General features: G+C 38.0%; 1 protein-coding gene across 3 annotated transcripts; it reads left to right on the top strand.

The window, feature by feature from the left end:
- The first annotated feature begins 71,005 nt into the window (after positions 1 to 71,005).
- Positions 71,006 to 198,759, top strand: MAN2A1 (mannosidase alpha class 2A member 1). 3 transcript variants are annotated; one of them, XM_030004495.2, is made up of 22 exons: positions 71,008 to 71,722; positions 84,327 to 84,587; positions 96,319 to 96,463; positions 111,227 to 111,398; positions 113,118 to 113,245; positions 114,788 to 114,961; positions 117,316 to 117,502; positions 123,036 to 123,213; positions 127,297 to 127,499; positions 132,976 to 133,161; positions 134,543 to 134,657; positions 137,526 to 137,593; positions 155,256 to 155,421; positions 157,956 to 158,186; positions 158,299 to 158,421; positions 166,582 to 166,696; positions 170,961 to 171,094; positions 172,158 to 172,299; positions 176,107 to 176,240; positions 189,600 to 189,794; positions 194,726 to 194,836; positions 195,758 to 198,759. In XM_030004495.2, exons 1-22 carry the CDS (start codon positions 71,588 to 71,590, stop codon positions 195,908 to 195,910), a joined length of 3,456 nt encoding a protein of 1,151 aa, XP_029860355.1. In that variant the 5' UTR covers positions 71,008 to 71,587; the 3' UTR covers positions 195,911 to 198,759. The 3 variants fall into 3 exon arrangements, 2 of the variants coding, with proteins under 2 accessions (XP_029860355.1, XP_029860357.1); XM_030004497.2 differs by lacking the exon at positions 71,008 to 71,722 and adding an exon at positions 72,118 to 72,284; XR_005931556.1 differs by lacking the exons at positions 194,726 to 194,836; positions 195,758 to 198,759 and adding an exon at positions 181,405 to 187,679 and having other exon boundaries at positions 71,006 to 71,722; positions 189,600 to 189,683.
- Positions 198,760 to 245,213: the final 46,454 nt, after the last annotated feature.

The following is a 245,213-nucleotide window of genomic DNA, read 5'->3' as shown; positions in this document are numbered from 1 at the left end:
AGCTAACCCAGCTTTTACTCGGCTGCTTTACTAGCAGGAAGAGGGGTTCTTCTTCCAAGAGTGTGAAGCTACCGGCATAATAGCCTGGTTATAATGCTGTGTCAAAGAGCCATAGTACAATAGTAAATCGTAGACTTAGTATAGATGAAAATTAGGTAAATTCTGTATGATCCAGATTTAAAGCAGATAAACTCCACTCCCCTGCATTTCCCCTGAACTATGCTATCAAGTAGATACATTGACCATTCTGCTGGGAACATGCACTTTATCTAGAAAGTTCCTGATTATTTTGGTGTGGGTCTGCAAGTTAAAATAAATAGATATTCAAACATAAGGCTGACATAGCCAGACTATCAGTAGTATCAGTAAGGCTGACAATAAACTAATCTTAATATAATTAAATTGTATACTGCAGACACCCTACAAAAGTTTCCTTTTAAACTGAGTTACCATTGAGATGCTGCATTAGTGATCTCAGCAGGTATGCCCTATTAACTAGGATTGGGACCATTATGCAACTATCATTTGCAAGGGTAAATGATAAGACCTGTGAGAATCTGCGAACAAACCCTTGGTCTTCCGACACTTCGTAAAGCTGTCTAGGACTCTGAGCAGCTCAGCAACGTGTAATATTCACCATCCTCACCAAAACTGACCAGGAGTTTGTTCCTAATAAATATGAAAGGGAGAAAGTGTTTTACAAAATGTATGCGAGCCTGTTCACAGTTTGAGAACAAAGCTCTATGAGTTTTCCAGATTGGATTGACAAAAACCAAGCTCTAGTCTTTAACGTTCTTGAATCATAGAATGGTATGGGTTGGAAGTGACCGTAAAGACCATCTAGTTCCAACCTCCCTGCCATGGGCAGGGACACCTTCCACTGGACTAGGTTGCTCACAGCCCCATCCAACCTGACCTTTAACACTTCCAAGGATGGGACATCCACAACCTCTCAGGGCAATCTGTTCCAGTGTCTCACCAACTTCACAGCAAAAAATTTCTTCCCTACATCTAATCGAAATCTACCCTCTTTGTTCATCTGGGGAGGCCACCATGAGGTCTCTCCGGAGCCTTCTCTTCTCCAGGCTGAACAACCCCAACTCTCTCAGCCTGTCCTCATAGGGGAGGTGCTCCAGCCCCTTGATCATCTTCATGGCCCTCCTCTGGACCCACTTGAGCAGGTCCATGTCTTTCTTACGCTGGGGGCCACAGAGCCGAACACAGTACTGCAGACAGGGTCTCAGGAGAGCGGTGTAGAAGACGAGAATCACCTCCCTCAACCTGCGAGCCACACTTCTTTTGACGCAGCCCAGTATGCAACTGGCTTTCTGGGCTGCAGGTGCACATTGCTGGCTGATACTCAGTTTTTAATCCACTAATACCCCCAAGCCCTTCTCCTCAGGACTGCCCTCAATCCACTCATCACCCAGCCTGTGTTTGTCCTTGGGATTGCCCCAACCCATGTGCAGGAGCTTGCGCTTGGCCTTGTTGAACTTCATGAGGTTCACACTGGCCCACCTCTCAAGCTGGTCAAGGTCCCTCTGAATGGCGTCCCTTCCCTCCAGAGCATCGATTGCACCTCACAGCTTGGTGCTGTTGGCAAAGTTGCTGAGGGAGCACTCAATCCCACTGTCCGTGTCCCTGACAAAGATGTTAAACAGCACGAGTCCCAGTACCGACCCCTGAGGAATGCCACTTGTCACTGGTCTCCACTTGGACATCGAGCCATTGACCACAACTCTTTTGAGTGCGACCATCCAGCCAGTTCCTTATCTACTGAGTCGTCCATCTGTACAATCCCTATCTCTCCAATTTAGAGGCAAGGATGTTGTGTGAGACAGTGTCAAATGCTTTGCACAAGTCCAGGTAGATGCTGTCCATTGCTCTCCCTTATCCACCAAAGCTGTAACCCCAGTGTAGAAGGCCACCGAGTTTGTCAGGCATGATTTGCCCTTAGTGAAGCCATGTTGGCTGTCACCAATCACCTCCTTATTTTCCATGTGCCCTAGCATAGTTTCCAGGAGGATCCGCTCCATGATCTTGCTGGACACAGAGGTGAGACTGACTGGCCTGTAGTTCCCTGGGTCTTCCTTTTTTCTCTTTTTAAAAATGGGGGCTATGTTTCTCCTTTTCCAGTCAGTGGGAACTTCACCAGTCTGCCACAACTTTTCAAATATGATGAATAGTGGCTTAGCCACTTCATCCACCAGATCCCTCAGGACCTATGGGCGCATCTCATCAGGTCCCATGGATGTATGCACCTTCAGGTTGCTTAGATGGTCTCGAACCTGATCTTCTCCTACACTGGGCAGTTCTTCATTCTCCCAGTCCCTGCCTTTGGATTCTGTGAAAATGACGGTGTGGCTAGAGCACTTGCCAGTGAAGAGTGAGGCAAAAAAGTAATTGAGTACTTCATCTTCCTCCATATCCCAGATAGCCAGGTCTCCTGTGTCCTTCTGGAGAAGGCCCACATTTTCCCTGGTCTTCCTTTTATTGCAAATACACTAGAAACAATTTCTTTGTGCAGACTAGAAACAATTTCTTTGTGCAGACACCTCCTACCTCTGAGACATTTTCTGCAGTGCTTTCTGCCTGTACAAAGTCCACCGGAGGCTGTTGAATAGAGGGGTGCTACTGCAGACCCCGGGTGGAGGCGGGCAGTCCCTGCGGATCTGCCGGCGAGACACCCCTGCACGGCTCTGCTCTTACGCCCTGCTCTGGCTGACTGCTTCTGGCCCCCATTAGAGGTCCAGGCGGGCAGGCATCTTGATCCCTTAGGGCTTGTTTTTTATGTCCTCCTGTGCCTTCCCTGTACATGAGAGAACTAGCCTCATTCTTTATTTAAATAACATAATTTTAACTAATGCTTTCACTACCTCCTTTCTGAGATCCCACTTGTTAAATCCTGATGGTAAGAATAGCACAAAGAGCATGCTTTCTGGATTCACTGTTGGTGTGACAATTATCTTATTTAAAATAAGGCTGTATATGACCAGTTCACTGCAACAGATGGAATAGATTTCTATTCATAATGACACCTAATGATTTTTGAGCAATTCTCATTATTTGACAGCCCTTGTTCTGCCTTCAGATTCTCAGAAGTCAACACTTCAATAAAGGATTTCTGCTCTTTCCTGTACTAATACATACAATTAAGCTTAGAGGCTAATAGGTCTTCAGATTGTGAAGGCATCAATTAGCTATGCTGTTCCTTTGGGTAAATTGCCAGAATGATAGAGCATGATGATAGAAAACAGAAAATTGTTTGCTTAAATTAAACTGTGCTCCATCTTGTGTTATTATCATCACTGGTAGTACTAGTTGTGGAGTAGTAGGAGTAAACGTTGTAGGAGTAGGTGTTTTTAATAACAATAGAAAAATCAGCTTGTATGTAATCAATGTGTACTGACATACGCTTTCAAACCAGCACATAAGCTAACCTATAATGAAGATTTCCACAACACTATCTGTTACTTTGTTTCTCTTAAACCAACACAGATTACTTCTTAAATCTTCTGAAATATAGTATGAATTTTCATATAATCAGAACTGAACAATTATTAATTTAAACACTTTTGAAACATGAATTGCCATTTAGAGTAACTATACTGTTTTTCCAAAGAATTAAGCCCCTAATGTAGGCATATACAGAACATTTTATAGTGCCTATTGCAAACCATTTTGTTCTACCAGAAAATCACATTCATTTCTGAATTGTACTATCACTTTTATTGATCTTTATTGCTTTAGTCACTACTGGCATAGCCTCTCTACCTTGTTCAACCAAATATATCAGTGTAGCCCTTTCCTTTGAAAGAAGATGTTATATTTTATCAGAGGTTAAGGCTGTCTTTGTATAAACAATTGTTACTGCTGCTGTAAAACTTGCCTGTTTGGAGACTGACCAGTTGTTCACATATTTGATCTGAAGCAATATGCATACATTTTCCAGGAAACATTGTTATTGCACGGGTAAACTTTGAATTAATTTCACCATTATTCTGTGCAGCTGCACATTGTGATTAGGTGGCAGAAGCCAGTAATCACTGGCTCAACACTGCTCCGTAGTTTGGAATATCTCTTTCTGGGAGTATTTGTGAGGGCCATTACAGCAGACATTTTTGGGGAGATACTGTTGAGTAGATGCCTTAGTCATTGCCTCAATCGTGGATTTGTACAATGCATTTTGTGCTGTCTTCAGCCTGCAAGTTCCTGGAGAATGGATGTTTATTTTGAATCCTTTATGTATTCAATGGTGAAGCAGCAATCTCAGGAGGACAGCAGTATTACCACTGCTGAGTGAGATTTGCCTTTGCGTAATTACGTATGTGTTCCTTCTTTTTGGACACCACTTGTTCTGCTTAATCTTGCATTGCTTGCCCACTTGAGGTGAAAGCACAGTTAAGACTAATTGTCATGTTGCATAGTCTCTGTGCTAGCTCTGCAGACTTCCCAGTGAGTCAGAAAAGCTGTCGGTCAGTGTTTTAAAATCCTGTCTTGGCCTTATCATGGCACCACTAGCTTTTTCTCATGTTCCAAATGAACATAAAACTGTTCAAAGTCAGGGGATCAGCTTCTGCCTCTACCTGTGAACATAACTGAAAAGAAATCAAATAAGGATTGCATTGGACTGCAGAATGTGGACTGTACAAGAAACGGTCTGGACCAGGTTGTCCGCAGGAGAGAGCTATAGATTCATTTGAGTTATGGGTAAATAGTCATCACAGCAAGAATATATATCAAAACTTTCACTGCTTTTCTTTGCTTTTATCTATTCAATGAAATATATATTTACATATGTGATAATCCATTTTTAATCTAGTATTCCTTTCATGTTCCTGAATATAATATGATTGTCGTAGGCATTGTTATCTGCATTCAAAATATTCCTTCTTTTTTGGAAGTTTTGCAAATTACTACATATATTTAATGTACTTCATCATTATATTATATAAATTTTTCATCAAATACAGAGCCAGCGGAAACCAGACTGCATCAGAAAACTTTCTATAATTACACAGTATATTTAGATATGTCATACGTTACAAAATAAATGAGTCCCCTTGCAGCTCAGTAGATTGGACTGGCCTTTAGGTTTCATTTACAATGATCCAGAACACTGGTAATTAACTTGCGAAGTCAGCCCATGAATATACAGTTGGAAGTATCTGCTATTTTGAGGAGGCAGATTTAAAGGGAAGAGCGCACAGAAAAGGGCACATTCATTTTTCTGTCATGTTTTGATAGCCCAGAATATATAAGGAGATTGCTTTTGTGTATGGACAAATACACTTACACTTAAGAAAGGCTGCCATATGGATGCTGAATAGTTGGAAAAGGACATCTGGTGTTATACCATTTTAAAAGATTAATAATTATTTTTTCCTACCACTGCTATCTCATAGTGGTAGTATGAGAAACCAATTTTCAAAGTTTCCTATAAACTTTTGAAGTTTTGCATTCACTTTCAAAAGTATATTTCCTGATTTTTTCTTCTTTGTATCTGGAAAAAAAAAACCATTATGGGTGCCAAAATCTTATATTTTAATATGCCCCTGTAAGAGTCGGTCAGAAAATCAGCATTGTCTCAACATTGTCATCAGGAACATGAACAGTACGTTACCTGACAACGGCCTGTTTGGAGCGCAGCGGCCAATCCCAAGAACAGAATGTGCGGTACAAGGCTCCTGGAAGGTACCTGGCTAGAACCGCTAGAGATAACCGCATAGCTACTGTCAAAAAGGATGGATTGCACCTGTTGCCATAACATCGATGAAGAAATCATGAACTCTAGACGAACTTTGCTTCATTATAATACCAAAACACACCTCCTGGTCGAAGGCTACCCGCCTCCAAGACTTACCACGCCTCGGACACTGACCCTGCGCCTGCGTGATAGCCTCGCTCGAGAAGGGCGGAGATATGATAATTGTATTCTGAGAAGGGCGGAGACTCCTGAGGCAGAGGTGGAGCAAGGTGTGTTACTAAGCATAAAAGATGACTTCTGAACAATGGGAATTTGAAGCTTCCCCACCAAGGACCACGACGATCGACGACGCAGCATTAGCTGGACCCGGGACCGTTAGGACGTCTTGAGATCAGCGGTGGTAGCTATAACCTCTTTTTTCTCCTCTCTCTAAACTTAACTTTACTTTTCTCCTTTCTCTCACCCATCTCTAACTATCGCGTGCCTCTTCACAGGCAATACAATAAAGTTATACTGTGTGATTACTGCTATCCCCTTTGGTGTTGGTCACCTTAATTTTGCACTTTCGAGATCGTAGCAAACGAACCATCACGAGTCCACCGAGTGGACCGTGACAGCCCCTCCCATCCACTCTCTCACCCACTAGATCTGTCTAAAAGCTAAATTTTTTGAGGTACAGAATATGGTGGCCAGCTACCAACAACATACTTAAACATGTACTCAGCTGTCACTGAATCCAGTAGGATTTAAATGTGTTTAAGTTCTTTGCCAAGAAGGGAGCTTTGCAGAAATAGGACTCATATGCAGCGTTGTTAAGGAGTTCATTCCAACTTCTTTTACTTATTCAAGTTTTATTTATTCACTCTGTTGTCCACCCTCCTGAAAAAAAGTCATTAAAACTTGCCTTAAATGGTTGTTCAAGTAACAATATGAGCTGTGGGGACAATAAAAAGCAAGAGTAACACATATCACCCACTCTGAAGAGCATGAGTGCTAATTAAAAAACTACAACTTTGACTGAATATGGTGTAAACCAAATTAAAAAAGAGAAATTGCCACTGAATTTGGGCATTTTCTATGTGGACAGCTGTCAGTGGCAGTGAATCCAAAATACACGAACAAATGGTGATGATTATGGTGATAACATACGTGACTGAGGAGAGGGCAGAGAAGCAAGCTGATCTACCTTTACTGTGAGACACTTAACAAAGTAAAGTCTTCAGTCCTCTTACTCACTTCTTTGCTGAATAAGGAGTAGATCAGATTTCAGTGATGGTCCTGAGAGGAAAACAGTGGGGTTGTTTGCTGAAAAATTTCCATCTGAACTGAAACCAAGGCTATAGGCAAAAGAAAGAGGTAGATGTGCGAAAAGCTCTGGTTACCTCTTACCCAAGGAAAACAGCTCACTGGATGTGACTGTGGAAGCTAATCTGCTTCATGAGGGAAAGTTAAAATAGTAATTTATTCCCCACAAATTGGAGAGAAAATAGTACTGGAATACACTTTTGTCCTGGAGCACTGAACTATAACAGCGTGCTGAACCCAGTGAGTCAACATAGCCTAGGAAATAAAATATTCTGATTTGATTGGACTGAAAATTACCAACTCAGTAGAGCCCCTGGTTTTATGATGCATTAGAACTTCTCCCAAAAGCCATCACCAGCTAGGCCTTGCTACCAAAGACCTCTCTCTTCCCTTGTCTTCAAGTCCAAATGGCCATCATGCCCTTTCCCCTCTTAATAATAAGCTTCTTTGCTCTTTTATGCAAGCAAGCTCCTTTTTCCTCCCTCTTCTTCTTTTTCTTTTTTTTTCTTCTGGTTGTATAACTGGTTGAAAGATTTCATTTAAAGTCATAGCAATTGTTCCCAGCCTGAAGAGAAACCTGTTGTTTCTCTTTTAGACTTGAAAAATGGATTGCATGTCTGATAGCCTGCTTTTTTTCCAACAGTATCAGTTAGTATAATATGGGAGGTAACCTCTCCCAGCAATCCTTTTCTCATTCTGGTCCACAGGGAATTTAAAATTCACTCAAGTACACTTGCTGAATTATGAGTATTGTGCCTATAAGACACAGATGGACACCTGTACTCTTCGTTTGTAGAATTATTGCTGTATCTAATGGCAGTCAATCACTGGGCTGACACTATCTAGACTGACAGATGAAAAAGCTTAAAAAAATTATAGGGACATTAATATTGTCATGGGCAGCAAGAGCCTGTCAACTTACTGTGTTTGGAGACACATTCCTAAAAATTGGTCAACATGAGACTCATAAAGCCATTTGGCCATATAAACCAGAGATAAACCACTGCAAACAGATTTTTATGTTTATCAGTCACACATCCATTATAAAACATGGAGGTCTCACATGTGGTTGGTCAACAGAATATTATTTGTACATAGCTTATATGTTTTTAAGAGTCCTGTATAATGCAAAAGCTAGTAACCTAATAATTTTTAAAAACACAATATTACAGAGCCTGCACTTCATGTAAACATACTTTAAAACAAAAACAAAAAGCAAAACCTACCACAGTAATAAACACCTTGATATAGTTATAGATTTAGTGTTAGACAAGAACTAAAGGTTCAAAAAGGAAAAATAGATTTAAATATGGCCTCCCCATTGTAGCTAGATACATTCTGTAACTCTTCAGGGCTCTTGCATTTAATAACTAACAAGCTAGGTATATACACTATTTTCTGTAAGAGTAGCTCATTACATGAATGATTGCTCCAATTACAAACTACAGAAAGTCATGGCCACAGTTTTTTCTTTCTGCTTCTTAGTGGAAAATCCTATTCTATTGGTCTGTTCCTGGAAGCAGTTATCCACAATGTTTTAGTTCTATAGTAATTAAAAGGAAAGCAGAGGTCTTGTGTCATGCTCTTCACTTCTCTTATTTCTTATTTGGGGGTAATGGTTTCTGCTAAAAGCTAAGTTTCTTTTTATTTTCTTCTGTTAATCATAAGCCAAATAGCAGTACACTTAATGGCACACTGAAAGCCTGTTGGCTAAGAGTTCCCATTCTGTACTGTATTTTAATGTCAGTCTATATAACTACTTTTCCATGAATGTGCACAGAACTCCAATATTTGCACATGCAAATCTAGTAAATCTAGTAGCTGCCTGAGCAAACATGAGCAGACTATTGAAAGTCCTATGAGCTTTCTTAAAAAAAACTGCCATAAGAATCTGATTCAAGGTCTAACTTTATCTGACAAAACACTCAAAGTCCATGAAAAACAAAAACCAACACTGTTTTTACACTTAGTCAGAGGCTGTACTGGTAGGCATTGGTAGGTATTTGCCATTCTACTATTTATTATGCATTTATAATGCATTCTTTATTTATTATTTATTTTTATTGAGTGAATGATGCATTACTGTCTCCCTGCTGCCCAGCCCCATTCCAGGAGCCCTGCAGGTGGCATTGCTCTTTTCCCACCTCCACTTCTGATCTTTCAATCCCTCTTCTCCAGCTGCCCTAAGCCTTCCTGTCCTACACCTCCCATTCTTTTTCCCCAGGATACACCTCATCTGTGGAAAGCTTTTGATTCTTCTTCTGTTTACAGAAGGGAAGAGAGGAAATAGGGTGTAAGTTCAGGACTGCACCTGTCATTTTCATAAAAATATTTACTCCTTTTCCTCCCCCTTCCCCTCTCTGCTCTCCCCCCTCTTTTGTGCCATAGGGTGCAAACTACACCAAGCAGTTAATTTTTTGTTTTCTTTTCTGGGTACATGTGCTCTCTCTCAGTGAAGAACCTGGATAGTTTTAAAAGCTTTGGGCATACAGAAGAAGAGAAGACAGTAACATTGTGACTGATTGATCAATATGCATCATTGTTTAGGCTCATAGCCAAAGCTACTAGTAGTCCTATGACATGAATACTGGAGCTTCTGAAGCACCCTGTAGAGAAGTGCCATATTCTCAGACAGTGGGACCTACAAAACTTGTAAGCCATTGTGTGGTCTGAACGGATAAACAGTAGGGATTCTGGGTGATAAAGGTGACATCATATTTTATGTACTGCAGACTGACAGCATTGCTGCAATGAGGAACAACACATTTTTAACATCCTACAATTCTTCAAGGTTAACTCCCTACCAGTGATCGTCTCTGTGTGTGACATAACCAATTTTCTTCCTGGTAGATAGAAAACTTTGCAGTTATGAGTAATGAATTCCTGGCAATTTGATAATAACTACTCCCTACACTAATTTGTTAGCATCAATGTCCATGGAATGAGTTCCTTGCTTGTGTGGGCAGGTGGCAGGGAACACAGAGGGGAGGAGGAAGGTTATGCTCTACGTGTGCAAATGTGCGTGTGTGTGTACACACACATACAGGACTGTGTCTACAAGGATTACTTGAGTCATTAGAAAATCCTCACATATTCGGATGCTGTAAACCACAACTTTTTTCTTACAGCCTATGGAAAGTACAGTAGCCAACTATGGAAAGTACAGTAGCCAACAATGCATGAATACTGGATATAATCAGCCATGGAAGTGTATGATTTTCTTATTTTCTGAAGAGGTTATTTAATCATTTAAGAGTTTTCTGTTTGTCCGAGGATTTCCAGCAATTCAAAGAGGATATGTCCTATTGCCCACCTGTAAGGACCAATGTCTCAGCTATTAGGAGTGAGCGCTCCTCTGCCCAAGAGAGAGAATATAGAAGGTACACACCGCGAGGTGCCCTGTGGTTTTACCTATGTGATCATGGAGAGGACATGAGGAAATGGGATGGAAAACCTACCTCGGTCCTAAATGCACGGGTACGTGAGCTGCGAGGAAAAACCACCACAAAAGGGGATTCTACTAGGAAAAATGCCGCTCCACTTTCCAAACAGAGTAGAAGGGCTGATCTTATTTCTGATCCTCTTGAAGGGACTTCTGAGACAATTTTATGAGAAGTGAATACCAGATACTCTGGCCAGAATTAGAGGGGCCCTGCCTCCAGCCAGGTGGAGGAAAGGGATAACCGGGTCTATTGGACTGTGTGGATTCGATGGCCTGGCACATTAGCCCCACAGTTTGTATAAAAATATTTTCTCAAGCATAATAAAAAATGCTACAGTATGCTTTTTATCCTTTCTGTTATTATATTTGTAGACTATGATATTAGAAATATATCAAAGTAAGGATGAAGACTATTTTGTATTAGACGGTTCTCCATTAGTCATTAAGTAATTCACTTAAGCTATGCTTTGCATAGCCCTACTAACATTTGCAGCATGAGTCTCAGTGATTGTTATATGTTATAGATTCACAATGGTATTTTGAATTGCTACGGTTCAGTCTCTGAAGAAAATTAATTGCTTTTATTGCAAAGGTAATTAAGCCTGCTTGTAACAATTTTCAAATCTGATTGGAAAGAAGACAGGAGTAACAAGTATATCTGAAGTTAAAAAAATTGTTACAATATGGCTTCATTTTTCCTCCTTAGCTTCTGATATGCTGATAGAAAAGTAACTTGCTTTAGGGAAATACCACAAACTATTTTAAAAAAGATATGAAACATCCAGCTATGCATGTATGTTTATACTATGTATTCTATAAAACATATTTCCTGAGAGCTCATAAAAACTGAAGGAAATATGACTGCATGAATCTTGGATGATAATCAGCCAGGGCTTTTGGTAATTTCTTATTTTTTTTTATAGTTCAGTTAATGACAGTTTGAGCAAAAATTTTTACAAAAATGCTGACAGATATTTCCAGTGCTAAGGTATGGATGCATATGGATGCATAGCTATGCATGTTTATATATGTATATGAATGTGCATGTATATGTGTGCATACAGAGAGTAATAGAGATGCACAAATGTATATATGGGTCTGCAGTGCCCATTCACACTCAAGTGTTTTGGCTGCTCTGTCAACAGTAATGTGGCATAAGAGTTCTGACTCTTGATTCAGATATTTGCCTAATGAAATTGTTTACTTCTAGTTTACAGAAAAGACACTGAAAAATAACTTCAGAAATAATATTTCAAGATTTTAGAACCTGAATAGTTTTATAATCATATTTTAGAACATGACCCTGAAAAACTTTTATATGTTGAAGAACAGTGAAGGATTGAATGATAAATATACTGCACCTTGGAGACAGAAGAGCTGTGAACTTTTCAGATGCTTTGGCAGCAAAGTGATTTGTCAGAAACAATAAAGGACTTAAATATGTCATCCAACATGAAGCAATTGCTCTCTGGGTGAACCTTTCTAAAAATCACACTAAGTCTGTGTTAAATTAATCCATGGGATTTCAAGAACATAATGCTGGAGGTGAATATGACCTCGTGTATCTAAAGCTATGATTTACCCTAAACTTGCAATCTAGAGACTCTTACTGGCAATTTTAAAGCTCAGAATCTTTCAGCACTGTTTCTGATGGTTACCTGAGGATATACATTTTATGTAAGAGAAAATCTGCAGGAAACAAAAAGCTCTTCTTGCTAGGTGGAAAGATGTCGTGTTAGTTTTTATGTTATTTTATAACAATTATTAAAAGTAAGTTCAAGAGTGCTGTTTAATTATGTTAAATTTGGACAAATTTGCCTTTACTTCCTACATGTCAAGTGCTGGATTCTGCATGAGAAGAACACCTCATGTCCTGGCAGGTCCTGCCTTCCTGACCTGCAAAGCACTGGATGCAAGGACCTCTTCTTGGGAGTTATCGCAGTGATAACAGTTGTCCTGTTCTTGTTTTACCCTTAGATATCCAAGTCTAGGATATAGGCCTGAGACAGGAGACTGGGTTAAATGGACAAGATACTTGGTCTGATTCATTATGACTGCTCTCTTTTTATGGTCTCATAGTCCGTTTGAACTCACCTCAGCCCAGACAGCACATAGCTCTTCAGGGAGACAGCTGCAGTTAATTATTCCATTTCACCTCACTTGCTGAAGACAGTTTTAACTTAAATCACTGCAAGAAAAGGTAATAATAGACCTCCATCCCTCATTGCACTGCCACACCTCCATAGTCTTCCTCAGAATTACATGTATGGTCATGTCTCATAGAGGCTGTGTCCTTTTGACAAGCTAAGTGAGAGCTATATTCAAGAAAGCTTTCTACTGGTAATTCCTCTTCAGTCTCATTCAGCAAACTGGATCTAAAACACTGAAGAGTCCAGTTGGATATGTGCCACTAACTGCTGAAACTCTTCCAAAATGTACCCATATTTCCTTACTCCATGCTTGTAGATACATAATTATATTTTTGAAAACATTTTCCTGATGTTAGCTACTATCAGTGCTTACTTTTATTTGTTTACAATTACTTTCAGAAGCCCCTATCATGAATTCATGACTGTAGGCATAGTACAAGCCTGTGACATTTTTGCTCTGCTGCACTGAACTACATTGGTTGGGAAACCTCACTAAAGTCACTAGAGCTGCATGTGTGTTAATGTAGTGCTCATTGTGAAGAGAACCACTGATCTCAGCATACTATGGATAAAAACAGGAATGCAAGTATATAACTTTTAAGATTATAAAAAATTATTATTAAAATTATGTAAAGATTTTACTCTCTGATCTGCTTTTATAAATTTGCTGAAATTATACTAATGTTGCAGAAATTGTAAACACAAATTAAAACCATGCTTTTGATAAGATGGCCGGGGGGGATTGTTGTTCATATTGTTGCGCAGGTAACACAAATAAACAGTTCTTAACCATTAGGTAGAATTATGTTTGAAAGTGTTGGTCAGTCTTGAAGTCTGTCAACAAAAGATATATGTACAAAAGCACATGAACAATAGTTGTTGTGAAATAAGTAACTGAAGATCTCACATGCTAAGTAAGCATTTGTGTTCAAATACCTACTAGGTAGGTATTGATTTGTGTGTGCAGGGCTAGAATTCTTGTCCAGTTTTGACATATGTATCCAGATGTCTACCTGCTGAAAATTGATTCTTTAGGATTATTTGAGAAATAAAAATCTTTTCCCATAGAAACAGACTTAAGAGGTTGCTGAACTCTTCACTTTCTACTCATCTTTTTTCTGGAAATTTCTCATGATTACAGGATACGGTAGAGTGGCTCTTTAAAATTAACCTTGTAGTTCTGCCAAAAAGGGAAAGAATGAGTGCTGCTGGAGACAGAAGCACTGGCTTTAGGATTAAGGTTAAGTCTGCCCAGTATGTTCATACTGATACGCCTAAAGACCCTGCAGTCCTATGGAGATAGCATAAGAGCTGTCATCTCCCTGTGATGGACATAATGGATGACAGCACTTTCAAGAATATGGTTAAATCCTTTTTCTTTTTATACACCTTTCATGTGTCCTACTGGAACTCAAATAATATCAAAGGAAACATAGATAAGAGACAGGCTTTGTGAAACAGATTTTACAAACTCTTAGATCAGGAAAAATGCTTCCATGTTTTTTCTTTCATTTCTTAATCAGGCTAGGACTGATTCTTGCAAGTATGGCCCCTTGCAGATTTCACATCCAGGCTACTGCAACACTGTACTGGTGTACAAAAATCTGATTAAACTGTTAGAAAATAACTATCAGCTCAGTGGCTATAACCATTTCCATTGTTTACGTCAAGAAAAGTACTGAATATATTCAGGAAATGTAAACAACATGCACTATGTGAAGCACTTCAGTTAACACAGAAACTCCACCAGGCACAAAAGGAACAAGAAATACTCGACAGTCAATTCCATAGCAGAGAGGAAGACTGAAGAAAATGGTGAAACTGTTCTTATGCAAACCTGAGCACTTCCGCATCTCAAAAGTTATGCATTCCTACACTCTAAATAGTAGCTAGTGTACCAACTGAGTCTTTTATTAACCAGTGAAGAGAAACCAGACATGCATAAAATACTTCATGTTTGGACCCTGCGACTTGAAAGGGTTATTGCCTCTCACCAGGTATCTCTGTCTTGCTCTGGCTGTAATGGAAATTTCAATTGTCTCCCACAAAGCCTAAAGCTAGGTTTGTGAAGAACATATTTTCTACACAAAGAGGGACATCTCTGTTACATTTCTGTGTGGAATTCATTGCCAAGCAGTATATCACCTTCTGGTGTATTCTTCTAGTAGACTTTTACAAGAAATACACTAAGAATAGGCTCAAGTCTTATAATTATTCATCTACAAAACAACTGGAGCATGCAAAAGCTTGAACTCCTATGTTTGGGATATTTGTGGTCCTAAAAGAGCAAATTTCTTTCAACTTGTTTACTTAGAAGAAATGACAGTGAACTCAATTGCTCAGGAAAAAAGCCCCACTGAAATTAAAGTGAAAGCACAGCAGTTAGATCATATTTACATTTCAAACCAAAAAGGAGTCCACTAAAGACTATCAAAGCCTCATGCCATGTAGGTGGAAATATTTTATGCATGCAGATGGTCTATGGTATTTGGCTTGCTATTACAGTGAAACAGGTAGTTATATAATGATATCTTACATAAACATGTTTCTTTTTGATCATTTACAGTTGTTTTGCTTGTTTTCTTTCACTGTTATGCATCAGTTGAAAAGTACACTTGAGCAACTGGTCATTTCAGTCAAAGACCAAATTCTGCCCTACTAAATGAAGCATTTAGTACTCAGGAAATCTTTTCTGAAGCTGTTTAAAAATGAAAAAGCTATTATATTGTATCTCAAAGGCAGCTTATTACAGTTTCCTAACAGGTATGTTCTTAAAAGCCTGGACTCCAAAACCACAGTATGAATCATTCTAAAAAATAGTAAGTTGTAAGCTCTAGTTAGGCATATATACAACCCCCATCCTATAGCAGCTACCTATAATTCACTGCTTGGTATAGAATCATAGAATAGTTTGGGTTGGAAGGGACCTTAAAGACCATCTAGTTCCAACCCCTCCTGCCGTGGGCAGGGACACCGTCCAATAGACCAGGTTGCTCAAAGCCCCATCCAACCTGGCCTTGTATGTGTATGTATATGGAGTATATTATACAGATATCTCCATAACATACTAACTGATGATGATAAATATCTTATGATAAGATGTTAGCCATTGACAAGTTAGCATAATAAAAGTTTTGGGATAATGATGGCATCTGCTTCCCTGCAAGTCTAAGCAGTCTTGGGAAAATTTTTTAATTTTAATAAAGCTGTATTTGTAGTTCCTTCTTACTGAATAATGAAATATTGAATATTACATGTATGGTCTTGTCATTCTTTCTTTGATGCAAAGGGCAAAACTTCATTAAAAGAAAAAGTGTGTGTTGTAACTTTGCAAATGACAAAATGAAAACTCCACTTCTTATAAGCCAGTCCTGTGACTTTTGTGGTTCTGCTGCTGGTAGGGAAGAAGCCTTTCTGCTTCAGAAGTTCTTGTCCTTTGCTACAGTACTTAGTAAAGAACTAGAAACTCTTACCCAGCTAGGCTTTCTGTCATTGGTGGTGGGGAGACAGAAAGGAAGAAATAAAATCAGATGGTCTAGCCATCAATGGGAAATGTTCTGAGAACAGTGCAACAAAATCACATTCTGATTCTTCCCAAAAACATTTAATCAATCTTTTTGAGCCACTTGGCTTTAGTATGGAGGAAGAACCACATCTCTCTGGTGAGAGAGGCAGGGTGCTGAGGGGATTGGGTAGTGAAGTATTAATTTATAAAGTCCCTTTCCAAAGAAAGAGACAATAACAAAAGAAAAGGTGAGTCATGAATTCCACTATCACCAAACCTACAGCTATTATATTTGCTTTTTATAGATTATTTCAAATGAACACACGTGTTCCTTTTCCTTTCAGCTGCATAAAAAGTTTATGGAGCTGCAACATATGATACATAGAGACCCTTAAAGCAGTCAAGAGAAGAATCTCCCACGTGTGAAGGAAATCTTCATGTAAAATTTCCTGTAGAAGGCAGGGTGATTTTACTGAGGAGACTTGAAACACTTCAACTGACATATCCTGTGAAGCACACGCTCTGCAGCACCTGATGTGAGACAGCAACCATGAGAGAGCATGGCCCACCACCATTCTGCCTCTGGAGAGGTGTGTTGCCATTTCATTTGTTCTCTCAGCTCTGGAGAGAAGGGTGTGAACCATAGTATCTTCTTGAGGTGGTATTTTTGTTCATTGCATCACATTATTTTAAAAATGGAATATAGCAGAATTTCCCATTTTGAAACAGATCTTTCTCACTTTAATAATAATTTTCAAGGATTGTTATTATTGTTTATAATTATGCCATTTCCACATCCTCATTTGACTTCCTGTTTGTGGCAGTCTTGGTATCTTTATACTAAGTGTATGAAGTTGTATCTTTCCTGTTATCCTACTGAACATCTGGTTTTTGTTAGACACCCAAATTTGCCTATAATTATCTGTCTTTTACTTTACTGTGCATGCATTGTTATGCAGTACATACCTTTCCATTCTTTTAATATAAGTGCAAGACAGCCATGAGCATACCCATTTTTTTAACGCTGTTGTGTAATGTTTTATACTACTATGGAGCTAAGTGGTTGCTGGAGCAATTAATAGAAGATAAGATTTCTATGACTCACTGTCATAATTTTTTTCCCCATTAATTCACTATAATAATAATTCTCACTAATTTGGATTATCCCTTATTTATTTTCTCGTATTTCAGTGTACTGGGTTACTTTATACACATATGTAATTACTTTAGCCACATTTTTTAGTTCCTCTACTGCGGGCAATGCTTTAAATATGTCATTAAAAAAACCTGAAAATCCTAATCCTGTGAAGACTTTGAAATTCAGATACGTTTTTTCCATAAGACACATTCACTCAGGCATGAATGAAAAAATGTAACAATTCAATTTATTTTTGTATAATGACATTCATACAAAATTTCATAAAAAGTTTCTGAAAGACAAGAGTAATAGCAAGATAAAACCTTGCAGAACTGTCTTTGGTGCATGCAGAAAGTGGCAAGAAAGTGGTATGATAGATTAGAAAGAAATTAAAGTTAAAATATAAAAGAGACAGGTAAGTATTTTGTAATTGAGTCGATAGAGTAATATTAGTGTCAGGAGAAAGTAACAAAACTGGAGAAGGTAAGTGTGGTCCGTATTACTTGAATATGAGCAGAGACTTGAGGGAGAGATTAAATAAGGGAAAGTGGCAAAGGGCAAAACCGCCAAAATGTGAGAAATCACAAAGGAAAGAGTAGTTCTGCATAGTCATGGGACAACCAAGAAGAGACCAAGATGAGGGAAGTAGAAGTAGATGGCTCTCAACTGAGAGGGCCAGGATAGGGGAAATCTAATGGTACATTTTGTAAATAAGAAGGAGGAAATTGCCTTTGTTGTGGTAGAGAGTGGGAAGTTCCCTGTGGTACACCACTATACACTGAAGAAGAAGGATCTGGCTTCAATATTACATTCTCTTTAAATTTAGGGATTAATATCTTGGGTGGATTAAGACAGAAACTATTGAAATACCAATGTAACCCTATGATAATGAAGGGTGGTTGTTCTCAAAGCAACTATATTCAAGCATTTAGGACGGAGGAAGAAGAAAGGACAAGTAGAAAAGGGACACAAGCACAGCTATAATCTGCATAAGGAAGTCTGAGAAATTCTTGTAGATTAGGAAAACAGAGACAGTATTGCTATTTTTCATCTAGATTCTCAATATATCTGATTTTCCTATATTCTCTCTTTGCTGACTGGTGCAGTCTGTGCTGTACTGGCTGGTAATACCAGAGGAGCTCTGGCTGAAGACTGTCAGGCAGCAAATGCTGACACTACCCTTACTTCTTCTCCTTAGCTCCACAGAGGCACGAGGTCAGCTCGCTTGTCCTTCCAGTAACTTCTGTGGTCCTCTTCTTCTCTAAGAAAAGACAGTAAGAGGTGAACATAAAGCTCTCTCTCCAGCGTCATGCACAGTTCTTAGTCACCAGTCCAGTGACTCTGCTGACAAAAGGGTCAGAGTTTGCTGGGGCTGAGCTGGTTGTTGTAACACATCACACTTAACACAGAGAACGATTCTTGTCAGTACTGATCAGGTGTTAAGGGGCCCAGGCAGTGATGAAACTGCATGTTGCACCACTGCTGTAATAACAGAGGGGCAAAAAAAAAAAAAGCAGAAATGGGCAGCAGCATAGCAAGAAGAGTTTTTAAGGCTTGTGAGGGTAAGTAATGAAAAAAGAATCCTTAAAACTCAGGAGAAATGAGTGTTAGAAGAGAAGGAGAAACACCATCAATGGTCAAGGTGGGAGCTATAGCTGTTAAAAACCAGGACTTTCAGAGTTGAGGGAGCTGACCTGGCCTTTGCTCTGGAGATAGAGTGATGAAGGAGCTAAAGCGAAGTCTGATGCCCTGACAATGGAGGTTCAGGATGAACAGGAGGAAGAGATGCAGCTGAAAGATTTATACATCATTTTGTGTAGCACCCATTTTGAAGAAAGGTGATTACCATTTGTTTTATTTAGTTTTTGTATCTAGAATATTGGTTCTGGAGCTTCACAGATCTTATGTGTCTCTGCTTTTTGGTATGTGGATTTTCTTTTCAAAACACTTTCGTTTTTCCCAAGTGTAGTGAAGTAGGGTTTTTGAATGTATATGCATATTTATGTGTTCACTTTCCTGAAACTATTGTGGCTTGCTTTGCAAGATACTTGAAATCCATACTGAAATCCAGCCTATCCATTTCAAAAGACTGAATTTGTCAAATTGGAATTACATGAATTCACAAAACAGACAAACCCAAGCATTCTGTATCAAAATAATCTCAAAGTATAGTGCAATGGATGATTACAGTTTAGATCTCATTACTTCCTTAGTACTTGTAACATATCCTTAAAATTTGTGTGCAACATTTTGCACATATAACAGCATTCCAGAACTAGATTGTAATCTCTTTAATTACGTGAATACTTTTATTGATTTATATGAGATGCTTCATATAAATAACCATTAAACAATGTATGTCTATTCCCCATGCTTACATTCTAGCTTGTAGTTTTATAAGGTTATGGTAGTGCAAAATGCTTGCTATTAAATCCTTACTGACAAATGAAGAGAAGGTTTATTTTATTGACCAAATTGCAATGCGTGCAGATTAATAAAAATATGACTTACTGGGTTCCATGTCATGTGTGTAGAGGAGCAGGGAGAATTTATGCAATTCTGTAGGGGGGATGCTGTGTTCTGAACAAGTTTATGAGTCCTCGTCAAGTGGAAAAGCACATGAGTTACGAGCTTCTCTTTAAAGCACTGTTATTTGCAGTAGTAAAAATGGCCAGCTTCCCCAGCTGTATGAGTTTCACACCCTACAATTTTTGGAGAGTTGAGGAGACAGACAGGCCTGCAAAGCTGCCACTGAATGGAGACCTATACAGACTGAGGGAAATGGCCAACAGGAACCTCATGAAATTCAACAATTCAATGAAAAGTCCTGCACCTGGGAAGGAGGAAGCCCATGCAGCAATACAGGCCATCAGCATATTGGGATGTATTGGTGGGAGCACAGTCAGTAGATGGAGGGAAATCAATATCCCCCTCCACTCAGCACTCTTGAGACTAGCAGGTACTACACCCATGTATGGGGCCCCAAGTGCAAGATTGATCAACTGCAGTGAAACTGGGCTTGTTCAGCTTCAAGAAGAGAAGATTGGGGGGGGGGGCACCAAAGAACAACCAATACTTATGAAGAGATTGTTGAGGAGATGGAGCCAGGATCTTCACAACAATGTATGGCAGGAGGATAAGAGACAATGGACACAAATGGCAACAACAGAGGTTCAGACTGGGTAAAGGAAAAAACTTTTTCTCCATGAGGACAGTCAAGCAGTGGCACAGGTTGTCCAGAGAGGTTGTGCAGTCTCTAGGCTCATTTTCAAAGACCCAAGGTTTTCAAGACCCAACTGGGTGAAGCCCTGAGCAACCTGGTCTTACCTCACAGCTGACCCTGCTGTGAGCAGGGGTTGGACTGGAGGTCTCCTGAACTCCCTACCAGCCTGAATTATTTTGTTACTCTGTGATTCTTCATGGCTCCCAAGTGGCCCTTGCTCCACTAAGGATGGTAGTAGGACAGGATGTGTACCTGTGTCCCAGGGAATCCCTGTGAGAGACAATAGCAGCTCTTCCTTTCTCACTTTTTGCTATAAAGAAGGATGTGGAATACCCAGCAACCTCACTCCACTATTTATTGTGTGTGATAGCCCTGGTGTGAGAGACATCAGTGCATTAATAGCCACAGCCTTGCTATGCTTGTGCTATGGTTTATAACACAAAATGAGTGAAAACTGTAGCAGTCAAGGTGGAAAGCCTTATGCATGTCCTTACAGTGTAAACTGTTTTTCAAAAACTGCTTACTGATACAAGAATCAAGGAGAGTGAACCTTGTTCCTCAGCCTGAGAAACACATAGAAAAGGAATATATGGCTGGGGAAAAGACCATAAGCCTGGGACCCAGGTGCATTCCAGACCCAAGCCTGTGAAACTTCAACCAGCAGTATGAAAGGGCTTTATGTCTCCTCTTCCTTTTATCCTGGTTATACTCAATAACAGATAAGATGTTTGAGTCTTTCATGGCCCCTTTTTATTTTGGTCTCATCTACTTTGAATAGTGCACAGGGAAGAAGGTGAGGACACAGGTAGGATGACAGCAAACTGTCACCCGTATCAGTCCCCTCAGTGTCGCAGAGTGTTACTCAACCTACCAAATATTTCTTAGCTCTAGGATTCAAATGCTAAGTGAACTTTTTTTGAGTAGATAGATGTCTTTGAGTCTAGAACTGACATATGTAAGTTCAGTAGCCTAAAGTGGAGGCATCCATTATCACTGGATAGAAATGGTACAGAGGCAGGTGCTCCTCTGCAGAGCTCTACAAGTTCCTTCTATCACTTGAGTGTTGGCAGTTCTAGAGAAGTAGCAGCCTTACGGCTTTTAAATGTTCACTGAGCACCTCTCAAAACTGTTGCATACTGTATTTTCAGGCACAGGTAACCTTCGCCTTGTAAGTTGTATGAAGGGAGGCCCAAGGACACCCAGAGCTCAGCATGTTCTTCAGGGAATAAAGCTGGCCAGACAGTATAGGCATGAGTGCCTGGAGCGCCTGAGCACTGGGGCTATGGAATATACATGGACAGTCTATTCACAGCCGCCAGAGTTTTGGCTTATGAGCAAGGGTCATGATAAAACATCTTAAAACAGTTGCAATACTGATGCAGCTAGGAGCTAACAAGGTCAATGAGGTGACTATGGTAAGCCTATGGTAAGCCTCAGCTGCACTTTGAAAGAGCTCTTCATCAGTTCAGTGCCAGCAGCTGCTTGAAAGACCACATACTCTCTGCTTGCTATATGCTGTGCTAGCAAAGTTCCCATTCTGAAAAAGATTACATTGAAAATAGCATCGTTATTAACAAAAAAACTTGTTCTATGGAGTCTTCAAAACTGGATAAAACATAATTGTGTATGAATAAAAATATGCTCTCTAGCATATTTAGGATACCGAAGAACAGCCTGGCAGCACACCAGTAGGCACAGTAAAAAACCTATTAATAAATTCTGATCAATTTTGTCCTCTTCAGTTAAATGTGATTCTTGCTCCAGTGGAGCTTTTCCTGGAAAGAAGGAAGTTAATACAAAGCACTACACCAGAAAAAAGTTATACTGAAATGAACAGAAAATGATTTAACAGTAATCCAGTTCCCTAATTACTTTTATTTAAAAATTGGAATAATCAATTTAAGGAAAATCTCTCCCCATTTTCTTTTGTTATAGTTAATGGCTAAGTTAGATCTGTTATGTAGTCATTCCAAATAGTATGTCTAAAAACCATTACACAAATACAACTATACAAAAAGAACTGATTAATTTTGCAACTCTTCCTGCTTTCATAATCTTTGTCAAGTGAATGGCATAATTTGTGCCATTTATTTTTCTTATTGCAGTATTTGTCATTAGAATGAGGTGTCAGGAGGCATTTAGACTGTCTCACATTTTATGAATTAAAATAGTGTGCCATACTGTTGTGACCTTTTTAATATTCCGCATTTTCCTCTGTTCCTTGGCATTACTCTCTTTTTCTGCATATCTTCTCCATTCTGTGATGGGAAATGTGAAGTTACAAAGTATGAAGAAGCAAAGGGAACAAAATAGTATGCCTCATGAAAATAATTCAAAGGTGAGTATTCATGCAGTGTGGTATTGCAAGCTGTAGACCTTGCATCAAAATAAGGTTGCAGGTATGTCAACAGCACTGATACAACAATAGTGGGCTGCACAGTGCTGTGAGAACATGCTGCAATTAGGGGCAGGACTCATTGCCGTAAGATGTGAAGGATACACAGAAACTTTGGACTTTTCTACACTTATCAATTCTACAGCACAGTTATAAAAGTGTTGCTAACAAACATTGGAAAGGTTAAAAAAATCTCTTTCTTTGAGGCTTAAACTAGTATCTGACTATGAAACATTAGGATGAAACCTTCAAAGAGGTAATATGTCTCACGCTGGCTCAGTAGAAGGCTCTTTTGCATTGAGATACCTAGTGCTTTCCAGTCTTGGAGACAGTATTAGATGTTTGAACTGCATTTTTTAACTCACCCATATGGCTACCAGGAAAACAGATAGCCTATCATTGTGGTTGAGTTAAACTACATGCACTCACAATCCATCCATGACACCGTTAAGAAGAAAAAGAACTGAACAAGCAGTGTAATGCATTATATAATTGCTAACAAGATCTCTTTAATTTATATGTAATTTAAAATGCAGCCTGAAACAGACAATATGACTGCTGACTGCTTGTCTCACTCATCCTTTCCTTCACAGTTGGATGATGATGGAAAAATGGTTGCACAAGTACAGTTAATACGATTTAAAGCTTCCTGATTAAAGAAAAATATTAGCTGACTGACAGCAAGATGCTCTAGCAAATCCTGAACACTTTGATCCAGTCTTCAGTCTGGGCTTTTCCTACACTATGGATATATGACAAGAGGTACAGACATAATATTTCAAAGGAAATACAAATAACTTTTACACTTTAGCTAAGATCACCAAGGTATTTGTCAGAACAAAGCAATAACAAAACATCTGTTCTAGTGGTCAAGACCAGATGATTGTTTGTGGTTTGTGTCAGTCTCACAGCACGAAGGCACTGAACTGAATACCATTTGCTTCTGATTCAGCCTGGGAAATCTTGCAACTGATACCATAAACTCATTTCATCATATTCCTCTTGATGGTCACTGTGATAGGTCATTTAAATAACTGATTATAACTGGCTTCTAAATTCTAAGTCTTATAAGTCTGGATCACAAGTTTCACACAGCAGGAGAAAGACATACAAAGCTCAGAGTGACAGGGTAACTGATGACTGGTCTTGAAAAGCATGTGAGACTGGGTACAAGATAAAAAGTCTAATGGAAACAGGAAAACTACAAAATATATGGTATCCCTGTGCTGAGAAAGACAGAGTGTTCCCCTGTCATGACAGCAGAGTATGGAAAATGTTAGTAGCATGGTTAAGAGTGGATGCATGAACAAGACTGGTGGACAAGGGAAGGGAGGAAAGCATCAGACGCTCCTTTTCATAGGAGGAAATGAAGGCAGGAACAAGGAAGACTGCTGAGTACCTTGTTACCATGCCTCCCCTCCTTGTAGAGAAGTAGTTTGTATTTCTCTTTAAACCAAAGTTTTCGCATATCTGCATTAATCCTCCTTTGCCCTCTGATGAATCCCCTCTAATTTTCTAATAACTTGTTTGATATTAAATGCACTGAAAGTAGTCCAAATAACTGCCATTATGTTCATTTAAATTAAATGAATATATTTTTTAAAGAAACCATTTAAAATTAAATGCAAAAATATGACAATCTTAAGGCCTGAAGCTACTATAACCTTGACAATTTATTTTAATAAATCAAGTTATGTGCTACACCTATGACCTTCCTCAGATATGAAAATTAAAGGCTGCCCAGCTATATACAGAATCAGAAAGTTGGGGAACGTTTAATTTTTTAAGTCAGATCAAGCTTTATTAATATATCCTAGTGTAATATTTTAGTGTACCTATATTATTTTCAGTATTTCCAGTGTAGCAAATGTGGATATGTTTCACATAAAAATCAAATCTTTTTGAATCCTTATGTGTAGAAAATATTTTGCCAGTACTTCTGCTGTAGTGAATTACTTCAGAGAAAATACTTAACTTAATAATTACTTAATACATTACTTAATAAAACCAGAATTCTGATTTTCTACTTCCAGGTGATGAAAGAAGAACAGGGACTACAGGATGGATGGCTGTGCTCTTGCCACAAGGGCACACTGCTGACTCCCGTTCAGTTGGGCCACCAGGACCTCCTGCTCCTTTTCTGCAGATCTGCTCCCTAGCCAATCAGAGCCCTGCACGTACTGTTGCATTGGGCTATTACATCCTACATGTAAAACTTAGCATGTTTCTTTGTTGATCTTCATGAGCTTCCTTTTGGCCCTCCCAGCCTATGGTTTGGCTAGCAAAATACTACAGGAGACTGCATAGAAAGTCAAGATAAATTACATCTGTATGTAGCACTGGCCATTCCATCACAGGAGCCAACCAGGTTGGCAAAGAACAAATTCCCCTTCATAAATCCACACTGGCTGTGCCCAATAACCTTTCTGTCCTTCCTGTGCTTTAAAATGGTTTCCAGGAGGAACTGTTACATAAAGACACCCATGTACTAAGCTGAGTTTGACCATCCTGTACTTTTCCAGATTCTCCTGCTTGTCTTTTTGAAGATGTTTTTAACATTTGCCTTCTTACAGTTATTGCTCCTTTTCCAATCTTCTCTTTTTAAAAATGTATCCATTTCCACTGGCTTTTCTTGGACTAATTTAAAATACCTTGTTACATTTCAGTTGAAATCCTATTTCAATCCAAATACAGTTTGACCCAAACTTAGAATAAAATGTCTGAATGTAATTGTAAAAAAAAGGAAATTATAAAGAATATGAAAATGTAATAAACATAGATGAATTGTTGAACACTTTCTAGGATAATGAAAAGAAAAAAATAATAATGTGAACAAATACCCATGAAGCTATAGAGCTATTTAGTTAAATAGTTATAAGGTGTTGTAATTTTCAGCAAAGAAAGCAACTAAACAAGTGTAAAGGTTCTATGTTTTAATGTTTATATTAGTCAATGAGAATGAACAACTATTCAGGAAAATTATTGGAAGTGCAAATGCAGAACTTGATTCAATAAAAGTTTCTTGTTTCCTGTTATCAATCTGCTTATAATAAGTGATTTCAATTTTTTTGATTTATCAGCAGTGCTGCAAGAAAGCATCTGCCCCAATCTTTTTAGCAGAAGGTAATTTCTCTGTAGTTTTCCTTATCACCGCTCCGCATATTCCTTTGTATCTTTTCATTTCTCCATATGCAGCTTCTCATTGTAGTGCTGTCCAGGGTAATGCCCATGTCACTGTCAGTTAGAACACTTAATTTAGACCTAATATGTACAAGTAGCTCATTTTTCCCCTTCAGTGTGCATTACTGCTGCATTTATCATCACTGAATTCCCTCTGTCATTTCCAGTCCACACCATGAGTCCCTGTGAAATTCCTTGTGGTTTTTTTTTCTTTTCTGACTTAACTACACAACATAGTTACCTTGCTTTCTATATACTAAATAAACCCAGGATTAATATAGTATAGATCTGCTTTTTTCTTTCTGTCATGATAAAGTGTACCCTTTTATATTTTTTGCTTATCTTTTTCCTTCCTAGCTTTTGCCCAAGGCAGTAACTTGTCTTTTATCTCCTGACTTTTTTTAATATCTGCGTTTGAGATACTTTGTTAATTTACTTGAAAAAAAACCCCAAAACCCAAAACATTACCTGGCTTATTTTTTATTAATTTTTAACATATTTCTATGGTTGCAATAGATTACTGAAAAATCTCTGCCAGTATTGGTTAATTAGTTCCCATAACATAATCTTCCAGCCATTCTGATATTCTTTTTTTAAAGTATTTTAAAGCTGTTCAGCTGGTGCCTATATACTATGTACATACGCACAAGCATGATTGTTTATATCTTGAGCAAAAGATTAAATTTGCTACTACAATTACTTCATTGTTATGCATATCTCTGAGATAATAATGACTCATCACTATTCCTTTATTGGGAACTCTTATTTGGAATCATAATCAGTCTATGTATTTTAGCACCAGTGGTTTATGTAGATCATGCTCTGGAAAGGGCTGGGATGGCCTGTTCCTATGTCCCTAGCTGTACTGGGTCTGGTCAACCCACTGCACTAGCACTGGTAGTGACACAGAGGAATTACTGGCATAGGTGTCGATTTTTTAACAACATACTTTCAGGTTTTCTGAAATTTTAGATTTACTATATTTTAACTAAATTGTAAAATGTAGAGCATTATTGCTACAAATATTTGTAAAGATAATATTGCAATTATTTATGTAGTTAGAATTTGACATGGCCCTGTTACTTTACCAGACTAATAATTCTAGATGAATGTGGATCCTAACTTTAGAGCAACTTTGCACTGTCAAATTTATACACGTTTGTGTGCTTACATACAAAACCAGTTCTTCTGTAAAACTTCACAAAATTTGAAATAACACTTAAAGCCAAAGTGTTTATCTATTATTTTTGCATTCTTTCATTTAGCCAAAACTAACTACATGTCAAAATTTAGATGGAGTCAGATAGTCATCATTAGGATAGGCTTTTCTGTCTATAAGAAAATAACATGGTCTTATTTCTGCTGTATCTAGGAAATAGGTTGTTAGTTGCTGTTGTTATTCATTCAGTCTGATGAGTGTTAACAGGGTATCTATTTTCAGAATACTGGCTTTTAAATAATCATTTTGTGAGTAGGCAACACTCTAGGGAAATTGAAAACTAAATACTAAGTGCTGATAGGCAGATATTCAAAATGGCCTTACGTATAACATGTGTGTCAAACTGATAACTGGTAGGGCAACAAAGTAATAGCATGCATAGCCATTGAATATCAGACATCTTCTTAAGTGTGTGCAATTTAATTGTTTCTTTCTTTTAAAGTGAGCTGTGTATCTGGGAAGAATATCAACTCTGAGATCTACCATGATTAGAAACTCATTAACTAGTATTTTAAACATCTACTTTATTGATTTTTAAAGATTTTTTTAGCATGTGTTTGTCTTTTAGTGTGTTTAATTTGTTTGATTTTCTTTAAATGTTGCCCTAGAAGGTAAATCGATTATGCAAATCAGATATGTCTTTGATGTTATCTATTTGTTTATATCAAATGTACCTAAAGTCTCCTTTCCCTGAACATAGTACAGGCAAACAGCCACACAAGAAAAAGTCCATCTCCACAGTCTTTCTTTCATGCTTGTTTTTGTTGTCTATCTCAATCAATATCCCTAAAAAGGGAGTTTTTAAGTAGTTTCTAGGTGGGAGCTTATCTTTATATTGATAATTTAATGATGTCTAGAATAACGTCATGACATCATGCCAGACTGAGTTTTACACAGCTTCAACCTGTAGCAGCTCCACCTGGAACACTACTGTCTGAATTCCTTTGGCTGCAATTCTCCCCAATCATTCCCAATCACATGCTGTCCATCTCATCAGGTTTCCCACGTGACCCAGTGGTTATCACTACATAAAAAGGCATTTTTGCTTTTTCTGCTTAAATTCAATCTACCTGTAAGTTATAACCAGCTCCATGACTGATGGTAGCAATTAACATTTTCCCATGTAAGAGTAGCATGCAACACATTACATGATTTTATGCTGAGACAGCTGATCCCTTGAAAGAAAAATCTGTGAATCTGTCCAGATCGGTTCCTGAAAATATTGTCAAAGGAGTGTATCTCTTGATGCTTACATATTGCTCCAGATTTACTGAATAATTAACATGCAGGTACAAATGCTAGTCAACCTAAAGCAGGATTCTTGCCACTTGCTTGCTCAGTTCAAGAACACACAACAGTGAGATGGGCCAAATTGGGAACCACTTCAGCTAGATTTACCCATGCCTTTGTAAAACAATAGCTGAGGAAGGAAGTACACCATACTCCTAACTGGCACAATTAAACAAAGGAGAATAGAAACTCTGCAAAGGGACTTGAAAGTCCCTGATCCTCATTAGTGAGCTTTTAAAATAGTCCAGCAGTCCCCATGCCATGTGTCTGCCGAGAATGATTTCCCCATTTTTCATTATGTGTGAATGCCAGTGCACTGTGCGGCTCCAGTGCACCGTTGATTAATAAGGTCAGAATTAGAAACTGAGAGCTTTCCTTTTCTTAGCATCTGTTGCAGTTTTCCCTCAACAGGATTTTCTTTGCATATTTTCTATGATCTGAAAAATAGAACTTACTGGAACAAAACTTAAGTATTTTATCATGTGAGGCCCTTACCACTGTGTGGTATTCTACAGTTTTTACAAATATTATACATAAGGTTTTTAATAGTTTACATTAAAATCTCTTAAACAGTATAAAATATTTTAGAAAAATACATTAATTGTCTAGAGAGTCCTTTTTTCAATAGATAATCACTGTATATTCAGACACCATTTTGTTTTCAGAAGGATAAGTCATGGCTTTATCTGAACTATGAGTAAAGCAACTCAATATCTTTCAAGTGTTACAATGCCGCCAATCCAGTGTGACTGAATTTCTCTTCCATACAGTTATTAAACTGATGGACTTCAAATCAATTCCAAATTATTTTAGCTGGTTACAAATTACACAGCCTTCTTCCCACCACTGCAGCCAAGGTTTTGCATGTGCAGCTAGCTAAACCTTTATCCAACTGTATTTTTATGAGTATATTTTACAAGCATATTGTTGGGTATTCATTAGCTCTTCCAAATAAAAGCTTGTGCCAAGGATTACAATTTTTTTTTTTTTTTTTTTTCCCAGATGCCTCCTTGTTTTGCCTGAGATTATGCAATTTTTAATTCTGTGATACAGGTCTGGTAATTCCAGTTGTTTCATCTTCAACCACCTAAGATTTTGGTTTGAAAAATTTCATGGAAAACAAACTGAAAGCCGTAATAGTCCCCACCAGCCTCGCACATAGAAAGAAGGAAAGATAAATGAAGAGGATTTTATCCATCTGCATCATCAAATGAACCTAGTGCAGAAAGCAGACTTTGGGGGAATCAGACTCACAGAAATGTCGGTTGGAAGGAACGTCTCCGGCTTGAAGCAAGGCTATTGCAACACAAGATCTGGGCCAGCTATGACTTTGTCCAGCTGAGTTTTTCTTTGAAGATGGGCTTTCCACAGTCTCTCTGGATACCAATACCTCTTCCAGTGCTGCACTGCTCTCCTACTGAAGAAGTTAATCTTCATGTCCAATCTGAACTTTCAAGTTGGAACTAGTGGCTGCTACCCCTTGTTTTTCCTTCTGCTTCTACAGAGAAGAATTTTGTTCTATCACCTTTGAAACACCTGTTCAGGTAGTTGTAGAAAGGTATTAAATTGCATCTCAACCTCCTCTTTGCCAGACTAAACAAGTCCAGCTCTCTTTAGGGCTCCTCCTATGTCACTTGCTGTGTGACACTAGCCATCTTGGTAGCCACAATGGATGAGTTCCAGTTTCTCAACATCCACCTTGAACTGGGGGCCCCAAACTGGACACCATATTCTATGTGCAGCCTCACCTTAGCCATGTGGAAGAAGAGAACTTCATCTGCTGGATCAGGCTCTTCCAGGGTGTGGCTACATTTTTCTGCTTTTGTGATTGAGGTGTACTATTGGCACATACCCACTCTACTGTAAACCCCAGGCCCTTTCCACCAGGGCTAATGCTCAGCCAGTTGGTTCCTAGTTTTGGTTGATGAAAGGGATTATTCTGTCCCAGGTATAGATCTTTGCCCTTCTTGTGGTAGAACCAATCCCTTGCTGGTCCAATCATTAAGTTTCTCAGGGTACCTCTGGACTGAAGCACTACTGTAGGATGTGCCAGCCACTCCCTCTGATTTAGTATTGTCCACAGATTTGCTGCTGATGTGTTCTGTCTTGTCACCCAGGTCACTGATGAAGCTATTGAACAATACAGACCTCAGTACAGACGCCTGGCTAAGTAGGTATTCCAGCTAGATGTCAAGCTATTGATTACTTGCCTGTGATTCTGGTTGTCCAGCCAATTTTCAGTCCGTCTAACAGTCTGTCTTGCCTATCTCAGCTCAAGCTATTTTACATCCACCACTCACCCCTCATCCACATAGCCAGTCATTTAATTGTAGAGAGCAGCCAGGCTGATCAAGCTCAATTTTCCCTTGGTAAATCCATATCAACTTTTTCTGATTACTTTTTTGTCATTCTCAAACTAAATTCATAGAATATATCTTTTTACTTTTTGGAGAGACAGTGACTCAAGACGACATTTGCAGATGACCAGGTCAGCTTTCAGTTTCTGGCAGATAAGAGAAGAACCCACTTTGCAGTGAAAAACTGCTGTATTATATCAGTTGTTCCCACAAATAAGAGAATTACTACAGTAGTTTGGAAGCTGACCATGGAGATTGGCTACGGAACTTTGCAGCTGATCTTTGGATGAGGATACATTACATTAATAATGTAGCAAAGTAAGTGCTAGTCAAAGTAGTCAAATCACTATGCATTTAAAATAATAAACTGGTTGGAATCAGCTGCAAAGACACTTTACCAAAGCTGTATCTTGCACAAATACTGCAGTACAGCTTGGGATCTGGGCCACTGGTCAACTCCCCAAATAATTTTCTTTGCTACTTCAATTATTATGGCTTTAAAATACATAATTCATTTTAATGCACCTTTCAATATGCTATAGCTGCAGCTATATATTCCCTGGTAGTCTCTAAAATTAACTAGTTAAACCAGGTGGTCTGCAGTTCTTAATAAAGTAAAACATATGGGAACAGGAAATAATTTTTCAGTATCACCATCTTGCAGGCTTTCAGGTAGATACACATTAGAGGAAAAAAGGCATGATGGAGAACATATTCTGCTTTATAATATAACGTTCCTGTTCCATCATTTGCTGTAACATCAATAAGAATATCTCTAAATTTTCAGAATAGTGGGAAAACAGACCTCTATGCTGTTGAATAATCCAGGTTTCCAATATACTTAAAACTGTTTGCATGATCTGACATAGATTGGTTTAACATGAAAGGGTAAGACAGAAAGCTATTTCTGAAATTAGACACAAAGTCAAACAAGACACCAGGCAGAAATCCTTTCCACCGTACCTAACATGAGAGACACATAATATATGTACAGACCCAGAGTTTTCTGGTTATCAACAGCTTCTTCTGATGATGCTAAGAAATACTTTTCTCATTTTAATTTATTCATATAGTTCAGCCCAAAGACTACTCCCACAATTATGAAAGCCACAGTGAATTTAAGAAGCAGATAGACTTTTTTTTTTTTCACTTTCCTCACCTACATGATGAAAGTGTGAAAAGATAGGACTTGCTAGTTTTAAAAAACTTCATGGGAATATTAATTCCTTCAGTCCACTAACTGTATGTAATAATTTGTTTTCATTACATCACTTAAACCCCCCAACTATTAGGACATTAGATATCTATGTTATGTTACTTAGATTATCTAAAGCTGTCTTTCCAATCATAAATAAAATAACTTAAAATATTGCTTTATTTTTTTTAAACTCCACCTAATTTTCTACATTTCTATCATTTCTACAGATACAGACATAAACAAAGAAAAGTTAAACACTCTTTGTCAAGAAAGTAGAGGAGAATGATTTTCTAAAAATAAAACAAGAACACTTAAATGTAGATAAAATTTATGTTAGGGTGTAGTTGCTTTGAAAAATATTACAAATTCTTCCAGAAAGCAAAAAGTATCATATTTACTGTAAATTCTGTATTAGGCATAAACAAGCTGTATAATGGTTTTACCAGCTAATGAGAATGAACCTTCCTTTGTGAAAGTAACTAAAAATTACCCATGAGAAACAAGATAATAAGGTTCATTAAAGCAAGATTTCCTGCTTACTGATTTAAATGATGATTAAAATGATTTAAGTTCCTCCACCCTGCATCTTTCCATGGAAGGTTCTGCTCTTGCCATTACAAATATGGGGAGTAATAAAATCTCAAAGAAAATGGTTTATCTCCTGGACTAGGCACACGTCAAGGATGTTTTCTGCTTTCAGAAGTGAACTCTTAAACAGAGTAAGGAAAAGGTCAGAAGTACAGAGTAACTCAGATGTGTTACCAACTCCAGCTGTTTTTCTGTCCATGTCACTTTGGCAAACAGTTGAAAAGACATTGAGCAATGATGAAATTTCACCATATCTTGCTCTTCTTTTCCTTTTTGCCTTTGTTGTTCATTTCAGTCTAACTTTTTGCCCTTTATTAAGATGACTTACGTTTTGGCTGATAGCTCAATTCAGCTCTTCAAAAGAAGATTAGGTTCTCTGTTGGTATTACAGATATTTACAAAATATTTCATCCTACTCTATGGAAAATTCAAAGGTTATTTTTCTTTACTGTTGTAAGCAGTCCACTGAACTTTCCCACTTGCAAGGTGGTCAGATCCCATCAAAGCAGCTTATGATTGCATTAATCAGAATTAAACTCTACATTCCAGGTGGTAATCTAGGTCTTAGCTTTCCCTCAGGGTAAACATGTTGTCCTGACTTCTATTCAGCAAAGAGGTACTAGATGAAATTTTTTATCTTGCAGTGGCTAACTACTTACAGAGGAATGTGAATAGAGTAAACCAAGGTGCAGATTTTTTAATAGGGGTTGTTTGTGCAGGCACTCAGCATGATGGCCATCAACATCTCCAGGAGTTAGTAATGTCAGGCACATACTGCTTAGAGGTAAGAGCTGGATGCATTTTAGGTACCAGTAATTACTCAGATGTGGGACTAAAGAGAAGCAGACATTTTCCAAGGAATGACTGAGAAGGGAAGTTTTGCAAATACCACAGACTCTGGTTAAGTTGAAACATTTGGAGATGTAGCAATTCCCAGAACAGCCTTGGAAAACACAGAGGCTGGGCTCTTCACATCCCTAGTCCAGCACATACCCTCTGCAGTCTGGTCCCAGTAGATGCTCCTGCAATGAGCATTTTGGTTTGGGTCAGCTGTGCACTTTTGAACTGAATCTCCTGCTTGTCCCCATATGCTCTGGTTCACAGTTCCCAGAGGGCACATGCTTCTTTCAGATGACACTAAACCAGAAAGGCAGTCCAGGGTAGCAGCTTTGGTAGTGTAATGACTATCAGGCACTCAGACCAGTGCTAATCTGAAGGAAACCCCCTCCAAAATGCCTATAGCACAGGTATCAGGCAGTGTGGTGTAAGACCCTTCCTAACTTCCCCTTCCATTTCACAGTAAAGTGAAAATACCAGTGGGTATTTGATCTCAGATGACTTTTCAGAGATGGTTTACTTTTCCCCTGCAGTGTTTAAGTTACTATGTGTTGCAGTATACATTTAATTTTTCAGAGTAAATGTACTGTACACTATTACTAACTCTGTGCCATTCGGGCACTTTGCCTTTAGCTAGCTATTTCTTTACTGGGCTAGAGACCGATTAAGAATCTTCACTGTAGTTAGGGTATGGTGTTAGCCCATAAGATTTACTTCATGCACACTAGTTTACAATGGTTGATGTGTAACTGAGCAGATGCAAAGTACAGTGGTTTTAACCTCCATCTGTGATACCATGTTATGAGTGATGAGAGCAATTAATCTTGTCATTCCTCTCATTTTAATGTCTACTCCTACATTTTGCCTAGCCTCTCCATTTGACACTAATTTACTTCTACCTCACATATGGATTTAAAGATGTTAAAATAATATTTATTTATAGATATTCTCACAGAGACCCTCTGTAGAGCAAAGGGAAGACAGGAAAATATTTTAAAATTTTCTTAAACATGCTCAAGGACATGATGCAAGTTCTGTGTCACTGACACTCTTGGATATTTTCACATTTATTTTTTTCTCTTGAGTCAAAGGTTACAAACTACAAAGGAAGACAATTTTTAAATTTTAAATTCTGGTTACATTAAAAATACACCACCCACCCAAACTGTCATCTGATCCTACGTATGGCCATGTAGATTTCATTAGTTTGACTACAAAATATATCAAAGAAGCACTTGTTTCTATTTGCCTTTTGCTTTTAGTACCCAGAGGACTTGTTGATGTTTCATTATGTGCTTAATTCTCCAATGTATCATGTCCCTTGGGTATCTGATTAGTCAGTATGTTTTAGCTATACAGTGCTCTTAGCTGTGGATATTCATTATCAATATGTTAAACATTTGATCGTGTTGCTATTACATCTGCAGTAGACCCTTAGTACAACACCAAAAACTGTTATAAAGCACATTATTCTATGTAAGTCCATCTGAGACAGCAGTACAGGCAGTCCTTAAATCATACTGACACAAGTCCAGTTATCCATAACATTACTTTAAATTAATGTTTAAATACAGAATGGGTATTTAAGTAGATAAGCTGTTGAACAAATGCTTTAATTTCATTAAATCTGTACATTCAATTGAGAAATATAGCAACAGGGATTGCAGTCTCAACTACAAAAGATTGGTTTATATAATTTTACTTTTTACAAAGGATTGCTGAAATAATAAATTGCTGTATCCAATATGAAGTATGATATAAAACATAAGAAAGGCACATTGATTTCACAGGATTACTACATTATTTCTGTTCTAAATTTCAATACTGTAATATGTTAAAAATCAAAACTGAAAAGTAGATGATTGCTTTATATTGCAATGTAACACCTTTTATGTATTCATAAAACAAATACATTCTCCCTGTAAAGACAGTGGATAAGAGAACATGTCCACAAACATTATGGGTTTTATCTCAGTCTTCTGTTTGATTTTATTTGCTTTCACTTTTTCAGTTTTCTGGAGCAATTTTCTGGATTAAAGATAATAGATTTTTCATAGAGGTAATACAGTTTGACAACTTTGTCTCAAATTTTGTATGGAAATTTATTTTTATGTTACATTTTATCTTGTAGTTCTTCAGTTTTTTATAGTAAACTGTTCTACTCTCAAATGATTTGTTTTTAATTTATAAAATTAAAAAGATCTGACTACTTGAGCATAATACCCATATAAATGTTTAAAAAGAAGTAAAAGCAATTCTATATGTGAAAATTATTCATGTACAGTCATTCAAAAGTAAGTCGACTGTTTACTAACAAATCAATTTTTCATGTCTCTAGTTAAAAATCAGCTATGAAGATGCACTTCCTCCCATACAATTAAAAAAAGTCATGAAGGAATCACAGAGAAACCCATGTGTGTTTCCCAAGCAGAAACAAAGTATGGGGTCCTAAGCTGAGATACTGATAAAAGTAATGTTGTTCAGTTTCTTGACCAATTTACCATCCTTAGAACTGATTTGAAGTGTAAATATAAACACATCTGTGTATGTGGATTGTACCTAAGGCTATGGCATCTAATTAGTAATATCATTAGTAGTTGATGATCTTAGTCAATTTTTAAGAAATAAAAATACTAGATTTTATTATATCTATCCATATCCATCTATATCTATATCTATATCTATATCCATATCTATATCCTTATCTATATCCTTATCTATGTCCTTATCTACGTCCGTATCTATGTCTATATCTGTACATAGCAATGCAAGCTGTATATTTGATGGATTTTGTTAATCAGACATTTTTAATAATGAATGTTGTTCACACTTCAAAATATAGCAGGTACAGGGAAGAAGACTAAGTTCTTATTCAAATTTCTATTTAGCATAGCTAAATTTCAGTGCAAAAAAATTGTATTAAAATCTAATTGAGTTAGAGAAATTATTCCATGCTTATTTTGCATTAGTCATTAAGTATTTTTAATTTAGGCTTATTTCCAGGCTTTTTGTTTTCTATCATCAGTCATTACTTTAGCCAGTATATGCAGACAAAATCTGAATTACAGTTTACACACATTAACAAAAAATCAATGACAAGTTTTTAATTCAAACAATACCATATAGTATATGTGGCCAATATAGATGTATATATATAAAACCAAGCAAGTTAGCCTGAATTTTTTACAGACAGTGACCTAATAACATTTTGTAAAAGATGTATCACCTGATATGTTGGATACATTCTTACCCCATATGTCATATACCGAAAGATATTAAAGTGATTAAGTAATTTACTGAGTGTGTTAATTCTCCAGCTCTAGAAATTAAACAAGGTCCTTTCTGAAATGGGCTGACTTGACCATCCCACTGTGAAATGAAGCTTGGTTAACCAACTGTATGTCAGTTGTGGAGGTGCATGCCTCTGTAGGCTGGTGCTAACACTACTGAAACTGTGTCCTCATGAGGTCCTTAAGGATTTTTAAAAATGTGGTTAGTTCTTGAACAGTGTAATACAAATTTGCATGCATGTATTTAGCATGAAGTAGTCATATGAAACTACTAAAACAAAACCCGTATACAAGAAGGAGAGGGACCAGATGTGCTTTTTAAAATAACAGTCTCAAGAGTACATGGTCAATTGAAATACCACAGGGACAGCAGCACAGCACCTAGTTGACAGTCTGACTAGAAAAGTTACTCCCGTTCCATGCTGTATACCCTCTCCTTTATCAGGTTTCTTCTCAAAGCAGTAATCCTGACAACAATAAGTAGTACTGTGAAAACACCTACTGACAGCCCCTGTTAAGCTATGCCTAGGCTAGCAGCCTTGCAACCACCAACATGGCATCCATCCATCTCATAGGTCTTGATAAACCTGCCCAGAGTGGAAATAAGGACATGACAATAAGCTTGATAGGTGATTGACATCGTGAATGACAGCAAAGAGGATGAGAGGGTGAGGAAACACAGTGGTAATGGGAGACTGCAATTACCTCCATGTAGTTTGAACAGATGTCCTGTCAGGCCATGAAGCTGAGACTAAATCCTTAGATACCATAAATGACTGCTTTGTGGAGCAGTTAGACAGTGAACTTCAACAGGAGAAGCAACACCTCAGCTGGTCCTGAGTGCAAGACCGTGTTCATTACATTACTGTGCAAAGTCACACTGATCACAGGGTACTGGCACTTGATATTCTTTGCAGGATCTACAAAGGCAAAAATTCCTATGCTTATTTCAAAGTTGCATAAAAATGAGATTTGTTGAGAGAGGACAGACAAAAAAATCTTTGTAAGTAAGTGACACAGACAATTAAAAACCACCCTAATGGAGGCACAGAGCAAACATTTACCACTTCTCAGGAAAAAAAACCCTTTAGAAATCCCATAAGAAAGCCTGCATGCATGAACAGCAGAGGTAATGATGTACTGAAATGCACAAAAGAATAGAAAGAATCATTAAGTTTTTTAAGTTCAGTATAGGAACATAAGACAGGACAAAAACAAACTTGAGAAATGTGCAAAACTAGTGATAGGCAGAGGGCTGGTAGATGAGATTACAGAACACATTGGTAAAATGGACTAAACCAAACAATAATGGATGGTTAGGACCAGATGATATTTACCCATCAGGTTCCATAGGGACACTAGGAATTGCCAGCCATGCAGTGTAATACCTTACTTAAAACTGCCTGTGTACCAGTGGACTGGAAAGTAGTTAATGTGATGCTAACTTTTTAAAAGATTCCAGGAGAGAGTTGGGGAGCCATAGACCTGAACTGCATTACCCATATAGGACAAATGAACACAAATGTTTTTAAAGAATAAAATTAATTGGCACATGGATGTATCTTGCACATTGAGGAAGAGTCAACCCAACTTTGTAAAGAGAAGTCACACCTCATACAACACTGTCGTTCTCTGAAGGAGCCAAGGTTCATAGGGATGCTGAAGTTCTGGCCCCACAAGCACTTAAAGGAAGCATTCTGTCATAAAACAAGAAGGCTGGATTGCACACAGTTAAAAGGTAGACAACTAAAGGTCAGAATATATGCTCAGTTTCCACACATACAGAATGAATGTTTCGAAGTCCTCCTTCATACAACATGAACTTACTTCAACAGAATATTGTGCAGAACAAAAATCTCCATGAGTTCAAAACAGATTAGAAAAATCTGTAATACTTGGTCTACTTGTGGATTGAACTAAATATTTCTTGGTTTTAGAAATGCAACTAAAAAAACCTGTATCAAAAATCCCTGTCTTCAAGCAGATAGGACTTCTGAGTTTCTATATCCATAAAGTGGGGCTATATATTTCAGGGAAGTGCAGTATATGAAGATCACTTACCTACTGTTTATACAGCACTTAGAGGATTTTAAATGCTCAATTAGAAAAAGAAGAACCAAAAAAGAAGCTTATAATGATCTTTTTCTTAATAAGTTTATGAATTCTTTATAGGCTTCAGTCAGTGCTCATCTTTACCTAGCAGTCAAACTCAAGATACAATTAGGGGAAAGTCTTATCTTCCTTGAGCCATCAAAAGCACCAATTAGATTTTTGCATGTCTGTGAAGTCAGAAGCAGTGTTCAACTTTTCAAAAGATCCTAATTTTTTTCTTGAAAATTCATACACAGCTACTTTTTAAGGTCACTGATATTCCATGCTCTTCAAAGGAAGCAGTAGAGGAAAAGTAAGAACTTATGAAAAAAAAACAAATTAAAGGTTCAGATGATTGGCAAGCTTTAGCCAAGCAGAATCAATCCTCACCAGACTGATTGCACTCCTGCTTTCTCATTTTATGCACTGAATCATATAGGGGTCAGGGCTCAGGCTTGGTGAAGGAAGGAGGAGGCATTTGCTATTGTAAATCATGGGATGGATTCCACCTACAAAAGGCTGCCATCTAGCTCATGGTCTTCCTAGAGAAGATGATTTAGGCAGCACAGTCTGCTCTGGTAGTTTAGTGTCTCTTCCCATACATGCACATGGTGATGTGGTCAAACTCCAGGCATTTGCACAACTGTCTCTACATGTAACAAGAAGGTATGGAAATACCTTTCTTCTTATGCAAATGTGCAGCCAGCACTTATGAACTACAGCTATCGACTGGCAGAATCCACAAATCTGATCCTTGCAGCTCTTATGACTCTATCAGCCTGCAAAGGATGCTACTTCTGTCCTCATAGAGCTTTGCACAGGACAGCGACATTCAACCAAAGAAGAAACACATGGACTTTCTGGGGAATAGTAAATGGCCTGAAATTCGAGGGATCAGGGAATAGATTGTATTTGAGGATTAAAATGTTCTCTCCCTTCTTTTTGTAATCCATCAAAATGAAAGTATTCAACTGTACAATGAAAAGGATTCAAAAAAATGGCTTTCTCACTACTTTTCCAGTGAGAGAGAGGAAATTGAGTATGCAAAAGCAACAGAAGCGTAGCATGCGATATACTGAGAACAATGAGTTTCATGCTCTCTCTCACTTGTTTGAGGTGCCTGAATCAGCTGCATCAATATTTGAAACAAAAGAAATATTCTGAGCCCTAAATAGGTTATTGCCTAAATTTTAGGTCTCAGAAATAAGGATCTGAGGGAAAAATTGTAATGATGTTTAAAGTGATGAATATTGAAAAATGTCTAAAGCCCCTGACTTGTTTGCACAAAGTCAATATCACTAAGGCAAAGCAGCACATAGAAGATTTATGGGACTGTAATAGGAAATTAAACCTAAATTGATTCAACAAATTACTGCACATAAGAACAAGCTGAATAATTTAAAAAATCAATATGAATAATTTGAGTAACTTGAGAGTACAGAAGAAAAGTGTTGCATAGGTTAATGTTTATTGCACATCTATTTAGTGACTATCTTGAAGCAACAGTTGTTGAATTAAAGTATGAGTATGAGATATTTTTTAAGTGAGGAGAACTTTTTTAAGAGTTTTTAAGAGAGGAGGAAGGGTAAGAAACAGAAGCAGATAGTTTCCAACTATCTGGGAACTGTGCTATACAGTGTTAATATCTGGAGTACACTTTTGCAGAGGAATATCTGCAAAATTTAAGTCCTTTACTACTTTTCATGCTACTTCTGTGCAATAAGAGAAATATTGTAAATACAAACTTAAAAATGTCCTGGGGTGTAAGGTCATTTGAATTTAAAAATTATTGGACTCAAAACATCATCCTTGTCTCTAAATTGAAGAGACATGGATTTGACAGATGGAACACTTGCTGGATAAGGAATTGGCTGGATGGTTGCACCCAAAGAGCTGCAGTCAACAGCTCAATGTCCAAATGGAGACCAGTGACAAGTGGCATTCCTCAGGGGTCAGTACTGGGACCGGCGCTGTTTAATATCTTTGTCAGGGACGTGGACAGTGGGATTGAGTGCTCCCTCAGCAACTTTGCCGACAACACCAAGCCGTGTGGTGCAGTTCATGCTCTGGAGGAAAGGGATGCCATCCAGAAGGACCTTGACCAGCTTGAGAGGTGGGCCCATCTGAACCTCATGAAGCTCAACAAGGTCGAGTGCAAGATCCTGCATATGGGTTGGTGCAGTCCCAAGGACAAACAAAGGCTGGGTGATGAGTGGATTGAGGGCAGCCCTGAGGAGAAGGACTTGGGGGTATTAGTGGATGAAAACCTGAATATGAGCCAGCAATGTGTGCTCGCAGCCCAGAAAGCCAACCATATCCTGGGCTGCATCAAAAGGAGTGTAACCAGCAGGTCGAGGGAGGTGATTCTCCCCCTCTACTCCACTCTGCTGAGACCCCACCTGGAGTACTGCATTTTGCTCTGGGACCTGCAACATAAGAAGGACATGGACCTGCTCGAGCAAGTCTAGAGGAGGGCCAGGAAAAAGATCAGGGGGGCAGGAGCATGTCTACTATGAAGACAAGCTGAGTTGGGGTTGTTTAGCCATCAGAAGCACGTGCTCTGGGGAGACCTTACAGCAGCCTTCCAGTACCTAAAGGGGGCCTACAAGAAAGCCTGAGAGGGACTTTTTACAAGGGCATGTAGTGATAGGAGAAGGGGTAACAGCTTTAAACTGAAAGAGGGTAGATTTAGCTTAGATGTAAGGAAGAAGTTCTTGACTGTGAGAAAGGTGAGGCACTGGAACAAGATGCTCAGAGAGGTTGTGGATACCCCCTCCATGGAAGTGTTCAAGGCCAGGTTGGATGGGGCTTTGAGCAACCTGGTCTAGTGGAAGGTGTGCCTGCCCATGGCAGGGGGGGCTGGAACTAGATGGTCTTTAAGGTCCCTTCCAACCCAAACCATTCTGTGATTCTATGATTCTAAAACAATTACTAGCATCATTTTTGTAGCAAAGATGTACAAAGATTTATTCTGACAATGAATGCATTCATTTATTTATTTCTTTTAAAATATTAATTCAATTACTCATGTACTTTAGGATTCAACTGCAGAATGGAAAAAGGAACAAAATAAGACCCATTTTAAAAATATATAAAAAATATAAAAATAAGAAATTAAAAAAGCGCCTTGATTTCCTGAAAAGATAGCTATAATTCTTAGGAAAACTATTTTAAGATTGTTTTGGATTCTAGAAAAAATATTAAAACTATGGTTCGCCATCATAAAGTGGTAAATGGGTTCAAACTTCACGTTAGCAAATGGTGGGTTCTATTTTCTAATCTTATTTCTTTAGGATTAGCTCAGGAGGGCCACTTAGGAAGAAGTGCTGTAGCATATGCACACACTGACTGACTTAAATAATTTTGTTTGCTATTTTTCTACTTAAACAGCTAATTCAGAGGTTTTTGTATCTCCTGAACTTAAAGGCTTAAATCCTCTCTTCTGTGCAGCCTCCAGAGAGAAGTTAAAATCAAGTCACATCATCATTCCCAGTTTTCTATTATTCTGTGGAGGTAACTGCATGGAATTTGTGTGCACTGTAATATTAATTTTTGGGAAAAGCAAGAATAAATAACTAGGAAGTTTTATAGCATTGGAGACTTCCCAAATGCAAGCTGGAGTACAGTGAAAATGGTCCATTACAAAGACCTGTAGGTGGGCTGCAGTAGTTATTCTGTTTAATTAAGATCATGAAAACTAACTAAACTACAAGCCTGTGGACTTGATGACAGTTATTTGGAAAATAATAGAAAAAATGACAAAGTCTAAAGACCCAACATACAGAAAGCTTCAGACCTGAACAGGGAGGTACTGATGCAGATTTTGAGATCTGTGCGGAATATGATTATATTATTTGCAGATGTAATAGTTCACATAGGCACATCTGTTCATGTACCACTAGGCTGTAACTTATTACTGAACATTCATTATGAATTCCTGAAGGGGAAAAAAAGATGTCTCACTGTTGTGCTTGAGTTCTTTAATTATCTCGCTGATTTAGTAAAAAAAGTCCATCTATATTTCATTAAAGCATTTGATTCCATACATAAGAACAGCATCATATTCAAGAAAAATGAGAATGCAACACAGACAGGTAGAACAAATTGAATTAAAGGGATGACACATAGGTAAAGAGAGGTCCACAATATCTTTGGAGAGCAACTTTCAGGTTGCTCCATCAGACTGGAGTCACAGTTCAGGCAGGCAGCAGAACTGTGGTAGTTAATCCTGTGCACGTCTGAAAGGCACTTCTGAGGGTGGGCAGGACTCTGACCATGCTGAGAATGGGGCAGGAGTTGCCCAACCTGCAAGTGGGTGCAGAGCCTGCCCCAAGGCTGCATGGGGACTGCACAGCCATGTGTGCGGGAGGAAAACAGGGAGCAGAGCGCTCACATGTGCACCTGCTGCCTGCCGGCAACGTGAAATAAAGAGAGCAGGACTGGGAGACACCATCAGCGTGAATCTTTTGCACTGATTTGTTCCTTCTGGTAAGAATACCCAATGGTCATGTAACTCACCAGGTGATATCAGGACAGTTTATGGTGAGGGTAATTACCCCTGCGGTGGCTTGAGGAGAAACCATAACTGACAAGAAGTGAAGCGAGCTGCTGGAGGGCACCGAGCGGGACGACAGCAGAGGTCAGGCCACCCATGCCGCTGCCAGCGTGCGGGAGTGAGGGACCCCATGCATGTGGACAGACAGAAAAGAGAGGGAATGCAGTCATATATAGTCATATAAAGCACCCAGCAAGCAAGTAAGGCTTCATGGAAATAATTCAGAAAAAGGTGCACCAGGCAAGAAGCAATATGTTTAGAAGTTCATTTTCACTGTATCAAAAAAAAAAAAGATTAAAAAATGGAAAGAGTTAAAAGCTGGACAGTCAAATTAATGGGTTTTTTTGACACCTCTTCTAAAAGAAATTCTGTAAAAGGTTACTTTTAAAAGCAGATATTTAGGGGTAAAATTTATCCTCAGTGAAGAATTTTTCAACACACAAACACTTTTTTTCTAAAGAGTTTACACTGAATAAGACATCTGCAGCCCAAACGGGTCAGGAGTGAAAAGTTACCTCTGTTTCTCTGGACAGCTGTCCCCTGCTTAGAAACCTTCTTTTTCCATAGAAACATGGCTCAATTTGGGATCCATTATTCAAGATGCTCCCTGCACATGGCGGCACACCGTGGAGTAGGCAAAGATATCCATCTTTAATAACATTTATCTCCCTGAATGTCCTTTCATTTTGACCTTTTCTCCGTGCAACTTGGCCAATTTTCACTCCTTTTCCCTTTCAGGTCTACCAGGCAGGAAAAAGGAAAGAACTGTATTGAAGAGGTGGATACAGCAATTTTTTTTGAAAATTGAAGCTTTTGATGTCATTATACAAAAAGTTAATAATCAGGATCTCCCAAAGACACGCTGTTATGAAAAGATGGCTTTCCAGAAGTGTTCTTGCTTCAAAATCAGCCGGGAAGGACATTAATTTATTATTGCTTTACTTAGTCTAGGTTAAAGGTCATGAAAGAAAGCAGTAAGAGGAAGGAAGATCACAAACAAGACTGAAATGTACGGTATGCCTTTTTAAATTAACCACCACAAGGTGCCACTTGAGCAACTTTTTCAAGTACTGTATTGTACTTCTGTTTTGTAGGACATACAAAGTACGTTTCAGCTGTAAGTGAATTTCATTGCTTTTATTCTATCTCAATAATATTCTTTTATTGCAGGTTTCTTTGTGCACATAAATGACCTTGAAGGGAGTATGCAATTTCAAACGTACCTAAATTTGCTGATAATGCTAAATTGGGCTGGACCAGTAAACAGAGGAGAGCGCCAACCATTTGAAAATTATCAGATAGGATAAGGCTTGGAGGCTGATAAAAGTAGCTTATTCAGATTAGCATGGAGAAGTGTAAGATAATGAAACAGGCCACTAGAAACAATCAGAGTTTCTTTGGGCTAAAATAATACAAGTTTCAGAATTTGGAACAGACAATTTAAGAGAGATTGATGGTAATTAAGACTGTACTTTTGCAATTTTATGTGCTTAAACTCTCTTCAGTTCTCCTGAAAACAAATGCGGAACATGGGTCAAAATCATCTTTCACAAATGAGACTGAAGATGATGTACGAACAGAAAACATCAGGTTTAAAAGCTTAGTTATCTGTTTTGTTTTCTTTTACCGATTGAAGCAATGTCCACATTCATTTGAAATGTGCAATCACTTCCAGCAGTACCAAGAGATTGGTTTGCTCTCAAACTGGCATAAAGGGCTTGATCCTTCAAAGATGATTGAATAGCTTGATCTAGCAAAAGGAAGAAATAATTTCATCATCATTTCTGAGCCATTCCTGATTCTGCAAGCTGTATGTTTGGCAGTGATGTAAAAGAAATCCACCACACCCAGAAGTTGTTATTATATATATTTCAACTCTTAGGAGTCCTACTTATGAACCAGGTCTCACTTTGCCATTCACAAGATAAACACCTGTGTCAACTACAAATGACCTATTAAAGAATATTTGATTTATATGTGTACCTTTCAATGACAAAGAAGGTCTGAGGATAACTCATTTGTTTAACAACTGAAGAAATGCTACTGCCATGCAGCCAGTGTTCCGTGTCCCAGGGTGAAGTTGCACAAGATAGCTGAAATGAGTTGAGAGGAGTAGAACTTGCTTCCTCTGCCTCCTCCTGCCTTCGCATCCCATGTCCATTCTCCCAGCCACAGGCTTTCCCTCCCTGCCTTGCTTGGGCTCTGGCTCCTCACCCAGACTGCTTCAACTCTCTAGCCTGGCAGGAAAGTATTGGGTTCACTGTTAGGTTTGTTTTCTCTCTGTTTAGGTAATCAGATTGGCATCGCACAAGGCTGGTGAGTGCCAAAGCTGGCAGAAGGCAGGTGTGGAAGAGGAAGCCTGCAGCCAGCAGGGTGCGGGAGACGCTGCTGTCTGTGGAAACTCGTTCCATTGCCCTGGGCCACAGAGGATAACTGCGCTCCCAGACCTTTCTCCAGCTTCCCTGTGAAAGAGTCTGTGTGCACCAAATGAAATCGGTGCTGCAAAATGTCAGAGAATACATGGCAATGTTGCACTTCCCGTTAAAAAAAATAAACCTATTCTAGCACAAGGAAGTCAAGTATTAGTGGGCTGGGCTATTTACAAGTCATATTTAAATTGTCAAGTAAAAGAAAAGAGTTGACCCATTTCTTTCCATCTGTGAAAGAAACACTCAGTCAGTCCTTCGTATCTTCTAGCTACTCATCCAAGAAAATATTTTAATATTGTCTAGCTTGGATTTTTTTATAAGAAATGTTCTATGTCAATCAGTACTTCTTGATTTAATTGGAAGAGTGGCAGGGATTTAAACATAGAAATACAAGCTTAGTTTCATTAAAATAATGCCTTCAAGTCTTTCTGCTTTTAGTTTATAACCAGGCCAGAACTTAAAAAAATTAGATGTGATTAATTCTTTTAAATAATGTGAATTCAACCTTGCCATATTTCAATTCAGTCAAGAAAATAAAATAAGTCTTTTTATTGCTTCTGGTGTTAATGGAAGACATTCTAGAATGTTTTGGTTTATTTACAGGCAGTGAAATGTGTTAAAAATAGTCAAGGAAGAAAATGAATGATTCTTTGGAGAAATACAGGAGCAAAACCAAATGAATATTTTCTAAAAGAAAAAAAAAAAAATCCAAGAGTTTTTCTTTGTTATCTTTGTGTTTTCTTTGTGTATATTTGTGTTTGTGTGGCCAGGCTGCTCCATCCTTCATGGCATTCCATGGGAATTTCTGTTTGCTTGGCCAAGATCAAAAAAGATAACTTCCAGCTATTGCTCCCTCCCTGCTGTAAAAAATAATGAGCAGTATTGAAAACATAAGTCTAAAAAAGGCTTAAAAATACATTATAAAAAGTCCAAGCAAGTCCCATTTCCTAACTGATACTACACCTGAAGCATATTCAAATTCTCAGATATTTAATTTAGGTATTTGGCTGCGTCAAAAGCTAGTGATAAAGATAGGTAAGAAGGTACCTGCCACATTCTATGTCTCAGGTTTCTGATGCTGGACAGCAAACTGGAGGCAAGCGGCTTTTGGTGAACGTGTATAGTGCCAGTTCATTCTTTGACCCAATCCTGAAAATAACTGGCCCAGCATACCTGGTCTAACTAAGGGAACTGTCTGTAACTCCGTAGGACAGGAGCACACAAAGCTTTTAGCTCTGCTGCTTCATGCAGAAAATTCAAGAAAATTGCTTTTCATCTTCAGACCGGAGAGTAACATTTATAGCCCAACCAGTCTGCCTGAAACTGAGGGAGTTTCTGCCCTCAAGGAAATGATTGATACCCTGGGTTTGGGCTGTTACTGGCTGCCCCTATGGCCCGCCCTGCTCCCTGCCTGCCCTGGGGGAACATCCCGCAGCCCCTGGGGAGCAGCCTGGTACTATTCATTTGGCTGGTGGAGATGGAAGAATTTGTAGTAGGACAGACATAAAGAGAAAGCAGCAATTAGGGAGAGGCAAAAACGTGAATTTTTGCAGGGTTTTTCACCTGCCACGTTCAGGATACATTTCAGTTTGATTAGCTTGGCCATGCACATTGATATTTATTAGATGAGCATAGGAGACCAGAACACAGATTTGTTGTGGCAGGTGTTTAGAGTCATGTAAACCCAGACAAAGGCTTCTTTTATAACTTAGGATTTTGCCTGAATGCACAACTTAACTAAAACATCCAGACTTGTTAAATGGTGACCTATCACAGGTTTTGGATATCTGAGAGTGGGCCTGATGAATTGTCTATGAAAGTAAGACAAACAGGCAAGTGTGTATAGAATGGATCTGCAAGTGGGTTCAGTGCAGAATGCATTAACACATAACTATTGGACATTAATGCATTGGCAGCTTTATATTTTCAAGGAAATGGGGAGAACAATGTTGAGAAAGTACCTTTACAGATTCATTAGAAATACTAAAAAAGGGGGCTGATCAGAGATCAACTTTGAAATTCAAAGCACTTTTAAAATAAAAAAATTACATACTTTTCCAAGGGATAGTGTAAGGTTTAGTATAAAATTGGAAGAATTCAGATTGAATGTTTGTGCCACTTTCCCACAAAATAATGATAAAATAACAGTAAATAAAAACAATTAGCAGAGATCCTTCCCAAATTTGAAAACAATAACTTACTTGGCTGGTGAAAGAGGAAGTTTAATTCCAGTGGATGTTCATTTTGAGGTGACTCATTTTATTCATTTGCATTTTTATACTTCCTTAAAAATTATTTTACCATAAAATTTAAATAAATATTTGACATTATTATTTTATTTCATAAACAAATGTTCAAACAAAATATATGCTAGTTTAAAACAGAAAATAAAGGGAAATAGTATAAAAATAATATAAATGTCAAATTACAAATGATAAACCTTCAATAGTGAAGAATGAGCAATTTTGGATGGAATACTTGTAGCATGATTAGGCCCATCAGCTGCTGCAGACTAAGCCTGGTCTTCTTACACTTGCAATATTTGATGGCAAAGGCCCAGTTGTATCACATCCCTCAGAAACATGCAGCAGCACTGACTCTAATAAGGTCAGTGTAAGGATGGGATGTCCAAGAAGATCTGAGTATTTCCCAGCACAGGAATTATTCTGGACCGTGCTTTTTGATTGACATGTGCCTCTTGCGTATAGGCTGCTGCCAAGACTGTAAGAAGACAGGCAGAGAGGTGTGAGCAAAGGGATTAGAGAAAGGATGACTGGAGCTGTGAGAGGCTCCCTGTGCTCATTTGCTAGCCTCTTTTTGTATGGTCAGTGATTCAGGCATCTAACTGGTGCTACTAGAGGATGGCTGCAAAGCAGAACATGGTTTTCAAAAAACCTGGGTATGCTAGCTTATTAGCTGCATTTTGCATCATTCAGCCTGCCTGAAGCTGTCACACAGCAGACAGTTGTTGCTCAGCATCACGCAGATTTGCAGAGGGTAGGCAGCACCTGCCATGCTGCTGCCCATTTGGATCCAGGAGTGAGTGATATGGTGGGGTGCACTAACCCAGCTGTGGCTGGTTGCTCCAATCTTTGTTGCCTGCTCCTCTTGTTGCTTTACCTGTGAGACTGCAAAAATATGCCAACACACCTTACCCATGTTGTGCGGTGCCAGGGTGGCTACCATGAACATGTTCTACTAGAGGACTAGGATCCAAGGAAAGCCTGAATTGCAGAAGAAGTCCTTCCTGGGATGTGTGTTTCTACTTCTTATGCATCCAGGTCCTGCCCTAGCTGAGGAGCTACATGGTGACCACATTGCTCTACAAGACTGGGTCAGGAATGGACTCTCCCTTGCTGGCACGCTGGGCAGTCACAGGCCTCACCAGGCATGGGTAGAACTGTCTGGAAGGTGAGGCAGATGTTGAGGATGTGGGAAGCAGCTGAAGAGGAAGGCTGAGAAAGCTGCTGGTTTTGTATGTAGTAGCCTTGAGCCTGGGCTAAGAAAAAATGGCTTGAACAGTGAAAAGGGGTCACAGTGAGAGAAAACTACCACACTGGATACATCTCCATGTGCCGTATAAATCAGATCAATTCTTTTTTTTCTTTTTTTTTAAACCTGTCAGCTCTGTGTTGCTTTCAGAAATGCATACAAGAGAAGGATCTTGTGATATGGATGGAGTACCCAGTGTCACTTTCCAAGAGTGCTACCGTGTGCTCTGTTAAGAGGGGGCAGAGCAGATGAGGACTGGATCGTTTAGTATGTGTGCACACACATAGCCATATACAAATGCTTGCCAGGGTCATTCTTGTTTGGGAGACAAGTATGCCTGGCTGTGTTTACTTTAACTGCACCAGGTGAGATGTGGTGGCAGGACCCTGCAGTGTGGTCTAGCTGGCAGCTTAGGAGGTATCTTTCAGCAGCCAGTGCTTCTGTCTGCTGCAGTTGCTGTGGGAGGCAATGAGCAGAAGAGCTCTCAGACTCTCACTTCTGAAGACCCAGTTCTCATTGATTAGAGGAGCCCCTGGACTGGAATTCACCACTGGTTCTGATGGTACTAGCAATGATGGCAGCAACAGTTTCTCCATCCATTGCTGATGTGATCTCACTGGAAGGTGGTACCTTGGAGAAGAGACTCCTAAAGTGTAGTCCTTTGATTTCCAGGCCTTGCTTATCACTGGAGAGACTCTGCAGCACCTCCCTCTGAGGATTCAGTTCAGCACAGCTCAGTGCAGATACTTACGCTGAGCTGCAATGGGTGTACAGTCCTGACCCTGGACCTTGACATAGGCTATCCTGAGTTTCTTTACTATGCCCATGCAGGCTCTGAAACTCCAACACTTCCACTCATCTGAAAACTGCCCAGTAAGCAGGGGGAATTAGACAGAGCTGAATAGCCTTGATCCTGGCCAAGATTCTCAGGAATACAAAGGACCTATCTTCCCATGTCCTTCCATGGTCTACAGCTCTTGACATACCTGTCTTTGTGAAAGTGACTGCCTTGCGGTGGACTATAAATACCAAGCTGCTAAAGCACAGCCTGCATGGTGCGAAATGATAGAAGGGATGTGGGGGACAGAAGACAATGTAGATAAAAAATGCCAAAATGGTACGGTCTTATCTGGAATACTGAAAGGAAACATTCCCTGGAAGTTGCTGAATTATGCCAGTGAATTATTCAGAAAGTGTATTACTAGAAATAGGCCAAATCTGTGCCAGAAAAAGTAATAAAAGTTTATTACCATAGACTACGGCATCCATCTTCTGGGAAATGTTCCTAAAAATACTGGACATGTCAGGGGGAAAAGGCAAGATAAACCCAATTTGAGACTGAATGGTATCAAGGGATATGAGACAGCTCTGTGAATAAACTGAAGGCTAGTAACACAAGAGCCTCAGACTAATACATTATTTCACCATACTTTAGTTTGCTGTTACATTTATGAAAATACAGAGTGGATTAACTAAGACTATTTTAAAATAATCTGAAATTCACAGTTTTAGAATGAGATCTGCACATAAATGGGGAAAAAGTAAGCACAAAGCATAAATAAAAAAAAGGTTAAATCTGAGCACAGGCTTCTGGATGAAGAGGCACCCAACCTCCAGGGAAGAGAAAGGAATAGGCATTCTGCCTCTCCAAGGAACCTTTTCTCCTGCAGTCCCCTCTTTCCTCAACTGAATAGGAAGCCTTGTACTTGAGAGAGGTGGATTATAAGCCTAATCAATTTTTAATAAACTCTAGGGTATACTGACATTTTGGTAAGTTTAGGGTTTAAGAAAGGTTTAACTGTATTTTGTTGTCTTCTCCACATTTCGCAGTATTGTAACATTTATGACAACTTTAGCTGCAACAACTATTGCTTTTGCAATACCCTGCAGAAACTAGGTTAAGCCACTGATAGGGAAAAGAAAGTGTTAAGCATCACTGTTCATGCACTCCTAATTGGATCTATCCTAATTGTATGTATCTCTTATTGTTTAGTAAGTGCTGTTCCATCATTCTCCCACTAGTTTTAAAGAGTACTTCTCTTTCCTATTAGGAAAGAATATGCTTAACCAGAACTGAAACTCTTATTATATACATGATAGATGTCTGACTTGGCCTACGTAACTCATAGCTTGTTTAGTGCTAAAGTAGGGCACAGCTAAAGAGAGAAGAGAATTAGGCAACAAATGGAATAAGGATCTGAAAAAATTTCCTCTGAAAAATTCCCATGGTCTTGTTTGGATTTTGAATCAGACCCTGGAAAAAGAACACGTGGTGGTAAAGATATGTTTGACAGAACCGACTTCTAAGAGGGGAAAAAAAATTCAGAACATTTTAGTTTGTCCTTTGTTACGCTAACTTCTGCAGGTGATCTGCATGAGCAAGTTGCTGATAACATCCTCCTAGGATTGCTGTGCAAAAGGACCCTAGGAATGGTCTGAGTGACTCAAGCTGGCCAAATTACTACATCCAGCATTGCCAGTAATGGTATATAGAAGAGGCTTGTATATAATGTAAAATTCAAGAAATTTATACCTTTAGTATCCAGTCTGATGTTCTTGATTATTTCTAAATCATGAGTGTTTAGATTTAATATATCATGTCACACATTTCCAAAAATGAAATAATCTATTCCATAAATGCATGAGGTATTAGACAAAATGATGGTAATATCATTCATAAAGAAGAAAATATTTGTAGTCCTCTGTTTAAATTCATATCACAGGTATTCATTTTTTATGTTACCCATAACAAATTCAGTGCAAAGAAAATATATTCAGCATAAGCAATACTAGAAGTACTGTTAGCAAGAATGTATTTTAGAGAGAACCATAGCTAAATCCTTTCTTGTTTTCATTTCATTATTCAATGGACAAGACCAAAATAGGAGGCAAGTAGCAGTTTTCCATGTTCAGTGGATCAGCTACTCAAACACCTGTATTATTTAGTTCAGACCTATGAAATCTGATGGAAAGTTACACTTCTCTTTCATGTCTCAATCTGTGGAAGTCCAGCTTATTTGGAAAGTGCTGAATGGGCCTTTCTTTATTATCTACTCTCTTGGTAAATGTTACGTGATAACTGAACAAAAAAGAAAACAGATGGGCAAGATAAAGGCAATTCATTAAGTGCGAGCTAGAAAACATACAAAAGTAACACAGGTCAATGCAGTATGCTAAGATATTATTTATCATGTTATAAAGTTAGTCTCTGAATGCAAATGTGATATAGTCCTCTGTTTCTATAGCCTCTCCAAACCTTAAATACTGGTACATTCTTTCTTACTATATCAATTTCCTCAAATGACACTTTTGCTGATTCAAAACACCAACCTTTTAGAAAGATAGCCATGCTAATGCATACCTCCTTAGAAACTTCCTTAGGCATTGAGCAAATAGATAAACAAGTTTGCTTTTAACAGAAGGATTTTTATCAAGGTAAACTTACCACCTGTTTAGCTTCATCAGATAGTATGATTTAACTGTCATGCTCCCAGAACAAAGGTTGCAAAACAAATGAAAAAAATGAAGGAAATTTATAAATATCCTAACAGTCCCATCTTTTCCCTTCTGTCAACTGATTTTTAATGCTAGTGAAAAGTAGAAAGAATATTGAAGAATCATATTCTTTTTCCCAGAGACGTTAATTTTCCAGCGGTGCTTGGATCATACACCTCACTCTAAGAAATGCTTGTCTACTGTCTAGGAGGTTTTACCAGCAGACACAGTGAAGCCAGTATAGTTCTTCTGATAAGGTGTAATCAGAGCTGGCTGCCTTTCCCAGATTCATCAAGCCCTGGTAGAAAAAGACTATGGCAAAACATGTGTGGCTTTGGGCAAGGGCCTCCTTGTGTCTTGTAGGAGAGCATGTGATGCAGTATCCTGTGGGCTGTCTTTTCTCTGTATTTTAGACTTGGTATAATGTATAGCACAGCTCCACAAAATCTGCCAGTGTACTTGGGCAAAATTCCAAGAAATCCATCTGTTTCCATTTTTTTAGTGCCATTTGTCTTTCTTAACATGTCTTGCTGCTAGTAACATGAATGCTCTATTGATCAGTGGAACAATCTCATATATATTGAGAGTGTGAGAGGTACTCTTCTGTTTGCAGAATGAAAACATCAGGAAAGACAATCGGCATTTTCAGAGTAAAATTTAACTATCACCTAACTCAGCGCAGGTTGTGGCATGTATATTTGGAAGACAGAAGGAAGGCTAAAAATGCCTTAAGCCTAGGACAGTCATTACAGAAAATATCCCTCATGCTATTGCAGCATGATTGCATTTCATAACATTTGTGAGGCCCAGGGGACATTCTAGCTCCAAGGCTGATGGTAAGATGTTCAATTTGCCTGCTGACTTCAAGGAATCTCAGATATGCCAATATTTTGCTATGCGGCCAAGGTAAGATTTAAAAGGATGGTTTGACAGAACATGAAATCATACAATGTGAAAAGGAATAACTGCTTTGGAAAAAATTAATATCCGTGTGTTTCTCAGGACAAAGAAAATACATTCATTTTTTTCTTGAACTAGAATTGTCTAGAAAATGTTACTTAAAAAGCGCAAGTATTAACATTCAGGATTCTCAGCGAATGCAGTAGATGTTAAAAGATCATAACCAAGGTATGGGCTGTCACAACAATTGCTCTGACTAGGCTAATACAAGGACTGGAAGTAAGGACTGTAATCACAAAAGATTCAGGTCAAGAAGTAAAAGCCAAACCAAAGGCAAGGCAGGAGCATGCCCAGCACCCAGTTTAGCTGCCAGTAATCCTACCAGTTTAATGCTGGCAAGGCAGGTCCTGAGATAGCTTGCAGGACAGACATGAAAAAAGCTAAAGGCAGATCTGTGCAGCAGTCATGACTGGTCAGCTGGGATCCCAAACAGGGCCCCAGCAAAGGGGCTGCTACATTTATGGTCCTGGTGCAATGTAGCACACTGAATAACACAGAAGCAGTGGAACTAGCATGGATATCTATCAGTTATTTAGGTTTGATGGCCAGCCTTTATTTCTTACACAGTTTGGTCAAATTATCAAGACGTAGGAGACTAGCTTCTGCCAGAATGCTGTCTGCCATTTAATAGTCCACGCAGAGCATAATTGCGACTGACAGTAAGTTTATTCATAGCAGTTCTTATTATTTTCTGCCAGAGTGAGATTATAGGTATACTTCTAGGAAGACTGAAAACCCAATGAAGGGTTTTACATTACCTGGACAGAATAATTTTTTTCTGTATTGTCAAGTGGCTGCTGTGCTGTAAGCCTGCTGATACTTTGATCAATAGTGCACTCTTAACACTTAAGTCTTTTGTGCTGAAAGATGCAAGATCTCTTTGAGTACTAAAGATCAGTGTTCCCTACTCAGTGTTACAGTGTACATAACTACTTAGCAAACATCTCTGCAAAATACGTCTTATATTTGACTGCTACCAAGCACCATGTTATAATGAAAATAAATGGCCAAGTTCAAACAAGAATGTACATACAGCTATCATTTTGAGAAGAAGGTGGAGAAAGGATTTGGAGAAAATAAGCTGTCTATATTCATGAAGCAGTGACTTCTTCATCACATCTACTCAAATTCCTTTTTTACTGTATCCAGAGACATTTCCAAGCATTTAACTCTTGCTCTCAACATCATTTGCATTTACAGCTTTGACATTATCTCCCAGAGGCACCATTTTAAGGACATCTCTCAGTTCAGATCAGATCACTGTCCATTGTTACTACCAGGAAGGTACCAGGGTTCCAATTTAACATGTCAGTGATGAATACCTAAAAAAGCATATCTCAGTAGGAATATTCAGTCATATTTTTGCTCCTTAATCTTGGTAAATCCGGTGCATTTCATTTCTCCTTAGTTGGCATAGACCCTTTCCTGCTGTATCTCTGGGCTTCCCTGCCTCCCATTCCAACAAAAAATCCACACTATTGCTGATGCAATATGTGTCTATCAATGTTTTAAGGAAATAGAAGATTTTTCCTAAAGCACATAGCCGCATAAAATTGAGGTGGAGCAGGCATCATTCCCAGAAAGCTCTTCTGGGATTTGACAGTCAGGCTTTCAACCACGCTTTGCCCCATGAAGCAGAATTAAAACATTGGACCAGTGAAGTTTGTTCTGCAGGAATAGCTGTATTGTCAGCTTGCTGGGGGAGAACTTTTTAAACTGCGATATCTTTCTTTGTCTGCTTAGGCATTGCATAAATGCAAATATACTAACAGAGCTCTGATTTTGTTTCAGGAACAGATTTATATTCACTGGTAAACGCATGAGAATTATTTAGAGAACTGTATGCCTACAGACAGATTGTGCTAAAAGAAGCCAATTGTCATTGATAAATCTTTGTAGTAATGACTAGGCCAACAGTAACACTAGGAAATATCATTCGGATTCCATAATCTTTAATTCTGCTGAGTCTCTGAGCAAGTATGCCAACCATGATGGGTAAATAGTTTGTTTTGGTTTGTTTGGTTTAGTTTTAATCATAGACAAGCTGTAAGATTACACATTTAAAATAATTCACAACAGAAATGTAACATAACTGTGACATTCAGTCTTACTGAGCAAAGATGGGCCCAGACTAACTCTGATGCAGAAAAACCCCACACAGTAATAATAAAATAATGACTTTTAAAAACTGCTGATAATCTTATCTATTCAGACTTTTTCAACTTGCTGATATTCCCTAAAATATCTCCCTTCTGCTACACTTGCCATTATCAATGTTAAAAAAAAAGTAATTGTAAAGCTATTCTAAACTGTATTTAAATGCATAGCTTTCTAATTGCCACAGGTATTGCAGTATACGTTCTTTTGCTGACTGTATCTTATCTTTGCTAACACTTAAAAATGCATGTTTAAATATTTCTAGATGCATGTCAAATTCTTTTTGTAACTGAAGAATAATTTTATTTTACAACATTAAAAATACATCTATTCCTGAGTTGTTAAATGAAAAATAATGTTTCAGTTAGAAAACAGTACAAGAGTAACATGACCTCAGCTTTATTTGTCTAGATTTTGAATTGCATCAAAGCCTTCCATTGTAAAAAAGAAATCAAGACGAGAAGATGATGGAATCTACTGACTTCTATTTATTTACAAAGAATGCGCAGTCATTTTTCAGAACTTAGGAGCAATCAAACAATTGAAAATTGCTTTGGTCACAGCTCTAGTCCATCTGTAGTAAACCTGGCTCAGGGGTTTTCTTTTCTAATTTTTTTCTTCCTTTGAAGAAAGACTAGTATTTTGGTAGCTGTTTATTCATTTGGGTACTAAAAGGACCCTAAGTAAGGTAGCACGAGGCTCTGCATAGACTTGTAGATGCTGCTTAAGGATGTGTTTTGACCTGTCATTATTGTTCAGCTTTTTTTTTTTTTTTTTAGTAGAGTTTAATAGCTTATTTCATTCAACAAATTAAAGGTGTCTGCTCCATGCACCCAATTCTGTTAAGGTTTTATCTAGTCCCTGACAACTGGTAGCAGTAACACAATTTCAGAGTTTTACTCTTTTATTGACAGATCACTCTGAAAACAATGACAAAAGAAAAGTTTTCCTAAGATTTGTCAGATCTGTCTCTTTTTATTGCAAGTTGGATGGTTTCAGAACGAATATTGTACATATCTTTTCAGACCCGGCCTAGGGGCAAGGTTAGGAACTGCCCTTTCAACTGCTAGGTGAAAAGAAAAATAATCTGTTTCTGTTTCTTCGACCAGAATTTTGTGGGTTTCAAATGTTTTTGATTAATTAATTCCATTCCAGAACTCAAGCTCTGATAAAACAGATTATCTAGTTTCACTCAGTTTCACTAAGTTCTATACGTTTTAGATAGTTAGGTAGATGATTTCTAAACCGTATAAATGTGAAAATCCTGTGTGATCAGAACAATTCTGTTGTCCAACATGATACTCAGCTTCCTTCAACTTATTCTGAATGCTTTCCTATATATTGTATTTCTTTCAAAAAAATAATACAACTCCAGAAATATAATGCTATGGTCATCCATTATGAGAGTTTGAATTAAAAATGCACATTGTTTTCTTCTTTGGCCCTGGAAAAGTTGTCCCAAAAGGCTTTATCTGCCTAGAGAGTGTCTTAGCTCTGCAGAAGCAGGATACATCAGAAGAACAGAATTATTGATAGATTTTCATTAGTCACTAGTAACCAAAAAGGTTACCAACAAATCCAGGACCCAGTAATGAATTTCAGTCTTGCATGTTTGACTGTTACATGCAATCCAGACATGCCCAAAATTCAGATCACTGCATCTCTGGGTTAAAACTGTAAGTAAATTTATCTTTATTTGCCAGTTAAACTGCTTTACAATTAAAGGCGTAGTTTAACATTCAGCTTAAACCAATATAAACCTATGTTCTGTTGCTTATGCCAGCACAGGTATTTCTGCAGTCAAAGGGACAGTTGGATTCAGGAGCCCAGCTGGCTCAAACCAAATTATTTTTTGTTTCCTTAGGTATCATCAGCTTTATTGGTTGTCTGATTGCACTGACTATGCACCATCATGATCTCTAATGCTGCAGCACAAGACAGGTGATGTGAATTCAGGAATGGGGCAAACAGTAAGACAGACTCTGTTAGCATTAGTCACAACTTAGGTAAACTTAAACTATACCATTAAAGGCCTGACTTCCCACCCTATGTGAGCTGTGATTCAGTAAACTTTAATTATCACTCTTTTGAAATTATGTAAACATGGAAAGGCTAGCCCTTAAATACCAGTTAACATATTGGTTAGCATTAGCCCTGGTAGAAATAAAATACTCAAAAAGAAAGCAGGATATCTCAAAAAATAGGGAAAGAGAATAGTTCTGTCAAGAAACATATTATCTAGCCAAAGATTTGCTGCCTCAGCTTCACTGTGAAATCAATTCTGGAATAAAGCTATACTTCCTCATCTAAGAAACTTTTTTGAGGCAGTATACCTAACAACTCTTTCGTGATGACAATAAAAAGAGAGGTTCTTCCTGCTAGGTGATAAGAACTTCAAAACCACTAATTCATTATCATTCCAGATTCACCACTCTTCTTCATCCTAAACTTAAAAAAAGATTCAGCAAATGCCACAACTCTCCCCCTGGAAGACTGGTGCTATATTATCAAGTAAATGATAGTGGCAGATCATTTATGGTTTCTAAAAACAGAAAATAATGTCATTTGATTTTCTAACTACAGAACAGTTTTCAAATGTTTACCTTCTAGTGTTTACGTAACTGAAGTAACAGTTTAAATCTACTTTAAATCCTAATAAAGATCTTGATTTAAAACCAAAGTTAAATTCCAGGATTACCTCTAATTTTATGTACTGCAAAATACTCACATTAATAAGTGAATAGTCTGCTGTATAATTTATACCTAATAAAACATGCCAAGAAGAGCAAAAATATGTTAATGATTTATATTGTCACTATGATTTAGAAAATTACAGTATCATATAATTTCATTGAGTTACATGTCCACTTTGGCATCAAAGAATTTCATCAATGGCAAAGAGATGGGAGTTTTTAGTTTGTAAGGCATCTGTAAGTTGCACATCAAGTACAAAGCAATAGCCACAGTTTGTAATACACACAATTTTGATATAACTAGAAGCACAAAAATACTCCATGGAATTCCATAATTCAGCCTCAGTGTTTTTGTCGTACAGTTTAAATGCGTAAGTGTGAATATTCTCTTAATGGCTATCTGCAATTCTATCACAAACCATCAATCCCTTCCAAAGTATTCTCATTCGAGTTTGTAAGTGTTGTAAAACTTGTTGAAGGTACATTCTCTCACTATTGGCATATAGTTAAATTATTTCTTATCGTTGACACACATCAAAATAAAGCTTCATCTGAAGGGCAGCAAGGGTTTTTTAGGTTTCCTGAAAGCACAGCAGGCATGAACCACTAGAACCACTGCACCAACTAGAGTTTTCTAGCACCTGTCTGATCTGAAGACTCATTTGCCAGTATACACTGAGCAGCATCTTCAAGACCACTACCATACAAGACATACTCTTGTATGAGCATACTGTCATTAAAGCACCAAGCAAGTTCCTCATAAAAATGTCTTAATTTATTTTTCTTCATGGAAAAGTTCTGACCCCATGCTTGATCATCTTAAATTTCTGTCATTAAGTGGTCCCACCTATTGTTGAGGTCTCTGTTTTTATAGAGATCTTGTACCTGATCTATATATGCATGCTCATATACTCCTTTTCAGTTGTTATGCTACTCTAAAGGACAAGCTTTTGCATCTTCATTTTCTCTGTCCCTTAAGCAAGCTTTGCAATTTCTGCTGTTGCCTTCTAGCAATAGAATGAACAAAGTTATGAAACACAAAATCAACACAAATTCCTCAAAACTGATTTCCCTTCTGAAAAGCAGATCTTGGCCCTAACAATTACAAAGGCAAGGATTCATACCTGCTGCATGTGATTTCGATGAAGCGACATTTGTTGACATGAATGGTTTTCTTCTATGTTGATAATCATGAGCAGGAAAATTAAATCCAGCTCTTACAAATGCAAGAATAAAATGATACAGTGTGAATTTCTGTGCGCAGATCAGACACCCGTATTACTTGTCATCACCACAGAGAGTGCCAGTTGGGTCTTGTATCTTGCTGACATTGGCAATGTGGTCATGGAGCAGACACGGTCACGTTGACAAGCATGTGATTGCTTGTGATGCAGTTAGCATGCCATGAAGGAAAAGCTATAGAAGTCAATCCTCTCCCTGTTGCCTCCAGCAGAGAGGAGACTGGGAGATAATTTCCTTCCCATCATTCACACATTTTTCCTCACAGCAGAAAGAAAGAGATGAAAGAGCTAAGTAGCTAATTAATCGTTGACTGAAGGAAATGCAACATCACTAACAGAAAAGCCAAGATACAATGTCAGGATGTTATCATAACTACTTAGCGATTCCTGTTTAATGCCATTTGATAATGAACTGAGGACTGCTGAAGTTGAGGATAGTTGCAGTACTTGATAGCGTACATTTCTATTAGGACTTATTTCCAATCTTCTGTGCTGCGGCGGTGGGGGGCACTACACTTATTATTAAATCTTAACATGACAGAGAAAAATATTTTCTCAAAAATTTCAGCACTGTTCCTTATTAAATGAGGAAAAAGAAAATTCTGTAATAAGAAGGCTCATGTGTTCTCTCTCTTCTATAACTTTCACAAGTACTAGCAAACACCAGTCAAATGTTACAGAAAAACAATGATAACAGAGATACTATGGTCTTACAGAATTAATAAAAATGGGCAATCAGGTAGAAGACAGACATCTGATTAATGCCCTTCTAATGGAGAAGTTTCACAGTTAGCTTAACTCCTATTTAAACATGCAAGGTTTCCTATGGGAAAGATAGGATAATAAATGCCACCACTGTCGAAAATGGTCCTTGTCCTATATTAAATTACAGCAAATCAAAGAAGAAGGAGCAAAATGACAGGAACTGAAGTCTTATTTGTTCTGCTGCCAACAAAACAGTCTCTCTTTTTCCTCCTACCTTTCCCTTTTTGCTCTCAAACTAAAACTCTAAAATGCTATGACTGCAGGACACCATGTTACAAAATTCTCCCCTCGTGTGCTAGAGAATTCTCTCACAGGAATTGTGGGGCCATCCTCACCAGAACTGTATAATCAGTGCTAAAGTCATTCTTTGTTTTTCTTTCTAAATTGTGACATGAATTAGTGGAATAATGAAACCAAGTATTGTGCCTCCCTACTAAGTAAGTCATGTACTGCAAGGGTCATACAAGCTTGTTACAACATGTTACAGCATGTAAAAAACTCCTCTTTTTTTTTTTTTTTTTTTTTTTTTTTTTTTAAGTTAACACTTCAACATCCTACAGAGTCCTTGCACAGGGGTATTGCTGCCCAGTAGCCCTTAGTAGGCTGCCTATCTCCTTGCTGACAGAGCTGGATACGGGGCAAATTATTCTGAACACAGAAATGGCCTACTGGGAGGAAGTTGTAAGGTACTTGACAAGGTCATGGGCATTCTTTCTGTTTTCCAACATATAAAAATATTCCCATCTTGTTAATGTTCACTTTTTCCTACACTATTGTTCCTTAAGTGTGTTCCACTGCTTTATACTGCACGTACAAATGCACACACATATTTAATGCAAACGTTTCTGTTGAAATCTCAACCAGCTAAGCATCGTTATGGCTGCCCCTACCTCCTTCAACCCCAAACAGCCCAGAGTAGCAGCCAGGGACTGTGGAAAGCACTCCCCTTCTGTAGGGGGTGCTGGGGCGGGTGGAGACATGCTGTCCATCCCTTTGGTTAGTGTCATGCTGTTAGCTTTGTTCAGTTAGAATTTATCTTTAGCACATTTGTGAGATATGTGTGTGGGCAGCCTAAAAGGTAGCTATTTTAGGGTTTTTTAGGGAAATTTAGGAAGGCAAAAAGGATTAGTTTGGTCTGAAGAAAGGTAACTAGTGACTTCTGTATTCCTCTGATGTTTGTTACTTTTTGTCCATTTTTGTTTGTCTTCTCCTTTTAATAACATATGGGCTTTTTAGAGTTGGGCTGCCTACACAATATTTTTAGTTGCTTTGTACAGAACCTCTCACATAAAGGACAATTTTTCACAGCCTTCTTGCCTATAGTCAACTGCATCAACCAAGAGAAAAAGGTATTTCTGAAAAGTGGAAGTTGATTTGTAATATTCTTTTCACAAGGTACTTTTCAGCTGAATTGAAAACAGATCAAAGGAAAAAATAAGAACTAGAAAATCATCTGAAAATACACCACACTTTGTTCCTGCAATTTTGAAGCTTTATTTTCAATAGGCAGTAAGCAACAATAGACATATGCAAATTTTGTTCCATGTTGTCAACATTATTCCAAGAAAAGTAAATTTGTAAATATATGCTGTGATTTAATTAGTTTGTATACCAAACGTTAGAAATATCTGACATATTCTTAGGGATGCTTGCATTTGAAGTTACAGTGAATTATGTCTTCAAATAAAGATCTAGAACTTCCACAGAAATGAACAGTTAATTTCTATCAAGGTGGGCCATGAAGTAACACATTCCCATATACTTGCACACACTCCAAGGCATCACTCCAAAGCAAAGCAAAATATTCACTACCAAATGTACTTCTGGACCATCTTGGCTACTTAGGCCATTACTGCATAATGTGAGAAAGAGTTGTGGATGTGCTCAGCTTCTTTCTTTTAGTACATGTTTTAAAACTTGTGGATTCAAAACATGCATAAGAGCATTAGTGACGTTCCATAATAATTAGCTTTTTTTGCCCCAGGTGAAAGTTCAAAAGGAATGAAGTATGTCTCAAATACATTTAATCATTACATGAATACAGATAACGGATATTTGACCCATTTTTTGTACTTTAGAGGCTAAGTCAGATGGTCAAGATTGTATTTTAACAAATACATCACAGCAAAACACAAGCTAAGTTTTGTTTACATTTATTTCTGTTAATAGACTTACAATGATAAAACAGACTTTCTGAAAGTACATACCACTAATTTTACACTTGTAACTGGCCTTTTTAACAAGTATAACATTTGCTGCTCTGATGAACATTTTTGTTACTGTTTGCTTTTTAGTAATCATTAAATATTAGTTAATTAAAAATCTAAACTGATATTTCTATGTAACTTCTTACAACATATCTCTTTACATTGCTCTCTACTTTGATGTTGCTAATGCAGAACTGTATCTCCATGCATTAGTTGTTGCTTTATTCCCTTTAAACCATGTTTGCACTTAAAGATTTGCAGTTCCCAGAATGGATTACCAGTTGTGGATAATTCTGAGAATAATCAGAATAATACTATATGCTTTATCTTTCATTAAATACTGCCTTCCTGTTATGCTTTCTAGACATGATATTTAGAACATTTAGGATACTTGGAGATGCAGAAAACTGACTATACCTGTTTCAGAGATGTAATGCTAGTATTACATAATAAGTATGATCACAATTTTTCTTGATAACTGAATGACACTGGAAGAGGCCCCCGAAAGTTCTGTTCTACAATCTTTAGATTTTCTTTCCTTAGCTCAGACTATGTTTTACTCTTAAAGCCAGTGCTGCATTGTTTACAGTAAAGGCTTCTGTCTCTGTGGTCCATCTTTGCTTTGTGTTGAATACTGAACGAATCAGCTCTTATTTTGAGAATAAAATATATGTATAGCAGATACATTGTTCATTTTTTCTTGTGTTTTTATTCTATTTTTTAGAGACTGTCCATATAATTAAAGACATGACTGAGTACACAGATTAAACCCAGATATCCAATAGCATTCAGCAAAGAAAGAAGGCATTCTTTTGCTTTGTAAAGATACATTGATACATTGTGTAATGACTAATCATGAATAAACAGACTTGTCCAACAACAATTTATTAATTTTTTTGTTATTTAAAATTTTGATTTGAGTGTTCCTTGTTATAGAATGGTATATTATTATTCTGTAATAACTTCAGTAAGCTTTTATGTGGGTTTACACACATTCAGTCAGACTTAAAAACATGTGGCTTGTCACTGCCCCCTATCAGCTGTTTTGACGCAGCCCATCTAGGATTAAGGCAGGACTGTTCATTCAGTTCAAGGTTCTCCAGTAAAAACGGTCTTTGTTACAGTTAGTGGGCAAACTGGCTATCCATTAGGAAAAATGAATTCAGTGCTCAAGACAAACATCCTTTATACAGGTTAAGACATATGGTTCATGAAAAAGCTTGGAAAAGGGTGTCAAGCAGCACTTGGTGAGAGGGATCGTATAGTTATAATTTGACATGTAGGAATAGGTCAGCACTGTTGTTTGTAGACAAACAAAAAGTCTTCCAAGGGTTTGAAAGAGAGTTGTGAATCTTAATGGACATACATTTAGCATTGTTTTATTCTATGCTTTTGCAGTTTAATGCAATCTCTAATAGATTAATATAATGATTGAGTTACTTAGCCTATCAGGATAACAGAACAGAAGTAATTGATTGTCAGACTCTACATTACTTTCTACATAGATATAGTTTCCACATTCTGATTTTAACAAAGAAGTACCACAACATTTTTTCCTCTCTGAATAATATATTGTTAAATAAAGACAGAAACTGTAAACTTGTATTTAAAAACATGCATTCTAAAACAAGTACCTTATAAAAATCAAACTTCTGCAGCAATTCACTTCAGCAAATACAAGAGGCTTTGTTAATTGCTTGATGCCTCACTCTGTTATACAGTGTTTCAAGATCTATACTAGGCCAATGCAGCCTAATTCTAAAGCCATCAGTGTTTAAATCTCTCTCTCTCTTTATATATGCACTAATGATTTACTTAAAATTTACATGATTCTGGTCTTTGATTCAATCAAGTGATCAAACACAGTATTTAAAAGTTATATACCAAAAACAAGCAAAGAAATTCAATGGAGGTGGAAGCAATGCCTTATTTTCCTTCACTAGTTACTACTATTTTAGAGAAGAATGACTTGACTGCTTGGAAAATTGATTGATTTTTGCAGTCTGGAGCCTTACACCTTTAATAAATGCAAAGACTGGCAAGTACTGCTACACGATGCTAATAGTAGGCAATGAGGCACTGCTAAATGATTTCCTGGCTGATTTTTCATTTGTATTTAAATAAAAGTGATTGATCTGACATTGAGGAAACATCAAATAAAAATAGCCTGGCAGGAATGTGAGGCCTTGTTGGTTTAAAAAGGGGAAGGTGAAGGGGAAGAGGAAGAAGAGGAAGAGGAATGAGAGTGACCAGGAAGGGGGAAAGAATCAGAAAAGGGAGAAGGAAGCTTGCAATAATTCTAACTCGATCATGTTACTCCATGAACAACTAATGGATTATAGTTTTCTACAGCTGCATCTAAAATACTAAACATCTCCGATCACAATAGTCTCGCTCCCTCTCCCTGTTCTCTCTGTTTTTCCTTCATTTCTTCCATACAATATTTCCAGTTCACTCTCTTCCTTTCTTCCTTTGCACAATGTTTTAGCTACCTTTTCCTCCCACGGCGCCTTTGTTTTCTCCCTATGCCTTCCAATGACCTTATGGGCAAAAGCAGTATAAGCTGTGCATGTTCTGGGCAACATGTGTTCTTGGACAGTCAGTATCTGTGTAGCTTTGTCACCTACTGTATCCCAGCCACCACTTCTCACATGTGTCTGGGAAATTAAGTGTTTTTAAGATTCCATCTTTGTCAAATGCAGTTTACTGCATCCACAGCTTGAAAAGTTACTGAAGCGGGAAAGGAAAAAGGAGTGTATATTCAGACAAGCAAAGTTTCTTAAGAAAATGAAACTAAGAATTGTCCTTCCCTATGCCCATTTGTACCAAATCTAAATCCTCAGAATATATATGCTTAACATTGGTGGAAAAAAGCAAAGAAGGGCAGGAAGGATCTCAAGTCTTGAAGGTAGATTTTGATAAAGGTGATAATTATTACACCTTGCAGGTTCTCCCCATTATAGTATCATGCATATATGCATGTGCTGCTATTGCCTCTGTTGGTTTTATATTATTAAAAAACACTCACAAAAAGCTTAGTATACAAGGGAATTGCAGAAGAAATAAGAATTTCTGAACAACCACAACTGTTTTTGAATATATAACAACAACACTGATTCCATTTCCCATAAGAAATGTCTTAGGCAAACTAAAAAAATTCTGGCCCTCTGTACCGTACTCATAAATATAACTACCCATCAAACACAGTATGTTATGGACTTAAGAAACTGTCTCCTTTTCTTATATTGCAACTGTTGCTACAAAGGATGGATGTTAATGTATAAGCATTTAATTCAAGAAGCAAATGAGAAAAATCAGTTTCTTGAAGACAAAATGCAAAGTTTGCCAAATTCTTATGTTCCTACAAAATTTCTGAGGCTAGTTAAAATTTTCAAGTAAGCAACTATTGATCACTTGTTGTCCAATGCAAAAATAACCGTTTTATATCATTATGACCAAAATAATTTGTCTCTAAGAACTAAAGGTATATATATTTTGGGTATAGAATTTATATGTATTTTAAAATAGACGTATCACCTCTTAATCTAATGATTTAATATTCATTGATGTCATGTGGAAACAAACTTTTGTCAGTAAATACTTTCACAGATTTTTTTTTACAATACTGTTAAGAATGATAATTATATCTTCATCCACTCTTACAAGTTAGCATGCAGTTAAGAAAGTTGAAAAGTTATACCTCTATAATGTTTTTATATTTTCTTCCTTCTTTGGATGGTAGATCTCTTCACGTGTGGAGTTTACTTGACTGTACAGTTTCTTCACAGCCAGAGATAAGGTTTCCATAGTCTGTAGTGGAAAATGTAATTTAGATACCATCAGCCTGGTCAGTAAGAAACTAACTATTGAAAAACTAGTTTCCTCTATTTGCTATTAGAGGCTAGATACAGAAAAAGAATTTGGCATCTAAGGAAGGGATTAGACAAACTTTAGGTGCCCAAATCCCAAACTGAGATCTAAAAAAAATCCATTCAGCAGCTGCCTATGGCTTAAGACATATCTGTATTTGAGATGAAACTTCTTCATATGAGTACAGCTCTGGTCCTGCACTTCCACATAATTTTGTTCCAACCTCAGTACCCAGGTTCCCATCTAACCATAAATGGGTAGAAAAAACACAGGCATGACTCTGAAGATAAAGCAAGGAGATAGCATCCTTCACAAAAGGCAGTTCCTGACACGTAACTAAAAAAAAAAAAAAAAAGAAAAGATAATGTTGGAAACTTTGCTATGTCCACCTTCTATGTTTTAGCCTAGCACACAGGTTATGTATTCTTGCCAGTACTGAAATGTTTTGACACAGAAAATGTGTAGCTACACATAGATAATATTGACATAATATGTGGACTACGAACATGTATAAAAATATGTATAATATGTATTTATTTATGGCTTCATACACACAGAGATATGTATATAAAGCCTTAAGTAAACATGGGTAGTTGATAAAAGGATAAAAGTGGTCAGCATCACCATTTTCTTCCTTCCACACTTCAAAAGTAGAAATACTATATCTTTGAAAAATAATCTATGAATATCTGTATTCAAGAGAAAATTCAAAATTACAGAGCCCAAGTAGATGAAAATATACATTTCCATTCTCTAATATGCCTAAATCCTGGGAAAGGGCTGGGTTTCACACAAGCGACTGTCTTTAGTGTTCCCTGTTGACTTCCCAGAAGAGTTCTTTGAACAGTTCCAGGATTTCGAGCCTCATTTCTGAGGGCAACACTTCTTATTCCCTCTGTACCATAATTCAGGCATCTAACAAAGGAACATGAATTTTACTTCAGAAGAATTTTTTGGGCCTAGCACTACATCTCTAGGAGAATCAGAACTCTGCACAGGTTTTAATACCGGGTAGTACTGATATCCATTTCACATTATGTGTGAAAGAAAAAAACCAACCAAACCAGAACTGGAAATGTTGTAGTTCTTGTCTTTGATACCACTCATAGCAGATTTATTGATGCTAGACTAAAACTTTCAGTCTTAGACCACATTAGGTGAATCCCTCATTCTACAGAAGATATATTCTTATTTATCAGCTATTAAACAGTAGAATACTACAGTGTATCTTACACAACAGAACAGAGCATGTATTTAAACAGGTAACGATACCTAATCTTAAGTGTCACCTAAAAAAAATCTCCAACAACAGGAACTTAAAAGTTGCAAAACAAAAACCAGAGAAAACAACATGTCACAATGTTGCCTAGAAAACTTGAATTGGTCCATATAAACTTTATGGCACAGTTTTAAAGTAACCTGCATTTGCCCCCTCAAACAAATATACATTATGACACAGCTTTAAAACATAAGACCAGACACTACTTTCTACTTGACATCCGGTTTATTCAGACTGCTCTCACTGAAACTATTATGATTCAAAATATGGTTTTACTGTAAATGTATGTTGTGACCTCTCATATTACTCCATATACACCGTTGTAACAGTGAACCGACAGTAGAATGGTTAACTTCTTTACAGTTTAATGATGTTCTAAGAAATCATAGTTTCTTACAAACATTACAGTTTTATGTGTAAAAGATCCTTGTGAGGAAAGGTCTAAGCTCATTGCTTTCATCAGCTTCAGCTGCAAATGCGAGTTCTGCATATTTCTGCAAATTAGATGATATATGTCTTGAGAAGGAACCCAGAAAGCAAAGAATCCTTACCAGCTTTCTGTAGGTATTTCAGTTTGTGTGACTTAATATCACCCAGACACCCCCTAACAGAGAGGAGAACAGGGTCTGATTGTCTGTGGCAACATTTATTCTCTTAGCCACCTGACCACTACTGTCTCTGCGGTACTCTTGTCTCATTCATCAAACTGTTTCTGACTTTTTTAACAAGAGAAACAGAAGGTCTACTGAGGACTGGTTTGTTCACAGCCCTGGTTTTTCCCTCTAGGCACCCCATTACTCTGTTCAGTGAATCAACTAAATATTCCATGAAAAAAAAGAGGAAAAATAATATCTATCCGATGATGCACAAGATGAACAAAGGCTTCAGAGTCAACCTTAATAATACATATCCCAAATCCTGAGGCCATTTTCTGTAATCTTAGTGTTAGTTTACTGTAGGTTTAAATATAATTTCCTTCTTAAGAAAAAGAAATTTGGAAATGACATCTTTCGTAGATCATGGCAAAGTTGGATTTTTGCATTCACAAAGGTGAATCTGAGCTCCACTAATAAAACAAGAAATGGAGTAAGAAGCATTTTCTTTTCTGTGGGGATCTGCCACTAGAGGGGGAATAGAGCAAATGTAAAATGGTAAGATCCTTGTGTTTGCAGCTTTTTGCTGAACAGCAGAGTAATGTCAGGTTTCAAAACTCCTGGGCTTTATCCCAGATTCTGTAGGAGACCCATCTGCATCTTTCCTCTATTTTGCCTGACACCAAGCACTGTCCCCTTCCGCTGCCATTCTTTCCCCTAACCTGCTTCATCTCTTATTCCTGGCTTTCCCTGGTTGTCAGTCCCCTTCTGTTCCTACACTAGCCACCATCTTTCTGTCTTTCCCCAGGTTATTCCCTGTATTGTCCCTGCTGCTCAGCTGCTTTTCTCTTCAACCTTTCTTTCTCAGTCCCCTGCAGTAAAATATCTTAAATGCAGTCAGTGTGCACAATAGTGCACCATGTATGAGAGAGGCAGTTTCTCTGCTGTTGGCAATTCCCACCCCAGTAGCTCATAAGGTCCATACCCAGTAACTGCAGGAGTCCTGTACTGCCTCTCAAAGCCAGAAACAAACACTTTAACTTTTTGTCCAGTGGGAGAAAGGGGGGGGGGGTGGGTGGGTGGTGAAGTTATGAATAATTGAGCCCTGAAGTAGGTTCTGTAAGATATTGGAACAAGCTCCAAACATGGAAAAACTTAGCAACCATTTAAGCTTCTTGGCTCCTGCAAGAGTTTACCAAATGTTAGTGGCCAATTTTTTGTGTGTTATTACAGTTTTAACAGCTTTGGGGGGATTTTCATGGAAAAAAGAGAACGAAGTAGCAATGCTAACGCATACATCCTGACTTCAAGTCATAGGGGTATGTCTCAATGACAGTCCTTAAAAAAGCAGCACACACACACAGTGGTAAAAGATGTTTTCAGCATGTGTCTAGCTCTCAGGGGCAGCCAATGCGTCTTAAGTACTTCCCCAAAATATTGGTCAGATGCAGACACCAGGCATTCGCATTTTCAAACCTGAGCAGCCTAAGTCTGTGAAAATTAGAAGGAGCTCAACACTGCAATGGAGGAGTGGGGCAATCTGAACAGCAGGCCCTCGGCCAGCCCGTTACAGCTGTGACCCATTCCTGCGGTGCTTTTCATGAAGCATGCTATTTATTAAGAGGTAGGAAGGCCTGACCCAAGCAGGAGCTTGTCAGTGGCCCATACACATGTCTAATGCTGTTAGCGGAGCAACAGGACTCGTACAGAAAGGTGCGACGGGCCATTGCTAAACAACGCAGGGGTGCTGGGGCTGGTTCGGTGCTGGAGGTCACACCGCACTCCCCCCCTCCGCTCCTCGGCCGCCCTTCCCCGCTCCGCAGCAGGGGACGGCAAGGCCCGGGAAGCACGGCAGAGGCCCACGGCAGCCCCCTGCCTTCCCCCTCCAGCCTCCCCACTTCCCACGGCGGAGGCTGCCTGCCACACACCGCCCGCCGACGGGCGAGCGCGGCGACACCGTTACGCCGCCGCCGCCTCCGAGCGGCCGCCGCCGCCGCGGGGCAGCCGTCCCCGCGCCGGCCGGTGGGAGGCAGCTCGGGGCCGGCCCTGCCGCGCCGAAGCGGGGGGATTGGGGGGGGGGCTCCTCCTCACGGCGGCCCCGCGGGTGAGAGGAAGGGGCGGCAGCCTGGCTCGCCCCGCCGCCAACCGCCGGAGGGCGGCGGCCTCCCCAACGGCCCCCGCGCGCGCCCCCGCCGCGGCGCTGGGACGGCGCGGGCCGGTGGGGGCGGTGCCGCGCCCGTGACACGCGCGTGGCACCGCCCACCCGCCCGGCTGCGCGGGGGCGGAGCGCGGCGCTCCGGCGGCGGCGGCGGGGCCGGGGCCGGCGCTGGCGCTGGCGGGCGGGGGCCTCTTTCGGCGCGGAGTGTGTGCGCGGCGGCCCGCGGTGCTTCGGCGGCGGCAGCGCTCTGGCCGCCGGGCGGGGGAGGAGGTGCTAGACTCCGGCGCCGCTTGCCGGCAACGAGGAGGAGCGGAGCGGCTAGCGAGGCGGCCGGAGGAGGAAGGAAGGAAGGAAGGAAGGCAGGCAGGCAGGCAGGCAGGGGCGGGGGAGCAGCGGCGCTCGGTCGGCCCCGCAGCGCTGCCGCCGCCACCTCCACCACTTCCCCGCTGGGCGCTAGCCTGCCCGGGAAACCGATCCGCTCCCTGAAACTCTCGGCTCGCCTCTCGCCGCTGCGGCGGCAGGGTCTCGGCAGGGCTCTCCGCCCCGGCGCAGCGAGCGAGCGAGCGGGCGGGGGGGGGGGGGGGTAACTTCTCGCACTTCTCCGGAGAGGACTTGGGGCTGCCCCGCGCCGGCGGCGGCGGCGCCTGGGGTCCCCGCCGCCCGCCGCGGCGGGAGAACTTTCCCCTCCGAGCGCGGGGCGGCGAGTGGGGCCCGGGAGCGCCGGCCGCGGCGGGAGGAGCGCGGCGGCGGCGGCGGGGCCGGCCCGGCGGCCGCGGAGATGAAGCTGAGCCGGCAGTTCACGGTGTTCGGCAGCGCGGTCTTCTGCGTGGTGATCTTCTCCCTCTACCTGATGCTGGACCGTGGCCACTTCGACCACCCGAAGAGCCCCCGGCGGGAGGGCACCTTCCCCAAGGTGAGAGGGGCGGCGGCCGGGGCGCGGCGGGTGGGCGAGCGCCCGGGGCGGAGGTTGAGGGGAGGGCGGCGGTGCAGCCAGCGAGCCCCCTCCCCTTTTCTCCGCGGGGGGGGGGGGGGGCAGAGCGCCGAGGCGTGGCGGCGCGGCTCGGTCACCCCCCCCCCCGCCCCAAGCTCCGGGCCGGGGCCGGGGCCGGGGCGGCGGCGAGGTGCCGCCGCTGCCGGGCCGCTGGGGCGGGGGACGAGCGGTGCCGCCTCTGGGTGGCGCTGCTGCCGGCTCGGCCCGGCCGGGGTCGCGGGGCTGCAGCGGGGAGGCGGGCGCAGCCCACCCGCCCGGTAAGGGGTCGGTGCGGAGGGGCGGCTGGCGGGGAGGCTCGCCCCGGGCGGGACGGGCTGGGTGCTGCGCTGCGGCTTCTCCCTCCGTCCTCCTCGGGACCGGGGCAGGCAGCAGAAAGCGGAGCGCAGGGCTTGCTCTGCACTGTGGAAACCAGTGCTGTGGACGGGTAGGAGCTGGCAGGGGAAGCTGAGAACTCGAGGGTAGACCTCAGCCATGGCATCAACAGGTGGGTTTAGAGAAATGCTGACTTTATGTTACTGCTTTCCTTTTCGGTAAGCCTTGCTTTGGAACCGTACCTGGCTGTACCGTATGGTTAAACGAAGCAGTTCCTCACTTTCCCTTGTTGACTGTGTGGGAGAGAATTTACAGGCTGTGTATCGTGGTAGTGTTCTAGTAAAGAATGTTTAACCACGACAGGAAAAAAGTATTTCAGAGAGCACACGGTATGCTGTGCAGAATGGCAGAATACTGCTGTGTATAAACAGCTTTCTTATAGTAATAGACCAGAATAAAACTATAGAAAGTAATGTCACAGCTTGTTTATGCTTGTACCGTACTTATTTTTTGGGAAATAAGATAAATGCAGGTGTTTTTAGTACAGCAGTGTTTTTTAGTGAGGCTTCATGTGAGTAGAAGAACTCAAAAGGCTTATTTAAAAAGTAACAATTATCTCTCTGATAGAATCACTAATTTTTTATTTAATGCAAAAGTAATAGTTGAACCCATTTTGTTAACAGTGAAGATAAAAATCTTGCCTTATGTGTAGAGAAAGAGTGCAAATCTGTCCTGCCTTTATTCCTTCAAGTTACAGTTCAGAGGTCAGACACTAGGTTTTGCAGGAGCTAAGAGAAGGGGAAAGAAGCTTAGGAGAAGAAAGCAAGACAAGGCTGGCTACAGCAGCTGTATCTGTTCAATATGTAAGTCTAGCAGGAGAGTAATGCCACGTGTGACCTTGTAGCAGCTGCTGCTATGGTCAGTATCATATATGAGGAAATCGCTTCATGTGTCTATACCACCAGTTGAGTTTAATCCAGGTAAAGTATAGAACAGGAAAGCTCATACATGGGTGGTCTTTTTTTTTTTTTTAAGGTTAGATTTTTGTTTGAATTACTTGAGTGAACAGGGAAGATTTATTAGACATGTTTTGTTTCCCATTGTCAGTGTCTTGCAGTGGAAATTCCTGTCTGAGTCCTACAGTGCAACACTGGTCTCCAGTGTAACGCGGTCTTATCTCTTATGACCAAGGGTTTAGTACCTTAATCTGTTGTCACACCTCTTCCTTCTACGTGATCTAGTCAGCTAGAGACAAACACTTCTCCTTCCGTCCTCCTCCCTCCCCTCAGTCTTCTAGAACAGTCTGTCAGTGTTTACTCTTTTTGCCTTTTCCATACCTAAATTTCTTTGAGGCTGCTGACTCTCACTGGAGAATCCTTTGTCTGTCACTGTTTTGGTCCTTCCTTTCTGTGAACAGTTACCTTTTCTTTTCTTACTGCTTTATCCTTTGAGGAAGTTACGGATGAAATTGATGTGATTTTGTCATTTCCTTTTGCTGCCCATAAGGTAGAAATTTTTCACGTTGTTACAACTGGAAAACCTCTGACAGATAGCAAATGCTTTCAGATCCCTATAACATCAGTTTAAAGTAAATGCAAAAGACGAAGAGTGGAATAAAGCCACCAAAAATATTTGAAAGGAACAGCTTTAATCCTACCTCAGCTGACAAAAAGTTGTTTGTGTCAGTGCAGTGTTGCCAGAACTCAGTGTACTGTAAGTGAAACTAGCCACAGATGTAAAAACTTCAAGCTGTTTTTGTTTGTGAAAAGCTATGGCAGCAGTAGATCGTCTGTCTGTCTGTAGATTTAAGAAGGCATTCTCTTTCCTGATGACAAAGGTCAGAACTTTTTTTGCTTAGGAAAAGGAATTGATACTCTTTTTCACAAATTATTGGATTGATTCACTTCATGCCTCTTTCTGTTCTGACGATGTGCTATTTTTTCAGCTTTGCTGTTCCTCTGTGCAGTTCTGGTAACAACACAAATCACCTTATGTGTCCTGGAAGTTGCATGTTGATTAGTTTCTTTCTGCTGACCTATGTGGCTTACACTAAGCTCAGAGGAGAGAACTGGGTACCTCTGGAAGCAGTCTCCTGTTTAGCTTATGAGCGTTTGTCTATCTAGACTTTTTATTTAATTTCTGCCAGGATTAGAGTTGGAATTTTTCAGCTGGCAGTGCCTGTTGGTCTGCATTCACCTAAAGTGTCGTGGTACCTAATACCAGTAGTAAAATAAGTGATTAGGATTGCTGCTCCAGTTTAATTTCCACTTTTTCTTCCAGACAAGGCACCTTCTCTTTGCGTGGTCTCGCGGTAGTTTGCGTCAGACTCAGTCTTCCGAACATGTCTTCTTTCGGGCTTGCTTTTCTGCCAGCGTAGTCAAGAGTTGTCCTTTCGGAGCTTGCTTTCCGGTTTGAGAGTTCAGGTAGTTGTTCAAGGATGCTGACAGAAGTGTCTTGCAGAAATAATTTCTGGACAAGATCTCCCAGGAGGGTGAATATCCATAGGTAAACGCCTTTACATACTCTGTAACCAAATACTTGTAAATGCCTTTCACTGCAGTGCTAAACGGCAACTGTGGTCAGGCTTGGGAGGCAGTTGTGACATTGTGTCTTTTTAGTTGTTGAGTTTTGCAAAAGCTGGCATTGGTAGTCAGTTTTACAGCGCATGTTATCCACACCTGTCCATGGTAAGGTGGCATTGTGGCAACTAACAGCACTGGAGCTAAATACAACCTTGTCCTCATTGGTGGTGCATTGAAATCATAGTATCAGAAGATCTGTACGTTGCCATAGAACTGAAGTCCCTGTTAATTTTGGGAAGATTAGGTACCTATAATGCATGGAGATCAAGACTTACTGGCCTTTCCTCCGCAGTTCTTGCATATATCTTTATGGATCCTGCGTGGTTGTCAAGTGTATATTATTCTTACAATGACCGTATCACAAGCTCTGTCTTTCTGTCTGAGCTTGTTCCTAGCCATAGGATCCTCCTGTTCCAGGGCATGTCTCGGGATACGATGTGTCCTAGTGTCCTGTCTCAGGGTAGGAACAACATTACAGCATGGCGCAGAGAGGAGCACAAGGTGGAGGAATAGCCTTAGGTGCATTTTTAGATTATTATTGTACCATTTGTCAGTACAGATCATTGTGTAAGAGTCTTGTAGTGGAATATAGTGGAAAAATGGTTGAGTATATTGGTTTTTGTCTGTAATAGCACAGAATTCCCTGAGAAATCTTGTGTGACTGTACAGTGGAGGGAGGTTCAGAGTGGTGGTTAGTACTGTGCCATCTCTTGTGCAGTGAGTGTCAGGTGCAAGTGATTTGTGGGCTAAATTGATAACTACTGAATGAAAGCTACATTCAAATCAAGTCTAAAGTGGAATAAGTCCATAAGCAGCTTATCTTGAAGAACCTGTGTTACTGTGTACAGATGAATACCAAATACTGATAAGCCCGTATTAATCTATTCTGTATTTTGGACCCAGATAGAAAAAAAAAAAAAAAATCATTAGCCTAACATGGCTTGTTTTCTCAACTAACTTTACCTTGACTTAGAACAAATCCATAAAAGCTGTTCATTTACAGGAGCTTGTGCAATATTTCTTTTTATTCTAAATTTTGCTAGATTCACACCTAAGCATGCATTAAAAATCCAATTAAAAAAAAAATGAAGTGGAGGATTTGTTTGTAAGTGTATCTTGCTTCAGAAATATATAGCCTTTTTGTAGTCTTCACGTGAGATTTCATTTTTGGTGTATTTTATGCCTGAGCAAGGCAACACAGTGACACAAGGCAGCATCCTCTGTTACGACCTGATAGGTGATGCTTTGGATGTAAGCATTTTCTTCTAACCACTTTCACATAGCTTGCTTTGGCTTTTATGGGACATATCTCCCCACTGTGTGCAAGGTTGTTTCTGGAAATACATTTTTAAAACTTGGGTCTGCCATGATTCTGGTTGTTAACTGGAATGGCACCAAGCGATTGCTCCTTTTTATCTCTGGTCTTTTCCTTCAACTTTATTAAAAGGCAAAGCACAAACATACAGCAACTTCCATCCTTACTGTTTTCTCTTTTCTGAACAATTTTTATTTGAGTGAGATCTCTTTCTTTACGCACGCCCCCCCCCGTGTTTTCTTCCCTTCAACTGCCTCCCCTGCCTTTGACCACCATTATTTGAAGCTTACTCTGATCTTCTCATGTGTGTTAACTGCTTTTATGGGCTCACTAGTTGCATTGCATTGAACAGAGGTGACCAAGTACAGTTCCTCTAAAAGCAGCTGGCTTGTTCTTTTGTTTCCAGTGTCCTTCCAGTAAAGCATTAAGTGGCCTGGCTGTTGGTGGTACTGCTTCTTTACTGGATTTGTGCTTTCAGGGCATCTACATCTAACCAAATACTTCTGCACAAATGGCGCAAGCGGTGATTGTTGCAGTATGGAGTGTTATTTCATCAGAGCTTGCCAATAATTTGATAGTAATACCACCTGGCCAAAATATGAATCATGGTAGGGTGGAGCAGTAATAGGAAATTAGGACGAAATACATGGCAGAAACACTAGCAGTTCTCTGAATCCGTGTGTTGAACAAGGGCGCCTCGTGAACTTTACTCTGGAGTACTGCTGAGGCAGTACTTCCCCTGCTGTAAGGAAGCACTACCTTCAGTCAGCCCTGAGTCTCCATTAGTTGACTGTAACTGCAGTGTATCAGCTCATGCCCCAATCCCGTGCAGTGCAAACCTTGGCTCCCTCCGGTGTCACCGAGTCTGTACACTTCCTGTTTTGAAATAGCTGCTGACACACTATAAACACCTTTTCCAGCTAGAGTTTTGCTAGGTGCCTTGCTGTAGTCAAGTGGCTGATTTCAGTGGTTTACATGGACTATAAATACACATGTTTTGATGCTGCATGTTCTTAGTAATGGGCGTATTTTTATAAGCTCATTTGGGAGCTTTCATACCTATGTTGTGTAACAAGGAACAGAACTTCTGTATGCAGAAGTATTGGAAGCAGCATGATCAAGTATTTAGGAAATGTTTGTTTTAGTCTAAAATGTGAATAGTGGCAATTAAGATTGTACATAATTTTGAAGTTGTCATTTTCTGACTTCTGAGCACTGAAAAATTGTGGGCACAGTGACTTTTAGTAGCGTTCTTGTGAGTGTCACTTCAGAGAAGATTGAATGTTGAGTGAAGAAATCCACAGGAAGAATCATCATCATCCTGTATTTGAAACGTATTGAGTTATTTAAAAAACAAACAAAACCCTATTAACAACACTTAGTAAGTTCACAATTTAAAAGCCTTTGAGTGTCATGGGAATGATCTTGAGTCTAGAGATAATGAAAATTTAGGATGTCTTCTGCTGAGCTTCTAGTACTTTGTAAAGGAGGAGGGGCTGTCTTTGTGAACATAATTACAAGTCAGTAACAATTCTTTGTACTTCCTAATGTTCACAGGGTGTATTTGTCTTTGCTTGCACATTTTGTGTAAACTTTTGGCTAAGCAGCAGCCAAGCAGCAGCTAATAGCCTTGTTCAATTACAGTCTGTAAATCTGGTGCAAAATGTTGAGCGAAATATATGTTTCAGAAAAGTAGTAACACCGCCTATAAATAAGCACTTCCTTCTGCTTCCTAGAGCCAATGCCTAACTTAAACTATATAAACTAAATGGAGAGAGGAAGTTTCCTAGTTTGCTCTTACTTGACCTTTTCTTTGTCTGACACATGGTTTTGTTATTTTAAATATTGACTTTTTCAAATAAAAACAAACATTATTAAAATGCCTCTACTCAATGCCATGTAAGCTGTGTTTCAGTTTTGTACTGCTAGCCATTTAAATAAAGATTCAGTATAGGGCAGGGAGGGGAATCAAAAAGGAAATGAACCTGAAACATATCAGCCAGAGTAGTAGTGAATATTTTTCAGATTAATTGACTTTAAACAGGGAATATTTCTAGATTTGCCTCCATCTCCCTTTCCTTTCTCTCCTTGCCTTCAGATCACTGATGATGGTGTCAAATTAGTCCCTAACAGCATGCCTTATTTTTATCTCCATAAATTACATGAAACTTAAGTCTAGGGTAATAGCACATTAAACACTCCTGTTATTGCTGCCTCTGGTAAAAGAGAACGTGGAAGTCCATAGCTTCTTAGAATCTGTTTGTCAGGCTTCTGCATCTTTGGAATAGAACTTTCTAATTTTTTGAGAGAACAGACTTTTGTAGTTCAGTTAATTCAGAAGAATTCCATTGTCTTTGTAAAGTGAGCTTGTTTTGAATGGTACTTTAAAGGTAGGAAATTATTAACAAGGTTACTTACGTAATTTTCATCATCACAGATGCACATAAGCCTTGTGCCCAGATTAATAAAGGCTTTAAATGTTGACTTGTCCTTTTGACCAATGCATTGTATATTTGGGTTTTGTTTTTTTTTGTTCTGTGTCCTACCTTGCAATATGAATATATGCTGAAACAGTGTGTTCGCATATTAAGCTTTGATGCTACATCAGGTTGCATTTTTAACTTTTACCTGCTTGCTTTTTCTGTACAGGAGGTGTCGATTTAATTCTACATTTAGTATGTTCTGTTAACTCTACAGTGCTCTAACAGTGAACGGAGAATGCTTTCTGGTCTTACCATCTTAGTATGCTGGAATCTGATCAGACATTTATGTCAAGTTAGTGAAGTTAGTGCATGATTTGTGAAGATATACCTGGAAATAGTTATTGACAAGACTAGTGCAGAAAATTAAGATGACTGCTATTTAGTGCAGCCAGAAAATGAGACTTTGAGTCCAGTTTCCTCACTGCTTACTGCAGTAAATCTGTATAGGCAATGATCTTGACTTGAATTCCACATCCCCTGGAGAACACTCTTCGTTGCGGTACTCTTTCTTCACCACAACTCATTGGTACACCAGAGTCTCTTATGCAAGACACTTTGTTGTCTCCTGCTTGTTCATGTGGGTGAGAAGGAGAATGGGCTCTGGCTGGTTTTGAACCAAGCACTTGGTGGTTGCTGGCTGAGTCTGGGTGCAAATAATCATGTTCTAGCTGACGTAACCTCAGAAGTGTCTCATGTGGATTTCTCTTCTGCCTGCCTGTTTCCATGAGATTTCCTCATCTATGGGCTGTCATACTCCCACTTCAATTATTTGAGCTAGCTGGCTTTTTCCTGATGAAATGGTTCTTAGTGGCCTGTTGTAAGCAACTGCATTTAGAGAAGGAGTGAACATTCACTGAGGAAATGACAGTTGCAACTAATATCCTTTCTGCAAGGTACAATGCTTAGATGGGAGAAACTGTCCATTCTCCACTTCCCCAGAATAAAGTAGCTTGATCTTTCATTGTGTTACTGAACATCCCTCCTTGTGCTGGATTGTAGTATGCTCCTTTCTAGAGAGAGTCCTTGCTACCGATCAGACTGGTGTCAGAAGCAAACAGAGAAGGACAAGCAGAGGGCAGTGGGAAAGCAGACTGGTTTGGAGTATTTGGGGCATGAAAACTGCTGAAAGGTTCAGACTGACTGAAGCATAAGGAACTGTTATGTAGCTGGTTCATGTGATGGTAGTGGCACGTTGCTTAGTGCAGCTAGCAGGACATGGGAATATTTTGTTGGTTAAGTCCAACCCTATGTAAGCATGGGGATGGTGAACAGATGAGCTGCTTATGTGATGCCATTATTCTACCATGCAGCTGTACCTACTTTTGGTACAGTTGGATTTGTTGGTACTTTGTTTGCACTTCTTGTAGAAATAGTAGCTTTGCTGTGGAATAACAGCAGGGATGCCTTTCTCGCTTTCTAATAAAATCTTTATTTGCACAATCTTATCAATATATAAAGGCAGAGAGAAATGAAAAAAAGAAGTTTACACTGAAGTTATTATAAACTTGTTAACTGGTTGTATAGGCCAGGTGATTCACATAACTTTACATTGCTATTCCTTACGTTAAAACAAGTATGTAGATTAACAGAGCATACTTTAATGATGTTCACTTGGAGTAAGACATACTTATTCAGACAGCCTACCTCCAAGGGCTCAAAGTCAGGATTGCTTCTTTTCTGAGAAGACTTGATGCTGTAAAGTCAGGGGGAGGTCTGCTGACGTTTATCAATTGTGCAGCTAGCCAGATTTTTCTATCCAGTATCTACAAAGCCATATAGATTACAAAATTTCAGGCAGAATTGGTTAAGGTAAAATTGGTGCATCTCTGCTCAGATGAAAACAAAACAAAACAAAAAATCCCCACCCCCAAATGTGTGGAAAAATTTTCAAACTTATTTTAAAACAAAATACTCTTAAGAGTACTTCTTTAGTAATGGAAAGGACCTGTGTGTTTAATTTTTTAATTAGACCTATTTAGTGCCCCCTATAACATGCTTCTAATCTGTTTTACTAGTAAATCAACATCTGTTACTAGCAATCAATAAGATGAAACAGTTTTAAAGTGCTTCACTGTTTTGTACTGTTTGGCGTTGACATTTGAAGTTCGGCAGTGTAAGTTGGTTGCCTTCCTCTAAAAATGTTGAAACTGAATTTCATTTATTTTCATGTGTTAATTTTATTGTCTTGAAGAGTTGCAATATTTTCCATGTTTAGCTCATATTTTAAAAAAAATTAACTATTGAATACTATGTTCTAGGCATTGTCTACTCCTGTCTATTTAAAATAAGTGAGGAGAAAAGGTGAATGTGCAATGAAAATGACCTAGCTTTTGCATAATGTAGATCCATGTGAAATTTTCGACTTGAGAATGGATTCCTGACATTAACTATTTTCATACTGCATAAAACTGAGATCCACTTCTAGTTTGTGACACTGTTCTTTCTTAAAGTTAACACTCATGGCTGATGCATTTCACAACAGAAATTGAAAATATTTTTAAAATCTCAAAAGATTTGGTTGCCTGTCAGTTGTAACTATGACCTCATGCAGTATCAAAGTTAGATGTTCTTAACTGTAGCTTTTTTCTTCATGTTTTGCATTCAAGTTGAGTTGCTACATGGCATGTTTAAATGCTTTAGAAGACAAGCGTGATGCATCTCATAGTGTTCAGAAAAGAAAGCAGGGTTGTCTTTATTAATGTCCTCTGTTAAGTTCCACAATGGGAGGTCTTTTCAAGGATATCTTTCTCCAAATAAGAGAATATGTACCTCCAAAGTTCAAGTAACATACTTCAACAGGCTTCACGAAGTCACTGTTCTTCAGAGTCCTAGGCAGGCTTGAACCCTTCAGCTTAAAAATGAATTATTGCTGGAATTACATAGCAACATATATAATTGTTGTTTGAACATCGTCAGGGAACAAAGTACTGTTTCTCATGTCACAGGAAGCAGGGAACTTAGTTTACAAAGAAAAGTGTTTTGTCACATAACAATTCTACCATTTTATTGTTTATTATTGTAGATATTTGAAAGTTTAAAGTATCACAAGTTAAATGAAAGGTCCATCTTAGAGATATGAAATTACCTCCAAATTGGAAGTTTATATCTGACTGCTGGAATTTGGCAGTATATGCCAGCAGAAGGATTAGTCTAAACACATATTTGGTAGGTTTTTTAATGTTGGGGGTTTTTTTCTGTGTCTGTTATTGGCCAGTGGTGGAGGGACTATAGTTGGCTAAATGACATAAGGCAGATGGGTGGTGTAATCTATGACCAGGTAGTTGACAGGCTATTGCTAAGCAATATGAAACTCTTTCCTTGTAGTAGGAAGTAAAATATTTCTAGAACATATGTGAATGAGAATCCAAAGTTTAAGCATTGTCTGGTTTTACAGTTGTAGAGGCAGCCTGTGTAGTGGTGGGACAGGTGTAAACAGCATTTTAGCTGCTTACATACTTGGTAACTTCGGTGAACTATAGTCATGTGCAGTGAAGGACATAATAATCTGTATAGATGGCAGCTATACTTCAGCTTCTTAGGAATCTAAATACCAGAGCCTATGTTGGGCAGCCTGTAAAGCCCCAATCAGTATTATTTTATATATATCTTATTTTTAGACTGGATAATAAGCTATTAGTTTTCTAAGTAGAAACCTTTTTTTTTCTTTTAAAATGTCACAGACGTTGAAAGGGAAATTACTAGTTTTACACAGAAATATGTACACGCTATCTTTAATGTAGCATTTGAAAGATTTCAGTCTGGTTGTTTCTTCTGTGCCACCAGGGGGCAAGGGACTACAGTGGTTTTTTTTTTTCTTTGCAGTATCCCATCATCTGCATATTGATTTCCTGTTGTTTTCAGTTCATCTATTTTATAAGTTTTTAGTATTTGTCTTTAAGCTTTTGAGATTCTAGGATGTTGGCCCTACATCTCAATTAGCTTATCTGGATCTGATGTCAAAATATATTTTTGTCTTTTGGGAAGCAATAACTGCCTGTGTTGCATTTTAAAACCTGTTACTCTTTTCAGGATGTATCAATCTAAGAAAAAAAAACAACAAAGCAGTGGGCCAGCACTTTACACAGCCCAAAAAATGAGGGGGGAAAACTTACCAACAGGTTAAAAAAACCCCTAAAATGTATATTCTGCAGAATTACAAAGAACTTCCATAAAGATAGAATTACAGGAATGATGATTTAATAGAACCCAAAAGGCTGATTAATATCTCTTGATAAGGGGTGGGTTTTTTATTCCTGCAGACTTCTCAAAGTGAACAGGATTTAAAAGAAAGTGCTCATCACAGTTTAGAAAGCAGGCTTAATCCTTTGAGAACTACAGTTTAGCTACAGAAGTTGGAATTAACTTGGCATTTGAGGAAAGCAATTTGTCCCTTAAAAGGAAAATGCAAAGACCTCAAGTGAATTACTGTCAAATGGGAGAAAAATGTCATGTACAGATGTTGTTTCTAATATTACTCTGTATTACTTAGAAAATAAGGCATTGGTGCTAGGAAAAAGTTGTGCCTGTCATTAAAATCATAGGTCACAGAGTAGCTGTCTACTGGATCAATGTTATTTGTGTTGAATGTAATGGGTGAAATGTACATGCCTGAATCTGCAGAGGGTTTTGTTGTAATGACAGCTTTTTGAAAAAAACCTTAATCATACATTGTATTTTTTGGGGTCTGACCACAACTTTAATACTAGGAAGTGACTAGCTTTTTGTTCTTTATCTTCTCTTATTGTTAGGTTGAAGTCAGTCTGAGAAAAGAAAGAAATTACTGTTAAGATGAAATATCCCTAAAAACATGTCAAATAATCTGGCCTTTTGTGATTCTGTAAAAGCTAGCACATTCGTTCCTGAGAAAAAGCATACCTCAAATCATTTGGAAGGAGTGGCTAGTATATGAGAGGGCAGTAGCATTTCCAGGTATATTGTTCTGCTATGCTTCTTCCTGTATTCCAACAATACAGTGATTAGAGGCTATGAAATTGGTTTGTGGTATCTGTCTCTCCTTCCGTGTTGCTTTGGGAAATAGATTGACTTCTTTCAATTCACACTGATATTCTATATCCTTCCTCTTGCGGTGCACACTAGAACTATCTACAGAATCCTGTTGTTTGGCCACTGAATATGACCTTCTGACTGAAAGTGCTATCAGTTTGAGCTGTCTTTTACAGGATTATTTTGATGTTTGTCATGGTCCAATTATACAGATTATTGCTATAATCAGGATGTTAAGGGTTCTTGTACACCCATTAAGTGCTTTTGTTCATTTATCTCTAAGTTTCACTGAAAATAAGAAACTTAGTATTTATTGAGATACTATTTTACATGTACAGGAAAAACCTAAAATGTATACATCCTGTTAATCCCATCATGATGTGAGTGCCTTCTAAAACATGGCTTTCTCCTTGATGTTCTGATAGGATGATAAATGAAAAGATCTATGAAAAACCTGTGAAAGACAAAATCTATGAAAGGGATCAAAAAAGTTAAAGTTGGGATAATTGGTACTTGAAACAGTGTGACCTTTTAAGAATATCTTTGTATCACTGATTAAATCTTGTGCTGCAAATTCAAATTCATAGTGGAAAATGTAACTTTTGCTCTTTTCCCTTATTCTGAAAGGAGAAGATTTTGTATGTTGGTTCAATTTCTTATTAGTTTGTCTTTACAGAAAATAGAGAAAAAGGATTTATTTGATTTTTTTTGTGTGACCATAAACTATTGTGAAATTGATTTTCTTTTTTTGTTTTGTTTTGTTTTTTGTTTTAAATTCTGTCAAGAATTGGTCTGGGAAATAATTAAACTTTTTTTTTTTTTTCCTACAGGGCCAGCTTTCAATACTGCAAGAAAAAATAGATCACTTAGAACGCCTGTTGGCAGAAAATAATGAGATTATTTCAAACATACGAGATTCTGTGATCAATCTGAGTGAATCAGTAAAGGATGGTCAAAAAAATCCAGAGGCTATAAACTTCAGTCAAGGATCTGTCTCTGAGCTCTTTCCTTCTGCTTCAGTTTTGCTTGCAGTTGATTCTGAGGATTGTTTGTTTGCTTCAAAAAGTGGAACTCATGGTTCAGGTGTACAGGTAAGCAGTATGTCTTTTTCTCTAATTCTGCTGGAGTCCTAGCTGTCATTACCTTTTAATTCTGAAAATGTCTAATCACTGGTAAAAACTTGGTACTAAGATCCTAATCTAAGACATAACAGAATTGTTAAAGTGACTGTTGTCTTTAACACATGTTATGAAACTGTTCCTTATTACCTTTTTTAAACTGTCTAGAAATTGAATAGTGATTATGAAGAGCCAACGTTTCAGAAGGCTTAGAAGTTCTTAAAAAAAAACCCTGAAGAAAACCCAGTGATTATACTCAGATTATTGTCCAGTACTATCAGAAGTTCTTTGGAAAGAATTTGAATCTCTTTCAGTTTCCCCAAATTCTAAAATTGATGACAAATAAAATGGAAATAGTGGATAGTCTTGATTTAAAGAGGTTTTGCATTTTAGGGTTATATGTGTAGATGGGTCTTGATGGGGAGGTAAAGAATGTTCATGAACTAGTAATTTAAAAAAATCTCAGGCACTGCGTTCCCTTTGGAATGCCATTTCTGTACTTCAGCATTCTTGTGTGTCTCTGGTTTGTATAGGCACTTTGATCAGAAAGAAGGAACATATACCATGTTGACTGGTTGGCCTGAACTGGGGAGGCTGAAGTTTTTTAAAGTCAGACACTTCAAGTTGAATTTATTTTGCTTTCTGGTGATGCTTGTGAGTTCATGGACTCTTATATATTCAGTTTTAATGGAGTGTTTCAGGAGCACTGAGAATACTGTGTGAAGTTTGTGATCTGTACTGTTTTTGGGAGTCTTGTGGGAGTACTATAAATATTCATAGTACTCTAAAGCAAAGATTAAATTTTGAAGTCCAGCTTACTTTCACTGCTAGAATGACAATTTCTATTGCAGGGGAAAGACAGTGGATTTAAGATGAATAAGTACACATATTAGAACAATTGTAACCTCTGATGTATCACTCATAATGCCTTTAAGCTCTTCAGGGATAGGCACCACCTTAATATGTCTTTTACAGAGAAAGTAGGGTTTTTTTAAAGGCAATATCTGATTGTTCATATTTCTAATATACATTAAGACTTCTGTGCAGGACAGTAAGGCATGTGGACCTATGATTACATGTTTCCAAGTTACTGGATTGTTAACAGGTTATTCCTCGTACAAATAAGTTCTAGTAAATGTGAATTGTGAATTTTAAGGTAAAAGGGGTTGGCTTAAATTCTTGGATGTGTTAACCTGTTATGAATGGAAAGTAAAACATGTTTGCTTAAACTGTTCTCATGTTTTGCTTCACATTTGCAGAACGCCAGAACATGTACCTACTATCAGCTAATGTACCTACCTACCTAATGGTAGACTGTAGTAGCTAAACTGTTTTTTGATAATTTTCTTTACTTCTAAGGTTATATGCATTTACTTAAGTAACAAATATAGCAGGGAATATTCTTAATACTGTTCCCTGAGTCACACTTTCTTTCCTTGCCTTGCACAGGGAGGGAGGGCTTTAATGTTCATTGTGTCACTGCATTAGTACCTTGTACTCAGCAGGTTATCCACCATCATCATTAAGTCACTTTAATACTGCTTCTGTATACAGTTTCTCATCCTGTGAGTCTGACCCGCATTTCAGTTGTGGAATCTAAGACCTTGACTTTAGCAGAATTCCTGTAACACCACATTAATGAGCTGATCTAATTTACCGTATTTGAATACAGTTTTACTATTTAATACTTTGCCAAGCTTGATGTATTCTGCAAGTTCAGTTAATTTATTTTCTTCTAGATTTTTTTATAAAGACTGAGAAATTCTGAGTAGATTATTTGGAGCATTGTTTTTTTTAACTATATTTTAATTTCTGTACCAGCTTGTTAGTGTTAATTACCTGCTGTTCATAAATGTTAACTTAAATCCACAGATTTGGACCTTACTTTTTCCATGTTTGTCTTTTAACTGGATGTATGAGAAAAAAAAAGAGACTAGAAAGAAGTAAGAGCTAATATAGGTGAGACATAGCGTTTGGATAAAAATCACTTTAGAGAATGAAGGCAAAAGAGGCTTCACTGAATAAATTACGGGAGTTCATTATAGACTCCAATAATGGAGAAACCATTATAAGAATGTGTTCAAATATGGATTAAAAACCTTTGTGATATTTCAGTGAGAAATATTACCAGGACTTACTACTCACAGACGTACTTTCTTTGCATAAATTGGACAAACCAAGTTACCAATAACGTGAGACCCAAAAGATTCTTGGGTAGGATAGCTAAAGGATTTTTTTCGTGGAGGAATTGTAAATCAAAAAATTATATACTTTATTACTTATGGTGTTTGTAAGTAGGTAGGAGCTTGTGATAGAAATGGCCACTGAAAATAACACTGAATTGAGAATTGATGTAATTCAAATTAAGTAGGAGACTAATGCGTACTTTTTTCAAAAGTTAAAAATGGAGCTAGGTAATAAAACCAACAAAATTAAGAACTCTGGATTAAATATGGTTATGACCTGATGCTTTTTTAGGTCAGTAGTTCAAGAAGTATCTGGAATTTGTGCTCAAAGACAGAATTCTCAATAGCCATCCTGCTGAGCTGGGAGTTCTTTTAACTAATATGGTGAAGTGTCTCCTCTCTTGTCCCTTTCAACTACTGAAGCATCTAACATTGTTCTTAGTAATGTTGCTCCTTTTAAAAATGAGGCATCAATCACTCTTTAAAAAGGTGGCTTGAAGAGGCATGAGCTATACTTTTATTTCTTCTGTGCAGTAGTTTACTGTTCACTGGGCTAAATGTTGTGATATTTGCCTAAGACTTGCATAACTTTAGCAGTTTGAGTTCCTCAGCATAGAGAAAGAATAAGCCCATATAGGAAAAAAAGACAACTGGTAAGTTTTCAAATGTTTGAACTGAAAAGCTTATAACTACATGACTGTCTTCTGAAGCAGCCATGATGAAGACAGTCAGCATCCTTTTTGAATTTCTATTTGTATACTGTTTTTACAAAGTCCTTGCTTACTATATCAGAATTCTGTACTTAGAAATGAAATGAAAATATGTCCAGGAAATACCTGTCTTTAACCTTTTTTGCTTCTTACTGACTACGTACTTGGAACTTGTTCTTCACTTGTAGTCATGTAACCTGTTCAAGAGATGATGTAATTTGTAATTAGTCCTTGGCACAATTCTTACTGAGGATGGTGTTATATGAAAGGTAAAAATGACTTAACATCTGTCTTCTGGATATCTTGGCATAAGTGCAGTGATTTCAGCCTGATCTGGCTTCAGTTTATTCCAGTGGAAGTTTTTGAGTCGTAATTTTTTTCCTGGCTTTTTTTAACTGCTTCTGATTAACATGTGGATAGTAGAATGACCAAGTGGTTGAGGTTGGGAGGGTCCTCTGAAGGTCATCTGGTCCAACGCCCTGTTCCAGCAGGGTCAGCTACAGCCAGTTGCCCAGGACCATGTCCAGATGGCTTTTGAGTATCTCTAAGGATGGAGATTGTACAACCTCTCTGGGCAATCTGCAAGTGCAAGTGCTCAGTCGCCCTCACAGGGAAAAAGTGTTTCCTGATGTTCAGGAAGAACTTCCTGTGTTTTAGTTTGTGCCCATTGCCTCTTGTCTTGTGACTGGGCACCACTGCAAAGAACCTGGCTCCTCCTTCTCTGCACTCCTCCTTCAGGTATTTGTACACATTAATAAGATCCTCCCAAGCCTTCTCTAGGGTAAAGAGTTCCAGCTCTTTCGGCTGTTCCTCATAGGAGAGCTGCTCCAGTCCCTTCATCATCTTAGTGGCCCTTCACTGGACTCTCTCTAGTGCGTCCATGTCTTTCTTGTACTGGGGTGCTTGGAAATGGACACAGTACTCCAGGTGTGGCCTCACCAGTGCTGAGCAGAGGGGAAGAATCATGTCCCTTGACCTGCTGGCAACATGCCTCCTTAATGCAGCCCAGGATGCCATTGGCCTTCTCTGCTGCAAAGGCACATTGCTATCTCACGTTCAGTCTGGTGTCCACCAGGATGTCCAGGTCATTTTCTGCCAAGCTGGTTTCCAGCTGGGCGGCCCCCAGCATGTACTGGTGCCTAGGGTTGTTCCTCCCCAGGTGCAGGACTTTGCACTTCCCCTTGTTGAACTGCATGAGGTTCCTGTTGGCCCATTTCTCCAGCCTTTCAAGATTCCTATGGATGGTAGCACGACCCTGTGGTGTATCAGCCACTCCTCCCAGTTTGGTGTTGTCTACAAATTTGCTGAGGGTGTACTCTGCCCCATCGTCCAAATGATTAATGAAGATGTTAAACAGGATTGGACCCAGGTGTGACCCCTGAGTACGCTGCTAGTTACTGAACTCTAGCTAGACTTCATGCCACTGATCACCACCTTCTGGGCCTGGCTGTTAGCTGATTTTTGGTCCATCTCACTGTCTGCTCATCCAGCCCCATACATCAGCAGCTTCTCTATGACGATGTTACAGGAGGCAGTGCTGAAAGCCTTACAGAAGTTGAAGTAGACAATATCCACTGCTCTCCCCTCATCTACCAAGCCAGTCATTTCATCATAGAAGTTTCTCAAGTTGGTCAAGCATGACTAGCACTTGGTGAATCCATGCTGACTACTCCTGTTGACTTTCTTGTCCTTCATGTGCCTGGAAAAGATTTCCAGGATTAGCTGCTGTGTCACCTTCCCAGGGATCAAGGGGAGGCTGACCAGCCTGTAGTTCCCCAGGTGGTCCTTCTTGCTGTTCTTGAAGATAGGAATGATATTGCTTTCCTCCAGTCCTTGGGCACTTCTAATCACCATGATCATTCAAAGGTTCTTGAGAGTGGCCTTGCAGTGATGTCAGCCACCTTCCTCAGTACTTGTGGGTACATCCCACCAGAGGCCATGGACTTATGTATGTCCAGTTTGTTTAAGTATTCTCTGACCTGGCCCTTTTCCACCAAGGGCACATCCTCCTTACTCCAGACTTTTCTCCTGGTCTCTGGGACCTGGGATTCATGAAGGCTGGTCTTGCTAGTAAAGACTCAGGTGAAGAAGATATTCAGTACCTCAGCCTTTTCCATGTCCTATGTCACCAGGCCCTGTGTCTCATTCAGCAGCATGCCCTGGTCTTCCTTTTGCACCTATGTACTTACAGAAGCCCTTCTTGTTGCCTTTGACATTCCTGGCCAGATTCAATTCTGTTTGAGCTTTGGCTTTTTTAACCTCATTCCTGCATGCTTGGGCATGTATTCCTCCCACATTACCTTCCCTTGCTTCCATCCTTTGTATGCTTCCTTTTTGTGTTTGAGTTTTGCCAGGCGCTCTTTGTTCATTGGTGCAGGCCTCCTGGCATTTTTGTCTGTCTTCCTACTTGCTGGGATGCACTTCTCTTGAGCTTGGATGAGGTGATCCTTGAATATTAACCAGCCTTCTTGGGCTCCTTTTCCCTCCAGGGTCTTATCCTGTGGGACTCCGCCAAGCAAAATGGCCAAAGTCTGTGTTCTCCTGAAATCCAGTAATGTGATCTTGCTTTTTGCCCTCCTCTCAGGGTCCTGAATTCCACCATCTCATGGTCACTGCAGCCAAGGCTGTCTTTGACATCCACAGCCCCAACAAGCCCCTCATTGTTGGCAAGTAAGAGGTCCAGCAGAGCACCTCTCCTCACTAGCTTCTCTATCACTTGGGTTAGGAATTTGTCATTGATTCGTTCCGGGTACCTCCTGGTTTGCTTGTGTCCCGCTGTGTTGTCCCTCCAGCACATAAGGGTGATTGAAGTTCCCCATGAGGACCAGGTCCTGCAAGTGTGAGGCCACTCCTCTCTGTCTGTAGAGGGCCTCATCCACTTGTTATTCCTGGTCAGGCAGCCTACAGCAGACATCCATTACAATGTCACCCATACTGGTCTGCTTTTTAGTCCTTGCCCATAAGCTCTCAGTTGGCTTTTCATCCATCCGCAGGCAGAGCTCTGTGCACACCAGCTTCTCCCTCATGTAAAGGCCAGCTCTCCCTCCTTGTCTTCCTGGCCTGTCTTTCCTCAAGATCTTGTATCCCTCCATTGCAACTTTCCAGTCATTACTCATCCCACCATGTCTCCATGATCCTGACAAGATCGCAGGCTTGCAACTGCATGCAGATCTCTAACTCATCATGTTTATTCTCCATGGTGTGTGCATTAGGGTACTTCAGAGAGGCACCCTGGCATGCTGATTTCTCAGAAAGGGTTTTGGGGATTTCTCTGTAATTGTGCCTTGTAGGCACTTCCTTGCTTACATGCGAACACTGGAGGTAACCCTGCTTAAGCCCTGTTTCTCTGTGTGTTTTTTTTTTTTTTTTAAATTGTTATTTTCTTTTTTTAATCCTTTCATGTCACATCACTCCTCTCCATCGCTTCTTCACGGGGCTGCTGGTAACTCTCTCCCTCCCTCTTTAGAATCATAGAATCGTTTAGGTTGGAAAAGACCTTTAAGATCATCGAGTCCAACCATCAACCATGACCACTAAACCATGTCCTGACGTGCCTTGTCTACATGCTTTTTGAATACCTCCAGGGATGGTGACTCAACCACTTCCCTGGGCAGCCTGTTCCAATGTCTGACAACCCTTTCAGTAAGGAAATTTTTCCTAATATCCAACCTACACCTCCCCTGCCATAACTTGAGGCCATTTCCTCTTGTCCCATCTCCAGCCACCTGACAGAAGAGACCAGCACCCACCTCACTACAACCTCCTTTCAGGTAGTTGTAGAGAGCGATAAGGTCTCCCCTCAGCCTCCTTTTCTTCAGGCTAAACAGCCCCAGCTCCCTCAGCTGCTCCTCATAAGACTTGTGCTCCAGGCCCTTCACCAGCTTCGTTGCCCTTCTCTGGACATGCTCCAGCACCTCAATGTCCTTCCTGTAGTGAGGGGCCCAAAACTGAACACAGCACTCGAGGTGCAGCCTCACCAGTGCTGAGTACAGGGGAACACTCAACTCCCTGTTCCTGCTGGCCACACTATTTCTGATACAGGCCAGGATGCTGTTGGCCTTCTTGGCCAGCTGGGCACACTGCTGGCTCATATTCAGCCAGCTGTTGACTAGCACCCCCCAGGTCTTTTTCCACCAGGCAGCTTTCCAGCCACTCTTCCCCAAGCCTGTAGCGCTGCATGGGGTTGTTGTGACCCAAGTGCAGGACGCGGCACTTGGCCTTGTTGAACTTCATGCAATTGGCCTCGGCCCGTTGATCCAACTTGTCCAGATCCCTCTGTAGAGCCTTCCTACCCTCAGGCAGATAACCCTCCCTCCCTCCCAACTTGGTGTCATCTGCAAACCTACTGAGGGTGCACTCAATCCCCTCATCCAAATCATTGATAAAGATATTAAACAGAACAGGGCCCAACACCGAGCCCTGGGGAACACCACTTGTGACCCGCCGCCAACTGGATTTCACCCCATTCACCACAACCCTCTGGGCTCGGCCATCCAGCCAGTTTTTCACCCAGCAAAGAGTACACCTGTCTAAGCCATGAGACGCCAGCTTCTCAGGGAGTATGCCACGAGAGACAGTGTCAAAGGCCTTGCTGAAGTCCAGGTAGACAACATCCATAGCCTTTCCCTCATCCACTAGGCGGTCACCTGGTCATAGAAGGAGATCAGGTTGATCAAGCAGGACCTGCCTTTCATGAACCCATGCTGGCTGGGCCTGATCCCCTGGTTGTCCTGCACATGAAGTGTGAGTGCCCTCAAGATGAACTCTTCCATAGTATTCTCTGGTACTGAGGTCAAGCTGCCAGGCCTGTAGTTCCCCAGATCCTCCCTCTGACCCTTCTTGGAAATGGGTGTCACATTGGCAAGCCTGCAGTCATCTGGGACCTCTGCTGTTGACCAGGACTGCTGATAAATGATGGAGAGTGGCTTCGCAAGCTCCTCTGCCAGCTCCCTCAGTACTCTTGAATGGATCCCATCTGGTCCCACAGACTCGTGAGTGTCCAGATGGCGTAGTAGGTCGCTAACTATCTCCTCCTCTATTAAGGTGGGTATATTCTGCTCTCTGTCCTTGCCTTCCAGCTCAGGGGCAGAGTACCCTGAGGATAACTGGTCTCCCTATTAAAGACTGAGGCAAAGAAGGCATTAAGTACCTCAGCCTTTTCCTCATCTCTGGTGGCAATGTTCTCCTCTGTATCCAATAAAGGATAGATATTCTCCTTGGCTCTCTTTGTGTTGTTAATATATTTGTAAAAACATTTTTTTGTTGTCTCTTACAGTAGTGGCCAGATTGAGTTCTAGCTGAGCTTTTGCCTTTCTAAATTCCTAGTTAAAAGCTCTCCTTAACTGGTCAGCCATGTTCCTGGCAAAGATACCTTTGCCCCACTTAGTGAGTTGGATCTAATCTCTCCTAAGCAGACAGGTGTCTGCAGACAGGGTTCCATGGTCATAGAACCCCAAAACCTGTTGCCAGCACCAGCTCTGAGGCTAATTATTGACCTGTACTATCGGTGTCCTTTTCTCACACCCCTACCCCTCATTGGCGTGATTGAACAGGACGCCACCTGGGCCTCCATGACCTTGACTACTACCCTCAGATCTCTGTAGTCACTTTTGATGCAGCCCAGGTTGCCCCTGGCAGTACCATTGGTACCCACAGGGAAGAACATCAAGAGGTAGTAGTCCACGGGTTGGACAAGCTTCAACAGTTCCTCTACAACATCCTGGCTCTGGGTCCCTGGCAGGCATCAAACCTCTCTAGATGATGGGTCATTGAGACAGTTATTTCAGACAAGTGTTGATTAAGAATCCAAGATCTATGTCCTGAATTGCAGTTTCCAGCTCTTGAGCTCATAATGATGGGAGTATGGTTTCGGATAACTTTAAGGTAACAGTTGTTAGGGAAAAAATTACGTATGCTGTGGACTGTAAAAATTGGTATCTTGCAGACTGCAGAAAGTTGCTTGTGAAATTCAGGCTCCATCTATGAGAAAAATTCATAGGAATGTGGATAATTCAATGAATTGTTGCTTTTTAAACAAATATGTTTTCATGGTTGAAATGTCAAAAGAGTTTCAGTCTTAAGGTCACTCATTGGTAACTGGCAAATTTATGGAGTATGCACTTAATTTTCTTCAGAAGGTTGCATTTCACAGAAAAATTACAGATCCTCAAAATTTTAGAATAGCAAGAAAATATGGTAGTAGGCTAATTTCAATATAACTGTTCTTTGTTCTCTTCAAGCTGTCATACAGAATGCATGTATCTGCAAGTATTGCATCTGTATTTTCTATTAAGCAATATTGTCCAAAGGTGGAAGCAATCCTGGTGGAGCAGTGACATGAGATCATCTCATACAGGCCGTAGGTATCTAGTTTATGGACATCGTAGGCCCAGCTGAGGCTCTGCTTTATTACAAGCCATTAGAGTGGCTTGTATTCCTATCTAATGTTACTTACTGTTCTTTGTATCTTAAGCTACAGGCCTATGGTGGGTTGACCTGGGCTGGCTGGCCAACCCAGCCAAGGTCAACCCACAGCAGTCCTTTTTGGCACCCAACCTGGGGCTCAAGGAATGAGAGATAAGGACAGTAATTGGGAGTAGTAATGGCCAAACTTGGACTGGACATTGCCAGAGTGAAATAACTGTGGGGATTCTTTTGTTGTTGTAATGAAGTGAAGGGACAAGGGGTGGACTTTTATCATGTGTGTAAAATTTCCACTTTTTCAGTGTTGTTATATAATTTTGATTTTGGTGTGGGAATTTTTTTTTGTAGATGTAAGTGAAGTTTGTGAAGAGTGTATGATGAGTGTATATTTTATCGACTATTCTTAAATATGTGTTTCACAGAGGTGAGGGTGGAATGTACTGGGTACAGGTGCCCAGGTGTTGGTAGCAGGGGGCTCCAGGGGTGGTGTCTGTGAGGAGAGGCCAGTGCTGCCCCATGCCAGACACAGCTGTTCCAGCCAGCTCCAAAACAGAACCACCGCAGGATACAGCCAAGCCTTCCAACAGCAAGGGTGGTGGCATCTCTGGGAGACTGTGTTTTAAGAAGGGGGAAAACACTGTATAAGGAAAAAAAAGTGGAGAAACAACCCTGTGAACACCAGTGTCATTGAAGAAGGAAGGGGAGAAGGTTCCAGTGGAACAGGTGGAAGGAGCCACTGGAGCAGGTGGGGGAGACCACTGTGGAACAAGTATTTCACTGTAGCCCATGGAGGACCCCATGCTGGAGCAGGTAGATATTTTCAGAAGGATCTGTGGCCCGTAGGGGATCCACACTGGAGCTGTTCCCAAAGAACTGTAGCCTGTGGAGAAGATCCTATGCTGGAGCAGTTCATGAAAGACTGTAGCTTGTGGAAGGGACCCCATGCTGGAGCAGGCAAAAAGTGTGAGGAGGGAGTGACGGAGAGGAACCATTATGGACTGACTGCAGCTCTGATACCCCTGTACCACAGAGGACTTGGGAACTAAGGAGTGAAGCTGAACTGGGCTAGAAGAGGGTTGGGGAGCAGGTGTTTTAGTTTTGTCTTTGATTTTCACTATCCAACTCTATTTTAATTGGCAATAAATTAATTTAATGTTCCCCAAGTTGGGTCTGTTTTGTCTGTGATGATAATTGGTAAGTGATCTCCCTGTCTTTATGTTGACCCATGAGTTTTTAATCTTATTTCTCCCCCTGTCCTGTTGAGGAGGGAGAGAGCAGCTGGGTGGGAGTTTGGCAGCTGGCCAAGGTCAGCCCATCACAAGGCCTTAACTTCTTTAGTCAGATGTTTGTTTCAGATGTCTTTATTTTTTAAAAGTTTCCTAGCAGGACAGAAACCAGCTTACCACAAGAAAGTTTTAACTCTTGTGGTATTCATGTGGTAAATGACTCCTGTAGGCTATTTTTGTGGAAATGAAGTGTTTGTTGAAGAGTTTGCCAGGTGTACAACTGTATTCTAATATGGGGTTAGAACTAAACTGAAGTTTGGTTTAAGTTTTTTGAACTATAGGGCCAGGAAAAGGCTTATCCAGATGATGGTTTCATGTTCATGAAGTTTGCCTTTTTTCCTAAAAGCAGACCAGAATATTAAAAAAAAAAAAAAAAAAAGAGGAAAAGTTGGATATGGTAACTTTGGTCTAAACTCATGTTAGAAGACTCTCTTTGAAGCTATCTGGTGGTATCTAAATTTCATAGGAACCTGTTGAAGTAACTCTAGAGTTGCTTTATTTACCTGTAACCTTTTTATTTGCATTGACAAGTGAAATATGTCCGTCCTTGTATAATTAGTGTACTGGGCAACAGTAAATATATAAGGAGCTTTGTTATAGCAATTGGCTATAGTTCTGAACATTTTTCCTTGATAGTTTCTTTCAGTTCCCTTTTGTGAGTTTGACTTTTGCGTCAATCTCTCTCATGTTGTCATCCCTTCTTACTGCTTGCTTAGTTTGTCCTCTTCATCTTCTGCATTCCCCTGTTTAGTGTATTGTGCTATTCTGTATAATCCTTTCCCTACTCTCCTGCCCCAATGCCATTGTGAGCTGTCATAATTTTTGTGACTTAAGGCTCTTATTCCTACCTTTTATCTAATCAATTTCAGTTTCCTCAGAACAGGGCCTGCCAAGTGCTCCTCTTGCTGCCAGCTGTGTCTTGGGTGTTCTAGTGTGACTTGAAACTTGCTCTCATTTTTCAGTTTTCTATTCATTTGACTCTTCATCTCTCCCTGTGTAATGAACAAGCTGATCTATTTCTGATGAAAACAGCTTTGGTTTTTAATAGCAGAACTGTTTTTATGAATTCATGTTTTATATTCCTTTTACTCTTTTTTAGATGTTGGATGTCTATGACATTCTTCCTTTCGATAATCCAGATGGTGGCGTGTGGAAACAAGGATTCGATATCACATACAATGAAAACGAATGGGACAGTGAACCACTTCAAGTTTTTGTCGTGCCTCACTCACATAATGACCCAGGTAATATTTTAACTGTATTGATTTGGGTATCTAGAGGCTTTTGAATTAAGAAATATATTGCCATTTCTGTTAAGATTTGGGTTTTTTTGGAGCATACTACTTAATATGTTAGATTTAAGTCTAGCAAGGCAGTTAAGCAGATGTATAATTCAAATGCCATTGACTTCAAGTGATAATTGTTATGATAAAAGTTGTACATGTACTTATTTATTAACTGGAGCAGAACTTTACTGTCGATATTGGAAGGTAATACGGATTTTCTGTGTTCATCCTGCTGGTAACCCAGTCAGTTTATTCATTGCTGCATTAAATATGGCCTGTTCTTATTTTGACTTTTTGGACTGTCATAGATAATTAACTCTCAGCTTGTGCTAGAAAGATGTGCTTTTTGGAAGATATGACAATGGCAAATCTGAGGTTTTTGACTGTAACACTTTCTTTACTCTTTTGTGCACACCCCTGCCCCCAACCTACAGTGGGACAATATAAAGTCTGGATTTAAACTGAAACCTAGGTATGCTTATATAATTTCACTTCTTACTCCCAGGTGGATGTTTACTGCGTAACAAATAAAATGGAGAAGTGACACTTGATTTTGAAATAACTGTAAAATACATGAAAAAGCAGTGAATTATACTGCTATAGTATATTCCTGGTACATGTCTGCTGACAATGAGAAGCTGGCGAAGCTGCTTGTTATTGTGGAAAGCCATAACTTTACTACTGTGTGTATCTCTAACAATTTAATTTGTTGTTTGAAATACTGTGGATCTGAGTGAAGTTAACATACAGTAGTTTGAACATAAGTGACTTGTATCATGCATGTATCTAGCATTTTCAAATAAAATGAACACTGGAATTTGGAGGGACTGTATTGTCTAGTTATGACAGCTAAAATGACGAAGTATGGATGTGGTAAAAATATTCAGAGAAAGTAATCACAGTATAAACTTTGATCTGCCTTTTTAGAGAACTGTCTTTAAAACATGTGTCCATTTATTTCCTCTCTGTTTTTTGCTACCCTGAAAACTCTCCTAGAAAGAAGCCACACTCTGTATAGTCATTTAATGAATCTGAAACCATCCTAAAGGAATGTACAGAACTTCTAATTCTCTTGGTTCTTATTAGAAAGGGGTATGGAATTTACCTCTCTCCCTTCTTTCTGCTGAAGCTAGTAGGATCATATCCTTAATTGGGGAAGGACAGTTGGCATCCCACTAGAGGCCAGTTGCCTAGTGTCACATATGTCCTCCTGAGATAATTTTAGCTGGATTGAACAAAGACCCCCTGCACAGTGCAGACTGAGGTAGCTGTACAGGAGCATGAAGCTTGGGAGCTGCAGGAGAATGTCCTGATGGAAGCTGAGAAGAGCTTTGCAGAAAACTTTGCTGGTGTCCATTCAAGTCATGAGGTTAGGTAGGGGCTCAGTGTTCTGACACTGATGTTTTTGCTTTTTTTTTTTTTTCCCTAGAGGTTCTAGTAATTTTGGTTTTATCCTTTTTTAAAAAATTATTTTATTTTTATTTTATTTACGTTCCTTCTGTAACTGCCTTCCAAAACAGAATATATTGGGCTGATTTCCTCTGTGGTGCCTGGCCTTTCTCGTCAGTGCTCCATGCAGAGTTGACCAGTTTTTGTTACCATTCTGGAAGGACTCTTTGGAGCTAAATCTCCAGCCTTCTACTTTCTTCTTCACATCTTGATTCCTGTCTTGCCTCCTATAATCAGCTGTGGTAGATTTTCACAGCCAACACCTTTTGTGTTTGACAAACTTTGGTGTTGGGTGCCTTAATCTAGTGTTTGGTTCATCCTGTAGCACCAGTTCTGCTTACCAAAAGTGGCCACTGAGTACTCATACTCTTAAGGAATTTGAGTATGGAAGTTACTGACCTCTCTTCACACCAAGATTATTTTGGTAGATACTAACATCAGTCACTACAAATGACATTCTCCCTTACCGTATGCCAAGCAAGGCATACAGTCTTGAGGCTGCTGTTGGCTCAGCTGGCCAGTAGCAAGGTTGTCGTGGTTTCAGCTGGGATAGAGTTAATTTTCTTCCTACCTGGTATAGTGCTGTATTTTGGATTTAGTATGAGAATAATGTTGATAACACACTGATGTTGCTAAGGAGTGCTTATCCAACGTCAAGGATTTTTCAGTTTCCCATCCTCTGCCAGGAAGGAGGTGCACAAGGAGCTGGGAGGGAGAATGGCCAGGACAGCTGACCCGAACTAGCCAAGGGGACCATTCCATACCATAGGACATCATGCTCAGTATATAAACTGGGGAGAATTGGCCATGAGGCCCTGATCACTGCTCGGTTACTGGCTAGGCATTAGTCAGTGAGTAGTGAGCAATTGCATTGTGCATCACTTGTCTTTCTTGGGTTTTATTTTTCTTTTTGTTGTTGTTGTTATTATTATTATTATAATATTTTATTTCAATTATTAAACTGTTCTTGTCTCAACACATGCATTTTACTTTTTTTCTTTCCAATTCTCCTTCCCATTCTCTGGGGTGGAGAGGAGAGGAATGAGCGAGTGGCTGCATGGTGCTTAGTTGCTGGCTGGTGTTAACCCATGACAACAGGCTATCAATATCAGGTTATGCTGGAGGAGGCTTCATCAGAGTCTCCAAATTTTTAGATATGTGTCTGTTGTGGTTTAAGCCCAGCTGGCAACAAAGGACCACGAAGCTGCTCGCTCACTCCTCCCCTGTGGTGGGATGGGGAGGAGAAAATGCGAAGAAAAGCTCATAGGTTGAGACAAGAACAGGGAGGGATCAGTTACCAATTATGGTCATGGGCAAAAACCAGACTCAACTTGGGGAAAAACCAAAATGAATTTATTTTACTACCAATCAAATCAAAACAGGATGAGAAGTAAAACCAAATGTTAAAACACCTTCTGCCCATCCCTCCCTCCTTCCTGGGCTCAACTCCACTCCCGGTTCTCTCTACCTCTGTTACAGATGCACGCATAACCAAATCCAACAGGTGTTAAAACTCAGATTTATTCTTCAGTAAAAAGTTAGTTAGAAGTCTGGTAACATTTTATAAACCACAGGCTCAATGATGTAAAGAGAATAAATACTACACAACCGACTCAAGAATCCCCAAGATTTAAAGTGATTGCTCCAAAATGTGCTTATCACTCACCTAAAAGCTGAGGGCTCTCTTCCTCAAGGAGTTACCTTGGGCTGTGCCCCAACACAGGGGGGAGTCCCTGACTGCAGATCCGCTGCTCCGAGGAGGACTGATTCCAACATGTACTCCAGCAGGACCCCGTTTATATCCCTGTCGAATCTGACCTGTGGTCATTTAATCCCTATTGGCCAGGAGGGTCACCTCAGTGTACCCAGCACGTCTCGATTGGCTAGTTTGAATTTCAACCTGTGGCCTCTAGGGTTTAAGGTTTTTTTTCCTTCCCCTTCTCCCTGCCTGGAGAAGTTTCGTTTCCTGCTGGCAGGATGCGGGGCTGGGGGGAGGGGAAGTATATTGCCACAACCTCCTCCCCACAGTGGCGCAGAGGAACAGGGGATGGGTGTTGTGGTCAGCTTGCCACACATTGTCTCTGCTGCTCCTTCCTCCTCAAGGGGAGGACTCCTCACTTGTCCCCTGCTCCACCGTGAGGTTTCTCCCACGGGAGACAGTCCTTCTCGAACTTCTCCAAGGTGAGTCTATTCCATGGGCTGTAGTCCTTCAGGCACAGGCTGCTCCAGCGTGGGCTTTCCCATGGAGTCACGGCCATCTTCGGGAGCATCCCCCTGCTCTGGCGTGGGGTCCTCCCTGGGCTGCAGGTGGGCATCTGCTCCCCCGCTCCCCTCCATGGGCTGGGGGGGGACAGCCTGCCGTCTCACCACGGGCTGCAGGGGCATCCCCTCCTCCGGTGCACCTCGTCCCCTCTTTCTTCACTGACCTTGCTGTCTGCAGAGGGGTTCCTCTCACGTTCCAATCTCCTCCCCCACTGCAGGTTTCCCCTCTTATATCTGTTCTGCCAGAGGTGCTACCATCATCGCTGATAGGCTCAGCCTGGGCCAGAGGCCGGTCCAACTTTGAGCCGAGGAAGCTTCTAGCAGCTTCTTACAGGAGCCACCACTGCAGCCTCTCCCCTGCTACCAAAACCCCACCACACAAACCCAAAACAGTGTCTTTTGGGGCTAGCAGACTGAATAGCTCTGTATTGCTCCTATGAGAAGGGTCTCCAAAACAGTAGAATTGTTGGGAAGATGGACACATCTCTTATTAGCCTCCAAGTTAGGATGGCAAGTTACTAGGCTTACTCAGTGAGGAATGCTTTGAGCTTCACTATATATTTACCAGGATGCTTGAAATATTATACCTTGTTTTGGAAGGCTGGAGGATAACAAGGGGTTTTTCCAGGTCCAGAGACCCTCTCTATGTATGGCATTCTTTTTCAGGTTTGGGTTCTTGGTCGGTGTTTAAAAAACACAACCAAACAACAAAAAACCCAACCAAAACTCCCTACCCCCAAAAAAACAACTGGACAAATAAAAACCCAAGCAAACACGTCCCCAACAACAAACCAAACAAAAACCACAACACCAACAAAAAACCCAAACCCAAATAAATAAAAACACCAAAAAAACCCCATCCTCCCACCCCCTTCAAAAAAAGTTTTTGAGTCACCAGAATTATTAAACTTCTAATACAGATAAAGCATAGATACTGCTCTACAACCAGAGGTAGCTTCACCAACACCTTCTCCTGTTCAACTTTTTGTGTTATCAATCACGGAATTTCCTATACTTTCCCAGTAGGAATTTTCTACTTACCCAGGAAGTATGTTTGTGATATGTCTGTCTGTTCCTTAATTTTACATCTGAATGATGACTCGTGGTGCACTTGAGAGCTCTAATGAAGTTTAATCTGATTCTATTTTGACCTTTCTAGCACTGGTCTGGCCCTCTTCCAAACATAGGGGTGTGGGCCATAATGAATTTAGCTTCAGAGATGGATTTTTACTAGCATTCATATATCTATCTTGGAGAGAGTCACTCATTAGGTCTATAGTAAGGTACTTGTTCTTCCAGCTCTCTGAAAGAAGTCTTCTCTGTGACTCCCCCTTCAATAATAAGGTTGGAAGAATTCTGTGAAGTTATGAGAGCTGTTTCCCATCTTTCTGTTGTAACTATTTTTCTCCGTATGTTATTCCCAAGGACTTGCCTGAAGTCTTAATGGTGTTTTCATTCACCTTTGATAGCTGACTTTCTTACTGGTGTGTAGTTTTGGCTCCTAAAGCCTTCCTCCTTAATACCCAAGTTCTTCATGCCTTTGCTATAAAATTTTATTTGTCCTTCCATCAGCAGTAACTAAAATCGAGAAATCTGCATTTCCTCGTGCATACAGTCTAAATATCTCCCAGCTTGTTCAGGCTCCTCAGTTGATATCAAGTAGAGTTAAACTGAGATATAAACCTGGTAAATGTAAACTGTTCTGTCACCAAAGGTGATTGTGCACGACTGGTTATTGTTTGCTTTTACAAAGATTGTTTTCAGAGACATCTCCTGACTTGGTACTGCTTTTGGTAAGGACTTCTCTGTGGAACTGTCTGCAGTATGAAACTGCAGATTAATAAGCACTTGAAAGAAGGAAAATTTATCTGTAACAGAGATCTGCAATCTCTTGTATAGCTAATGGTTACATTCTTCCTTTCCCGCAGAGAATTAAAAGGCATGGTGCAAAGGAAATACCTTCTGGCAAAAAAGCTTAAGGTATAACGAACCTATACTGTAACAATGTACGTGAAGAATATTTACCAAGAAATGGGGTCAGTAAAGATATAACTATATTAGCTGCAAAAGCTTTGAATTCTCATTACAGTTTGTTTTCTCATCTGAGGCTACTTTAACTTTTCAAGTAACCAGTTATGCTAGTTCGGATGTGTAGCTCAAAGGCAAAGAAACTGCCTTGAAACAGGATCCATAGGGAAGGGGTGGTGTTAGGTTCCAAGTCTGTTCTGAGGAATGACTTGTGTGCTGATGCTCTGAAGCACTTTGTGTTGCTAAATTCTGCTAAATCTGGGTTAACTGCTTCCATGTGAATTCAATGAGGACCTATAAACTTAGGGTCTCTATGCTTCTCCCTTCAGTAGGTAATACATTTATTTACCCATTATTGGGGAATGAGGTATGAGAATGGGTCCGCTTCACAGTTTCGAACAGTGGCAGGCATAATTTTCTTTTAGTTGCTGGCAGTTGATGAAGATTTGAGCATCTCAGTAGCATGTCTGATTTCAGGGGGACTCACCCTGAGCAGATTAATCTCAAGCCATGTAGAGATGTTCAGTTTACAAATAGCTGTGTTGTGTGAGGTTATAGCCATCACAGATGGGTGGCATTTCTTTCTGGAGCACATTAATGAGCGATTGTATAACCTGCTGTGCTGGCAAAGGCCTTATGTTAGATCTCACGTACTTCAACAGCAGTTTCATGTGACTGCCTGAAGTGGATTAGGCAGCTGAACTCCAGAGGGGAGAACCCTGCTCAGGGACAGTGATATTGTCAACCAGCACAACTGGACTTGAAAGATGATGTTCAGATATGACCAAGGGGTCAAAAGACACCTCTAGCATTTATTGCTGTCTTGGCAGTGATGATTTTGGTAATGTCTTCTCATTAAATTATTTAGGAATTGAGACTTGTGAGCTTTGTAATATATATGTGTACCAGATCAGGGTATTTTATTGCTGAATGTAGTTGTTACAGACCTAGTACAAGCAGCACTTAAGTGAAATTGAAAGAGACGAAAATAGGTTTTCACTCCTCCCTCCGCCTGCCCACTCGCAATTTCTATCTAAGTAAATATGTATGTGAAAGTGTATATGCACATATGTCAGGTCTAAATACTACTTTTTAACACTTCATTAATTTTCTATAACTTTGGTAACTTTACCTTACTAGCATTCACATTAACCCCTTGTTATTATTTAATACAGTCTCCATTTCTCAGGAGGAAGTCTCTATAGCCCTATGAAGTTAATATCAGTGTTAAGATAAAAGAAAATTTAAGCATAACAGTTTATGCTGTTAATATACCATGGAGTTTCAGGTTTGTTTTCTGTTGACCAGATCTGGATAGAGTTTTCAGGTGACTTCTTAGTTTTTCTGACATGCTTGGAACACAGATCATTTAGACTGTTATCTGACCCACCAAAATATAAGAACAGGTTAGTATAAAGCTGAAGCAAGAAAGAAAATATGCTAGTTGAATGACATCTGAAAACTTTACCTTTAAAAGTTTCAGACTGTAAATTGAAAGTTCACTGATTAATAGCTTCATGTTGTGTTTTAATAGGAAGAGAAAAAAAATCACAGTCACCACTGTTGGTCTAGAATTTGTTTTCCTTTTTGTAAACAGCGACAGTATACAGTGTTTTCTAAAAAAAAAAAAACAAACAAAAAACCCTATGAAGGCTATGTAAAGACTATAAAATACACCTTTAATGGTGAACACCTATTTTTTCTATTGTAGAGGAAGATGAGATCTAGGAATAGAATGCGAAACTGGCAGCTCACAGGTTTTTCTTGACATGCTGCATTGCAGAAATCTGAGTTTTATTCTTGGCTCAGTTCTCAAAATGGTTGCATTTGAGGTGGTGGGGGACTTTTAGTGATAGAGTTTTTTCTCTTCATCTGAAAAAAAAACAAACAGCAGAGCAGTTTCCTTGAAAATTGACAGGACTGTTACCGAGAGCACACTTTTAATTCCTCAGTAGTAGAAGTTTTCTGTCTGTCTTAGTTATGAGGGCAGCAGATTTGATATGTACAAAGCAGAAATAGACCTTTCATTGTGTAAGTCTAACACATAAGAAGTCTAACTATAATTTTTGAAGTACCTCATGGTTCATGACAGGTTTTGCTTTTGGCGAAATGTGCAATTATTTGAGTTTTTAACTATGCTTATGAAATTAAGTGTGATAAATACGAAATATTTGTGGTCCATTGAGCAGAGATCTTTTACAAGTTAAAGTATGCCGTTGGAAAAGTAAATACACTGTCATACCTTTTTAATATCAGTGTCTTTGCTTCTACCTAAATTACTTTACTTCAGAGAATATTCTGGGGGGACAAGGGGCTAATCTTCTATTTATCTTCTTCTGAATCAGAATGAATTCTTCAACACAGTGATGTTCCAGATGGCTTTCTGTCTTATTCTGGTTTATACTGTGCCAAATAGAAACATGAAAAATAATCTTAGAGTGCTTTGAGTTTTAATTTTGAGATAGCCTTACATGAGACACGTTTCTCAAGTTTTCTTTCACAGTGTTGGCCAATGAGCCATTCATCTTTGAAAAGATACTTCTTTTTGGTGAAATTAGCACTGAAGTTTTGTCAGATACATCTGTAAAATATAAACTTGTATATTTGCTCTATTTAGTTTTCACATCATAGAATGATGATGCAAGATTTCTAAATTAAAAAATTCATGTGTATATTCTATACTTTAAAATAAGGGAATTTTTTTTAATTGCTGAATGTACAAAGGTGCTAATGCTAAATTCTTTCCACATATAATCGTACTTACGAAAATGTAAGTTAAAATTTAGTTTTTGGATTTATTTCTAGTGTTTGCATTATTGTCATTATTGTGTGCCAGTGTATGATCAGTTAAACACATATACCATGCTAAAGTTCTCCAAAACACTGGTAAGAACTCCTGGCTACATGTCCATTAATTTTTTTTATTGTTTTTAAGAAAAACTTTTACCATTGCGGCATCAAATGTTATGTGGACCATGGATGTAATTAAGAACTAAGACATCCTCTTTCAGCTTATGATTCTTTTTTACTTCCTTAGCTATCAAAACAATGACTTAATTGTGTCTTCTTCCAGGAACCAGTTAGTTGAGAATTACGTAATTTTTTTTTTACAGTTATGCTTAAGTTTTTTACTAACTCAGGTGTACATTTTAAAAATCGAAGAACTGAAGTTCCACTAATTTTGTAGCAAAGAGATTGCTTTTATTTTCTGGAAAGCTGTATAATGCTATCTGAAATTTAATGGTTTGATTTAACTCTGCCATAAAATTAATAAATTACTCAAGTGTCCTAAGTTGCAAGAAGCAGCACTGATGTGTGAATTTTTAGTCACTGAAATTAATTATGATCTACTGTAAAGTAAATCAGAGATACAAACTGCCCTCAAAAAATGTGTTAATCTAACAAGGAATAGTATTCCAGACATTCACTAGATCTGCCTCTTCATTAAAACAGACTTCATGAGAAACTAGAAATTTTTTTAAGGACATGATTCCGCTTGAACATTAGAGGGTGACTTATGGTAGTAAGCAATTGAAAAGTCTTTTTGGTTTCATTTCAACAGTCAATTTTAAACCAAAAGGCAAAAGAAACACAAATGTCAAAAAAAAAAAATCCAACAACCTTGCAGATACATGTAAGCAGTGCTCAAACACTCTTAGTAGTAATGATTTCATGTTTTCAGAGTTGATTTGTGATTCTTGTCATGATCAAATTATAAAATGGTTTTACTTAATTAGGTTACTTTTTGAATAATGCTAAGTTGTCAACTTCTGTTCTGATTTTGTCCTGAAACTTTGCCTGTGTCTCTACAACTGTGTTTTAACTGTGCTGAAACACAAGAATACCTTTCTTTAGTGCAATTAGTTGGTAGAGCTTCAAGAAGGAAATTGGACTTGGAAGTGTAGACAGGAATAGTGGCAAATCAGTTAATGAAATGCTTCAGGATTTTTTGCATAGCAATGGAGTGCATTGACATTTGGACACGATTCATGGAGTCTGCTGTTGACTCAAGAAAATTTACATTATCAAAGTGGGGAAAAGAAAAATTAAAAAAGGACCACTGCATGATGATGGTAAATCTCGGGGGTGGGGGCGGTGGGTGGAAATCAAGTTTCCACACTTTTGAGGACAAACATGAGTGAGGCAATCAAAAGGCAAGCAGCTTAGCAGTGTGTACCCTATATCGCTATCACATGTGCTGGCAGAAAATGAAACTAGCTGCAAGCTCCTGAATACTTAAGTCCAAACAAGCATATTGACATTAAAGACGGTATTTTTTTGGTCTTGTTTACATGTTTATATTGATAAAGGTCCTTGTATAAACCAACAAATGTTATTTTGCTGATATTAGTATATTTAGTTTTGGTAATTGCAGCTTTAAACTATTGCACTTTTTCCATGTGTAAACTGTAGTTGTATTTAAAGTTTCCTGATGCAAATACACTGGTAAACCTTTTCTTTCGACTTGGGAACATTCTTAGTTTGTGGATAAGCACAAAAATGAACTTGAGTTGTACTAGATTCTTATGTGATATTAGGGACTGAGATGTGAAATAATACATTTAATGTGGTAGTCTGTAGTAGTAGACTTATAGCTAGCAACTGTAAATTAATTTATTCATGGTTCTATTCAGCTTTTGATAATTTTTTTTCATCTTTATGGCTCCACGCAAAATTGGACAGCCTCTGTAAGTTATGGAGTTAAGACCTATCAACGGTATGAAATTTAACAAAAGCAAATGCTGGATTCTGCACCTGGGACGGAGTAATGCTGGGCACAAGTATAACTTGGGAGAGGAGCGGCTGTGGAGCAGCCCTGCAGAAAGGGATCTGGGGTGGTGGTTGACAGCAGGCTCAGCATGAGTCAGCAGTGTGCCCTGGCAGCCAAGAGGGCAAACCACATCTGGGGGAGCATCAAACACAGGATAACCAGCTGTTCAAAAGAGGTGATTATCCTGCTTTATTTAGCATTGGTGAGGCCTCACCTTGAATACCGTGTGCAGTTCTGGGCCCCACAATTTAAGGAGGGTGTGAAGGTCCTTGAATGCATCCAGAGGAGGGCAACCAAATTGGTGGAAGGGCTGGAAGGCATGTCCTGTGAGGAGTGGCTGAGGACTTTGGGTTTGTCTAGTTTGGAGAAAAGGAGTCTGAGGGGTGACCCCATTGCTCTCTACAGCTTCCCAAGGAGGGGAAGTGGAGAGGAAGGTCCTGAGCTCTTCTCTCTGGGATCCAGTGACAGGACACCTGGGAATGGCTCAAAGCTGTGCCAGGGGAGGTTCAGGCTTGACATTAGGAAACATTTCTTTACTGGGAGGGTGGTCAAGCACTGGAACAGGCTTCCTAGAGAGGCGATCGATGCCCCAGGCCAGTCAGTGTTTAAGAGGCATTTGGGCAATGCCCTTCATAACATGCTTTAACTTTTGATCAGCTTTAGTCAGGCAGTTGGATTAGAAGATTTTTAACCCTTCCAACTGAAAATATTCTATTCTAGCCAGAAATAAATATATTTACGTGCAAGATGCGAGATGCATGGTAATTAAATTTCAGAGGACTTTCTGCTGGCTTGCAACTGATTCTGTGAATACTTGTAAATATTTGCTCTAGGACTTTCTGAAGTGTGTTAAGTTCAGAGTGTTAACCATGTTATACCCTTCCTCTATAGCTTAACAAACTGAATTATATTAAAACAAAACGACCCCTAATTGTAACTCTGCTTTTCCTACATCATAATGTATTCTTATGCTAGCTGCTTTGTCATTTAGCTCTGTGCTTCTTTATTTAGGTTGGTTTGTTAAGTTTTTCAAGAATGTTTAAGACGACTAATTCAGTGTAAGTTTGCTTTTATTGCTGCAATGTAAAAATATGCTAAAACAGTTTATTACGATGATATATTTCTGTGTAGGAAAAACATAGGATGGTTTTAGCTCATCCTCCATTAGTTGTGTGCTAGCATGATACTGTCTCTTGCAGAAGAAATTCCGGGTAAAAATTTGTGAATGTGTAGTCTGCTACATGTTGATCTTTTTATGTAAATATCAGTAAAATAGTTCTTTGATTTGTTGAAAAGTAAATGAGCATTGAAAAAGATTAATTGGTTATGTGATCTCAATCCGAGTGATAGCTTCCATTAAAAAAACACTTACTGAAATAGGCAGAGATCACAACAAATTTTGTTTAAGAACAGCACAAAAGGAAAATAAATTCTGCTTATTCATCACTTTTCTGTTTTCAGTCTTCATGGAACTATTGTGTAATAGTAATTTACTGTCAACTTTTTTGTATTAGGCTGTTTCCATGCCTCTAAAGAAAGTGCGTTTTATGTTTAGGTTTTTAGCCCTCATATTAACTGTATTGACAAAATGTATTTTTCCCCTTTAAGATAGATTAGATTAAACCCTAGGGTTCTATCTGTGTGGAAATTTATATCAGGTGTGATGATTCTTTTAGATGCTAAATGTCTGTTTGAAAAAAAAAGTTACTGAGCTAGCACTTTTCCTCTGGAGTGTTATATTTTTATTTCCTCATTTGCAAAGTAAAAAAGGGAGTTTTTTAGAAATTTGTGGTGGTTTTGTTTCTGAATACTTTATTAAATTTTGACCTTTACAAAGTGAGAGTGCAACCTAAAAGTAGTGCAACCAAAGTAAGAGTGCGCCAGTGTCTAGTGGTTATTCCTAATTACAAGATTCTTTATTTGAAATGTAATTAACAGTTTGATGTGAACTGGGAAAGAATATGTATATTGTCAGACTACATTAGCTCTGCATTTCTACCTAAGATGCTGTCCTGTCCCAGTCCCAGTCGGTGGGCTTGGGGAAGGTGATCTTTTAGATAGTCCATTGCCGCACACAGGAGTCACAACAATGACTCATGAGGGACAGGGAAAATTTTAACACCCCGTTTTCCTTGGCGAATCCCAGGGCAGGAGTCACGACAATGGCTCCTAAATGCTCGAAATATGTTTTATTTGACGTTGACTTATAACACAAGTGTGGCTAAATTTGGCGTAGCAGATATTTCGAATAAGAAACTTGACACCTAACAGCCGTAGCAAAGTATTCCTAACAGCAAGGTAGGAGGAAGAGAAGAGATAGGAGAGAGAAAAAAGAGAAAAAAGGAGAGGTAAGTATCACCACCCTTGGATCCAGCGAAGAAGGAGTCTCAGTAGTAGCTGTCTGGATTCCTCAGGCAGTGGGGGCACCTCTGGGGTTGGTCTCCACCCCCACCCCATCCCCCTTTATACCCTCATCCAAGAGCCCTTCCTGCATGCGTTGTGGGGTTTTCTCGAAAGTTCCTGGGGGGGGAGGGGTGTCGCTGATGCCCCGTTATCCCATTTAACGTGTTTACACAAGTGCTGTGGTAAGGGCCCATGGCAAAACTCCGAACCTGTGACAAAATGTCCGAAGTGCAACCGCTAGGAAACTTCCTAGAAACAGTTCGCTACCCCACCTCTGCTGGCCATGTCCTGATTCGGCTGCTTGCAGCTACCTGCTTTGTTGTTTGAGACAAAACGGCTGCCAGTCTCTTGCTGTCTCTTGGTCCTTCATAGATGAATGTAATTTATTTTTTATCCTTAAAATATTTATGAATCAATATTCACTCTAGTCAATAATAAAGTGGTTTTCTTTTATTGGACTTAAAAATTATTTTTTTAATACTAAAATTTTCTGCATTTATATATCTGACTTGAAACAATATTACTTAATTCCAGAACAGCCTAATCCTGTATCTTCTTATAAGCAGACTGGCATTGTGCTAGAATGGCAGTGCCTCTGCAGAACAGAACTGGTAAATCAGAGTGGAGTCACCAGATTGTATTTGTCTGGATTACAATCCTCACATTGTATGAAGCTTTCAGAAAATCTGAAAATGCGGATGCATTCATAACATAATTAATAACATCACTTGCATTCTTCAGTAGTTACTCTGTTGTATATGATACTTCCTAAAACTCTACTGCTGAGTCACTTTTGGAAGCACTTAAATGAAAATGCTCATATATGACAAGAGCTGGTATGAAGAGTAGGAATATACCACTTTTGTATTAAGTAGACAGGTTTATCTTCTGCTTTTTCCCAGTTACAATTACAGAAAGAACATACCCCTTCCAGGTTCTGGGAAGGAAGATGCATGGTTCTCATGCAAGGTTTTAGGAAGAGGTTAAAGAATTTCATGGAAGACTGCACTGTGAGGTCTGAGTATGTGGTTAAATTTGGTTTTTCCTTTACTCTGCATCTCACTGATATCTTTTCTGATGAGGGATGCAGCTACAACGTATTTCTTTTCTCAGTCGTTGCTAACAAACCTCTCATTCATAAATGTTGCTGAACATGTGCTGCAGGGCTTACTGCTGCTTTGTTTGTCCCCCTTCTTTACCCTCAGTGTCTGTCGGATACCATTAGTGGCTCTTAATTTTCTCCTCAGGCTGTAAGTGTAAGGTGCTGCTAGTAAGGATTTTCATGCAGTTGTTTTACATAAAGTAGGGTGATGAGGTGCTTTATGACTTGAAAGAAGAGATTAGATATTGAGGGAAGGATTAGGGGGTGTTGGGGGGGTGTGTGTTGGGAATAGAGCTTCAGCTCGGAAGATGATCTTCTAGTAGATGCTACAGTCCTCCTGATGTGAGAGTTGAGGAAACCTAGTGGAAGTTATCAAAGAAGATCAATTTGCAGATGTGTACATCTTCCTTTTCAACTACTTAATTGGTGCTTAAATAAAAAAAATATTCCACCATTTTTTAAATCTGTCTATTCTGTTGTTCAAAGTAGAAAGCCCAATATTCCATATATTTGTATGTTTAGGAAATAAAACATCTAAACTTTGTGAAAAGAAACTCCTGGAGAGTTTAGCACTTCAAACTATCCACAGCATGTAGTGTCAACTTTTTAAGAAAATGCTTCACTTAACTTTTTATAGGGAGTGGGAAGAAGGCAGGTCTCTAACACTGTTGAAAGCACCTTAAATTTCATATTTCCTTTTTCGTAGGTTGGCTGAAGACTTTTGATGATTACTTCAGAGATCAGACACAGCATATCTTAAATAATATGGTTATAAAACTGCAAGAAGACAAGCGAAGGAAATTTATGTGGTCTGAGATTTCTTACTTTTCAAAATGGTGGGATGGAATAGATAGCCAAAAAAAGGATGCTGTTAAAAGGTTTGAACACTGACCTATTTATTTTCTTCCATGTGGCATGTTCTGAGACTTTGTGTATTTGGCTACACTGTAAACTTGAGATTTCACTTGTTGCTATGCAGAATTGCTAGAATAATTGACTACTCAAGTGCTGATTTTCTGGGCTTGGTTCATTTTTTTTCCAGTTGCAAAATAAAAATCTGCTTAGAGGAGTGAAGCTGAATTACTGAGTTGCTGAAAAAATTGATTAAAAGTTTCAATGTACTACAATGAAGATGTTATTCAAATTGTAATAGAGTTGTGATTATAAGCTTTATTTGAAGTCACATTGAAGTATTGACAATGGAATAAAAATAATCTTTCATATTAGCTGTTTATATATGGTAATTTTTTTCTTCAGTTATAACACAATTATGAAATGAATTTTTTTGTTTTTAAATATGTGTATTTTTTATAAACATGCAGCTGCTTAAACGGTAAAGTAGTACATAATCTACACCCTTGCTTTTCTTAGTTCTTTTTAAAATTACAAGTCAAAATGTAATACAGAAGTAAGAGGATTCCCTAGACATTGAGACAAGAAAGCATGTTGCTTGGATAAACTTGAAGTGAGGTTCTAGCTTGGAGGTTTCAAAAAGTTTTTTTTTGTTTTGGTTTGGTTTTTTACTTAGCTTTAAGACAGGGTCCAACAGTTCTTAGCTCATCTCTGTGAAGCCCTCCTTCTCATGTCCCCCTTCAAGATGCATGGGTTGCAGTATACGTTAAGGCTATGAGGCCCTCACAGCTGCAAAGGTTAGGTAATGCTGGAAATCTTGGGAATGACATAGAAAATTATCTATTTAAAAATTTATGTACAATGCATGAGTATTATAGCACAGCTGCTGATTTTTGAGATTAAAAAGATCCCTTGGAACACAATAAACTGTAAATGATAGTCACTAGGGAACTGGATCCTTTCTTCAGGGGAATCAGGTATTGTTCAAACTGGTATAAGACTTAGAGAAGCTGCACTGGAGGTTATTTTTGCTGTATGTTTTTCATTGCTCTTGTGAGCATTATCTACAATGTGACTAAGTTTTGATAAACTTACTACATTTCTTTCTTGAATTCATTAAACATTTATATGCTAGTGTACAGTGTAAGTGCTGAAATTACATTATTTAACTGTAGGGACCACCTGATGCTGGAACCATGACCATTATATTCACTGATATGTTAATAGAGAGACTGGACCATCCTGTGATCTGTTTCAAGAAGGCATTTTAATGCGTGAGATGGTCTGAAGCCTTTATAGGTACAATAAACTTCAAAGCTCTATCACCCCTCTAAAACAACAAAAACAATGGTAGATCAAAGACGGGCAGGTATTAGTAGTGCTTGAAATGTGCAATGTCTAGGCATCTCACTGAACTGGCCTTCAGTGTTGTGGAACACACACTTTTATTTTTGTAATCCATGCAGGAACTAGGCTTCTCCCTGATTTAAAAAAAAATCAAGTATTATGGCACATGCAGTAGAGTTGGTAGTTTTCATTGCACAGAGGCATTAAAAATTTCACTGTTCATCTATTAATTCTTTCCCTGTTTGATTAAAGAAATGTAGTCCAGTGATGGAAGCAGCAAAAGGAATTTAGCTTTTGGTATTGTGTCCCTGGTAAACACTTACTGGGTATTCAGAAATTGATTTTTAAGAGTGTATTTTCATATACAAGATTCTGAACACAGTTTACGTATTTTTCAGGTTAATAAAAGATGGACAATTTGAAATAGTAACAGGAGGATGGGTCATGCCTGATGAAGCCTCTCCTCATTATTTTGCTTTAATTGACCAACTGATAGAAGGACATCAATGGCTAGAAAAGAACCTTGGTATGTAGCTTGATCTAAAATTTAACTGTGTTAATACAGGAAGTCAATTAGGAAATACTTTTTTTTTTTATTTCTGAGGTTCTTAGAAGGCTCTCTTTACTCTGCTTTCCTGAAACATTAAATCAGCCACTTACTGGACGCTATAGGATTGAGTCTAGTATTTGCAATTACTGTTTGCAGATATAAGTTCCTGGATGAAGTGTATTTAAACAATTTTATGTCGTAACATTTTGTCTTGATCAATGAAAGATGTGTGTAGTATATTAGCATAACAAAATGTAACACTAGATCATGCTGAATTGTAGAACATGTGTCTCTGGTATCACAGTTTCCTATTGCTATTTCTGTCTTTTGAAAATCATGACAAAGGCCTTAAAATGACTTAAAAATTGATATTCCTCTCGTGTTTGGATCTATTCTGTAGGCTGTGTATTCATTAGGTTCTCTTATGTAAGTCTTTCAAAAAAGAAATTTAGTAGTAGTTGTTGTAGCAGCAGTAGAAGTAGTAATAAAACTTAAATGCATTGTAATGTTAGAATTGTTCATATTTCACAAAAAAAAGAAAAGCCTGACTCATCCACTTTTGAAACTTTGAGGAATTATTGACTGCAGTAATATTGGCTGAACTGTTTTGGTGGCTTTGGGAGTAATTTTTTGGTTAGTTCTGTAAGTGGAGATAATGCTCTATATGTAGAGATAACCCTTTTTATATAGAAAATATTTCTACAGTGCTTTTAATATCAAGTTAACATTACTTCATTCAATTAACTGAAATTATTTTGAAAAGCTGTTTCACCATGTTTTTCTTAGATTGCAATTTCCATAAACACAGCTTGACATAATTAAGCGATAGGGGGAGGGTAGGCCTAATAAAAGGGTAATGCATTCCCTGCTGTTTTTTTGGTAAGACAGTAAAAATGTGCCTAAGGAATCACGTTGAAGATTCAGTTAAACAAAAGTTAGATACAGCTTCTTTATTTGCTAGTATGAAGTTCAGTGAAAAGACAGTATTAATCGACATGATTCTAATGATTGCCAACCAAATAAATAAAAAGAAAAGTTAGTTCCAAAGCCAACAAAGGTTAACATTATTTAAATTACAGTAAAAATTCAACAAGCTACAGCATCAATCCATCCCCAACTGTTCATTTTCTTTCAGCTTTCCTTTCCAATTATAACGTCTGTAAACTACTTAAAGTGAAAAAAGAATGTGTTTCATTATAATTCCATGTAAAGATGTTTGACACACAACTGAGATAGTGTAACAGTGTAGAATACTAATCTCAGGTTTTTTATGTAGTTAGAATGCCTTGTCTCCAAGACATTTGATTTTTTTTGTGTGTGTTAATTGTTTCTCTGTTTAATTCTAGCTTGTTAATGCCAGGGCGTGTTCTGCAGGAGGCTTAATACTCAGCTATATATATATATATATCTTCTTGGAAATTTTATCTTTAGTGCTCTGATTTAAACTATATTGGTGTAGCTTTCTTTGAGTGAAAAGTAAAACTTTCTTCCCTTTTTACTTTTTTCTTTTGTCAACAGGAGTAAAACCAAAGTCTGGATGGGCAATTGATCCTTTTGGGCATTCACCAACAATGGCCTACCTTCTGAAACGCACGGGATTTTCCAATATGCTTATACAAAGAGTTCATTATTCAGTTAAAAAACATTTTGCAATGCAGAAGACACTGGAATTTTTTTGGAGACAGAACTGGGGTATGTTTTTTTTTCCTTTATGTCAATTTATTTTGTTAATTTACACAGGTAAAATACAGAGAGAACTTGAATAAATACTGTGGAAATCTTTACAGAACAGGTTAATTAGAGAAGTCTAGACTTGAAAATGTTAGGTTTGCAGTTCTGTTAAAAAAAAAGTCATCTAGGTAAAGTTTTGGGGATTTTTTTTTTTTTTTAGTAACAGGGAATGTGAGTACCTGTGTCTTAGGAAAGGGGTTAAATATAAAAACTGTATTATTGATATTTTAGCTCTGATCTTCCTGTTTCTTCACTTTCATTTGTGCTTTTACTTTACCTTATTTCCCTTCTCCTGCATTCCTTACAAGTATATATAGAAAAAGTAAATGGGTTGGAGTATTCTTTTTCCTTTTCTCATTTCTTTGTTTTCTCCTTTCTACTCCTACTATGTGGAAATAAAGTGGAGGAGGAGGAACATTTCTCTTGGAGAGAAAAAAAATAAAAAATGCCAAAAGTGAATATTTGAAGATGGAGAGGTCTGTCTTGTTTATGTTCTTACTAAGGGAAAAACTTTCAAGCAACCAGTTTTCCTCAGTTGCTGTGACAAATTAGTGTCATTAGGTACAGTAGTTTTCTGTGGACTTGCAATTTGCAGATTATTGTTAGTCAGAAAAATAAATTAAAAACATTTCACCACTTTAATTTGCAATGAAATTCTCATCAAAAACCTTACTCTTAGAATAAATAGAATTGCTTTTTGATATTGTTTATACAATATAGAGTATGAAAGTTTTCTTCAGTAATGTAGTGATTATACTTTAGCAAACTGATGTGTCTGTAAATGAATGTACTTTTCTATATGAATATTTTGTTTTGCTTTGTACTGTACCAGCATTACAATAAGGTCTATGATGAAAATATGTAGTTGAGGTTTTGGTCTTTCAGTTTTTTAAAGTAAGCTAATATGTCACTACTTTATCAATATGGGATCAAACAAACGTATTTAGTACTTACTGTTGAAAGGTGGTGGTGATTTTGAACCTTTTTAGTTCCTCTGTGTTTTTAATTGGAAATTGTAGGAAGGAGAGTATTCAGAGTAAGCAATCTGCTGCACAGGTAAACAACTTTAGGAAAACACACCACTGCGCAAGAATTTGTCAGATACTGACACTTCAGAGATTTTTCTTTGAATGCTGGTGTATACCACTCAGTGTACAGAATCATTAATTGACAGGCCTTTTTCCTTAATGGTTGCATACATAAATCACATGTGTGATATGGTCTAGTGTTTGGGCTTCAAAAGAAGGCTTTTCAAAACAGATTACATATGAAATATCACTGCATGCTCAGCTGGCATAATATGTAGACGTGGTACCTGCGATAAAGAGAACTCTGGTAGCTGAAAAGTAAATGCATGTATTTATGGAATATTACCTTTATAGTAATAAGTAAGTAGTAGTAAAATAGGAGTTTTTAAACAAAAGGTCTGGATTGGAACTGTGAAGACTTATGCTGTTAAGGTTCTGGAGAGTATTTTCTTATGTATTGTTGACATACTTAGGAGCCAGGTTCTGTGGCACATCTACAACATTCATCCCTTTTTTTCAACATAAAATTACTTTAAGTCGTTAGTGCTGGAAATATGCAATCAGCATTTAGGGGTTTTACCAGATGACTAAACTTATGGTTCTCTTAAGTTCTATGAGAACTTCAGGTTCTCTTTAAAGTTAAATTTTGAAACACTTGACAAGGTGTGTGTAGATCTCTGCTCCTGGTGGGTTAAACTTTAGGGAATGGACTGACTAGATGGAAAAGTTAGGATTGCAAAGATGGTCTCAGAAGTGCATAGAATTCCATGTACAAGCATACAGAATCTATCTACAAGTACGCAGAATCATGCTGTTAATGTATTGAAGTTATGTGTTAAAGAAATTAAGATACTGCTAAAGCCAACCAATTCAAATGTTGTGCTAATGAGGTAACGACAGCAGGGTGGTTGGTTTGGGTTTTTGGGGGGGGGGGGGTGGGGGTGGTTTTGAGTCACTCAAAGTATAGAAGTGTGTTTGTTCACCTCTAAAATTCTGGAAATAATGAGATTTATATGGGTAAAAAAAAACCCTAACATTTTGTTCCTGTCTTTCCCAGTCAGCTGGTGCTTAATTGGAACATTCCAATCTTGGTTGAACCTCTCTTTTTAGCCTCTTTATATGTAAGGTACATACAAAGGTAGACTCCAGGTATGGCTATTCAAAGCAAGGAATTGTCTTGATCTCATTTTTTAATACAATTCTTGGATTAAGAACATGGAACTGGTTTAGTTTTGGCAAATCTGAGAGCATTTATTTTAAAGGTGTGCTCTATGTATTTAATTCCAGATTTGGGATCCAGTACAGATATCCTTTGTCATATGATGCCTTTCTATAGCTATGATGTTCCTCATACTTGTGGTCCAGATCCAAAAATCTGCTGCCAGTTTGATTTCAAACGTCTTCCCGGGGGAAGAGTAAGCTGTCCATGGAGAGTTCCACCAGAAGCCATTCACGCTGGAAATGTTCAACACAGGTACAGTTTTTACATATTATGCAAGGGAATAACTTAAAAAAAAATAATAAAATTATGCTGGTCGAAGATGATATCTAACATAGGTTGGTGAATTTATATAGTTCTTAAAATAAAATTGTTTTAGTAAAATAATACCTATTACTTAACCCAGTGTTTGCTTATAAGTTCAGAACTTGATTTACAGTGAAATTTGAAGATAGGTTATAATTAAGGAAGATGCATTAATTTTTTTTCTTTTTAATTCATGATACATGAGTCTATTACTATCTCTGAATGCTAGGCAGAATGTAGTAATCTGATTATAGTCATGTTACTGGTTTACTGTAATTTTTGTGAATTTTATGAATATACAGTGAACTGTCTCCTGCCAGTGGAAGACTTCAGGGACAGCATGGTGTAGTATGCTGTAACTGCAAATGGCGAGATATTTTCCGTGGCATATCCTTGCAAAACGTGGCAATCTGTGGCCTAGGTTTCCTGAAGTGGACACTTAAAGTAATTCTGAGTCCTATGTCTTTACAGGTCCGGGGAGGGGGGGGGAAATCATATTAACCTCAATTCTATTTTTCAAATAGAAACACTGAGTTGGTTTGCCATGGGTAAGAATCAAGTTTAGAGTTTTACAAAACTACTTTTCAATTTTGGGAAGACGGGGGAAAAAAAAAAAAAGGAAAAAAAAAAAAGGGAAGATAGACCTACTAAAATGTTTTCCAGAAAAAGATTGTATTGTATGGTCCTGTTACTATCTTCAGGCCTTCAAACCATCCCCAAGTTCAAGAGATAGAAATTTAGGTAGGTGTTTACAATTGTTGCAAATTGCTGAGTATAACAAATATATTAAGTATGGCAGGGTGCCTTTTTGGTTCTAGTCTTGATGCTGAAGTTTTGAAGTGATGATGTGATGGTGATGCATTGATTGTCTACATGTCAAGTCTGCACGTCCTTTTTCTGACTATGAATTTTGCCAAGCTTCTTGAAAACTTCACTTTGTCAGTAAAATTCAATTACAAAATTTTAGCAAAGATAAAACTAAAATAAAACAGAATACATCACAATTGTCATATTTTAAGTTAGAAATTGGAATGATGATAGGAGAGTCATTTTTTTGAAAAGTGGAAAAATGAAAGCTGAAGGTGACAGAAGAACAGTAGAGATAGCTAATAGAAGAATCATTATGACGCACTCAGTGCTGATCAAATGTGAAGGAAAGCTCATGTGTCTTTAAGTTGTAAAAAGAAAAATCTTGAATATGTATCCTAATTAGCTGAGACAAATATTTGTAGAAGAGTAAGAGCTTGTTTAACAAATACCTGGAACATATAGGCTATAAATATAATGTAGAGAGCCTGCTCAGAATGCTTTTTAAGGTTTTTGTTTTTTAATTAGATCTTAATTTATCCCTGCACTTTCAAGATGCAGCCTTTGCATAATGATCTAAATTAGACCTTGTCAAAGAAACGGTTCTTTCACCATGTCATATGAAATCAAAGAATAAAGAAATGGGGCAGGTATGTAGTGAATGTATGATCAAGTTGAAGAGATCATCATCTCAGTATGGTCTCTGAAACTTAATCTTTTGCATCAGTTTTTGGTAGATAAAAACAGTTTTCGTGTCTAACAGAGTTGAAACAGCAGTATGGTAGATAATACCTATGGGAAAAGTAAAACTAACACAGGGTCTTTGAGTTGGGAGCCTGGATTATTTACATTTGGAACACCAGAAGGAACAGAGGAACCATACTTTGAGAGTGTAGTTTGAAATAAATCCACTAAAACGTGGGAAGTACTGTTTTGCTGGAGAATGCTAAAAACACTACTCATGTTTTATGACGAAGAAAAGGTTGGAATATAGTAGGCAACCAAAAACTTCCCTGATCTGACCTCTGTTACAACACAAGTTTTACAGTTGTTATGATGAGAAGTATGAGATCCAGAAGTAATTGGAAAACTTATCTTTACGTCATAAGCTTTCCAGGGTTAAAAGGTTTGTGGCACACTAATTAATCTGTCTCTCATCTCTGCTTGCTTTGTTTTTTAAGGCTGGAAAAATACAGGAAATCTACACTACATGGATGTGAAAAAAAGTATTTGATACACACTTGATTGATTTAGAGACAAGGTTTAGATCACTGACCTTTCTTCAATGCTAAAGCTGCAACAAAACAAATTGAACATATATCTTGAATACTCAGCTGGGACAGTTGCTTTTGATTTCAGTACTATTATGGCCATACATATATACTGAAGAGATATTGAATTGAAAACTTAAGACGAGTAGCTGTTGGATTTATCATTGCCTTGCCACTTTAGTTGGGATTTGGTAGGAAAGAATGAAACAGCAGCCTAATTGAAAGCCTGTACTTGTTTAATTACACTTCATGACCACTTAGGTTAAAGGTTGCTGTTGCACTTGCCGTGTTTTGCAATGTCATTCTTGTCCATGTGTTTGGATACTGAAGTTCTAGGTTTTCACACTAGCAAGAAAAAACAGCTGGTTTGTTTGTTTGTTTTTTTTTTTTTCCTTGAATGGGAATAAGTTGTTTTGTTAAGAGGAAGCATAGCTTGTTTTGTGTATGTCTCTCTCTCCCATGCATGGAAGTAGGAAAGAATCTGTACTGCAAGGTATGCGCTTCAGAGAACGAGTAGAAAATGGGCTTTCCACTTCACTCCCTACTGTTCAAGAGTCCAATTTTACCCTTCAGCTTTTTTCTCTTTATCATTGGTCATCTTGTACAACATGCAACTGGTGTTCAGAATTACATTGCTGATGTGGCATTGGTTGTTAATGTTTGTGATTGCCAACCCCAAGAATCTGAGATCACGCTCTTGGGAAGTACTCATACTGTCTGTATAGCTATCTCCTCCACAAAATTACCTGAATAGAAAATTGCCAATCCATCAAATGGTTTTGTTTTCTAGTTGTGATAACTGAGCAAAGAGTGAGTCCGTAATGCTTCATGTGCTGTATGGGCTGAAGTAGTAGAGACTGTGAAGCCATGACCACTGTCAAACCTGTCACATAGGACTCGCTATAGCTGCTGCAAAATTTCTTCTGATTCCCACAGACTCTGGGTGGCGACTGCTTCTCCTGCTTTGATGTAGGAAGGGGCAAAACTAGCCACATTAATTGTTTTGATATGTTTTAGCCAAATACTTGGAATTTTTGTGGCAAAAGAACACACTTGTGATACGAAGGGTTTTTTTTCATTTGTGAAGCGTCTTAAGCATTCAGTGATAATCTGAAAGCTTCCCAAAGAAAGGTGAAAAATATTGTTGGTGCTGTTACTCACAATGTTGATATACTTCAGTGTTGCCAACGAAGAGCGCACTTAGGGTTGCTCTGAATACTGAGAACTACATAATGTGTTTTGTGTACAATTCCAAGAACTTTTGATTGTATAAACCAAATTTTTGGGCTTTTTTTAAGCCATTAAAATGAAATTGCTGCTGGTACGCTATATCCATAATTACAGTGGTACAAAAAGTTTTTCATGACTGATCTCTTTGTTTTCAAATTTTATTCAGGTAGGCAGGATAAACATGTATCAAAATGTATCTAATACTGTCTTGCTGGGGAACCAGAGGAGGGAAGCATTGGTGAGACTCAGTGGAATCTTTTTTTTTTTTTTTTCCTCCAGAAGTATTTTTCATCTTCAGCAAATTCTGTCTGGGGCTTTCTGCTGACTGTTTCTCACTCCTGTATGAAATAGTGATTTAGAAAGTTATATGAGCGAAACTAGAGGATATACCTGACTTGAGACATCTAATTTTTCTTTGGTGTGTTTGCAATTGAAACTGGTTTGCAGTAGAGGAAGATCCTGCTGCCCCCTTAAAAACACCTAATAATCCTACAGTTTTGAGTACTTTGAAGAGAGGGAGAACAGCAACACTGATGAATTTTGCAGTAGATTTGAAAAGAAACTAAAGGAGGACTTTGAAGAGAGATGTCACAGTCAAATATCCCGTTAACTGTAACGTTTCCTGAAGTCCTGTATTTTTCAAGAGGTTCTAAAATAAAGTATGTTGCCAACTGTAGGCTGCGTGTGGAAAATTTGAGTTAGGCTGACTTTTTAGAAGGTAGAATTACAAAGTCTTGTGTTGTGCCAATTGTTCTGTTAGGAGAGGAAGTCTTTATGTTTAAAATGGCAACCTGTTGAAAGTCATGGAAAATACTGATTCAAGCATAAATACTTGGTAATCTGAACTATAAATCAAACTATAGACAGGGGCCAGGGGGGTGAAGCCACTAGTTAGGTCTATTCTAGTCTCAGCAGAACTACGTAGATTCTTAACTAAAGATGTTGTGCCCCCTTTCTCCCTCCAGAATACAGTCAGACCTTGTGTTTACTCAATACTTTTATAATCTGATAGACAAATAAATTCTGACTTGCTGGTCAAAGAAATACGGGTTTCAAATATATTGGACTAGATTCAATTCTCACATAAATGTTGATATAACAAATTTCAAGAGTATGAGATGAAAGTTGATTAAACCACCTATTAAAAAGACTTGTAGAAACAAAGAGCTCACTGGAATCACTTTTTTGCTGCTATTTTCTCTTCAAAACTTTGTCATTTGTACTCCTGTTTTCTTAAATATGTTACTATAGTTTATACTCCCTACTAACATTATTTCCATAACTTTAATTAGAGAGGATCAGCATCTGAAGATTTTGATAGTGATGGGGAGGGGTGGGGAGTGGAGAGAATGGACCCTTTCAGTAACCCAAACATCAGACTTGTAACTTGTAATACATTGCAGCTTAATGAACTGATACTTTACCCACCAAAGAGTTAGTAGGTCCCAAAGGATAATTTTACTGCCTTTTTTCTGTGTATGCAAGTGTGGGGGTTTTGTTGGTTATTTTTAAAGGCCAAAAGCAGAAAAGCAGTGGGTTTAATTTTTCAAGGCATGTGTTTAAAGCTTAAGAGGGCTGGCTCTAAGACAAGTAAGAAACTGGCTGAAGGGGGAACAGTGATTGTTAGTAGTGAAGTTCCTCCAGAATGTGTGTGGTTTTTTGTTTTGGTTTGGTTTTTTTGCGAGGCTGGAATTCCTCAAAGATTAATATATGGGCAGTTTTTCTGACAAGGACATGAAGATATGAAGCAAAGTATCCAAGGGAATTACCAGAGGGGATGAGAAGAGCTTGCTTATTATTGTAAATAAGGGCTGGAGAGGATTAGGATTGTTATCTAAATAAAAAGCAGGTAAACATAATTTAAACTGAAGGTTAGTTTTGGCACAGGAACAAATTGATGCAGACTGGCCTATTGTTTGAGATGGAGCTTGATAAGCTTATTGGAGGATTTAATTAACATAGTGTTTGCAACAATAGTAGGTTGAATGTGGTGTCCCAGTGGTGGGAATTGCATCCAGCTTTTTGTTACAAAATGAGACAGCAGAGTTTTGTATGTCTTGTTTAGGGTCACCCTAATGCACAACTTGATATCTAAGAATTTTTTCATCAAATGCTGACTTTTATTTTTCTGTTTTCTACATTGCTTTTCCCACCTCCCCCTGCCCCCCCTCAAGGGCTTGGATGATTTTAGATCAATACAGAAAGAAGTCAAAGCTTTTCCGTACTAAAGTTCTGTTGGCTCCACTAGGGGATGATTTCCGCTATGCTGAGAGCTCAGAATGGGATCAACAGTACCAGAATTATCAGAAGCTGTTTGACTATATGAATTCTCATCCTGAGTGGCATGTTAAGGTAAATACAACACTTTTTCTGGTTTGTGGAGAAAACAGTATTTCTCAGTATTTTGAGATTCTTCATGGAAAAAAGTTGTGGTTTGTTTCTGTTTTTTTTTATTTAAACTGTGGAGTTTTGTATATTATTTAACAGCAGATTGGTTTATCTTGGCAGATTACATTTTTTTAAACTTTACCACCTCCTCTCCCTCCAAACCAGAAACTTTGCTATTAACAATATCTGCTTGAAAACTATAAAAAGTATCCAAAATAGATCATTTTAGAGAACAGCTATTAGGTTTGCTTGTTTTCTTAGTACTCTTGTTTTCACAGGCTTCAGGCATTATTATTTCAGGCTCGCTGGCTTTGTTGTTTAAAATATTGTATTTTCATATTAGAAGTTCAAGCAAATTTTGTTGCTTTTCTTGGGTCCTCTTGGTTTTATATGCCAAAACAAACACAAAAAATCCTAAGAGGCGTCATTGCTGGCACATGTTGTTGAATACAATAAAATCTAAGAGATGGACCTGGCTACAAAAGGAGTGAATATACTAACACAATTATCAGATGAGATATCACTTTAAATCATTAATTGAGTGTTAATATACATGTTGATACATTCTAATGTTTAAGCTGAGTACTTTAGACACTTCTTGTACTGTAGATGTTCTCTGTACTCAGACAAGTTTTCATCATCTTTCAGCATGGGAATAAGAAATAGGGGACCACAAACTTGTTTTTTCTTGGGTATCACATGAGAGAGCACTATTGCTGCTTTCACATTTAGACTTTTTAAACCTGATCTGGTCTCTTTCATACGTTTTTTGTGTGTGCATCTTTTTTCCCCCTCACCTTTTCTGAGACCTCCCCCCATTCTTCTAACTGCAGATTTGAGTACTGCCTATAGTGTGTTAGTTCTTCCTGCTGACTTCTGGACTTGCGTTCTGCATAAGAAAGATGATCTCTTGGGATCACAGCTTGTTTGAGAGCTGGATTTTGCATGTTTCTTATGGGATGTGGGTGACATGATGTATGTGAATGCCTGCTGTGTCTTAGTGGGGGGAGACGGACCTGCAGAATACTCTTTTACATCTTTTAAATCTACAGCCCATCTTTTAAATCTAAAGCTTGCTGCTATCACCAGCTTTACTCCCCTCAAAAAGGGATATAGTGTGCAGGTAGTTACTCTTTGGTTACTAAAAGCAGCATACTTTCTGTAGTCTCCATTCCTACTAACCTGGGCTGGATGATTTCTTCTCTGGGACAAAACCTGAAGGTTCTAATTCTGAGGTCATTCTTCAAGGACCACTCCTGTCCTGAGGCATCTGTAAGTTCCTTATCTGAAAGGTTCTGCTCAGCCCATTGTCAAGTACTCTAGAAGTCTACTTCATTAGCCCTGGCTTGCCCACCTGGATTAAAGCCTTGGGAATCACACTAGCCCTTGGGGCCCTTGTAGAAGTATCCAACCCTTTTTCTGCTTCTTAATACCCAGATAAAAAGATATGCCATCCTCTCATTCAGCTACTTTGTGCCTAGGGTTCTTTGCTCAGCTGGAGCACTGTTGGCCCTGGAGTGTGTCTCCTTTTCATTTTAGTTAGTTGTTTTTTTTCTTTCTCCCTCTTTTTTAGGTTTTGTTTTGGGTTTTTCTTTTTTCTTGTTTGTTTTTTGGAGGGGAGGGGAGTGTGTTTGGGTTTTTTTTGTTTCTTTTTTTTTTTATAAAACTGATGTCATTTATCCTTGGAAATATGAGCTTAGGTGGAGAACTTTCGCACTCTGCTGCACTTTCCACAGTGGACTGTAACTCCACAGGCAAGTAGGGGGTCATGCTCAGCTTCCTAAGAACCTAGATTATATAAAGAGTCCACATTTCTTCCTTAAGTGCTGAGATGCCTAGGATATTACTACTTACACAAGGGACTGCCTACTCTGCCTTTCTGATCTTATGAGAGATTTGCCCTTTCAGATAAATTTGAGATGTTTTTCTGGTGGTGTCTGTTAGCATTGAGATTCTCACGCCAGCAACTATTCTACGGTCCTAAAAGTATGTGGTAGATTATTGTAAAAGATAGCTGGTTTGCTCTGAGGGAGTTTAACCTCCCATTTGGAGATTGCCTTTACATCTATTATGCATAAGTTAAGCTGAGACTTTTTTTATGCCAGTAGAAGAGTCTACCAGTTTATTTCACTGTTTCCACTCACCTGACATTAGAATGAGTTTTCTTCAACTTTGCTGGTTCCTCTGCTGACGTTTTCTTCCTCTGATGTAACCTAGCATACAGAAGGGAGGTTGTCTATACCTGATTTCTCTTGGTCCACTGTTTTTTTTTTTTTCTTCTGAATTCTGTCTTGTAGGTTGTCTGTGATAGTGAGGGAAAAGGCCAGGTGTCCTAGAAGTGCCTGGTAAGGCAGGGATCACTAATATTGGGATTTCTGTGGCAATATGTCTCTTTCTCTGCTTTACTGCCATTCAAAGTGGCAAGTTATCATACCATAACCACCTAACATACTTGGATCTTCTGAATGATTTTGAAGAGTGAATACTGTTTGGTTTGGTTTGGTTTTTGAAATGTTCAAATAGCATATCTTCATTGTCACAGTAGTAGTCCTTATATTCCAAGTCACTTTTAAAAGATTTTTACTAAAAACTTGTTTTCTGGTGTTGCAAATTGTAACATGTTAATTTGTATGCTTGTTAAAAATAAATTTTAAAAAGTGACTTAATTTAAATTTCAAGAATTATCATTATAGTTTATTGTGAGGATACTTGTGGTAATGTGATCTTCTGTACTGTTCCCACATTCATTAATTGTTTTTCCACTCTCATTCAAAATCCAGTTTGCCATCTGTGTCTTCTTTAACATCTCTCAGTGCTGGCAACATTGACATCAGTCCCTCTCCCTTTTTTATTCCCCCCTTTTTTTGTACACCTCAAGCTTGAGGGTACTGTCCTGTACCCTGTATCCTGTAAAGGGCTGTTATTGCCTTATTTGTCTGAGCATTTTTAAAAATGACCAGAAGATAAGGAATTTTTTTAACTCCTCCATGTTATATCTCTAAACACAGTTTCTTTGTATATAGTTTTGGAAAAACCAGCTTCTGAAAGCAAATGCTATTTTTTTTGATCAGCTGTCATCTTTGGTTAAGCACATGTTGGATATCTGGAGCAAAACAGAGTTAATTTTGAAAATGCAAGATTAAGACAACTATGTTTTTGTTGCATTCCATGAAGTTTCTTACTTAGTCCAGACATCTACTTAAATAATATTGAGATACTACTTAACTCATATATTAGAGACTTACTCATAAGACATGAAGAATGCTTTGCTTATTTGTCAAGATTTAGTTTGTACTTTAAATACTGATTTATACTTAAAAAAAAGTGTTTGATATTTCATGAATCATAGAATCAGGGAATGATGTGGCTTGGAAGGGACCTTTAAAGGTCATCTAGTCCAACCCCCACTGCAATGAGCAGAGACATCTTCAACTAGATCAGGTTGCTCAGAGCTCCATCCAACCTGACCTTGAATGTTTCCAGGGATGGGGCATCTACAGCCTCTCTGGGCAACCTGTTCCAATATTTCACCACCCTTATCATAAAAAATTTCTTCCTTATGTCTAGTCTGAATCTACCCTCTTTCAGTTTAAAACCATTACCCCTTGTCCTGTCACTACAGGCCCTATTAAAAAGTCTGTCCCCCTTATAAGCCCCCTTTAAGTACTGAAAGGCTGCTATAAGGTCTCCCTGGAGCCTTGCCTTTTCCAGGCTGAAGAACTGCAACTCTCTCAGCCTTTCCTCATAGCAGAGGTGTTCCATTCCTCTGATCATTTTTGTGGCCCCCCTCTGGACCCACTCCAACAGCTCCATGTCTTTCTTGTACTGAGTTGAAATGAAGTTGAAGTGCTTTTGGAAGAGCTGTTCAGCTTGTCTGAAAAGTGTGCAGGGAAACTTTAAAGCTCTTTAGAATAGTATTTCTGCTATAATTCTGCTGGAAAACTGGCATATTTCTGAAATGTATATGAAACCAAGCATATTCATTCTCTTCGTATGTCTAAATAAAGAAAATGGACCTATGTTATAGTAATTTTAATTTTCATTCAGGCCCAGTTTGGAACCTTATCAGATTACTTTGAAGCTCTGCGCAAAGAAAGCAATTTGGGTGAAAGGAGGAGCAATTCATTTTTCCCTGTTTTAAGTGGAGACTTCTTCACCTATGCAGACAGAGATCATCATTACTGGAGTGGATACTTTACATCACGACCCTTCTATAAACGACTGGATAGAGTCCTGGAATCCTACTTACGGTAAATACTGCCATCCAGTAAATTCATAACATATGTCTTGGCACACGGGAGAGATGAATGTATAAGTACTCTAAATCTATTGGACAGACGGAAAAGTGATTTTGAAATGCACAGTTTAAGTTTACTTACAATAAGGGTAGTCTAAACAGCCCCCAAATGTAGTTCTTGTTACAAGGATTTGTTGGTGTACCTGTTTTTTAGTAAATTCACAGAATACAATGATATCTTTTCCATTAAAACAAATAAGTTGTCTAAAATAGTATTCAAGTGATCAACAAGTCCTGATTCCATGAAAATAGCAGGTAGTATGCTTTTTATTTCTGTATTGCATTTGGGTAGCTGTCAGATCAACCTATCATTATGACTATACTGTGAACTCTTTTAGAGAGAAATACAAAGGCGTGAATTTTACAAGGGTTGTTAGAGGCAGTTGAGAAGTAGTCAGGAATATTGTGTGCCGAGTGATGTCAGATTATAAGGTACTGCTCTGCTGAAAAGTGTTTACATCTTCTTTAAAGAAAAACGTATTGCTGAATTTTGGTAATGGAGTATTTAAGTGGTTCTCCCTTGTAGCAGCTGTAGATAAGACACGTTGTAAAATGATTTAACTGTATTTTAAGGCTCCAGAAAGAAATCTGGGACGGATGCCTATGATACAAACCCTGGACATTTAATCTATTGTCAAAACTTGGAAACTCTGTTTCCAAAAGATAGTTTTTCCAAGGATCATTGGTCAAAGGACACTTTTTGTCTTCTGGAGGGACCCTTTAAAATACACCTATTGTAGTCCTTCTACATGCTGTTCAGACCTTTTTGTGCTGGAGAACTTCTGTAATGATGAGAAATCCATCCTTAAGGATTTCTTGCCAATTTTTTTTGTGTCATAATGGCTGCTGCAGTAGTGGAGGCAGCAAGAAAGGTGTGGAAAGTAGCATTTTGGGAGCATGAAAAGTAGCGTTTTGGAGGTAGATACAAGTATGTTTCAGAAGAAAAGCTTCCATATCTAGCAGAATTTGTTTTTGTTCTTCCAAGGATCAAGTCTTTACTCTGGTAAAGTAGACTTGGGACACAGCTAAGCTACTCTGTGATCTCTAGTATGTTTTCCTGTGATGAAAGTGGCTTTTTCTAGCCTTCTCTCTGCACTCTAAGAATACAGGTGAGAGACCTGAGGAAATCAAGAAAATTAGTGAATAAGAAATGAAAGCCATAGAAAGACTAAGAACTGTTCAAGGAGAAGAGAGATCAAGGGCCTGAGAATAGAAAGGTGTTAGGGAAGAGACAATGTAACATCACTTTGAAGGCATTGCATTGACCAGCAAGGAAAAAAGTTTCACAAATGGGAAAGCAGGGAGGAAGGAAGCCAAAGACTGTCAGGAAGGAGAAGACGATGGAAGCTGAGAGGAATGACAAAAAGCAAGGCTAGGATGCCTTTGGCAGAAGAATGTAAAAATAATATAGTAAGGAGAAGTTATTAGAAGAGTGACTTCCGCAGTGTTTTAATCAGAACTTTGGAATGTTACAAGTGTTAACTTATGTACAAAACCAAGAATGTTAGAAGATTACAAAGAGGGCATTTGTAAGGCTAACAATAATTAGGAAGTTTGACAACTATACAGAAATAGTTTACAGATAGAACATCAAGCATCGCTAGGAATATGATTTTCTTAGAAGCTTTTTATTTTTTACTTACTGTATCAACATTATAAATACTAATTAGCTCTGTTCTCATTACCTAGTTTATCATAAGAATCTTTGATTTTCAGTGAAAACAGCCTTGTTTAATGCTGCTATTGGAAAAGTCAAGATGTATAGAAAACAGGTCAGATGATGTCCTTATAAGTTGAATTCCACACTTAATTGTTTTTTTGTTTTATTTTGCCTAAATTCCTTTCTGTTCGTTAAAATGCACCAAGGATTTAATTTTCCTTTAGCTTTATCATAGCCTTTTTTCTCAAAATTTTTAAGTGTGTTTACTTTATTGTCATTTTTCTGTTTTTTTATTACTTAGGTTGCAGAAAACTTCAAATTAATTGCTTTCAAGTTTATTTTTAGTATTTACAAATTTTACACTGTTAAAAGATTCCTTCATGCAAGAATTTCAATTACCATTAATTTCTGAAAAGGGTGCTAGACTTACAGGTAAAAAATCTCTGGAAGAAAACTAAATCTTCAGTCTTCTGAATTAAAACAAAGCATGTTTCTAAAAATGTACCTGGGAAGTTTTTCATCCTTTGTTATCCTCTGTGAATAGCATGTAAGAACAAAATGTACAGATATGTTCTTGTCAATTTAATATCAGGGTTTTTGGCAGTTTTGTTTTTAGAGACCTGGAGAATCTTCAAGGATGGCATATTAGCTGTGAGAACAGCAGAATTGTGGGTTTTGTCTTTTATTTTTGATTTTCTTTAAAGTCAGAGGAAATACATTATGATCATATTTTATTAATAACACGATCACCTCAACCTCATGATTAAATTTTCCATAGTTCTTTTTGAGCTAACTTAAAACTACCTAGTGTGCATATATATGCGTATGTATATATATGTATGTGGAGGAATGAACCATAAACGGAAGATAAATACGTATGTGTGTGTATTCTTTACCAAGGATGAATGCTTTTAATTTCCAGCAGTACCAGGATTAAGAAGTACTTCACTCCACTTAATAGCCAGAAAACAGTGTTCAGCCTCAGGACCTGCTATGAAGGCTGGCCATTTAAGCAAGAAAAGAGGTGGTGGTTTGGGTTTTTCCTGTTTTTAAAATGTTTTGGGGTTGTGGATTAAAGAAAGTGCATGAAAGTTTAGGGATTTTGTAATGGAGATTGGCATCAATGCTGATTTGAGACATAAGTGAATTTTTTTATTTGAAGTGAGAGATGGATGGATTGAAGTAGTTTGAAGGATGATGAAATCAGTGACCAGAAGTTTGTTTAATGTCATAATGGAGAAATGTAAAGAACAACAGCATAGCTGGGGACAAATTAGGAACACATTCTGTGATTTCTTTCTTTGCAGATATAATCAGGGAAAAATTATGGGAAGTCTGCAAAAAAGACTGTTGAAGTAATTCAGAAGCAGGACAAAAGCTACAGTGATACTTCTTACTGCACAGATGGATAGAAAAGACATCTTGAGATTTCAGAAACTCTTGCAAAAATTATTTATTTTTTATTTAGGTTACATAAAAAGTGGACATAAAGGTAACCTAGTGTAGTCTTTGAGCAGTCAGTGAAGCAAATTGTGGTCTATTTGCAGTATCCCACCAGGTAGAGATACAGTGACAAATTACAACAAAGCGGAAAATCTGTGGTGACTACTTGAGGTAATCTGCAGTGGTTTGAAATAGAGGTGAGAAAACCAAGGCTTTATACAGCTTTTGTGGAAAGATATTAGAGGCAAATGCTTATTTATAAGTCGAAGTGTTCTCTAATACAATGTTTCTTGTGGTTTCACTTCTGAGTGTCTTTCATCTGTGACCACTGAACCATTCTAATGTTTAGAATAATATTGAGATTTGAAAGGAAAATTTTGCATTTAGGAGACCTATGTGCTGAATGGATCTGTAAAACAGAATCAGTTATTTTTCTGAAAGGCAAAAGAGTTCCAAGTGTTCCTTATAGACAAAATGGATTTAAAGTGATGTTCTGGAATCAGTAAGAGCTGAAAATGTATTTACTATACAGCTTCATTTTAATGTTATTTCTTTCGGTTTCAAGATTGTTAACCTTGTTTATTAATAATGTATTTCCCTATTTAAAAAAAAAAAAACATGAGGTGGACTTTGGGGAGGAAAATGTAACCTGTATTTTGAGGACTGAAATTTTTTTGTGTTTCTCTACATCATAGCTACAGTTGGGTCAGTGTTTAGTGGCTAAGTAAAATTTTTAAAAAAGGTAAAACACTTTCAGACAGGGTTTAACCACTACATTGTGCATCTGATGCCTTTTTAACTACAATATACTTGTTTTCCTTTCAAGTTAAGCTGTAATCGAGCAAAGTAGGAGGAATGCATAGATGTAGGAATTTGCACTAAGCAACATCAAAATCACAGCCATTAAGCTTAAGTGCATTAGTAATAAAAAAAAGAATTACAACTTTTAACACCTTGATTTTATGTGTAGCTTCTGAGCAGCTATCTTACCTGTAAGAGCAAAATCTCATCCTATTCCTCAAATATTGACAATATGAAAATGAATTGAGCTGTTATATGTACAGTGTACCTTTTAGTTTAGTTTGACACATGCTGCTTGCAGTTTTTACATAATTGTCACCTGTGATGCATAAAGACAAAGAGACCAAACTGAATCCAAAGGTATTTTTCATGTTAACAGTTAGAACCAATGCACAGTCTGTAAACCCAAGCTGAGAAAGATCTTAAAATTTGTTGTTGTACCTAGTTTAAATTTGAACACATGCACTCATGAACAGCTTGGGTAAATGTGAAAGTTAATGTATTTTCCTTTTTTAAAATTTTTTTAAAATTTTTTATTTACATGCTTAGGAGATAGTTTTACATTTGCTTCGAGAACATATGTTATTTTGCTTTCTTTGCTTTTTATAACATTAACCTGTATATTCCTGGTTTCTTCAGACACTTGAGAAACATTCATTAAACTCAAATAAAGTTTGAAAAGGAATCTGACACTTTTCAGACTTACAGAAACAGAACTGTAACATTTTAGGAATAGGAGACAGTAACAAAAGTTAACAGATGGTTTCCCAGAATTTCTACAGGCATCCTTGTTAGTCAGATATTCATAATGATTGGCAATTATAGGTTTGGGTGGTTTTTTGGTTTGGTTTTTTTTTTTTTTTTTGTAAAATAAATATAGATTCTCATAAACCAAGTGAGAGCCTAGTGGTAATATTTTAGTGTAAGGCTCTTGCATATGAAGTAGGAGAGAAGGGCTCTGCATTCTGTTCAGTCTAAGGTTTTTGAATCCAGTGTTCTCACAATTCAGGTGAACGTATAGTGAGCAGGTGCAGGAACTACCTAAGCCTTTAGGAGAATTTAGTTTGCTTGAAGTACAAATAGCAGAACAGTTATTATATAGAGTGTACAGATTGATAGATTTCTGTAAGATAATTTTATTTATTTAATAAGTTCCTTTTTGAAATGGGAATTGTGTGTCTCCTTACTGTATCATTTTAAGATCAGATCTGTATATCTCAGGCATTTGTGAAAATGGTATGTTACTATGTACTGTCTTATTTTTATTTTAAAGCTCTATTTTCCATCACTGAAGCCTTGCAGGAAGCTTACCAGGTGGAAAACTAGTTGATGATGAAGTGCAGCAGTGATTTTTAACTGTTTGAATCTAGAAACAGGCTGAAAATACAAGATTAAGTTTTAAAGAACTCGCAGAACTAGGCATGAGAAAAGATGTAAAAACATCAGTTTATTCTTCAGGTAAAATATGTGTTCCTTTTTGCTTTCTAAACCTGTATAAATATTTGATTCTTCTCTGTAATTCCAGGGCAGCTGAAATCCTCTACTCCTTGGCTTTAGTACAGTCCAGTAAATCTGAGAAGATGAGTGTATTTCCTTCAGTGGATAACTATAAATTGCTAACAGAAGCTAGGAGGAACCTTGGACTCTTTCAGCATCATGATGCTATTACAGGAACATCTAAAGATTGGGTAGTTGTGGATTATGGCACTAGGTAATTTATTATAAATACATAAACTTAATTACTCTCTGCTTTTTTAAAACAGAAGTATTTATTCCAGAGATACAGATTTGCTGTAGCTAGCACCATAGTTCTGAAAGTGTAGTGGTGCTCTACAGGAGAAGTGGATTTGATTACCCATACTCTCCATTTACGAAATATGTTTTAATCATCTAAAGTAAGAATTTGATGTTCAAACAAAATTTCTGAGGTTCAAAAGAAGCTAGGTAGACTCAATACTCAGACTTCTGTAATAACAGAGCTATTTTCTGTGGTAACTATTGTATAGAACATTTTGTATCTGCCTGTGCTAAGCAATGATCAAGAGACATGCTAATTTAAGCATATATTCCTTGGAAAATCCTACACCCTCTGTAACCAGCTTTTCTTCAATGTGGGAAATCTTCTTCATGTTGCCAATCTTCTACTTAATTTGTCTGTTGTTGTTCATTGCTGTTATGTCTGGTGGGTAGTTGCTTTCTCAGTATTGACAAATGACTCTGCTAGCTACTTTGTGGAATTTTTTGAAGAAGAGTGTATGACATATATATGTATGTCTGTATGTAGACATATGCTTTAATTATGCATTTGTTCAGAAAATTGTAACACATTGAAATATTAAGCACTAGCAAATTTGATTAATTAAGGTAGGTGATGGTAGAGCATGTCAATTCAATAAGTTATTGTTTTAAATGCCTCTAAAATACTCTTTCTCGGTTTAAACTACTGCATTCATGACAAGTATTTTTAAATTCCATAAATTTATTAATTTTTTATCTATTAAAGCATAGGTATAATCAAGGTATAAACATGTGCAATGCACTTGGTTATGAGAGAGTAAAATAAAGGCTTTTTTCACTTTACAAATAAAATTACACAGCTCTCTAAGAATTTGTAAACCTTGTGTTGGTTGAAGCAATGAAAATAATGGTAATAATTTTAAATTTTTGTGTTTCTGATTGTTTTTCTAATCCTGCTTAAAGGCAATTTTGTCTCTGTGACCAGTGTTTCAGGCTTGTCTCCGCTATAGATATTGGAAATCAAACATATAAACCACAAACTTTCCTAAGATTAGCATTTTGAAAATGTATCTGGTATTTTGAGGGTATAGGTTTTGTAGCATAACAGTGGGGTGGGGATGTACCTCATTTTCAGTATGCAAGGTAGGAATATAATGAAATTCAGAATATTTCTGCATTTTGCAGTCTGGTGACTCATTGCAACTAGCTCTTCTTAATTTCATGCTATATTGACATTAAAAATTACATTTATTTTTCTGTAACTCATACTTTTGAGTTCTTTAATCTTTTTAAATTTTAATGTTATCATATTGAATAAAAACAACTGAAAACTAAGACTCTAAAATTTTTAACAGACTTTTCCACTCAATAATGAACTTGAAGAAAGTGATAATTGACTCTGCTCATATTCTTATCCTGAAGGATAAAGGTGCTTATAATTATGACACATCAACTCCATTCCTGAAGATGGTGAGCTATCTTTCTTGATTTTCTCCAAAAATAAAATGTGAACTATGTCTTTTCAGTACAGTTTGAATGTCCTGGGAAAAGTTGGAATGAAATTTGCTGCTAATACCTGCTCAAAAATCTGCTACTTATCACTCTTCATATTAATTGAAGATATTGGAATGTAAAAAGTTAAAACTTAAGCAGTTAATGCTGAAAAAAACCCACATATCTAAAGTAAACGGGCTTATTTTGTTCTACTTTGTGAAGCACATAGTAAAACCAGGTGTTCCAATTTTCTTGTGGGCATAAATTTGTTGGTGACTTCAGTGACATGCACGTGATAAGTGAATATATAACTGTATGCAGCCCTGTGATTTGACTTTGCTTATTACTTAAAAAATGCAGGAAGAGGAAAATTTCCATCCTGAATATAAGCCTAAGCTGAATTTGCAAGACCAGGTGTAGACAAGACCTCGTGCTTTTTTCCTTAGCTGAAATTATTTGAAACAGGAATCTACTGATGATAAAGTCAGCAACAGATCCCCACATACCATTTTGAGACCCATTTTACAGTGAGGAGCACCTTGAAGAAACACACTTGCTAATATTGTTTCCTTTCAAAATTCTTAGTTTCTTCACTTTCTGAGCAAAAGCAGTCTGCTGTGATAGCTAGTCTTAGGAAGTCTACCTAAGTCCATACACCTGGAATAGAGAGCAAACAAGATGCTTTCATTTCTTTGTGCATAAACATAGCAGGATTAAGACAGTCTTCATTATATGATTACCTCACACCTCTAACATAACTAACATTACATACATACTGCTGGCTTAGATGTGCCAGCTGTGTCATACCTTGAATTACTCTTCCAGGCACATATATTTAAACTTCCCCCCCCCCCCAAAAAAAACCAAACAAACCCTGTTAAAATAGTTCTTTATACATTTTATGACATTGATACAAATATATACATCCATGCTTCATGCATGTGCCTGCGGGTGTGTGCCACAAATACACCATTTTTCTCCTGGTCAGAAAGGCTAACAAAATGAATATGCACCTTCATAAAGTAAGAATATTTTGAAGTCATTCATGGAATGAAGTTTTCACTTCTGCTCTGAATTATATTGGAGGATGTTGTGATGTTACATTCTACTAAGCTTCCATTGTTCCTATTCTTTATGAGTCTGGATTAATACCACTGGACTGTAGAAGTACTAATTGCTGTTTAGACTGAATATTGCCTGGGAGCATACTAAGTCAAACCCACTATTACCACTGTGAAAGTAGAGATGAAAAAGAAAGTTCTCATAAATCTAATATTCCCATGGTGCTTTGGATACCACAACAAAAGGTTTTTAATGTGGGATTTGTAGAATGCTGATGGGAGAACTTCAGGATATTTACAAAAATCCTTGTGCAAACCTTGAGCGAGTAGAAAGTTCAAAGGCGCTTGTTTCGAAATACCATCATGGTATTTTGCTGGCTGATGGAAGCTGAGATCAAGAATTGTTCAGAGATGGGCATTCAGAATGAATGCCAAGAGAGTTGAGAAAGAGAAATGATGAAGACTTTAAGATTGAAAATGGCTATTGTCTTTGAGGGGTGAAGAAGGAAAAAACACGTGGTCAAAGGAATAGCATAAAAGACTGTAGCAGCATGCCAGTAGACAGTAGGTCCAACCAGGGGAAAATTGCCCTTCTTAAAGCCAGAAAAAAGGAACTTGGAAATGAGACATGATGGGAGGATTCCGGAAAGATGCTGCTTACACTGTGTTTCTGCTATTCTTAATTATTAGTTACACACAAAAGCATTATTGTTTTCTCAGCTGATAACTGAATACTTTGTACATCATGTGTAAGCTTTACCGACTCGACCTTAGTAAGGAAACAAAAACTAGATCGCTTCGAAGACAATGCACTGAAAAACAAAACTTAGAGATCCCTGAAAGATCCAATAGGATGAAATCCAACCTATAAAAGTAAAGCTATGCAACCATTGAACCATTCTTTAATATTAGTCTTATTGCTTTGAGTACAGAAAGAAAACTTTCATGTAAGTGGCAATAGTTGGATTTAAAAAACATGATTCTGAGGATGTTTTGGAGTATTCTGAGGAACTGGGAGCATTGCACTTCAGTTGCAAAGTCCTATAGTTATCACTATTATATGAACCAACAGGAATGTAACAATACATCAACAGCTTGGCTGTTCTCTTACTTAAAGTCTAACTCAACAGTGACAGCAATGGCTTGTCACTACTTTTTCTCACTGGAAGTGAGCCCTGGGTCATATTGTATTTAAGAAAATAGAGAAACTAGTGAAAAATAAGAATTCATCACTATTGTGAAACAATTCTTCAAGTGGTTTATATCAGATAAAAATTGTACACACCCCCCAAATTAAGTTTTTTGAAAATTTTCTTTATGTACAATATAAGGTAAGAATGAGATCTGACAGAAGACTAAATCCTTGTGATAAATATATAGGAGTGTAGGGTTTCTGAGAGTAAATTTATAACAAGAGAAAGTTAATAAAAATATATGATAAGTATTTGCAAAATTTGAAGGAAGTTGGTGATTTTGAAGTCTTGTTTGCAAAAATCAAAACATGGGTGTGACAATTTTATAATGGTATGTAATAAGAGACATTTAATGAAAGCAAAGGTTTCTTAGTGAATTGGTCAAACTAACCCTTTTTCTTTTGCCAATTTGAAGTACTTAGTTTGTGAACTTTTGTGGTTCATCGCCCTGTGTAACGTGCTAAAACAGGCTTCTGTTTATGGGGTGGCTGGCATTGTTTTGTACTTCATAAAGTTCATATAATAGACAAAGCTCGTCTATTATATGTTTAAGTGTATTCAAAAGGAAATTCAAAGATGTTCTCTTGTAGGATGGTGTTCAGTCTTCCCAAGATTCTTTGCCACACAAGACAGTTATAAAGCTGACATCGCAACCAAGGTAAATTATTTATATATTACTTAGTGTCTGAGATTCTTTTAGCAATGTGTGTGTTTTCAGCACCTAGTAGGTTTTTATGCCATTTCATTTTTTTTAACTTTCACTCAAAATAAAGGTAAAATTTAAAAAAAAAAATTTAAAAAAAAAAAAGGTAGAAATGCAGTCTGGCATATTATGCTAATACTGTTATGTCTAGTTGAAAGAGAAAACGGCACTTAAAAACTGTAGAAGTTTCTCACATACCACTAATTCAGGTGCAGCAAGGAAAGTAGTCTGTTACTATGTGCTTTTACAGCATTGTAATCCTTCATAAGTTATGCTTGAGAGCAGCAGTAGAAAATTCTAATTAAACATCATTACACTTGGCTCAATTAACACTGTGAGCAAAACCATAGTTTTTAGAAGGCCTAAAACATCACAATATATAAATGCTGCATTATCTTTAATATTCAAGTAAAAGATAAACTAGGACACTGGTTTTTCTCTTAACTCCAACTTTCCATTGTCTTCAGTCCTCTAAAGTTAAATCTATGTCTGTGTGTATATGTAGTTTCAATATAAGCTTGTCTCTAGAGCAGTCATGTAGACATATGTACTATTTTTTTTTTTAATAGGAATTTTATTCTCTTATTGGACTGCTACATAGGTGTTAATAGATTATCTTAAACTTGGCCAAAAGGTTCAAAAACTCAGATGCCTAGCTATTTATTTAACTAAAATCTTCTAACTATCGTAATATCCCCTCACATATCTTCACTTTCTTTGCCATTTGAGGATAGCTTTAATGCTTTTGCTTTCCTTGCCTAGGTTGGCTGTTGAAATTTCCCCCATGCCCCTTCCATCCCCTGATATGCCTTTTGTTTGCATCTACTGTTCCACTTATCTCTCTGCATAGTATGCTAAATGAGTTTTTCTCTTTTTAGTGTTTATGCATTTCAGGCATTTGTTTGGTTTTTTTTTTTTCCCTCTTAGCTGTACATTAAGTATATACACCTGTCAAGCTTTTATGTTTTGAAATTAACATTAACCTAGCAGCCTCCTGCTGCTGTTCTCCGAACTTGTCTTAACTTACTAAGAAGATAACATTGGTAGATCATTGCTAATTTTAACTTGTCTATGTACTGTGAAGATATCATACAGTCATATAAGATGTGGTTCATATTCCAAAGACTGTGTAATCAGAATTGTGTGAGATAGAATAAAGAAAAAAATGTGAGGGAGAAGGGCAGGAGAAAGATTACAAGGGAATATTGATATTGCTGCCTGAAAACCTCTTTTTTGTAATGACTTTCTGTTTGGAAACACTTTCAAAGCAATCCTTAAGTGCACACTACTTCATGTTTCATTTGTTGTTAAGATTTTCAATTGAATATCTCTGTGTTCACTTATTGTCTCTTATAAAAATGAGCTTAGTCTTTCTAGGCTTCTAACTTTATCTCTGGTTGTAGTCTGAATCTCCACTAATATTACCATTGTGTTAAGTGATATGTAAGCTGAGACAGCAACTTTTGCTTAAATCTAGTATCTGAATATTATGACTGTGCATTTGAGTTTTCTAGGTAACCGGTAAAGACGTGAAATGTTAATTTCAGTAGAATCTTAAACTCAGCTTGATAAATTTGTCATTAAGGATTACTGTGCTTAAACTTCAGAGTTTGATGCTTCTAAGACAGAAACTGATTTTTCATTTCAAATTTTGAGGCATCAGCAGATTAAAAATACTGATTCTCATCAAAACTTATTTATTTGGTTATCCTCTATTCATAATAATCTTTATTGTTCATGTCTATAGCATGAAATCTCTAGGTTTCTTTCTGTTAAGGTATTCTAATATACCATTATGTGGGACAGAAATTATGTGGGATAGTCAATGTAACTGGCAAGGTGTTAGTTTTCTTTAATTGGCTGAATGTTTAGCTTTTTGTAGTTTTGCATTTCCATGTCAAGATTTTTAAAAATAGCTGTATTGTAAATTGATTATTCTTATAAAAGTTTGGTTCGTGTCACCTATAAATTTAGAGGAACACTACTGATGGGAAGCTCATAAGATACATTTTTTTATATATCTGAATAATTAGTCAATCATTTTCCTATTGTTTTCTTGTTTTACTGAGTTCATACTGTCCATTTCAAATCTAACCTACTTTTCAACAGCAAAGTAGTTGGTAATATGCTTTTGTCTCTCACATCCAGCTTTCCTGTTTGATGTTTTTTAGCTAAGTGTTCCCTTCACTGCTTGTGAAGGCTGTAGTCAGTAGTGAAAACTGATCAGACAGACTGTACAGGAGAGCAACTTGATTACATGGAAAAAAAGAAAAGAGGAAAAAGAAATCCCTTTCGGTGGTCATTGTTCTAGTACGAAGTAGCTCCAGATTGTTGTGTAGTTGAGAAGTATCTTTCAAACTGCTTCTAAGTAGATGCTACTTTCAATATATTTGGTATCATTTCCCCCCCCATGTTTGCACCTCTTCTGTGTAGTGCCCTGTTGCCATCTTTTTATGTATCCATAGTTTTATAAAGAAAAGTAATGTGTAAATTTCAATGAAATAGGTATGTAGAGTTATCTTACTGTGACTCTGCCACCTTAGAACAACTAAGTGGTCTTATGATCAGGCTTTTGAGTGCTGAAGTTATGGCGTATTTAATTACACTAAACTCCTTTTAATTGACAAATGAAGCTGCATGCTTTTTTTAAAAATTGTTTCTTCTAGCTGAAAAACAAAGCTCTCGCAAGATAATACCCAACTAGATATGGAACTACTTTTGTCTTGTTGTATAATTAACAATTATTACACTGTCTTGGAGAGAAAGCCCATGAGTGTGCTAATAAATTGGATACTGCATCATGCTTCTGAGAGCCCTGTCCTTTGATACAATCCTTGCTTCTTGGGAATAGTGTGGCAGAGGTCATACTTCCCAAATGGCAAAAGACTTGCACTCACTGGACTTGGGGAGGGTGTGGGTTTGAACCTCCTGCCATCCAGTTTAAGCTGAAGGGTATGTTGACAGTGTGAGTGGCAAGATTTCCTAGCTATTTCTATCTACAGTGTTTCCTGGAGACAGCATTGCAGGGGAATGTGATACATGACCAAATAACTGAATTGGCTCTGTGTACCAACTTGGATTTTGTAGTAGTATTGTTTGGCACAACATGGTGAACCTAGGAGTGAGAGAGACCTAACAGTATCAATCATGCTTTCCCCCCCCCGCCTTCTTTTTTTCTCACTTCTGAAACTTCATGTACCAGGCTGGGGAGTTTCAGTACTGAGCTCCATTGCACTCTACAAGCATGTTGTAAGGCATCCCATCTGAACTGAAGATACTACGATATTGAAAGATTCTTAAAAATCATTTATTTAGGATTATTTTTAGTGCTAAACCAACAATACTTATAATTTTCCCACGAATTACTTTGTCAGCTAATCTCAGAGGAATGGTACGATATCTTCTTATCAGGCTAGTTTAATAGCTTAGCAGACACATTTTCCACTAGTTGAAATATTCAAGTTGCCTAGGGGATTAATGCTGAGTAGGATACGCTGTAATCAATGATTTCTTCAAAGATCTGTCAAAGCACTGAGCAGTTTAGTGACATCCACCTTATAAAAGAAAGTTTCATTTTTCCAAATAGAGGATACAAAATAATCTAGGCTATTATCGTTACTTCAGTATTTATGAGCAGGTTTTGGCATAACGTTGTAATTAGCAAAGTTTTGGCATAAGTCGTGTTCATCCTGTCAGGTCCAAAATTTGTGATCTTTATTCAGAAAGCAAATTCTGATTTACCTTTAAATTTTGCTGGTTGGTTACCTTTTCAAAAATTCACTGAGCAGGTGTACCTACTGCTTTCTCAACAAAGCACTATAATGTTGAAATTAAAGCTATGTTATTAAGTTTAATGTGTGGTAAAGAATAATGTACAAAGGTCGAAAATTCTTGGCAGAGCAGTGTGTATGTTACTGTATTTGGTTGGAAGATGACAGCAAGGATAACTTGCCTGAGAAGGAAACTTCATTGGTGTGATATGCCAAAAGCAAAAACTGTCCTGATGACGTGAAGCAATTGATTAAAGCTTCACACCAAAGGAACTGTATCTTTCTGAGCTTAGAAGGTGACTGGATTGGGGTAATGTTTTAATATTCTCATTTGGCAGCTTTAACATTGGTGGTGGGTTTTTTGTTGTCTTTTTTTTTGACCTGTGTTGCACATGTTGGTACCATCAATCTAGACAGTTGTCCACTGTAGTTACAAGGAGAGAATGTTCTAACAGCATTTGACATTTTAATAATATACATGTTAATTACCTTTAATGATTGCATGAGTTCTAACGCATGTGTATTCCTGGTTATATGCTGAAACAATTTAAAAAAAAAAGACAGTTCAAACACGGGTGTTTTCAATTGTCAATGAGGGGAAAAAATGTTTAAAGAAAACAAGAAAGAATACACTTAAAATGAGGCCAAAAATATTTGTGGCAGTTCATACATTGTTAATAAGCACACTTGTTCCTGAGGGGTGAAAACAAAAAAAAGAAAAAAAAGCCTAAACCCACAAACCAACAGTTTTAGTTTTTTATTGGATGAAAGTAATAGCAATATGCACAACCTTGTTATGTTTTTGTTAAAGTGAAACCTCTGTATTAGTAAATTCAAGGGAGGTGGACAGGATGAATAGTCACTCAATCAAGCCTTAAGAATTTTCTTCTGTTAAGAAACACTTAATTAGGCACTTGTATTCTCAGCATAGTAGTGGAAGTAGTTCAAAAATTAGAAAACTGTCTGAAATTGTATGTGAACAGCTGCACTTTTAGTTTCCAATACCCTGGCTGCTTAGGCTGAATACAGCCTAATGATTTTCTAAAAATTACATTGAAGTGTTAATCTCTGTGTTCAGCTGCCTGATCAATTTACTAGATTTCAGGTGACCTGTAACTGCCATGAACATGTTCTTTTTGTAGTAAACTCAAGGTCATTTTGACTAAATTGAATGGGTATTTAAAAAGCATTCTGCCTCTTGATTTTCATGATGGGAGAGCTGTTGCAAAGGCAATGATATGCTTGGCTGACACAGGGTAACTCAGGCGTGTGAATCCTCAAACATCAGTTAATGTGCACTTGAAATAAGTATTTCAGTAAAAATCGTTCTAGCAAAAGTGGTGACTTCAAAATGAACAAAACCAAAAGCAGGATACATTCATTCTGCTTTATAGGTAGAAGTTAGCTGTGCAACTACCTTTTTGACCAAAACTGACAAATTCTGCGTTGATAGTGTCTAATGGGAGAGGAAGTGAGGGGCATGGAAGAGTTCACAGCACCTTGACCTCTTAATTCTCACTCTTTCTGTAAAGTCACAGCAGTTTTTCAGAGATTTCCATTTTTACTGTGTGAGTTTTCTACTTCTTGTGTTAATTACACTACATGCAGGCTTATCTCAGAACTAACTCCCTGCACTGGCAGTTGACATTTCACTAGAAGTTTATCTGGGAACTGTGAAAACAAAATAACAAATAAACTAAGGGATGAATGTCTGGTTTGATGTAAGGGATAGCTCTTTAAAACTGAACTGTGGTTCAGTTTTTTAGTTATTATAAATTCTCATTATTAAGAAGAAGAAAGCAGCTTTGATTTGCAATTAATTGCACTCCAAAGCTTTCTGTGGAATTAATCTTCATTTTTCAAAACTCAGTTTTGTCTGTCATGCTTCTGAATTCAAGTTTTTCTGAAAGTTGTTAAATTTCAAGCTTGTAGTCATTACTTTTTCAGTACATAAAAACTCTTATAAATCATACTTTTTTCAGGTTTTGGTCTGTCTTATTGTTGATAAACCAATGATGATCTGTTCTAAACGTTTTTGTTTACCGACTGTCTTTGAAATTGCAGTTGAAAAATTAAACCAGTAAATAAGTTGATACAGTTTGTAGCATTTGTAGAATCTTTGCAGTTTTTCAAAACTGCACAAATTAAGGATTTTTGGTTCAATGCACAGAATTTCAACAGGTTTTGTTGGGGTTTGCAGTACCAGTGCAATCAGATTGTGAAGGTGTTTGATGCTTCAGTTGCTATAAAAAATTATAACATTTAAATGAAAAATCCCACAATTAGGTTTTACAAGAAATTTCTTGGTTCCTCTAAAAACACTGTTTGTAATGGAAATGTCATATGAAATGCAGAAAGAATAGACTAACTAAGCATACTTTGGGGGTAGGAGAAAAAACTGGGTTTGTTTTTCAAAAAACAAAAAGTCATCATTATGAAGGAATATGCTAGTAAAGAACTGAATACAGCTGAAAGATCTGCATTGTATGCATGTACTTGTTGAAGCAGTTTTGGAAGTAGAATATACACATTTTCAGTATATTAGAATATTTGTGTATTATTTCTTTTTTTTCCAGGCACTGGCCCCTTCAGCCTTTTTACTGGAGTTGCTTTGAGGCAATACTGTAGTTAGTCCAAGGCTCTCAAGGCACAGACTGAAGTGATATGGCATACTTTAAAGTCTTTCTGCTCTTCTGAACCAGATTTTTTTTCCCTTCTAAATGCAGATTTATAAAGCCTGCACTACAAGAGGAACAAGGAAAGGATTTTAGTGAAGGTACTTCCTGATCCTGAAAAAGTCAGGGGGCTTCAAGCCCATCTTGGACTTCAGAACACCTCACAACTTTGTGGTAAAAGAAAAATTTAAAATAGTGCCTTTGGACTTAATCCTTCTATCCTTAATTGGAGAGCAGCTATGTGCTCCAGATTAGGATATGTGTGCCACTACAATCCATCCAAATCATAGGAAGTATGTGTATCTGGCATATGTAGTAGGTGCATAACATTGTAAAAGTCTTGTCTTAGGTTGATGTTGGTTTTTTGTGTTCTCAAAATTTACAGTTCTTGCTGTGCTGTTGTCTGTGTTTATCATGAATGCTGTTTTCTTGAGGGTGTTCTATGGTTTGTTTTTGAGAAAGCCACACAAAGGTCCTGTTTCCTGTGAGAGTAGGGGGCTGGAATGTGTGCCTGTCATCTACCTAATTCTCTGCCTTTTGCATGAGCAATGGATATTATAAAGATAAATCTGTAGAGTTATAAAAAGAGAATTGATAGGAATGTGTGTGAGTTCTCTCACCTCTATTAATGAATCTAAAGTTTGACTTTGGGTTTGTCATTAGGAAGGGCATTCCTGGAGGGATTCAGAATTCTGAAATGTCAGGCTAAGATAATGGAACTTTTTTTGAAGCACAGTATTATTGTTTTCGGTTATTTGGATGTTAATCAGAACTGTCAGCCATTACTGCTTTTAGAAAGAATGTGCAATTCTAACATTATAGCTCTATTATTTCTAAACTACACATTTAACTTCCTCTTCAAATGCTGTTATAATCATAGCATAATTCTATTTTGTGTTAGTTGAAACTCTGCTGAGTTCTTGTGAATTTACTTATTTATTGATAGTATCTCTTTTTTATTTCTTGATGTCATCAGTTTGATTTTGTAATAAAAAGTTGATCTGTGGATAATAGATTCTGTTTCCACCTTTGGTTTTATACCTTATGAAAGCAACACAAGTTTATGTTGTGTGCTTGTGGTTTCAAGTTGAGATTAGATTCCTACTAATTCTTCTCCAGGATTTTTTCATAAACTGGAAAAGATGTCTTATTTAGGAAGAGACAAAAATGCTAATATTTGTTCATATATGATAATATTTTATTATATATCTTCAAGATTAATATTCTACTCTATAATAAACAGTTCAGCTGCATTATGAGAGTTGCTGCTTAGATGTAAATAATAAACAGTTCAATTGGATTATAAGAGTTGCTGCTTAGATGTAAATTGTTGGTTAGTTTGGTTTTGGGGTTTTTTTGGGGGGGGGGGGGGGTGTTTGGGGTTTTTTTGTTATATCTGTGACAGTATTGGCAGTCCCAAATTAGGATTCTTAAATTTACAAGAAGCTTAGCTGGATGGGATGCAGAGGACCATATTAGCATTATTTATCTTATCCAGTTAAATAAGCTACACAATCTCCTTAGACTTCATCCAGTCAATGAAAAGCCCCTTGGGAAGGTGTCAGAATCATCTTTTGGGGAGAACTTGCTTTTTTCTGACTATATAGAGGAGAACTGTTTGCTTAACTTGAATTTTTATTAAACTACCCGTATTCCCACTGCCCCAAATTTCATGTTTCCATCTGACAGTGTGTCTGAGACTGCAGCTCTTTAATCATAAGGTTTTCCTCACAAAGGACTTTTCTATTTAATTAAAAGTCTAGGATTGTATAGTTATGAGTGCTAATGGTTTCAGTATCTACTGTATCTCAGAGGAGGTATACATTAAAGTTGTAGCAATTATTGAAACTAAGTGTTGTAATATAATTAGGTGTGTTGATGCAGTTTAAAGCACACTTTGACGGTAGTTTCATTTGGTACTCTGAGCTTAAGTTAGTATAGCTTTTTGTGAAAGTTCATTCTCATAATGTGCAGATTAAATTAAAAAAAAAAACCCCTCAAATAACCCAAACAGGAATATTAAAGTAGATCGGATCCCCTTTCTTTAAAACTGGAAAGTAAAAAAGCAGACTTGGCATCATCTTTTAATTCCATACTTCCATTTAATTTCTAGCCAGTTTCCTGTAAATGCATTTTTGCCAGTGCTACCTTCACTCAGTTAATAGACAGACTTGCTGGTTGCCTAGCTATTACTTCATTGATAAATGTAGGATATAATATATTATTCAACTTACATCCTCGGGTATCCATCTGAGCAGGGTGGAGTTTTTTGTGCAAAGTGAGACCAAAAACAAGCAAGAAATTATTTAGTTCAGATCGTAAAACCACAAATTGTTTTGTGCTTGTATCAATCGTGCTAATAGAGTAGAATGTAAAAAGATCATAAAATTTGAAGTCATACTGGGAACAAGCACTCTGTATAGGATTAGAATTTAAAACTATCTTAGTAAACTGGAGCCAATATTTCATAGTCAAAGAATGAAATGAAGTAGGCAAGTGGAAGTATTACACAACATATGGAAAAATAATGTGGGGACTAACCAAATCGACATTAGTGAAACGGAAAAAGACTAGGCATTACAGAAGATCAGATTGAGAGTTACTTGTATGGTATCAAAGGCAATTTTGCTCTTGGATGATTTAAATGGAAATTTTCTGTGTAAAATACAGCTGAAATAGCATGCTATACTCAGAGTGATGAAGACGTCATCAAAAATATGGTATCTGAAAAACATACTTTGAGAGATGATACTTTGAGAAGGCTTAACAAGAAAACAAGAGTACTAAGTTGAAGAAACCAACCAAAGAGATGTTGAAAGAGTATCATCTGTTTAGTTTGAAAAGGCTGATAATGAGGAATATAAATCTGTCAATACATACAGGTTTGTTACTAAGAGAATCAGTTGTATTATACTTGCAGTGGAAAAAAGGAAGGTATAATTGGAAGAAATGTTTAATGTAAAGTAATTAAATTTAATTGTATATTAGCAAAATGGGTGCTTGAGCTGCAGAACAGTATAAGCGGTTTTGGATGTTTTCAAGAATAGTGATTACAGCATTTGTCAAAGGTGGTCCTACTGAATTCTCATTCTGCTTAAGAGGTCAAACTACAGCAACCTTCTAGACCACTGGGGTTTTTATTAATATCTAGATTTGCCTTTGTATCTCGGTCTTGAGAGTCATAGCAAAACACCATATTTTGTCGTACCCAGCATGGCCTAAGGTTATAGGCTAGTCTGTTTTGCATATACTGTCTTTTATTTGACCAACTGGAGTAAACGGGAAAAGTGGAATGGTTTAAGGCATACCAGACCTTCCAGTGACCTGAAATGTTACCTGATGTTTGTATGAGAACTAGCTGCTCCAATGAGAGAACAGCTCTGCTTACAACTGCTATCCCTAATGCACAAGCACAACAATTTATGCTCAGTTTGTCATACAGGCAAAAAGATTTCCTGTTTAGGATAAAAAGTTGGGGTTTTTTTTTCATCTGACGAATATTATTTTGGCACTTGGCAGGTCTGCTATAAAAGAAAAAGTGTTTCTTTATTGCTTTTGAGGAAAGAGCTGAGTGCTGGGTATTTTAACTGTTTCACACATTAAATGTTTCCAGAGTAATAAATTTATTTTATTTTACTTTTTTTTACTGTTGGGAGGTAGGTTTCTGATGAGGTGAGAAGTGTTGAGTAGAGTAGTAACTACCTACATTAGTAGCAACAGATAGTTCTCTATAGGAATGCAAAGGTCAAGGTATTTCCTAATACTGGAGAATTCTGGATTTTCCCTCTGCCGCCCCCCCCATATATATATAGCCTATATAGTGTATGTATGTATATGTGTCCAGTTATATTTATAAAGGAAATATCCTAACTCCATGACATCATATTTCTGTAAACTAGTTGGTATGGTTTGCCATGGAAGTGTATTTTCCCATCTGGAAAAAAAAACCCCAAACAACTCTGATGCAGAATTATTCCATCTTACGGGTATTACTAGTTTTGTTTCTTTTCTGAATATGAACTAGGAAGGAAATTTTCAGATTATTGGACAAGTATCCATGCATATCTCTTAAAAAATGCATTAAATAATTCCTCAGGAACGTATGGACTTTTTAACTCAACTGGCAAATTGATTTCCACATTCTTTGATTCATTATATTTTGATAGGGTTTGCCACTATTAAAAGTTGTTAAAAGAAAGTTGTGAGCCAAATGTCATTGATACTAGCTCAAGATGCACAGAGGCTTAGAGTTCAGTGTTTTGAATAACATGTATTAGAAAAAGTATAATTTGAATGAAATCAGGAGAACATTTCAGAAATAAATATTCATGTGGCAGAGGGGGAAATGAGGATGGTTTTAAGAAAATACCTGCAGAGTCGAATTTTCTTTAAAACAAGCATGAATCAGACTTGAATACCTTCAAAAACTGGATCGGTCACATGATTTTCATGCATGAGATTTTGAATTACTTTGTCCAAAACTTTCTCTGTTACCTAACTTTCTTGCTAAATAAATTTTGAATAGGACTGAAAGGTGTCTTGAAATGCTGTGAAATATATAGTTTCTAAAGCTCAATTTAGTAACTGATAGAAAAGTAGTAGAAAAAAGCGTTAATCTGCTGTCAAGGACAGTGTCACGATCATAAGCTTCCACAGTTGGCTTTTGATTAGTCTTGTTCCTAAAGGAGTATTAAGAACATGGATTGAGATATTAGAAAATGTCTAATTTTTGTAGAACCAGAGGAACTGCATGACAGATGATTTCAGATGATATCCTGAATCCCTTTTTTAAAAAAAAAAAGTTGCTTAAAGGACACTTCAAGTTGTATATATGGCATTTATTTTCAGAACAATTATTTTGGAGACTCTTTCCATCTTTAGTAGGTCGTAGCAGAAATGCATGCAAACTTGGCCAGATATGGAAAAAAAGTGGATGAGGGGACCTCTACTTAAAATGTTAATTTAATCATACTTCTGACTAAGGAGGCCTTGGTTCTTATGTCAGAGACCATAAGAGCTTTGAACAGAACTAAGTGACTTGATAATAACTTTTCTTTTTTTTTTTTTTAACCTAGTGTTTTGAGTAAACATTCAGCAGGGTTTTTCTTCTTAAGAAAAATAAATTGTTATCATTAGTTGTTGTTCAAAGTTTTTTCCCATGGCCCTCTAAAGCAAGGAGAGAGCTTTTTAAATAACATGAGAGTAATTTTTGTGGTCCAGTTATTTTTAGTTTTATTCTGTATTAAAAAACTGAGGAAAATACTATTTTACATGTTTTCTTGGGCTCCAATGCAAGAATCATGGAAGTCTTCTTTGGGGAAGGTTGTACATATTGGCAATGTACAGATAAATGTCTGGTTTAAGTAGAAGGTCTTGGTTCTCTTTGTTCCATTTGCCACCATGCCCAAAGACATGGACTACCCTGGGCCTGTCTAATGTAAATTCATGGAAGTTTTTGGGATTCTAGCTTTCTCAGGCCTTTTTTTAAAGTTTCCAACATATGGCCAATGTCACATAATTCAATTTTTTTTTAATGATGTTTTTGGCAGCTACCATGGCAAGTGATGCTTTATGCAGTTTAAATACTAATCCCCAGTTTGTTTCCACCTCATACACACTCGTGTTTACTAATTAAACAATGTTACTATCTACTGACTCTTCTCACATTTTTCAAAGTAATTTTTTCTTACATATTTTCAGATATGGAACAGTTTTGATTCTCTCCTGGCCCCCCATTTGATGTCTGGAGAGTTTTTATTGTTTTATCGTCCTGGTGAGATGACTTTGTTTAGAGAAGTTCAGTTTTGTTTAGAATTCTAAAATCTTAGTCCATCAAAGTCCATCAGCTGCCAAGTTCTCAGAATAACTTTCTAGCTGAATTCTGGTTTCTAAGCCACCAGTCCTTCTGGTGATTTTTTAACATATGTAGAGTTACTTCAATTCCTCATCTTTAGGGCTTAAAGCATATTAATGTGTATTCATGATTTTTCCCTCCCTTCCACTCTCCCCACCCCTTTCACATTTCAGGAGAACTTGCATGCTTCTGTTTGTTCTTTTTGGTTCTTCAGTAGAAGAGAGTTGATACAGTATATCATTTGGCTTCCTGGGTTGTATCTTTTCTCAATTTTGGATGTACTTGTAGCAGTGTTGCTTTTTTCACCACTTAGCTGTTTTTTATCTTAGCCTCTGTAATACAAGAGGGAAAGAAACTAACAAGATTTGAAGGTGCTGTTCATGTGACTTTGCATTGAAATTGCGCATATGTGCTGGGAAAACTGGTTTGGATGAGTTATAATGGGAAATGCTCCAATCTGTCTGCAAAGGTTTGTCAGATTCTAGTAAAATTGATCAGTCTGAGCTACAGTGCCTCAGGGAATTGCTTCTCAAAGCAAACTTGAATAAGGGTCCTCCACCGAGCAATGAAAACTGTTGTCCTAAGCTATCGTGAGTCCAAGTGTCTTGAAGAGGTGGTCTTCTAAATTATGCTGTCACTGATGATCCTCTGACATTTACTAGTAATGAGTTCTGGTTTCTCACATTAGTTCCATGCATCGCTTGTGAAGACAGCATTGAATAAACTTTAAAAGGAAATGCTAATTGTGTTGCAGGTGTTACCTGTAAATGCGTGTATGTATTGATATATATGTATGCCCATAAGTTCATGCACATCAGTGAAACAAAAAGAACAGTAGTCTGAAATGTTGTAGCTTTTCAGTTTAAGAAACAAAATTTGCAATAACATTCTTCTAGGAGATGAAGATTAAAGCTGTTAGAGATCTGAATCAGCTTTATTGACATTTTGCCTGTGAATATAGCTGCACTGGTTTATGTGTTTTCTTGATAATTTAATAAAGAAAGCATTTGAAATAAGAATGGGGGGTGGCTTTTTTCAGCTCCGGCTGAAAATGTTTCACAGCAAGTTAAATCTTTACTACAGAAAAAACTAGTCCAAATATTCTTTGATGCTTGAATATACGTGTTTAGTAGCAGGGTTTATTAATGGCATGTGGTAGGTTATACAGGGAAAATGATCATGCTTGTTTGAATAAAAGGTACTTGTTCTGGGTTTCAGAGACCCCAAAAAGTATGGGTTAAAAAAATTCAAGGTATATCTTTCCAAAAGTTTCTGAAAAGCAGGTGGCAGGATTTGCTTTTCTGAAATTGCAAATATTTGCATGTTAGACATGCATCCAATTTAGGATTAAGAGCTCAAGTCTGCACCTGTTTCTCATTTTTTGAGGGGCTGAGAGCAGTTTACTCCTGCTCCCAGTGCACAGATGGAATACGTGGTCTCTGTGTGAGTAAATTGGCCATGGTTTTATCTGTAGAAAGTTACATGATTTCCTTTTGTTTCAATACAGTGTATATTAAAATAGTTTCAGAATTCTTTGATTTCTTGAATAAATGAAAGAACTTATGCCTGACACTTGGCCATAATGGTGTTTCTAAAGGAAAATATTTTGGGTAAAATTTTTCATCTGAATTTTACCAGCAGACATTAAATCCCCTCCCCCTTTATTTGGACGAAAGATGTGAACTTTTGTAGTTTTCTTGGTGCTGTTGCCAAAGACCAGTGATCTGAATAGTGAAAGGAAAATAATTGCTTGCTGCTTCTGAAAGACAGTAATGTTTATGTTTTTGCCTTAAAATCTGTAATAGAAAACCTTTAAATATTGTAAAGTTGCTTCTCTGTGTAATGTAACCACAATACATTAAGCAGTTGTACTCTATGATGACATTCTTTGTAATGATACAGCTTAAGTGAAGTATAGCTCTTTTGTTTCACATAGAAATTAACTTAGTTATAGTGGGAAGTTATTTAAGGGTGGGACTTGAATGGTACTTCAGAAGTAATGTGATTTAATTACATTAGTAGTGCTTTTGTGTGTGCACAGGAATTATATCTTACCAAGTGTAAGTACTTCAGTTCTGCTGAAATAAAATTTGAAAACAAAATATAAGCATCTAGGCAAAATTACTCCATTTCAACTGCTGAAAATCTGCCCTGTCATTACTAGCTTCATCTGACTGCATTATTACTCTACATACACATAATGCACTTATAATACATAGCTTCAAGAAGTTATAAAACATATGTACCTTGGTACAACAAGAGCTTTGTTTTATCTGAATATAAAAAAAAAATATAGTCTGAACTATAATGATAATATGGCAGTTCCTAAGGTCTTTTGTCATGAGTATATTTCTCATGTGTCTAATTAAAGTTATGAAACGTGTTTATATCAATGGGAAGGTGAACAAAGTTTCTGGAAATATTTTTACATTACTGTGTTCTTTGTTTGGCAGATAATTTAAATTTAATGAGGATGTATAGCACTACTAGGAATGAATTGTGTGCATAAACTAGCATTTTACTTGGAGGCATAAGAACTGAGGAATTCCACTGTGTAGAAAGAATAAATAAAAGATTTTTGTAACGTTCTGTTGATGGATGAGAATGATTTATTCTGAGCTTTGGTGTCGGATCATGTCTTAGATCGGTATTGTTTCTGACACAGTTCTTACACTCTTCTTTCACAGTATATGAGAGGTTCTTAAAAAAGTCTTTCAGTAATTTTTTTTTTTTTTTTTTTTTGCCTTCCTACTTTTTAAGGGCTCTAGACTGAAAGCAGTGTTGCTTTTGGTTCCACAACTGTTATAAAAAAGTTACATTAACATTAAAATAAAATCTTGTCTGAAAAGAAGACATCTTCAGTTAAGCAAAAGTGCAAAATGACCTACCCTAGTCTAGGGGAGGCTCTCACAAAGTCTTGCACAAGTTCTTAGAGACTCAGAAAGCTGGCCAAGAATACGGTTATCTATTATGTTGTCTAGTAATCTAGCAGTCTTCAACATGAAACAGGGCAAAAAAGAGCATCCCAAAGTGCTTTTGGTTGTGCTAGAAGGCAACTGACCACAGTTAGATGCACAAATATGCAAGGAAAATAGTTGTTGTGCACAGAAGTAATGATTTAACAATACTTCAGCACAGGAATCTTCATCTAAGGAGTTAAAAAGCAAATAATTTTTATGGGAATCTCATTCTATGTATGGCAGGTAATCCAAAGGTTCTTGACAAAAAAAGCTAATACAGCCTCTGATTGTAGTTTATTCAACTAATGAGAAGTTGTTGTTGACGTTTCCTAGTGATTGTGAGGTAACAGGGTAGCAGTGAAGGGCTATGAAATTGAAGATGAATAGCCTAAGTTTGACGCAGAAAAAAAGAGGGAGCCAATTAAAAGACAAGGGGAAAATGGTAGCCTGGGTAGTGTTCATAAGGATTCTGAGTATCCATAGAGCAAAACTGCATTTGTTAAAATCAGAGTAGTGTTGCAAAAAAATCAAAGGGCAGGATGGAAAGTGAGTAGGTGAGATTTTTCAGCAGTATGGAGAAGAACAAGGAATTTTCCTTGTGTGTCTGTATTGCATTTATAGTTCAGTGGTGGATTAACTTAGTCTCTCTGACTTTACACTGAAATTGTGGAGAAGTCCTCACTCTCAGAATAAGGAGGAATTAAATTTGTACTTCCTTACTAACTCTAAGCAGTTTACTGCTGCCTCTCAGCCCTGAAATTTTGCTCTTTCATTATTTCCAGAGTATCATCTTGGCAGTTTTGTCCACTACCTGCCAGACTTTATGGTGCCAGGGAAACCTCACTCTCCTCTGGCATGTGTGTAGAGGAAGGCTACCCTCAGTCTGTTCAGAGCTGATGTTGGAAAAGAGAAGAGAAAAAATTAAAGGGTTTAGCTATGTAAGTAACTTGTTAGCAGGACCTTAGTTGTACTGTAATGCTAGGCTAGTGAATAATGGAGCACAGAGCATCTAAATCTTTGGGTAAGGAACCTGGAAGACTTAAAGTCAGAATATGAGATTATGGAAGAAGGTTCAAGCTACAGGTGATGTTTAAGTTAAAGACCTGAGTGACAGAATGAGATTTCTAGTTTGGGTGGAAGGAGACAATTCTAGATGAAGTGGTTTGATCTGTGAAGGTGGTAATTGAATTGGAAGGTTAAGATGTGAAAGGAAAAGAAAGAAAACCACTGACAAAACCCTGACGAATCTGCATGGAAAATGGAGCAGAGAATGAGGAGAATCTACTTAGGAGAAATGCTGAAGGGGTGATTTGATAAGAAGTGGATATCATGGAAACTGATGAAAGATAAGGTTTTATGAAGAAGTAAACTATGTTTTACAGTGGAAAGGGTCAAGGAGGTTGAAGATAGAATATCGGTTCCGCTGTGTGTCTAAGAAGTTATTAGAAATTTTGGCAAGAACATTTTTCATTGTTAAAGACAATTTTTTTTAAAGGGTAAAATGAACAGAGGGTAACTTCAGGCAACAGTTGTAAATAGTGCATTCTTTGAACTTGGCAATGAAAAGACAAGTACAATGATAGTCCTACAGATGCATGAGGCACAAATGTTCTAGTATCATTTTATTTTCCTATACCTTACAATATACGAACCTTTAATTAAAAAAAATTAATGTGCTAACGAAGTTGCTCTATTCAGTTTCAGGGCTGATTCTTTTGGTTAGTAACATAATCTGTGTTCAAATGGAAGAACAGGCATAAGATTACATAAAAATTAGTTATTCTGTATGTACCTAATAAAAAGATTTCAGTGTATATGCAGACAGTTGCCATAGGGAATTTTGGTAAATTATAATGTAAATAATTTTGAACTTTCCCTTATAGCAGAGAGAAACTAGTTGCTTTAAAGAATATATACCAGATATATGTATGTACAGCAGGTTTTGTTCATTACTTTATTGTTTCTAAATTATGTTAAAGTGAAAGCAACTGTGAATAAGAATTTAATAGTTTAGCCTGAAAAATACATTTAAAATGCCCTTAAATATCTCGATTGTGCGTGCAACTGTTAATAGCAATTCTTTAGTAGTTAAGATGAGAAATTGATGTATTTTTATTGTAAGGTATTTTCAAAATTGCTTGGAGAAATAATAGCATTGAGAAAAGAAGATCTGCTAAGAATTGATGTTAAATATCCATTGTTTCCTGGCTATGTTTTGCACATTTATATGTTGTGGCATGTACCTGTTGTTCTAACATTGTTTTAACGCTCTGTATGTAAAATTCATGTGCAATAATATTAAACCCGAAGGAGGAAGCTTGTTAGCCAAAAGATAATTCGGCAAATATGTTTTTGCAGGTACCTTTTGATATATAATCCTACAGAACAAGAGCGATTTTCAGTCGTTTCAGTCAATGTCAATTCACCCAGAGTTAAATTATTATCTCCTTTGGGAAAACCTGTTGTTATCCAGATTAGTGCTGTTTGGGATGGAGCAACTACAGTATCACATGAAGCATATCAGGTATGCTATTTTAAGTAAAAAGCATTAAAGTATTTTTGGGGGCAGATATTGTAGCTTCACAGTTGAAGAAAATGGAAAGCATACTTGAAATACTGGCAATTCTGTATTTGCAAATAATGCCATTAATTCAGTCATTTTAAGGAAGAGAAGAAACATATATATTTAGTGTTAATGTTTCTTAAACTGATAAGTTATTAAACTTTTGTGATATGGTGGATTACATTTAAAGGGTCAGTTTCAGCTGCATGAACAGAAAATACTGGATGTGTATCTTTTCCCTCAACTTGCTAAAGCTGTTTTTTCCTTAAAGTGATAGTTACTACAGTCTGTCTGTGCTCAAGCACTCCAGCTGGAAGGTTTTGTAAGTGCAATGGCTTAAGAAGTTAGATTCTGATTTTTATTTTTTTTGTCTTCCAGATACAGAGGCTGTATAGTAATCTCCATTACTCTTGTACTCAAGCTAGACAGATGACTTTGAGTCTGCCTCTTAGTTTTGGTTTTAAACAAGGTTTCTGAGAATTTTTGAATCATTCATCATTCTAGAAGAATGTCCTCAATGATGACACATCAGAAACTGTATTTTGTTAAATTCTTACTGATATAATAGTATTGTATTACTTCCAGGCTTACATTCTTAGTCTGATTCCTTTTGACTAGGGAGCCAAGTTGAACTTGTTTCAGGATAATATTCCTGTGAAGATAAAGCAATAAGTGTGTCTCAGTTGTCCTCCAAAGGGATAATCATTGATAATTGTTGTGGGTTAAATTGGATAAGCAGCTCAGCCCCACACAGCCGCTCACTCATTTCCCCCAGTGGTATGGGGGAGGAAATTGGAAGAGTAACAGTGAGAAAACTTGTGGGTTGAGATAAAGACAGTTTAATAGGTAAAGCAAAGGCTGCGCATGTGAGCAAAGCAAAACAAGGAATGAATTCGCTACTTCCCATCGGCAGGCAGGTGTTCAGCCATCTCCAGGAAAGCAGGGCTCTATCCCGCATAACGGTTACTTGGGAAGACAAACGCCATCACTCTGAACGTCCCCCACTTCCTTCTTCTTCCCCCAGCTTTATTTGCTGAGCATGACGCCATATGGTCTGGAATATCTCTTTGGTCAGTTGGGGTCAGCTGTCCTGGCTGTCCCTCCCCGCCCCCAACTTCTTGTGTATCCTGTCCTGGTTTCAGCTGGGATAGAGTTAATTGTCTTCCTAGTAGCTGGTACAGTGCTATGTTTTGAGTTCAGTATGAGAAGAATGTTGATAACACTGATGTTTTCAGTTGTTGCACAGTAGTGTTTAGACTAAAGTCAAGGATTTTTCAGCTTCTCATGCCCAGCCAGCAAGAAAGCTGAAGGGGCATAAGAAGTTGGCACAGGACACAGCCCGGGCACCTGACCCAAACTGGCCAACAGGGTATTCCATACCATGTGACGTCACATCTAGTATATAAACTGGGGGGAGTGGGGGCAGGGGGATCACCTCTCAGGGACTCACTGGGTGTCGGTCGGCGGGTGCTGGGCAATTGCACTGCGCATCATCTGTACATTCCAATCACATCATTTGTACATTCCAATCCTTTTATTATTGCTGTTGTCATTTTATTAGTGTTATCATTATCATTATTAGTTTCTTCATTTCTGTTCTATTAAACCATTCTTATCTCAACCCATGAGTTTTACTTCTTTTCCCGATTTTCTCCCCCATCCCACTGGGTGGCGGGGCGGTGAGTGAGTGGCTGCGTGGTGCTTAGTTGCTGCCTGGGGTTAAACCACGACACACCCCCAGCCTACTCGCTGGTGGGGCAACATGAGAAGCAGAGAAGGCCCTGATGCTGTGTAAGAAGTGCTGAGTGGTAGCTAAAACATCCCTGTGTTCTCAATGTTGTTGATATCAAAACATTGCACCATATGAGCTACTATGAAGAAATTTAACTCTATCCCAGCCAAAACCAGTATGATAATTAACACTGTTAATTGCCTGAAGAAGAAGAAGAAATAAAATTACATATCTGCACCGCAAATTCTAAGCAAATTGCTTTGGAGATCTACCTTGTATGTTACTGTTATGTGCAGATTACTTTATAGCTCCTGAATAACCAGAGACTAAAAATGAGACAGTTGGCTTATATTTTGCTATTTAAATCTGTCGATTTTTAAATGCAGCTTAAGTGATAAGTAGGGTGTGTGCACACTTGATGTGCTACACATGCATGTTTAATGCACAGCAAACAGCTGAGAACTGCACATCACAGCTAACATTATTTTTTAACAAGATACAAAATCATTATTGCATTAATAACAGTGATCTCGACGCTAAGCAAATTAGCGATGCAGACATTTTTGTTTGCTAATTCTTCTTAACGTGCTTCAGCTATTAGTTTTGGAATGTCATTTGTAATTTCATATCCATTTATGGAATATGGGAAAAATTCAGCCATCTTAAAATACTGAAGCAAAATGAGTTAGTCTGAGCATAAATTTAGCATAACAAGTTAATACTTCAATATTTTTAGTAATGGCTTCTTCTTTGCTCCCAACAGGTCTCTTTCGTCGCGCATCTACCACCTCTGGGGATTGGAGTTTACCAGCTTTTGGAGGTTCAGAGTTCAGAAGCAGTTTTAACAGACTATAATATATACATGAGGAATAGTAGGCAGGAGAAGCCAGACAAACTTTTCAAGATAAAAGAGATGCAGCATTCTGTGGATAATATAATATTAGAAAATTCTTACATGAAACTGTGGTTTTCTGGAATGTCTGGATTACTGGAGGTGTGTTGCATTATATTTTGAAACACTATGTTTTACTTTTTTAAGAACTTCTGTCATTATTCATGGAAACCTAAATGTGTCAACTATTTCAAACATGATTCTCTGTCCTTAGAAAATAAATACCAAAGAAGATGGTAAAAATCATCAAATGAAGGTGGAGTTTGCTTGGTATGGAACTACAAGTAACCGAGATAAAAGTGGAGCTTATCTCTTCTTACCAGATGGAGACGCCAAGGTAAATCTTCGTTTGCAGAGAGATTCTAATCATGAAGTAACTTGAAGCATTCTGCAAATACAGATTGGAAGAGCTAGTTTTCCCCAGCACTGAAATTCAGCTGTGTGGCTAGAAATAGTGAGATCAGTTATTGAAATGATTGGCAGTGCTTCATACTTCATAACCCTAGATTTGGGTAGAAACACATCATTAATTTGAAAGTGTAAAAATATACAGAATATTTATGGTTCACCAAAAAACTAATGTAAGATGCTACCCTTGCAAGAAATCCAGCGAGATGTGACCATTCACTATCAATAAATTAAGTTCACTTTCACTTCCTGTGGTGAAAATGTATAGAACATACTGATTCATTTCTGCATTTCTTCAATTTTCTGATTCTTAAGATTTCTTTATTGTGAATGAGGAGTTTCCAGTTCAGAGTGTAGTACTTTTTTAGCTGATACTAGCATATGTAGTTTAATATAGTAGTTAAGATACTAGGTCCCAATTGATGAATGTAAAGACGGAGTAGCAAGCAACTGTTCTGATTTAGTTGTCTAGTGTTATCAGTATTTTTATCTCAGTAATTATTGGAGGGAAACAGTATACTTCTATTAGTTTTAAAATTGGAAATTCAGAAATGACAGTGTTCTTACACTGAGTTAATTACCATACGGAATCTACTGTACCACTTTTGGAACTGGAAAGAGGATATTTCAGAAAGCAAATGATGAAATAATGAGCACTTTTAAGAAGATAGTTAGTTTGCAGCATATCTCTTCTGCCCAGTTTCTCCTGGGGAAACTTTAGTTGCATGCATAAGGCAAATTGGGGGTTCTGTGTTTACCACTTCAGGAAATAAGCAAGGGTAATTACTCTGGTTTTGGGTGGGGGTTTTTTGGTATATGTGTAAATCAGTCAGGAAGTGGACAGAACAGTTTCCTTTGCTTTTAGCAGTTTCTCCTAGAAGCACATGTTTTGAGGTCTGTGAGTTGGCAGTTTTAAACCATTTAGTGTATTTAGTCCCATAATTGTTTGCATCAGTTATGTTCAACAGGGTTCACTTACTCTTAATTTTTAAATGTCAGTGGTTTTGATCTGTGAATATATGAACAATATCACTTATGTTTTTTAATTTTTACCTTTTATCAGCTGCATGGTCACACTTTAACTAATTTTATTTTAGATGCTATTTCGTCTTCTGCTTATAAAAACAATCACTAAATCTAACAGTTATATAATTTTTAACTACACTTTTAAATTATTTGCTTTATAAAAATAATCTGGACAAATACAGATAGCAAAGTGCTATGGTTTGAACAGAAAAAGTCTGTCACATGCCTGCAAGCACAGTAGAGAAAATAAGGTACATATTGAACTTGTATGAAAAATGAAATTAAAGTATTTTTTTAGTTAACATTAAAAAGGGTGGTGTGGTCAGCTTTTGTAACTTTTTATTCAATAAAAATGAAATCATGATACTTCTAAAAATTCTGCTTCATTAATATACCATAAGGCTCATTTGGCTTGCATTTTAGTACCATTACTTAGGTTGTCCCACTGGCAATAACAATGTAATTTTATAGTAGTTTCTAAAATAATTTGAACTAATTATTTCTGTCTTGAAAGAAATGCCATCTGTTCGGGGTTCTCAGTGTGAGGTGGATTGACTAACGTTTTCTATGTTCTTGTGTGGAGTGGCAATAGGATAGATTACAGGCAGTTTTCTTGATTTTTGGCTAAGGTTTTACTTCCTATCCTCCTCACCCTATGTATTACTGCAAAATTTGCGAAGAATAATTGCCTTTGACGTTGGGTCATTTTCCTCTGGTGTAAGTACAGTTACGTGTTTTCTTGACCTTTGTTAACTGGTTGTCTTGTCACCTGATAAGTCTTTTGGTTCCTTTCTTTTCAGTTCTGCAATACTCAAATTATTTTTCTTCATCTAGTTTAATCGTCTGTCTTACTGTAGTGCTTAGATAGCCTTTTGGTCTTGGGTTCTTCCGCCAGTTTAATTTTGGAAACTTGGTGCTGTAACATGCTAGGTTTGCAGGCCATGACTTACAACCATGTCAGTTTAGAACACTTGACACATACAATGCAGCTCTGGTCATCAGTAGGCTGTTATGAGTGGATCTCATGTTTTCTGCAGATGATGGTCTGTGTACTAGAATGTACACGGATCTGAATCTTTCAAGAGTTTCCTTGGATTAAACATTCTAATGGCTGATCTAAAACTAGCCTGGAGTACTGCAAAGAATGAATTCTTGCTAAGAAATGGTAAGCCTCTAGTACCACCACCAAGTTGGACATCAGCAGAGACCTGGGTTAATAACAGTGATTTACACAGTATTAAATAGAAGGTACACTGAACACCAATAACTCTTTATCACTGCTCTGGAAAGAATAGCTGGACTTAAGGCTCTATGACACGGTGGCAAACGTTGCCATGGTGCAGCTAGACAGCTCCCAGTAAGAACAGTCTCTGGGGTTGTGGCATAGGGTCTTGACCATGGATGATTCTGTCCTTACTGTTTCTGAAGTGTGAAAGTTGTTCAGTGGCAGCCTCAGGTCAGGACACCAGTGCGAAGTCCAGGACAATGACACAGAGCAGAGGCTCCATGCTGCAGCTCTAGAGATAAGGCAGTGCTCCTGCCATGTCTTTGTATTTTCTGCAAAATAGAACAAAAGCAAGGTACCAGGGAAAAAGGCAGTATCTTAATTTTTTAAAATATCAGTGCTTCTTAACTGATTGACAGTGTTATCAGGGTTTGGAAGGAAGGGACTTCCTTGGACCTCACAACAAATATAAACAAAAGCATCCTGCCTGTGAAGGGAGAGCATGTTTCTATCTCTTGTGATTTTGTAAAGGATGGCCAACTCTGTAAATCTCTTAGATCTGGGGGAAAAAAATCAGTATTCGATAAACTCTGAAACAGTAAAATATCTCTATTTTCTTCTATGTTTTCAAGATCAGTCAATAAGTGATGACCTACTTACTAGCCATGTTTGGTATCAATAGGGAATAGAACAAAGAAAAGCAGTTTTTTTTCCGAAGAGTCAGATGCTAAGTGTTTGTGGGATCAATGTGAGTAGTTCATTTTCTTGTTTTACAAATCAATTTTTCAGAATCAAAGTGGACTTTCTTGGTAGACCCAAACTGGGAAATTGTGATTCTCCCTCAGGCAGCTTGTGTCTATGCATGCATTTGTATTAGTTGCTGTAGGTACTTATGTACTAACAGAATATATAAGAAAACAGATTTATTATTTTTATCCTGCAGGATCTTTAGTGCTAGAGCTTTTCTCCCTTTTTTCCTCTTCACACTTTGTTGCCATGGTTGGACTTCTTTTACTGATCTCTGACTTGTATTGCTGCAGCTGCTGCTGCTAGCTTCAAGAAATTTGTTTCATGGCAGGTCCTTTTTTAATCTGTCAGGATTACCTGTTGCATCTACTTCTCAGAGAAGAACACATATCTGAGTTATCTAAATGCTTTGCCTTCAAACCTAAGGAAAAGATAATGGTATCTTTCCACACTTTCATAAGTGAGATTGGGATGTTCTGCTGCCCAAAAGGAGAGACCCTATCCATTTAGAGTATCCTGCTGTATCCATCTTCAGATCTTCCCTCTTAGAAGGGCAGAGGATCCTCATTCAAGCACAGTATCCTTAGTTGTAATGCTTCCCCTGTTTTTGTATGGCTGATAACAGGAGAAGACAAGTATGCAGGCACCATTACCTGGAGGGTGCTCACATTACTCAAGAATTGGCTGCCTTTGAAGTGTCTGTTCTTTCCTGAGTGGTATGTATTTTCCTCAAGCATCATATCTATCATCTAAAAATCTGCCGCACGTATTGGTGGGGTTCTTCTGGAGACAAAAGTATGAAAATGACAACTGTCTCTCTTCTGCCATGTAACTCTTAAAAAAACAGTTCTCAAGAGCTCATAGTATTTGATTTTTATCCACCTCTCACTCCACCCCCAAGCCCAGTCTAATCTCAAACCCTGCCAAATGAAGGGTAATCTGCTGTTGAGAAGCAGCTTTTCTTGAAGGCTTTGTCTTGAGTTCTTTTTTAAAACCTTGGGCATATCAAGAGCAATTCAGTCTGCATTGGAAAACTTTCCTTTGGGCGTTGTTTATTTGACTTCCACACCAACAGTGTGCTACACTGCCAGAAATTTCTAGGCCACACTAAGATGGTTAGTAGTGCTTCACTTGACTATAAGGGGAAAGGCTTATTGCCCATGCTTCATGCCTTCAGGCTGCAATATGCCATGCCAGCTTCTGTGCAAGCCAGTAAATGTTTAAGTGAGGGCATCTCTCCAGTTATCTCCACCCTTTGGCACCCAGTTTGATGCCAAGTATTTTAAGATAACCTAGGGAGCTATGGGATATTATTTTACTCCAAATATTCTCCCTTAAAATTTTTAGCTCACTTCCTCCCACCATTTCTTTAAAGAAAGGTTTTGATATTTCTCTTGAATATGAGTACTGTAAAATGGTTTCTGGACCCTTTGACCCATAGTGCTGTTACCCTGGTTCTGAAACTACTGCTTTCCAGGCTCAACAAAACCTGCCACAGCAGGCTGCTGAATCTCGTACAATGGAACTCATGCCAGTGAAGCTGAGGGGAATGGATTTTAGTGTCTATTCATTTTAACTGTTTAGGAAGTGGAGTCTTGAGACTACCACTGGATATGAGACCCAAATATTTTTATTTCTAATTTAAGGCCTGAGTAATTATAGAATCCTTCATGCTGGAAGGTCATTTAGTCCAAGCTCCCACTCAAAGCAGAGTAAATACTGAATTCAGACCAGGACTTTATCCAGTCAGTTTGGCAAATAGCTCTATCATTGCTTGTTCCTTCCACTTTAGAAAGGAAAGTTGTTTGTGTCTGAGTAGTAACAGGCCTATTTCTGCATCTTGGACTTTCACATCAAAATTATCTTTATGTTTCAGATCCAAGACCAGGATCATTTCACAGGCCTCTGTGCATCTCACCAAGGATCTTTACAATGATACTAGAATAATTACACATTCAATGCATAAAGATCTTTTCCTGCTTAAAAGCCTGATTCACTGACGTGTTTTCAGTGTGGCAAACCTGGTCAATTATCTCTTTATAGGTTCTGAACTCAGTATGTCTCCAGATGACTATCAAGAAATCACTTTCTAGGATTAGTGCTTTTCTAGGCATTAAATATGAATTGGGAGGCTTCCCTGTTCATTCAGTACCATGTTTTTTCTTCATTTTTGCTGTTTGCCCAACAATCAGGAAGCAGCAGGTGTCCTTGAGAACTTGAGTATACATCATGTCTCCACTCTTTGTATCAGAAAGAACTTGTCTAACCCCCAGAACTATATGATAGCATGTGCTTTGTAACTCTTCTTCCTCATTTATACTTTTTTCCCTGCACTGTGTCTGAATTAGAGGCTTGCAAACTGGATTTGATACATTTCTCTCAATGCATGTGCTAGTGGAATCAAATTATGGTTTTTAAAAATTCATTAGTTTCAGACAATACCTGCAAAATGACATTTAATTCCTTTTCTTTCCTATCACCTTATCTTTCTGGATAGTTCAGAATGATAAGTATGGTTGCATTTATTGCCAGCTGGGGAGCTGATCTGGCTACATGCGCAGCTTGGAGACTCTGGTGTGTGAACTTAGTGTTTGTGGAAATATCCCAGAATCTGAGAGCTGTTAAACACATCTCATTTCAGCTTTCTACTTGTATGGGGAAGCCATATTTTGGTAGTTGTTGTCAATGTCACCATCATGTTTTATACTAACAAGCTCAATGGAGCAGAGCTCCAAGTATATTTTTTACTTTTGTTTTAAAAAAATTACTTTAGGTAATTTTTGATTTTTTTTTAATAAGTGCACAACCTTTTGCATTCCTTTGTCACTCATCCAGCATCTCTCCATTTTTCTCGTTTGGTCCTGGATAGCTCCAGTGAGAGCCGTGGTGACAAATGTTCTTACAAACAATAGAAATAAGCCCATAAAATAGGTGTTACTTTGCTAGCAGAATGTATTTGGCAGGCTGGTGTTCAAGTAGTATTCTAAGTAATAATTGGCAAGGGTATTTGCTTGTCCTGAAGAACTCAGGTTTCTTAGTTTATTTTCTCAGAGTTCCTTTAGCTGCTGTTTCAGTCCTTCATTCCTAACCTGAGGATCTTCGTGTTGCCCTACCCTGTAGGCAGGATTTTGAAGGGTTTGATTATTCCACCTACCTGTCAGTAATCCAGTTCCTCTGTGGGATTTTAATCTAAACGTATACTTCTAGGAGCATGTAGTCACAGGTTAAATGAGTTTGTCTTTTCTACATATGTGTGATAGATAAGCAGGTAGGTAGGAATCTCTTCTGCCAGAAGAAAGAGGAAGTTTCAGTCTACATTTACGGATCTTGGCAGTTTTTCATGGAAATAAGAGAACCCAAAAGCCAGCTCAAATTCTAGCCTAAGATCTGGTCTTCAAATTTCCTTATCCCAGCATATTAACTCACCTGGCTTCTGTGCCCTCCTAATACCATACTCCTCCTGTATTTCTCAGCTAGCAAATGGATTTTGCATAATAGGTAACACTTGTCTGTCTTATTGACAAGATGAGACTCCTTGGAAGTATCCCATCATTTTTTTATGTCAACTGTTAAAAAGTCCAAAAGACTCTTTCCTCATTTGGGTTTTTGTACTGATTAACTGGATAAAACGTTGTTGTAAGATGATCAGTAGAAAAATCCCTCTTTGCCTAAAACAACCCATCTTACCAAAGTGTAAGCAATTATGATTCCTCTTCCAAACTCTTGTACAAAGTATTCCTGTAGTTGATAGCTGCAGAGTTGCATCTTGGAGCTCTGGCATAGCTTTTATTAAACAGTGTTCCATCTGAAGCTTTAAGAATAAATATGTGAATAGAAAGGCAGGCTTTTAGTCTTTGAAAGTCTCTTTCAGTTTCTTCTTTTATACAATACTTCTTAAAATCTTCTCTGTGAATATAGAAATAGTTACATGCTCAAAGAAGAAGATTGGATGATATGTACCTGTACTTGTTCTTCTCTGACATATTTTGTCTGTATGTATGTAATCTTGATATCTTCTCTTCCTCGAGATACATTTGATCTTTGGTTTCCTTGCTTGAGAAGAAAGAGCATGCTTGGTCCTTCTTATGACATTGTTACATACGGGAGGAAGACAGCCACCCTCTAACCTTTCTGCTTAGATCCCTCTGAATAACATGTTTTTCAAGTATTTTGTTGGGGTTTTTTGAGTAAAGTCTTTATTTATTGCTGTTGCCCTATAGTAGTAGTTGCATGTGTTGTGTTTTAATTTTTGGCTTTGTACATGCTTAATATTTAACCCATTTTTACCTTTGTAGCCATCCATGTATTTCTATATAATGTATACAGTTCGGTTTGGAATCAATTGTTTTTAAAAAAGTTATTGTTTGCTTAACTGACACTCAAAATACTGTGATGACATGGAAAAATAATTTTCTTCAACTCCTTGGTTTTACTATGGATATGAGAAATTTCTGCTAGTCTTTGAGAGACATTACTAAGAAGCCAGTGTCCCTCTTGAGGTTTCATAATGATCCCCAGCACTACCCTGCATTCCAGGGGGCTCCCCTGGCAACTGTAGCTGCTTTTGATGAAGAAAAAGCTTCCTCTTTCAAAAGGATATGCAAACTGACCCACAAGACAGTGTAGAGGCAGCTTTCCTCATGCAGTGTGTACCAATGATGTAGTAAACTCTGAGCAAACAAAACAGGCAGTTAAACAGTCTGCCACAGATTATGAAACTACAGTATTTGATTACTGGTTAGCAAGCATAATTTTGCAGCAAAAAAGCTCAATCCAGATGTTTGCAATATTAATAATTACTGTGTTTGTCTGTAGGCCTTGTATCCATTCATTTTCATAAAATACCTGTGAGATATGTAATGAGGGTTATCCTAATTTTAGCTAACAGAAAAATGAGGCTTTGAAGAGAAGTTGCTGAATTTCAGATTAGGTGTAATTTTTTAATTCCCAGTTTTTAGACTAGACTTAGATGTAGAACAGTTTGAAAAAATTATAGGACTATTTAATATTTATTTAATACTTTGATTTATTGACTACTTTTATGCAAAACTTTCAAAACAATTATTCTGACTTTCTATTTTCTTTTTGTAGCCTTATATTTTTACAGATCCACCTACCATACGAGTTGCTCATGGAAGGATTTTCTCAGAAGTTGTATGTTTTTTCCACCATGTGACACATACCATGCGACTGTATAAAGTCCAGGGTAAGAGTTGTGAAATTCTGTCTCTCTCAGCAGTTATTTTTCATCACTACAGCCTGGGATCCTACCTGTCTTTTTAATTTTTAAATGCACTTCTGAACTAGTGCAGAATTCATCAGACTGAAGTCTTTCCTAGATCCAGTGCACCATGATCCTTTTCTGAGCATCATGCTAGTCATTAAGCTGGCATGCTTAAACTCAATAGATTTGTTGGATATACCTCTCAGTATTAGGAAATTTTATAGTATAAATTACCTGCAAGGGTGTCCTGAACTTTACTGGGTCATCTGAATTCTGTAGGTAGCTATAAATTATGAAAATGAGAAAAAAAAAATTAGAAATATCTTGGAGATGATGTAAAAACATAGTTTCTTTCATAGCTTCAAACTTACTGATGGAGGTACAACAATATGTTCTCTGAAGTCACAAAGAATGTAAAGTTCTTTGTTAGTGGCATTAATAGTGAAGCCTGGTTTACTCCACAACTGTAGGCATGCTTTGGTTACCTTTGAGCCTTCTCTTTATGTCCTTCCTCTGCTTGGAAGAGCTTGTGACAGAATCAGCTATGTTTGTTGAGGCACCAGCACTGAACACTGGCTTATTGACTCTTAGGACATAACTTCATATCAGTTTTGCTTGCTTTTCCTTCAGTAAGGCTTTCATTTTTTGTTTCTCTACTGACTTGCAAGAAAATTCTAGGAAAACAGTAACTTTGAAACTCTGCACACTTCCAAACTTGATGATTAAATTGGCCAGTGAAAAATGTAAAAGAGGGAGGAAATCATGGTGCAATTGTATAAACTTATTTTCAAGTGTATGTTTTTGTAATTAAAGTAGCAAACATACATTTTCAGTTGTTCACCTATTTGGATTTACTCTACTGGAATTTTTCTGAAATACAGAAGCATTGGCTGATATTTTCAACACTTGAAGGAACTTAAACATGTTTTGTATTAGCATTACTTTTACTGTAGGTGTCAAAATTGTCTGTGTGTTTTTAAAAATCTTATTTATCATATTTAATTATTTTTCTAAACACTTTCAAAAGCAAATAATGGAGCTATAAGTACTTCAAAAGTCTCCCTTGCTTCTTTTCTTATTCCTTTTAGGTATCAAAAATAGTACTGCCAGCAATACCTACTTTACAGTCGCACAGAACTGATCTGTTTGGTTTTGGTTTTTTTTTTTTTCAGTTGTAATATATTTCTTTTTAGAACTAAAATTGATTCAGATGCCTCATTTTTTATGACATAAGTGTATACTTTGAAGTTGCTAGAGTTTACCTATATGTCATGTACTGGTCAGAGTTCAGTTGCCAGCTCATCTCATACAGTAATTCTAGATCAAACTCTAGATCACATTCCTTATGAATGCAAACCACGATGTTGTATAGTAAGTTGCTGTTGAAGACCCTGAGGAAACATGTTTTTATTCAAGATTATATTTTTTGGTTTTATGTGACCAATATGTAAAATGGACTTAGATGAAAAAAAGGTACCTTGAGGTCAAGATGTACTAGGTTGCCAAAAATGTGAAACAAAAGTTACTTTGCTGTGTGGGTTTCAGTAAACTTCTTAGCAAGGAGGGAACTTACATAAGGAGAATGTTTATTGTAGTGAAGGGGAGGGAAAAAGCTTGAAAAAAGCCTGAAAAGTCTCTATTTTGGTTAGGGTGAGGTTGTTTAGTTTTTTAAAATTGATTTCTTTGTAATACTGCCTTTTCTTTAATTTGTTAGTAAGTGCCTGCCAGAAGTATTATACTTCCATTACACCATTCACAGAAAATGAGTTGACACTGAAAATCACTTGTTTGCCAATTCCCAACACTTAAGTTTATCTTTCATTTTGAGTGCGCTATCTAGTTTTTTTGTCTTTTGCTTTTTTTTGACCATTTTTAATTCAGCACACTATTTCAATACTTACACCGTTACCTATCCAGTCACCATGGTGAAGTCCTGTACCACGTTCCCAGCTTTTACAAGGAAAAATGATGCAATTATTTTATATATTTTCTCTGTTTACTTTTATGGTGTGTTTTTGTTTTAATTTCTTCATATGAAATGGCCTTTGTCAAAGTTTGAAAATTTATGACTTTGCATCATTGTTTTGCTGAGGTCTGTTTGCTGGGCTTTGTAAGGGAAGTTATTTATATAGCTTTACTTCAATTAAAAGAAGGTATCTTGAAGTCTTACTAGATATGTACAGTAACAAAGCATGTAGAGAGAAATAAATATGAGTATGTGTATATATACATTTTCTTCTTAAATAAAGACCTGATACTCCTCTTGTAACCTACCTGCTTGCCAGGGGGTGGAAAGCCTGATTGTGTGGCTAATCCAACTCGTGGACAGTACTTCCGAGTCCTACAGCTTCTTCAGCAATTTTGGTAAAACACTGCTTTTTCCACTTTTGGCTTTAGAATTCTGTTTATTTTGAGCAGAAAATACCCTGGCCTGACAACTCTGTTCAGTAATTGACCAATGAGTGATTTTTAACTTTTTCTGCTTCCATTGGCATCTGGGTTTTGTTAATCTTTTTATCAGAAGCTTCTTATGTTTCATTATCTTCATAATTGTATTTTTGTATTAAATTACACAGTAGAAAAGAGCTGAGAGTAATTCATGGCCTGGTCATCTTAAAATTGTAAACTAAAATATTGCATCCTTGTTCAATGTACTTGTGCTTTAGAGTCCTCCTTTAAAATAGTTGGAAAATCTATGACTAAGAGCATCAAAAGTGGAGTTTATAGATCCACTTTTTCCAGTCTAGGTCTGGGAAAATAGAATTAATTACCTGAACAGAATGTTTATCAGTTAGCACTGTAGTATAATAGCCATTGGTAAATGTTAACATTTTAACAGTTGCTGGTACTGCTGCAGGTGGCATTCAGATTCTAAAAAAGATGAGGAAACAAATACAGAGCTTGACATCCGCTTCATTCACGTTACAAAACCACAACCCTGGCTACATTTTACTTACGAAATAATAGCATAAAAATTGAAGCAGGTGGAGACTTTCAGCATTCCATTGTATAAAGGTTCAGAGTGTTTGTTTTAGAATTTGACAAAGACAAGACCTTCTTAAGGAAACTATTCCAACATGCTCTCAAACAGAACTGCTAAAAAAATTTGAAAGCTGTATGTGCAGAAGGAAAAAGAGATTGTGCTAACCTCTGGCCATGCGCTTAGGAATCTAGGAATTTTATTTGAAGATATTTTGTCCTTCTGCAAAAGATTCTGCAGTTCAGGAGCCCAAACTGAGGAGTATGCCTCTGGGTTTTGTGACTTGACATACAGTGAACTGTTGGGAAAAAAAAGTATTTAGTATCTAAGATTTTTAAATACTGTCTTCAAGATTTGAAGGACTAAGCTGGTTAATCAGTCCCTCACTTTCTGCTGTCTTCTGTTTACAATCTATCAGACAAGCACAATGTACCTTTGTCTCACTACAAAGAGGTATTTCATATCTCTGTTCTGCTTGGCAGAATTCTTTTCACAATTGTTAGTCCCATTAGACTACAGAAAGGGTAGAAGTGGTCATGCTGAATGACGGTATGATTCCAGTCCAAGCTGTGTCTTGAACTGTTTGAAAAGGTCAGGTTATTATTAAAGGTATTTAATTCTCAGTGAGAGGCACTGTAGAAAAAAATCTCACTGAACATCTGTCTGCGTTTTCAGATACTTAATCCTTCTTTTAATAAATAGGCATCTTTCCCCCATCAACAAAGACTTGTGTCCTGGTTGCGGTCATATCGGTGTGTGGTTTCTTAAATCACTGGCCTTAGGAAAGATTCTCCCAATTTTGGTTAAAACAGCTGACTGGTTTTCTGCGTAGTGGAACAGTTGCTGTCAGGAAGCTGGTAACTTCATTCTTGTCTGTGAATGGTGACAGCTGCTTAAGAGTCAAGGGGAGAAGTGAATGGCTAGGTCTTGCTCCAGCGTATTAGCTGCTGCTAAAGGCAGCACTTAACAGTTGTGCACTGTTTCCTACTGATTTACCAGAACCTATGTTGGTTCTTATCATTAATTGCTTCTGTTCTACTTCAGTGCAGGTTTCAGACTGCCTGCTCAATGAGGACTGAATTACAAGTACTACTGTATCATATGGTACATAATTGAACTGGCTTCAAATATCTGGTTAGATGTAACAAAAAAGGAAAACTAGCAAGGGAAAACCAGATCACTGTGTTCTGGGAGCACAGCCATTCTTATGTATGTGGCAATCGCTTTTAAAAATTGAGAGATTTTAGATGCATCTTTTTCATGTAGGTTTGGAAGGCCCATCTCTTGAAGTTTCCAACATTGTGGATATTAGAGGAGAATACAATCGTGAGCTTGCGATGAGAATTTCATCTGACATAAACAGTCAGAATAGATTCTATACTGATCTTAATGGATATCAGGTAATTATTGTCTATTAATTATAAAAGCCTGGGGACTCAGTTTTTGACTGTATTAATACTTCTGGTTGTAAAGAGTTTGAGTCATATTAATCAAACTTTCATGTTAAACTCCGCTAATCAATTAAAAGGAGAAAAGCTTTAAAAATGTATCCATTATAAGATTTGTTTTAGACCAGAAGAAGTAGCAACTGTTTTCTTTCAAGGAGTTTGTTAAATGTTCTTTTATATTCTTTTTAACATAAGAATTGTAATACAGCAAGTTATGATAAGCCACCATGTAGCTGCCTGTATATCTGTGTGCCTTCTTTCACTTCTGCTAGATGTGCAGAAGGTCCAGCAACTCAGACCTAGAGAACATCTGCTTGCTGCTGTGGTGGAAATCAGTGATGTATTTTTGGAGTGTGATAACTTCTGTTGGTAATGCATCTGATGAAATAAAGTGTGGCTATTTTCTTAGCTTGGACTCTGCAGCAGACATGAAAGAAAATTTTCTTTTCCTTACCTTCCTTCTTTGCTAAAAATAGTTTTGCAAATACATTGAAAAACATACCTGCTGACTAAGACTCTACTGTTTTTCCAGCTAGTCTGTAGTACTGCATTTTGCTGGAGACAGTAAAGTGAATATTTAAACATGAAAATAATTTTAATACTACTACTCATTTGTCATGTACCATTCAAGAATTCCAATAACACTTTAATAAGTTCCCATTATAAACTAACAATTTCTTTTCTGCTACCTTGAATCTATTCACTGCTTGCTCTCTAGAGGAGAAAAATTTTTCTCTCATTCTATAACTGTGATTATTCCTTTTTTTGTAGGTTCCCTTGATGAATCTTTCAGGTTTTTTTTTAAATGTTCTTTGATCTAAAAGTACATTGAAGTTATCATTTCCAAAGTGGTAGTTTTAGCCACACATCTCCAAAAAGCTAAATAATACAGTCGAGTGAATGCTTTGGTGCCGGTTGTGCTTCTAAAGCACATGGGATAAATGTCTGAAAAGGTCTTTGAAATTTAAATGCATAGAAAGAATGTATTTTATTGAAGTTCGTGTTCATACTGCAGATTCAGCCCAGACTGACGATGAGCAAATTGCCTCTTCAAGCAAATATCTATCCTATGACTACAATGGCTTATATCCAAGATGTTGGCGTTCGTTTGACACTTCATTCAGCTCAGTCTCTAGGTGTTGCAAGCTTGAAAAATGGTAAGTATAAGGTGATAGATATTACAAAGACCTATCCTTCATGACTGTCTGAAATAGTTCATTCAGAGATTACCATACCTACCAGTGTTTGAAGAAAGGAAATACATTTCTCCAACTCTGACAAGTTTTAGAATATATCCATAATGGAGGAGGTAGAAGTTGTTCCCACATGAGATCCTGTCATCTTCAATGGAGGATCTGTCTCAAACTAGAGACAGAGGGAAGAGATTACAAAAAAGACAAAATGAGCAATAAATTGTCAGAACCAGGTATTTTTCACCCAAGAACTCTGATGGAAGTCAAGGTTGAAAAAACAAAACTAAGTGGTGTGTTCTCTTTTGTTCTGCTCTGGTAGCAGAAGGCTTAAGATGGGTAATGTGATGCTGATCATGGGGGTTTTGTTTGTTTGCTTCAGGGCAGAAAGCACTAGTCTTAAGGTATATGCGGTATAGCCTAACATCCCTGTCAAGTAAAACAATAACAGCTTTCTTGAAGACTAGAATTAGTGAAATAAAGGATAAAAATGGTGCTGGGTGACAGTAAACATACTTCTTCTGAAGCAAAATCGTACCTCATGAATTTAATGGAGTACTTTGAAAGAACTGATGAATATGTTGACAAGAAAAATCAATTCATATTAAGAATTCCAAAAGGGACGTAGTCTTGTCCCTCACAGCAGAGAAGGCTGTGATGAATGGCCTGGAGGGATGGAAGCAGAGTTCAGTTGTTCGGTCTATACTGCTACCAGAATGAGGAGGCATTCAAATAAAGCTAGCAAGTAGGGGGGCAAAATAAGCTTTATAATTCATAATTTAAGATGTATAATTCCTTGCTGTAATATATTGTGAGTTTAAATTTACACAATTTTGAAAAACAATGGAAAGAATACTTAGAAGAAAAAAAGCCCATCAGAAGCTATGCCAAAACCTACTTCCTGGTTTCTTTTCAGAAAAATGCCATATTGATGTCTATTCTGACAAAAGGTGAATACTATACTAGAGTGATGGCAGTATTAGCAAACCTAATTAATTTTAGGGCAAAGAGTTAACACTGGCATATAGACTGATGGTTTAATAAAGGCATAGAGGAAAATACCAGCCTTTTGTTCCAAGACCACCTGATACAAGACCCAAACCACATTTTTTAATGCCTTCCATTGCTAGAAACCAAATTCCCTTTGACCTGATCTTGTGAATGAACTTGACACCACCAAATGTTTGTTGGCACTCGTTATGTAGGTATTGGAGATGAAATTAGTATGCAGAGCCTTCATTACCTTGTAGTAGTGTCTGTATTTGTTCTTTATGAATCCCAGTCTCTGCATTACAGAACAATGCAACTTCTAAGTCCACAGAGAACCCCACTCTCTGTCTTCAAGTTAGGGAAGTTAAGGCTAGCACTGTTTGACATACTGCAGTTGAGTATCAGGGAGAAACTGGCTTTGTGTAAGCATTTGTTTCAACCCAGTCAGAAGACATTAGAGGCATTTCCTCTACTCCAGGTAAATAAAAGATCAAAAGATGTATCCCATACCTGATCATGGCATTAATTTCTTAGCTATGTCACTCTTTGGCAAACTCTATGATGTCACTCAAGGTTAAGAGCTAGTTAGCAATATCAAATAATTATTCTGCACCCACTAAAAAAAGGAGGGAAATGTATTTATCTGACTTGTCATCATTAGGTAATATTTCATGAAATGACTATGTTTACTACCTTTGTCCTGAGGCCATGCTGGACTCCTCAAAAGAGAAAAAAATGAAGCTGAAGTTTCTGTGGCTGCTGAAAGTCATATGCTTCATAACACTTCTTTTGAAAGTCCTTCAGGATCTCAAAGGGATCCTGGAAGAAAATCCAAAAACATTGCAGTTTAGGCAAGCCTCTTCAGTAGCTGTGTATCTGAGACTGTGTGTCTCAAGGCATAACCACAATCTGAGACTTATACGAACAGCTGATTATTTCTCACTTCTCATTCTTGGATTAGAGACAAGTTCCTTACTATGGAGCAGTTAGTTAACTCTCATGCTGTCAGATGACGTCAGTAGTATGGAGTAGGATTTCTCACTCTATTGTCATCAGTCTTCATCATCAGCTTCTAAGAGACTTGATCAAAAACTGTAAAGTACTTATGCCACAACTTTATTCCTACTTTCCATCTCTCTTCCCATTTGTGGGATTGAATGCATAATCATTTTTTAATGTTAGATGCTGAACATCCTCCACCTTGTAAATTCCATCCAGTTCTGCTCTAATCTTCTACTTAGTGGATTATCCTCCATGCCCCAGGGAAGACCTCTAGATAGATGGGATGCACCACTGTCATTTAGAGGTGGACTTTCCTACAGTCTGATGGATAATTAATGGGGTAATAGGGATCACTTATGTCCTGAAGCCTCATGAAATACGCTTATACCACTTTTAAGCCAGAAATTTCCCTAAAACAATCTTTTTTAATCTTTGACCTGCTTTTGAAATGGTTTTTATCTCTGACTTTAGCAACACGGATCATTTTGTTTGTATTTGCTGTTCACAATCACCTAGAGAATCATGAAGCTTTATTTTGCCAGCCTTCATTATCCTAGTTTCTTAAAGAATGTTGGAAATGTGGTTAGGTAGTTTTGGGTCTAGATCCTCTAAGTTTTGTTTGAAAACTTTGACAAAAGTTTATCATAGGTTTGTCCTTCTTACTATGGTTCTAGCTTTTTTCGGAGACTTACCATACCTGTCAGCCCATGTTCGTACAGTGATCCACAAAGACCATCAATGTAAGGCACAATCCTAGCCTTATACCTTAGTTCAAAATGGTAGGTTGTTTCTTACTCATTGCCAGCTGACTTCTGTCCTGGATACACAGAATCTGTTTTGAATTGAGGGAAGGGAAGAACAAGTATTTAAGAAAATTGGATAAGTATTTGTAGAACAATGAAGAAGTATAAAAGAGACTGCCTTATTAAGCAGCCTTTTCTAGTAGCTTAAATTGTGCATTTCTTATTTAGGAAACAAGTACTTCAGTATTCCAGTTTTATTCAGGAAACAAGTACACTTGTTTGAAGATTCAGTGTGCAAAAACCGTAACAGTCTTAATTACATGCCTTGAACTGATTTCCCTCTGGAGATAAAAACTTGAAAGATATGAACTTCTTCTTTCATAAGTCTATTTATGATTTAACATCATGCTTGAAGAGCTATTCTGAATGACAATGCTACAGTTCAGTATAAACTCAGAACTTCATACTCAGTGCTCATCCGATACAAAGTTCTTTCTACTCCCACAAGTGAAAATACCCTTACAAGAAGGAGTGATTGTGTATTTATATATTCATATTGCCTACCTGTTTTTCCTTCTGCCTCCAACTGTGAAACAAAAACAACAACAAAAAGTATTTGGGAGGTGCACTTTTCTATGGAGTGTAAGATGAAGACAGTTCCTCTACAGAAGGTCTCCATACAGCTGCAGCTACTTGGGATGATTTTCCTCTTTGATGCTTGATGTGCCAAGTATCCTTGTTACAAGTAATAGTTAACAATAATAACTTTTCATGCTAAACTTCTGTTTAGGCTCTTATGTTAAAAGTTTGCAGGACCTTGTGCTGAAAGGCTTGTGAAAATTTTTTGGAAGGTTATAAACAGCCAAAACCCGAATGTATTAATGGTTTTCACAATCAGTCTTAACAATGTTGATCTGCTACTATTCTTCCATACGTAAGAGAAGAATTATGATTCCTTATAAGTTATATTTCAGGCTATTTTTCTTACGTAAAATAGAAGCTTTAGATATTCAATATAATCCTTGTATTGCTCTTTCAGGTCAGTTGGAAGTGATCATGGATCGTCGTCTTATGCAGGATGACAACCGTGGCCTTGGACAAGGTGTCCAAGATAACAAGATTACAGCTAATATCTTCCGGCTTCTGCTGGAAAGAAGACATGGAACAGATGTGGTAGGATTCACTGTCTGGATTTTTCTGGCTAATTAAGATATAAATATTTATTTCTGTTGCAGCAGCAGTGAACTCAGTAAAGAAATTATTCCATGAGCAGTAGAACTAAGGAAGCATAGATTCCAAGAAAGTTTTGTCAGCATGCTTGCATAGTCTCATCATAAAGACTTCATTTTCCACTATTCCTCACACAAATACCTGCAGTGTCTGCTTTCTCACTCACATTTCAACACATGACTGGGGTACTGTTGTAGAAGTCTCTTCTTTTTCTTCCTATTTTTTTTTCTTTTTTTTTACTGAGGAAGCTTTTAAAAAAATGCTGATCAGTGAGACTTGCTTCTTAACAAAGTTAACTAAATCTCGGCAAAGGGAGACAAATTATTTCCCATGAATGGGTGGAAGGAGAAAACATTTTATAAATTTAATTTTCTTAGGAAATAAGATTTAAGTGGAAATATTTAGATGCCAGACGTACGAACTTTCTCACTTCATTATGATTCTGGGAAAGTTGAGACAATATTGTTGTAAGGGTGGTTTTTTTCACTTGTATAGATCATTTCAGTTTACCTTTTTCTGTATTAGTCTTTTGAATAACTCTTCAATTTTCTTTAAGATCTTTGCATTTTCTGTCTTGTTTTTTTCCTGTCATCTTTGAGAAGGACAAAATAAGAAGTACGTCTCCATACTGAGGCAGTAGAATCATGATGACAGCACTGAATGTATTTTAAAATCATCACATAGCTAAAGATGAGAGGTTGTATACTGAGCTGCTAATGAATATGCAGATAAATTGGAATTAATTCTGGTTAATAATGGATATCATTAACCACTGTGAGAGGATGATAATATCAAGCTTAAAGCTAATTTCCACCACTTAATGATTGACAGTGGTTTTTTTTCAGGTTGTACATGTCATTCTGATTTTCTAATTCCTCATCCTGTATAACACAGGCAGCATATTAACTGCATTTATCAGTGCAGTGTGCAAGTATCTGAGCTAACTTGAAAGAAGCTAACTTGAGTTCTGCAGAGGTCTAGCTTTGACAACAATGAGCCTTGGACAGGTTAATCTACCTTCACAAGAAGAAACCTGCAGAGATCTATACTGCCACAGAAAACTTCTTTACTACCCAGGGTAATTTGTGTTGTATTAAATTAGAATGTGAAGCTGGTAAGTAAGAATTATTGGACATGGAAATCTATGTTTACATTAGCAAATAATTTGAAACAGTAGGAGCAGATCAAATCAGTTAGTTCCATGGTGCGTGCATTGACACTGTGTGCAGTTTTGGTATTTTCCATAGAACCATAAAATAAATCACAGAAAGGTATCTCTGGAAGTCTTCTAGTCCAGTCCCTGTGCAAAGCAGGTCTATTTTGTGTCAGAACAGACTTAAAAAACTGTCTAAAGGATTAGTCATCCATTCAGACCATAATGGAGATGTGAAGGGTTAGAGCATGTTTGGTGCCTACATCCAGGGGAGCTTCTTGGTTACTTCATTCTAAAAGAAAACTAGTCCATGCACATTGAGACTCCTCTGCAAACTAGCACAGTGCCTGGCTGAGTGGGGTTGATCATAAGTTTAATCTCAGAACAGCACTGCTGCTTCAAACCAAAACACTCCTTTGGAAAGCAGTTTGAGGTTACCTCAATCAGAGCAAAGGCAGCCTAAACAACTCTGGGATTATCTGGTTAGTGAAACATTTAGATGTGTCTTTACCTGCATTTACCAGTCTGTTTGGGATACCAGTCAGCATTCAGCTCAGTAGAATAACAGTGTATTTCCCTTTTCTTATTAAAATCCTCTTCCTTTCCTTCAGTTTTGAAAGATTCTGTGCAAGTTGCTGAGAATCTTTCAAAGGAGAAGGACCAGTTACCTGCTACAATCAAAAATCTTTGATGTGTTTTGGGTACTTTTGTTGCAGCATCTACCTTCCTTCCCCCACCCTTCCTGCTGAGCTTACAATGGTTTTAAATAGCTTCCTTTAGAGGCAGTTGGTTCTTACACAGTCTTGCAGGGACTTGAAAAGAAGGGGGATCAAAGCTATGGGGGAGTTGGCACAGTCAAAGAGGTGCTGTTGGCCCAACTGATACGGTGTGCGCAACCCCCAGGAGCCAAGCAAGATGTTTTAAGGAAATACTATCTTTCTGGTGTTATATCTGGAATTCCCCTTTGCTATATTAAGGGTGTTCTAGCATTTTGTTTTTCAAAATTTATCTGGCCATAAGTCACGTTTTCTGATTCATATAACTGTTTCAGATGTGTTAAAGTAAGGAAGGGTAGTAGTCCCCTTTATGTTTTGTTAAATGTGCAAACATATTTTTTTAGTGCATTGTTACTCAGAAGGTAGTTGTTATAAGAGTTTGAAAACAGCCCTGTCGGAAAAATTATGAAGAATTTATATGCAATTTATATATGTAATTGGCTGCAGTGTGACTCACACACTGACCCTTATTTTGTTGTCAAGCCCTATTTTGTTACTGACTTGAGGAACCGTGGAAGCTATAGGAGGAGAGAGTTTTGATCACTTGGCATCTTTGCTGGTACAAGGTTTTCCATAGTATATTCAGAAACATTTCATTCTGTCTTTTCTCAAAAACAGTCCTGAAAAACAGGATTTTTTTCTGCTCTTTGGGAAACTTCCCTATAAAAGGAGAGTGTGTGAAGTGTAGGATGTGCAATTCTTTAAAATTAATTAAAATAAATGTGCATCACTTCGGTGTAATTACTGTGGAGGTTTTTGGTTATGACAATATCAACCGAAAGTTTCTTTTAATTTACATCTCCAAAATATTTTTTTCCTCCCCCAACCCCACCCTGGACAGTATATTTTAATGGCAGAATCAAACCACATGAATGTCCTGAAGCATAACATTGACCTGTCCAGTGGGTAGGTAGAATTCTTAATAGTCGCAAGCATACTCAGGTAGCCTGTATTCTACTAAGTCCCTAATCCTAATGTTACCTGGTTTTTGGCTATGGAATTCTAGCTCATCTAGCCAGTAGTAAATACTCATGCTGATACTGTCGCTGTGCAAAAGACTTCAGGTTGATTTGTTTTGCTTAAGTTTCCCCCCACCCCCAAACTGAATACTACAGAAGGTGTATTCAGAATGATGGTATTGCTCATTCAGTAAGCTATGTATGTACTAAAGCTGGGCAAATCTCATTTCACTTTACATTATACTCACCTGATTTACTGATAACTGTGTCCTTCAGACCTCTGTTGTTATTGTTACTGTGTTTTGATACAATTTCTATATACACCTTTTTCTCCTCCTACTAGCTGTAACTAACTTTGCTTACATGTTCATTTTGTCCTTGCAAGGATTTTTTGGCTCTGCCTTTGACTTCTCTCCTAATATTGATTCTTCTTTTTCCTCAGATTGTTAAGCAAGAAGTGAATGCATTTCATTTTTCAATTGAAGGGATTATTATTTAGCTGAGAATGAAACTGAGTACAGTTGTCCATACTTGCTTGTCAAAAGAGTAAATGTTTATTTATTTTTGAAAATATAGACTCTTTATGTTACATTTATTATAAGTTTTGTTAAAAATAAGCATTGATACCTTTTTACTTTCTGGGCTTTACTGTGCTATGTTAGAATAAGAATATGGATGAAATAGGATTTATAGGTAGTGGTAATATCTTTATTTCATCAATGACGTAGGTGGAGAAAAGATGCCATGCCAGGCACATACTTTCTTCTTCAGATTCCTATTTCATACCTTGCCTTGACTTGCTCAATTTATGTAACTGGATTTATAGCCTAGTCTCACACAGAGGGCCAGGATTCAATGGCTCAAATAGCTGCTGCGGTTTGGGGGCGGTTGTTTAGAGAAACAATGATACAGGCAGTTATGTGGCAGTCATAATCAAACACCTTTTCTTCCACCATATACAACTACTCTTTTTTTAATATTAAATATCTGTCAGTATCCACTTTCTCTGAAAATATATGCTTGGTGATATAGCCATTTCTGTCTGATTATTGAGTTGCACTTGCCAATTACTTGGGGTGCATATTTATAATGCATACATAGGTTTCATGTAGTAGCTATACAGTATACTGTGCATTGCTATGCTATGGGTAACCCCACCTTAACAAGCGTAATTAACTTGATATTTCAAAAAAGCAGAAACTCAACATTGGCTTAACTACTACCATTTAGAAGCATTTTGAAGCCCATGTGTGACAACCTCAGATATTCTAATATCATTTTTAATTATGACTACCATAGTGAAATCATCAACTATCTACAAAATCTTGAACTTTAAGTTTTGTGGTTTTATGGTGGCCACAGAAGAAAAGACAAGACATTTCCCTCTCTTCCTTTCACACAGGACACAATGCATCTTCTTTAAAGCCTTGCCACATATATTTCGTAAGGGAGGTCCACTTATTTCTTATTTAATTGGAAGAAAGATTCAGGTATGTGTTAGTTCTTTACAGCTTTCCTTAAAACACTACATTTAAATTATCATTACTGCTAACTACTATATAGATGATACTATATTTCTTACACTGGAAGTTTGTGTCTGCTGCTCAAGAACAGTGTTTCCATCTCTTATTTATCTACAAATACCATCTGCTTTCAGGCCAGCACTGTCCTTGCTTTTATGCCAGGGCACCTTACAGCTTAATTTCTTTCAAATGTTATTTCTTGACACTGTGACAAAGATGTGTTGCAGAAAGGTTCTAAATAAAGATGGATTTCTCTCTAAGCTCCATTCATGTGATAGTGTCCAAAGCTGTAGGGAGTGAATGTTCTCACCTTACAACAGGGCAGCAGCCACTCATTGTAGCTGGCTCATGGTGAAGTAGGTAGCACAGAGGACTGTCTTCCTCTGATTTCTAGACTTATACCTATGTCTCTTTTGTGGGTTTTTTTGTGTATGTATGTACATCTCTACAGTGAATTACTTTCCTTTGGTTGTTTTTATTCATCTTCATTTGTGCATAACTGTCTGCCAGCTCTGTTTAGAAAGGAAGTATTTTACTTCAGTAGTATGCATTGTATTCAAACCTGGTCTCTCCACTTTTAGCCCATATGATTCACCAAAGCGGGAGGGTAGACCTCTTTAAGGTCTTTTCTGAGCTTATCTGAGCTGGTGCAGTTTGAGGTCTTAAATTTAAACATTTCTGTATCATCATTTCTAGGAAGGCCTTACTCATTCCTGCTGCAAGCTCTGGTGGTACGGCAGAATCCTTCTTAAAGGAGGGAGAAAGGCTGCAAGTTCCGCTGCTGCTGCTTCTTGTATTCTCAAGTGAAATAACTCTGGAGGGGCAATCTCCTTGCACGTGGAACAAGCAGTTTCCATCAGCAGCAAGAACTTCACATGAGCAGCATAATTCCAATGCAGATAGCTTCTCTGGAGGACAAAAATCAGGAGATATCATTGCATAGTTTCTGTCTTTAGCATCAGTTTGGTTACCTACTTCCTCATCAAAGCAGAACTCCAGAAAATTTCTGATCACTGTGTTCTGCCATCGTCGGGAACAGGATATGCTCTTCCCAGTCAACAGGAAACAAAATCTAGCACTGTGTCCTTTCCATGACTCCAGTATGGGTTATTTGTTTAGGCATTAAGTCCCTCCTCCTTCCTCCTGCACCATTATAGAACAATATAAAAACTGTAAGAAGAATTAGAAGAGAAGAAATAAAATCAGTGGGAGAGGCAGCTATAACTAAAGTATAAAATACTTTTATTGTTGAGACAAGCATGTCATGCTGTCTATCTGCTTTTGTAGTTTTATCCAACTATACTGATGGCTGCATATTTGTCAGCCTCAGTAATTATGGTGGTGAGCTTATGGTTATGGTGACTAGTTACTTTCTTTGCTATCTGCGCTCTTCTGTAGACAAGCGAGCAGCTGTTCTTCAAATTATCTGTTTATAGAACTTGACTGCTATTATGGCATCTGAATAAAGACTAACTAAATTAAACGCCAGGACCTGACAGTCATCGAGGGAACAGTGATAGGTGAAGGAAGTGAAGGAACCTGACCAGGAAGGAGTGGAACTGCTGAACTGGCTGCTCATGAGACCATGAAGGGAAGAAGATTAGATTGTTCCTGGTGTGAAACCCAACAAGACAACTCAGCAGAAATCAGTTCATGCAGACTAAGGGCATTATTGCCTACAGGGGTCCAGGACTTACAGGATTTGGAGGAGGGAGAGAATTTTAGATTTGTTTTGGGGGAAAAAAAAAAAGAAAAAAAATTAAGAGGCTTGTTATGGGTTGTTCAGTGGAAGGGACATAGGAGGTGAAAGAGAAGGATCAAGGAGGAACAAGTGGGAAAAAGAGGGGCAAAAAGGGTGTAAAAGGGTCTGATCAAGTCCAGTGCTTGATCACCACAGCCTATCCTGTATTCTTATTAAATCTGGTTTCTGTGTGAGTGCACAACCTTTTTTGAATCTGTGTGAGCCGTTAGCCAACTTCAGGAAAGACTAGGAAGCAAGTAGAATAAGAGTTCTGGGTGTCAGCTATTGGAGAGAGAGAGGCCATGGGATGAAGGCACCAGTGCAACTGGCTGCCATTTGCTGGCAAGACCTATTTTTAATGTGTGTGCATATAAACTGCTAACAAACTTCAAGCTGACAGGTAGGGGCCCGCATCTGGAAGGATGTGAAGTCTGAGCTGGTGAATGGTTGAGAGGCCTGAGGTCCAGGCCTGGATGTCAGACAGACATAAAGTCCACCCTGATTTTTGAGGGATCAGTGATTGTTGAGTGTACTTGTGAATCAAGAAAGTGAGGGTCTTTGTCTGATGAACTTCAGACCTGATCAGCTGGAGGGCACAGTCAGGGTTCTGCTCATGTTACCCAAGAGCTCTGTGTTTATGTGGGTGCTGGTAAAGGTGCTGCTCTCTACTCACTTGTATGGCTGGCTGTGTGTGTGTGCACGCCTATTGGGAATACATGCTCTGCCTTTCTCCTGCCTGGTCTTGGAGGAGCAGAACCACAGCAGGCTCCCATCTATCAACATGGGATGAGAGGAGACCCCTTGGTCTTAGAGACTACCAAATTTAGCTCTAGCAGACTGGGAAGAACAGTGGGTCCAAATTTCCCTGGATTTGGTTCCCTGAAGCAGTCCCAGGTTTCCTCACCTGCAGTCTCAGTGCCAGCTAAGAATTCACAGGCAGTACAGAAACTCTGTGGTGACTTTAGAGTCACTCTGAACCAACTCACAGCCTCATGGATATTTTACAGTGCCTCAGAATTTTCATTTATTCTATAATCAGCCTCCGGGTAACCCTTTCACCTAGTGTGGCAGAAATGCGTTTCCAGTGTAACAGCCTCCAAGTGAATTGATAGAAAATTTTCCATTCCCTGAGGTAAAGAGGTAATACCAGTTTTTGTCTGCTCAGTTGAGTCCTCCTTTGCTGGTCACTTCAGCAGCTATCAAAAAACCCTAAGCATTCCAGATCATGATTCTCAATAAAGGACTTAAAACATATTGCCAAAAGAATTTATGCTTTGATGTGCAAAACTGTGACATAACTGATGAATATTTCAGTGTTGACAAATGTGTATATGTGAACAATTCTGACAGATCTAATCCTTATATTTTTCAGGATTTTTGCTCCCCAGGATTTCAGGAAGGACTGATGGTCTAGTATAGCAGAAAATAATCTGCCATCTGTATTCTTGTTTATAGTCTTGGTGAGATTTCAGGATAGCTGCCTGTTCAGTACTCACATTTGTGGCTGTTACTTTTGGTTGCAATTTATCCAGGCCTCCCTAAAAGTCTAATTCATTGTAGAGGACCTGCTTTTTTACAGAGATTACCTGAAGATTGTTCTGCTGAAGATTCTTGGGCAGCTTTGAGGTCTTAGGTGTTCTGAATCCCACTGCTTAGAGAAAATCTTCCTATCACCCTGTTTGATTTCCATACAAAATTCTCTCTACAACCACCAGCCAGTCTGAAAGCTGCTTGAAGTGATGGTCAGTGTTTTCTTTGACACATGGTTGCATCAGCATTGCACTCTTGGACACTGGAAAGGAATTATTCACCTCAGAACAATTTAACCAAATTTCATCAGTGACTAATGGCTATTTGTTGCATTATGGGTGTAAGCCCTGTTACTGACTATCCTTCTCTCCTTCTCAAAAGCACTAGGAGTTTTTACAGGCACACAAAAATCTAGCTCCAGACATTGATCTTAGAAGAAAGAGAATGATACATCCATATCTAGAGGACTTTCAGAACTTGTCAGACTGATTATTCTTTTTGTATTGCAATGTGCAACTTTGGATGAATTTAAAGCAAGTGGATCTGATTTTCACTTGGTGAGGTTAACAGCCAGGCAGTCTTGTGTGTAAAGCCTGCAACTAAGTTGAAACCATTTACTGTTTGATGTCAGTTTCATGAATTTGACTAGTACAAGGCCCAGATAAAATCTGAATTACTCTTCCAAGTTGGGAGCTTTAGGGCAATGTGTGTGCAAGAGTGTTGTGTAATTTTCTCACTCTCTTCCGGTTTATAGACACCTCCTTCCTCAAGTGGGGAGTACTCTACATAGTAAAGGATTCAAGATGTTTGCATTTGGGGAAGAATGTATGTAGTTTAAAGCTAAGGCATCTGTCCATACCGGTCACTTATTTTTGTCATGTGTTGTAAAACTGCATATTCACATAGTCAACGATTGTTGTCTGCCATTTGTTTCTCACCTGTAAGCAGGCTATCACAGTATTACCCAACCAGTTTCTCATGTAGAAGCAGCTTCTCATGAAACATGCAGATGGATTGTCAATCTTTGGATTGTACAGAAAGGAACAAATTTTTCTTTCCATGTTTGTCTTTGGGAACCTTTAGGTTCTTTGGCTGACCATGTCAGTTGCTGTCAGTTGCCAGATTATGATGGAGAGATATTTAATAATATTGTCTCCCTATGTTTCGGACTAGAGATGCTCTGAAGAGTCTTTTTACTCCACGGATTAGATTTTCCAGTCCAGAAACATTCTTCTTTGAAGAGTGCTGCCAGTTGGTTTTCTGAACGCGTGGCAGAGAAAGTTGATAAAAATTGTTTCCTCACACAACATAAGCGTGAGTGAGAGACTTTTTTCTTCCAGGAATAGTCCAGGTGGTTTGGTATCAGACTATTTTAATCTGCATCCCTTGATTTAGCAGGCCCAGAATTCTATCTGTTTCCAGCTTCTATTTGAATGCACTGACATCCAAAGTCAGCATCCACATTTCAGGATGTTTGATCAGATAGTTTGGATGCTGGTGGGGTTTTGGAGTTATAATTAAATTTCTTTCCTGACTAGGGTTCTTCACAGCAGAGAACAGTCTAGAGAAGGAGTAAATAGTAAAGATTTGTGATTTGATATTCTGCCTGCCTCAGTTTCCTTTCCTCACTTTCGTATGGGAAATTTTAGACTACTTGTCTGTGTTGAAAGTTATTTGTTTCTCTCTTAGCTCAACTGAAGTCCAATTATCAACAGCTTCAGCTTTACTTTCTTCTTTACAGTATTTTCCATTTCTTTTTCCATTCAATAACTAAGTGATTTCTGAAGAGTCTAATTAGTGTTTTTCCTCTCTAATTAAGGACCTCAGTTCCTCAGTTTAAACTCTTACCAGAAAACCCTTTGAGTCTTTTCTTAATCTGTTCCATCCGCCGTTTATTGATAAAATAGCTCATTTCTGATATAAGGGCACTTTTGACAGATGAGGCCATTCTTAGAACTTGTTGCAAATTGTAACCTAAGGTTATACTGGAGTGTGGTTTGTTTGTTTGTTTTTTTCTCAAAACTAAAAGTTTAGAATTATTCACCTTACTTTTGATGACAAGGAAAGATCCTATGTGAGGATTTGTTTACATCTATTGCACAGTGATTCAAGGAGTTGTATTTCAACACAGTTTCTAATTGGATAACTGTATATGAATGTGCTGTAAGGTAGTTAAAAAAAGCAGTATTTGCTTTGATTAGAGCTCATTAAGCCAGCACTCAGCTATATCAGTGGCATTCATCAGAATCTTGCCAGTGCGTAATGTTTGTAAGGCTGCCAGTGGAGCTTCATTCACACTTTGAGTGCTAAACACTGTCATTGAAGTTGAGGAAATAATGCCACTTTTGAGAGAGCAGTACCTTAATTAGATGGAGACTGTGGGACTATGTCTTCTGACTTAGCATCAGCAGAGTACTGCTGAAAGCCGCCCACACAGTGAATGTGTGTATAGAGTATTGTTCCAAATGTGTTGTCTGTACATGCAAACCCTTCCCATCTCTCTTTCCCCAGAGTCCTGTTTAAATTTTGGATCACTAGATTGGGAGGGGAAGGATATACTCCAATCCTTTCATGACTGTGAGGTACCTAGGGTGGAGTGGGATTTGAAGTGTCCCTTCTGGATCTTCTGTGATAGCATTGTCTTCACAGTGTTTGAAAAACTCTTTTTCCCTTGGTCTCCTGGCAGCTTTTACACCTGCTGTATTCTCCATTCCCATTGCTATTACATAGATTGACTGAATGACTGTACTTCTGTTGGTGCAGTCATCCAAAACTGACTGTGGTTCCAGATGTGGGAATACACGATTCAAGATAAAATCTCCACCTAAGACTTAGTGCAGCTTTTCAAATTTTCAAAGTGGATAATGCTTAAGTACAATGCTTATGCCCATGATAAAACATCCAAACACAGTGGGAGCAGAACTGAGCTGAGTTGGAGCAGAACTGAGCTGAATTGAATCAGCTCTGGCTCTAGCATTTGCCAGAATCCTTCAAGACTGTGTTTCTCTGCAATCCTCAGTTATTTCCAGAATCTAGGAATTGAGGAGCCGCTCTTTATGGTTCTGCTACAGGTTACATAGGGATTTTGTCCCACTGCGCATTAATAGTAAATGATTCTTTCCCTCCCACATTCTTCTTCAAAGTTTCCAGTGTCTTTCCTTCCATCTTTCCTGGTTTCTCAACTGCGATATATGTTACTGCATCTTTATATTAAAAACACTGGTTTTTATTCTCATTACTTCTGTTAGCCTTAGAGAAAGCTTTGAAGGATTCTGTCCTAGAAGATTGACCTGCCCAGTGCTACCTTTTCCTAGACAAGGCTGAGGATTCATCTGATATTTTTACCATGGGCTATTTTTTACTTTCATGTCAGCCAATATACAAACTTGCCTCCCATTTTTTCCTGTACTGCTGATCTCTGGGATTTGGGCAAGGTTTTGACTCATGGATATCATGCTTGTGTTTATGTAAACAGTATTTTTCTGTACATGGAACAGAAGCCTTCAGAAAGGTCTCATGTCTCTTCCTCTCAAATGACCTTGGTGGGATTTTCAGAGGAACATCTGTTTCTGAAATTATGAGGACATCTAAATGAGTTCTGTTTGTTTTCAGCAAGCACTGTACTTCCAGGCATTAAGTTGCACTTAGTAGAATGATTTTTCAGTCACTCTTCCCATAAGAAACTGTGGCCCTTCTCCAAGTAAGTATTTGGGATGTCATACAGTGAGAATTTGCATGTAGATAAAACATTAAAAAAAAAAAAAAAAAAGTTGTTTCTCCTTCCAACTCCTTGGAGTCCCTTAAATCTGAGAAATCTGGAGTTGAGGAGAACTGTGTTGGATGTGAGATGTACTTCTTAGTTCAGCATGTTTGTAGTGTATGTTAGGGAATAGTTTAAAGTAGAGGAAATGGCCGAACATTAATTCTGTTTAGGCAAAATCGCTGATCTCAAATGCTTTCAGTATGAATGTCCATTGTTTCAATGTGAATATGAAAAACTGATCTCAAATAACTGTTATTGCTGGACAGTAGTTTTGTCTTCTGCTTGTTCTTAGGTAACATGCCTAGAACTGGGAACCAGTTGCAAGAGCTTTTGATACATCTTTTGTTTTAAATATTTTAATAGGATGAATAAATTATTTGACTGATTCATGTGTAATTTGTAAGATATTCTAGGAGACCTTTTTTTAAGTTCTCAGATGCAAGCAATCAACTTACTTTACAGAAAAAAAAAGGCTGAATAATAGTAAGAAAATTGTTGATAAAATGTTTTGACTGACTTTAGCACATCTATGGCAACAGAGTAAACAGTGTTCCTTCTGGGGTGAAACAGTAAATTCTTCTTTGAAAGAACATATATATGCACATTTTCCCTGTGGGTAGAGCGTGCATGCAGTCACTTGAACTAAAGACTTTTAGCTTTAGCTGTACTTAGAGCAAGCTTGCTCATACTTTAATTGGAAAAGAAGAAAATCATGACAACGAAGTTTGCCAGTAGTGCTGAACTATTCAAGGTGGTAAAAAAAAAAATTTAGGCTAACTGAGGAATTGGAGGACTCAAGACTGATTAAGCATGCAGTAAAGTGGTGGGTGGAATTCAATGTAAATAAATGTAGTGAGGCGCATGGAGGAGCAATCCTCTACAACTATCAACTATTACCTTTTTTTGAAAATAATTCAGGGGTCATAATATATCTATAAAAATACTATCCTCAATGCTTAGTAGCTATCAAAGAGGCAAACAGTGTTAGTCATTACTAAGAAAAGCACTAAGAACAAAACAAATTATCATCAATTCAGCTCTAGCATATTTTCAATTGCTACGCTGTCAGATGTATTTAATGCTACTGAAGAGGTATAAATAAATATGCATACATGCATACATACCCCAAAACAGGGATTACTGTTATGGTTGTCCATTATAAGCTGATAAATAATCCTCCCCTTTCCTTTAAGTATCTCCCATATATTTTTTATTCCCATGTTTTCAGCCTATCATGAAATGCAAATTTAAGGTATCAAGGCTTAAGGTACTATGTTTTCACTAAACTTTCTGCAAAGTTTTCACTAAAAATCACCTGTTTAACTATAAACAAGCAGGGATTTATCTGATTAAGTATGCAAGGAAAAAGAAGAGCAAAATAAGTATTCACCCACTTCTACCTTATCTTCACTGACTTTCTGAAACAGAAATTGCCTTCTTAAAGTTCCTTTGTTTTCTTTTCTGGCTTCTATGGAGCTTTAACTGTTGTGAATATGTAGGACTTGGTTGTCTCGGGTTTGTAACACAGCTTCTGCAGCCATGTAAAAGCACTGGAAATACAAAACTTGGGAAGGTACAAAACCTGTAAAATCTTGGGAGACAGTCCTCTCAGTTCCTGCTGGCATGGCATTGAAATAAAACTGCTGAAAGAAATCCTTTGCATTGTGGACTAAGACAAAGATGCTAGTTGCAATTTCTTCCAGCAAACAGTTTTAAGAAGTTAGATTTTAAAAGAAAGAGGGATGTAGGATACAAGTTAGATGAATCTGAAGCAAGTATATAAGAAATACAGGACAGAAAATGTATGCAGATGTATATTAACTTGAGTTTGCAAATATTTTCTCTTATATTTTGCAGAATGAAGAGAAGGCATCAGTCAGTTTTCCCTCACTATTTAGCCATATGACTTCTTCTTTCTTAAATCATCCTGTAATTCTAATGACAACATATGCAGATTCAGGTGTCCCAGAGATGCTAAATACTTTTTCTCCACTCATGTCATCCACACCTTGTGACATGCATATAGTCAATCTGAGGACAATCCAATCAAAGGTAAGGTCAAAACACTATTTATATGAGCAAACACATGATACAGCTTATGAATATAGTTTAATCAAATACTTTATTCTAAGAAAGTAATTTGTGGGGTTTTTTTATATAATATGATAAACTGCAGTGTGATGACTAGTTTTTCTTAATTCTGCAGGAACTAGAGACTTGTGTCTGTTTGAGTAACATGAAATACAGGAATTGTTTTTTCACAATATAATAACATGCATAGTACATTTTTCTGTCTCTGGAGGGGGCACATTTCAATGCATTCCCAAAGTTGAAGAGCAGAAGGGTTCATATATTTTGGCCTCTTCTGTATTAAGAAGAATTAAATTTAAGGTCAGTAGACTTTCTTCTGAGTACAATAATTTGTGTTTTTAATAAAGCATATAGTTTTAAACCCATCTGATTCCATTTGGAAGACTGAAAGAAAATCTACCGCATCCAAACATCCACAGGAATAAATAGTTAAAATATTTTTAAGCTTAAATACAAGACCTATTTTAATTATTCTAACATCAGCTTACAATCCTTCGTTCCTGTGAAACTGTTCTCTGGTAGGTTTACAAAAAAAACCCAAAAAAACCAACCCTAAAAGAACCCTGAAAAACAAACCACCAGATAAAAAAAAACTATTTTGTACTCAATATTTTTTAATTTGCAAAGGAACTTACACAGTTGAAACCACCATATTTCAATTTTCTGTTTGATAAATTAAAGAAGTAGAACTGTTTGTGCATCCTTCTTCCACCAGCTCTTCTATAAATTCTTTTAAGTTTTTCAACACTTTTTAAAATGTGGGTATATTAACTTTATGGTGTATTGCAGTATCACTCACCAGTGCTGTTACCGTAGATGAAATCCCTTTTTAATTCTGCAGCACTTACTTACAAACTACAGTTGTCCCTTCTCCCTTAGGGTTTCCATGGTGGCTGAGGTAGAACTGCTCTTCTATAATAACCTCCGATTATATTCAGAATATCTGCAAAAATTGCCATTAGCCACTGTTTTATCATAGTTTGTCATTTTTAGTCTTAATCCTTATTTTAAAACTCAAAGAATTAGTTTACTTTCTCACACTTTCTCTGTTAGTAATTCAATCTCATGTACACTCCTTCAGCTGTGACTGTTTCTTATTTTGAATTTCAAAGTGGAATAACTCTTGATTCTTATTGGGCCTTATGCCTTTGAAGGGTTAGAAGAAAGCTTCATATTGAAATTAAATCTTCATGTGAAGTGTGTGTTCTGCATTTCACTATAAAATCTCTTCATTTACCTCAGCCAGTAACACCTGTTTGCTTCAGCATGTCAAGTTCAGGGGCAGACCTTCATGAGCATGCCCCCTCTCCCTTTTCAAGGCCTAAACTTCCTCCCCTTGTTTGTATCATGTGCCGGTGAAACCTGTGAAATGGAGGGCTAGCTCTGTGTCTGCTTTTTTTAGTTCAATGTTACTACTCATAGGTGAATTCTACAATTTTATCTGGGCTATACCGGCCCCGCTGTCCCAGTTGGTATAAGATTGTTTGAGGCTATGATTTCTCCCCTGTCCACAGCTGTGTATTTCAGTGATTATTTGATTGACAGCTCTTGAGCTTGCAGCATTACTTTTTGCATTTCACAGTGAAAGTTATCAGTAGTCATAGGATAGGAGCACTGTCATTATAGGTACAGAACAGTTCTTCCTGACAGCCGAAATGGCACTATGCCTTGCAAATAATTTCTTGCATGCCAGAATAGCCTTTTTAAATCTGTCCTCACTTTCTGCTTCCTTTCTCTGTCTTCCAAAAGTTAGAATGAGAAGTGTCATAGTTCTGGCTAATTATGTAAGACAGTTTTTTCCAGAAATGTAGATGACTACTCCATTGCTTTAGCTGTTGAAGTTGATTTTCAAGAAATTATATCATTACAATGTCATATAAAAGAGTACCAAATTAAAGTATTATTGAGATTTAAGGCAGAAATCAGAATGCATGAGAATGCATTAAAGCATAATCAAGAAAAAAATGTAAGGAAATTCCTAGTTTCCCTTTAAACTCTGCTCTTCTCAGTGGGAAGAATAGTGCTATTGTTTTAAGATATGTGATCTTGTCATGGAAGAGTCCAATGCCTTAGGAATATGAAATTTAAAGAAATTTTTAATAAAGCTCAGTTTTTTAGTTTCTTGACATAGATTTCGCGTAGTGTAAATAGACTGGGCTTCAAGATTTAAAAACTGACGAAATTTGTCCCTTTATACTAAATATAAATACATATTTTTCTCATGCTGCTTGAACTTTTCAATGCGTGTCTGTTAGCTTACAGTAATCAGATAAAAAAGTGTTTAAATGGTTTTTCTTTCTCATCAAAATTTTAGCAGCATTGTCTTGGGATACCACTTATGAGAAAGCCTAGCAAAATTCTTTTGCCATCTAGAAGCCTGATGTGAGACCTGCATTTTATTTCTCAGAGATCAAAATCAAATGAAACTTTGGCAGCTCTTCCAAGAAAAACAGTCAGAGATTTGATAGTCCAGTAGTTAAGGAATTTTTGTCTTATAACAATGCTGTGAAGTTTTACAAGATTAAGGATGTTGTTTGTTGAAAATTGAGAAATTTGTTACAGGTTTTCATGCAGTTAACATGGTCATGTTTAGAAGGTGTATTTGATGTAAATTAGCTTCATCCTTGCTCAGACATTCCTTAGGCTTGCATACACTTAATCTAATTTACCTAGAGATGATATAAGAAGAGGTAAGTTAAAGTAGATGTGGAGGCTGTGGCAACTTATTGTCTTATGCCTGCTTTGGTAATAGGTTAGAACTTCTTAATTTATTACACATGGATGCTACGTGCATGATAAAATCCTTAGAATTCTAAAAGGTTGGCTACTATATCATAGATGTTTATACTTACCAAAACTCTTTTCCCTTAGGTGTCATTAATTGTTTATTAACTTTCTGGTTTAAATCTTTTTAATTATGATAATATTTAATTTTAAAAACTTGAGAGATTAAATATTCATGCCATCATTTGAAATGCGTACATGCATTTGTTATGCAGATTACTGCAAGATAATTCCACTGTAATAGAGAAAGTTTTGATACCCATTACTGGCTCATCATTTCTAACATCAATTTACCCTGTAGGAAGTCAGGCTTTTCCAGTATGAATTTCATTATTTCACTAATCTGATGTTTAGGCAGATGGTATTATTTTGTGTGCATAAAATTATCTACTTTTAAGTGCAACACTGTCACATCAGCAACAGTAAAAACCAAGTCAGGTATTTCATAGTTGGAGACAGAAAATAATTTTGTCACATCATTATTATTACCTTACTTAATGTAGAAAGTGGTACTACTGTTCCAATAAACAGGATAAGAATTTTTTCAGCCATCAATGATATGAAGTACTGCAAGCTTGTTTGAATATGCTTACTGTAGACATCATTCATTAATTAAAAACTTGATTTTAGGTGGTTATAAGCTAATGTTGTTCATGAAAATCTTCTCAAACTGAGTTTTATTCGTGATTTGTAAACTATGCAAAGTTTTTACCAGTCAATGTTTTACTGCAAAGTATCTCACTTCAATTCCAAATACTGATGAATAAATTTTTACTCTTTTAAATGAGGAACTCAGAAAACACTATCATTTTACCATTTCTTATTATCTGAATGAGTACCTAATACTATCAGTTTGTCATACTAGGAAGCTGTGTCATGCTGGGTTTCCAAGAAGCTAGTTCAAGCTGTTCCAAGATCTCCTTTATTATGAGAAAATTGGTTTTGATCTGAAGCCTGTTAGATTAAGACCCCTCTTGTTTGTTACACCTTCAAGAGCTAAAGCATCACAAAGTGCGTAATGCTTGTTGGCATGGGTTTCTCCAAGGCAGTAGATACTTACTGAAGCACCAGAAATGAACCTAACTCATGGCAGAGACTTTTGGGAAAAAGCACCAGTATGAAAACAAGTAAACCAGAAATAAATTAGAGAAAAATAGCCCGAAGAGCTGGCATGGCTGCAGATAGAACCATCTTTTTTATGCCCTTATTATGTATGTAGTAAGATGAAGAGCTGAAAAATGTAAAATGACAACAAAAAAGAAATGAAGTAATGCATCTTAGAAAATATATTACTAAGGTGAGTGTAGCGATACAGTGAACAGCTTGCAGCATGAAGGACATCTTGTCATGTGCCACTCCTGTGGTGTGAAGATAGCAAGTTTTTGTGTAAATTGAAGTTTCCCAGCCAGTTCTAGGCTATGACTTTGTTTTCTGAAGTACATATCAAAATAAGATTCTGATTTGAGGCATTTATATGCTATCATTATCACCATTTGTTCTAAGTGATTTTAATGATTCGGTCCAAACTAGGAAGTTGAGATTGTAGGTTACTCTTGGGTTGCTCTTTGATGCCTATTGAGGCTCAAGAGCCCTGTATGTCTCATCTGCAAGCATAAAATTTATTTAGTATTTTTATTTTGGTGTACAGTTTCATGTACACCTTAAGCTGAGTTAGATTTTAGAGGACAGCTTTGATGGAACATAGTCAAAATGGGTATTTAAAACTGGCTATTGTAATTAGCATATGATTTCTAGCTTAGTTTTGGTTTTACCATGTAATTTTTCTGGGAAGCCAGTTAATACAACTGTGATACCTACACTTAAATTCTGAATCTGTACATGTGCATCTATTGAGCTTTGAACTCCTTGGTTAACAACTTACATTTATATTCTGTAGTACTTTCTATATCTAAACTCTCTGCTGTTTAGTTCTTTCTATGTTTAGTCTTATAAACATTAAAAGAAGCATGACTGTTCAGTCTAGGCTGAACATTATTTAAGGCATAAGTGGCTCTATCACCGTAAGGTAACAATAATTTTATGAGGTCCTAAAATGTCTTTCTAGCTCTGCTACTTCCTGAATAATTTTTTATTTTGTTTATTTGTAGGTAGATACTGAGCCGTCTGATGAAGCTGCTCTGATTCTTCACAGAAAGGGATTTGACTGTAGATTTTCAAACAGAGACATGGGTCTCCTCTGTTCCACTACTCAGGGAAAGGTATACTGGCATTTTATGGGTAGCTTACCTTACACGTACTGCAGAAACATTTAAGTCAAATTATAGGTGAACTCTAGGTAGTTATTTCTCAAGAGTTACACTTTCAGGATAAAAGTTAAGTTTATCTTGAAAGCTGCTTTCCATCTGATAAAGATACGGATCTGCTGGTGTGTGGGAAGGACCATGTAAGCATCAGGAAGTAAACTTCTAGGTCAGTTTTAATCTCATTAACTTCCTGTAAATGTTGTTTTCATATAACACTGATCAGTATTTCTCATATAATTTTTTAATAGTGTTTCAGAACTTTACTAAGTATAAACAGTCAAATAACATATTCTGAAGTGTATCATGTTAATAATATCCAAAAAAATATATAGCTGTTACTTTCAAAACTTTTGCTTATTATAGCATGTCCTTTGTCTACGCATACTCACTTACGTGACCATTGCAAATATCTGAGTGTTTTGCAATTGCTATAGAATTGATGTGATACATAAAATTATGAAATGTAAATCATACAACTTTGTTCTGAGGGTTACAGATGGACTGGATGGTTATGAATCTGTAGGAATTTTGTAACCAAATTTTGAAATAGGTTTGGGATTTTCTTTAAGCAGAAGAGTAGGTGTTGTTTTGTTTAGAAACAAGAAGAGTTTTAATCCAAATATTTCTGATCAGTTTTTTAATACATTGATTTAACTTACTTGCTTTGAAATGTGGCAAGTGAACACTGCCTAAAAAGTTTTAATTTAGTGTATGCCATTTGAGACGTGGTGCTTAAAAATATTCATAATTTTTGTAAGAATTGCCATGCTGATACCTGTAAGTAGATGTATCATTTGGATCATTGTTAGAGATTAGGTTAAAGTCAATTTTAAGGTATATACTGTATTTTCTAAACATATTTCTTTTTTGTTCCAGATAAAGGTGCATAAACTCTTTAACAAATTCAGAGTGGAAAGTCTTACACCCGCATCTTTATCTTTGATGCATTCACCTCTGGATGCCAGAAATATAAGTGAAATAAATATGAGTTCTATGGAGATAAATACGTTCCGGATTCGGCTAAGATGAAATCTGGCTTTAATACTCAGATAAAGAAGAGGAATCTGCAATTATATCTCCTCTAAGTTTCTCGTGCAATAAGAAGCACATTATTATTATTCCAGCTTCTGGATACTGTGAGAAAAACATGCATTCTATGATTTTTTTTTACCAACACAGTGAAAAGCCATGTTGCAAGCAACTTTTTTGGTGATTTTTTTGTTTGTTTGGTTGGTTTGGGTTTTTTTTTCCACAAAACGGCAACATCAGTGTAAGTTAATGCAACAAGTGAAGAAATTTCTAAGGATGTTAACCTCTCAACAGATTAAATCTCAGGTTAAATGCTAACTAATGATGTTTCTGGTGTTTTAATTTTCATAAAGAGGGGATTGGATTTTAAACAGCCTTCTTAGCTGATCCTTGATGAATTTATGTACAAATAATTCAGCGTAGAAAGTCCTGATGCAGCTTGGAAATAAAATGGAGTAAAATATTTGTGTAGTAGCTAATGTCCAAATATTTACAATCATTTCTATAAATGACAATAATCTCAATTTATTCCACAATTAATTTCAATTTATTCAACACAAAGGGGATTATTAATTGTGGTAAAATGAAAGCCTGCAGTACTTGTGATGAGTGATGGTAGATTTTAATACTTCTACCATTCACCTGAGTTATGTAAATAGGAAAACATGAACCTACAAAATAATTTTGCAATGGAAATGTTTAATAAAACTCCCATTTTGTTACTTGACACACTGGGATATGTGCAATTATTCCATTATCATGTATGATGAGAAATGTCCATAATTATCATGAATACAAGATTTTTTATAAAACTCATTTAGATACTGATGTTCTCTGAAATGAGTTTTCTATTTCAAGATTACCATATCAAGATAAATGTGCCTTATTTTTTGATACGTCTTGTTACCATTTTGGTGTCTATGTTAATGTTTTTGGGGGAAAGGTAGTTTATATAATACTTAAGCTGTGTATCTCCTATTTGACAATGCTGGCCACACTCTGATCTATGTCCTCCTGCACCAAGTTTGTGCTATCTTATTCTGAACATTTTGACTATTTGAATGTATTAAAATGATGTCATAACATGAAACACAGACAAAGAACAAGAATTACTGTAAAATCTAAATTCAGTTGCTTTCAAGGAAATTGCAACTTGATGCAGAGAGTTGACAGTAAGCAAGACATAGTTTGCAAACCCATCAAAACATGTGCTTGCATGTCACAGACTGTGGTGACCTGTTAATTCAGAATCACGTGCCTATATTTTAGACAACGTTTTTCAAACTTGCAACCTCACTTACATTGCCAGTGTTCACATTACTGAAGAATGGAGTCTTAATTTTTGCTTTGTTTTCACATATTAATTCGTATTTAGTGCTGAAGCCATTCAAGTGTGAAAAATATTTCCCTAAGTAGAGCTGCTGTTTACAGTTAATATATATATATAAACATGCACTTCAGTATGATCCCATTTCCTAGTCTTCATTTATCTTCATAACTCTTTATCCTATCCCTTGCTTATGCGTTACTTTTCCATCATTGCTTATCTTTAATACTAATGCATGAAAAGTCATCATAACTGGTAAAAAGATGTGCTATTTTCTAAGTCTAATATTGCCTACTGTATTTAATTTCATCGTTGTTCCACAATGTATCAAATTATATCATGTAGCTACAGGCTATTTTAAAATGAAAGTGAAACTTTGATTTCATGCATTGTCACAGGTTGGATCACTGTTGAGATTGTGTAGATTTCCCTGCCTAATTCAATCTACTGTGTGTTTTGTAATTAATGGAACTTAGTAGGATCTGGTGCAAGTTATGTCAAGAATATAAGAACCACTAACCACAAACAGAAGTATCAGATGAATCCAATAAATGGATGTTTTCATGCAATAAACATGTACTGTAACTTTTCTTAGCTGTAGTATTTGAAAATACTATTTTTTGTTGGAACTCGAAGCTTGGTAGAATTGCCAGCAGAAATTTCTCATAACATGTATTTTGTTACATCTTCAGAATTAAAATGCTTCAGAGACTTTTAAGTGTTCTGTGCAAGAGAGTTTTCAAAATACTATTTCGGTTTTGTTAGGCAGAAAAGTAAAATTTTGATGCAATAAAGTTTTAAAGTATTTTGCCTGTTGGAATTGCTTCCAAAAGATGTTTCATATAGCGTTTGGTCTTTTTGTTCATCATCAGCTGTACAATCATGATGCCTGAATCTTCCTTAACCAGCAGATCTAATCTTTGTTCCTTTATTTTGCATTTTTTTGTATAGCAACAGAACAGCCTTCAATTTGGAATCCTTTCCTGAAATCCTTAACTAAGTCAAAACTACAGTCAAAGTCTGATAATAAATTTTACTTTAATTGGTTCAGAATGTGGCTGTCGATGGGTTTGGGTTTTGGGTTTTTTTCACAACAACTCTTAATGAATTCTTGTGCTGTATTTTTGTTATACTGGATATTTCAGTTAAGCTCTTGTTTTTTCTGTGAATTAACCATCTAATTTAATCATATTCTTTTCTTTTTTTTTTCTACTTCTATAGCTGCTGGGTTTATAACTACTGGTTAAGAGAACCAAGCATCCTTGCCTTCCATTATGGTTTTAAAGACAATGCTGTGTAAGAAATGGTTTCAAACCTCATAATTACTTTCCATACCACAGTGGTACCTTTACAGAATTTTTTTTTTTAACCTTCCTTTATCTTAAATGTCTGGTTTACTTGCTCATATTTCTGAAACAAACTGATTTCAACTGAAGGTTTTGATACATTCTCTTGGAAGGTTTTATATCTTATGGGGATATGTAAAATAAAATCTCTAATAAAAGATAATGTTATTGTGAAATGTGGTCAGTGTCGTTAATACCTTAGCCATAGCTAATTTAAATTAAAAAAAAAAAAGAGAGAAACAACAAGCATGCTTCTTTGAGAAGGTTGATGTATCAGTAGCTTTTGGGAATGACAATTACCTGTAGTGAGATGAACTCCTGATGAAAGATGCAATCTATTTCACAGTTGCCAAACAGAAGAAGATAGATGCTAACTTCAGAGACATAAACACGTGTGATTGCACAGTGTTGGAAGGGAATGGGTAGCTCTTCTTTGACAAAAGAAACCTTGCACTGACGTAGCAGAAAATGGTAGAAGGTGTAAAATTCTAGAATTTTTTTTTTTCTTGAATTAATATTGTTTCTCTTTTAAGCATTTGAGAGTAATGGAACAGAAGCTGTTCTTGTAAATTAAATTAACAAACACACCATTAGAAAATAAAGTCAAAATAGCAGTTCAACTGTAATGAGACTGAATGCTTTTAAGAAAATAATATAATGCTAATATAATATGCTGTAATTGCATATGACAAGTTGAACAGGTATAGATGCTTTACAGGTTTGATTCCCAAAGTGCTGATGGAGCTTGAGCATAATGAGTTACAAAGACAATCAGTATAAATTTCATTCAGTGCCTAAAGCTAATTGATGTTGGACTGGATAGTCTTAACTATAAATATAAAAGTATACATATACACATACGATGTAAATCCCCATAATTTTAAAGGTGATGTTTCAAGATATAAAAAAAAAAAGTATGTAACATCTAACTGCAGCAGGCAACAATGGGTATGAGTCCAATTTCAAGCACCTTTTTTAAGGTCATTCTACTCTAGAATACATCAATATCAGCATATAGGTCCTATGACCACAACTGGAGAAGCTACTATATTTGATGTGTACCTCTCCATTGTGTTTTAAAATAACAGGTGCTAGATCTCTGTACACATCTTTACTGATACTGACACTAAAATACATTGCTCAGATTTAACCGGTTATCTGACTTGTGATGAGTTGTATATATGACAAAATATAAAATAGAAATGAAATTTGTTGTCCTATTTATTTTAGGATAATTACTCTCTCATAATATTAAGAACTTGCAACAAACAAAAATCATGCAAAGGTATTTTGTCTTCTAAAAGAGGGAACGTACAAAAAACTTTAATTCACTCGATTCATTGTAGAACTATTGGGATTTTTAGACAATGTTCTTACTGATACACTGTGTCTCCAAACATTTCTGTAAATTACATTAAATTGTGGGCCTATCAGTCTTTTAATATACAGATTTTATGAACTAATAGATATTTAAAGTCTATATTGCATCACTAGCTTTTGTCTGTCAGAATTTCTATATAGTAGCAATAATGCATTATTTACATTACTCTCCTTCCTTTAGGTAAATTATTTAGTAACACTGAGGGTTATGAGCAAATAATAAAAAAAAAAAATTTCCATCATGTATGTAAACTTGTGCTATTTGAACTGTAAAGACAGTTACATTTTTAATTGTACATTTCAGAGCTTTGTGGTCTCAATATAACATATTCTTCCCGCTATACAGTGCCTGTTAAAGGGATGCCCTTTGACAATCTATAACATCATTCATATTATGTGTTTGACGAAATTGGAGACTAATCCCGGCTGTGTCTGCCCTGCTTTACCACCACCACCACTCCCTGTGCATCACAAACATCCACCGTACAGGAAGGCATGTGCATGTGCCTCTGTTCCTTTCAAATCACGACCTGCAAAGTAACTTGTGGTCTCCTCAGCTAGTTTGTTTTCATTTCTGTCTCTAACTTAGTTAATGCTTTTGTACTACTTTGCCCTCTCTTAGCATGCCAGCTAAGTGTGTAGACATTTGTAGGCTCCAGCATGTACAGAGGCTTCCAGCTCTGCCCAGTGCATACTACAGAGCTTTCTGGAGTCAGACTGCCTGCAGTGTCAGCCAAAGCATGAGATGTCCTGGGTGTGAGCACTTGGCCAGCCCTTCAAGTATTACATGGTTTTAATCTGCATCAATGAGCATATGAATGGGGCACATGCCCTACTCTCTTGCCACAACTGCCTCAAAGCACTAGCCTGCTCTTCAGGAACATACATTTTTCTTTCTCTGAAAACCCACTTGAACAAACTTCAGTGTCATTCTCCCTTTTTCCCCTCCTCCATTTCTTTCCCCGGTTTCCCAAAAGAAATGTATGCATTAGTGAGCTGGAATTGTGTGTGATCAAGAATCTAGGAATTCCTGATGCTCACCAAGAGAGATGGGGGAGTGCTGACATACTCTGCTGTGTTAGTGCTCTGCATAGGTAGAGTGATGGAACACGATCTCCATTTCAGGACTTGTCAGTCATCCCCAAGTTTACCTGTAGTAACCTACCTTTCAGAAGTCCTGAATATGCTCAGAATTAATTGATCTGTCTTGATCAGGCAATAATAAATCAGAGACTCTTTGATAATGGCCACTGTTACAGCTTTAGCCACCAGGGAGCCTCTAAGATAAACCTGTTCACATCAGTGACCAACAAAATCTCTGATTTCTGTGCTTTGACCTGCTTTCTCTTTGAGTTCTGTCAGATGTTTCCTAACTCTGTTTTCCAGAAGCAGGTAGGCATGACCCTATAGATATAACTAGTTTGAACAAAAAAAATCTCTAGTTCAAGTAACTTGTGTGTACACATCTCAGTAAGAATGGGAAGCGACCCAATCAATTCTGAAGAAATTGGACTTTCTACAGCTTTCTTTTTAGAACTCAAATCTTTTTAAACCACAGGCTTTGTACTGGAAGAACTTAATGAAAACAGTGAAATCAGAATAATTTGCAAGTTCTCAATTTTTCAGTAAATATTAGCTTTGAGTCAATTCCAAAGACTTCTGCATAGCAATTGTCTTGTAGTACAAAGTAAGCAATAATGTATTGTGAGCAAACCTCTATGATATGTATTATATTGTTGTAGGCAAAATATCTGAAACTGCTAGGTTCTGCCATCTTTTAAGACGATGAAAGTAGTTAAGCCCTTTTTGAAACAAGTACAAGCTGGAGGATTTTCAGGAAAGATCGAAAAATTACCTGTAAGCACAGGTGAAGTCTTTGGTAGAACAAAAGATTGAGGCATATTGAGAAACCCAGCCACAAAACAACCAGACAGTCAAGTCACATTAAAAATATAATCAGCAATTTGTGCTAGATCAGGAAGTTGTCTGGAAAACAGAGGATATTAAAGTTTTGGCCAAATTTGAATTTAATAACAGAAAAGAGCTTTAAAGACTTCAGCAGTAAAATGCGGTGATGAAAGAAAATGAGCAGTTGCAGATGACAGTGAAGGTCAGGTTTTTTGATGTCAGTTAAATGCTATCAGCAATACTATACACTTACAGCAGTTCTTCTCAACATCCACAAAGACTTGAGGAGGAGAAGGCAAATCATCCCAAGCCAATTCATGCAGAAGTCTTAAATCTTTGAGAAAATTCCTTGGTGAATTACTTGGCTTAATTCAGCACGGTGGTCAAAGGAATAGCTGTGAAAAGGAGCAAGAAAATAAAGAATGGCCTAGTAATGACATTGTGTAGTTCTGTTCTGCTGGGGACTGGAGCTGCTCCCATATGAGGAGGGACTGAAAGAGCCGGGACTGTTCAGCCTGGAGAAGAGGATGCTCAGGGGGCATCTTGTCAATGTATATAAATATCTGCAGGGAGGGTGTAAAGAAGACAGAACCAGGCTCTTTTCAGCGGTGCCCAGTGACAGCACAAGAAGCAAGGGGCACAAACTAAAACACAAGAAGTTCTTCCTGTACATCAGGAAACACTTTTTCACTGTGAGGGTGACTGAGCACTGGCACCGGTTGCCCAGAGAGGCCGTGCAATCTCCATCCTCGGCGATACTCAAAAGCTGTCTGGACATGGTCCTTGGCAACTGGATCTAGGATGCCCTGTTGGAGCAGGGGTTTCAGCCAGATGACCTCCAGAGGTCCCTGCCAGCCTCAACCATTTGGTCATTCTATGGTGCTGCATGGTCTGTTCCTGTGAAGGGGAAGGAAGGCTTCATTAGATAACCAGATCTGGATGCATGTATGAAGATGTGAGGCCGAAGATGTGAGGCCAAAGGTGATAGCTGAAAATTGAGAGAAGGAACATCCTTTACCAGAAATGTTTTTCCTGGTTCACTGTGCAGCACTGAACATTTCCAGGAAAAAATGGAAATTGGCCAATTTAAAGATGAATTTGGACCTGCAGTTTAAAATACCTAATGGAAACAAAATACATCACAAGTAAGTCATGCTGTCTGAATCACTTGCTGCAGTGTACTGAGAGAAACAGCTTTGCAAACAGAAGATGACCTTCATTCACAAAACTTTGTTTAATACCTGTGACAGTGAAAAGAAGTATCATCTTTGTTCCATATGTTTTGAGTTATTTAAAACAGTAACCCATTCCAAGCTAAAATATATTAAACAATATGAGTTTAATGGAAGCAATTCAGATAAGCAGTGATTGTGTCAAAAGATTGACTACAGCTGTTACAAATGTGTCAATTCTGAATGGATCATGCTAGTAGAAGCACTTCACCCAACTAAAGAATTAAGATTTGCACACCAAAAGGAAATCATCTATTTTGACAGTGCCAAAATCAGTCTCATTGTTTTTGCTTGTATCTTGGTAAATGAACTCTACTGGCTTGGCTAGTAGGCAGGAGAAAGAAACTGTGAAAGCTCAAATGTAACTGTAAGGCAAACTTATTCAAATGGCTTTGTCACAGAAATTCCTGACCTATTCACATAATTGGTCTCCAAACAGACAAAATGAGTTGCGAATTTTCATTCATCAAAGATTAGGCCTTTGAAATATGAGCCAAGATGCTAATAATTGGGTTGAGCTGGGTTTTAATATAGCTAATAAATGTGTAATTGCTGCTAGGAAAGGTGTCTTACAAATTGAGTTTGATGAGGTTCATCTTTAAAGATATGGTCTATATGAAACTCATCATTTGTGGGCTATTAGTAGCTTTCCAGTACAGAATACATGAGGAGCAGTTGAAATGTGAAACCTATAGTTTGGGAGATTTTAGCAGTTACATCTTCCGCAGATATGGATCAGAAATGGATCTCTGTTCATTTTCTGAATGTTTTTGTCAATAAGTAACCAGGTGGTAGGGGTTTTTATTTTTAATATCTAAAATATGAAACAGTGAATCATGTAAGTGCTAGCCAAGAAGAAAAAGCAAATACAGATTCATTCCTTGATGATGATGTACATTTAAGTGGGGAGAACCAAAAAACTCTTCCAAGCTAGGATTCAAGAGCAACCTTCTAAATCCAAGAAGAAAAAGGTCTATGGGTCACTGACCTAACAAGAGTCTGGTATGAGGGTAAGTGTGAAACAGGCATCACCTAAGTAAACATCAGTAGCCAAAAAAGGAAAAGAATTGAGATCTCCTTCCTTAGGGCTTTGCCAAAATCCGTAAGGAATCTTCCAGCAGTCCTTGTCATCTTCCCCATGTTTCAATTAAAAACACAAAGCAAAAAACACCTCCACCCCTAACACACATATATTTCATCTGGTCTCTGGGAATGTCACTATCATCTCTGTCATGATTTTTAGAATTCCACAATACAAGGACTATAAAAGTCCAGTTCACTTTTGTATTGCAAACTGTGGTCAAAACACTGGTCTTTCTAGGCACACTGCTTTCACATTGGCACTGCCTAAGTCATTAGGCGCCAGAAGCCTTGTGACTGTGGTGACAGGTAGCATTTCAGATATGCAGATCACAGAGTATCTGGGTTGGAAAGGTTCTCACTGTGTTGTGATGGGAGGTGTGGAACTCTGGGTGGTCAGGGTGGAAGTTTACAATTGCTCTAAAAGTGAGGGCAATCACCAATTCAAGGCCACCTTACATCTGGACAAAGTTGGAAATTGAGATTAAAAGGATTTTTATCAATTGGCATTGATGCATGGTAATTTGGCACAGGTGTTATGTTTAATTTTGTATTCTACACTTGGCTTTAAAAGGAGGTACTGGCAAATGGAAACTAATCCAAAGGGCAAAGGAAAAACATTTTTGTGGTAATGCCAGAGCTGTAGTAATACGAAGTGATTTCTCTTGTCTTATATAATGCCTCAAACCATGTTTGAAGGCTATTGCTTGTTTGTTGAAAGATGTTATCTTGGTACATATTACAGTCCTTGGACAAGAATCAATATAGTTTCAATTGGCCTGTGAAAACACAAGATTGTCGATATGAACAAATGCGAAGAAATGTGAATCATTTCAAAAGAGATTAATTTATTTAGCCACATGATCAACAAAGAGAAATTTCCATGGGCAAAAACAGAACTGAGAATGCTCAAAACTGGATAATTTCCCAGACAGCCGTAGATGGAAGGAGTTTTGTTGGACTTTGCTGCTATTATACATCATCTGCCTGTGGATTTGCCAGTTTTTCAGAACTCATTCATGGATTAGATAAGAAACACTGATCTATATTGTAGTGGTCAAAGTTGGGAAAGTTATAGTGGCTGTTCATACACTCATCTACCTATATTGTCTTTCCCACTGGACACAGGTTTGGGAACATGGAAGTTTTGCAAAGCTGATGTCCATATTACAAAAAAAGCCCAAATCTACTTTAAGAACTGTTATGGGTTTGGGGGCGGGGGGGGGGAGGTGTTGGTAGTAGGAGAGAGGCTGCAGGGGTGGCTCCTGTAAGAAGCTGCTAGAATCTTCCCCGGCTCCAAGTCGGACCCACTTCTGGCCCAGGCCGAGCCCATCAACGACGGTGGTAGTACCTCAGGGAGAACAGATTTAAGATGAGAAACCTGCAGCAGGGGAGGGGAGTGGGATATGAGAGGAACACCTCTGCAGACAGCAAGGTCAGTGAAGAAAGAGGGGATGAGGTGCACCGGAGGAGGGGATGCCCCTGCAGCCCGTGGTGAGACAGCAGGCTGTCCCCCCCCAGCCCATGGAGGGGAGCGGGGGAGCAGATGCCCACCTGCAGCCCGGGGAGAAGCCCACACTGGAGGAGGGGGATGCTCCCGAAGATGACCAGGACTCCATGGGAAGGCCCACACTGGAACAGCCTGTGCCTGAAGGACTGCAGCCTGTGGGAAGGACTCACACTGGAGAAGTTCATGGAGGACTGTCTCCCATGGGAGGGACCCCACAGTGGAGCAGGGGAAGAGTGAGGAGTCCTCCCCCTGAGGAGGAAGGAGCGGCAGAGACAATGTGTGATGAACTGACCCCAACCCCCATTCCCCGTCCCCCTGCACCACTGGTGGTGAGGAGGTAGAGAAAATCAGGAGTGGCATTGAGCTGGGAAGGAGGGAGGGATGGGAGAAGGTGTTTTAAGCTTTGGTTTTTCTTCTCATTATCCTTGTTTTGTTTTGATTTGTAGTAAATTACATTGATATTTTTTCTTCCCCAAGTTGAGCCCGTCTTTCGCCTGTGACCATAAGCGGTGAGTGATCCCTCCCTGTCCTTGTCTCGACCCACAAGCTTTTCTTTATATTTTCTCCTCATCCCACCATGGCCAGCGGGGACACAAATGAGCTAGCGGCTTCGTGGTGCTTTGTTACCGGCTGGGCTGAAACCACGACAAGAACTTGTTGAGAGAATCAAGTATGTAGATATTTTCCTTACTGTTTTGCTAATCAGCAAATCTGAAATTCTGTTGTATTAATTTTTAATTCAGTCCTTGTTGAATCACTGCCCTTTAGGAAAATAGTATTAAATTTGCTGTGGAAAAGATCTGGTTTGCTCTGGAAGATGAAATTTATGTCTATGCTCTATGATTAGAAGAAATACAAATATTGCCATTTCCGGTGTTGGGAAATGGGTAGGGGATACCAGGCTTGCACTCAAAGACAGCAGATTTTTTTTTAAGGTAAAGAGACAAGTAAGTAAATTTATGAAACTGAAAAATCAACAGGCAAGGATCCATCCTAGAAATGCAGTTCACCTTCAGGTCCATGATAAATTGTTCCTGATCACACAGGGAATGCTTGGATTTCAAAGGTTAAATAATCCACAAGAGAGAGGAAAGCCAGCTGTTGATCAGAGCACGGCTCCACTGCTTACACCAGGAAGAGGAAGGTTTTAAGATTATGTCATTATTTGAAACTGTTGGACATTCTGCAGTTCCAAAAACTTTGGTCAAGGTCAGAGAGAATTTATCTGGGGAAAAAGGAAATTTGGCAGTGGAAGCCATGCAGAAAATGGGACTGAGCAAGCATCTATCCAAGACTAGCTCACTGGGAGAGCAACAAAGTACATTGCTGCTAACATATCTGGGACTTTGAATTGTATAAGACGTCTGAAACTTAACAAATAGAAATAGAAGTTTATAGTGAATGCACATTTTTGCATCTGTTACAGACCAAGGGAGAAACATGAACCTATAGTGCTTTGGCAAGCAGAGACATTTGGAATCTAAAATTTCATATTATCTTTGGAAACATGCAGTCTTCTATAGGATTTGAGGGGAGACTGAGGATTGGCATGTTGACTTTTATAAGCTAATATTATAAAGGTGAGATCAGCATACATCATTTAGTTGCTCAACAACAGTCAGTAACAATCTGGTTTACACACAGCAGCATTTCTCATAGCTGGGCATCAGCAGACAACCACACGAAACTCTTGTTTGGAGATCTTAGAAAGCTCAAATGGATTTCTGTTATTTGGACAGCGTGCGGATCCTACCAACTCAAACTGATAATCATTTCAGTTTGAGTAGAGAAAATGTGATGATAACTTCTGACAAGCCAAATGGAGAAGCCCTTTAAAAAAAGTGGATATTTGATTCGTTTCACTCTGAAAAGAATAAACAATACAAGCCCCTATATGAAAAAGGGAGAGATCCAATAACTGTTTTGACCTGTGTAGCAAAACAATGTGTAAGTAGAATGTAGGTCTCAAGGGTTTACCTAAATTTCTTTATTAGAGTCTGATTAAGGAGTTTTCTATCATAAGGGCAATGCTACCAAAATCCTTATTTTTGAGGTTTTAGCTGAGGAAATCCTGTAAAAACTTTGTGCCAGTGAATTAAAATAGAAAAGACAGAAAAAACAGATTTTGGAAAAACACAGCATCCCTTAGGTTTACTTTGAAAGATGGCTTACACTAGTGGTTGAAGGCAGAAAGAGCTTGGTCTAGCTTCCATCAAGCGTTTGAATGTTTAATCTTGATTGAAATTCTAAGTTTCTTACTATCATCATATTCCCATGGAAACAATTTATTTAGATATGCTGTTTGAACTCATAGGAATCTTGAAAATTAGAACTGAGACCTTGAATATGTCACTCTATGATATAAAGGACCAGCAGATAAGGCAGAGGATGTGTTTTGAGATGTTTGTGGTAGACTTTGTCATAAAGCAGACGTATTAAAAGCATTCGGTAGTTTCATGCAGGAAGATAATCCATGGCAGCAACCATACAGACTACTGTGGAAAGGCAAAGTGTAGCCACAGGAGGCTAGTTTCTCTCTTGGTTGTCTGCTGTCAGGGAGAGGAAATAGATATTCTGCAGAGTGGCCCAAAGAAGAAGTCTGCTCTTAGGTGCACTGAAGCATTCCCTACACAGCCCTCTCTCATGCTTATATACAGGTGCTTATAGGGAGATTAATCTTCTGGGGCTCAACTTTATCTTTGGGAATATCATCTCACATCAAGAGATCAAACAGATTGGTCACAGCAGTTTTTGAGCCAAAAGGATATCTAAAAGAAAAAAAAAAGATAGTGGAAAAAAGATAAAACAGGCTATAAAGTCAAAAGGGAAAAAGAGATATTTTTGGAGGCTGTGATATAACAATTTAGTGTCAGTGAAGACTGTAAGATTAATGCTAGAATATAGGCTATATTGACTAATTGTATGCATGTACCTTCCATCACAGAAGGATGAGCTGTGGCTAAAAGTTGCTGCAATGACAACTTCTTTGTCTGTGAACTCAGTCTCCCTCTTGCAGCTGAACAGAATCACAGTTTTTCATTCAGTACTTGATTTAATTAAAGCATGGGAGCATTTCACTGATCATCACCCAAGGATAGTAAGTAGAGTGGCTATCACCTGCATAATGCTAGAGCTTTGATTTATACCAAAACACCAGATTCCCTATAGGCAGCATGTTGGCTGGTACTGCAAGCAAAATGCTCCTGTGAGATTTGGTGGCTGAAAAGCCAGTATGTCATGATGCAGGTTCACATCACTGTTTGTGGGGTTTCTTTCTCCAGGAAAGAATTCCAACACATGTGCTTACACATGATGTTTTCCCAGGTGATGCACAGGTGTAGAGCTAGGCATGGGCAATGGTGACCAACGCTAGAGAGGAGGTGAAGAGGCGGCCAGCACTCCCACCCTTGGCATGGAGTGGAGAACAAAGCAGTCGTGCCAGGCAGGCAGGTGCTGTTCAGGCTCTGAAAAGTAGGGTGCTGGGTCAGGAGCTCAGTGGGCAGCTACTTCCCACTGACTTGCTGAGGAACCAAAGATTTGGTGTTAGGCAACAGTTAGAATTAGCACAGTCAAGATGGAAGGCTGGTAAGACTATGTCATGTTAAAAATGGGAAGAAAGATACTTTCTTTTAAACCTAATGTGGTACTATGTATAACACCCATAAGCAAAGAAACAAATGACTTGAAAGTCCCAGCTTTTAAATTAAAACACTTTCAGACTTTCCAATACTTCCTGAGTATTTAATATGTTAAGTATTCAGCACATAATGCTTGAAAATGTTTAATGTATTCTGCAAATATTGGTGGTTTATAGTACAGGATCATTGGATCTGTGCTCTTCCAAAAGCCTTTTCAAATGTACGTGGTCCTCTTTTAAATAAAAAAGGAAGTGAACAGAGTTAAAAATCCTGTACCTATTAGATAATTTAGTGAAGTGATTACAGTGATCTTTTCTCAATTTATGGTTTTGTATATTATAGTGTGCAGATACATATATTTTGTTTGTATTTTGAATTTCAGGAAATAATGTTATTTAGGCTGTACTATTTGGAAAACAAAATATTTTCTCAACATAAAATGCTGAGAGACAACTGTTCAGAACGGGTGATTTTTTAAAAAAGAAAATATTTTAAATATTTTATTTCTATATAATACCTGTACACTGTTCAACATTCTTGAAAATTATAATATCTTTAGATTAATTAATACACAAATCTGTTTCCCTGAATATGTTTTCCTTGCAACTTGTGTGAATTAATCTACAATTTAGAGATGCAAACATTAACAAGGAATACTGCACCTCTAGTTTAGAGATAGATTATTTTCACCTATTTACTAGAATATAGGCAACAGGAGCATTCACATGTGATTCTTGTTGCCATGACAATGGCTTTGGTCCCTCTTTTGTGTTTGGAAGATCTTGTTTGCTTTCTCCAAATCTGATGCTCAGCTTGCTCTTCCTGCTCCAAATTCTTTACATGAAGAAAGGTAAGATAAGGTTAATAGAAGACTAACAACAAACAAGAAAACATGATAGATTGTAATTATGCCTTCAAATACAATTAAGGAAAAGTTAAGAATGCAGAATTTCTTAAAATGTAGGCCTACATACAGCTGAGCTTGTCTGTCTATATATCTGTTTTTATAAGAAGGGTAACACAGTTCAGTGAAGGATCTGAGAATTTTGATATAGTTTTCACTGTAATTTAGGATGTGATGAGGCTTGTGTCTGAAACCAGCAGGCCAAGATAAAGTGTCATTTACATTCCCAAAGCTCTACTAAAGTCAGTGTCCTAGTGTTGATACTGCAGACAACAGAGAGCTTTGCTATTGTGGCTCACTTTCTCCATTGTTCACTATTCAAACATTTGTGTTCAACCACACAAGCAATCAGCTAGTGCAGTGGCATCATCACTTCACCTGAAAAAACATGTCTCCAATCATTCCCCAAGTAGTCACTCCAAGGCTGTAAAGGCAATTGTGAGTTTAGGACAGAAAATGCCATTATTTCTTCTTCACTGGCTAAAGAGTTTTTACTTCAGCGTCCTCTACCTCTTGGCAGGTAGTGTAATATTTCACTGGCAAAAATCTCTGAGTCTTCCTTTCAGTAGCAAGTAACAGTAATTTTTGCAGACAGGGACCACAGGCACATCTTGCTTTTCACCAGTTATTCTACTAGCAGTTGTATGCCTGGTTTTCCAACTTCTAATTATCACTTGGCAAAACTTCCCTGAGAAAGTTGCACAAAGTAAACAACCTGTGTAAAAAAATTTCTCCTAATTTAGGTATAAAAAACCCTAGAAAGTGTTTGAGAGTTTAGGAATAATAATCAGTGCTTGCAGCTATCACAACAGGATGTTAGTTGTTGGAGTCACAAGGAGGATACATAGTGTAAAGGCAACACCATTAACCTTCTGTTCACATCCAATAAAAATAGAAGAATCTAGCTTCCAATCACTTTAATATTGCTGTATCTGACTTCCTAGCTGTAGAGATATAGCTAAAAGCCATAGTTTGCAATAATAAAGCCAGAAAGGCCTTATGTGTTGTGATCATAGCCACTTCTATTATAACAAGTCAGTTCTGGTTCAAAGTTGGGACCATTTCGCACATCCATTCAGTGTGCTACAAACATCTCTGTCATTTGCTGTGTTGGAAAACTGGTATGTTGGGATAGCTAATTGTATTTTTCTTTCCAAAATTAAGTCTGATGTAAGCTGTTACAAACTGTGGAATGGCAACATGCCACCCTGCAAAGAAATGAGATGCTGACAATATTGTCCTTTAGCATAGATGTTCTTGGCTTCTTCTGAGTTTAGACCATATTTGTTACCTCTCACAGATCCCATTCTTTCAAGATGACATAGCCCTCCATTGCTGACTTTGCTGCAAGCAATTTAAAACTGCTTGTGTGCTGACTTTGGCAGCTGTGCTGGAGATTGCTCTGTGGGTTAGGTGGTTATGCAAGTGGCCTGGGGAGAATATATCTGCTTTTCCTTATCCTAAAGGGTGTCTACTGTGTGTTTACTGTGAGAAGCCTCAGGTCACTTTCCAGAGGGCTCTGCCAGTTTGCTGTTCACATCAGACAGTAATGAGTATAAATTGTAAATTTTCAGCTATTTCAACCAGTTCTTTGTGATTCTAGGATTCTCCAGCTGCAGATTGACAAGACTATCTGAACTGGTCTTGAAATAGATACGTGGACTCAAATTTCCTCTCAAGATGCCTGCTCGAATTTTTAGGGATTCAGATGTGGATGTGCCACTCAAGTTTAAAGGGCTGTAGGGGTAAGAAAACTTTAAACCCCCACAACTCAGTTTAGCTGTCTCATAAATTTAATTCTCATTATTCATTCTGCTTTTCTAAGCGTGCTTTTCAGTGAGTCTAATTCTGCTAATCTCCTTTATGAATACTAAAGGAAAGCACACTATAAAAGTGATGTAGGGCTTTCCCAAGGAATACTTCCTAGCAAAAAAAAGAGTATCTTTCTGGCAAATCATTGTTATATACAAGATCCAGAATATATCTTAGAGTTTACAAAGAAGCCATTTTAGATAAAATCAGCAGTAGTTATCTAATAAACATTCTTATGTGGATGTTAATTTATAGTAGGATAAACAAGACAACAGGAATGCCACACTTAGAGGTAAATCTCAGGAAGTTTGTTTCCAGTCAGCCACCGGTCTTAGGAGAAAGGACAATAGACTGAATTTTAAGAAACGTTTCTCCTCTACACGTCAAAAAAATACTGCCCCTGTTCCAGTATACAAAGCTCTTCCAGCTCTGTCAGCCTGTCTGGTACCAGAAGGCCAAGTATACAGAACTTGGAAAGCACTGATGCTTTTGGAGAGTCAGTTTACTCTTCTATTTATTACAATATCCCACTTCTTAAATGCAGAATAGCTTATGACTCTCCAGAACTAGCAGTATATTGACACCTATTGTGAACCTTGGTATTTTTTCTTATTGCCTTTGTAAATAATAGCTATTAGTATTAAGCTGTTAAACAATGGAGCTTTAATTTTTTACCAGTGCTGGTCAGAATATTGCCTGTTGTAGATGACAAACCACATCTGTTCCTTAGCTGGGAATATACAGGGTTGCTCTAGAGTTACAGGGGAAGGGGGATAATATTGTGAACAAATATGCATATGCAGCACAACTGTGAGAGGCATTTTGGCTCAAATGGCTAAGTCAGAGATCCATATTTGCAAATTTTTCTTAATCTAGATGAATATTCAAAGGACATACTTGTCTCATGAATACTTTCCTGGGATCAAAGCTTCAAAATATATAAAATTTTAAAATGTATAAAAATACCTGGATGCCCTCAATTCATTTTGTTTTGTGGCTGTTGAAAATTATGAAATATGACAAATTATGTGAGCTGGTTTGGAAATAGCAGCCTGCCATATGACTCTCAGGAAGGTTTTTATTCAATATTTAGATATTGTTAAAAACTCTGTTGTATGACGATTTGTGCTGTCCAGTGGGATGGTGATGGAGGAGCATAGTAAGTAGAGTATATATTAGAAAATGAATGTAAGCTAAAATGAAAATGTATACATGTATTACACTTGTATGTCATTTACCATGAGACTCTGTTCTTCAGCAGGCCAAGCATCCTTTGGTTATCATTTATATTTACTGTAATTTTAGCTGGTGTGTCATGGAATGCTGTGATTTGCACTTGTTTACCAACTATCCAATTTAGGAAGCTACCCAGTTCCAAAAGGCTGTAGATTAGCCAATTAATGGAGTAAAAATGTTTGTGTTAAAAGTTCTTGAATGTCTGTGTCTGGGATGATGACAGAAACTGATAATGGGATATTAAGATATATAATGGATAATTCTTAGTTATGTAAGAATTACTTCTACTAGGCTGATGATTTGGGGTTTTCCCCACAGGTAAAAGTGACAGAGTATGTCTATTCTCTGGTGCTGAAGGGATTTCACCCAGAAATGCCTAGGGCTCATCACTTACTCTTGTTGTCTAATTTGATAGTCTGCTTGAGTTGTGGTGAAAAAGTTAATTCTCTAACTCACTAAAAGGTGGATGACCCATTCAAGTGGCTTTCTCTAACGTTGCTACTGAACACATTTGACCCTGACTTGTTGGGGCATGACTAACACCCAAAAGTGAGCTGATATATATCAGCCTGGTATCAACTGCCTAGGTGGCTGATCTGCTTTATTCTACAGAGTATGCATAGTTTAAAGGTGTCCCCTTGCACTGTGACATCCTTCAGTTCTCCTTAACTGCCTGTATGACACTCTTTCTGTTATCAGTATTAAAATGGATGCCAGACTTTCTTTGCTTTCTTCAGGTTTTTGTAATTCTTACATGCCATTTCTTGACTTTTTTTTTGTACAGTTTTATACTTGGCACCAGCCTCTTATAGTAGATAAGCTCAACAATAAGACCAAGATTTTGAAAAGATGGTAGACAGCATGAACAAAAGCCTATTTTTTGCCACAAAAACTCCCCACATCATAACTTTTTGGGGGGAGACTGAAAGCAACACATAATGCCTAAGAAGTGGGTTTTAAAAACAGTAAGTCACAGCTAGTCTACCCAGAAGATTTTAAGAATCTTCCCCAATGTGAATACATCAAGAGATGATCACTCAAAGTAAAAAGAAAAAAAAAAAAAAGGTTACTTAAGAATAACTGTTCTTTCTTTAGAGATGTTTCCAGCATGTACATTTATAACCTTTCTGTCTTTCTCTCTCACAGTCCTGACTCCAGATTCTTGGACTGAGAGGAAATGACTGGGAGAGATCTACCCACTTATATTCCTGTAAAAATTGAAAATGAGAGCAGGAGGCTTGGACTGCTCCAGGATGGATAAAAGTTTAAAAGTCTCTGCTTAACAATGTCAGTACACTTGTACCCATAGCACAAGTGGGTACAAACACAATGCATGTTTTATTTTAACGGTACGAACAAAGCATAAAGACTTTAAAAGAGAGACTGTTGTATATATATATCCTCCTGTTCCCTGGAAGGCTTATCATCTTCAGGTGTTCCAATAGAGTCTGTGCATTTATATAGTCTGTTACAAAAGCTACCACAGCAGCTAACCTCTCCTCCTTTAAAACAACAAAACAGAATTGCAGTAGTCTTTCTGATCTATTATATCATCAGCCTTGTCCTTTCACAGGATTTTCTCTTAGCTCTTTATAGCTAATGAGATGTGAAGAAGTTATTTTGATTTCTTTTTCCTTTTTTCCTGCTTCTTCCAACCTCTGTATCTCTGTCCTATTTGCCTTTAGATGACAACTGTATGTTCAAAAAGAAAATACCCCAGTACCAGATTAATCATATTCATAAATTATTAGAGGGCAGTTCTATTTCTGTTAGATTCATGACTGGGTATTTCTGAGTTCATCTTTTTAAACTCATAAATAAGCAATAGTACTTGTCTATGATTGATCTATAACCTAGCAAAATACATCTGCTAATGCTTCTGTAGGCATCTAGATAGTAATGGGTTTTAGGAAAAGATTTGAAAGGAAAGAGAGGGCAATACCTTATTTATCATGTGAAACATTCATTAGTTTTCCCAAAGGCTTACTACATAATTCATGTCAATATTTGTATCACATGACCAACAGAGACAACACAAAGTTATCGGTTGCTATGATGATATGCTTACTTCTATGTATGCAAATTAAAAGTTTGATTTAATTGATCTCTTCTGATTCTAATCTGTTTGAAAGATTTTCATTTTCATTTCAACTAGCTTTTGTGATATAAGGAGTTCCCTGAATTGTCTTAGATTTCTATCCATAAAGAAAAGGGTTTTTCGTCAATTATAAATTTTATTTCAGGCCTTCCAGATCTCTTCACCTATTCATAGTGAGATGAATGTGATATAATGGGTATGTACTATCTATGAGAGAAAGAAAAATGTCTTCTCACAGGACTTTTTATTCTAGATACTGTGTTTCTTGGACTGAAAAAATTATCAGAAGAAAAACTTGTTGTGAAGGATAGTGGAAAACATCCTTCCCTCATTTTTCTGATTTGGTGATATTTCTTTGGTATCAAATCTTTCTGACTTGAATGTTGTCTGCTTTCAGTAGCTTCAGGCCTGCATGAAGATTAAAGTCCTGTTAATATTTTCATAGTCTTTGGATGTCTTTGAGACTAGAGTCTTTCCTGTGAAATAATTCTGGCATTTGCTAGAACACTTTGCCCAGACTTTTAACTATCCTTGCAACAATGTTAGTAGACTTGATACTTCAGCATTTTCCCTTAAACATATATCTTCTCTATTGGCATATAAATACCTTTAATCAGAAACATGTCTTTCATTTTGGACATATATATCTATTGAAGTTTTTTTTTCTGTAATTCTTATGCTTTTATATTCTTTTGGCACCACACCTAATATTCAGGATTAGGCATTGCAATATATATACCAGAGACAGGACAAAGAGACTGGGAGATAAATTTCAGGATGTGTAAGTGCATATGGGAAGCTATATGTATACAAAATTATGTGCTCTAAATTGGCTGTTCCTGAGGAAAAAGATCCAAGAGGCACTGGGTAAGTTCTCTGAAAATGTCCATTCCAGTGCTCACTGGCAGGCAAGAAGAAAAACAGAACACTGAGCTTTCTTCTTAGAAGGAGAGTAGAGGAAAAAAACCAAACAACAGAAAATACTGTTGTGAACTTGCATAAATCAATAGTATGCCCCTGTCTTGTGTATTGCCTACAATTCTAATTATTTCATCTTTAAAATGATATAGTAGAACTAGAAAAAGTAATGGATGCCTAACAGGGATGATTAGAGTGGCTCCCAGGAAAAAGCTGGGACTCCTTAACACAGAATAAAAAACAATGAAATGGCAAAATGGAAAGGCATTTATAAAATTATGAAACTATGAATGTATGTGGATACAGTAGATAGGAAATGACTTATTATCTTTCTACCACTTAAGAACTAGTTAAGACAGAATGAAATTATTGAGTAAAAAATTTAAACCAGAAAAAGAAAGTAATAGAACTTGTGGAAAGCCAGTGGATAAATAGATTTAAAAAGAGGTTAGACAAATTCAGAAAAGACAGGTCTTCGAGTGGCTGTTAAAAACAAGAGCCCAGGTACAACCTGCAGTTCTGAAAATCCCTAAACTGTTAATTGTTGGAAGTCAGGCCAATAAAGCAGGGTAACAATTATTTTATAGTGGTCCTGTGGTGATATTCTTCTCTTCTGGAAGATAATATATTGACCACTCTTTGTTATACTACATACACCCCAAAACTAACCAATCTAGCAATTATTATGCAAAATTGCTTACACAAGATATAAATTGTATATTCCTCTCCCTAAACCACTTTGTGGTTATTGTTATCAATGGCAACCATTTGTGCAGAATTATGCAGATTAATTCTCAGGCAAGATTCTACTGAAATGGAGGTTGTAGGAAAATAGGTGCAATTCAGATAAAAAGACTAAAATTTATAAATAAACATTACTCCCTTTTAGCTAAAAATAAAAAGTATGTGTAGCCTCTTTGCATCAATACTAAAAAATATTTTAATGACTCAGTAGGTGAATCACTAACAAAACTTTGCTGTTTCTTAGAAATAGAGGGTTATAAACCTTTTTACATACATGATACAGCATGATATTATGGTCTAAGTCTGTTTGCAAAAGCTTAAGAGAAGTTGTGTAAAGTAATCGACTTCCGTATTTGGAGTATATCATGCCAGTAAAGCTCACCCAACTGCCCACTGTTATTTGTCATAAGTACACAGAATAGTCTCCGGAACAGAGGTATGACTCCAGACACCTCAGAATCTTTGGTGTAAAGAAAATAAAATGCCTGCAAATTGCAGAGAAACAAGATTTGTTGTCATTCTTTAGGCCTTGAAAGGAAAAGTTTGTCTACCTATAGAACAGTGTTGGGAAAGAAAAAGCAGTGTCTCTTTTTTCCTCCCATTTTTGACTATTCATAATTTTAAACTTGTTGTAAACTTGAAAACAATAATCTGAAAAATGAGCAAATATGTTCTTCTTGGGTCCTCAGAGATCATCCAGGTTTGAACTACTATGAGTTTAGAAACAGAAAGAAGAAAGTTACATTTTCTGTGAGGCTGAAATATTTGAAAAGCACATGAAAGGTACGTAGCCTTAGAACACATTATTGAAGACAGACCCACCTGTTGCTCTTGTTCTTTGTCAGACTCTTATAACAAAAGGAACACCTTATTAAACTATGTACATAGAAAGCTGACTGACTCAAAAGAAAAGCTGTTCCGATAGAAACTTCAGTTGTATCCTATACATTTACTTTGTTCTAAAATAAAAGTCAACAGGAAGTCAGTCTAAAAGTTATATTGATCCAAGGGCATTGTTCACACTTCAAGAACATTCCTAAGTAGGATATCTGGGTAATTCACATTTTGCTTCCCCAAAAGCCTTATTAGCTAGCTTAATTTACATAACTTTTGACAACAGAGGCAGTTAAGACTGTAACACAGGATTTCTTCCCTATTCTATGCCTTGTCATGAATGTCTTCCCCTACTCTCACTGTAGATCATAAGATAGGACACCCATGCTCTTTCTTCCCATGCGCCTGAAATACATGCATGCTCCCATTCCCTAACTCGGTGTGCATCTGGTATGTAACTAATGTTAACTAAGTAATTGAACTTATTCATGCAATATACATATCTGGTCATGTCAAGAGGACACCAAGAGGCCCTTGGGAAAGCAAATGATAGGGAAGGGGCTACAGCCTTTCCAGAATATTCACCAGCCTCCTCAAAACAGTTATCAGGTTTGTGTCCTGCTCCCTTTCCACATGTGAGGGTGGGGAAGAACAGTGGCATAGAGTGTGTCAAAACCCAAACTGCTTTGGTGGCAGCAGCTTATCATGTAATGAAAAGAAATCCTTTTTTTATATTGTAGCTGGAATGTAGCCATGACCTGATAAAACAGGAATACATGGCACTGGCACATTGCATTACCATACTCCTACTCTGTTTGCCAAGGTCATTGATGAAAATATTTAAATACCATCAGTTCTAAAACCAATACTTGAAAAACTCCCTAACTGCCTTTCTCCAGCCCAGTAGTTCTCCTTTCATCAGAGCTCCATTCCATCTCCCTTTCAGGCAGCTCCTCAACCATTTTTTAAGTTGGTATCTTAATTCCCAATGCTCACTAATGTTGTGTACTTTCAGGCTGTTTAATTTCATCAATTATATATGTTTAGATACCTATGTTTATTTTTCTGTCTCCAAATGACAATAAAAGCTTCTTTGTGTATGCTAATTCACAAGACTCCTGTGATGCTTGAGCACGTATGTCAAAGGATTTAGCTAAACTTAATATGACCAGTTAGTGATTGCTAAGAAAAAACTAGCTAGTAAAGTAAAAAATGGAGAAGTAAAAATGTCATGCCCCTATTATTTAAATGAGAGGAAATTCACTTAACATAGTTCATTATAGTTAATGAAATTATCTGCTTGCCACAATGTAGTCAAGATTAGGGAATGGAAATTTAAAAGCTCAAGGCTCAGACTATTTGAATAATTTTGTGGGTAAACTTGAGTGAACAGGATTGATTCTCTTCCATCTTCCTGCTGGCACACGATGCTCTGTTGTGTCTTGGAGCACAAAACAAGGCTGGCACAAGAGACAGAGGCAGATTCCATCTCCCCTTCATCCAGTGAAACAAACCCATGGCATCTGTGCATGCAAAAAATATGGTATGAATGACTGAATTGAATCTAGCAGGCTTGAAGGGATTTGGAGAGTGCACAGCTGGAGAAAAAAAAATCCTTGCAAAATTAGTGCAATAGGTCTGAATTTATGCTATTCTTAGTTACTGTCTTAGCAGCTATGTTATAGCTCTGCAAATGGTCAGCACTCTACATCTGTGCTGTGTATGAGGATTCGCAGCCTCTGTGTGGTTGATTTTGTAGTGAGGATTTGATACTGTTTATATCAATATTTTTACTTTTATCCATTCATTTTGCTTTACAACACCAGGAGACTTAATAGGAGTTTTGATCTGGATAACCCTTGTACAAAAGATCTGCTGAAAATCAGTGGAAAGTAAATGCAAAATTTGCAACTATATTCTGAATAAGAATATAGTTTTCACCAGTGCTTTATAAAGCAAAATTCCCTTGGAAAAATGTAAAGCTTGAAACAGGGAACTAACAAAAGGTGAATTTGGTCTTGTATTCCCAGAAGGCCTGGGGGTGAGGTTCAGATTTATTTCAAGTAATTGTGTGGCAAAGGTATCATTTTACTTGGTTAAAATATAACTACAGTAGCAAATAAACGTATCACAGACCTTTACATGTATTCTTTTTGTGTGCCTTCTATAGAGGAATAATCCTTTGTTGCTGGTTTTCTATCCCTTTTCACCAGCAGCTTAGACCTTCCAACCTAAGCAATATTATGTTTTAACCTATTGTAATGCAGCACATGGGGACATAATTCCTACCTCTATGAGGGAAAAAATCTGTATTGAAGGAGAAAATGTTTGTCTGGGTTTTTTTATTTGCAAGAAACAGGGTAGAGGTCTGCATGTTTATAAATAAATTGACTTCCATGTACTGCTGAGGAGAAACAGAACAGCTTCCATACGGATTTTGAAAATATCACTATTTGATAAGTGTGCAACATAAACACCATGACTTCAACAAAATTAACTTTAATTCTCCCATCAGCAAGAGAATAACAAGTTCAAGATTAGTTATGCATTAAACAATCAATTCATGGAGACTAACTGAAGAAAGGAAGACCTTGTAAATAGAAATCATACAAAAAAGGAAACTGATTAGTCTTTACATTAATGTTTCTGTTCAGTATCATTCACATTTTTGTCATTCATTTAATAAAGAACTGCAAGTCCCAGTCTGAAATTCGTGGAATAATGAATGGCTTTCTGCTAGAAACTAAACACAAAAAAATCTCTCTCTGTGTGCACATATGTATAAATACATAGAGATGTAGTTACAAGCAATGCCATGCCAGAACATCCTCAGCTTTGGCTGGTAATTGTGCAGTTTGTACGGAAAATAGTGCCTTAAAAGCTGAGGAATTCTTCTGTGCATAGATGGAGGTCTTCAAATTAGAGTGCAAGTCATAGGCAAAATCTAAACTGAACATTTTGTAGGAGGAATGTGTAGGAGGTTTTTCAGGCTATACAGATTGCATCTCAGTTTACAGAAAGAATCATCAATTTTGATTAAGGATTAGCCAAACTGTATTTCATACAGAGGTCAGTAAAATGTTATACCAGATGCTCTGACTATTACAGCACTCATTCATCTAAGAAAGAATTTTTTTTTTTTTTAAGATTCATAATCCATGTGTTCATATATTCAAAAATTTCTTCTAAGGTTTCAACAGAAATGCAGTTTAGGTTCTGCTCCAATTCATAGAATATAATTTTAAAATTTGAATCCTAACTCTTAAAAAATTTACCAGTATTTTGTGCAAGAAGTTATTTATTTTTAAAGTGGAAATGTTTTACATGAAATAGTGTGCTTGCACAAAGAAAGTTTTATTAGAGCCTTACAGAGAATTTTGCTGAAAAATATAAGTACATCTCACAGACTAGACTATTTTATAACATCAGATATATTGCCCACTAAGGACATCTGAAAATGATTTTAGCCGTTTTGTGTAAAGGAGTTACCATAGCATAGAAACTTGTGTGGCTTTCTTACTCCAAAAATAAGCATGATTTAAAAAGATATTGTGGTATACTCAATCAAATTTCACTGATTTTAGCTTGATATTTAAACAATACTTTGGAATTTACAGATGAACTGGTCTCATAGCTTTTAAAGGAGAGAATCTTTCTTGGATCTCTGTTAGTATATGAATGCAATGACTCATTCTAGAGAAGAAATATCAGCTAACTTCTTCTTTCCACAAGCATTTGAAATGATGAGACAAAAATAGTTAACAAGACTTTTTGAGAAAGAATATTTCTTTACCCAGATTCAGCAATCTAGATAAAATATAATTGTTTTCCTACCTACCAGCTTCCAGTCTGGAAGGAAGCAGACAATTTGGTTTTGGTTTTATATAATCACATGGTTGGGTTTTAAAAGTGATTTTTTTTTTTTTATTAGGTATCCAAAACCAAAGAACAAGAGACCATGCTCTGCAGAGAAATATATTGAAGACATGAAGAGATACAAGACAATTTACAGATACAGATGATAAAGCACTAGTTTGATGCAATCCAGAATCCTGAAGTGATCAAATATTCTTTCTGTGAAGTCTGTCTGGCAAAGGAGAAAGAGATTAACTTTTTCAGCCTCAAATTTGCATTGCTTTGGGGGAGGGAATTAGCCAGCTGAAAAGACTACACCTACTGAGCACAGTGATGCTGTGCAAGCATTCACTACTCACCTAAGGGAAATCTTAGAAATGTAGTTGCTCATTAGAGCATTTGCAGGCCACACATGGCTTGCAAAGCAGTGCTGGTGGCTGAGAGGAGGTTAATGTAATAACTAGTAATGCTGAAGAAGACGGAAAGAAAAGACAGAGATTTAGGTATACCAGCGCAGGGAGTCAGTGAGCAATGCAACAGATATTGTGGGTTTGGTCTGAAGCTTTGGTTCTGTTATGACTCTTTGACCCTTATGAGCAGTTCTGCCCTCACTCCTAAGCTTGCACTCCGCTGCAAGGAAGAAAGCTGGCACTGCTGTAGTTACTTTGCTACTCTGAGGACCCTGCATGAGGAACTGAGATTCCTCTGGGTCTTCATTGCTATCCTAGTGACAATGAGTATAAATCATTCTGGGACAGCATCAGACACAGTGAAGGAGCTGTGGGGGCAACAGCCATCAAAGGCAAGTTCACAGTGCTGCCAGGGTCCTTTCCCTGACATATTTTGTCCACGTGAATAGGCTTCTGTGGGTTGCTGATGTCCCAGGTAAGCTACTTCTATGCTGCACCAAGCAGTGGAGAAGCCTGGGAAATGTCTGAAACTTTTAGGGCACAGAGCTGAGATAAGTGTAGCACTGGCAGGAATGACAGCCTGAAGATGGTAGCTTGTCCTTCACTACCCATTTCAAACTTACAAGGTTTCTACCACAGCAAGGGAACTGGCTGTATCCATAGTTGGGAGCAGTTTGAGTGCAAAATTTTTCATCCTGGCTGCAGAAATGAAGCTTAGCCAACAGAGGATAAAGCAGTAGAAGCACTGGGCAGCTGTTGAATCCCACAGGGTAATGAATTAAAAAGGAGCTAAGACAACTGCCTGAATGAAAGGCTGAGGTGGTTAATGACCAAAAAATGTATGTATGGAGAGAGGGTGGGTGGAGAAATTTTAGCAGTGTTGCACTCTGTATCTGCAAGAATCAAAATATAGGAAAAACCTTGCCATATTTCTACCAAATGGCTAATTCTGACACACTTGATGGGCACAGCAGTTAAATCAAACAGGAAGCTAGCTGAAACCACTGAAAAAGTTTGAGGAGTATTTTTACATTTTACATAAAAGTAAAATCTTTGAGGGTGTTGTATTTAAATAGAATGAAACTAAAAAAAGCCAGTGACTTTATTTAAGGATGGAAAGATGAACAGTACCCTAGAAAGAGGACAAGACCTTGCTTAGGTTTGAAACAAAAGAATTGGTGGATGACAAAGGGAGTGAAAGAACAACAGAAAAGTTCAGTCTGATTTTTGACAAAGAAATTTTGTGGGCGTCAGATATAGTCTAGACCAGAATGAAGTTTATAAAATGTAGGCACCACTCCAAAGCAACAAGAATGGTTAAATAAAAAAAAAAAAAGAATTAAATTAAAAAAAAAAAGAAAGAAAGAAATCTGAAATATCTCATGCAAATAGACCTAATTTAGAATGATAGAGCTCAGGACTAGAGAGCTCCAACAACAGCTTAAGAGGATATTGGAACCAAGACAATGCTCAGCACCCATATAAATGTTACAAGAAATATAATTATATCATTTTATGAGAGTTTGTAAGAGCTTACATAATATGCATTAAATTGGCAAAGGTGCCAATAACACCACAGTCAAATTCTCTATAAAAGCCTGAAAGGAAATGGGTTATTAAATTATTTTAAGCTGGACACTGATGTGCAAAAGAGTGTGTTGCCAGAAGTGGTACTTATTACTATTAACAACAAAAACAGGCATGAGTATTACACAGGTAATTCTATAAAAAAGCATACTTGAGACAAAAATTATCCCCAAAAGAAGAAAACCTGGGAGTAGCACAGAGTACTGTTGTTGCCATCAGTAATACTTTTGCTCCAGCAAAGATCCCTTGGAACAATATGCTTTGTAAGAAGTGTGCCTAATCTAGCTGCTCAACACAGTAATCTGAGGCTGCTACTCTGGGCTGATGTCCTGTGGACATTAAATGAAAACCTTAACTCAAAATAAAAGAAGCTGAAGGAGTTAATTGAGAAAGCAGCAGTGGTCAGGAAAAACACCAGGAAGAACAATTTCTGTTGTCTACAGATGACTCCAAAGGAGGTATTAGCATAATCCTCTTTACAGCAGTGTGAAAACTGCTGCTCAAAGCTGAAGACCATTGGTCTGTGTGTGAGGCAAGTGAACAGAAATGAAGCATCACAAATGCAGAGGAACTCTCTGAATACAAAAGGCTTTAAGTCTTTATGGGAGGCAAGCATTACCCAAAATGGAACAAAAATCTTAAATTATTATTGCCAGCAGGGGACTTGGAGACTTGCACTCTTACCCTTCCCTATTCCTTCCCTGGAGAGGAAAGGGGAGAGGATTTTTCTTTTTTTTTCCATCCATGCAGGCTGGCAAGGCTTCTTAAAATCAATGAGAGCAAAAATATTCTTTACATATGTGGTTCCCAACTACTCCCCTTGGAGCCCATTTTCATCTCTGAAAATTCTTCCTAGTCCATGGTAAGTCATTATTGTAAATATTTCGACTGAAAACATCAGAAAGGGTACAAGGCACTTGGAGGCAGCTGCAGGCCTTCTGGCATTTAAGAGTAATATAGTGGGGAAAATTCCAAATACAATACTGCTTAACTTGTTTAGTAAAAATAAAACAAAACCATAAGCTTGAATTATCAGACTAAGGTGCTGCTTTGGGAGAGACCACAAAGAGAGCATTATACCTTCAGCATGGGCAGCTGTGAAAATATATTCCTTTTGGGCTATATGGCAAGCTGGAGAGTAGAAGAAAGTATGTTTTAATTTTTTACTATTATTTGGTTTAATACAAGGACAAAGATTCATAAAATGTTATGGAGTAATTTGTGTAAAAGGATAAATGAAGGTCTGTAGGGATGGGAAGTCCTAAGGAAGTCTAAGAATGTTTTATTCTAGCCTTAGATGAACAATGTTGAATTTTCTGAACTTTGCTATAACTAAACAGGCCAGGTCAAGTGAAAGCCCGCATTAGTGCCACGGGGAAAAAATGGTCCTCTGTAGTAAAGCAAATATAACTTTGTTTAGATTGTCTAAAAAAAACATATGTCATCTAGGTTATTATTTTCATGTCTGTGAAAATATTCCCATGCCAAAGACCATACCAGTGACTGGGGCAAGACGAAGCACAACTCACTGTCTATAGAGCTCATCACAACAAAGAGCCGGTTTGTCAGCCCAGCAGTGGTTAAGTTCCTACCAATGTCTTGCTATTGCTTTAGCTAGCAGATGTTTTGCAACTGAGAGACATAGGGCATCAGTGAACAGTGTGTAATATCTGATTTCTTCTGAGAACAGAAAAAAACTTATTTTGTCAGCAAATGACATAGGGCTCTTTCAGAATTGTCTGTAGGAACTGGAAGAAACCTTAGCCAATGAAACCATAATCTGAAATCATGTGGAAGCAGGGCACAGAGACAAATCCTTCTCTGGGTGAGGAACACAACCATTCCAGTGAAATAAGCCACACATTGCTCTGGGCTATACTTGAATCTATGCAGCCAGAATTAAGGTGACTGGCACAATTTGGGGTATATGTCCATGCTAGTTCTAAACCAGGCAATTTCAGAAGCAATGTAGGGAAGAAGTAGTCGTAGATTTCAGGGTGAAAAGAGTCACAACTTGAGTAGGTCACTCAAATTTCTGGCAGGTTTGCACTGAAGGCAATAATCTCATAACAAAACCAGGTTGATTAAGACTAGGTTGGGCATGCCTACGTGTACTTCAATCACATCTTCAAATTCAGTGTAGGCATAGGATAAATGGATGGTAGTATAAAGGCATTAAATGAAAGCACTTAGTTCAAGACAAAGGAAATGGTAAGAAAAGCCCGAACAAACAAAAGCAGTAGGGTGATTGCAAGGGATTAGGATCTGGATGTAGGCAGGATCACAAAGTGTAGTGATTTAAAAGGAAGAGGAAGGCAGAACAAAATGCTTTGAAGGAAAAAAGCTAGTGCAAGCTTCAAAAAGACATGGTCAAATCAGGTTTTTGCTGTACAAGAGGTTTTGGTTTTTTTTCTTTTTTTTCTTTTTTTTTTTTTTTTTAATGTGGAATTGAAGGAAACAAGTGTAGATAGCTGCATGAGCTCTTAGTAACAGGACTGTGACCAAGCTGTGTGGTGTGAAAAACTGGCTGTGAACTTTCTTCGGACACAATCTCTTCATTTAAAATCCTTTGTCTAAAAGCCTGTGGGTTTCCTCAAATGAGAAGATTTCTAGGATAAAAATTTTTGACTTTTTACTTTACAAGAATTTCTTCCTTTATCCTAACCCAAAAGACAAGATAGAGTCCAGAGCTTTACTGATGTGTAATAATGAGTAAAAAAGAATAAAGTCCCCATCTCGTGCTTTTGCAATACTGTTAAGATGAAGAATTCATAGAGGAATACTATCAAGTGAAACAAGGTCAAAGATATAAAGCTTTCAGTAATCTCAAAAGAGTCCAAAATTTTATCCACCCCTTTCCCTGGTTGCTTGACATTTTGATGGTAAAAAAGCTATATCTAGTATCCAGGTGCATATTCTAGAGGAAAAAAACTGACATGCTAGTTTGATCAGAGTAATAGTAAAGCTTCTGAAGAGCACAACTTCTTAATGAATGTATACAATATTGTACAGAAAAGCACAGGGAAATAAGAAGAGGCAATGGTATGAATCAAAAGGAAAAGTGGGCCAGGGTATTTCTGTAATAATTACAGTTATCAATACAGGGCACAACAATTTAAGGTGAAATCTTCTGGAGGGATCAGAATCTTATTTTAATCTTTCTTTCAGAAGCTTATGTATATATAAATGCAATGTGTTTCTTTCTCCATTTGAATGGATGTTAATCAGAAAAGCTTTGAAAAACAAAATTTCTATGAGTAGCTTAAATTCATCCATACTTATTAGATGCTCAATTAGGTGAAACAAACTTTTCATCATATGCCAGATGCTTAATTTAATTTGCCCAGGATAAGCAGTTAACCATATCTATAAAGCTCTGAATTTTTTGGAAATTACTTCAGGGTACTGAAGCAAAAACTATTGAATAATCTAAAACTATAGGCAGACTAAAATTCAACATTGTTTGTCTTAGATCTAAGGATATTTACTTGAGGTATTTGTGTTTAAAAAAAAAACATTCAATTCCATACTACACAGTGGCTCACTGAAGTAAACAGTCATCAGTAATAGGGTAAAATAACTTCCATTTGCATTGCAGGAGTATACTTTAGTTGTTTTATGATATTTCAGGAAGAATGTTGTTTTAAAGTGCTCAGTCAGAGGACTTTTTTGAGTAATTTACAATCAAATACTAGCAAATAATTTCTTTTCAAAGGGGTAGATAGTCACTCCTCCCTGGAGGCAAGGGGAGACTTTTTTTTTAGAAATGTAGTGTTTTTAATGACATCAATTTGGTTTGCATGCAGTATCAAAACTGAAGAATTAAACCAAACTTTGATGAAGAGAAGCCTTGCTAAACTAAAGTAGGCAACTTTCCTAGTCTAGCTTTTCTTTGCTTTGTTTGAAAACTAAAATTGAGTTAGAAAATATGAAGCAAGTAGCTGTATTTACAGTCAGTATACTATTCTGTCCTGAAAGAAAGCTTTAAAATTCAACCATTTCTCATATGATTGTAGAGCAATCTTAATTGGATCCTATTTTTATAACGACTTGGAAAGTTTGGCTACTTTATGTCCTTCTATGAAAATATTGTATTAAACTAAGTTATCACTAATAAATGTATATCAGCCCCAAATTTTAGAACAAGAAGGGACACATCAGTTTCAAATACTAGGTCACTCAGTAACTACTCTTCTGATGCCAAATAACCAAGGTTTCCTTCCACATTAAAATGGCTGTACACTAGCTTATCTCTCTGCCATAAGACCTACTTAGTGCAATGCCACACATTTTCAGCAATCTATGAAAGACTCCTGCAGCTGATCAATATCCAGGGTTAGATAATTTAAAACAGTTTTGGCAAACTCTTTGTGACCAATATAACATACATGACCTCAGAAGCAACATGGAATTTACATGTCTAAAGTTACTCCTACTAAATGACTTGCTGTTCCTCTAAGAGGGTTCTGATGAGGATTTGCTGTGTTAAAATGAAGCTTTCTCCCCAGTGAATACACAGTACACAAGTCATTATTATGATCATGTTAATTTGCTTGCCCCAGCCACTGAGGTACTGATGCAGTATAGGCAGCCAAGAAAAATTTTATCTCTTGCTGTTTAATTTCCTTAACCCAATTCATTAAGTTTGTTTTGAAGCTGTGTCTTGAATTGGGCTCCACAAGAGAAAAGGGGTAATAAATCATAGAATCATAGAACAGTTTGGTTGGAAGAGACCTGTAATGATTATCTAGATCCAACCACCCCACCCCCCCGCCACAGGCAGACACATCTTTTACTAGATCAGGTTACTCAAAGACCTGTCCAACCTAACATTGAACATTTCCAATGACTGGGCATCCACAGCTTCTCTGGGAAACCTGTTCCAATGTCTCACCACCCTCATCATAAAAAATTTCTTCCTTATATCCAATCTAAATCTATCCTCTTCTAGTTTAAAAACATTACCCATTGTCCTGTCACTACAGGCACTGGTAAAAATCCTCTCTACCTCTTTCTTATAAGCCCCCTTTAAGTATTGAAAGGCCACAATAAGGTCTCCGTGGAGCCTTCTCTTCTCCAAGCTGAACAACCCGAACTCTCAGCCTTTCTTCATAGGAGAGGTGTTCCAGCCCTCTGACCATTTTCGTGGCCCTCCTCTGGACCCGATCCAACAGGTCCACGTCTTTCCTGTGCTGAGTACTCCAGAGCTGGATAAAGTACTCCAGGTGGGGTCTCCTAAGAACAGAGTAGAGAGGCAGAATCACTTCCCTCTATGTGCTGGCCACGCTTCTTTTTATGCAGTCCAGGATACAACTGGCTTTCTGGGCTGCAAGTGCACGTTGCCGGCTTGCATCCAATTTTTCATCCATCAGTACACCCAAGTCCTCCTCTGCAGGGCTGCTTTCAATCTGTTCATCCCCCAGTCTGTATTGATACTGGGGATTGCACCAACCCAGGTGCAGGACTTTGCACTTGATCTTGTTGAACTTCAGGAGGTCCACTCCTCAAGCCTGCCAAGGTCTCTCTGGATGTCATCCCTCAAGCATATCAGCTGCACCACTCAGCTTGGTGTCACCTGTGATCTTGCTGAGGGTGTACTCAATCCCACTATCTGTGTCATTGGTGAAGATATTAAATACTATTGGTCACACTACAGGCCCTTGAGACACACCACTCGTTACTGGTTTCCACATGGATGTTGAGCCATTGACTGTAACTCTTTGGATGCAGCCATCAAGCCTTATCCATCTAGCAGTCCATCCATCAAACCCATATCTCTCCAATTTAGCAGCAAGAATGTTATGTGTGACCTTATCAAAGGCCTTACAGAAGTATAGGTAGATGACATCCCTAGCTCTTCCCTTGTCCACTGATGCAGTCACTCCATCATAGAAAGGTGCTAGATTAGTCAGGCACAATTTGCCCTTGTTGAAGCCGTGTTGGCTGTCTCTAATCACCTCCCTGTCTTCCATATGTTTTGACATATCTTCCAGGAGGGTCTGTTCCATGATCTTACCAAGCACAGAGTGGCGATGAATGTTGGTGGTTCCCAGGGTCCTCCTTTTTACCCTTTTTAAAAATAGGCATGATATTTCCCTTTTTCTAGTCACTGGGTATTTTGTCTGACTACCATGACTTTTTGTGCTGGTTTTGGCTGGGGTCAAAGTTAATTTTCTTCATAGTAGCTAGTATGGGGCTATGTTTTGGATTTGTGCTGGAAACAGTGTTGATAGCACAGGATGTTTTAGTTAATTGCTGAGCAGTGCTTATATAGAGTCAAGGCCTTTTCTGCTCCTCATACCATCCTGCCAGCGAGTAGGGCTGAAGGTGCACAAAAAGTTGGGAGGGGACACAGCCAGGACAGCTGACCCCAACTGACCAAAGGGATATTCCATACCATATGACATCATGCTTAGCAATAAAACTAGGGGGGAAATGTTGGATAGGGTGTCGCAGCTTGGGGACTGGCTGGGCATTAGTCGTTTCATAGTGAGCAATTGTTTTCATTTGCATCACTTGTCTTTCTTGGGTTTTATTTCTGTCTTTGTTATTTTCCTTTTCATTACAATTTATTATTATTATAATTATCATTATTTTTATTTTTTATTTATTTCATTTATTAAGCTCTTCTTATCTCAACCCACAACTTTTCTAACTTTTACCCTTCCAATTCTCTTTCCCCCATCTTGCTGGCAGGGGGGAAGTAAGAGAGCTGCTGTTTGGTGCTTAGTTGCTGGCTGGGCTTAAACCACAACACTTTTCAAATATGATGAAGAGTGGCTTGGCAACTACATCAGCCAGTTATCTCAGGACGTTGGGATGCATCTCATCAGGTCCCAAGAACTTATGTATGTTCAGGTTCCTCAGGTGGTCTTGAACATGATCTTCTCCTACAATGGGAGGGGCTTCATTTCCCTAGTCCCTGTCTTGAGTTTCAGGGGTTTGAGAGATGTGGGAAGAGAGATTACCACTGAAGACTGAGGCAAAAAAATGTTGAGTGCCTCAGCCTTCTCCATGCCAGTTGTCATTAGTTCTCCTGTCTTATTTATTGCAAGTGTGTGTACATTTTCTTTAATCTTCCTTTTCTGACCAACATACCTGTAGAAGACCTTTTTATGAATCTTTGTATCCCTTACCAAATTCAGCTCCAACTGTGCCTTAGCTTTCCTGATCCCATCCCTACACATCTGGGCAGTGTCGCTATATTCTTCCCAGGATACCCATACCTGCTTCCACTGCCTGTGCATTTCCTTCTTACACTTTAGTTTGACTTGGAGGTCCTTACTCAGCCATGCTGGTCTCGTGCCTTCCTTTCCTGATTTCTTCCACATGGGAATTGAGAGCTCTTGCTCGCTAAGAAAAATATCCTTAAAGCACTGCCAGCTCTGTTCAGCTCATTTATCTCTGAGGGCAGTTTTCCAGAGGGTCCCATCCACTAATTCCTTAAAGAATTGTAAGTTTGCTATCCTAAAATTCAGGGTCCTGACTCTACTGTTCACTTGGCCCATATCCCTCAAGACTGTGAACTCCACCAGGCCTCTCAGCCTGTTCATCGCTGTTTTTCAAAGACACCTCTGTGCAGTCAATCCATTTGTTTACATAGAGGGCAACCCCCCTGCCCCTCCTTCCTTGCCTGTCCTTTCTCAACAGTTTATAACCATCAATTGCAGCACTCCAGTTGTGTGATTCGTCCCACCATGTTTCAATGACAGCAATTAGATCATATCTTTCTAGCTGCACAGCGGCTTCCAGATCCTCCTGCTTATTACCCATGCTGCATGCGTCGGTAGAGAGGCACTTCAGCCGGGCTATTAACCATGTCACCTTTCTAGAGGAACCACACCCTAATTCATTTGAGGCATTTCACAGGTGTTTTCTCCTGTTGGTTCCTAATACATCAACAACCCCTGTCTTGTTTGAGAAGCTTGATAAGGTTTGGATTTGGTTGTGTTACTGGTGCAAGCATCTAGATGATGGCCACTGGCATAAAACAGCCTTCTGAGAATTTCAGGTATCTACAAGTTTTAGTAGCTGCTACATGTGTAGTCTGGATCTTAGGCAGGTGCCTACACATTGGACTTATACTGGGTGACAGACAATTTATTCAGATCTGCCTAGATATAATCTAAGAATTCCCATTACCTGGCTATTGTCATATATCCTGATTTTTCTAATGACCACTTGCAAACTTGGTCTGAAGTAAGATTTCCACAAAAAACAGCACTCAGAGGAATCCTCTCTGTTTGTGAGGCATTAACATCAGTGACTGCAGTTATGAGCGGAGTGCAGCCTGCTTTTGCTTACCACTGTTAGGAATTGATGTACCTACAGTGAAGTGTTTAGAGAACAAGTCTTATGAGGAGCAGCTAAGGGAATTGGGGTTGTTTAGCCTGGAGAAAAGGAGGATGAGGGGAGAACTTATCGCTCTCTACAACTACCTGAAAGGAGGTTGTAGTGAGGTGGGTGTCGGTCTCTTCTCCCAAGTAAAAAGTGACAGGACAAGAGGAAACAGCCTCAAGTTATGCCAGGAGAGATTTAGATGGGATATTAGGAAAAATTTCTTCACCAAAAAGGTTGTCAGGCATTGGAACAGGCTTCCCAGGCAAGTGGTTGAGTTACCATCCTTGGAGGTATTTAAAAGACTTATAGAATCATAGAATCATAGAATCATTTAGGTTGGAAAAGACCTCCAGGATCATCGAGTCCAATCATCAACCATGCCCACTAAACCATGTCCTGAAGTGCCTTGTCTATGCATTTTTTGAATACCTCCAGGAATGGTGACTCAACCACTTCCCTGGGCAGCCTATTCCAATGTTTGACAACCCTCTCAGTAAAAATTTTTTTCCTAATATCTAATCTAAATCTCCCTTGCATCAACTTGAGGCCATTTCCCTTTGTCCTATCTCCAGCCACCTGACAGAAGAGACCAACACCCACCTCACTACAACCCCCTTTCAGGTAGTTGTAGAGAGCTATAAGGTCTCCCCTCAGCCTCCTCTTTTCTAGACTAAACAGCCCCAGCTCCCTCAGCCGCTCCTCATAAGACTTGTGCTCCAGGCCCCTCACCAACCTGGTTGCCCTTCTCTGAACATGCGCCAGCAACTCAATGTCTTTCCTGTAGTGAGGGGCCCAAAACTGAACACAGCACTCGAGGCGCGGCCTCACCAGTGCCAAGTACAGAGGAACAACCACCTCCCTGCTCCTGCTGGCCACGCTATTTCTGATACAGGCCAGGATGCCGTTGGCCTTCTTGGCCAGCTGGGGACACTGCCGGCTCATATTCAGCCGCCTGTCAACCAGCACCCCCAGGTCTTTCTCTGCCGGGCAGCTTTCCAGCCACTCTTCCCCAAGCCTGTAGCTCTGCATGGGATTGCTGTGACTGAAGTGCAGGACCTGGCACTTGGCCTTGTTGAACTTCATAGGATTGGCCTCAGCCCATTGATCCAGCCTGTCCAGATCTCTTTGTAGAGCCTCCCTACCCTCAAGCAGATCGACCCTGCCTCCCAACTCGTTGTCATCTGCAAACTTGCTGAGGGTGCACTCAATCCCCTCATCCAAATCTTCGATAAAGATACTAAACAGAACAGGGCCCAACACCGAGCCCTGAAGAACACCACTTGTGACCCTCCGCCAACTGGATTTCACCCCATTCACCACAACCCTCTGGACTCGTCCATCCAGCCAGTTTTTCACCCAGTGAAGAGTGCACTTATCCAAGCCACGAGACGCCAGTTTCTCAAGGAGTATGCCATGAGAGACAGTGTCAAAGGCCTTGCTGAAGTCAAGGAAGATAACATCTACAGCCTTTCCCTCATCCACTAGGCGGGTCACCTGGTCATAGAAGGAGATCAGGTTGGTCAAGCAGGACCTGCCTTTCGTAAACCCATGCTGACTGGGCCTGATCCCCTTCTTATCCTGGACTTGCCATGTGAGTGCTCTCAAGACAAACCGTTCCATAATCTTCCCCAGTACCGAGGTCAGGCTGACAGGCCTGTAGTTCCCCAGATCCTCCCTCTGACCCTTCTTGTAAATGAGAGTCACATTGGCAAGCCTCCAGTCCTCTGGGACCTCCCCTGTTGACCAGGAACGCTGATAGATGGTAGAGAGTGGCTTGGCAAGGACCTCTGCCAGTTCCCTCAGTACTCTTGGATGGATCCCATCAGGTCCTATAGATTTCTGAGTGTCCAGATGGTGTAGTAGGTCCCCAACTGTTTCCTCCTGGATTAAGGGGGGGGTATGTTCTGCTCTTCATCCTTACCTTCCAGCTCAAGGGGTGGAGTACCCTGGGGATGACTGGACTCACTATTAAAGACTGAGGCAAAGAAGGCATTAAGTACCTCAGCCTTTTCCTCATCACTGGTTGCTACGTTCCCTTCTGTATCCATTAAAGGAAAGATATTCTCCTTGGGATTCTTTCTACTGTTAACATATTCGTAAAAACATTTTTTGTTGTCCCTTACAATAGTGGCCAGATTTAGTTCTAGCTGAGCTTTTGCCTTTCTAATTTTCTCTCTGTATGATCTAACCAGATCCCTGTACTCCTCCCAAATTGCCCGCCCTTCCCTCCAGAGATGATAAACTCTCCTTTTTTTTATTGAGTCCTAGCAAAAGCTCCCCATTCAGCCAGGCCGGTCGTTTTCCTCGGCGGTTCGACTTGTGGCACGTGGGAATAGCCTGGTCCTGAGCCATTAAGATTTCCTTCTTAAAGAATGTCCATCCCTCCTGGACCCCTTTGCTCTTCAGGACTGTTTCCCAAGGGACTCTCTCAACCAGTGCCTTGAAGAGGTCAAAGTTAGCCCTCTGGAAGTCCATAGTGGTGGTTTTGCTGGCCACCTTCCTTGCCTCACCAAGAATTGAAAATTCTATCATTTCATGGTCGCTAAGCCCAAGGCGGCCTCCGACCATCACACCTCCCACCAGTCCTTCCCTGTTCGTAAACAACAGATCTAGCAAGGCTCCTCCCCTGGTTGGCTCACCCAGCAGCTGTGTCAAGAAGTTATCTTCCACACACTCCAGGAACCTCCTAGATTGTTTACCCACTGCTCTGTTGTATTTCCAGCAGATGTCTGGAAAGTTAAAGTCCCCCACAAGGACAAGGGCACACGATTCTGAGACTACTGCCAGCCGCTTGTAGAACGATTCATCCATCTCTTCAACCTGGTCGGGCGGTCTATAACAGACTCCCAGCATAATATCTCTCTTATTGGCTTTCCCTCTCATCCTCACCCATAAGCACTCCACCTTGGCATCAGAATCATGTAGCTCTGTACAGTCAAAACATTCCCTAACATAGAAGACATGGCCCTTAGGGACATGGTTTAGTGGTGGATTTGGCAGTGCTAGGTTAATGGTTGGATTCAATGATCTTAAAGGTCTTTTCCAATGTAAATAATTCTATGATTCCGTCATTCTTTGCTATGTACACTGTAATCAGCTGGGGGAGATCACTGGCTTATAATGTTGCCTTTTTTTTTTTTTTAAAGGCTAGATAACATTCAGGCCATTAATTACATTTGTAGCCATAGTTAACTTAATTATGTAGGGGTAATCAAGCTTCTTGCTTCAGGGTGTAAATTAATTACCACAAGGGACATCTACATCTCATGGGCAGCACTGCAAATTTGGAAAGTGCATATAAGGCTCTTCCTCTTCTTTTCAGAGACAGTGTTAATCACTAATTGGATCAGAAACTGACTTCTCTTCTATGAAAAAGCTTTATTGCATGTAAATTCTGTGGAAGCATGGTCTATTCTATTGCTGAATGAATGAAATGGTACCATCATCTGTAGAGCCTGGGTCTTTTATTCTAATTCAGGAGGGAAAGAAAGCTGATAAACAGAACAAGTCTGTTGGTCTAGTGCTGTATAAACTTGTTATCAGAATTTAATTGATGTCTTATCAACTTTAAATCTCTTATGAATGTGGAAATTAGTGGTTTTCCATACTGAAATGGAAAGGACTTTGTCAATGTGAGACAATATTTTTCTGCAGAATAGACTAAATATTTGTACCCTTGACAGTATAGCATTGCAAAGTTATGCACTCTTACAGACATCAAACAAAGTACTTACAGTCTTTTCTGGTGCCAAAACCCTGAACTGTTGGATCATATTTTGACTGGGGAAGAGACCTTTTCAGAGTGAATGAAGAACTGGGAGAACCAGTGTATTCTGTGAAGAGGCTATTTCTTGCAGAAGAATATGAGGAAACCAAGAGTGGCTTATATCTCAAAAATGATGATGATGATGATGATGATGACGACCTTTCAGTTGCCTCAGGAGGCTTTGTGGTATCTTGCTCTTTCTCTATTTTCTTCTTTGTTCTCTGACATAGCAATTTTTAAGGGATTGGCTTCCTAGGAATGGAGCAATATTAAACAACATACTCAAGTGTATCTTGTTTTCTGCTAGTAATACAGTATTTCAGAAGGATGAAAATTCAGATGTTGTGAAAGAGGTGAACAGCATGTGAAATGGCACAGTGATCACAACTGGGGGTAATGGTTAAAGAGTAAAAAATGGGACAGAGAACTGAAGTTTGGGATTTTTGTGAAATCTTACAGAAGTCACTTAACTTCTCTTTATATCACTGTCCTCTACTGCAAAACAAAAAGTTCATATTTATTAAGTTTTGTGAGTTTCAGTTGATCAGTGTTGATCAGTGTTTTGAGACACACCATTTGAAAATGTTCTGTATGCAAAAAAATGCATAGTTATAAAAGAAGGTCTTCAGAAGATATTTCAAAATGCGTATTAAATTTGTAATAAAATACAAAATGATGTGCCCCTCTGAGGTGAGAGAAGGACTCAGCTTCCAGGAGAAGTAATGGAAATTAATAAACTTGACTGCTGCAAGTTACCTAGCAGGCGATATTGTTATAATTATCATTTTCAAACAAGGCACTCAATAAGATTCAGCATTCTTCCTGTTTGAAAAGTAATTGCTAAGATTCTGTCTGTCAAAAGTCATTATACAGTGCCAAAAACCTTAGCGCGTTTGTAGTTTTTAATTGAGCTTTATCTCTTATTACCTTGGTAAGCTCTACAGAGCAGTCCTAACAAACAGGTTAAAAAAGTTCAACAAAAAGTGATGAAGCCACAGCCTTAGCTCCAGTCACAGAAGACTCAGTGAGAGATAGGACCTAAAGCAGATACAGGGCTGCGTGCCAGTGTCCATCTTGAATGGGAACCCAGAGTAAGTGTATCAGCAAAACTGATCCTTGATTAGATCTCAGAAACACAAAACACTAGAACTCAAAGTTACAAGGATAAATATCACAAGCTACACAGAGACAATTCATATGCCTCTGCTAATAATGTCAAAATAAGACACTTGAAGATAATCACCTGATTGGTGTTTGTAGCATCTGTTCTTGTGAGCAATTACTCAAGTCAAGACAGTCATTGGTATCAGAGAGACTCTTATGTCTAAAAAAGACATATCATTTTAGGTGTGTAGGAACATCCATCTCCTCTAAAAAATTGAGCTGATTCACAAAATGGTACTTATGATAAGGGCAGAAACAACATCCTTTATATTTATCTTCAGAAGAACATACTCTGTTTATTGTGTTGAACTGGTTCTTCTACCTGGTCATGAACATTCTGCAGATTTGCCAGATCATTCAGCATTTCGTGTTTTCCATCCAAATTACTTACTTTGCTCCTGCTCACAGATGTAGGGATTACAAGAATTCTCCTTCGAAAGTCATTGGCACACTTGGCTTCTCATGTATGGAGACTGGACAGTAGATTCAGCCACTATTTCTATTACACCAGTAATTGAGAAACAGAAGCAAGCAGAATGCAGTGTTTTGGTTTGCTTTGATCTTTCAAAGACTATTGCAACCATTTGCCTTGTCTTCCAATGAATGACTCATTGGTCATTCTGACATAGCTTTTTGAAAGATTCAGCAGCCGGTGGTAATGCAGAATGGAGAGGGCGGAGGTCCTCCTGTGCCCAAGTTGCTTTAGATTCTCTTCAGTAAAAATATTGAGACAATCTTCTGGTTGTAAAATCCAGAACTCATAGTCAAGGGTTTTGAAAACATTTCATAATACCCTTGTTTTCTGTTCTGTTTGTTCCATGGTACGTGTTAAATGATGTAACAATAATATAGCTATAATTCCAAGTTAAAGTCCAAAATTAGATAAGTTCACACAAAGTGTTGTGATGTCACAAAATCATGGAACTATATCTAGTGACCATCACCTGTTACTGCGATGCTTTAGAGTCTCAGTTTTTGAGGTTTAAACCATACTAACTGTGTGAAAAATGTTTGGTCAAGCAGTGTGCATGAAATATTGAAGCAGGTATGTAGAAGGACTCATAAAATCTAGGTCCAGTGTTACTGGTGTACAAAGCAGAGGTTACTATCACACAATGTGTTGCAAAAGCACATTCAGCGTTCTAGGGAGGTCAGCTGCACATTACAAAACATATGGGGACTCTAATATTGCAAAGCATAATCCAATCTACCTCTTTATTGAATTAGACTATATGGTTAAAAAGAACTGTACAATTCATCCCATCTTACTTTTGAAGGAAAAACTGATAAACTTTGTAAAACCTTCTTAGACTTTCAGTTTTCTTGTTAACATGCATAGTGCACAGATGTTAACAGGGTTGCTGTTGACCCATAATTCTTTCTTCATCAAGGGTTGATCAGAATTTAATACTAGCAATTTTAAAGGGACAAGCTTTTAAGCCTGGAAATGTACATATAAATAAAACCAATGCTATTCCAGTTCTATTGTTAATGAAAGAAAAATGATCCATGTTCTCTCCAGGGATAACTGAGTCTCACAATATATTTATTTCAAGATTTAGGTGCTATTGGAAATAATAACAAATCACCCAACAACTATTAGTGAGCTTTCGCCCATATCCAACAAGCTTATTAACTGCCTGTAACCTTTGTTTCTATATCCTGTACAGGAAAACAAAAGCAGTTTCTTGGAAAAAGGTAAAGTTAAAAAAAATTATCAGACATGCCTTGAAGAGCAAATAATATTACCGAGAGATACTGATTGTAAGAATGCTTTGTAATATTGACGTATTTCCACTTCTTAAGATAATTTTCAGAAATACTATTTTATATTCGGTATATGCGTTACTATCTTGCTCAGGAAGCTTGCCAATCATCCAGAAAGAGAAGTACTAAGAAGAAACTAAGGAGAGAATGAAGCTGACATAGAGGAAGCTACATTGGTTAAAGGATAACCAAAGCAAAGGCAAGGGGAAGGGCAACAATGGAGCACAAGAAGGGCCTGCTAGGTAGTGACTAGTACTATGGAACTTCTGATGGGCAAGGGATGAATAGGATTTGGCGGCAGAGAAATGTGAAGCATTGAGAGCCTCAGCCACCATACTGAAGAAAAAAAAAAAAAGGAACAATGTGCTGACAACGGAAAAGTCATGGATGGTGAATGACAGAAAGTCACAGAAATGCTAAAGGCTAGGGCACAGAAGTCATTCTGATAGGTAGTGTGCAAAAAGACTGAAGGGTGATTAGAAAGGAGAACTGCAGCAAAAGACAGCTGAGTTAAAGTAGCACCTTGTGAAGACTGTAATCAAATAATAGCTTTTTGGGTGGATGTGGAACCACGACACCCGATTATATTAAAATATAAAGGTGAGGTAATGTGCAGAGCAGGGCGTGGACTGATCATTGACATGAAGGCTGACACCATCATAGATGGGTTTAACAGACTATCACAAAAGACAAAAATCCAGGAAACCGAAGAGCTTAACTCCAGAAAACAGATTGATGGCCAAGTACATTTGATATGTGAAGAAATGGAGGAAAGAGGCTTTGAGGCTGCTGCTCCAAAAAAAGGAAAGAAGCTACAAAGCCAGAGGTGACAGCGTATGGAAAGAGATGAAGAAGTTCAGTGCTTAAATTATTCTCTGTATGAGGAAAACTGAAGTCATCTCAGTGTCAGTGTATGTGACACAGGGATCCAGGAATGGCAGTGGCAGAGAGGAATAAGCTGAAAGGTTGTGAAAGTCTCAGTTTCTTAGAAACGGCAGTTACGAATCAATGTTAAAGGTGGAGCATGCACTCCAGAAACTCAGGAAGAAGGGTACAGGACAGCATGTAAAAGGGCTGAAGGAAATAAAGAAGGGGACTGCATGGAGGAGGGATATGGTGGCAACAAGTACAGAATAAATGCAGTTTTGGGACAGTACCACCCCAAATGATGAGGAAGGGGCAAAGGAAGGTGTGCGGGTGGTGTCTGGAACCTGCTGATGTTTGAAAAGGGAAACTGGAATGCAGGGGAGAAAAGGAACTATGAGCTTTGAAAGCAGCAAGGATCAAAAATGAAAGAAAATAATGGAGCAAATGGTGAGAGACTGGTGAGAAGCGTGGGTGAACTACTGAAAGTATTTAAATAACCCTCTGAGTAGTATTTAAAAAATGCTATAAAGTCAGCATCTGTGGAAGCTTACCACTCTTCTCCTATCCTCATCCAGGCAGCTTATGCCTTGTTCCACACTGCTGAAGTCATCTCTCTTCTTCCAGTGTGACAGTATGTACTCTGCAATTGTTTTTTAATCTTTCTCAGGTTTAGCTTGGAGCACAATGCTTAATGGCATGTATTTATGTAATGTAAAATTTCTTCTTGGTCTGGATTTTAAGGATGCAAAAATCCATAACACACCATAAACAAAATAAAAACTTAAGATTCTCATTTTCTGCTTAATTCTTGTTTCCAGAAATCTGGCACTTAAGGTTTTGCAGGGAATTTTTAATAGAGAATTTAGAAGACTAAATGTGTATCCTTGGGGATTCAGGGAAAGTTAATCATTATAGCAGGGTATCTGACACTAACTTGCACATTTAGTCAGCAAATTCTGTTAAAATTTTTTGTACAATACATTTTTCTAGAATCCAGTATAAACATAAGCTTCCAAGCTTTACTTTCAAGATGTGGGTTTAAATTAAGGAGTTCTGCTTTCCATTCTTCTGAGTTGCTTCGTCTTTTTTTTTTTTTTTTCTTTCTTCTCATGTTGCATATGCTTCAGCATTCCTGAGTATGTAAGAAATTGGAGTTGGCTGTTCTATATACCATATTCAGATTGAAGTACTGACATCACATTGTAAATTGCTAAGGTAAAATAAAATAATTAAGATATGAAGCTACATTAAATATGTTTTCTGTTAATTGTGCCCATTTTCCCTTGCACTCCATTTTTGCAGTCATATCCTATTTACTATTTGCCATGAGACATTGTAATCAATTGAGTGTAGAATAAATGTACTATAAGTTGAACATGGTAGTAACACTGTTTGTCTTTGAAAACATTGGCAGAATGAAGTTTGCGTGAAAGTCAGGTTTTGTATCTTCAACAGTAGATGCTTTAAGGCAGTGGATGCCTTTTTGGTGTGTCTATGGAGGATACTAGTACAGAGCACAGGGCTCCAGCTGCCAGCTCAGTGCATGATGGACTGCCAACATAGCACAGCACAGTGCTCATGAGCTTTGGCGCAGTCTTAATTTGAAGGGACTACATAAGTTGTTTCTGCAGCTAGCTTATGCCACATTTGCCCAGGAGTTTCTGCGACATGCTGCTTTCCATGATACAGATATACCTTTAGGTCTGTACAGACAAAATGTTTTCCTTCCATTTTTTCATTTCTAAGTATATCTGGGGCTGCAAGAAATGAAGCACAAAAACTCCTCCAGGGTGGTGGCTGGACTATGCTTTATTTATTTTTGCAACCTTGGAGCAATCTGAGATTCTTAATTTCAAAGCTCTTCTTTCCTCAGTTATCTTTGTAATTTGGCCTCTGATAATAAAAAATCTTGCCACCTGCAATTGCATTTTCTGAAAATATTCACATTTACAAGGGGCTAGTAACCATCTAGCAATCATAATAGCTGAGCTTGTAAAAGACAGGATCTTAAACTCCAGATGCTCTAAGTGTAGTTCTGCTCCATCTTTTATAAGAGGTTACACTGACATTTTCTAAGTTAAATTTCACATGCATTTTGGCTTCAGATAATTTTCAGTCAATGCACCAACTCTCCAAAGTATCTTACGTAATTTTGGTCATGTCATACACTAATATTTAAGTCTTTTACCAAAAAGAATTGCAACTCATAAGCAGCCTGGAGCCTCGGAGTTCTGTATGAAGAAACTGCTTTCATTGACAGAGCAGCCAAAACAAAGTCCCTTGTTTTGTATAGCCATTACACACAAACAACAAGAGTATACAGAGTATTCATTTCAAATACTGACTTAAGACTCTAGATAGTATGGTTATTTAATTTCATGGTAGCCCAGAAATTTTTATGAGGGGATGTTCCAATTTTGGTTGTAAATGCACCACTATACAGCTTCCAGTCTATATTTTACACACACCTGCATTTTTCTGGACTATATTTTTAATGAAGACTGAGAAGAAGGGGGCATTTTGAATGTACTTTACAGGCTTTCACACCTATTCTGAATGCCTCAAAATCATATATTAGGCAACACCAAATCTTTAACTGTTCATATAGGGAATGGGTTATTAAAAATGTTAATGAATGGCCCCAGTGTGAACACTACATTATTTTCTCACATTGTGAATATCATTTCTTCATATTGAATAAACTGTAAAAGAAGGCTTGAATAACACATAGTAGGAAGTCTAAAAAGCCTTAATTTTATTTTACGAAGAGTCTGACACAAAGTTCACTGAGTAGAATGAACCTTTCTACTGTTTTCAATGAGGTTTAGATGAAGCTTTATGACAACATTATGTTTTGGTGATGTGACTGTTTATGCTTTATGATGAGTCAGAGATACGTACTAACGAATCACCCTCTTGAATGCTAGTGCTATAGTTAAATAGGCGATAATTATTGCCACCTTTAACAACTGATTCTGTCTCTCTCAAGAGAGTTCAAATAAATAGGCTTGTTTTATTATACCAGCCATCAGAAACACAGAATAAAAATATGATAGTCCTAGTATTATTCTGGTTTCAGTATTTTGGCTTACTTCATGTGCCTTTAAACATTTTTACTCAGCCTGTGATAAGCTCTTATACCTCAGACTATATTTTCTCCACAGAAGATGAAGAAACCTGTGGATTCTGTCTGAAACAAAAATACTTCCTTATGATCAAAACAATGAAAGATACCTTCCCACCAAGCAAACAGTGCGATCTCAGGGGCATCATCTAGCAACATCTGTATTCTATTTCTGAAATCTGTTTTGATGATACTGACAACACCGCATGGTGTCCACCCCTCACTACTCATAACTAAGCTGCAGAAGAAGAACACTTGAGTGTCTGGGAAGCCTGGGGCTGACACAGTATGCTCACTGTGTGTTCTCTTAGCCTGCAGTCTGTTTCAGAGGTGCACAAATGTCAAGGTTATTCTGCTGTCTGCCTTATAATGCAGGCACATAGGAGTGATGTGGTGAATCAGTTCTGTAACCACTGGTGACTGCAGGGGCAGCCAACCTGTCAAGAAGCGGCCTGCTGCACACATAGCTCTTTATTGCCTTTGCTAACAGTTGCCTTCATCAGAAGGCAGGGAGAGTGCATGCAGCAGTGCATGCAATTAGGGGCTCCTTTTCTGGGGAGGGGAAGAAGCAATGTGAATATTTCTTATTCAGCAAGTATGAAATGGGACTGTGCCAGTAGAAAAGGGAAGTGCAGTGGCTGTAGACCCTGGGAGGACTGGGCTGGGGAGCTGCGTATGGAGCTGGGGCGGGTCTAGCTGTGAGGTCTGCAGTCAAGACCTGGGCAGGGGGAAGTTTATCGTGTGGCTTGCAAAGGAGTACTTGTGTGAGTGTGGGAGGGAGCAACAGACAAAGACAGAGAGGTTTAGCAGCATGGGGGAAATGAGTGGTAGGTAAAGAGATTATGAAAGAGGATCCACAGTATGGACAGTTGAGTATAGATTGATGGGTATGGCAGCACAGCTGGGCACATCCTCTCTGTGTCCCTGCTGTGTGCCAGCTGCAAGAAAGGCCATCTGGAGCACCAATTTATACTGTGATTCGCCAAGATTAATGACAAAAACAGCTGGCTGCCTCTAAGCTGTGGGTATCACTTTGATAAAGAAATCCAGCGGTCCTATTTTGGGCAAAGGTGGTTCCACACATATTCTTATGAAAGTTGTAGTAAGAGTTGCACTGTTGTCCATTAAATTTCTATCATCTTTCTAATATGAATTTGGGTAATTTCCCTTTTAAGCCACTGCGTCTTTGAGAGACTTGTGTACCTGCCCACTGAAGTGAGGGCACAGCATCAGGACCTAAACTGTGTCCTGTACTAACAACCAAACCTGATCAGTATTTGCACAATTTAAGAAGGCCTTAAAGCTACACTTTCTAGAGATCTTGCTTCAGGAGACACACCATACAGCAGAATCCATTCAAAAGGCAAACAACTTTTATAAGCTTCTTGCAGGGATGATTTAGCTACATCCAGAGAAAGTGTAAAAACTATTGGAAGCAGAGACATTATCTTAGCTGCCTCTTTGGTGTCAGAAATTTAACAATGCCTCATGGGATCCTTTCCAGCTTGTCCCTAAGAGAAACTAGCAGCCCAATTTTGTTCTTGTTGAAGTCAGTGAGAAAGGGAGCACTCCCTAAATTTGTTAGTATGCAAGGGGCAGGTTTCAGGATAGTCCTAATAGTGTATCCTTTCAGTTTGTTGTCTTTTGACATCTTCCCTCAGAGTATCCTGGCAACAGCGGCACTTCTGATAAACAAAAGCCATACAGACACTGCTGCATCCCTTCAGAATGACAATGACTTTCCATTTCAGTATTTGTTCAAACAGTTGTTTAAATATGTGAAGCACTACGGTTGTAAATATGTGAAGCACTACAGTTGAGACCAAACAAATGTGTCACTAAGCAATATTATATTAGAGCATTTTTGGAAGATGCAGCAGAGCAACACTTAACAAGTGGAATGGACTAAATAAGTACAATTTTTCAAATGGCTTGCTGGTGACCCTAATTCAGGGTTGTCTCAAGTAGATAGCTTTGGCTGTGAAATAAAAACTGGAGAAAAGGGTCTTCCACAAAGCACAAAACCCAATTTGCAGAATGAAATTCCTATGAGGTCAAGAAGTTATTACTCTTCAAAAAATTACATTTAAAGAAAAACACTGCTCTCACCTAATGTGTTAGCATCTACAGTGACAAAGGCACTCAGCTATCTGAATTTTCTTCACAAAGCTTTTATACACTCTTTTAAGAACGGTCATATGTAGTCCAATATAAAGGTGAAGCAGAACAGTGAAGTGCCCTATACCATTCAGCAGGCTATGGATGTACAAGAGGTGCAAAGGAATGATCTAGGACTTCTGTAATTAATATTTCAACTTATTTTGAATCTAAACCACTGGAAGCAATAAAAAGAGGGAAGATACATTTCAGACACCTGTATCTCTAGCACTGAGCAGAATGGCATTTGGGGACTATATTTACCACCTTGGTAATACACTCTTGATTGATCTGACCGT

The sequence above is a fragment of the Aquila chrysaetos genome, chromosome Z, assembly GCF_900496995.4.
Source record: "Aquila chrysaetos chrysaetos chromosome Z, bAquChr1.4, whole genome shotgun sequence".
NCBI classification, from domain to species: domain Eukaryota; kingdom Metazoa; phylum Chordata; class Aves; order Accipitriformes; family Accipitridae; genus Aquila; species Aquila chrysaetos.
Note: the sequence above shows the minus strand (reverse complement) of the source record. Positions and strands in the feature narration are given on the sequence as shown.

Bases quoted from the DNA above. Each gene is read 5' to 3' on its own strand.
- MAN2A1 (XM_030004495.2), top strand. From the start codon at position 71,588: ATGAAGCTGAGCCGGCAGTTCACGGTGTTCGGCAGCGCGGTCTTCTGC. The intron at 71,723-84,326 runs GTGAGAGGGGCG...TTTTTCCTACAG, and splicing joins GGGAGGGCACCTTCCCCAAG to GGCCAGCTTTCAATACTGCA. The intron at 171,095-172,157 runs GTAATTATTGTC...TTCATACTGCAG, and splicing joins CTGATCTTAATGGATATCAG to ATTCAGCCCAGACTGACGAT.